The 265,175-nt window shown below is 56.1% G+C and overlaps 1 protein-coding gene and 1 long non-coding RNA gene across 15 annotated transcripts; one reads left to right on the top strand and one right to left on the bottom strand.

The window, feature by feature from the left end:
• The first annotated feature begins 42,844 nt into the window (after positions 1-42,844).
• Positions 42,845-231,639, top strand: LINGO1 (leucine rich repeat and Ig domain containing 1). 14 transcript variants are annotated; one of them, XM_081047898.1, is made up of 7 exons: positions 42,845-43,112; positions 63,383-63,487; positions 159,301-159,469; positions 173,139-173,224; positions 212,390-212,603; positions 223,729-223,918; positions 228,903-231,633. In XM_081047898.1, the coding sequence occupies exon 7, from the start codon at positions 228,915-228,917 to the stop codon at positions 230,760-230,762; it is 1,848 nt and encodes a 615-aa protein (XP_080904024.1). In that variant the 5' UTR covers positions 42,845-43,112; positions 63,383-63,487; positions 159,301-159,469; positions 173,139-173,224; positions 212,390-212,603; positions 223,729-223,918; positions 228,903-228,914; the 3' UTR covers positions 230,763-231,633. The 14 variants fall into 14 exon arrangements, with proteins under 14 accessions (XP_080904024.1, XP_080904014.1, XP_080904012.1 ...); XM_081047888.1 differs by lacking the exon at positions 212,390-212,603 and adding an exon at positions 116,982-117,013; XM_081047886.1 differs by lacking the exon at positions 223,729-223,918 and having other exon boundaries at positions 228,903-231,639.
• LOC308498018 lies at positions 183,235-185,011 on the bottom strand. The gene is made up of 3 exons (XR_013993395.1): positions 184,895-185,011; positions 184,363-184,587; positions 183,235-183,499 (listed from the first exon to the last, which is right to left on the bottom strand). It is a non-coding gene; the product is annotated as an uncharacterized lncRNA (long non-coding RNA).
• Positions 231,640-265,175: the final 33,536 nt, after the last annotated feature.

The following is a 265,175-nucleotide window of genomic DNA, read 5'->3' as shown; positions in this document are numbered from 1 at the left end:
GTCAGCGTGTGAGCAGGGTCAGGGCTCAGTGTGAGCAGGGTTGGGGCTCAGTGTGAGCAGGGTCGGGGCTCAGTGTGAGCAGGGTCGGGGCTCAGTGTGTGAGCAGGGTCGGGGCTCAGTGTGTGACCAGGGTCGGGGCTCAGTGTGAGCAGGGTCTGGGCTCAGTGTGAGCAGGGTCGGGTCAGTGTGAGCAGAGTCGGGGCTCAGTGTGAGCAGGGTCGGGTCAGTTTGAGCAGGGTCGGGTCAGTGTGAGCAGGGTCCGGTCAGTGTGAGCAGGGTCGGGTCAGTGTGAGCAGGGTCGGGTCAGTGTGAGCAGGGTCTGGGCTCAGTGTGAGCAGGGTCGGGTCTGTGTGAGCAGGGTCGGGGCTCAGCGTGTGAGCAGGGTCAGGGCTCAGTGTGAGCAGGGTCGGGTCAGTGTGAGCAGGGTCGGGGCTCAGTGTGAGCAGGGTCGGGTCAGCGTGTGAGCAGGGTCAGGGCTCAGTGTGACCATTGGTCGGGGCTCAGTGTGAGCAGGGTCGGGGCTCAGTGTGAGCAGGGTCGGGTCAGCGTGTGAGCAGGGTCAGGGCTCAGTGTGAGCAGGGTTGGGGCTCAGTGTGAGCAGGGTCGGGGCTCAGTGTGAGCAGGGTTGGGGCTCAGTGTGAGCAGGGTCGGGTCAGCGTGTGAGCAGGGTCAGGGCTCAGTGTGACCATTGGTCGGGGCTCAGTGTGAGCAGGGTTGGGGCTCAGTGTGAGCAGGGTTGGGGCTCAGTGTGAGCAGGGTCGGGGCTCAGTGTGAGCAGGGTTGGGGCTCAGTGTGTGAGCAGGGTTGGGGCTCAGTGTGAGCAGGGTCGGGGCTCAGTGTGAGCAGGGCCGGGGCTCAGTGTGAGCAGGGTCTGGGCTCAGTGTGAGCAGGGTCGGGTCAGTGTGAGCAGGGTCGGGTCAGTGTAAGCAGAGTCGGGGCTCAGTGTGAGCAGGGTTGGGGCTCAGTGTGAGCAGGGTCGGGGCTCAGTGTGAGCAGGGTCGGGGCTCAGTGTGAGCAGGGTCGGGGCTCAGTGTGAGCAGGGTCGGGTCAGTGTGAGCAGGGTCTGGGCTCAGTGTGAGCAGGGTCGGGTCAGTGTGAGCAGAGTCGGGGCTCAGTGTGAGCAGGGTCGGGTCAGTGTGAGCAGGGTCGGGTCAGTGTGAGCAGGGTCCGGTCAGTGTGAGCAGGGTCGGGTCAGTGTGAGCAGGGTCGGGTCAGTGTGAGCAGGGTTTGGGCTCAGTGTGAGCAGGGTCGGGTCTGTGTGAGCAGGGTCGGGGCTCAGCGTGTGAGCAGGGTCAGGGCTCAGTGTGAGCAGGGTCGGGTCAGTGTGAGCAGGGTCGGGGCTCAGTGTGAGCAGGGTCGGGTCAGTGTGAGCAGGGTCAGGGCTCAGTGTGAGCAGGGTCGGGTCAGTGTGAGCAGGGTCGGGGCTCAGTGTGAGCAGGGTCGGGTCAGTGTGAGTAGGGTCAGGTCAGTGTGAGCAGGGTCGGGGCTCAGTGTGAGCAGGGTCAGTGTATAGTCGGGGGTGAGACACTTGACTTATCTTAGGACTAAATCTTAGTTTTTCCCTCCATGGCTCAGTCTGGGACAGACCTCAACTTGACGTCAGCTGCCACGTTATCTGTGTAGCGATTGGCAGTTAGTCTTAGAGTTAGAACCAACCATTGGAGTGGATTTATGATCCCAAGGGAAGGAGAGGAAGTTGAGGGGTTCAGAATGCGTCTTCAGGGGATAAAGATGTTCAGAAAAGAGGTGGTTCTGCCAAGAAGGGGACGCAGCCTCCAGAGAAGATGAACTGGGCTTGCCTCACACCTCAGCATAGAAGGATGGGGTCGCTGAGCTTGGGAGGGACCTTTTGACAATGCAGTTCCCACCTCCTGGCCTTGCGTCCCTGTGGCGGTCACTGGCTAGATGACCTGCAGAAGGTCGGGTGGCGTGGCTTCTCAGTCCTGGCTGAGTGCTGCCGCCTGTCAGGAAGCCCTGGTCTTCTAGGGCTTAAACCTGGTCTCTCGGGTACTTAGGCCTGGAGCCTGGCACATGATCACACACATAAGATCATTCATTCGTTTAGCAAACTTTTGCTGAGCTGCCCTGTGCCAGGCTCTGGCTGTGCCTGGGTCAACCAAAAGATGGTAAAGTCCCAGCCACGCCCTCCAGGAGTTCAGAGGCTGGCTTCCTGGGAGGATGAGAAGCCTCCAACCCTGGGCAGACATTCGAGGGTGGACGAAGCTCAGGGTATGGTAGGGTGCCCCCCAGAGCTGCCCCCTTCTTTCCCGGGAGCTTAATGGATCACCCCCACCACGGCCCTCCTGGATGCTGGTTGGTGGGCTGTCTCTGTCATTCTGCTGCTGCTGGACAGACCCTGAAGGCCAGTTGTCCCTCTGGCTCCCAGGACCTGCAGGATGGCGGCCCTAGGCCAGGAGCTGAAGTGGACACCTCACTGCAGGGACACATTGATGCACCACAGACAGACACTGGTAGGGGCTGTGCACAAACATGTCCCTTACCTACATGTACATGGGGACGAGACAGGCACACCTATAGTACATGCTCACACGTGTGTGCACACGCATGCATAAGCAGACTCCACGTCTTACTCTGGAGTCAGACCCCCCCAATACCAGACACACTCCAATGTAGGCGTTATACTGTACTCACAGGGAAAGACAGACGCAGCGCACACAGCACACGGGCACAGACACCACAGCACGCACTGTACATACCTGTCACTACCACACTCCCAGCATCTCCTTAGCTCAGGCACATGCCCGTGTCCAACCAGGTGCCCTGGAGAAGGTGGTAGAGAAACCATGGGAATGCCCCCCTCCTCCCACCACCAGGAAGTAGTTGGGGCGTGATTCCCAGTCTGAGGACAGAGGAGCCCCTGGCTAGCTCCCAACCCTCCAGCCTGGGGTCCTGCCTCTGCATGGGGTACACTTGGCTATGGGGTACACTGCATACCAGAACAAGTCAATGTCTTATTGCTGCCCTAGCCCTCAGAGATGCCCACCGAGGAGCCACCAAGGACTGGTGGACTGGAGTAGGAGCTCCTGCCACCCGGCCCTCCAATTCCTGTTCTTGGCCAGGAGCTGGTTGGAGGGCACAAGCCCCTGGATTCTTGGTGGGAGTTTGCAGCTGCGTCTCCAAGCTCACCAGGGGCAGAGTCTTTTTCCTTCCGGCTTCTCCTCTCTCCTCCCTCTGTGTCCACGGTCTGCCATCTGGCTCCTCTCCCTCCACGTCTCTCTGCCTCCCTCTGGCTTTCGTTTTCTTCTCCTTTACTCTCCCTCTTGCTCCCATGTCCCTCTACCCTGTTTACCCTCTAGAATAAAGATCAGCATTTCATTACCCTGCAAATAACAGAGCTGTTCTTGGAGGCCCTGACAGGAGGGCTGTGTGGTGGTGTGGCTTGGGCACCCACAGTCTCACTGTCCTTTGTTTGCTTTTCTCTTCTGAAGCTTCATTTTTCCTCGGAGAGTGGAAGCATGTTTCCCTTCAGGGGAGGAAGGGAGACAAAACAGAAATAAAAAACTGTCATCGTTGTCTTGTAAACATAGTATGTAGTCCAGGGTGGGGGCTCAGCAGGAGAGAGGGACCGAGGGAGTGGCAGGGACAGAGAAAAGGGAGCTGAGAGATGGGAGAAAGGTGAGCTGGGTGAGCAGCGCCCCTGCCTCAGGGCCTGGTGGGTGTGGGCACCAAGCCAGGCTGCCAGCGGGAGGAGACCCATGGGATGGTGGAAAGGATTCAAGGAGAGAGCCTCTTACGCGGAGTTCCAGGCAGGGCCCAGGAGGGAGAGGGCCTCCAGCTCTGGGGATGCCAAGGTGAGTAAGATAAACAAGAATCTGCTCCTGTGAGCTGTAAAATCTACCAGAAACAAAGCTTCGTGCGTCCAGCGCTTGCCAAGGGCCAGATACTTCCATAAGCTGAACGAAGGTGGGTGACCTGCCCAGTGGTACTCAATCAGGGGTGGGGACACCAGGGTTCCAGCCCATCTATCTGCCTGCAATTCTCCCTTCACATGGCCTCTGCTAGGGAGCTGGGGCTGGGAAACAGGGCTGGAGACTTCTCTGGGCCTCAGTTTCCTCATTTGAAAAATGGAGAGAATGTTGGCTGCTCTGCAGGGCTGTGGGAAGGATCAAATGTCTGGATGTGGGTGGTCACCTAGCTGTGGTTCCCTGGAAAGTCAGCTGACGGTGTGGGGGAAACAAAGTAACACCCGGTGCTGGGGGAGGGACTGGCCAGCCGCAGCCGCAGGGTCAGCAGCTGGAAGGAGGGGGACTCCAGCTTCATGCCCTGCTGCCACCCAGTGGCGACATTTGGGTACTGCAGGTCTGAAGGGGATTGCAGAAGGATCAGAGCTGGAAGATACCTCTAGGCAGTGTTGTCTGGTCTTCTCTGGCTGTGTTTTGCAGAGAGGTGAGGAAATTACCCCCAAGTCACCCAGGGCAGAAGCTTGGTCTGAGATTGGCTTTCATGGCAGGGTGCTTCCTCTTAGCCCCATGGTGCTCAGGAAGCTCCCATGGGGCCTCAGAGCAAGAGAGGTGGAGCTCTGCAGCCTCCCCTGGAAGCCACTTCCTCCAGGGAGTCCTACAGGGTTTCCTCCAGCAGGAAGTGGACTCACTGATGCCCTGCAGCTCTACACATGTCCTCCCCTTGTTCTTTCTGCTCCACCTGCCCTGAACTGCTCCCCTACCCCAAGCAAATCAGGCACTGAGCCCCTTGAGATGTTAGGGATAATGAAGGACCATCTTCACTATGCAGGGGTCACCTGTCGGGCTCAGCTCTGTCCCGGGACTTTACCTGCATAGTCTTACTTTAGCCTCCTAATGACTACAGGAGGTTGGGGTGATTTTTGAGCCCCAATTTTTGGGTGAGGAAACAGACACCAAGTGGTGGAGCAGGGATTCAAACCCAGGTCCATCCGTCCTCTGGGGAGGGGCCCACATTTGGTGATGAAAACTCTCCCCATGGCCATCTGACAACCAGCTGTGACCAGACACTGAAATTACTGGCACAGGGTCCTGTGGGCTCAGGTCTCAGCCACACCCCTGTGCTGCTGCTGTGTGACTTTGAGTAATGCCCGTTGCTCTCTGGACTTCTGGTTCCTCGTCTGTGAAATGTGTGTGTGTGTGTTCTGAATTTCCTCAGAGATCCATTCTGGCTCTGGAATTTGGTATGTCCAACCTTGGTTTGGCCCTGGCATGGATGGTTCTGAAGGGTACTGGGGAGAAGGGCTGAGTGAGCTGCAGATCTGGGAGGGCTGAGCTCTGGCTGGCCCCTCAGGTGCGCCCCTCAGCTTGGGTGTCAATGTTGGGGATGGGGGGCGTCCTGGGGAGGTGTGGGCTGTGAGGGTAGGAGAGGTCCAGATTGGGACAGGTATGGGATGGAGGCTTTCCCTCTGCTGCCTGCCGTGGAGGGGGTTTTTCTTGGCAGGAAACAGCCTCATCAATCAGGGGCAATGGGGGGCTGACAGGCGGCCACTCCCTGACAGCGGCTTGAGGCACACTCATAAATCCCACTCGGCTGAGCTGTAAATTCCTGTGATTCACGCCTGGCCTCTTGGAGGACAGAGACATTTAGTCTGTGGGACAGGCTACTCTCCTCTGGGCAGAAACGGGGTGGGGGGTGGGAGGGGGTCAGGGGGCCGGTAGGGAGTAGCCTATTCGCAGGCCTGGAGGGCTCAGCTCATAGACTCCATGGGAGGTGCCGCTACTGAGCCCCCCAGGACACCTCAGGCCCGGCCTGAGCCGCCACCTCAGCCTTCAGTCTCAGCCATTCCTGTGTCCCAGCCTCAGCCACCCAGGAATCACATGAGTGGACCATTTCTATGTCCTCGGAGGTCTCACGGGGCCTGTGGCCAAGAGGACCTGCCCGCTCATCCCCACTCCTCCTGCTGTTCCATGTGAGTCTGTCTCGGTGATGATGAGGAAAAGGTGGGAAGCAGGGCCTGGTCTGTGTATTGCTCATTGCAGGAGGCCTGGGCCCTGGACCCACTGCCTCTCAAGGAGGGCAGGGCCTCCATGACCCTCGGGTGCAAGGCTGTGACCATGTTTCCCCCAGGACTCTCACCACGCTCGGATGCCAACCTTTCATTTACTTGAAATGTTTCTTTAATGTGGATCACCTTTTAAGTTTATTTGTGTGTTTTGGCCTCGTCTTAAGCAATATTTGTGAAATAAGGCGTCTGATGTGCTAGTTAAATACACACACACACACACACACACACACAAGAAAGATACATGAAAACAAATACATGGTTAAAATAGCAAATGTCCATCGCTGTGTACTAAAACAGTCTTGTGTCTCACAAACTATGCATAGACAATTGTTCGAGAAAAGTGGTTCTAGTTTTCTTCCTTTATTTTACAGACAAGGCAACCAAGGCCCAGAGAGGTCTAGGAACTTGCCCAAGGTCACACAGCACTTGGATTGTTGGCCAGCCCACCTGTAAAATGAGCCTAATGCTCATTTTACAGAAGTATGTTACATAATTGTTTGTGGAGGGACCGGTCAGGGTGTATAGGCCTTCCTTCCCCCGAAGCACCTTTGGATCCCTTGAGGACTTTCGGAGAGTGTGCCTTAACTGTACTCCATGAACAGTGGGCGTCCCGGCAGCAGAATGACGGGCAGGCAGGCAGGCAGCCACCCTGGGTCTCCTGGTGAGACGAGGCATGGCCCTCTGCTCTGACTGCCCTTCTTGGTGCCCATGGCTCCTGCAATGTCACTGGGAAGAGGTGAGGAAAGGAGTCCCAGGGGAGGTGGAGAGCAGGGCTCCTGCAGCAGCCCTTCCCTGGAGAGCTGCTTACTGAGGCGATAATTAGTGGTACCAGCTCCTGGCTCACAAGACAGTCGCCTCATTAGTGAGTGCCTTTCCTGTCCCACTCTCAGGCTCCTGCCACCAGCTCTACACGGCTAACACTGTCATCACCCCAGGGACATGGCACAATGACTCTTGTTGGGGAGCCAGGAAGGAGGTGTGTGTGCAGGATGGCCAGGGTGTGTATACACGACACACACACACACACACAGAATGTAGAAACACACGTGTCTAATGTAAACACACCAGCACGGTAACGTGTACGACCCGACATACCACACACTCACAGAGTCAGTATGGAGACAGGTGTGCACAGAGGTGGACCTAAATGAGGACACGCAGTACATGCCTGCAAATGCCCACGCGGGAGGTAGACACGCACCCACACCAACAGCCTCGAGGGTGTGTCCACACAGACTGCCTGACCTGTGTCTCCAGACTCGTGCGTGTGCAGAATCGCCCACACATGTGTCCGTGCTGGTGAGCCTGCCGCCGCACAGAAGCACAAGGGGTGCCCATCAACAGCACGTGTGTTAGGCTTTTCTTGGACTCTAACCAGGTGCCCGGTGCAGGGATGGTTCATTTCCTGGGGGACGTGAGGACACATCAATGAATTTTCGTCTTCCCTGACAGAGGGAGAAAGGGAGGAAAGGAGGGAGAGAGGGGTGTGTATGGGGGGGGGTGAAGCTGGAGGGTGAAGGTGACCAGGGGCTGGGAGTAGGTTCGAGAGACCCTCAGGGCCCAGGGCATCAACACTTTAGCTCAGGGCAGGCCCAGAGTCCCATCACTCGGCCCCAATCCCAGCACCAGAGGGGCCCTTCAGGGCCGGTGGTTGGGCTAGTGTGGAAATCTCTTTGCAGAGCTCCCTCTGCACAGCTTTGCAGGTGGAGGACCCGCCTGGTCTCTCACTGGCTTTCGCTCAGTGGAAGTCTGTCCCCCAGAACCTCCGACTCTCAGCCCCACTTCTGCTTTGGGGTCCACTGGCTCAGGGCGGAGGGAGCTGTCCTTTCACAAGAACAGGGTGGGGGGGCGTGACTGCTAAGGAGGCGTCCTGACACTAGGACAGCTCCCCTACCCTTGCCCTGATCTCCGCCCTGAGACAAAGCCCTGGAAACGGGTGGACAAGGACGCGACCCTGAAGGACACAAAGGTGTGAGCCAGGTGAGACGAGCTGGGCTGGGTGGGAGTGCCACAGATGTACCCAGGGGCCAGAGGTGGAGAGAAGGGACTGGTCTGTGAAAGCCACACGGGCCCAGAGACACAGCGGGAGGTCCAGAGAGAGTGAAAGCCTGTTTGAGACAGATCTTAAGGGAAGAAATACAAAGAAAGATCCAGAGATTGGGGGGATAGCCCAACTCTGCCACTTTCCCTGGTTAGGAGGGAGTCACCCCAAGTGAGGAGCATGGGAGGAGGAACCCTGGCCCAGAGAAGATGTGACCGTTCCTGGGCCACCCAGCCTCTCTGAGCCTTGGCGGCTGGTCAGTGAAGTGGGGGCTGGGCTGAACGTGCTTCTGAGAGTCCCTGAGGCTCAAGGGGAGGCTGGCCTGGCTCTGGGTCCCTCTACTTCCCCCTTGGGCACGTGAGCCTGTAGATGGGGGTGGGGCCTCTGTAGCGGTTCAGGGTGCAGGACCCACTTGGGAGCCCCAGAGTTGGCAAATTGGGTGGAGGAGGAATGTCTCGGGGCCTGTGGTGTGTGACAACCACGGAGCACTGAGTGATGACTCGTTCACCCTCAATATTGAAAACGCATAAATCCCCATTGTCAGGCAGATACAAATACAGAGCTGGGGGTGCAGCCCTCGGTGATGATGTACTGGCTTGCTGCAGGGGCACTTCTGCTTGGCTCTCAGGAGCATTTTGGGGATGGCTAGATGACCACCACCCGCCGCCTGTGTCCCTTCTCCGGAGAAGTGGTTCTTTGGGGATTGCTGCCTCTGCTGGAGGTGCAGCAAGGAGGTTGTTCCTGGGCTGCTCCATCCTGGGCTTTTGGGGATTCTCCCACCTTCCCCTCCTCCAGCATCTCTTGGCTCAGGAGGCCCCACGTCTGTGTCAGGCCTGGCGTGCACCCAGCCTTGGTGTACTTGGATAAAGTGAGAAGAGCTCCAATCCCACTATGAGAGCTTCCAGACTGGGACACAGAGCAGCCCCCCCAGGTCCTGCCCTCAGGAGCTCACCGCAGGGGAACTGAGGACCAGAGAGGAGAACCACATGGCGAATGGTGGCTTCCACACATTCCATCTCAGCCCCTGGCCAGGAGGGGTCCTTGCAGCAGGATGGCAGGAAGGCCATGGCGTCCCCCGGATTGGACACAGGGCCTGCCCCATGCTGGCTTGTCATACCCTTCTCTCCAGGCTGGCAGGGACTCATCTCCCTGTCTCTCCTCCCAGAGCTGGGGCATGCTGGTGCTACAGCCTGCACAACCTGAGGGCTGTTTACTTTGAGCTGAGACGCAGGGCCTGGGGCTGTGTTCAGGGGGCGTCGTTCCTGTAGCACAGAAGCCAGACCCGCATGGGTAGGCACAGTGTCCACACTGCGGTCCTGCTGGGGTCCCTGAGTCTCCTCTTCCCAGGAGAGGTAAGGCTGGGCTTCCCTGCCCGGGGCGAGACCCCACGTGGGTCAGAAGAAGCTGAACAGGCACCTGCTGTGGGGCTTGCATGAGCCGAGTGGACATCATGAACCTGCTGGGCACAGAGCAGGGGTGGGAGTGGGCTGACGGGACTGGGTGGGGCTGGGGGAGTCTGTGGATGGGGCTGCGGCTGAGCCTGGGACACAGAACTCATCTTTTGTTCCTTGCCTGCTTCTCATCTTTACCTCCCTAAGCACGTCATTGTCATTGAGGACCCCCAAGATGACACCACCTCGGCGGGTGACACATGGTCCTGGCCTGTGCCGTCTAGGCCTTTCCTGCCAGAAGTACCAGTAGGCTTAGGGAATACCCATGTGCCTAGATAGATAGGCTGGAGACCACTGCTAAAGTCCACTTTGGCTGGTTACTCTCACATTGACTCAGAAAGTAAGAAAGGCCGCAAACAGCAGTCACCTGGTCTACTGTCACCCAGCTCTCTTCTCAGTCCTAGTTCTGGTGTCTAGTGTGTGGCATAAGCCAGAGCCGAGTCTCCGAGTTTATTCCTGAGTGATTTTTCATGCTGACTCTCAGTCGCACATGCCACTGCCGTCTGCTCTTCTGTAGAGCCAGGAGGAAGCAGTCTGCAGCCCCACTCCCGGCACCTTCACGTGCTGACTCCCACTTCAGCTCCTCGGTGAAGAGGCACGAGCAGGATCCCGCACCTGCCTAACAGGTTCCAGTGTCGCAGCAGTGGACACTCCAGGGGCACAGAGGGGGCACGGGCTGTGGGCTCCAGCTCAGGGCACAGAGGGGGCACGGGCTGTGGGCTCCAGCTCAGGGCACAGAGGGAACTCGGGCTGTGGGCTCCAACTCAGGGCACAGAGGGAACTCGGGCTGTGGGTTCCAGCTCAGGGCACAGAGGGGGCACGGGCTGTGGGCTCCAGCTCAGGGCACAGAGGGAACTCAGGCTGTGGGCTCCAGCTCAGGGCACAGAGGGGGCACGGGCTGTGGGCTCCAGCTCAGGGCACAGAGGGAACTCGGGCTGTGGGCTCCAGCTCAGGGCACAGAGGGGGCACAGGCTGTGGGCTCCAGCTCAGGGCACAGAGGGGGCACGGGCTGTGGGCTCCAGCTCAGGGCACAGAGGGGTCACGGGCTGTGGGCTCCAGCTCAGGGCACAGAGGGGTCACGGGCTGTGGGCTGTAGCTGAGGGCACAGAGGGAACTCGGGCTGTGGGCTCCAGCTCAGGGCACAGAGGGGGCACAAGCTGTGGGCTGTAGCTGAGGGCACAGAGGGGGCACGGGCTGTGGGCTCCAGCTCAGGGCACAGAGGGGTCACGGGCTGTGGACTGTAGCTGAGGGCACAGAGGGGGCACGGGCTGTGGGCTCCAGCTCAGGGCACAGAGGGGGCACAAGCTGTGGGCTGTAGCTGAGGGCACAGAGGGGGCACAGGCTGTGGGCTCCAGCTCAGGGCACAGAGGGGGCTCGGGCTGTGGGCTCCAGCTCAGGGCACAGAGGGGGCACGGGCTGTGGGCTCCAGCTCAGGGCACAGAGGGGGCACGGGCTGTGGGCTGTAGCTGAGGGCACAGAGGGGGCACGGGCTGTGGGCTCCAGCTCAGGGCACAGAGGGGGCACGGGCTGTGGGCTCCAGCTCAGGGCACAGAGGGGTCACGGGCTGTGGGCTGTAGCTGAGGGCACAGAGGGAACTCGGGCTGTGGGCTCCAGCTCAGGGCACAGAGGGGGCACAAGCTGTGGGCTGTAGCTGAGGGCACAGAGGGGGCACGGGCTGTGGGCTCCAGCTCAGGGCACAGAGGGGTCACGGGCTGTGGACTGTAGCTGAGGGCACAGAGGGGGCACAGGCTGTGGGCTGTAGCTGAGGGCACAGAGGGGGCACAAGCTGTGGGCTGTAGCTGAGGGCACAGAGGGGGCACAGGCTGTGGGCTCCAGCTCAGGGCACAGAGGGGGCACGGGCTGTGGGCTCCAGCTCAGGGCACAGAGGGGGCACAAGCTGTGGGCTGTAGCTGAGGGCACAGAGGGGGCACAGGCTGTGGGCTCCAGCTCAGGGCACAGAGGGGGCACGGGCTGTGGGCTCCAGCTCAGGGCACAGAGGGGTCACGGGCTGTGGGCTGTAGCTGAGGGCACAGAGGGAACTCGGGCTGTGGGCTCCAGCTCAGGGCACAGAGGGGGCACAAGCTGTGGGCTGTAGCTGAGGGCACAGAGGGGGCACGGGCTGTGGGCTCCAGCTCAGGGCACAGAGGGGTCACGGGCTGTGGACTGTAGCTGAGGGCACAGAGGGGGCACGGGCTGTGGGCTCCAGCTCAGGGCACAGAGGGGGCACAAGCTGTGGGCTGTAGCTGAGGGCACAGAGGGGGCACAGGCTGTGGGCTCCAGCTCAGGGCACAGAGGGGGCTCGGGCTGTGGGCTCCAGCTCAGGGCACAGAGGGGGCACGGGCTGTGGGCTGTAGCTGAGGGCACAGAGGGGGCACGGGCTGTGGGCTCCAGGTCAGGGCACAGAGGGGGCTCGGGCTGTGGGCTCCAGCTCAGGGCACAGAGGGGGCACGGGCTGTGGGCTCCAGCTCAGGGCACAGAGGGGGCACGGGCTGTGGGCTGTAGCTGAGGGCACAGAGGGGGCACGGGCTGTGGGCTCCAGCTCAGGGCACAGAGGGGGCACAAGCTGTGGGCTGTAGCTGAGGGCACAGAGGGGGCACGGGCTGTGGGCTCCAGCTCAGGGCACAGAGGGGGCACGGGCTGTGGGCTGTAGCTGAGGGCACAGAGGGGGCACAGGCTGTGGGCTCCAGCTCAGGGCACAGAGGGGGCACGGGCTGTGGGCTCCAGCTCAGGGCACAGAGGGGTCACGGGCTGTGGGCTGTAGCTAAGGGCACAGAGGGGGCACGGGCTGTGGGCTCCAGCTCAGGGCACAGAGGGGGCACAAGCTGTGGGCTGTAGCTGAGGGCACAGAGGGGGCACGGGCTGTGGGCTCCAGCTCAGGGCACAGAGGGGGCACAAGCTGTGGGCTGTAGCTGAGGGCACAGAGGGGGCACGGGCTGTGGGCTCCAGCTCAGGGCACAGAGGGGGCACGGGCTGTGGGCTGTAGCTGAGGGCACAGAGGGGGCACGGGCTGTGGGCTCCAGCTCAGGGCACAGAGGGGGCACGGGCTGTGGGCTGTAGCTGAGGGCACAGAGGGGGCACAGGCTGTGGGCTCCAGCTCAGGGCACAGAGGGGGCACGGGCTGTGGGCTGTAGCTGAGGGCCGTGGTAGCCTTTTCACTTCTGGGTCTGCCTCCTTCTCTTTACCTCCCCTACTGCTCTAAGCAGCATGGCCCAGCAATTCCTGGGACGCTTCTTAAAACACCTGTGAAGGCCCTGCTCCTCACTCTTCAGGATAGTGGGAAGCTCTAGTCTCTTCTCTGGGAAAGCCCCATCTTCCCTGGATGGAGACAGACAGGTCTCCCTGAGTCCCAGCCCTGTGGGCCTGCAGCCGCAGATGCAGCTTGGGCTGAGTGGGGGCTGTTCCCTAGTGTCTACTCTGGTCCCTACCCCCTTCTCGGGGCTTCTTCAGCTTCCTGGGGCTCTGCTCTCCCATAATTGTGACTGGTGTGTGCCCCTCGCTGTGGCCCCAGCTCTGCACCCTGGCCCTTCTGGACACAGGGTCTTCGTTTCTGCCTTTGTCATGGACTCACTGCGTGTCTTGGAAGGTCAAGTCACTCAGGGGGACAGTCTGGCGTGAGTCATGTTCCACCAGGCCAGAGGTCAGTAAACAGTCACGGGGGTGAGGCCTATGGTCAGACATTCATGCGTGCTCCAGGGTGACCCAGAGGAGCCTTGGGGCTCTGGAGTGGGGCCATCTTCTTTCAAACAGGGTGGGAATGGGGGCAGTGACCACTAGTGGCTGAGAGCCTGAACTCTTCCTGGCCCCTCCGCTTGGGCCCCAGCCACGCCTCCTGTATGCCAAACACCGTGCTGGGCTTGTGGGGACACATACGAACAAGACTGTCCTTTCTCTCCAGGCTTAGAGTCTCATGTGGGTGACAGTGTGTCCATTGATAGCGAAACACAATGATATCAGAAGCTCAGGGTGCACAGAGAAGGAGAAGTTAGGTCTGATGGAGGGGTAGAAGTGTTTCAATGGAGGGGGTGACATTTGGTCTGAGCCATGAGCTGGGACTTTAGAACGTGGTTCTGGGGCTGCTGCAAACACCGCTCTGTGTAGCTGAGATGGTACAGCAGTGGCAGTGGCTCTGTGTTGGTGGAGGGGGAGCTGATACTAACCTGCCCAGCTTGGTTGGTGAGAGAGCCCAGAGAAGTGAGGGTTTACCCGGCTCTGGAGGGCAAGCGTCCAGCTAAGGGTGTGGTTGTTGTTTGGCTGTCAGTGGGGGCCCAGGAGGATGCTGAGGGGGGGAGGTCTGGGTGACAACAGAAAGGCCCAGAGAGCAGGGGGTGGTAGGGCTGGTGGCACTGGGCGGCCTGTTTGGCTGAGCTGCTCTGTCTGGGGTGGGGCTAGCCAGCCCTCTGACCCCCTGCTGGGCTCCCCGCCTGGCCTGCGTTTAGAGGGGCAGACACACAGCCCTCTCCAACCCAACACCCCTGGCTGCAGCCTTATGTCAGGGCTAAAATTAGTTTTGTGTGGGCAGCAGGAGAAACAGTCGTGGGAATCACCCCTGCCTGTTCTTTCAGAGGTGGTTACAAAGCTGCGAAAAGACAATGGCCACAGGACTGGACCCGGCCGGAGTGGTGGTGGGTTCCCTGCACCGACTTCCTAACCGGCTCTGGGAGCAGGAGCCATGGAGGCAGATGGCCTGCCTCTCTCCTGGCAACGCCTTTGCCACTGCCAGCTGCCTGGGGCAGAGGTGGCCAGGCTCTGAACCCCTGGTGCACACAGGGAGGCAGCAGGCCAGCAGCCCCCTCCCTACCCCACCTGAATGTGCAGGGGCTCCACTGCTCTGCTGTGCGATTGCCATGGCAACCCCAGGTAGCTGAAGTTCGTATAAGCCAGGCTCCCTGACAGGATGGGCAGTGGGTCAGGGCACATGGAGGGGACTGATCCCCAGACTGCTCTCATCACTGCTCCCTTCCCCTGGGACTCAGAGCCTCTGTCTGGGTCTGCCCATTTAGACTGTGGCCTGGCTTCATCCTCACCGCCTCCCGCTCCTGCTCCCCCACAGTACTCCAGCCACCTAGTCCTGACCATTCCCTCCGTCCCCCACTCTCCACTCTGCCCCAGTCCCGTCTGCAGTCTGCTCTCCAAGCGGTGAGCTCTGTGCCGTTATGTCCTCCTGGCCTGAAACCCTTCAGTGCCCTCCAGACAAAGCCATGCTCCTGCCCAGCCTTTCCGGCCCCTCTCCCCCATGCCTGTGCTTCTGCTCCAGCCACCTGGGAGTGGAGAGCCACCCTGCCAGAACCACATCTGTGGAGCAGTAGTGATGTCTCGCCAGAGTTAATGCTGTACCTTGAAAATGGGTTTCGTGTGCAGCTCTTCTGAGAAGGCTGCCTATCTTCTACCTCCTGGAAATTCACAGGACACTCTGTTACATCTTAAAGACTAGGACAAGTCCTACAGTGAAAAAGTCTATTTTGCCTTACTTAACCCAGAGTCCCAGAGTCTTTGCCCATAAAAAAGGACATCCATGAACAGCTCTAGCAACTAGTTTCTCTGGAGCACTTTTTGGAAAATGCTGGATGGGCCCTAAAGTGTGGTGCCCTGTCCTCTGGGATCCTGAGGCCTGCTCCCCATTGTGGAGGGCCCTCCCAGGAGGCACATCCTGATATGTGGCCAAGCAAGCATTGGGAGGCAGGGCCCCAAATCAACACCCGATCCCGTCCCCTGGATCAAGCACGGCTCCTGATATGTTTTATTGAAACCACACGATGTTCTTTTAAAATTTGACCTGATTGCCAACACTTAAAACACAACAGATTTTTGCATTTTAAAGTCCTCTTATAAAACTAGCAGCCCCATCAATGTGGTGAACACAAATCCCTCTGTGGAAGTGGAGAAGGCACAAACCATTTACATGCAAAGCAGATCGCTGTACTCCTGGCTGGCTGAAGCACCTGAAAACCTTTGCATTTCTGACCCCTCTCAAGGGGAGTGTGGGCCTCTTCTCACCGGAGTTCCTCTTCGTTGGGTGACCTATACCTGACCCACCCTGCTCCAGGGCGTTAAGTTCTGTAAAGGACTGAGGTAGGTGGAGCTTAGGGAAGGTTTCTCACACCCCATGGAGCCCCAGGTACATTATGCAAATTAAGTCAAGAAGTCCACTGGCCACCCCACCCTCTGCCCCTAGGCTCTCTTGACATCAGGTGGCAGAACTGTAGAGAGGTGGGGGGAGGTCTGCCTGCAGCTTCCTCTTGTGTCACCTGCTTCTTGTCTCAGTGGACAAGGAGACTCCAGGCAGCCGCCCAGGTCACTCTGGTAATCAGAGCATGCTGGGTGCGAGATTCACTCCCGGCAAGAGCTAAAAGCTGAGAGCAGTGTGGGGCCGACCTCACTGGCACTTCTGAGCTAGCTCACTGCTGTGGAGAGCCAGCTAAAAATAGCCTGATTTGGGGCTGACAGATACTGGAACCCGCGGATTTCGGGCTGTGGCCCAGAGGTGGGATGGGCTAGGAGGGCCCTGGCCCTGCCCTGGGAAGACAGCGGGGGAGGCAGAGCTCTGACACGAGGGCCACCATCTCCGGGTGGCGCAGGGAGGCAGATAACTGAGGAACTGCCCTGTCATGCTGAGACAGGGCACCAGGATGGGCTTCTGTCCTGGGTGGGCTGAGGGGGGTCCATAGGGCCTCTCCTGCTCAGCCGGGCATCCAAGCTCTCTGGGCTCTGGCCCCAATCCTCACCAAAACCCGTCCTCAGGATGTCTGACTTCAGCTGTCTCCTGCTTTGCCTGAACATGTCCTGTTCTCAGCCTAGTCAAACCTCCCTGCTTGAGGTTCCCACATGTATGTCTTTCCCCCAACCCCAGCCCCCCTCCCTCCTCCCGCTTGAAGTACCAGTCCCTCTTCCCCACTGCCATCCAGGCCCCAGGGCTTCCCTTCCCTTAGAGCTGAGTCAACCGCAAGCCTATCCCTCTCTCAGCCTCCCAGAAATCAAAATCTAGAGGAGGCCCTGAGGCTCGGCTGGCTGGAGTCCTTTGCATACCTTACTGTGCTGTCCTGTAAGTGTCACCAAGCCCCACACGGAATCCTAGAGGGGGAGAGACTGAGACCTGGGCATGACTGCTGTGCAGGTCCCTCTCAGATGACTGGCGGTCCAGCCTCTGCTCACATGCCTCCCAAGGCAGCCGTGTCCTGCTGGTGTCCTGTTCCTCTGCCCCCTCTGCCACAGTTCCCTAGGGGTGGGCTCCAGCCTGGCTGAGGGTCTCACACACCCCTGGGAGGGGAGGGGGGCTAGACCTAGACAAGATCTCAGAGGGCAAGTCCCAGTGGGCAAGAGCCAACCCCTGCTGAGACAGGACTATAGGGAAATTGAGCTAAAGGTGCTGGGCTTTCCCCAGTGTCTCTGGCCTCATGCTTTTCCTCAGCCTCAGATGGAGCCAAGGGCAGAGGTGGAAGACAGGCCAGGGAGAAAAAAGGGACTGGTCATTGAGGAAGGTGGGTCCTTATCCCTGTGGTGAGTCAGCCAGGCTGGGGTGCCAGGAGCAGCTGGCTGCTGGTAGGTGGGAGGTCTCCCCTCCCCCATGCTTTCTTCTGCGATGTCCCCGATTTCCCGGGCAGAAAACCACCTTCTCTGCCATGGGCTGCGATCACCAGGACTTCCTACTGGGGCTGAAGTGAGCGCCTCAGAGAGCTGGGAGCACAGAGGCCCCGCTGGCCAGCATCTTCTGTTTGCAGGGCCTGGGGCGAGCCCTTCGCTGCCTCGGGGCCTCACTTGTCTATCTGTGCAAGTTTGGTATTGCACCAGACCAGACCCGGTCAGTGGTTCACTCTGGGAACTGATGTCTCACTAATTGAGCAAGCTTCAGCCATTTGCTTAACCTCAGTCCCTGCATCTGTAAAATGGGGATGGCAATAAAATGTCGTGAGGATTAAATAAGTGTGTATGATATAATTAAATGAGAATTAAATGAGTGCAGACCCTAAAGTATAGTGTTATATAAATGTTAATTAATATTACCAGGTCACAGGTTCTTTTGAGAATTCAATAAAACACATAGACCCCCTTTTGGAAAAAACCTGCACTCACATGCCCATTTCGGTGCACAATTTGGGGTTATCAACTCCCCGAAGCTCACCTGCGTAAAAAGACACGCTGAGACATTGACTCTAATATGCTTCTATTGCTGAATTTTTGGGTCAAATTAGTATATGCAAATAGTTTTAAATCTCCAAAGAGAAATGGCTGTCCTGTCTCACCCCCACCTCTGGACCCAGGCTCCTCCAGAGTGGCCACTTGCAGCCTTTCGCAGGTATTTCTCTCCTCCACACCCAACCTCCTGCTCCCAGCGGTGCTGGTAGGGGTGGGGAAGCCTTAGCTGTGAGCTGCGGAGCCTGGGATGGGGTAGCAGGCTTGCTCCTGTTTCCTCCCCAGAGACTGTGGAGTCGGGCTCTTTCCCTCTGACTCACAGCCAGGCTCTTGTCCCGTGCCCTCCAACACCGCTCCCCTGCCCTAGTCTGGATGCCCTAATTTGTTGCTTCTACAGTCACCCTCCCCACACTGGTAACCAGAGCTGCTTTCAAGTTGCAAATCCCACCACATCCTCTCCTCCTTACGACTCCCAATGGCTCCTCATTGAATGCGATGGTTTTAGCATCTAGGTTGAGGGAGGAAAATTTATGTAAGATTAATGATGCCCTGGGTACAGAAAACGCAGAATTCTTCCTGGTAGATAATGACATCAGCAAAGGGGTTTGGGGTTGGTTCAGGGGCCTGTGGGGTTACTGAGCCTGGGCCTGCCGGGGTCCTGGGGGTGGGGACGGCTGGAGGACGCTGGGATGAAACCACTTCACACAAATCTATTGAAATGAGGCTTTGGGGCAAGATCGACAAGCTGCTAAGAACAAAGGCTCTGTGATACTCCTGTGTCCCACCTCCTAACCAGCTGGCTCAAAGGACAGTTTCCCTGCAGGGTGCTTGTGTGTGTTTTGTGTGTGTGTGTGTGTGTGTGTGTGTGTGTGTGTGTGTGTGTAGGAGAGGCTGTCACCCTGCCCTCCCTCACACACTTTGGTGTGTGTCCCTTGCCCACAAAGAGACACTCCAGCACTCTTGGGCTGGTATAGTGGCTGGGTTTCCAGCTCATATCCAAACAACACTCCCTTTTCCGTTTTTCCTTTTTAAATGGACCTCAGGTACACAGAATGGGGTTAACCACCAGCCCAATAATGACACACTCTCAGTATTGGTCCATGTAGGGCCGCTTTAATCGAGTGATTTGTTGATTTACAGTGATACATTTTCATTTGCAGTGAATGGTAGATGCGTCAGAGCTCAGGTGCACTCATCTTGTGCCCCTCCCTATGACAGCCACTGCCTCCCCCTCAGAGGTAATCACCGAATTTTGTGTTTATCAGTTCTCTGCCTTTTTAAATATAATTTTATAACAGTATCAGCCAGGATAAACTAGTTAGATGCTGGGTAACAAATAATCCCTAATTTCAGGGGTCAACCCAGCACAGGGTTATTCTCCGTCCTGCTACACGACCAGCGAGGATGGTGATCTCTGCCCACAGCACACACAGCGGGACGGGGTGCCGGGGCTCCCTGTGATGTGCTGTTTAACACTGAGTTCTGGGGTTTGCTTTGGCAGGAGAGGAGAATAAGAACTCAGCACCACTTCTTAGATGTTTCTGCCCCAAAATGACACTAGCACTCTGGTGACCTTTCATTGGCCCAGGCTCTCCCTACCTCAGGAGGAAGGAAGAGCCTGAGGTCTTGCTGATCTTGGGGGCGTTACCACAACCACACCTCTGTGGAGACCTAAACAGTGGTATTTTTTGTTGTTTTTTTAAGGGGGGTGCAGCTCACAGTGGCCCATGTGGGGATCGAACTGGCAACCTTAGTGTTATCTGCACCGCGCTCTAACCAACTGAGCGAACTGGCCACCCCGCTAAACAATGTTTTTGATTTTAGTGGTTTGTGAACTTTCGGAACGGACATCGTGTTGTAAATGAACTTCTGAGACTGACTTTTTCATTCCCTGTTATGTTACTAAGATCCATCCACACTGTTGTATGTCACTGTGTTTCTTCCATTGTGTTACTGTCCATTCGTCACAGAATGACTCTACCCCTTGTACCCATTTTCCTTTCACAGTGCTTTTCAATTGTCTGACTCTGTTCGGCCGTATGAACCCGTGCTACTGTGAACAGTCTCGAACCGTCACTAGGATTTCATCATCCCAAACTGCAAACTGTGAGCTACTCCCTCCTCAGCCTTCCAGCCCGAGCCCAGGCCTCCGGCCCCTCAGCCGTGGAGGCTGCTTATCCTCCTGCCATCAGCCCCGCCAGCTCCAGGACACAGGGTCATCTCACAGTTTCACAGTCGAGGACAGCGTGTCGGTGGTCAGGTCCTTTCTTCCTTTTTTCGAACATGTTTAAGCTTCGGCTGTTGAACCACAGACTGTGCAGGAAGCTGGAGAAATAGGAGAACTCGATCCACGACAAAGCAGACATTGATTTACTTCCTTTTCTGTGCAGACACTGTTGCGCCGGGACCATGTTCTCAAGGTGCTCGCGGTCCAGATGGGGAAACGGATTTAGACACAAGGACTGTGTTTGCTGAAGCAGACGGGCAGGCGTGCAAGTCTCATCACGAGCACACCAGGACTTTACAGACCTAAGTGTTTTTCGTCATACATTTCTATGTCTATGTCCCTATGTGTCTATGTATCTACCTACCTGTTTATCTACCAAATGTGATTTGATTTATGTGAATTCAACACCGTCTATCCTGGAATAGAATAGGAAACCAGATCTTGATTTGTGGGGTTTTCTATAGATCATAGAGTTCCTGAGCTAATATTCTGTTTTCAGTTCTTCTAGTTGGGGCCACTTAAAAGTTCCCACAGAGAGATGGGAACAGCTGCTCTTTTGGTTTTCTCCAAGTCCTTATCTTCTTTTTCTCAGTTGCTGGTGGGCCAAAACATCACTGCATCTCTGGGAAGTTAATATTGAGCTTGACCCTAATGCAATAGCAATGCCTGCACTGGTTTTGAGCCATGGTTACATTCACGGTGAAAATGCTGGGAAAGTCACCCAAATTCCATCTCTGAACAGCCACATGGCTTGTTGCTGCTGCTTCAATTAAGAAATGCATACGGAAGTGACAGTCTGTTGTGATGTCTCGGGCTGCGCCGTTCAGCTCCCCCTTCAAGAGGGTGGCATCGTCTTATGCAGACACCATTTCAGCGCAGTGGGCAGGGCACCGAAGCAGGCTTCCTCTGCATGGCCAGGGGAGGGCGGCTCTAACTCTGCTTGGGTAGGGAGCGTGGCGGGGGCCAGGGAGCTTGAAGAACCAGCTGGCATTAGGCAGGAGGAGAAGAGGGAGCTGGAATTCCAGGCCAAAGGAGCACACATGCAAAGGCACAGGGGCAGAGGGCAGTTTGCAGTGGCTAGGACAGAGGATCATTTAGGGGACGAGATCTATGCATGTGGTGACCTTACCTGTGCTCGGCAAGACTTCTGGCTGTCTCTGCATTCTAGGTACGTGGCTCTCCTGCCGGTAGGGAAAGGTGGCAGGGGTCTTGCAAGGCAGCATGTAATGGATTTTTTTTATTGTATTATAGTAAAATATATCATGAAGTTGACCATTCTGAAGTGGATATTCAGCGGCATTAAGTACATTCACAATGTGTAACCATCACCTCTATTTCAAGAATTTTTTTCATTACCCCAAACAGAAACTCTTTCCCATTAAGCAGTAAGTCCCCGCCTCTCATGCTTCCCTGCCCCCCAGCCCCTGGTAACCTCTCACTTCTGTCTGTATGAACTTGCCTATTCTAGGTACTGCACATAAGTGGGATCATACAGTCTTTGTCCTATTGTGTCTGACTGACTTCACATAGCATAATGATTCCAAGTTTCACTCATGTTGTAGCACATATCAGGATTTAATTTCTGTTTATGACTGAATAGTATTGTCATGTGATGGGATTTTGACTTTCTCCTGGAAGCGCTGGCATGCTAGGGAGACTGTCATCTAGAATGACAGCAGGCTCTTGCTGCTTAGGACGCTGTCCCATTCCTGTGTGGGAGGAGGGGGGCTGGAAGGGCAGGGCCTCAGGAGCCTGTGGCAATGGTTCAAGAATGGAATCCCGCCCCTTCCAGCAGTGTAGCCTCACCTCTTCTGCTCTGAGGCCCCCAGGGCCCTTTCTGTCTTCTGGGGATTCACAGCTGAACCGCACAATCTCTGCTGTCCCTCAAACTTTGGCAGGTGACGACTATGCCCTAAGCACTCCCGGGGCCCTCAGGCCTGGCCCCAGCTTCTTCTCTTTCTGTCCCCTCATGGCACAGCCCATGATGGCTCAGGCCTCATTGGATACTGGAGTTGAGGTTCAGGGAGACGCGTCACCCCCAGACATCCATGGCAGGTGTGGTCCTGGAGGGGTCAGTTTCTCCCATCTTGCTTCCCCTCTCCCAGCCCGTGGTGTTGGGGTGGGGTCAGACTGCATCCCACCGGTCAGCACCCCCACCTGTTAATGTCCCTGGCAGGTTTCATCTCCAGAGTTGGGGTTGAAGGAGACAGAACAAGCCCCAGGGGTGTCGATAAACAGGGTTATAATCCAGCGGGATGAGACTGAGCTCTCTGGAGTCTCATAGCATTTTTCCAGCCCTGGCCGGTTTATTACCGTATCTCTGAGCGATGGGGCTCGGGGGAGCTGTGGTTCCATCAGCTGCTCCCGCTCCCACACTCACTTGCGACTGATCAAGCTACAATTGGAATGAGCAAATTCCTCCTGCCCCCCACCCCATTGTTCTGTTCCACTGTTCTCCCCAGCATCTTCCTCCCTGGCTCAGCCGACGGTGGGAGCTGCAGACTTGGGCTTCAGACTCAAGAAGCCCATTGTGTGACCTCATTGTGTGACCTTGGGCGTCAGTGTCCTTCTGCGAACAGTAAGGACAGGAGCTGTTGTGCTCTGAGTTTCTGAAACCACAGGCAATGAGGGCATCCTTTTTTCTCCTCCAGGGAAGCATGTGACTAGCCCTGAGGCCAATAGGCTGGTGATTGTCTTCAAGGCTGCCTTAGAGTCCAACACATTAGGCCAGAGCTGTGGGGCAATCAGATGCCATCTCGACTCAGTAAGCCCCCTGTGGGAGAGAGGTGGCAGAGCAGGCCCTGAGGAGAACCCAGCTGCCACCCCTAGCCCATGTCAGATCACTGGATGTCTGTTGTTCTCCAGAAGTTCTTTGGGGAAGGACTTTTCACAGATGAGGGAATTTACCAGTCTAGGGTTTTATAACCACAATATTGGACCAAGTCATTCTAGTGAGAAGTTGTAAATGATTTACCTTCCTTCCAGGTAGGTGGAGGTATTAACTAAAGAATGGCTGGGACTCATTTTAAGCAGATGCAAAGAACGATGACTCTCTTTACGACTTTTTTTGTCCACCTGGAAAACGCTGTCTCTGCTTTTGTAAGACTGCCAGCCCTTCCCTGCTGTCTGCCGGCCCACGTGAGCCCCACACACCAGGTGATGGCGACAGTGTCTGGCCAGCACACAGCTCTCCTGTTAGAAGGTCTATCATGCTCCCCAAGGAGTGAGGGGAGCCTGGACTGTTCGGCGGTGGCCCCAGGGGCCCTGGGATTCTCTCTGGCCTCTCGATGAGGTCACATCCACAAGAATGGTCTGAATAAGCCCCAGGAAGTAGAATTCAAGGAAAGATACTTTGAAATCCCTCTGCATCTTGCTGGGGTGGGGGGCTGGGGAGACATGAGGAGAATTGAGGTGACGGGGGAACAATGGATTCTATTTCTAGCTGTGCCACTAACCATTGCACACCTGTAGACAAATCTCTGCCTCTCTGCCCCTCTGTGATAGCCCCACCCTTCCACTGCACTGGTGGTGAGAGGGTATAAATGAGGTAGGAATCCCCAGGTATTGGCATAGATTTCTACCCTTACACCCTGGTCAGAATATTCAGGCCTTCATTACCTGAAGTCCATCAACAAACCGCCTGAAAAGAAATCAGATATAAAAGGACTACCCAAACAAGTTACAACTTTCAAAAATAGATAAAGTTAGAATGAAAGTTTTTGTAGCATGTAGATGAAGCTCTGCAAAGCAGATGTGATAGATGAAATATTATTAATTGGACTGCTACACCTCTCTGTTGCTTTTTGTTTCTTAATTTAAAATTTTTTGACCTTTTCTTTATTGTTTTCTTCCTTGTACTTTTTAAAGGCTTATTCTTTTGTTCTTTTCCTTCCTTTTTGCATTAAATAACTCAATGTGTTTATTTTAAATATCTTTTATATTTTAATAAATTCATTTAAAACTATACATTTACTTCTTTTTTAATTAAAATTTATTGGGGTGACAATGGCTAGTAAAGTTACATTTACTTCTCAATATTGCTTTAGCTGCACCTCACAAGCTATAAATTGTATTTACAATCTTATCTGGTTACTCTTACATTTTAATATACATATTTACTTATAAGTTTTTCTAACAAAGTTCAAATATTATCCAGTATCTTTATGATCCTTCTGGACAAGTAAAGAATTTTTGAAATTGTCTAAAATCTTATGCCTTAAAACAAAATCACAATTGGGGGCAGTCGGATGGCTCAGTTGGTTAGAGCGTGGTGCTTTTAACAACAAGTTTGCCAGTTTGATTCCCACCTGGGCCACAAACTGCGCCCCCCACAACTAGGTTGAAAAACAATGACTTTACATCCTGGAAAAACACACTTTTCCCCAATTTAAAAAAAAGATCACAATTGTAGCTATTATTATTATAATTATTTGGTCAATAGTTCAGTTAACTAATATTTTTAAACCAATTTCTACACTCATTTTTATTTTTAACACCCCACTTTTCCCCTTAAGTTCACTTTTCATTTTGCTGAAGTTCACCCCTTAGGGCTTCTTTCAGTAAAGTTCTCTTGGGTATAAATTCTCCTAGTTTTTACATGTTTGAAAAAAGTTTTATTTTATTTTTAATCTTGAGTGATTATTTAGCTGCAAATGGAATTTTACCCCGCATTCTTTTATACTCAACTTTGAAGCATTTGCTCTATGGTTTCCTGGCCTTTTTTCTTGGTGAGAGGTGTGCACATCTTGTCAATCCTTTGATAGGTGAAAGGTCTTTTCCGTAGCCTTTCAATTTTTTATCTTTATCTTTAATGTTCTGCATTACTATGTTCAGTTATGATTAACTGTACTTATGATGCTAGGCACTTAATGTTTATTTTCACCCTGAAAACTTCCCTTTTTCTTTAATTCTAGGAAATAATCTGCTTTTGTATTTTTGACTATTGCTTATTTTCCATCCCTTGATTCCCTTCTCCTGGAACTCCTATTGGGTATTTATTGGGACCTTCCAACTTACCTTCTGTTCTTCTTAATGGATTTATCATATCTTTACCTTTCTATGCTGTGTTCTACGTAAATTCCTTAGTATGAGCTTCCAATTCACTAAGTGTCTCTTTGGCCATGTGTAGTCTAAATTTGCCCAGTTATTGAAGGTTTTATTTAATTACTTTATTTTTTCATTTTTAAGATTTGCGATTGGTTCTTTTTCATATCTATCTATTCTTGTTACATTTACGCTTATTTTTGTTTTATATGTTCTTGTTCCTTTTTGCAGATGCCAGTTTTTAAGGTTTCTAAACAGGCTTATGTTAAGTCATTTTAAGATTACACTATTATTTATTTTGTCTGCAATAAGCTCCTCTTCTAACTGTTGATTTTGCTTTAGCATCAGTCTTCATTGTGTGTTTTGAAATTGTGCTCTGTAAGCTTGTCTTGTGGGGGAGTTTTTCTCTGTTACTTTGTCCCTACAACTATTGGTTTTACAGTTGTGCACTCAAGTCTCAAGTCTTGAGTGTAAAACCACGTCTTAAATTCATTTTCTTATTATTGTCTGAAATTTTGGTTTTACCCCTTTTTCTGTACCCCACTTAGGGCTCTTATCCCTTGGTGACTTTGTATTACAGATCCAGTCCCTGAAGCAGCAGGTGGCTTTGCAGGGCCAGCTTCCTCTGGCTTCCCTAGGTGACACCTTCATTTTCTTCTGTTAACATTTGCTGTCATGGTTACAGGTTTGCAGAAAAGTGGAGGGAGTTAGTGGTAGGGCCACAGAGCATGAGTGGAGAGAAACTTCCTGACTGAAAGTCCATTGGCTTTAGCTACTGGGACGTCAATGTCACTGTAATAACAGAAACTTATTCTCCCAGTATTGAACAGCAAGTGCCAAAGACCTTTGCGTGTTGTGACATGGTGTCAGTTCCTGCCTGTTCTGGGCTCACTGCGAGGCTTGATGCTGCAGGGTCAGCCCCACTCAGTGGCTAAGCTCTGGGCGCCTGGAGTATACCAGACACTGCTCTGTCCTGCACCCCATCGCTAGGGCCAGCTCCATCCTGGGGCCTTAGCTTTCCCCTCACACCCCTGCAAGGTGGTCCATGCCCGCCTCGTTCTCTGTCCTCCTTCTATTGGTCTCTGTGGTTCTCTGCTGGAGATCAGCTCTGTTGGCCTCTGCCCGGCCCTTACCCTTCGTCAGCTTCTCTTCTCCGGAAGCAGGGCCTTGCTCACAGGGTTCCCTGGCCATGGGATGTGGACTTGTAGAGACCCTGGAAACCATTCAGCATTCCCTGGCCAGATGCGCCCCGCTCTACCCCCATTATTTATATATGCTTTTTAAAATATAGGTGAGTTTATAGCTGTTCTGTATCACACAGGATCTCATAAACATTTACTCGTATCATTACAAGATCCTTACTACGTTAAAGGTCTTTACTACCATTTACTTAGTCTTCCTCTCAGTGTTATTTCCGGTTACTTGTAATTAGAGGTAACCTGATGGCATAAAGCTTTGTCTGCACTTTAGGTTGTGTCTTTAGGAAAGACCCCAGAAGGGAATGACAAAGTGGAAACTGGAGTCCTTGGCTGTGGGGACCTGTGTAGAGCAGACACATGCATCGCTGTGGCGTTGGGACTTGAGCTGCCCTCACGCCCAGCCCTACCCACCACCAGCAGCTCCCAGTGTGCTGCAAGCAGGGAGGGGCCGGACCATGCTTTGGATAGCAAGTCATTTTATTTCGTCTAGTCAAGAGCTCCTCGGTTACAAACTCTTTGATTCCTTTAGGAAACTCCTGGCTGGGCCCCAGATACAGGGAATGAGAAAGCAGAAAGTGTTGAGAAAGCAGAAGCCTCTGGGTGATTGGGTGAAGTTCCCGAAATGCTACCAGCTGTGAGGTTTGACATCAGACAACAGAATGGCTCAGGGGGGATAAGTAGTGAACATTTTTTGAAAATTCTTGCTTTACAGTCCGCCAAACTGTTTTCAGGTTCATCTTTATTATCCTTTACAAACTAAGCTGCAAGGCAGATGCTGTTAATATCCCCATTTGCTAGAGGAGAGGGGTGAGGCTCAGAGCCACTAGGCAGGACTTCTTAAAATGTAATGTGCGTATGAATCACTGGGGATCTTATTAAAACATGAATTCTGATTCAGATGACCTAGGGAGGGGCCAAGATGCAGGTTTCCAACAGGTGATATCACTGCTGCTGGCCTGAAGGCCTCACTTGAGTCAGGTGCCAGGGAGCTTGGCCAAGTCACACATATCCCCAGGGATTGAAGAAACCCCTGTCTGTCTGACCCCAAAGCCTGCGCTCCGTGTCTGCTGTCGCCACCTGGCATTTGACAATCCAGCCACTTCCTTTGCAGGTATCAGAGAGAGGAGGCTTCAGTTGGAGAGAGAAGAAACTTTGTTCAGGGAAGGGGGCTGCTCACGGCTCCTCCAGGCTTACTGAGGGAGAGACGGATGGAGGGGATGTCTCAGGGGCAGTGAAACACCACAGCCGGGCAGCTGTCAGTGGTTCTGTTGGAAAAAATTAATTTTTTAATTAAAAACATATTTTTCTCCCCCTCTTCTATCCCCTTTGCTTTAATGTCTCAGTCTGGAGTAATTATGAGTCGCTCTGGGGAGACTGAACCTAGAAAAATTGTTAGTGTGACTGGCCAGGAATTTATCTGATTAACTTTGGTTCAGCCTTTGAAAGAAAGAAAAAGAAAGGAGGGAAAGCAGCAGCTCCCCACTCTCCTTCTGGCACAAAACTTAATCACTGTGCCTGGAAGGACAGGTGGGTGCTGGGCTGGCTTCTCTGGGCCAGCCTGGGGCAAGGTGAGCTGGGAAGATCCGAGCTCATTCCCATTCCTGGCACTCCCTGTTCCCCAGGTTTTCTCCGAGGGGTGGAGGTGTGTCATTCTGCCTGACCCAACACTGGAGATGGTGTCTTACTTAGGCTGGGTTCCTGAGAAGCAAGCTGGAAAAGGGGGTCCAAGTATTAGAGAGTTATGAAACAAGTGATTTCAAGTGATGCTCACGAGAGAGTGAGACAGCGGAATGGGATGGGAGGGACCGAGGCGAGGACGTGGGGTCAGCTGAAGTCTGGTCGCCCATCCCAGGGAGCCCTGCAGCTAGAACAGCACCGGGTGGTCAGGAGGCGGAGAGCAGGCTTTTGTCCCTGGATCTGTCAGCTGTGGGTTGTGGGTTGTAGACCCCCAGGCATTTGCTGATAAGGTAGGTCTTTACCTGCTGAGGGTGACTTCCAGAGAGGCGGGGAAGAGCGCGGGCCTGGGAAAGGGATCTGGGTGAGGCCCCAACAGCACCTGCTACAGATGCACTGGAGGGGCTGGAGGGGCTGGAGAGGAATGACTGGATTCATGCTACTTTAGGGGATAGAGTTGAATGAACGGGTGATAGAGAGTAAGGTGACAGGGGGGCTTCCAGGCTACTGGCTGGGGCAACAGACTCTAAGATGGGCACCCAAAGGAGGGCAGACCTGCTGAGGCTGAGGGTGATTTGTTCCCCGGAAGTCCCAGTGGGATTGCCGAGCAAGCAGCTGGGTGCACCAGATTGAAGCAGAGCTGGGGAGAGGGAGGGTGGGAAATGGGGAGAGAAGAGGCAAAGCAGAACCCCGGTGACCCCCTATGTTTGGGGCTGGCAGAGAACACGGAGCCCCAGGGCAGCTAAAGACGGTGCAGCCAAAAAGGCAGGACCTAGTGCCTTGTGCCACCTCCCGTGCTCTGTCCGTCTCCTTATCTGTTCCCTCTGTGAGTGCATCCTTGTTGAAGGACGCTGTCGTGCGGGGCGGCCTGCGGGGTCTCAGCTCCCACTCCTCACATAAGAACGCAGGACATGGTGAGGCCAAAAAGGAACACCCACGGAGCCATAGGTAGGGGAGTCACACCACTATCGGCTCACTGGTGGCTGGGTTGGAGACACAGGAAGCAGGGGCCACACTATCTGCAACCCGCCATCCACTTCTCTCTGCCAACTAACCCCTTGCTAACGGCAGTCCGCGCTTGCCAGCTCAGCCATCATCTTCTTGCTAGTCCCCATTTTCTGCTAGTGTAGCCATGGCAGTTATATTAGTGGCCAATGGCTCACTGGTTACAGCTGACGGCCAACTAGCCACAGCTGATGGCCATCCAATCACAGTTGACGGCCATTTACTACCTGAGCCAGCACCTTTCCACGTGAGGCCGAGAGCCTGGAAACTGCACTCCTGGCTCTGTCCCCACATTCAGACATGTCACTGCTGCCTTTGGAACCCCTGAGCTCAGAGGGGAACTGAGGCCATGCTTATAGGGCGCAAATGGAGAGCTGTGGTTGGACAAATCACCTCCAGTCTCAGCTCCGCCGTGAAAGTGTGGCTTGGCCAAGTGCCTGAGCCTCTTTGAGCCTCAGGTTCCTCATATGCAAAATGGAACTAATTACACATTCCCAAGATTTTTGTGAGCATTAGAAATGCTAGGAGGTGTCTGGCACACAGGGTACTCCTATAAAGGCCCCACTACCACACGAAGCAGCCTCATGTCCCCGTTTGTTACATTAGCACCTCTTTGCCGGTCATTGGAAACGTAACTATTGCCCTGCAGTAAGTGGAGGTCTGGTGACTAACAACTGCCTGGCGGCCGTCAGGGTGTGCAGACACGCGCGGACTTGTGCAGCTGGGTGGGGGGTAAGGGGGCTGCAGCAGGGCTGGAAAGGGAGGCTGGGAGCTGGGGGTGTCCAGAGTCCCCTGGGCAGGGACATTGGAGCTGGCAGTCTTTAGTCAGCCCCCACCCACGACCACCACGAGGGGAACTGCCAAGGTGAGACTAAGGGCTCCCGTGGGAGCCCTCATCGTCCAGTCAGCACACTACCCAGCTCCAGGCACACCGCTCACACTGCAGCTATGGGGTTGGGCTCCAGGGGGCGCCCCGGATGTAGAAAAAGACACGAATAATGTCCCCTGGAGGTGTGAACTGGAAACTCCCGAGCTCTTCAGGGTGGTAGACTCAGAGCTCCACAGCTGCTGGGGATCCTTGGAGCCATGACAGTCCCTCCCTGTGTTTGCCTGCTCCTAGGCCAGGGCACCGACGCCTCTGAGGAACAGCCCTGAGCACACCGTTTCTGAACCCTTGACGCCACACTCCTGCCCTGCTCCAGTCTGGGAGCTCTCAGGGGCACCGCTGGGGCCTGCGCCTCCCTCTCTCCTGCCAAGCACAGGGCTGGCACATGGAGGCAAACTGTGAGATTAAAATACCAACGTCTTTCATTCTTCTACTGAAGAGGCATTCACTTCTCAGCCTCCAGTTGAGCCCTGGGTGCTGCCGGGGGGGTGGAGACATGACAATAGAGCAGACTGACCCTGCCCTTGAGGGGTCACAGCCTTGTGGGGGAACAGACAGTTGGAGTTCAGTGTGACCAGAGCTGTGATACATGGTATGCAGGCGGCCATGTGAGGCAAGTGATGGACAGAGGGGGCACCCGAGAAGGTTTCCTAGAGGAAATGACCCTTGAGTTGAAAACTGAAGGGTGGGTAGTGGGGTGGGGCTTGTGTGGGGCACAGGAAAGAGCGCTGGACAGACCGGGAGTCAGGGGACCTGCACCCAGTCTCAGTTCTATCTCTAAGTACCTGTGTGACCCAGGACAAATGCCCCCGTCTTCCTCTGGGCCTCAATTTCTTTATCTCTGTAATGGGGACTGGGCGACATCATCCCCAGAGCCCCTCTGGCTTGGAAGCTCTTAGCCTTCCTTCCAGGAACTTGTGTGGGAACACAGGTGGTGCTGGGATACTCTGGGGCATGTTTATAGGTTCGTTGTGGCTAATCCAGACTTACCCCTTTGAGGGCCAGGAATGCTTGCTTTGTTGTGAGTAGTTCTGCCTCCAGGAGCAGGCTGCGTTTGGGCCCAGCTTTCTGGGAATGGCAAGGTCGGGGTCTGCTGGAAGTATGGCTGAAACTGGACACTTCCATGGGAGAGCTTCCACTGTGGCCTGCCTGGACGGAAGGCAGAGAAGGCCTGTTCTCCTTGCAGCCGCCAGTGACTCTCGGAGGACTGCCAAGCGCCTCCCTTCACCCGACTTGCTTCTTTGAGGTCCCCGACTCTCCCTTTTATAAGGGAGCCAATTAGCACCAGCCAATCATCTCATGCCTTCCCTCCTGTGAGCTGGAACCTGCCAGTTACACTTGGTATGGTCTGTCTGTTGTTAGGTGCTGAAGGCTACCTGCCTACTGCAGCGGGCTTGGGTTTTAAAAGTCCAGTCCTGGGTCTGGAGCTGCTGCAGGAGGTTGGGTACTCGAGGAAGATGCATTTAAGATTTCCTCAGCACAGTGTCCAGTGGGCTGTGCCCACCATCAGGGCTGTTGGAACTCAGGGGAAGGAGTGAGCACCTAGCCCAGGGCAGTCCTGGAGGACTTCCAGGAGGGGGTGTGGAAGAAGGGGTTTGAGGCCCAGCCTTGGCACCCTTTTCTCCAGACAACAGATCCTCTCAGACCCCTGCCAGCAGCCTCAGTACTCTCATCCTGGCAGCATTGAATGCTCCCTGCCCCTCTGCCAGCCCTGGCATTGTCCTGGTCCCTGTGTGGCATCCGGCTTTAGGACCCTCCTCCTCAGCTCATGCACACCCAGGGCTCATGTGGGGGGTAGGACATCTGCTTACCCCCAGGCCTGAGTCATGATCCAGACTGCCTTCCCTGGCTCCAGGAGCTAGGGACGGAGGGGACGCAAGCGATGCCACAGAGCAGTCAGAGAGAAGGGGCGGCTGTCCTAGGTGTGAGGGAGGAAAGGCGTGGAGCCGGGTGACAGGGCATGCGTGTGTATCTGCCTGTGGAGCCACCCCTCTTCAGCTGTGCAATCTTGGGAAAAACAACTTCACCTCTCTGAGCCTCAGTTTCCTCACTTGTAAAACACCTACTTCCGTGCGTCGTCATAAGGATCAAATGGGATCCAGTGTAAGGGAATTGCCTGGCGCTGGTCAGGCACACTGGAGATACTTAATAAGTGTTTGCTGAAAGGAGAACTCGAGGGCTCTCAAATCTGGCAGTGGAGCCTGCGTAGTTGCTCTACCATGGAGTCGGACACGGTCCTGTAGCTGGCTGGGGCTGGACACGACAAGAGTAACCCGGGGCTTCTGCCTGAGACCTTGTCCGTTCCAAGCTGGGGTAGCTGGGAAAGTGGGGGAGGGGGAAGCAAAGGGTGGAGAGGGATAGCACCTTCTATTTCCCTATCCCCTACTCCTGTATCGGGGACACAGCCCTTTCTCTATGAGCAAGGTCCTTTCTTAAGTGGGGAGGGCCTCTGCCATCTGCAATCACTGGAATCTGGCTGCCTGGTTTCCTACTGAGATGGGGAGTCTCAGGGCCCAGAGAGGCAAGTGTCTGCAGGGCCCCCAGAGCAACTGGTCCTGAAGTTACCTCATGGGGTTTCCCCATCAGGACTTGTGAATGGTGGGTGTGGGACTGAGGAAGACCCTCAGCAGACTCTTACTCAGTTTTAATTTGAAAGCACGGGTAGGACAAGAATATTTCAGGTTCCCCCAAGCAGGAGATTTAGGACTGAGGATTTGAGCAGCCTCTGAGGGCCCTTTTCCTCCTTGCCCGAAATGCTGCCCTCTGGCCATCTTTTGAACACAGCAGTGGAGACCACTGCCTTCTCCCTGGATGTGCATTCTGGAGCCACAAACTGGGGGTGCACATCTGGGCGTGGCTGCTGTCCCAGAGACGGAGGGCTGCCCAGGGAGAATGATGGTAATGGTGGTGATGATGGCAGCTGATGACATTTCCTGAGCCCCTGGCTGAATATCTCCTGTGGCACTCATCCCAGTTCTGGGCTACAGCCCATCTCATTCAAACACAACCTTTCCATGAACCTTCAGATGGGAATGGAGCCCCCCACAGGGAGGAGGGGCGATGTATTAATTCACGAACCTCACAGGATTCTCTGTGGTGGTGGTGAACCTAAGCAATAGCTCCCCCTATGTGCTTAGGGTAATAGTCCATGTCCAAATGCCAATTTACCTCCCTACTTTTAAAGAACATGTCCAGAGAACCAAGGCACTTTTGGGGTCTCCAGGCAGGAGAGATATTTCAGGACCCTGGAGAGTACCCCAAATTCTCCGATAGTGGGTGTACTAAGGAGTTGGGCTTTTCAGAACTGGTTCATCCTGGGAATTCATCACAAAGGTTAGGCCCTTGGGACCTAGGGCCCAGGGAATATGAGTTCCAAAGTCATTCATCAAATCAGTGCCTCATGTTCCCACAGGGCCAGCTTGGCTGGTGCTGTGTCTTCTGGAACAGAGGCAAAAGCAAGGGCAGCCCAATTTGCTTCTCTCGTCTATGTCTGCAAAGGCACAGGTGTGTCACTTTTTGCACTCTCAAGAGTGCTGTGAGCCAAGTCTGCCCCCCATGCCGTCCTGGTGGCTCTGGGGGCAGTGCTTGGCTGTTTTGACAGGCAGCGTGGCGCATGGTTAGTTGCAGACTCGCAGTCTCACTGTTTGAAATTGAATCTTGGCTCTGCCTCTCCCAAGCTGTGCAAAATTGGGTACATCACTTAAGTTACGCATATCTATGCTTCAGTTTCCTCATCTGTGAAATGGGGATGATAAAACTCCTACTTTACAGAGTGTTGAGACAATTAAACATATCAGGCACTTGAATCAGTTCCTGGCATTAGTTACTGCAGTAACATAATATTATTACCTTTTAATTCCAAGCATTTCTGCCCCAGCTCTGACACCCCAGTTCTCCCCATGGTGCCCCCAGTCTTGCTTCCAAGGTTAGACTGGGAAGAGGCAGGCGTTTCCTGTTGGAGCGCCTGTAGAGCTGTCTGAGGGAGCATTGGTTTGGGAATTGGGAAGGCCCTACTGCCCTGGGACCTGAGGAGAGGTTGGGACCTGGCACCTGCTTCCTCTCTGTTCCTTCTTCATGGTAGTTCCAAGCCAGAAAAGCCCAAGCTCACATCTTGGCTCTGAGCCTCAAAAGCAGTGACATGGGCGAGTCATTATTGGCCTCTTGGAGTCTCATCTGTGTACGGACAGAACAATACCCTCAACGTGGTTGTTTGGACCATGAGAGGAGGAAATGTAGGCAGAGGCCAAGTGCACGCTCTGTAAGTTGGCGCTGGAACATGCTGTCTTCCTGGCGTCTGGCTCATCTTGGGTCCTGGCCACTCCGCCGCCTCCCCGTCCCGGTGGACGAGTTTCTCACCCCTTCTCCTTGACTTCCCGCTTAGTCCAATCCAGAGGATTGGGGACCTTCAGAGTTGGTCCATCCAGGCCCAAACCTCAGAGACAGAGGCTTTTAAGATAAAAGTAGGTTCTGACCTCCTGTGGTCCACTTCTTGCGGCCTCGCCTCTTCTCTGTGCTTCGTTTTTGCCTTAATGCTCTGAGTTTCTAGACAGAGCTTTGTCCCATAGCTCTAGGCACACACCCTTCTCTACCCTCAGCTTTGCCCCATTCCAGTAACAAGTGGCGAAACATTTATTTTATTACCAGCTCAGATTTGACAAGCATGGACTGGGGGGTGGGTTCTAGGCCCTTATCATATCAGTTATCTCATTTATAATTAGCATTCAATTAGCCTCTGATTTTTATCTGGCACTGTAGGAAGCATTTTACATATCTATTCTTATTTAATCACCCAACAGCCTCTAGAGATAACTATCATTACTAATTTTATTTTACAGAGGAGGAAACTGAGGCCCAGAGGGTTTGAGTGATGCTTGGGTCACATGGTGGGGACCTTAGAGAGCCACAGGGAGGAAGCCTGGAAGTCCTTAGCAGTGCCCAGCACGAGAAGGTGCTCAATAAAAGGTGACAGCCCTGTCCACCCTAGGTTCCCTCTCCAGGACCCTTAACTGGGAGGACCCTCTTCATGCCCTCTCCCACCCTTGTCCCAGCTCTTCTGCTGGTCGGGAATACATGACTTTGCATTTGATGCAGGGGCAATGGTGGAATTTCAGGCACTGTGACAGTTGGGTGGGGGACAAAGAGAACAGCCATTAGCTCTGATCATAGCTAAGGCCCCTTCCAGGTTGCTCTCGAGGCCACATCCAAGGACTCCAGGGGCTGGGCTGTCACTAGGAGATTATTCATCTGCGTGGGGACTTGGACACAGCCACAGCCCCTCACTCATCCCCTGCAGCCTCTCTGGGCCTGGGGTGTGGAGGGAAGTGGGTTGGGACTTCTGGGGCTTCAGGTGCCCTTCTGCCACTGTCACAGGGCCTGGCCTTGACCATGACCTCTCTGAGATGCCCACGTGGGCTGCAGAGGAGATCTAACTTCTCAGTGGCTCTGTTATGGGCAGTTCACCTTTGGGCCCAGGGCAGGTCTCTGTCCCTCTCTGGGTTTCAGTGTCCTCACCTGTAAAATGGGAGGGTAGGACTGGTTGGTCTCTGAAGGCTCCCCCAGCCCTGCCAGGCACCCCAGTAAATGCCAAGGAGAACCTCTCTCCCCCCCTGTGCCAGCTCTGCCAGAGGGTATGTAGTGGAGGGCGGTAACAGAGGACCTGGCACAGAGTAGGATGTGGGGGATGAGGCAGAAGAAGGAGTCCCAGGAGTTCCTAGCACTCTGGCTTGAACAATGGTCAATTGGGGTGTTGTTTACTGAGATAGGGAAGAAAAAAAAGCAAGAGTAGGTTTGGGGAGGGAAGATGAGCTCAGTTTTGGATCCAATGGACTTGAGGTGCTCAAGGGAAGGGCCTAAGCAGCCGGTGTGGAGGTGAGTGTGGATTTGAACCAGGAATATCGGCATCAAAAGACACGTTCCCTCTGGCACATCAGCCTGTGCAGAGTGTGCAGTGTACACAGTCGAGCTACTGAGGCCTAAGGAGGTGCCAGAGAGGGCTCGTGTTCAGGGCAAGGCCAGCAGCTGGGAAGAATAGCAGCTGGGAGAAAAGAAAGCTCTATCAGGGAAGGCTTCCTGGAGGAGGCCACTGAACGTTGCGTTCTGTAGATATCAAGAGAGGGTGAAGTCTGAAGGGGAACAGGAAGTAAACACAGTCAGAAGGGTCCTTGAAGGCCATGCTCAGCAAGAATATGTGAGTTGTCCAAGGTCACATGGTTAATAAGTGGCAGAGCTGGGATTACCAGCAGGTCTGCTTTACTCCACAGTCTGTTCTCAACCCCACAGGGTAATGCTCTCGGGGCCTGAGGCCTGGTGGGAGGAGAGAGGGGCACTAGGAGCTGCAGATTGCGATGGACTGAGTCTCTCCCAATTCAGACCAACTTTCCTCACCCCATATGCAGTCAAATTCCAAACCAGCAAAGAGAGCACTGAGCTTTGACCCTTAAAGTCAGAGGATGTGATGCTGGGATTGTCCTAGTTTTAAGACAGCTTTGACTCCAGGTACAAGGGTGCCCATGCATGTAGGTGGCCTGGTAACGACTTAGCACCAGTGAATGAGGTGCACTCAGGATCTCCCCTGCTCCTCAAACTGGTCTCACCACGCCAAGAGTCTGTTAGTGCACCCCGACTTTGGAACAGACATGGTCTGACCAGCCCCCTCCCAGGAGGGGTCACTTCTTTGGCTCCTCCCATTTCACACAGAGGGGACTCACCAGACACTTTCTCCTGGGCAGAAGGGGCGAGGCCCCTGCAGGGGACGCCCTCCAGGCTTTGCAGATGGCCAGTCTGCCACGTGAGGGCCTGGCTCTTCTGACAGAAGGGCAGGGAGCCACTGGGCACAGCAAACCGCAGTGGTTCCAGCAGTGGAGGTCGCCAGCAGTGCAGTGAGTTGTCAAATGGGGTGCACTACTCTCCGTGCAAATTAAAAATTAAAATTAATCAAACACTCAAATTGATTTCCTTCCCGTCTGTTGGCTCTGCTGTGCCAGTCAGATGCCTGCCTGCCTGCCTAGTATATCCCAGCTTCACGCCAGGGCTGGGCGGCTCAGGCTGCTGCACAGGTCTCTGTGAGAAGCCTGGGGAAGAAGCGGGTACCTCATTCCAGCCTTGGGAAATTAGGAAGAGTGAATCAGGCTGGGTCCCCAAGCCCAAGTCCCAGTACTGGGCTTGGAAAGGGAACAGGCAGGAAGAGACACTACTCTGGTCCAAAGGAAACACCTGTGCTGGGCTGGGAGGCAGGACCCTAGGGAATATGCCTGGGGCCATCATTAATGACATTATGAGCCTGGGCACATTCTGAGCTCAGTTTGCTCATCTGCAGAATGAGGGAGGCAGGTGGAGTAAGTCCCTCCTGGTTCTAGCACTGGCCTATGGGTGGACTGGCTTTACCTGGGGTCTGCCTACCACCTCTCCCACCCTCACCCTACCCCACCCCAGCCAGCCAAGGGTCCTGGCCTCCTCCCTTCCCAGGCAGGCCCTGACCTGCCCCTTATCAGCTATGCAACCATAGGCAAGACACTTAACATCCCTGAACCCCAATTTCCTTATGGGTAAAATGGGGTCAGAAAACCAGTGTGTGGAAGGAGAGTAGCATGCAAAAGGTTTAGTGGGAGGGATGGAGAGAGAAGCAGGATGGGGCTGAGGGAGAAGGTGGGCTGTGATGGGGTGGGACCTGAGTATCCTTTGAGGGGTTATTCTGAGTTGGGGCAAGAAGGATGGGCCTTTATCCCGCTTTGACTAGTCATTGGATGCAGCTGCCTGTGGGAGGGCAAGGCCTTGGGCCAGGCACACCTCTCCCTTCAGTGAGGGAAGGCACTCACCTTTCACCTGGCAGCCTCACCACCTCCAGCAGAGGGAGCAGTGCCCGCCTGTAGGGGGTCTGGGCGCTGTGCCTTGGTCCCCCCTACACACTGCAGACCATCCAGGGCGGCTGGTGTGAGGGTTCTCTGGAGCAAGGTCACGAAGCCTGGTGGGGGTCAGCTCCCAGCAAACAGCAGTCCCTCTGCTGAAAAGGCCTTGGGGCCCTGCTTTCCAGCCTTCACACCCAGACACTCTCCAAGTCCTGCCTCTTAATTCTTTCCTTTTTTATATATTTATTATTATTTTTAAAATTTTTATCAGGGAATATTGGGGGACTGTGCTTTTCTCCAGGGCCCATCAGCTCCAAGTTGTCCTTTAAACTAGTTGTGGAGGGCGCAGCTCAGCTCCAAGTCCAGTTGCCGTTTTCAATCTTCAGTGGCAGGGGGCGCAGCCCACCATCCCAAGCAGGAATTGAACTGGCAACGTTGTTGAGAGCTCGCCCTCTATCCAGCTGAGCCATCCGGCTGCCCTATTTATTTATCTTTTATTAATTAAAGTTTATGGGGGTGACAATTGTTAGTACTGCCTCTTGTTATGTGTGTCCTTGGACCCCTCAACCCCACTGTACCTCCTCAGCTGGGTGACCCCACAGCCTCCTCTCCAAGCGCCATCTCCAATTTCGCCCCCTCCAATCCATCCTCCGCGACCTGGCCCTGACTCCCCCCACCGCCCTGCTCACCATCCGGTTTCTCTCTTCACCGTGTGGGTGGCGACTCAGGCCAGCCCCTGCTCTCTGGCACCTCTGTTTCCCATCTGTAAACAGGACCCATAAGCCTGTCTCTGCCTGGTGGCACCCATGAGGGTGATGCAGTCCTCTTGGGGAGGTGTGCCTTGTCCTTGAGGGGGGTAGGCAGCTGACTAAGGTTTTCCAAGGGGGAGGTTTTGTAAGGTCAGTTGGTGTATCTGTCTGGCCCAGGAGGATGCTTGACAAGGGAGCAGTGCCCCTGAGGTTTCACCAAGAAGCCGTTTCCTTCACTCTGTCTCCTGCCTGGGGAGACTATAGGAAGAAAGAATTATTCCCTTTCACAGATGGGAAAACCAAAGGCCCAAGGATCCAATGTAGCTTTTATAGGCCTGCAGAGCCCCCACGACATCTGATGGGGGAGCAGTGAGGGTGCTGAGTGGTGGTGGGGTGTTCAGTTCACACGCCACTGTCTTCTGCTTCAAACCTCCAGGGCCAGCCCAGAGCCACCAGGCTAAATCCCCAACTCCCTGTGGGGCTCACGAAACCTGTTGTCCCGACCCCTTGCCACTGCAACCCCATCTGCAATTCCCTCTTTCTGTTCTGGCCACATGGCCTTTCCTCATTCCTCTCACCACAGGGCGTTTGCACGTGCTAGTCCCTCTCCGGAGCTCCTCACTTCGCCAAGTTAATATCTACCCAGACTTACGGTGCTAGGTGACATGGCACATTCTGCTGGAAGCCTCTCCTGACTTCCAGGAACAGAACGGACCTTGACTTAACGGCCCCACAGCTATTCATAGCACTTGTCCCCGCCGTCATTTGACATTTCTTTGAATGATGGTTGGATATCTGTTTCCTTCTTTAGACTCTAAGTCCTCTGGTGTGTATTCCCCACACCTGACACAGTGCCTCGCATGGAGTAGGTCCTCCAGAAATGTTCGTGAAAGAATGAAGAACAATGGCTCTCACTTCAAATCCTGTAACCCCACACTAAACCTTGGTTTTCCCTTCTCTGAAATGGAAGCAATAATACCAGGGTTAGTGTGAGGATGAAGCAATGAATAAAAATTCCTCAGTAGGTTGAGTAAAGAGGAGAAGGAGATTGGAGTAGGCAGAGGGTAGTCAATGAAGGCTGTTTAGGGATGAAAGGATTTGAGAGGTGAATGGGTTGTGCGCAAGCCAAGTGGTGGTAGGGGCAGGTGGGGAAAGACGTGGAGGTGGGCAGATTGGAAGAGACAGCAAGGAGAGCCTGGCTGGGTGGGGTGTTTCTCTGAATGCTTGGTGACCCTCTTTACTTTTCAGCCTTACCCAGGAAGCCAGGGTTTGGCTGAGAAGACAGGCAGGAAATGGCCACTGCCTCCTGGGACTCCATGTGGGCCACTCAGCCCCAGGCTGGACCTGGTTTGGTGACTGGGTCTGGAACACTGCCAAGGTCTCCCCTACTGGCCTCTGGAAATGGCTGAAAAGAGCAGAGGAGCCCCTGGTAGGCATCTGCAGGGGCACTGACCCAGGGCTTGAGGCAGAAAGTAGCCAGCTTTCAGCTTCCGGTGAAGGGGCTCCTTCCTGGAGCTGTCCACACGTGCCTGGCCCCTGGCCCCCAGCCCCGCAGCAGCTGCTGCTGCTCTGGTAGTGGAGAGTGGTTCCTCCAAGGGGGCCTGTTCATTATTCATGCTTTGCCTTTGTGTAAAGCCTGCTGGGAGACAGAGGTGGTGACAGCTCCTGGCCCTAGCACAAGGGCAGGACACAAAGGGGTCCGAAGGGGACCTTTGCACATGCTTGGCTCTGCACAGAGGCTGGATAGCGAGCCAAGGCCTGGACCTGTTGAGGGAAAATAAATGACAGACTTCCATTCATTGCCCCTGTGGTGCAACAAGCTTGCCCCCTACTTAGAGAGGAACTTGAGGCTCAGAGAGGGTGTGCCATGTGTCTGAGGTGGCACAGAAAAGCTGGGGGCATAAATTCCCAGCACAGACACGAAGGCTGTGTGGCTCCCAGAACAGGAGAGGGGAGCAATGGGCGGGATGTAGGCTGGAACTGCTGCTCTGCTTGTATGTCAGAGACTCTGGGGAAAGGCTGTTTGTCTCTGTTTGACTTTCCTAGGCCCTACTGGGAGCCCTGGGCGGACTCCTCAGGAGGTGTGTTGATCCAGAACAGGCAAGAACCATGAGCTCATCTCCCTCGAGGCTCCCATAAAGTCTGGGAGGAGGGCAGAAGAAAAACGGACAAGCAAGGAGGGAACAGGGAGACACTAGGGGCCTTTGGGATGGCCCACAAAGCCAAACTGAGATGTGGGGAAGGAAAAGGCCATTTGCTGAATACCTACTGTGTGCTGGGTCATTCTTAGGCATTATTCCTCATGAATCCTTCACCAATTGCCTTAGTGGCTGAGTATTTCCACTGTACAAAGGAGGACACTAAAGCTGGAATTGGCCCCGATATGCTTAACACCAAAGTCTGGCCTTTACAGGGCACCTTGATAGGTGGGTGCCCAAGTCTGGCCCTGGCTGCACTCATTCCCGCCACAGCCAAGGAGTGGGGTGGGGGTGGGGGGTGAGGCTTCTCCCACTTCCCACTCTGGTCAGCAGGGGGAGACTGTGCAGCATCTGGCTGCAGAGACCGGACACTGAGGTTGGGACTGGGCCTCCAGGAGAGGGGGCTTCTCTCAAAAGCTCCTGGATTTGGGGAGCCCTTAGCTATGCCTCTGTGATGGGTGAAAGATGGAGAGGGCTTCTGCCTAGATTTGCTAAGGGGCAGCCTTGCTGCTGCCCCAGAACAAAGTGAAACTCCTCAATTCAGGGCTCTTATAGCCTCTCTTCTCCATCCCTCCCTGTTTCCCACCTCCAGGTCTTTGCACATATTCTCCTCTTGGCATGGGATGCCCTATATACCCCTTTCCTGTCTGACCAACTCCTACTCACCCTTCTATCCCTGACTTCAATGTTACCTCCTCTAGGAGCTCTCCTGGACCTCCCCCATTCCCCAAAGTTCCATCATACCTCCGGCTTTCTCATTTTTTGAGGCTGGGAATGTGTCCAAATCATCTGTGTCCCCAGTACCTAGCACAGGACAGGGCACATAATAGATGCTTAGTGAATAATAAATGGGCAAAGGGTCTTTCTGGGGTGGGAGTAAGAATGGAGAACCAGGAAGATGAAATGTTTATGTACCAGCCCCACCCAGGATAAGGCTGAGCAGGAGTTTAGGGGTGCACTTTACTTCCCAGGGTTGTCATGAAGATCTAGGGACATCTGGGATGTCAAAGAGTTCTGCAAACTGTAATGTGCTGTCCCTGGTAGGTCCCTGTACCTCTCAACTTTACCTTGCTCCACTGATGAGGAGGATGGAGAAGGAAGGTTATAGAATGAGGGAGGGGGCAGACCAGGCCTGGTGAGGGTGGGGTAGTGATGGCTTCAGCACTCTGAAGCAAGGAGTGGGTGGGATTTGGGGGTCTGAGGGCCTGCCTTGGGTCTCCCTCTCCTATGGGATCTAACACCACATCAGAGGTGGAATATGGCCCCAGAAATGATGGAAGTCAATATCTTGTCAAGGAAGGGTAAACTGAGGCCCATAGACAGGCAGACATTTGTCCAAGGTCACACAGAAGGACCAGCATGACAGGTGTCCTCACCCTGGGCTCAGATTCGGACAGCTGCTTCTCTGATCCCTCCTCCCTGGCCCAGCGCTCCCAGAGCCCATCCTGCACTGCCTCCACACCCCCAGTCGGCCCCTAGGCTAGCAGCCAACAAACACTGAGCGCCCCCTGGATGGCGTGCTCTGGGCAGCTTCCGACCGCCCTTCTCCTTGACTCACCTCCAGCTGGGAACGGCCCTGCTCAACGACTGCGGACAGGGCGCCGCCCACACAGCGCCACAGGCCCGGAGTGTCCGGGCGCGACGAGGACGCCCTACTCGGTGCCCCCGGGTGGGGCAGGTCGAGCCCGGTGCACTATCCCTTTAAGCCTGGCAGAGATGGGAGCTGTCAGCGACGACCCAGGCTAGCGCGGGACGTCGCCACCCGTCAGGCCGGAGCGGGGAGCCGCAAAGCGAGTGGAGAGCCGAGGGGACAGCAGGGCTGGGGCCCGGCGGGCACCCTCGCCACCCACTGCGCACTCCAACCCGGGGCCCGGCGAGCCGCGGGCGGCACCAATGTAATGCGGAGAATGTGAGGCCGCGCAGGGCGGCGGGTAGCAGAGGGCGCGGGAGGGGGCGGCGGCAATGTAGCCGGAGAGACAGCGGACCAGAAGCTGGGGGAGGGAAAGGGTAGATGAGAAAGGAGAGGAGGTGAAGAAGGGGCAGTGACAGAAGAGGGGAAAGGGAGGAGCAGGGGAGCACGCGGCTGCGGGCGGTGGCGCGCGCTTGGAGGGAGCCGGGGCCTTTGGAGCCTTTGGCTGTGAGCGCCGCAGCCCAAGTTGGGCGCCCCAGCCGGGGTTCAGGCTGGCAGCGTGGCCGCGGCCCCGCGTGGCATGGCGGCGCAGCAGGGACGCCCGAGGGCTCCCCTCTGGGAGCGCCAGGGGACCTGAGACGAGGCCAGCCGGGAAGGGGACGCAGGTTCACCAGCGAGCGCCGCGGGCCGCGTTCTGCGCTCTTTGTGGTCGCCCCAGGAGGGCGAGTGGTGCGTGCGGAGCCGGGGTGCGGCGGAGGGGTGCACGCGCGCGCGAGTGTGAGCGCCCCGGAGGGTGGGAGCGCGCGTTAGAGATTCTGCCGGCCTCGCTGCGTGGAGGGCAGGAGGCAGGAGCGGGCGCGCGGGGGAACGCGGGGCTCCACGGCGCACGAGCGCGCGCGCGCACACGCCCTCCCTCCTCGCTGCTGCTGCCACCACCTCGGAGCCGAGCCCTGTGGAACGGGAACCGGAGCCGGAGCGGGAAGCGAGCGGAGGCCAGCCGGGGATGCGGCCCCGGAACGGAGCTGCGCGCGCCCTGCGCGCCCGGAACGGTGAGTGTGGCCAGGCCCGGGCGCTGCGGCGAGGCGGGGATCGGAGGACGCAGGCCGGGGCGAGGGGGTCTGCCCGCCGGCGCCGCGAGCGCGTCCTCTGATTGGGCGGGAGTCTCGGGGCAGCGGGTGGGGGTTGGATGTTGGGTGCGCGTCCGTGGTGCGTGCACGCGCGGAGCGGGAGGGGGCGCGCCCGGCTCCCCCGTCCGTGACCGCGCTCCCACCCGCTGCGCGGCCCCGCCTAACCCTCGCCAGCCGCCGGAACCCCGCGACTTGGAGCAACTTTGTGTGCACGATGAGCGGATGGAGGCGCGTTAATGGTGGCACTTGGACCTTTCTTTACTGAGGAGAGAGCGCGAGGGAGGAATGGGGCGGGGCGCGGGCTGTGCCGCCGGGTGGACCGAGGGATGCGTCTCTACCACCCCGTCCGGACAACGACCGGCTCTCGGGGACATCTGTCCAGCCCTACGGCGCCGCGCTGGAGTCGCTCCGGGCTCCGGACTCCTGTAAAGCCCTGCGAGGGTCGGGCGGGACCCCGCGGCGAGAGCTTCCAGGTCCGGGGGCCGCGAGGTCGTCTTTGCAGCCAGGCTGAGGACACGAGGCCTGAGGTGGGGGAGTGGGGAGACGTGACTAGGGCGTATGTGTGTGTCCCCGCGCCTTCTGCTCCGTGGGACAGGCGGCTAGAAGAGGGGAATTGCCCAAAATGTGCAGAGCCTCCCAGAGGCTGGGGATTGGAAGGGACACCCCTAGGCTCCCCAGGCCTGGTGCCCCTCCATCCCTGCTTCTCTTGGAGCCATGCTTCTTCGTGCCTCACTCTGTGATGAGGTTGTGGCACTTGGACCTTTCCCTGTGTGATGGTTTGTGCTATGTCCCCAACCCCCATTCCCAAGTCTTCTCTCATATTCCGTTCCTGTGCTGGCTGCCTCAGGGGACTTCCTAAGACGCCCCTTTCCCCCAAATGCCGACTCTGTTCCTGCAGTACAAGATGGGATGGGGAGATGTGGTCCAGGATCCTGCCCCTGAGAGGGACAGAACCCTGTTTCCTCCGGAGTAAGAGACTCAGGAAGGGTCAGAGGTCAGGCCTCCTGCAGGCCCCTCCCCTTTACCAAATCCTCCCTGCTTCCAGGGCAGGTTCTTCCTCCTCTGGGAAGCCTTCTCTGATTGCTCCCGAATCCTTCCATCAAGCATGGGCTTCTGGGTTGGAGCAGCTGGTTTCCTCAGCAGCCCTTGTCCATATGCCCTCTTTCCTGGCACTCAGCCTATCAGCCTGTGGGATCAGAAATCTTGTTCTAGGTGCCGAGTGGAGGGATGTGATGTCGGACCATTCAGTATCTACCAGGGTCTCTAGGGTATGATAACATGTTTGATCAGCTTTCAGGCTTAAAGCTTACTTCCACTTCCATTTTCCCTTTGGAATCCCTCAACCACCTTGTCAGAACGCAGGGTCCATAGCATGCTTCCTCTCCATTTCACAGAGGAGGATTTTGAGGCAGAGATGGAGGTAGGAGAACTCCAGTCTCAAGGTGGCTCCCTGTGAAGGTATCCTTTAACCCTGGTCTTTGGCAAGGTGGGGAGGTGGCAGGGAGGGCACCCAGCCCTCTTTATTGACCTGGCACCGTGGCTCTGGGTGCCTGCAGCTGGAGGGTCTCCCCAGAGCAGCTATCCTGCTGCCTGCGACCAATACCCCCCCGCCCCCCGATGGGCAGGGAGGTGGGCACAGCCACTCCCAGCCTGATTCTCCCTGACTTGACTTCTGGTATCTCTTGCGCGTGGCTTCATTAACCTTCGCTTCCTGGATTTGGGGCCAGTGTCTACCAGGGCTCTGTGTGATGGTTTGTAAATCCTCAGCACTGGGATGTCTGTGTCATTCTGGGGATCAGGGGCATTTCCCCACCCCCAGCTTGGCACTCTAGGCTAGGCCCTGGCGCTGTCCTCCTGTTTGGGCCTTGGAACCCTTCCCACTCTCCTGAGATCTCCATCCTGGAGCCAAAGAGCTCACCCTTAGGGGAATGGGTTCCACACAGAGTTCTAAATGTGCATTGAGGGGAGGGGGCCTGGTGGCTATTGAGACCACTTCCTTCCCAGGTGGCCCACATGAGGCACAGGAGGCTAGAGTAACTGTCAGCCCCAGGCCGGCCTCTGTGACCCCTCCAGTCCTAATGGCCGCCCACTCAGGCCCTTGGAGGCCTCCTCTGGGGTTGTGGAGGGGCGAGCTCTTGCACAGGAGTGACCACAACTCCTGGAGCAGCGGGATGGAGGGGCCTGCTGGGCCTGATGGTGGCTTCTTCAGCCTCTGCTGGCTTCGTCTCAGGCAGCCTCTTGCTGACTCAGTCTTTCTTAGCTGTTCCCTCTCTCTCCCACGCTTCACCCCCCTTTGTCCCCTGTGACTTCCTGAGCTCTGGACTTTTGCCTCTTGAGTGTTGATGCTGTGTTTGACACCCAGGTGGCAGGTGGTAGAAACGTGGCCAGATGCCTGCTTGTTCCCACCCCTGCCATCAAGGCCTGCTTGAACCCCTAGGGGGGCCCCCAGTCCAACTCCAGCAAGATGAGTCCTCTGTTTGAGGCCTCAAGCCATGGGGAGGGAGAGAGCAGGGTACCTCTTTGACCCCTGGTGTGTGCTGTCAGGGGTGAAAATCCCAGCTAGCTGCTCCCAGCCCCCACTGGCTGCCCTTTTAGATTGACAGCCACTTGCCCCTCAAACCTGACTGGTAAGGGTAGTGTCTAGGGGGACTCCCTTAATTTCCCTCTCCAGTCAGGCCCTGACCCTGCCATGTTTGTGTTTTAAATTATGAAAATATTACATTCTAACAAATTCAATGATAAGAAGTTGTTGAATGGGGTGGGCTTTAGGGTGACTTGAGGGAGGAAAGTACCCCTGATCACTCAGGCCTCCTTTTGGGGGAAATGAAGCCAGGCCACCCTGGCCAATCAGAGTTTCTTCTGTGGACGTCCAGGGCCCAGACGTCTGCTCCCAAGAACCACACCTCTCTTTGCTCCTTGTTGCCTGGAGCCCCTACTTGGGGCTCATTCCACATTTGGGGGTGTCTCCTAGTCTGAGGCCTCGGCTGACTACTGGGGATACTGCTGACAAGCCTGGGCTCCTCCCTGAAAGGGGCCACAGCCACCCACCTACGCCCGTATGAGGCAGAGTGGGCTGGGCAGCTGCCAGGTGGGGGGAGGGGTGGCAAAGGGCTCCGACAGACTGGAGGGCAGGTGCACTGGGCCCTGCACAGACGCTCCCGCACTAGGTAGATGCTCAGTAAATATGCTGAATAAATGAATGAGTGGAGAATGAATGGTGGGGGCTTTCCAGCAGATTGTACAGCATCAGCAGAGGCACGGGGGTGGGAAGCAGCAGCCATGGGTGGGACGTGTTTGCAATGGAGTAGTTCACGCAGGGCCACCGCAGGCACAAAGCACGTTGGCACAAGACAGAGGAGGCCTTGAGTGCCCGCCTGAGGAGTGTGGGCTGATTCTGTATTCAGGGGCTTTAGGGTTGAAGTTCTGGAGGGATGCGTTCAGATTTGCAATTTAAACTGCTCCCTCTGGTGGTCGTGGGAGGGGTGATCAGGAGAGCCCGAGGTAGGGAGGCTGTCCTGAGGCTGCTCTGGGAATCCAGGTTGGATGAGGGCGGCAGCCGGGCCAGGCGCCTCGCCTGCTTTCACCAGGATGGCCAAGGGGCTGTGTGTGACCAATGGAAGGTGGAGCGATTGGGTCCAGGTGGGGAGCCAGGTGGGGCGATGGAGGCCGTGAGTTGGGCAGGGCCTTGGGCTTCACCATGCCGACCACCTGAGTATACAGAGGTGGCAGGTAGCCTTTAGTATGGGCCTCCCAATGTTGCACTTGAGACTGTGGTCCCTTAGGCCTCAGTTTCTATGTCTGTGAAATGGATAAACTTATTTGTTTGCCTGGAGACCTGGAGTGAGTTTGGGTGGAAGTTTGGGACCTCGGAAGTGGGATACAAAGGGAAGAGGTAGAGGGGTGGTCAGCGCCCTATTTGACAGGGAAGAGTTTGAGGCGCAGAGAGGTGCGGGGACTCTCTCAAGGTCTGAAAACAAGTTGGGGGCAGGGCTTTCCTGGCTTCGCCTGAGGCCCGCTGGGGCAGTGGCTGGGCCTCTGCAAAGGACATCCTCAGGCAGTTGCCTCGGCAGCCCAGCTGTCAGGGAGCGTATGGGGCCATATGGCCACATCAGGGAAGGTGCCAGCTGCTGAAAGAGGGATAGCGGTTGCCACTCTGGCCTTCTGGATCTGTGTAGGCACTGCCAGCCACCAGGCTCAGGGCGGAGGAGGCCAAAGTGGAACCTTGGTGTCCAGGTTGGTTTGGATGTGGAGGTTGGGCCTTGGCAGGTGGCCCAGTTCCAGCACCCATCTGCCAAGGCAGCTGGACAGGCGGCTCCATGCCCAGGACTGATCCAATTAGCTCAAGACCAGCTGTGCCAGCCATTCTCCCACCCCCCACTCGCTCTGATGGCCCGCTGGTCCACAGGCCATGGGGTGGGACGTTGCATCTGATGCCAGGGTCTTGGCCTCAGTGGAGTATGTGTATGTGACGTGCAGCGTCACCCGAGCACTGATTCTGTAGCTTTCAGATTTGGGGGTATGGAAATGGGCCCCTTGAATTACCCTGTTGTGATCGGAAGGACCTGGGCTTGGATGCCATCTGGAAGTGAGTTCGAATCCCGCTCAGCCGCCTCGGAGCTTGCTGAGCTCTGGCAAGTCCCTTCAGTTTTCTGAGCCTCCGTTTCCTCATCTGTATCTGGGAGAATGCTGCCTACCCCGTAGGGCTGTCATTAGCACGCTTTGGAAGGGTACCTGGGGAAAGCACTCGCCAGCCTGCTACACTGAAGAATCTCGGTGTCAGCTCACGTTGCTCTCTGCTAGGATAGGGTGGCGAGTCCTGCTGGACTTCCAGTGTCCACGCTGAAGTACGGAGGAGCCTTCCTGTTACTTTCCAGGACAAAATTTGGTTTATAATCGTCCATAAGTTTTTACAGGCCTTTCCTCCTGTGGTCCTCACAGCAGTGCTGTAGAACAGGCAGAGAACCACTGAGTTATAAAACTGGGAACTCAGTCTGCAGAGTTGCATGGGGAGCTGGGCTCAGCCCTACCTCTGGCCTCCAGGCCTAGGATTCTTGCTCTATGGGTATGCTCCCCAAACTCCTGGGGGTGGAGGCCTGTCTAGACTAAGGTTGGGGACTCCAGAGATTCCCCGCCCAGCCCTGTCTCTGTCATAGGTGCGAGGATAGGCTGTCATGGTGACAAGCAGCCAATCCCAGCCAGGGTGGTATGGGAGACTCAGTGAACAGCCTTTGCTGCATTTCTATCACTGCCCAGCCCTGGGTAGAGGTGGGAGGGGTGTCAGGCAGTAGGGAGGAGCGGGTCTTCACCTCCTGGGCAGCCCTGAGTCATGCCAAGGCGAGCAGGGCTCAGCCTTCTGGTCAGGGTGGGAGACCACTGGGCTCCACCCCTGACTAGCTGGGTGACTTTGGCCAGGCCACTGTCTGTCCCTCTTTGAGCCTTACTTTCCTTCTTTGTAAGTTGGAGATAATGATCTCCCTGCCTGCCTCACAAGGCTGTTCTTGAAGCTCTACTCTAAATATATATTTTTATACAAACATGATATTCCACAGCTGGGTGTCCAGAGCCCGCGGTCTTCCATCTGATGAGCCTGTAATCGCAGCGATTCACTTGTTGGGTAGTTCCTCGGGGCCGGCTGTGCTGGCTGCTGCATGGACAGAGGAAGAAGAGCCGCCCCCACCCTCTTGGGCCATGCAGCCTGGCATTAACTGTGGACTCCGTGGGTTTTAACTGTGTGCCAAACAAAACACGGCTGGCTGTCATGCTCCTGGGCAGCACCCTGCACATCTCCGGCCTGCAGGCTGGCGTCTGGACCCCTCGGGGCTTTGACAGTCGACCCTGGGGCCCTCTGCCCCAGCTGGCCCCCTCCATACTCCTCTGTGCCCCCAGGCTTCAGCCAAACACCACGCACTCCCCCCTTCATCCTCTAGGGTTTGGCTGTGCCGTCCCCTCCGCCTGATTCCTTCTTCCATCTCTGCCATGTAGCTCTCATCCACTTGCCAACACTTAGCCCAAATGCCATATTAAACCCCCCCGCCCCCACCCCGTCTCCCTAGCTCGAAGCAGCTGCTCCTTCCTGAGAACTCTGAGAGCAGCGCATCGGCTCTACATTCAGCAAACATTTGCTGTTCATCTACTGTGTGTGAGGCTCACTGTATTTGAGGCTTGTGACCTGTGGCGGGGTGTGTCTCTTCATGGCCTGGGGATGCCTTGGTGGCAGGGCCTGGCTGATCCATCTTGGGTGCCTGGCCCATCCAGGAACCTGGGGCCGGCTGGGCTGATCCAGGGCATGTGGCATGTCCCTCAGGGCCGCTGTGCTCACTGACACTTCGTCTTCCTCCTTGGGCCGGGGCTGTGGGCTTGGCCCAGGACATCTGTCTGAGAAGCTCCGGAGTTATGGGCGGCTTTTGTGCTGAGGTGCTCACCACAGACTGTCCCCTCCCTGGAGGCTCGGCCAGGCCAGGGGGGAGCACCCAGTCTCTGGCCACACATCTCTCTCCCTGATGAATTGCATGGCATTCAGCAATTAGCAATTGCTTGTCTGGTACTGGTAGCTCTTTCATTATCGACCAGCAGAGACGGGCCTGACCAGTGTTCATGTCGGTCAGTGAGACCTGGCTGGGCCATTGCAGGCGTGACCATCTGTTCCCAACCAGGAAGCTCGATAGATAAGGAGCCAGAGTAAAGGAGGTGCAGTCTACCTCCCCGACATGTGCTGCCAGGGCAGGGATTGACGGGTGGGGAGTAGGGGGATTGGGGTGGCTCTCACTTTGGCTCGCTCCCACTTTACTCTGTTCCGACCTTTCGTGTTCCGCTTCCAGCCTCTCCCGGTCCTGGGTCTCTGCTTTCCCATGTGTTAAATGAGAGTTTCAGTCTCTTTGTGGGGTAACACTGTGCCTTTGAATGAGATGGCCAGGCAGTCACTGGTTTGTCATCATTTCTGCTTAGCCAGTGGGGGCATTGGGAGGCTCAGAGAGGGTGGTCGCCACACGAGGGGGAAGCCAGCATTGCAGCCACTGGCGCAGAGCTGCTGTGCAGAAGGACAGGGAACTAGATGCTGGGCTGCCGTGGGCGTCGGGCAGAAGACAACAGGTGCTTCACGAAAGCACTGTGTCTGGCTTCTGAATGTGCTAAGGCTTCTGAAAGTGGAGCTCGGACTCAGCGGAATCTGTGAAAAAGCAATTTCTAGGGAAACCACATAAAGGAGATGGTGGCGGGGTGGGGTGTTTAACCTACTTAGGAGACCCGCTGCCTTTCAGCTGAGCCAGGAGGGTGGGGCACGCTGGTGCTTCGGGCTTGTGTGACCAGTGCTGAGTTTTTAGAACAATTTTTTGTTGGGAACGTTTTCGAACGTACAGAAAGGTAGAGAGAATAAATAGTACAGGGGGTCCCATCGACCCCTCGCCTAGATTTAACAATTGTTGACATTTTGCCAAATCTTTTTTTGCTGAACTATTTTAAAGTAGATTATACACACCATGGCATTTTACTCCTAAATATTTCAGCATCCATCTGTAAACAGTAATAGAAAATTTCTATGTAACCTCAAGTGGTCACATATTTATTTTCATTTTATCCTTGAGATGAGGAGACTGGGCCCTGAGAGGCAGCCTGTCTTTTTCAAGGTCACATAAAAAAGAGGCCGAGGGGAGGAGAGGTGGGACTACTGTGTTTCCCTGAAAATAACTCCTAGCCGGAAAATAAGCCCTAGAATGATTTTTCAGGATGATATCCATCCCCTAAACATAAACTCTAATGCATCTTTTGGAGCAAAAATTAATATAAGAGATGGTCTTATTTTCGGGGAAACGGTCGGAGGCAGGCTACAGGTTTCCGCCCAGGACTGGCAGAGCTGGAGGAAGGAGCGTGGAAGTGGTCTGCAGCTGGGCAGGTGGCTGAGCGGAGTCCCCCTCTGGGAGGGTTTCTCTGGCTCAGGTCATGGAAGTTCCACCTGGAATCAGGAAGCGACTGTCTTTTAGGTTAATCATCTCTTCCTTTTGTTTGCTGAGGGGATTAATCGGGAACTGCAGCGTCAGGAAAATCCGAAACAACTTCTTGTTTATTGTTTAATGTAGGAGAATGTTATCAGGCTCTGGCCATGCTGGGTGTGGGAGCCTCTTCTGGTAGGAGAATCAGGGCTGTCCCCCACCATCCACCTTCAGGGGCAGCGCAGAAGGCGTGGGAGGGCTGGTCTGGTGGGAGGGCTTAGGATCCCTGTCTGCACAGCCAGGGGCCTGAGGCAATGGGGGTGTTGGGGGCTTGGGGCTGAGCCTGAGATCCGGACTGGGCGGAGACTGCAGTCTCCCTGATGGGGAGCTGAGCCCCTGGGCACGCGCAGAAGTGGGAGGCTCACGGCTGCCGCCGGCCTTACTGGGGAGCTGTCCTTTGCTCTTCTGCCCTGGCCCTGGGGAGGCTTCACAGGGCGGTGTCCACTGCCAGCCTAGGGCAGGCGACGGTCCCCTGCACCTTCCTTGTCTCTCTGGGGTCAGGGTGGTCCTGTCCCCGGCACCCACACCTGTTTGGGACTCCTTATTCTGCCCTGAGTGATTTGGGGACATTTATTGACTCTGCAGGGGTCACAGAGGTCATGGAGCTGGGATTGGTCTTTGCTCTCATGTCGGTCCCCACAACAGGGCAGAGCCCTGATTAGTGCCAGGCTTCCTGTTGACTTGTTTCTCTAGGACAGAGTGGGGGGCCGAGCGTGGGAGAGGCCTCTGTGGGAAAGGCAACCAGAGGGAAAGTAAGACACAGACAGCGAAATGCCTTTTGGTCTCGTCTGCCCCTGTGGAGACCTTACATTAAACTTGGTATTCTCTTTAGTTGGGGAAAGAGAGGAACACAGCCAGCCTCAGGTGAGGGCACCATGGGGGTTGTGTGACCTGAGGCATGTCACCACCCCCCTGGTAAACCCGGGTAGGGAGGAAGTGGGCCTCTTCCGCTCCCAAGTGAGGCAGGGAGGGCCAAGCAGCTGGGGGCTGTTAGCAGGTCCTTCAGCCCCCTGCCCAGGGGAAGTGGGAAGGGTCACAGGAAAGAAGGTGGGTCCTTGTTGCCACCCCCGCCCCCAGGCCTTTTCTCTGCTCTCCAGTGCTGCGGGGGTGGGGGTGGGGGTGGGGGTGGGGGGAGGCTGTGCCTGAGGTCCAGGGCCAGGTGCGACAGGAGCACAGTGCACACATGCTGGAACGTGGGCAGGGCACTGGGAGAAGCCTTGTTACCTGCGTTCGTGTGCAGATGAGGGAGCAGGCTCGGAAAGGTCACCCCACTGGTCTGTGCTGGGAGAGGGATTTGAGGTCAGAACTGCCCCCTTTGACTTTGAGACCTGGTTTCTGCTCCGGCTGTTCCACTGACTGCTGTTCCCTGGGCCTTGGGTTTGCCTTCATCCCAAGGGGCCGGGAGGCTGGCTGAGGGCTGGGCTGCTGCCCCAGGCTGAGCCTCTGGTCGCCAGCTCCTCCAGGCCTGGCAGGTTCTGAGCTTCTGGGGCATGGCTGTTCTGGGAGAAATCATTCCTGAGCCATGCAGCGTTGAGAGCCGTGCTGAGGGATGGGGCTTCTGTGGATGTGCAGTCCTTTAGCGCCTCCCACACCCTCAGCTCTTGGCCACTGTGTGCCCTGTGTGCGTTTATCAGGTGAGTGCAAGGTGGCATGGGAGCCTGTGTGCATGTGTGTGGCCCATCCTGAGAGTCACACTTGAGGCCTGAGCAAGAAGGAGGGCAGATGTAAGTTTATTGAGCACCTACTAAGTGTTAGTCACAGCGCCACGTGCTTTACAGCATTACCTCATTTAGCCCCAAACAACCCCGTGACATACGTACTAGTACTATTCCCATTTCACAGAGGAGGAAATGGAGGCTCAGAGAGATGGAGGGACTTGCAAGATCACACAGCTAGTGAATGGAGGAGCTGGCGTTCGAACTTAGGAATAACTGCTTTTGTGCCCCAGACAGAGGGGAGTCTGCTGCAGGAAGGAAGAAGGAAGTTGGGTTTCAGGAAGGGGCAGCTCTGTATTTGGAGAGAGGAGGCTGAGGGTCAGGTGGAGGGTCCAGGTAAGGAAGAGGTGGTTTAGCTGGAGAGACTGGTTGGGCTCAGCGTCTGGCCTAGAGCCGGTGTCCTGGGCTCTGTCGTCTGCTCCAGGTTTCTCCTCAAGCTCACCGTACCCCCTGCCCGGGCGTGGTGCACACTCCTTCCGGCCCCTCATCAGGCAGGGCTCCTCAGAGCACAGGCAGTCCGGGCAGCCTCCGAGGGGCTCCTGCAGCTAAGATGGAGGGCCTCTGGCTCGCAAGCCTCCACTGCCAGCCTGCAGGCTGGGTGCTGTCCACATTTTGAGCAGGGCCCGGTCTGTGGTTGGCACAGGTGGCCCTCTGGTGACTGTGGGCCATGGATGGTGGGGAAGGAGTGAGAGAGCAGGGGACTTCTCCCCTCCCGGCCCCAAACCCCCATCCCTGCAGGCTGAGGGGTCAGCTCACCTTTCCTGGTCTCCCATTGTTCGTCCTCCCTTTTCCTGCCTCCAGAATGTGAGGGGGGAGTGGAGCACGGGGATCTCTGGCCCCTCCCAGGGTCCTCCCTTGGAGGCTGTAAATATTTCATCTCCACCATCTCTGCTGCTGGAAATTGCTGCTTTTAACACTTTTTTCCCTGTTACTTGATACAAACAAATGCTGGAAAACTTCTGTGCTGGGTACTCACTCTGTCGCTTTTGCTCATGCCCAGAGTCCCCCCACAAAACCTCTAATTACTTTTAAGCTGTGAGAGTTGGCAAAAAGTTTCCTTTACGTTATGGAGAAAGGGGGAAAATCCACCAAATTTTCTCTCTTTCTCTCTCTGTTTTTTTTTTTTTTTTTTGACTCTACCCTTTCGTTTTGAGTTCTTCCTCATTTCTTCTAAGGTTCTGGAAGGGAAATGGAGTAGAAAGACATGTGGGCAGGGAGACAGGGCATCCTTGAATGGCATTTTGCCTCTCTGGGCCTCAGTTTCCCCATGTGGTTGTGTGTTCATTCATTCATCCAACAGACATTCCCCGAGTTCATCTACTGGAAGCAACTTGAGGACGAGGCCTGGCTCTGGCCTCGCCTCCCAGCCCCAGCGCCCAGCACAGAGTGGGCACTTGTTGAAAATAAGGTGACTGGTTCCATGGCTCTACTGTGAGCCGGGCACTTGCCAGGCACTGGGAATGCACAGCCCGGCCGCGAGCACTCACTGATGGGAGGGGAGCCACGGCACAAATGTCAGCACTTGTTACCAGTTGTAACACAGCTGTGTCGTGGTACTTAGGAGCACAGAGTAGGGCGGGCTGGGGGAGTCGGGAAGAACTGCCGCAGAGGAGAACTTGGTCTGTGTTGGGAACAGGGGGTAGGAGTTTGACAGATGAAGGGGGCGGGCCTAAGGAGGAGGGAATTCCAGACAGGAAATAGCTCATTAGGCCACCCAGACTGCTTGAGTTGCCCGGGAGAGCTTTGCATGGAGGTGTGGAGTTTGGACTCTCCCTAGGATAACAGGGAGCTCTGGAAGGCTTCTGAGCAGAGGGCATGTGGGGGTGCTCCAGTCCGGGAGGGGGGATGCTGGCTGGGAGGCTGGTCCCAGGTGAGCCTGTGGGGGGGGGGAGCATGGCAGTGTGAGATTGAGACTGACAGGATAGGAGTGAGGGGATGACCCAAATCTCCGAGCTTATCTCCTCTGCTTGTGCTGTGGCTGCAGGCCTTCCCTGGACCCTGGGCTGGGGGTCCCCTCAAGACGATAGCTCTTTACAGTGTATAAAGCCCACTTACCTCTGACCTTTAGTAGATTTTAGATATGGTCCCTTGAGGTGGGCAGAGCAGGACGTCATTTCCCAGTGACAGGCATAGGCCAGGCGTGCCCCAGGGCTCTGCAGGCAGGTGGAGACTGGGTAGGATTTGAACCCAGGTCTCAGGGCCTCTAGCCAGCTGCCTGTACCACCTCTGCTGTGCCCCCTTCTGCCCCCAGTCCTCGCTTCCCCTCCCCTCCCGAGCCCTGTGCTCCTTCCATGTTTGCAGAGCGTGTGGGGCTTTTCAAAAGCATTAATGATAGAAAATAAATTGGAATCGGAGAGGAATCATCACCAGGCATTCTCGGAGGGCCGCCTCTGCCCTCCCGTCTCTCAGCCATTTTGAAGCCAGCAGCCAGACCAGAATATGAATGAGTCCAGGCCGGGATCCTCAGTCTGTCGGGGAGCCCTCCCTGGCCAGACGGCACTCACCAGCCCTGAAGCAGTTTGAAGCCAGGACGGATTTCTCTGGGTGGGGGCACAGTCCATGGCTTTGGAGGAGGGGTCCCTCCCCGTCAAGCCCCCTACTGGGGTCACAGCTCTAAGGCCAACCCTGGGTGGAGTCAGGCATCCCTGCCCAGGGGAAGGGGCACGTATGAAGCTGCCAGTGGCTTCAGGATCTGGATTCCTCATCTGGGCATTCAGGCTCCTGTGTGAATTTGACCCTCTTTATCCTGTCTCCCCCAGGAAGCCTTCCTTTATCACTACCCGGCTCACACTGGATTTTCCATTTTCAAGCCTCTCATGGCCGCTGAAGCAGGGGTACAAACCTGGTGCCTAAAGGGGACGGCAGGTCCTGAGTGGGGCAGGCAGTAGGGAGAGGTGGGGGCTGCAGCAACGAGGAGGCACAGGCCACCCGTTTGGAGTCCGGCCAGGCGACTCCACTCCCAGCTCTGCTAAGTCGCCTTTGCTCCACGGCCATGGTTCCTAGGTATTTGCCAGCCACATGGAGCTCACTGAGGGCAGGCGCTGGTCTGTGCCACTGCAGCCTGTCTCCCAGAGACGTGGGCATGGGTTGGGCACTGGGCAGGCTTCCCATAAAGCATCAGAGGCTCTGGGTCCTGGGAAGTCACTTAGGGCAACCTTCTCGCTTAGTGATGGGGAAACTGAGGCCCAGAGATGGTGGCTGGAAAGGGCCTCACTTTGCTCTAAGCAGACTGTACACCTGTGCTCTTAGAAGCCTCACACACGCAGAGGTGGGTGTGCCTCTGGTTTAGAGGAGGACACAGGCTCAGGGTGGCTGCATCCAGGGGGAGAAGGCAGGCCTGTGTTTGAATCTGTCTGTTGGAGCCCCAGTGCCAGCTGCCTCTTCCTGGCAGGGGTAGGGAGTGCTGAGGTGTGCAGTCACCTAAGAGGTGAGCGTTCCCAGAGTAAGTGCAGCCAGGGTCAGGAAGCCTGGGGTCCCAGCCCAGAGCTGCCACCAGCCCCTGTGTGACCCAGGGCAGAGGGCTCTGTGCCTCAGCTTCCCCAGGCCAGGCTGGGAGAGGCCCCTGGAGGGGTCGAGACTGGGGGGACCCACTGAGCTCATGTGCACGTGGCCTGGCTGCCAGCCTTGCTCAGGGCCTCTGTCCAGCCTGTGGGCTCCCTTGGCCCCAGCCCAAGCTCATAATAAAACCTCTCATTCCTGTGCTGTCCTATGGGAGGTGGTGATGGGGGCACCCACGCATGCCCAGTGAGCAGTGTGGAGCAGTCTGGGCAGCCTGTCCTCTACCCCAGGACAGAAGATGGCCTCAGGCCACCACCAGGTGGGAGGACGGCCCAAACGTGGGACTGTGCACTCAGCCCTGCACCCTGGAGCCTCACCCCTGCGTGGCCCAGCACTTCCTTTCACACACTGAGAATGGACCCACAGAGACTACTTTGTGTAGCCCTGGGCTGTAATATGGGGAAACTGAGGCCCTGAGAGTCCGAGTGAGGTTCAGGGTCACCCTGCCGCCTGTGCCCTCACCCCCAGCTGAGGGGCTCAGCATGGTGGCCGTCATCTAGGTCAGCTCTCTTCCCTGCTCAGGACCAGCGTCTACTCCTTGTGACTCCACAGGGGCCACAGAACCTGTACTGGCCCCTGCCCCCAGTCACCCCTGATGTACAGGTGAGCCTTTTCTCCTGGGGGGCCGCCTTGCTCTGTCCCGCTCCATGGTTCAGAATCTCTTTGGTCTGGGGGCTTGTTGGGGAATCTGATGACAGCCACAGCTACACCTGAAACGGGTACCCTCGCCCCACCTCGTGCATACGTTTCCATCAGTGCTCACAGACCCCCTAAGCCCCCTCCCTGGGAATCTGGGCTAGGAATGCTTGCTTTCATCATTTCCCAGGTGACGTGGCTAATGTTACCTGTTGTGTTGACCTAGCACAGGAAGCTAGGTGTTTCAATCCCCAGGCCATGCTCTTTCTGCTTCGCTCTTTGCCTTATGAAGGCCCCACTGTGCAGCTGGCTGGGGCCAGTGATGTGATAATCCACTCAATCTTGCCACAAGCTTTAGTTTTCCGTGCCTCCTCTGCTGGGCCTGCACTGGGCTCTGCGTGCAGAGAAGGACAAGACCCACCCCTGCCCCTGCAGAGTCACACCAGTCAGCACTTGCAACTTGGGGGCTCAGGGCAGGACAGGGGTGACTCATGGCCAGGATACCGGGGGCGGGGGGCTCCCGCTCCAGCCTGGAGGGACAAGTAGGGGAGCCCAAAGAGGCTCCTTGAAGGACACTGGGAACTGGTCAGGGAGGGAGGGTGCCCCCACAGACAGGACAGCAAGTGAAAAGGCTAGGAGCGCTGACAGGAGGTCAGGGGCCAGTGATGGAGGGGCGTTACTGGGGGCACTGGGCCTCTGGGATTAGCATCTGCTCCTAGCCTCTCCAGGTCTGCTGACTGCCAGGAAGGAAGCCCTAGCACACACATGCTCTCTCTCTCCCTGCCCCCACATCCAGACTCACCTCCACACCCCCCTCCACAGTTTACCTCCGCAGATCCAGTGAGCCTTCTTTCTGTGAGCACTGACACCTGCACACACCAGGCCCCTCTTCTCGTACCCGCCTTCTCTCTTTGCAGAGAAACACACCCCCAAGTTCCCTGTTACTTTTCCCTCCTCTTTCTTCTGCTCCTTCCCTAGCACCAGGGCCCTGCAAGAGCCCAGAGCTAAACCTCAAAGCCCCCTCCCCTGGAGTTTCTGCAGAGGCCCCTCCCATGTTGCCTTCACCCCTGGGCTGCCCTGAGCCTCAGCCTAGGATTCCCCAAGACTGTGACATCCCAGGGTTTTCTGGATACCTAGGGAAACCTCTCAACCCAGCTCTTAGCGGAGGCCCCCGCTTTAGCCCCAGCCAGCCTGGCCTGCCTGTGACCTTGGGCAAACCCCTGCTGTGGGCTTTGGTTTGAGGGAGCAGAGGTTTCGCTCCACATCCTCCGGCAGAGGTTCTCTAACTGGGCCTGCAGCCCAGGTGTCCCTGAGGGGTCTGGGGACCATGGGTCTGGGTGGGGCTCGATAGGCCTGTCCCCTTCCAACCACAACAGGGCTGCTCAGATTTGCATTTTACTCTAGGGTCTGACAGGATTTGAAGAAAAAAATCATTAAGTCTATTGATTTTCCTTTTCTGATTACAAAATAAATCCCAACAACACATTTGTGGGTGACGGGGACCATGAAAGCCCCTTTGCCCCCTCCTGGAGGCTGTCACTATGATGTCTGGTGGTTGCCCTCCACGCTTTGGGGGCATATGCCAACAAACCTATTTCTAAAAATGGGCTCCTTCTGAAATAGCGTGGTGCAGCTTGATGTGTTTCCGGTCATCCGTAGAAGGGCTGCCTTCTGTCGAATGCTGCACTGTTCCATAGCGTGGATGTGCTATATTTTATTTGGACATTCACTTATTGGTAAACACTTAGGCCACTTCTGATTTCTTTTTTACTTGTCCCAGCAATGCTGCTTGGAGCACCCGTGAATATTTATATGTGAGGGCCTATGCTAGCATGTCTGCAGGAGAAGCTCCTGGAAGTGGGATCAGTGGGATGTAGGGTGTGTGGGTTTAAAATGTTACCCGGTATTGCAAAATTACCCTTCCGAAGGTTCGGCCTTCCTTCCAGTGGGCCGCTCCTCTCCCTACACCCTTGCCAGCACCGTTGTGATAAATCAACTTTTCCCAATCTGATGGGCAAAAAGTGGTATTGTGTCATTTTCATTGGCATTGCCTGATTGCTGGGGAGATAAGCATCTTTTCAAATACATTTACTGGCCAATTTAGTTCTTCCTCTGTGGATTTCTAATTCACTGCCAACTTTTCTCTTGTTTTGCCTTTTTTCTTATTGACTTGTAGGGGCTCTTTGCATATTAGTGACATTTTCTTTCAGTGTCCCACTTGCCTTTTAACTTCGTTTTTAGTGTCTTGCTGTACAGACGTTTTATGCGTTTATGTAGTTGGATTTATCAAATTCTCTTTATGCTTTTTGGATTCAATGTCGGGCATAGAAAGGCTTCCCCCACTGCGTACGATTTCATTTCAAATAAGAATTTTATTGCTGCAAAGCCTTTGCAAAGCTCTGGTTTGTAGGCTCCTCCTGGCAGCTGCAGCACAGCTCTGGGGGAGGAGGGCTGGCCGTCTGTCCACCCAGTTTCACGTCTGCTTCTGTCTGTCTGGCTTGAGGTCACGTTGCTCTTTCTTGGGTGTTCTGCCCCTCCTTTCTGTGTCTCTGCTGTTCTCCGTCCCCTGCTGGCTTCCCATTGGGTAGTGGTGACTAGGGATGTGAGGTGCAGCTGTGGCAGCCCTCAGTTCATTGGGGCGAGATGGTGATCTCAGAGAACGTCCGCCTTGACCTGGCACCTTCCGGCCCAGCCCCAAGTCACGTGGGCTGCCAGGCAGACCCAGGCCCAGCTCTCCCTCAGGAAACTCATTTCCTGCTGGGCGCCTGAGAACAGGCTCTGAGCCAATCCAGGTCCCTCCTCCAACAAGAAGCCTTCCTAGACAGCTCCTTCGTCCAGGTCCACAGCCCTGGCCTGGCCCTTGTCTTCGGTCCTCACTGCTCTTTCTCTGTCCTGCCTTCTCAGTGCTGAGCAACCAGGGGTCCACCTGTGCACAATAGGCCCTGGGAGTCTGTACCAGCCGCTGGCAGCCACGGGCCACGTGGGATACAGCAGAGCTGGCGAGTCTTCCAAGCCAAGCTCTGGGAGGTGTCCCCTCTCGCCCTCTCAGTAGTACCTCCCCCTACTCCCCCCCAAGCAAACCAAAAAGGAGAGAATTTACGTGCTGCTGACAGAGATGGGAACTTGAGTTCTATGAGGGCGATGACTGATGAGCAGGGCTCCCTTCTCTCTGTCTGGCCCCAGGCCTCTTGGGAGAGAAGAATGAACAATGCATTCCGGTGCTGAGCCTGGGGGAGTGGAGGGCAGTCAGGGCACCAACTTTATTTGAACTCCTGTGGGTAACAACTTGGCCCATGGTTCCTCATTTCTAGGGACGGGGGTACTACTGGGGCATACCCCTGTTACCTCCTGGAGGTGAGAGCCCCAGGTGGCCTCAGGGCTGTCCTGCACTGGAGGCCTCCATGTTGGGGCTGTTGGGGGCCTTGGGCTGACAGAGCCGTTGGGAGACAAGTTAGGGAAACCTGAGGTCTCTAGAGTACGGCTCAGAAGCACATAGCTGCAGTCTCTGAGGCAACTTCCTGCAGCCCCCAGCACCCTCCCTCTGAGCACGATGGCATCTTCTGTCTGAGCTCCTGGCAGGCAGCAGTGGTGTGCTTTACAGCTCTTTACCCAATCACCAAGCACAAAGTAGGCACTTACCAAAAGTGGAATGAATGAAGGAATGGATGGAAAGCTGGAGGTGTTGGGTAGAGGGTTCAGGTCTGGGGAAGAGGAGACCTGGGTTTTGGCTTGCTGGGTGACCTCAACCCTTATTGGGCCTCAGTTTCCTCATCTATACAATGGATATGGGTCTCTCAAGCTCTGTGATTCTGTGACTGTGTTGACCAGAGCAGGCCCAACTCTCTCTCTCTCTCTCTCTCTCTCTCTCACACACACACACACACACACACACACACACGAGTACCATCCCCTTTGATTACAGTGTTTGCTGAGGACCTACTGGGTGCCTGCCTCCCACAGTACTGAGCCCACTTTGGCAGTGTCCTGGAGGAGCTGTGTCTGTGGAAGTCTCACGCTTCTTGGGGCGCGTATTAATTCTGTCGCACACACAGACATTTGATTTCTAGAGCTCCCCGGACTCTACTGAGGGGAAGGAGCCAGGAGGGCAGGTCGGGAGCTCCCAGCTGTGCTGCGATTCCCTTCACGCCCTTGGCTGAGGGGCCTGCAGCTGGGATCTCATGTCCTTCCTGGACTTGGCACGTTGGCAGGCCTGGTGTCCGGGACAGCTCCTGGCTCCTGCGTCTCCTCCCTTGCTCCAACTCATTGTCATGCTCTGCCTGTGGTCCCATTTCCATAGCAACTCCTTGTGAGGCTACTGAGGAGAGTGGGAGCTCCAGGAAGGTCTGGGGAGAAGGGAGCAGGGGGCCCGTTCATTATCTGGGAATATGGCAGCTGGGGGCTTGGAGTGGTGCTGTGGGGACAGCTGCCCTGCCGACTCAGGTGGAACTAGGCTCAGGGCTACCAGCCAGGTGGTCTGGAGGCCTGCCAGGCCGGTGCTGCCTGGTTGGCCTGGGCCTGCTTGGCTTGTGCCTGTGTACCGGGAGCCAGCTTGGGCAATCACTGAGAGCACCTTCCCTAGCTAGGCCTGGTCTGGAGGACCCCAGCCCGAGGAGCTGGCTAGGCCCTGGCGACCCCTCTGTCCCAGGTTGGTACCACTGTGTCCTGTCTGCCCTCCAGGATCTGGGGCCTGCTGACAGTAGGGGCAATAGTTTGCGGCTGGTGAAATGTGGGCTGGGCAGGCCTCTTACTGGGTCCACGCTGTTTTGCGGCTCTGTTGTCAGGATGGGATGGCCAAGGTGTGTCCTGGAACCTACTTGGGGCCCATTGTCTCCTTCTTGGAGGAGAGGTTTGCACCTCCTGAAACAAGGAGACTATTGCCTCCAAAGAGTCTTTACCTGCCATGCGGCTAGAAATGCCACCATTTGGCCCTCAGACTTGGTAGAATGTTGATTTGGGGAGGGACTCAGAGACCTTAGCTGTCTTCTGCCCGCATTACGGCAACTGTCTCCGAGCCCTGCCTGCCCATGCTTCCATCTGTTCCATCTGAAGGGCTTGTGAGTGCCCTGGGGACCTACGCCTGTGCTGGAGTGCCACAGGAGGGAAGGAGGGGCTGGCCTGGCCTCCCAGGGAGGGAGGGAGCGCTCACCCTCATGTGGGCTGCCAGGAGCCAGGCCCAGGTGACATGCCAGCTTTCCATGCTTCCCTTTCACCACCAAGGTTGTAGCCACCTCTGGGTGCCACCCACCTTCGTTTGCTTAATCCTGTCTGTACGTTGACAAAGGTTTGAGGGTGGATTACCCACGCTCCTTGAGCCACACATCCACAAAATCACAGCGGTGACGTGCCTGTCAATGTTTTTTAATACCCAGGAAAATGAACACATAGCTGTGGAACTAAAAACATTTGCATACTACCCAGGATCCCCCCAGTGGCGTGTGTCCCACACTTTGAGAAACACTGGTCTGATTGGAACCTCTGGGCAACATCTCAAGGGGATTTTGGTCTTTGAGACACTGAGGAACCTGAGGCTCAGACCGGGAAGTGTTGCCCAGGGAGCGTCTCCACAGCCAGCATGTGGGAGATTTCCAGCCTGATGCCTGGGTTTTGGGGCCTTGCCAAGGAGACAGGCCTCCCTAGTGTCCTTCCCAGTCACAGAGGCTGGGGGACGGGGTGGGCCCCAGTTACCTCTGGAGAACGTGGGTGGAGGAATAAGCCAGAAGATGCGGGCATCGGGAGGGTGGGTGGTCGGAGCTTGGGCACCCTTGGGAAGCAGCATGCTGAGGCCCCGGCACCTCTGCTGCCCTGGCTGCTGCCCTCAGGGGCCAGCCCCCGCCTGAATCCTGGCCCAGGGCTGGGGAGGCAGGCAGAGGGGCCCTCGTGGTGCCGGACACCTGCAGTGTGCCAGGCTGCAAGTCCCGTCTCTTGTTATCTTCCCAGTCGCACTGGCAGGGAGGATGGTATCCCCATTTCATGGATGAAGGAAGTGAGGTTCAGAGACTTGGCTTTCTCGAGGTCACAGAGCCAGTGGCTAGGGAAGCATATATAGACCCCCCTTTGCTTGGGGCCAGGAACCCCAGCATTCCCAGAGCCTCGCTGGCCCCAGCTGGTGGCATATGAGTGCATATGTGACAGTGAGAGCACATGTGAGTGTGTGAGTGTGTGTGCGTGTGTGAAATGCGTCAGTGTTTATTGCCCTGCCAGGTGGGATCAGACCAATTGTGTGCATGCCCCCTACTTCCCAGAACTGCCCCTCGCGGCCCCGCGCTGGCTGACAGCTCGTCTCCTCTTTTTCCCACAGCCTCCTGCACCCACTGGCCCTGAGGCTCTGGTGCCCACCGGCAAAGAGGGTCAAGCCCAGGCTGACCCCCAGCCCAGTTGCACCCCCAAACACCTGCCTGACGAGGTAAGAAGCCACTCTGGGCCACAGGGCAGAGTGCCATCCCCCAGGGAGACGCTGTAGGGAGGCCATTGAGGGGTAGTCTTTTTTGGGGGTCCCCCTCTCCCTCCCCACATGAAGTCCAGTCCAGGAGGTCTGTGCCTGTCGTGCCACCCCTCGTAGCCCTTGCTGTAACAGGGCTCTGGCAGCCAGCTCAGAAGCCTGGGTCATTCTAGGTGACATAGTTTTGTGGACTCACCAGATCATGGGTTCCTGTGTGGTGTGGGACGTCTCTAGTGGGAGCTGAAGGACTCTGTCCTTGGTTCTGTCACGCTGTGGACCAAATGTGTGCCTGACTCCAGGTTAGGAGGGAGTGGGAACAGGTGAACTAGACAGTCAGGGTCCAAGAAACTGTCAAGAGGCTGGCACTGGCTCCGGTGTGTGGAGTTTAATGAGCCCGAGTCAGTGTGCAGGTCCAGACACTGTCAGGGCAGGATGGGGCTCAGCCCAGGTGTGGACATGTGACAAGCACTGGCAGTCAGGTGACCTTGGCTCTCTGTGAGCAGAGAGGATGGCTTCTTGGACTGTATCAGGAGGAGCAGGACACCCAGACTGTGGGAGGTGACCGCCCCCCCCATGTCCCATGTGAGAGAATGTGGGGAATCTACAGCGAGTCCTGAGGAGGCCGGGGCCGGGAGGAGTGGGACCTGGTTGCTGCCTGGCTTGACCCCCTGGCTTGCTTGTGGCCTTGGACAAGTGACTTCCACCCTTTATCTGGGCCAATCCCTTGTCCTTGAAAGGCCTCTGTGACCCATGAGAAGGCTGCAGAGAAACTTTGCTAAATGGAAGGAACGCTGGGGGAAGACTAGGGGAGCAGGCTGGGCAGGAATGGTACCCCCAGTTTTCCGGTGAAGAAGACCTAGAGGCTGAGCAGGCTTGGACCCCCCCTCCCCCCGAAAGGGTTGGGTGACGGCGGTGGGGATGGCGGAGGCTCCGGTGACACTGTCCTTCCCACAGGGAAGCCGGTGGGCGGGGCGGCGGCAGGTGCTGGATTTCCCTCCCGGCCGGAGACTTCACCTGGAAGTCCACTTCCCTCCACCCAGACAGTCCTAGCCAGCCACTCCTGGGTGGGTGGGCCGAGCAGCTAATCAGCCCCTCCAGTTTGGCCTGCACTTGCTGCTGGGGGAGGGGGGCGCGGATGCAGCCAGGGGTGTCTGGCCAGAGTGATGGGAGGGCCAGGGGCAGGCCTCCCGGGGGCTGGGCCTGCCCCCACCTCAGCAGGGGCCACAGAGGAGAGGGGGAGCTGAGGCCCAGGGCAGCCCTCTCAGCTGGGGGCTGGGGGCTCGGAGGACAGGACGCCTGGGCTGAACCTTGAAGGCTGTACGATTCTTTCAAAATCTTCTATTTTCCTCATTATTAAAAACATGTGTGTTCTCTGTAGAAATTGTGAGCACTGGGGGGTTTTGCCTGTCAGTCTTTTACAAAATATGTGTTTATGACATAATTGGGATCAAACTGTACTTACTGTTTTCTAACCTGCCTTTTGCACTTAATACAATATCGAGGTCGTTTTCCATCATTAAATACTTTTCTGTAATGTGATTTTTAATGGCAGTGTAATGTTCTGGCCGCTGTGTGCCATCGCACGTTTAAGCGGCTCTCTGGTGTGTATTGTCATTGCTTCCAGTGGTGTGTCACTCCGAATTCTGCCTGGGTGAACAGGGTGATGCATGTGGGGTTAGGATGGGCAGAGGGGCTTGGGGGAGGCGCAGGCCCCTAAGTAAAGGCCTAGAGGCAGGGGACTTGGGGTGTTTGGGAGTGATGTGCCAGGAGGGGGCCAGCTGGTCCTGGGGGGCCGTGCAGCATGCTGAGGACTGCAGACCTGACTCAGCAGAGCTCTGAACCCCCGAGGACCCCAGGTTTTCCCTTGCTGACTCCTGCTTCCCCTGCCTGCTCCTTTCGTGCTCCTGTGATTAGGGGTGAGGGGCAAGATGGAGAGGTGGGGGAAGGGCAGGCTAAGTTGGGGTTCTAGATGCCCCAGCCTTGAGTCTCTGGCAGGATCCCGTTTTTTCTCCCTGACAGCCCTGCCCAGGTCTTCTCGCAGGAGGACAAACAAGCCACTGGGAACATTCACTGACACCTGAACCAGTGTGGCTGGGTACACAGGCCTCCCTTATCCTTTTGGCTGGGAGGGGGAGGTGGCCAGGCCCTGAGAGCCAGGGAGCGGAGCTGGGGTGGGGCGTCTCCTCCCGGGAGCTCCCCTGCCTGTGCACAGGTTATCACCCAGCACTGCTGGCAGCGGGTGGAAGTGCTCTTTGGTGTGGGTCTCTGTCCCCACAGGCTGTGGGCTCCTGGGGCAGACGCAGCCTGGTTCACCAGGGCTGCACGAATGCTCGCCGAGGTCAGGCCCTGGCTCAGTGGCTCGTTCATCCTCCCCTGGCAGACTTACTAAACCCCTGCTCGAGCCAGCCCCGTTCCAGGTGCCGAGCGCCCATGGGGGAGTAACTTAGACGGGTCATTGCCCTCCTCAAGCTTGAACTCTAACATGTTAGAGTAGAGACAAAAGCATAAGTAATTCATGATATAAGGAGTAATAAGTGCCGTGGAGAAGAGCACGGCAGGAAAAGGGAGTGAGCACATGGGGAGCCATCTTCTGCAGGGTGGTCAGGAGAAGGCCGCTCAGGGGAGATGCCCTTTGAGCAGAGCCCCGAGGACGAGGGCCAGGCCCTGGGAGGTCCAGACAGGCTCTGAGCTGGGAACGCCTGTGGAGAAGATGGAGAAGAGGGCGCGAAACAGGGCTGCAGGGTGTGAATGAAGGGACTCATGTCACAGGCTCTCCCCGCTGCTTTGTGGGGAGGGGGGGCAAGAGTAGAAGCTGGCAGCTGGTTAGGAGGCCGTGGTGGTAGGGCATGCCTGCATGTGGGCGACTGAAGGGCGGTGAAGGATGGGCTGGGAGAGGTTGGGCTGAGAATGGGGGGGGGGAGCCTTTAAGCTGAGCAACAGGGGCCGAGGACAGGTTTGGAGGGGAAGGGAAGAGACCTATTTGGATGGGTTCCATTCAGATGCCGTAGGCAGCAAGACTGCAGCTGAGGCCGATGGTGCTGAGCGTGTCAGGGAGGGTGTCATCAGCGTCTGGGGTGGTGGCAGAGGTCAGGTGAATCTGGCCCCTGGGGCTCCTGCCCCTGGATGGGCCTGTTAGTCCAGCCTTGCACACAAGCCCTCTGGACTTGCCAGCCTAGAGAAACTGCTGCCAGCTCTCCATTTCAGCTTCTCATCCCAAATAGCCGAATGGTTGGCACCGCCATTCTGTCACCTTCTTCAGGGCTGGTGTGGGCAGGTAGTTGGGTGCTGACACTGGGCCCAATTATTGCACCCTCCGTCCCCAAATGGAGCTTTGTCGGGTGCGTGTGCCGTAGCCCAGACCCCTCTGAGCCCCTCTGGTGGTCACACCACAGGCCTCCCTTCCTGCTTGCGCCTCAAAACCCTTAGCAGTCTTGTGGCCTGAGGCTGAAGTCCAAACTCCCCCTCCTGGTTATTCAGGGCCTTGCACGGTCTGGTGGAAGTCCACTGTTCCTGCCCCACTTTCTAACAGGCAAGTCCCCCTCCGTCCCCTGCACACCCCAGGCTCCCTCTTCACCTTCCCTCACCTCTCTCTAGAATGCTTCTCTCACCAGCAGCCTGATCCCACCTGCTCACCTTCTGTCCCTCACAGCCTCGCCTGCCCCCCACCCCACGCCCATTGTCAAAGCTCTTCCCCAAGGAATCCTGGTCAGCCCACGGAGCTTTCTGTCCAGGGTGCCCAAGCCTGGCTTTGCCTCAGGACCACCAGAGATGTTATTAAAGAGAAGAATCCTCGGAGGTCCGGCAACACCTTCTGGTTCAGAGTCCCCGGGGAAACCCAGGCATCAGGATGGCTAACAGGTCCCACAGTCACCTCTGATGGTCTGCTGGCCCATCCAGACCCACGCAGGAGGAGTGCAGCTGTCCCTGAGAGCGTGGCCTCTGACCTTTTCTTGCACACTTGCAGGGATGGGGCCCTCACTCTCCCCAGGGCAGCCCAGGCCCTGTAGGCAGCTCTGATGTGCGCAAAGCTCTTCCTTGTGCTAACTGAGCTCGATGGGCCTGCTTACAGCCTCCATGGAGGTCTGGGCTCCACAGGGCAGGGGCCACGCTTGGTACCCAGCAGCCCTCCTCTCCTATTCCCAGGGCCCAGTGGGAAGCCTGGCATATGGTGGGAACTCAGGCAGTGTCTGTGGCTTGACGGATGGAGGACTTGCCTCCCTCCACCTCTGCCGGCCTGGAGCAACTCCCTTTATGCTCAGGCCGAGGCTGCAGCCACACCAGCCAGCCCTCTGTGTGTCTCTGTGGATCCAACCATCAGCTTGGGTGCCAAGGGCTTCAGCCTTTCCAGAACGTATCCCACCCTTCCTCTCCTCTCCTCCTCTCTCCCCTCCTCTCCTCTCCCCTCCCCTCCCCTCCCTTCCCCTCCCCTCCCCTCCCCTCCCCTCCCCTCCCCTCCCCTCCCCTCCTCTCCTCTCCTCTCATCCTTATCACAGCCATGTGGAAGATGGATGCTGTTATCCCATTCATTCTTCCAATAAGCATTTATTGAGCACCTATTGTGTGCCAAGCAGTGTGCTGGGATGATGAGAGCAAGCCAAAGTGTACAGAGGGGCGAGGGCTTGTCCCATGTCACATATCTACTGAAGGCCCAAGTCAGCACTAAAACCCAGGTGTGCAGATGTATTAGTTTACTAGCTCTGCTGTAACAAAACATCACAACTTGGGAGGCTTAAACAGAAACTTACCGCCACACAGTTCTAGAGGCTCGGGTCGGAGCTCGGGGTGGGGGCAGGGCTGGTTCCAGGCCTTTCTCCTTGGCTGGTAGATAGATGGCCATCTCCCACGTCCCCCGTTGCCCAGTGGGGTTCTCCCAAGGTGCATATCTGTCCAGATTTCCTCTTCTGTTGTATAAGGACACCGGCCACATTATGTTAGGGCCCACCTTACTCTGGGATGACTCCTCCTAATTAGCTAATTACATCTGCTGTAGCCCGATTTCCAGATAAGCTGACATTTGGAGGCAATGGGGGTTAGAACCTCAACATATGAATTTTGGGTGGGGAGACACAGTTCTGATTCTCATTGTGGAGTGTGTATCCAGACCTGGGATTTCCGCAGCAGTGCGCAGGTGGTGGGGAGCACGTCATGCCGTGGGGTGGGAAAGGGGGAGGCGAGGGGAGCCCTGCGTCAGGGCCGGGCAGGGGCCCTGGGAGGGGTGCCTCAGCTGGGATGCTAACTGGGGCCCAGGAACATGGAACCTGTGTGTGCGGGTCATAGCCCTGTCCCTGTGCACTCTGGTGGGAGACAGGCCAGGAGGAGGTGCTCCTGGGCTCTGCACCCCCAACGGGGTGGCCTGGGTCCTTGCTGTCCCTTCTGCGCCTCAGTCTACCTGACTGACTTGGGACCCACCTTGCCCGTCGGGATGCTTCTGCTCATTTTCATGTATTCAGTCTGCAGGCATTTGTCAGTGTAGCTGTTTGCTGGGTCCTGCCATCCCTAGGGACACAGAGATGAGGTGCTCACAGCCCTGGCCCTCAAGCCAGGCAACAGGCCGTGGGTGGGACAGGCGGGTGAAGGTGGCGCTTAAGGTTAGGCCCACTCTGGAGCCAGACTACCCAATCCTGTCCTCACTTCCTTCTAGTGGTGTGAATTTAGGCCATTTACTTACGGTCTCTGGGCCTCCGGACCACCAGGGATGTTATTAGAGAGAGGGCTCCGCAGGGGTCTGGCAGCACCTTCTGATTCTGAGTCCCTGGGGGAACCCAGGGGTCTGGATGGCTAACAGGTCCCACAGTCACCTCTGATGGCCTGCTGGTCCATCCAGACCACGCACGAGGAGTGCAGCCGTCCCTTCATCAGTACCACTGGTAACAAAAGTAGCATCTCTCTCGTGGCTTCAGTGGGTCGGTGCACGTAAGGGGCTCAGAGCAATGGATGACTCTAGGAAATACTGAGTCATCAGCTACAGGATAGTATGATGGAGGGCGGCAGAGGGGTCATGGGGAGTGGTCCCTGCCCTGCTGAGCGCCCTGTCATCCTATTAACCATTTAGCCATTTGCCACCCTTTGCGCCTAGGTCACTGAGGGTGTGGTGTGGTGAGGGGGTATGGAGTAGCATGCTCCAAGGGAGAGATTGGAGGCTTTCTCACAGTCGCGGGTGGGGCCTGGGGGTCTGCAGGTGGGCTGGGCAGCTCTGCACTTGGGGAAGGGGTGCCCTGGTGCAGGGCTGGGGGCTTGGCTTGTTAGCCGTTGTGTTTAGTGGGCAGGTTTGGGGAGAGGTAGTGGCGGGGAAGCAAAATTAAAATTCCTCTCTGAGAAGTTAACAACTTCCAAATTAAAGGATTCTTATTTGTGAGATGCCCCAGGGGCCTTTTCAATCAAGAGGCTCTTCTGAATAATAAAAGGGCTTGAGCTGGGGTTGGAGTCCAAGCTGCAGATGAAGGGGGGGGCACTGAAAGTGGCACTGGGCCTTGAGAACCAAGGCTGTGTGATGGGGGTGGGGCAGACCCCAGGTCCTTTCTGCTCTGGTGGGGGTGGGCGTCGGGCATGCCTGTTCCCCACCCCCACTCCCAAAGCCTGTAGCCCCTCCGGCCCCAGCCTGAGCTGCGAACACTGCGCCCTCCACGAGGGACCCTCTGTCCTCCACAGCTGACCATCTGCTCTTCCACTCAAGCCAAGTTGGAGTTGGGAGGAGACTGGAGTGTGCTGCCGACAGTCTAATGGTGGATGTGGCCTGGCTTTGAGCTCAGGACGAGTCCGTCTGGATGGGAGGCAGCGTCCTTGTGGCTTCTGAGACCTCAGGCTCCTGGTGCTCATGCCGTGCCCGTTGCTCTGACCCAGCTGTCCAGGTGACATCCTAGGCATGGTTTTGTTGCTGTTTGCTGGAGTGTCCACCTGCATTTTAGCCGGCATCTCCACCCAGTGCTGCACAGCTGGTTTCCTGTACTGCTTGGGGCTGGGTATCTGCTGTGTCCCAGGTAAGGTGCACCTTCAGACCTTGCCAGGGACGCTGGCCTGTGTAACTGGGTGCCTAGAAGGTGGAGGCAGCTATTACTCGAACCCCACTTACAGATAAGGGAGTAGAGGCTCAGTGAAGTGAGGTGACCCCTCAACGCAGAGAGGGATTCTTGCCAACAGGGGTGTCTTTTCCCGTGTCCCCTAGGCCTTGCAGTTCACCGAGCAAAGGAGCTGGAGGCGACATGGGTCCAGGCCCTCTGCTCAACGGGTAGTCCCGGCCTTTTCCCCAGCCCCCAGGCTCTGCTCCTGGGAGGTGCCAAGGTCATTTGAGGAGACCTTGCCCTAGTCCAGGCAGCGGCTCTGCTGCCCAGGTGGTGGTGGTGGGGGGGTGGCTGAGTGTTTCCAGCCCACACCCCCCAGTCCTTCCTCCCACCGAGTGTCCTACTTTCTGGAGCCACAGGCCGTCTGTGTAAATACCCAGAACTGCGAGAACCTGCCCCTCCAAAAGGTCAACTGACCATGCAGGCCCTCCCCGGAGTCCTGGGGTTGGGCTGATGATTAGGAGAGGGTGATGTACTGTTTGGGGACAGGGTAGGGACAGTCCAGCAGCCTGGGTGAGGGGGGCCACCAGGAGGGCAGGTGGGTCCTACAGACCCTGTGAGGAGGCTGCCTCATCAGGTGCTCTGATCAGGCTGGAGCTTAGGGACTTTGGATTTCCGTTCTAGTCATCACCGGTTGTCTGTGTGGCCTTGAGCAAGTGACCCCATGTCCCTGGACCTCAGTTTCCTCCTGTGGGGCTGAGGTGATGAGGGTCCCATGAAATGGCGTGTGTGCAGTACCGGGCTGGCCGGTCATGCACTGCCATTGGACAGTGCTGTGCTTCCCTTAGCCTCAGTGTCCCTATCTGCACAATGGGCACAATGACACCTATCTCACAGAGGTATGGACTCCATCAGTGGGGACCCTTTCCCCCTGAATTGTTTGATGAGCCTGTCCTTCCTGAGGACCCAGTGGGCTTAATGGCCACAAAATGATAGCAAGCTGAAGTGAGAGGGACCAAGGAGAAATGTGAGCGCAGGAAAGGGAACGAGATACAGGCTGGAGAGTCAGGGAGCGCTTCCTGGAGGGGGCTGAACCTTAGCGGTCAGGAGGATTGGGGGGGCAGGCAGGAGTGTGGAGAGGGCATGCCTGGTTGGGGATCTGTGAGCTAACGCCAGGCAGGAGTAAACACAAGGTAGGGTGTGAACCCCCAGAGTGGGCAGTGGGGGCGTGGGGTGTGGGAGGGTAGGTGCAGTCAGAGCCCAGAGAGGTCCTGGCTCTGGAGCCCTGGTGGGGTGGGGGCCTAGGACTTGGGAGTGGGGCAGCTGTTTCCTGCTGTCGGGCGGAGGGTCAGCAAACATGCAGCCGGCATGGGGCCAGTGGGGAGCCAGGGTTCAGTGCAGGCTCCATGCACACAGGACTTCCCCGGCCCAGGGCCTTGGGTGGGAGGTGTGGAGGTCTCTTGCAGGGCCTGAGAGAGGCGAATGGCGGCTGCCCACACTGCAGGACGGCCAATGGGGGACTCCGGGTGGAGGGGGCGGTCAGCCTGAGAGCAACCTCTAGCCGGGATGAAGGAGGCTCTCTGGCCTGGCTTCTCCAGTGCCAAGAGACAGAGAAGCTGGGCTGCTAGAGCTGGGTGATTCCTGCTTATCCAGTACCCACTGTGCCAGGCCTGAGTCAGACTTGCTCCGAACCCCTCTGCTTACACAACAGCCCAGATAGGGGGTGGCACTTGGCCTCATCCTAAGAAGTTGGAAATTAGGCTCAGAGAGGCTAATGCCTCGTCTGTCCTGGGTCATATTCCAAACCTGAACTCTAAACTTCTTGCCTTTTCAGAGACCCCCACATTACTCTCCAGGGCTGTGGTTTATAGAAGCGATGGCCTCCTGTTCTTTCCTGGGTGGCTCAGTAGAGGGACACTCAAATATGCAGTCTTCTTGGCTTTGCCTGTCTTAAGGAGGCTCAGAAAGGTTGAGGGTCTGACCCAGTGCCACACAGCACAGGGGTCTGTAGTCCTTGACTCCCTGGAGAGGAGGTGCTGTGCTCCCTTCCTCCACAGAGTATAGTCAGCTCTGAGGACAGAGGGAGTCTTTCTAGCCACAGTCTACTCGTGTCTCTTAGCCACGGAGGGAGGCTTTAAAATCTAAGCCCCTAATTAAATCCTATGAATGCTTCAAAACAATGAAAAATTTCCCTAATAAAAGAGAAGTCACACTCAGGCATGTCCTAAATGAATGGAGTGACTTCTGGGATTAATCCAGGATGTATGGGAGGGTGCCCAGCTAGGGAAAGTGTGAGATGGATATTGTAACAAATCCTTTGCCTGTGCAGATTGCCAGCAGAAGGCACCTTGGCTCCCTCCCGGAAGCCGCATTCCCTCCTTAGCTGGCCCTGAGCAGGGTCTCTGGACCTTCTGCGATGACCTTCCAACCCCAGAGGCCAGTTTGCACAGGAGTGGGCGGCCCAGAGCCTCTTCCTTGGAGCCCCCGAGGGCCTTCGGAGACCCGCCACCTCCCCTGTCTGTTCTTCTGACCCAGTGGGGGATTCGTCCTCCCATGCCATGTGGGCCATCTCTTCTTCTTGGAACTCAAGACTCAGGCCTGCCCACTCTCCATCTCAGACCACCTGGGGAGTCTCTGCACAGTCTCCCTCTCAGTCTGCCTCAGTTTACCTTGGCCAGCTGCCTCCTCCCCAGCTGCCTTACCTCATGCAGTGGCAGGAGGGGGCAGCATTGTTTCTCCCTGGCCAGTTCTCTCAGCTGCCGCAAATGTCTGTGCTAAACCTGGGGGAAGGGAAGGCTAAGCCAGTTCTACTTGGGAACATAAAGGAACAGCACTGCTGAGGCGTAAAGAACAGAGAGCCCTCGGTGTTCCGTTTCCCACTCCCCTCCAGGGTGTGGCCAGGGCAGGAGCACTGGTTTCCGGAGTCAGATGAGCCTGAATTTGGGTCTCGCTCCCCACCTGCCTACTGTGGGACCCAGGCAACTCCCACAATCTTTCCTGCTTCCTTGTCTATAAGAGATGGGATTTTTAAAAAAAAGTTTATTGGGGAACATTGAGGGAACAGTGTGTTTCTCCAGGGCTCATCAGCTCCAAGTTGTTCTTCAATATAGTTGTGGAGGACGCAGCTCAGCAATAAGTCCAGTTACCGTTTTCAATCTTTAGTTGCAGGGGGCACAGCCCAGCATCCCATGTGGGAATTGAACCAGCAACCTTGTTGTTGAGAGCTGGCGCTCTAACCAACTGAGCCATCTGGACGCCCCTCCGGCAGCTCAGCGGCAGCTCGTCTTCAATCTAGTTGTGGAGGGCGCAGCTCACTGGGCCATGTGGGAATTGAACCGGTGACCCTGTTGTTCAGAGCTCGCGATCTAACCAACCGAGCCATCCGGCCGCCTGGGATTCTTTTTGTCATCATCGTCACCTCACGTTATTGAGAGCAGTATCTCATTCACCCACACAACAGTCGTAGGAGGTTGGTCTTGTTACTATCCCCCATTATACAGATGAGGAAACTGAGGTTCAGAGAGGTCCAGGACTCTGACCTGGATCTCTGATACCCTGTAACAACTCCATGAAGTTGTTTAGAGAAAAGCACCAGATCACAGGTACTGCTCCATAAGCTTTGTCCCCACCTGCTCCCTTCCCTTAGCTTGACGAGGTGCTGAGGCCCTTCAGAGGCTGGGGCAGGGGACACTGGGGACAAGGAGCCCCGGCCCCTTTCTCACCACCCCTCTCTGCTTTAGAGCTGAGCTGTCCATTCATTCATTCATTCATGTCCTAAATGAATGGAGTGACTTCTGGAATTAATCCAGGATGTATGGGAGGGTGCCCAGCTAGGGAAAGTGTGAGATGATTACTGTAACAAATCCTTTGCCTGTGCAGATTGCCAGCAGAAGGCACCTTAGCTCCCTCCCGGAAGCCGCATTCCCTCCTTAGCTGGCCCTGAGCAGGGTCTCTGGACCTTCTGCGATGACCTTCCAACCCCAGAGGCCAGTTTGCACAGGAGTTTCACTCACTTACCAAGTGTATGAAACACTCACCAAGTAAGTGCCAGGTGCTGCTCCTGCCTTCTGGTAGTTTCCATTTTTTTGGGAGTGACAGCAGCCAAATTGCAAATAATTTGGATAACATCAGACTGTAATGACTTTGGGAGGAAGAGCATCAGGGCCATGAAATAGGGAGTAGCTGGGGTGGGCTGAGCAGCTTTGGAGGGGAAGGGTCCAGGCAGGTCTTCCTGAAGAGGTGACACTGAAGCTGACACCTTAAGTCTGAGCACAACTGGCCCCCAGGTGGGCTGAGCAGCCAGGCAGAGGCCAGCAGGGGGGACAGCTGGGTGTGTTTAAAGACCAGGAGGAAGAGGGCTGGCTGGGGAATGAGGGAGGAGAGGGGTGGGAAACCCCACTGAGGAGCAGTGTGGGGACAGAGCCAGGAGTGCAGTTTCCAGGCTCTCGGCCTCACGTGGAAAGGTGCTGGCTCAGGTAGTAAATGGCCATCAACTGTGATTGGATGGCCATCAGCTGTGGCTTGTTGGCCGTCAGCTGTAACCAGTGAGCCATTGGCCACTAATATAACTGCCGTGGCTACTCTGGCAGAAAATGGGGGCTGGCAAGATGGTGGTGGCTGAGCCTGCAAGCGCGGATTGCAGCTGGCACGGCGGGTTGCAGACAGTGTGAATCCTGCTTCCTGTGTCTCCAACCCAGCCGCCAGTGAGAATATAGTGGTGTGACTACCCTATCTGTGGCTCTGTGGGTGTTCCTTTTTGGCCTCACCGTGTCCTGCGTTCTTATGTGGGGAGCAGGAGCAGAGGCCCAGCAGGCCGCCCCGCATGACAAGCAGCTTTCATTCAGAGCTCTGTGGAAAGCTCTGGAGGTGCTAAGCAGGAGAGTGATAGGATCTGACTTGTGCTTTCCAAACTCTGTCTGGCCAGCATGGGGGAGAGAATTGATCAGCATGAAGGCAAGGAAAGCAGGGAGCCTGGTGGCAGGGGGTGCAGGGTCTGGGGGACAGTGGTGGGGTCATGGTTGGGGTGGCTGCGGGATGATGAGAAATAGATGATGGAGAGATTGGCCTTGGGGTGGGAAGGCTGAGAGTCCAGGTCGGGAGAAGGCGTTTTGGCCTGAGTGACAAGATTCACGGTGGCACCATTTTCTGATATGGTAACCTGGACAAGGTGGCGGGGTGATAGTCCTTGGTGTGAGGTGCCAAGGAGCCTCCAGGAGCCTTGTTCCCTGGCTCCCTGCGTGTTTGTAGTTGCTCTCAGATAACTGCTCTCGTCCAGTCACACTGGGCCAAGCTCAAACATGTTGGGTCATCTCATTGCCAACTTCATTTTTCAGACGAGGCAACTGAGGGGCTCACCTCAGTCCCCGAACTGCACAGGGCCTCTGGCATGTAGGGGAGGCAGCAAGAACCTGAGTGACACTCGGTAGGAAGGTGGCAGGAAAACCGGAGCCCAGCTGCTGTCTCCTGCTGATGCCTGGTGTGTGCGTGCGTGCGTGCGTGCGTGCGTGCGTGCGTGCGTGTGTGTATGTGTGGAGGGGGAGAGAGAGAGCGAGAGTCTGTGTGTGTATGCGCATGCATGCATGCATGTGTGTGTGTGTATGTGAGTGTGAGTGAGCTTGCGCGTGCCTTGGGCCCATTAACAAACAGAGAAATAAATTAACAAGTATTCAACCCACCAAATGTTCCTTCTGTTCTGTATAATGGAGCATAGGAACATGATTTTCCCCTGGAGCAAATTGCTGCAGCTGAACTGCTCCTCCAAAAACTGCTTGAAATTCTGGAATGCTTGTTGATTTCCGGTACTTTTCCTTTCTGCCTTCTGTCCCCAACCCCCAGGCTGCTTCCCTCCACCTTCCCCTGCCCTGGCTTAGAAGAGCCAGATTGTCACAGAGCAGGGGTCCCTACCCTGCAGATGGGGGGATCCTGGAGGGCAGCAGCTCAGGCCAGAAGTGCAGAGGGTGAGGGTCCTTTTTGTGTGCTGAGCATGAATGAAATGCCCAGAATGAAATGCTGAAAGAAAGGACCCACTACCTCCCATGGAGGCTGCCACAGACATGCTGTGTGACCTTGGGCAAGTCACTGCCCCTTCTGGGCTTTAGTTTCCTCCGGCAAAGTAGGGCTGATCATGCCCACCATTCCACGTGAAGATGCCTTGTGGACAGAGCAGTGTGCAACTGTGAAGCACCTCCTTCTGAGGACACCGTGTACAGGGAATGGGGAGCCCCTCACCCCACCTCCTTCTGAGGACACCGTGTACAGGGAATGGGGTGCCCCTCACCCCACCTCCTTCTGAGGACACCGTGTACAGGGAATGGGGTGCCCCTCACCTCACCTCCTTCTGAGGACACCGTGTACAGGGAATGGGGTGCCCCTCACCCCACCTCCTTCTGAGGACACCGTGTACAGGGAATGGGGTGCCCCTCACCCCACCTCCTTCTGAGGACACCGTGTACAGGGAATGGGGTGCCCCTCACCCCACCTCCTTCTGAGGACACCGTGTACAGGGAATGGGGTTCCCCCCTCACCCCACCTCCTTCTGAGGACACCGTGTACAGGGAATGGGGTGCCCCTCACCCCACCTCCTTCTGAGGACACCGTGTACAGGGAATGGGGTGCCCCTCACCCCACCTCCTTCTGAGGACACCGTGTACAGGGAATGGGGTTCCCCCCTCACCCCACCTCCTTCTGAGGACACCGTGTACAGGGAATGGGGTGCCCCTTACCTCACCTCCTTCTGAGGACACTGTACTGGGAATGGGGTTCCCCCCTCACCCCAACTCCTGAGGACACTGTACTGGGAATGGGGTGCCCCTTACCCCACCTCCTTCTGAGGACACTGTACTGGGAATGGGTCTCCCCCCTCACCCCACCTCCTGAGGACACTGTACTGGGAATGGGGTGCCCCTTACCCCACCTCCTTCTGAGGACACTGTACTGGGAATGGGTCTCCCCCCTCACCCCACCTCCTGAGGACACTGTACTGGGAATGGGTCTCCCCCCTCACCCCACCTCCTCCTGAGGACACTGTACTGGGAATGGGTCTCCCCCCTCACCCCACCTCCTGAGGACACTGTACTGGGAATGGGTCTCCCCCCTCACCCCACCTCCTTCTGAGGACACCGTGTACAGGGAATGGGGTGCCCCTCACCCCACCTCCTTCTGAGGACACCGTGTACAGGGAATGGGGTTCCCCCCTCACCCCACCTCCTTCTGAGGACACCGTGTACAGGGAATGGGGTGCCCCTCACCCCACCTCCTTCTGAGGACACTGTACAGGGAATGGGGTGCCCCTTCCCCCCACCCCAGGCCCTTCTGTGGAGCCTTTGGACTCCGGGACTCTTGCCCTGCCTCTGAAATCCTCTAGGACACTTCTAATTTTCTTAAAGCTAAGTAATTTTAATCTACTTTAATTAAACATGTCATAAAAATGTATATTTATTTATAGACCTTCTCTCTCTTTGCAAGTCCTGATCATGTCTGTCGTTGAGAGCGCAGCCAGTTCTCCGCTTGCAGGCAGCCCCCTTAGGGTGGGAGACTGGGTTGGCAGAGGCCGTTGCATGCTGCTCCTGGCTGGCTGTGGCCAGGCTATTTCCTTTTGCAGGGCAGAAGAGGGAGGCTGGAATCCGGTGCTTAGGAGCCATACAACTCCAGCCCCCTGCCCCTGTCCGAGGGGGCCGGCTATAGTTTGTGGAAGACCTTCAGTTCCATTAATTCTGCATCTGTCTCTGTGCTGCTCATAGAAAATCAAACCCCAAAGGAACTGCTGCGGCTGAGCAGTCTGGATGAAGGATGAACCTTAGCTGGGCCTACCGTGTGGTCACAGGTCCAGCCAGCCAAGACCTGGCCTGTCTTCTCTTGCCCCAGGACTGCCCAACGCCTTGTCTCCTCCAGGAAGCTCTCCTGGGCTTTGCTGCTTGTCTTAGTTCTCCTGGCTGCTGTAACAAAATCCCATAGACTCGGTCGCTTAATCAACAGTAGTTAGTTTCTCTCAGTTCTGGAGGATTAGGGCTTTACCCCTATGATCTATCCAACCTTAATTACTTCCTTCAGATACAGAAGGTGCCAAAGAAAGTGTACACATTTTAAGAAAGGAGAAAACTATTAAAATTGTAATACTTAATATATACCGATAACAAAAGATGAGTACAAGTCACATTTGATGTCTGCAATGACAAGAGGTGCTCACAGTGGTTCCCATCAGCGTCCAGACACTTCTGATGACAGCGAACATTGTTTGGGAGACTTCTGTGGCAAGCGTGTAAATGGTTCCAACCCCACAGCGGAAGCAGCAGGACGCGTTGCTGCGCGAGGCCTCCGGGACCTTCTCGTGTGCACATGACACACAGCGCCATGCGTCTCAGACTTAGCACGACTGCAGCTGTTGGGTGTGTTGGAGGTTCTGATGCAGGCTCACGCCTCCGTTGACGTTGTGCTTCTTGAATTTTAGACACCACTTCCAAATGGCCTGCGCTCCTCCAATGACAGCTGTGCTTCCCCCATTTTCTTTGCCCTGCCTGTCGCATGGTGACACTACCATTCATTTGATTACCGCCATCTTTTGAGTGAACGTCAGATTACACACTGCTGCCGTAATTTAATGCAACTTAGAAAAGTACTACAGAGATTTCATCAATGAAAATGCGTATACACTGGCACCTCCGGTATAGTCACGTTGGGAGTTAGGGCTTTAGCATACGGACTTGGGGGGACATGGTTTGGTCCCTAGGGCCATTCCTGCCCTCCTGTCCCCTGGCTACATTGAAGCCCACAGCCCAGCATTTGTTGCAAACTGTTGGTTTTCATTTTCTCCAGGTCTCCTCCCAGCGCAGTCCTGGGCACACGGGGGCTCTAAAATGACACTGGCTTGAGCTGCTACTCGCTGAGGCCACAGTTTGGGGGAATTTCCAAGTGCTTCCCCTGGCAGGTGGTGGTGAGTTGCAAGCCCCAGCCTCTCCCCAGGTCCAGGCTGCCTGTTGTCCACCTGAGGTGGGCAAGCCTCCAGATGCATACATCTGCACGTCCTCCCCTTCAGTGGCCCACCACTGCCCATGGGGAAAAGTTCAACCCCCTTGGCTTGCTCTTTAAGGCCCTTCAAACTTAGCCTCTGCTCGACCTCTTTAATTGAGCTTCTGGCCCGTTCTGTTGCCCTAAGAACATGTCTTACTATTTTATTTCCTGTTTTCGTACCTATGAAAATGTCTCCTCTTTCAGCCAGTGAACTCTTACTCATCCTGCAAAGCCCCCTTCAGCATGGCCTTTCCTATGCTGACGTGGTCCCTCCCTTTTCTGACCTTCAGTGGCACTCTGGGCTTCCCTTCCCTAGTGTTAACACCCTGGATCGTCCCTGTCAGGGGCTGTGTCTGCTTCACTGCTGGGTCGTAGCACCGCCTCAGTGCCTGGCTCCGTCACTGTCTGTGGGGTGAATGAAGAGATGAATACATATTGATTACCTACTAGCCCAGGCACAGTTTTTGGACCTGGGAGGCTGTCATCATGGCACTTACATTCCAGTAGAGGAGACAGCCTTAAACAAGCTGCATAAGCAAAATATGTGTTGTGCTAGTGATAATGTCGAAGAGAAAACTGTACATCAGGGAAGGGAAAGAAAATGTCAGGGGAGGGGGTGCCTCACTGAGAGTGTAACTTGTAGGCAAAGACCTGAGGAGGTTGGGAGCCACGGAGATACCTGGGGAGAGCATTCCAGGCTGAGGGAACAGGTCCCAGGTGGGAGCACACCTGGCCTAGGAATAGGGAGGCCAGAGTGGCAGGAGGGGAGGGGGCAGGGAGGCAGTCGGGGCTCTGAGGTCAGAATGCAAATGGGGCAGAACTTGCAGAGCGTTGTCAGGACTTGGGCTTTTGGTGAGTGAGGCGGGAGTCGCCAGGTTTTGGCAGAGTGACATCTGTGACTTGGGTTTTAAGGGTCTCTATGGCTGGAGTGTTAAGGACATTTGGGAGGCAGGGGCAGAAGCCGGAAGCCCAGGGTGGAGGCTGTGGCAATAATCCAGGAGAGAGTGTGGTGGCTTCGACCAGGGGTGGCTGCAGGGGTGGTGAGAAGTGTTCGGATTCTGGATAGATTCTGAAGGGTAAACCAGCAAGACATGCTGATGGTGGATGTGCTGTGAGGGTGAGAAAGAGACGAGGCCAGAGTTGACCCCGTGGTGTTTGGCAGCTGGGCTTATGAGGGTTCTGCCACCGGAAATGGGGACCCCACCAGGTTTGGCTTGGGGTGAACTGAGACACGGCTGTGACATGTGCAATTTGATGTTTCTGTGCTGACCGTAGGTAGCGGTAGGCTGACCGATGGCTCCCGAAGTGTCCATACCCTCATCCCCAAACGCTGTAACAGTCACCTGCATGGGCAAGGTGTGACCAAGTCAAGGATCCTGAGATGGGGAGATTATTCTGGATGGTCTGGCTGGGCCCCAAAGGCCATCACTAGTGTCCTTCTGAGGGGGAGGCAGAGGGACATCTGATACGGGGAGGAGAAGGGGAAGTGGCCCCAGAAGCAGAGGTTAGAATGATGGGGCCAGGAGCCCAGGAATGCTGGCAGCCCCCGGAAGCTGGAAGAGGCGAGGAGGGGGCCCCCTTGGAGCCTTTAGAGGGAACCAGCCCTCCTCACACCTGGATTTTGGCCTCCTGAAACCGATTTCAGAGTTCTGGCCTCTACAACAGGGAGAGAATACATTTCTGTTGTTTTGAGCCACGAAGTTTGTGGTAATTTGTTACAGTAGCCACAGGAAACTAATAACAAGTGTAACAGGCCTGGTAAGTTGTTACCAGTGAGTGAAGCACTGCCAGTGTCCTGCGGCAGGACAGAGGGAGTGTGAGCCCTCCTGTGGGGTGTGAGGTCAGAATGCCCACAGTGAGGGACCAGACCCACTACTGTGACACAGCAGTGACAGGAGTAGCAGTACTCCACATACCAGTACCTGGCACTTGATGGCTGACTAAATCGTGAGTGTTCGCTCCTCCTAATTCCCCTGTGATTAAGGCTACGGGTCTAGGAAGGCTGGAGTGAGCACCCACGGTGTGTCAGGTCCAGCGCCCGCGCGTCTCTCCTCCAGTTAACTCAGTGACGAGGGCCATCTCTGCAGGGTGGGCTCCAGGAAGTAGCCGAGTCTCCCCAGGCGGGGAGAACGCCTCCCCTGGCCAGGCTAGAAGGCTGTGCTGAGCAGGCAGCCCTTAAGAGCTGGGCTCTGGGGCCAGCCTGCCTGGCTTTGAATCCTGGCTCCTCCACGTGCAAGCTGTGTGGCCCTGGCTGTGCCTCAGTGTCCTGTCTGTAAAATGGGTGTGTTAGTAGTGGGGGCCTCATGGAGTCATTATGAGGTTTAAGTTATTATATATAAACATGTACAATGCTCAGAAACGTCAACTTATAACCCTCAGACCTGGGGCCAGGACTGCTGGAAGGAACTTTGCAGCCTACGGTTCTGGGTTTAAGTTCCAGCTCCCACACAGGCCAACTGTGCCACCTTAGCGGCTCTGTTTTGTCCTCTTAATACCAGGTGCCTGCGGAGCTCTTTGGGAGGCCTTGGTGGCTGATGTGTAAAGGGAGGCTGATGGGTCACATTGGGACCCCAAGGGGGGGCTCAGCCAGGGTCAGCTCCCTTCTCTCCTTCCCACTAAAGCCATGGGCAGCTGACCCATCCTGCAGCTCGCCTCTATTGTGGGCACATTCTCTCTTAGGGCTTGCAGGGCAGCAGTGGGTGCATGGGCAAGGGGTGGACTGGGGACTCTTCAATGGCCCTGGGCATGCCAGGGAGGGTGACCAGGACAGCCAGGGTGAACCTTAATGCACCAGTAACCCGCTGTGGCAGCATGCTTGTGGTTTCCTCGGCCTCAGCAGCAATGTATCCAGGCCCATTGGAATCCACAGGGAAGACATGTGGTGATATTTACAGCCCAAATCCCTGTCCCCATAAAGGGAAGTGGGGGAGGGGTTGGGAGGGGGAGGGAGGGGCTGGACTGTTTGATAATGTCATAAATGAGTCTGTCTCCCTGGAAACGGTGGTGGCGATGGCAGCCACAGGCTGACAGATGTGTGCGCTGTAATATGGGCCCATGGTGGCAGTGGTGAGGACATTGGGAGGGATGGATGGGCTGTAACTCACCAAGCCTGGGGCTCGGGGACAGCTGGCTGCACTAATGAGGGCATGACTGGGATGCTGATGGAGGGATGAGGGCTTGGAACTGGGTATCTTGGGGGACGGGGGTGCCTGCTGACCAGGGTTTGGGGGAAACCCTCCAGCTTCTGGCGCAGGGCAAACCTTAGAGGCAGAACAAGCCGACAGGGAGATCTTTCAGAGTGAGGGGCCCTTCCTGACTCCTTAGATGTGCACAGGAACCCTATGTGCACTGTGTTGTGCTGAGCCCCTGAGCCCCAGGGCCAGGAGATGGGAGAGCTGGGTTCTAGTGCCAGCTTGGCCCAGACTTGCGTGTGACTTCAGCTGGAGCCCTGGCCTCTGCACTGAGCACTGAGGCTGTGGGCGGGGAGCTGCTTTGGAGGAGAGGCCGAGCCTGCTGCTGAGCGCCGGCTCCAGCCCCTCTGACCGCCTTCCTCTGCAGACAGTTGGACGTAGTAAAAAGGAGACTAGCAATCCATGAGAGATCCCGGTGCCCAGGCGCGGGGCTCGGCTTGGGGTCAGGGGATTCTTGTCATCTGTCGCTGCTGAGTGGCAGCCAGCTGTGTGACCTGTCATTGAACCAGGTTGGCAGGTGCACTGTGTGTGTGGTGGGCACAGAGCTGTGCCCGTGCAGGTGCCTGGCATTGGCAGGCGCACGTGTGTGTGCATGTATGTGCACATGTATGTAAGTGCGTATGTGCGTATGTGCATGCATGTGCACATGTGTGTAAGCATGTGTGCATGTATGTGCACATGCATGTAAGCGTGTCTTGCGTATGTGCATGTATGTGCACATGTGTGTAAGCATGTGTGTGCGTGTGTGCGTGTATGTGCACGTGTGTGTAAGCGCGTATGTGCGCATGTGCGTAAGTGCGTGTATGCGTGTGCATGCATGTGCACATGTGTGTAAGTGTGTGCATGTGTGTACACATGCGTGTAAGTGTGTGTGCATGTATGTGCGCATGTGTATGTATGTGTGTGCATGCATGTACACATGTGTGAGCGTGTGCGTGTACGTGCACATGTGTGTGAACGTGTGTGCATGTGTGTGCACATGTGTGTAAGCGTTTGTATGTTTGTGTGCACATGTATGTAAGCGTGTATATGTGTATGTGTGTGTATGCGTGTGCATATGTATGCATGTGTGTATGTGTATGTATGTGTTTATGTGTATGCGTGTCTGTATGTGTGTGTGTGTATGTGTGTATGTGTATTTGTGTGTATGTGTATGCGTATGTGTGTGTATGTGTATGTATGTGTGTGTATGTGTATATGTGTGTCTGTGTGTGTATGTGTGTGTATGTGTGTTTGTGTATGTGTGTATGTGTGTGCATGCACGTGCACATGTATGTAAGCGTGTGTGTATGTATGTGCACATGTATGTAAGCGTGTATGTGTGTGCATGTATGTGCACATGTGTGTAAGTGTGTATGTGTGTATGTGTGTGTGCATTCTGTGCATATGTATGTATGCGTGTCTGTGTGTCTGTGTATGTATGTGTATGTGTGTGCATATGTATGCATGTGTGTATGTGTATGTATGTCTGTTTATGTGTATGCATGTCTGTATGTGTGTGTATGTGTGTGTGTGTATGTGTATTTGTGTGTGTATGTGTGTATGTGTGTGTGTATTTTTGTGTGTGTGTATGTGTGTATGTGTGTATGTATGTGTGTGTGTGTGTGTGTATGTGTGTGTGTGTGTGTGCACTGTACTAGGGGTTGGAGCAGGATGCCCCACAACGTCTGGCGTCCAGGGGTGTGTGGGTGGAGTTGGGTTGGGGGCTGTTCCTGGAGTCTGAGGTGGAATCTAAACTAGAAGGTACTTGAGGGGCAGCAGGCCTGGGTGAGGTGGGCAAAGCGCTGGAGGGCTTAGCTTGGGACAGAGTGGCATTGGGCAGGGGCTAAAGACCTGTCACGCATGGTCAGTGCAGATCAGCATTTCATGTGAGGGAAGGCCCACACTCCCTTGCTCTCTTGAGAAGCCAAGAAAACTTTCTGGGAAATTGAGGCCCCCTTCCTGCCTCCCTGCACATTCTCACCATCCCATAGACTGGCCTTCCATGGCAACCAGCTTTCCTCACCCATTGTCCCCAGAGAAGGCATGGGCCAGCCTGCAGACCCCAGAGGGTCTAGCGAGGCAGGGATCAGTGTGAGCCTCTTTCCCCGGGGAGCAGCTGAGGAGGGTGGTAGGTGGGGTGCGTCACCCCCCTGGGGACCTTGTAACTGCTGCTCTGGTGGTCGGAGCTCAGAGCTCGGCAGCCTCCCAGAACTCACGACTCAGTGACTCCTTTGGAGCGCAAAGGTGTGGGATTGAGGAGGAGCATTGTGTCTGAGGGCTGGCGGGAGCCTGAGGGGTGCTCTCAGGATTTAAGGGGGGCCGGGGAGCCGAGACCCCTGAGTTGGCAGGGCAGACGGGGGCCTCTCTGCCCAGAGAGGGCAGCTGCTCCTGGGGCCTGTTCCCAGGGTGAAGGCATTGCAGGGGAGCTCTGCTCTGGTGGGGCTTGTTGGGGGCTAGCTGGGCCCAGGTGAGTTTCCAGGGCTTCAAGAGTGGCCAGAAGCCCGTATTCTTAAAACCCGCCCTCTCCCGGGCTGTGTGGCCTCAGGCGAGGGCCGTCATCGGCCTGGATTGCTGTACAGTAACAGCTCCCGTCTCCAGTGCCCAGGTTGTACCATCATGCCTTTCTTCCTGCGCGGATCGGGGCTGCAGTGAGGCTGGGCCGCATGGCTTCCGGGGTGCTGGGGTGCGGTGGGGCTCACAGATGTCCTGCCTCAGTTCAAATCTCGCCTACTAGCTGCCATCTCACTTCCCTGTGACTGGCCTCCTTATCTGTAAAGGACGTGGGGAGAGACGACCTCATGGGGCTCTGTGCCCAGGTTAAGTGAGTGGCTTCAGTCAATCCCTGTACACAGCAGGTGCTCATTAAATGCGGGCCATCATTGTATCAGAATTAAAGTACTCAGAGTCCAGGCAGCCCCCCAACTGCCCCTCCCAGGGACAGAGCACCTACGGCTCCATGCGTCCTCAGCAGTCACGCGGGCAGCTCCACAGCTCAGATGTGGAGAGTAAGGCCTCAACGGAGGGTGCAGCTGCCCGTGACCCAGGTGAGGCTGAGTGGGTGGGAGACTGGGGGATGGCAGGAGGGAGACACTGAAGCCCACTGCCCAGCTTCCACCCCCCCAGCAGAGGCTGGTTCCTGGCGGTTAGATTACACGAGATTAGATCAGCGCGCGAAGGAGCCATGCTGAGGGGCTCTCCCCAGTCTGCTCCCAGACAGATCATCACGGTGATTTTTGGCTTCTGGGGGCAGCTGGAATGTGGAGGGGACTATTCAGGCTTTTTCACTGTGTGCAGGGATTTTCCAACCTACCCACTGTCTCTTCATTTGGAGAAGGGAAAAGTGTTAATGGACCTTTTTCTGCAGCTGAGAAGGACAGTTTGTGGTAGAGCTGACAAACTTCATTTTAATGAGGCAAGTCGCACTTTATTTTAAACTTCAGATCCCCCCGCCCCGGGCAGTGGGTTTTGGGCACTGAAAGTGGAAGCTGAGGTGTCAGGTGGGGAGGACGTGAGGCTGGCCGGCTGCTCAGGGAGGCCTGGGCAGAGCCCCCCCAGCCCCACGGTTTTCCTGCTCACACCCCCCTCCTTTTAGGGGAGTGCCTGTGGCCTCTATTCATGGGTGAGGAAACTGAGGTCGAGAGGTGTTAAAAGGCTTGCCCCAAACCACTAGAATGTTAGGGGTTAGGGGGTGACATTTGAACTGGGGCTGTCTGACACCAAACTCCATCTTGCTGCCTGACCCTGGGGTGTGGGACTGTCCCCCCAGGTCACTTCCAGGGACAGCAGGTTAGAGAAGCCTGGCAGTCTTCCAGCCACTGGCCAGCCTGGCCCCAGAGTACCTGTGGTCACCTTCCCCAGGAGAAAGGCTGCAGGGTTTCTCTTTCTGCACGGAGGATGCTGTTTGAGGGCATTCATGGCAGGCCTGGAGGTGGGTGTCCTGCCTCTCCGGTGGCCTCTGAATCAGAGGGTGGCCACTCTGAGGATTCTAACACCAGACCCAGAGCTTGGCTGGAGAGGGACGATCCAATCCATGGAACACAGGGAAACTCAAGGCCAGAGAGGGCATGCAGCCTGCCTAATGTCCCACAGCTTTTCAGGGCCAGAGCTGGGAAGGAAGCAGGTCCCCCGTGCCCAGGATGCCGAGCTGAGCCCAGAGTCTTCTTTCCTGAGTTATAGCATCTGTGGAATGGGCCCAATAGCACCCTGTTCATGTGCGGGCAGAGGGCTGGCAGTGGTTTCTGGGTAACTGCCAGCCTCACCCCCAGCCTCCTGGCTCAGCTTCCAGGGTCCTGAGGCCAAGCCCCACCTGTCCCTCATTGGGGGTCTCCATGAATATTGGGAGCTTGGAGAGGGGCTGGGAGGGCAGGACCAATGTGGGGGTTTCCTTCCTACCCTCCGAGGACTCTGTGGAGAATCTTAGAACTGAGAAATGGCTGTCAGAACCTTGGTTTTCTAGATCAGAGGAATCTATTGCAGAATCCCCTCCCCCCACTTCCCTTCCCTGCTTAGCCTGGAACAGTGTGGCATGAGGACATGCAGGCTGTGTGCTCAGGGCACAGGGCACCGGCATCAGACTTCCATGTCACTGGGACCTTGGCCAAGTCCTGTTCCCTGTGAGAACAGTGGCTTACGTCTGCCTCCTGCCGGGCAGTGGAGGGTGTGAATTCCATGCTGTGTGATGTCCCCTGTGTGGCCATGCTCACACGTGGTGGCAGATACATATCCCCAGAATCGTGGGATTTTAGAGTCACAGATCCTTTGGAGGGCCAGGATCCTCGAATGCCAAGGAGGTTGGAAGGATCCTTCTGAGCCCCTGACCCAACCCCTGCTCCAGAGGGGCGTGCTCCTCCTCCAGGGCTGGGACGCTCTCCTCTCACCTCTCTTTGGCCTCATTCTCTCTCTGACCCTGTCTCACCCACCCCAGTGCCTGTGGGTGAAGAGCTGTTGTGTCGGGGGGTGGGGTGGGGTAAGGCTTTCTGTGTGACTTGAGTCCAGAGAAAGGTCACAGTTGTCATTTGTGGGCCGGAAGATGGGAACCAACTGACTCCTCTGGGGCCCACCGTTCTGAGTGGCCCAGGCAGGGGTGGAAGGTGATGGGTGTCTGGGTGCTCTCCCTGGCCCTGGGAGGCAGCTTGCCTGTCCCAGCTGGGAGCGCCAGCCTTCGGTGTCGCTGGCTCTGAAGGCTGAGCCCTGCCCTGGCCCTTTCAGGGCTCAGAAGGGCCTGCTGAGTCTGCAAGCTGAGGATGGGGAAGGGCCCCTGATCAGGAGTCGGGCTTGGTTCTGAACCTGCCCTTGTAGTGTGTGACAGGGAGAGGCCCTTAGCCCTTCAGAGCCCCACTTTCCCCACCTATAAATGGCAGCAATGCTCTGGCTCTCCAGGCAGTGGTGAGGACTCATCCAGTGCCCGGCACTTAGTAGGTCCTCTCCCTGGAGGGAAAGCACTGGTTTGGGGCCTGCCTCTCTGGGGCTGAGCCTGGGAGGAGCCCACTGGGGTCCCCTCACCAGCTAAGAGCGTCACAGGCTATTTGCTTCCTGGGACTCAGCTCCCAAATGCTGTGTGCCCCCCGTTTGGAGGACCCCATGTCAGGCGGTCCCGGGGAGAAGCTGCCCCCAGGCCGGCGTGTTTGACACTAGCTCCCAGCCCCACCACCTGCCAGTGACTGCAGCCAAGGCACTAAACCTTGCTGGGCCTCAGTTTTTCTACCTGCAAAATGGAGCGATCAGGGTCTCAGAATTAAACAGGCTCACATGGGCAGGTAAGCAAAGGCAGGTCTTATGTAAGGTGCCTGGCGTGGAGGAGGTGCTGTGATGGTGGCTATGGCAGGCCCTCCCTGGAGCCTCTTCCCAGCGACTGTTTCTGCTCATGGTGTGGGATGGGGGTGGGGCACAAGACGAGCGGACGACAGCTGTCCAGCACTGTCAGCTGTGGGTTGCTGTCCACCAGGCGTGGATTGGAGCCTGAGGAGCTGGCTGTCTTCCCTCATTCTCTCTCCGTGCCAATCCCGCTGCTTCCATCCTTGGCTCTAGTTGGCTTTGACATTGCCCAGCCCAAGTTGGGGTCTAGCAGGATGTGGGGGAGAGTCCTCCCGTGGGAATCTGCTCCCTTACAAGCCCTGGCTTCTCCATTGGCCGGCAGATCTCCCAGGTCACCTGCTGCGTGCTAGTGGGAGAAAAGCGGCCCAGGTCATGGGGGAAACTGAGAAAGGTCATGGAAGGCTGCTTGGAAGAGCAGTCTCGGGAGGACTTGCAGGGGGTTACCTGGGTAGGAGAACGGAGAACCCCTTGGCCAGGTGGACTCAAGAGTGAAGACCTAGAGGTGGGAATGGGCCAGGGAGCTGCCTTCCTGTCCATGAGCTCTTGGCAGAATTCCACTCTCCCCAAGGCTGGGCTTCAGCATGGTCCCTCTAGAGGGTTTTGCTGACTTTGTGGCCACTGGTCAGGGCTTCCCTCTCTGGGCTCTCCTCTGTTCCAGCCAGATGGTGCCAAGTGGTCCTCAGCTCTGGGCTCTGAGCCTGGCTGGCCTGGGTCTGGCTGCAGCTGGGACTACATGCGGGACCCATAAATTGTCCCTGAGAGCAGTGGGAGCTATGAAGGATCTTGAGCTGGAGGCCTGAATGGAAGCAGGGTTTATGGAGGAAGGAAGGGTTAGGAAGACACCTGCAGTGACCAGGCTGCCGCAAATCCCTCCCCTCCCCCGATGGCTGCAGCACCTCTGACCTGAGTGAGGAATGAATTAAGTGTGTAGATCTGCCTGGCCAGGTGGGCACCAGTGTCCATTAACAGGTTGGGCTGTAGGTTCCTCTCTCCTGATGTCCTCCACAAGCCTCGCCCTGGGGTGTGATAGGTGGGGAGCAAAAGAGGGAGATGGGACAGAGCTGGGGGTGGCAGAGAGAGCCTCACCTGTTCCTTTCTTCCTTTCTCCAAACCTGGATTCTCCTGTCCCTGTCAGCCCCCCACCCCCCACCGCGTCCCTCAATGACCCTGTGAAGACATCAGAAATCTGCTCCCACTGACCCGGTTCCTTTCCCTCAGGGCTGTCCCCACAATTTCTCTTTATTGCTTGAGTTGCTGAATGTGCAACTGCCTTGCTCACAGCCCTGTCCCCAGTGCCTGGGACAGAGGAGTCATTCAATAACTATTGTTACAGGAAAACCCAGCCAGCTGCTGGCTTGGGCAGACCCCTCTCCTCAGGAAGCCCTGCAGCAGTCAGCAGAGGAGGAGCAAGAGGAAGCTGAACCCCACCCTGTGTGCCCAGAGGATCTGCTCTGCCCCTTTCAGGGCAGGGAGGGGAGGGCTTCAGCAGGGGTGGAGGCTGCAGCTGGCCAGGAGGCTAGGATGCTGTGGTTGGGAAGTGCATGGAATCCTGAACGCTTACTTAGGGGTCAGCAGGGGGCTGTTTAGGGCTCAGAGATGGCCACAGTGGGGCAGGGGTGGGGGTGGGGTGGCCCTGGTGTTGCTTTGCCACAAACCCTACATCCTCTGCCCTTCCCTGGGCCCTCTGCCACTCTTCTGGAGCAAACTGAACTCTGTGGATTGTGTGTTTACTTCCGTCCTTCTAGATAACTGGCTTACACAGCTGCGTCTTGATTTTCCAGTTTCAGGCATTGCCTACTGACTTGAACTAGAGAAGCTGAGGATTGAGCTGCATTTGACGACCGCCCCCCCCCCACTGCCCTCACACAATTTTAGTGAGCTGAGCCTCCCAGCTGAGGCAGCTAGAATTCGCTGATTAGCTTTGCTTCCTTGACAGCTGTTTTCCCTGGAGTTACTAATTGTATTTTTCAGGTATGTGGGGGGGGGGGGCTTTGTTTGTTTTCGTTTTTTTAATGCTTATCACTAATTCAATTCCCAGCGTTCCCCCAGTTGGGTAAATCTCCTTTAGGTAAACACATAAAGTCCTGTATCAGTTTTGTGTCCTGGAAGAACTCTGTACGTGAGCCTTCTGACCTGCTCGGTCCATCTCTTTGGAGGCCCACCTGCATTCCTCAGGGTCCCTGTCATCCTCTCTGCAAGTCCTCCCCTGTGGCTCCCTTGTGGCTGGCCTGCCTGGGCTGGTTCACAGGGGAGCCCTGATGGCAGAGCCTCCTGGAGCCTAGTGGGAGAGGAAGGCTGTCCGTCCATCCATCCATCCATCCATCAGCACATAAACTTCCACCTGCTCCTTCAGTTTTCAGTGTGGCCCCCACCCTCCATCTGGCCTAGTGTCCCCTTCAGCTTGACCTCCTTTCCCCTCATCCCCCGCTTCTCGAGGAAAACCCCACAAAACTCCAGTCTTCTCTGGGCAGAGCTGGGGATGAACACGGCTTGGAGTCTTCCTGCTCCTTACACAGCCTTCCAACCAGGCCCGCGTTCCTATGTCAGGGCTACCTGGTGCCACAAGGTATGGAGCCTTTGGTGGGTTCTGCCAGGTAACAGGAGGGGGGACTTGGGACTTTCTCAGCTCTGCCAAATCAATTACCACTCACTTGTCTGCTTTCCAACTTCCAAAATTAAGGTGCTGTTTCCTTTTCCTCCATTCTTTGTTCTTAAGGATTTTTGTACAAAAACATCCTTTATTGTTGTAATGGGGTTTTGTAGAAGAATGAAGGTAACTGCGTGTGTTCAGTCAGCCTGTTACTCTGAGCACCCTGCAGTCGGTCCGTTCTCTTGCCGGTGCACGCTTGCAGCGTTCGCCCGTCACTCTTACAAACGCGGCTGCCTGTCGTCAGCATTGTCCATGTTCCGGACTATGGTGGTAGGGGGTGTCTCAGTGCAGAATGGTGATGGCAGGCAGGGTACATGCCTCTGCAGCTTCATAGGCCGCAGTGTTTCCCCAAATGCTTGTGGCAAGGTCCACTTCCCCCAGCAATGGAGGCGAGGTCCTGTTGCCCCACAGCCCCAACATAGGTCCTGTTGCCCCATAGCCCTTAAGAAGCATGGTGATTTCTTAGATGCCCACTAGCTTAATGGGCCCAGAATTGTGTCTCATACTTTTGCTTGGTGTTTCCAAGATCTCTGCTGCACCGGCCGAGTCCTGTCCTGTCTGTGGCTCGTCAGGGCTCCTCGCCCTCCAGTTGTCTGTCCTATTACTTTGCCTTTTACAAAAAGTGGACGATTTGTCTTTTATAAAGAAAAAGTCTTACTGATTTGCAGAGTTCATTATATAGCCTGGAAACAGGTTTGTGGTTTTTTGTCAACTATATGTACTGCCGGTATATTCTAGTCTGTCTATGGCCTGTCTTTTCCGTTTGTGATGTCGTGTTGCACAGATGATTTAAATTGTAACGAAGTCAAATTTCTCACTTTTATGACTGCTGCTTTTTATAGTTTGTTGGGAATGAGCATTTTTTAAGGCTCTTGATTATCTATTATCCATCCATCCATCCATCCATCCATCCATCCATCCATCCATCCCCACTGAGAGAAAGCTGTCCTGAGTTGCCTTTGGAACAGGCAGCTCACCAGCATTCCAGGTGCACGAATGGTGGGCTTGCCTGCAGTGGGAGCCCACCAAGGTGTAAGGCAGCTACCAAGCAGCTGACGGGAGGACAGTGCCCAGGGCTTCCTAGTGCTGTAGAGGAAATTCTGTTCCTGCTTTTCTTCCTTGGGGAACCGAGGCCTCGACCTTGGCCCGTCGCAGGTAGTGATGATTCTAGCTCCGCTCCCGCAGTGGTCACTGGGCTGGGAGTTAGTTGACGAGGCCCTCCCGGAAGGTGGTTAGTTAGTGTCCAGGGCAGAGAGAAGGAGCAGCCACCTTCTTCCAGGGCAGCAGCCGCTCCTGTTGTTGGTGCCAGTGGATTGTTTGTGTTTCCAAAAGCTGCTGCCCGGGGAGGTGGGAGGGGCTTTGGGGTTGCAGAGCCCCGGGTGTGTGGCTTACAGGGCCTGGACCTCGTGAGCCGCTCTCCTCCAGGACACGGTGGGAATGATGCTAACCCTGCCCTCAGGGAGCTGGGGGCGCTGAGCGAGGTGATGCAGATTAAAAGCACCAGAAACTGAAAAGATTTGCTTAGTTGGAAAGTGTGTTCCCTGCGGGGAGAGCGGGGTGGGGGTGGTGTGAGCCCTGAAAAGGAGGCCGAGGTGCCGCCTGCGCAGGGAGATACTCAGGGTTGGCCAGTGGGGGACGGAAAAAGCCTGGGGTGGTGGTGGGGCTAGGACTGTTTATTGACCTGTATTTTCTTGTACAAGTTCTTTTTTGAGAAACCAGGACGGTGACCCCAGTGAGTAGGCTGAGGGGGGCGAGGCGGGGCCGGGGGCGGGGCCGGGGAGGGAGCGAGGCGGGGCGGGGCGGGGACGAGATGGGGCGGGGCCGGGGGCGAGGAGGGGGCGGGGCCGGGGCGAGGAGGGGGCGGGGCCGGGGCGAGGAGGGGCGGGGGCGGGGCGAGCCGGGGGCGGGGGAGAATCGCGTGGTTCTCCAGCCTCCGCTGGCGCGTCACCCTCCTCCCCACACCTCACCCAGCCCTCCCGCCTCGGGCCAGCTGGGCCTGAGGGGTTAATTTGCCGCCTGAGCAAGGCTGGCGTGGCTGTATGCAAATTCATACACTTTCATAAACTGCTTAATTAGGCAAATGTTAATGAGACGTTAATTACTGTTGTGCCCGCAGATCCCACGGAAACGGAGATTATGTTTCTCTTCAAACATCCCGTCTTAATTATAACTTGTGCTTAATTCTGCTGCTTTTGCCATCCAGGGAGGGCGGGGTGGGGCGGGGCCGCCTGCCTGGCTGGTGTGTGGGGTTGGGCACCATCCTCTCTGGGCATTTCTTCCATGTCTCCTCACCTTTGGTCCTCCATTTGCTCCTTAAGTACCTATTGTGTGCCTTTCAGGGTCCTGAAGCTAGTATTGGGGTGGCAGAACGGTGAGACCCAGGCTGGCCCTGAGGGAGCCCCCAGCCCTGTGGGAGGCAGCTCTGCGAGTAGGTGTTACAGTGAACGTCCTTGAGGCTCATGTACAGTGCCCCGGGCTGCTTGGCAGGACCTGCTTGGGGTCCAGTGGACGAAGAGGAGCGTCTCGGGAGCCGTGGGTCAGTCAGGGAAGGCTTTGTGGAGGAGGGTGTGCATGGACTGAGTGCTAGGAATAGGAAGGTGTTCACCAGGGAGAGAACAGACCCTGATTTGGGTGGAGGGCCCTTCTTGGGCAAAGACTTGGGGTCTGAGCATGGTCGGTGTGTAGCTTCCCCACTGTGCTCTCCCTCTGGCTGTGTTTGCCCAGCCTCCAGTCCAGACCACCTGGCTGTGATGCACAGAAGCCTGGGAGGCCATGTGCAGAGAACCTTGGGCCGGTATCTTCTCCTCTCAGGGTCTCACTCACTCCATCTGCATCCCGAAGGCCTGATCAGGAATTGATGTGGGCCTGTGGGGAGTGGGGTCCTAACCTAGAGAGGAAAGTAGTTAGGGTGGGCTTCCTGGAGGTCGCCTGCCCAAAGCCTGCTCCCCTGGAGCTATAAGACTATATCTTGCCTTGCACTTGGGTCCTGAGCATAAGATGTGCTTGGTGTGGGCCGTGGCCCCACATTCCATCCAGGCCTGACCAACACAGCCAGGGTCCTAAAAGACTGGTTTGCACTCACTGCCCATTACCCCTTACCCTGCCCTGCCTTTAGCTAGCGAGGGCCACCCAGCGCCACCTCAGCCTCTGTCCTCTTCCACCCCCAAGTACCAGGGCACCTCTGGATATTCTGGCCACAGCCAAGCCTGCCCAGGTGACTGCAGGTCTGGATTATCAAGTTCTAGAGCTAAAAGGCCCAACAGGGTAGAACGCCCCATTTTACAGATGGGAGACATGAGGCCAAAGAGGGCCAGGGCCTGGGGCCACATAACCAGGAGTTAGTAGCGCAGCATAGCCTAGGCCTGGGTCTCCCTTTCTTGGGGGAACCAGGAAAATGGAAGCAGAGGACTTCTCCTTGAAAACTGTACAGCCAGGCCTCACTGTCACTTACATCCATTTTGTAGATGGGAAAACTGAGGCTCAAAGAGGCCATGTGCCAGGGATGGAAGCTCTAAGGGCTGGGCATGCAGCAGGGCCTCAGGGAGCTCCTTTGATTCATCCCCTCTGATACCACTCCCCTGGGAATCACCCGTGGGCACAGGGGCTACAGGCAGCCAGTGAGGGGACTTGGCCTCATGGAAACTGCCCGGGCTCCCCCAGCCCTTGGTGGCCTTCCTTCTGAGGACTCCTGCCAGAATTTCTCCTTCTAGCACTTCCTTGTGGTGGGAGATTATTTACCTGGAATGTTCTGTACCTGACCTGGGCCAGATAAATGAGTCTAGACATCTTAACTGGAAAGAACACAATCATAGCGGAAAAAGGCTTTTTGTTCATTATGTCTATTTGCACAATTACAACTCAACCTTTTAAACTGGTTATTACGTCCCCAAATATGATAACAGAATGTCTGTCCCAGCTCCTGCGCTAGCAGCAAGGCCACTCGGAGAGCCTTCGCTTGTGTGTGGTCCTGTGTTCGGACTGGGCTGCTGTGGCCTGGTCCTTCACGGCTGGGTGGGGAGTCCCAGCACTGCCTTTCCTGGGCACTGTGGCACGTTTGGTTTAATAGAGTGGGGTAAACTAAAAATGGATCTTGTTAACAACAAAATAAAATCTTTTACAATAAATTCTGTGGTTTGTATGTTCCTGGACCGTGTTCCCGACTTGGGTTGAATTTGAGTCCTTTACCCCCTTTCCTCCTGTGTTCCATGTCCCCCCAGGCCCAGGCAGGGCATAGGGGCTGGGTACAGATCGAGTATTTGGGACCCCAGCACTGGAGACCCAGGGGTTACAAACTCAGATGCCCCAGGGGCCAGTCTGGGAATGGAAGTGAGTGAAGCAGGCTGGGTGGGGACTGATGGTGACTGGAGGGTCTCTGTCAGCTCCGGCTGGTTGTTATCACGGGAAAATGCAGGGCTGTGTGGCCAGGTCAGACTCTCCCAGGGGAAACCAGAAATCCAGATTTCTATGTGATTTGTAAAAGTTGGCAAATGATCCTTATCTTTTAAAACCACTGAGCAGGCTAAACAAAACACTCTTGCCCAGTTTGCAGACCCCCGGGGTGGTCCAACCTTGCTTTTACAGGTAAGCCCTGAAGCCTAGTGGCATTGGGGGTTGCTGGGTGGGCCCAGGACCCGCTTTGTGGCTGGCTCACTAGCTTCCTGACCCCCCTCCATATCCAGCCCAGGCTTTTCACTGTTTCCCACCGCGCCCCAGTGAGCGACCCCCACCCCCACAGGACAGGGAGTCATCTGTGCTTGGGTGACAGCACCGAGGCAGGCTGCTACAGGAAACGGGTGAGTCACCTCCAAGCTCTCTTCTGAGGAGGAAGAAAACCTGCCTCTTTAGAATTGTCATCAGGCCCGATGGGGAGGGAGTGGGCTTCTGAGGCCGGGCAGTGGGCAGTGGTGTTCTGGGGAGTCGCCACACTCAGGGCCCAGTGGGGATGGGTGTCAGCTGGCGCCAGGTGAGCAGTGACCTCCTGGTTACACGGCCTGACTCAGACGCCAGGCTCCTGGGGGTGTGGCCAGGGGAGAGGGTGTGTTCAGTTATGACTTAGCAATAACACAGGAACTTAATCAAACGGCTTGTGCTGCCAATCAAGGAGTTTTAGGAGGGTTTTAGGAGGCCTCAGAGCAAGAGTCACAGAGACGCAGATGCCACTTCCTCCTCAGTCGCCAGCTCCAGTCACCACTGCCTGGGGGGGTCCCTGGTTCTAGCCGGGTGTGAGGTAAATCTGCATCTCTGAAATTAGAGGGTGCTTGTTGAGCACTGTGTGCCAGGCCCTGGGCTTGGTGTTTCCATACACGGCCTCACTTAATCTCTACAACCATGGAGTGAAGTTGATGCAATTGTCTCCATTTCCTCGGGGAAGGAATCAGGTTCTGAGAGTAATTTGCAATGGCTGCTGCCCGGGGCCACCGGGGTACACAGGTTCCTACCTGTCTTCCCGGCTGCCCTCCCGTCCTCACTCTGGGTTGGCCCTTCCAGTCTATACCTCTCCTCCACACACCCCACTCTTGGGTCCAAGGGTGCTGGGGGCCGCTGTGAGCTTGTGACTTCAGCTCAGAGGCGTGTGAAGGGAGGGGAGGTGTGCGAAAGGTGGTGTGTGAGTCTGCATGTGTGTGCACATTTCTTTTATACAGGTCACACGCTCCCCCAGGTGCCCGCTTCTTACTCACCTGCCTTGCCATCATGTGCTTTCCAGGACTTCAAAGAAGGCCCTGGTTTTATTTGGAGGGTAGGCTGGTTGGTTTTGCTGCCACGGTCAGGGCCTCGTGGGCTCCCTATGGCTGTGCAGAGCGTACCCCACCCTGGGACTCCTCAGATAGACAGACCGGTGCTGAGGTGGGGATGGGAGGAGCCTTGGGTCACCTGGGTATTCCCCGCCTCTCCCCCTGGCCATCCCTGATGATGGTCATACTGGCATCGCCTGAGCACTTTTTCTGTGCCAAGTGTGGTGCAAGGGGCATTGCAAGGACAGTGGCCCCATCGGTCCACCCAAGAGCCCTGTGGGTAGGTACTGTCATCACTAGTTTTTAGATGAGGAAACTGAGGCACAGAGAGCGGAAGCAACCTGCCGAGGCCACAGAAAGCGGGGATTTGGGTCCAGGCATTTAGCTGCAGAGGCTGTGCTCCCAAAGAACTTGAGGGTTGGCTGCTCCCCTGGCCTGAACCTGGCCCTTGCCTCCTCTGTGAAGCACGCCGTGACTGCTCAGCCTGCTCTGAACTCCCCCAGGTGCAGCCCTCACTCCCTCGCAGGTGGCTGTTTGGCCATTCTCGAGGGTGCCCTGCAGCAGGTCCTCTGTCTCCCGAGAACACCTGTGTGGAGCACAGGGGTGAGGAGATTCCCAGAAGAGGACAAAAGAACCCAGGTCTGGGAGCTCGCAGGGGCCTGGGCAGGGTCTAGTTTGCTCCAGCCTCTGCTCTACAGACAAGTGCACGGAGGCTGGAAATGGGGGGCTTGTCGGCATGCAGTGAGCAGCAGGGCAGCGCCTCCCTCCTAGCCCAGCGCTCTTTCTTCTGCACCCACCTGTCGCATTGAGTTTCTTTCAGAGCCGGGTCCAGGCTGGATGATGGGGGAGAGGCCAGAAGGAAACCCAGCCTCGGTTCCCTTTCCTCTCCATTGCCTGTGACCCTCAAACCAAGCAAGCCTATACAGTTTTGACTTCCCTCCCCTTTCACCTTACTATCATTAAAAAAAAAAATAAAATTGAGAGTCAAGGGTAGGAGCAAGCCATTGACTTAAATGTTTAAATTAGCCTCACTTTGAGGAAAGCGGGGTGTCAGGATAAATCCATTCCTATAGCATCATACATCTTTTCCTGAGTGGGAAGTTGGTGAATAAATAAATGTTCTTCCTATGTTATTATGGCCTGACAGAGCCCGGGCAGGGAGAAGCTGCCCGTGGTGATTAATGAGCAGGTCTTGGCTAATGAGCTGAAGGTTGGCCTCCTTATCGGAGGCCTGAGCCAGGTCGGGGGCTGAGCTTCAGGTTCTGGGCAACTCGAGCCAGCCCTTGCTCACAGGAAGCCTGTGGCTGCCTTTCTCCTCCTCTTAATCCTTTTGTCTGCCCCTTAGGGCAACTGCTCATCCCTTGCTGGCTCACTTTACCATCTCCACACCCTCTGTCCTTTGTCTGGGGACCGAAAGTGACATCTCTGTAGCTCAGGGTCCATTGAGGGACTATGTTCCCGGGGGAATAGAAGACTTCCCTGAGAACACCCTGTAGGAAAACACCATGAGATCCTAACACCGACATGGCATTGTTACATCAAGTCACCTTGACTTGGTCTTCACAGTATCCCCATTGACCGGTGAGGAAACTGAGGCACAAAAGTGGAAAGTGACCGTCATAAGGCCTATGGGGGTCCAGCTCCCGCCTATGTGGTGCTCCCACCCCACCACCGTTTTGGTCTGGCTGACTGGACATCCCACAGTCATTCTTGTTCTTGGGGCTGGAACCTCCTGTCAGACCAGTCAGGACTCCTAGAGGGACTGCCCAAGAAGACCCTTGTCAGAGAAGTAGTCTCAAACATCAATCCAAGATGATACCCGGGAACCAGGGAGACTTCCTGGAGGAGGTGACCCTGAGACAGGGACACCATGGGGCAGGGAAATGTGGGGTGGCTTGCCCAAGGAGGGAGGCAGCAGGGCTCTGGGCATCTAACCTTGCCCAAGGATGGTGGGACTCCTCCCAGACTTGGGTTCCCCCCACTCCCTCAGGCTGTAGGGGTTCTTGTTGGGGAGACTGGCACAGCAGAGGTGGGGCCATACCCCAGGGCTGGGCTCCATGGTATCCCTGATGGCTACGTGTGTGCCCTGGGTGAGTGTGCATGGGCCTTGCAGTGCTGGGTTTGTGTGCACACACGGACGTGTCAGTGGGAAGAGGGGAGTACAGGGTCATTCCTTTAAAGTGGCACTTTCGCACCTGTCTTTCAAGTTAGTGTATCCACATAACTGTTCCTAAGAACATGGAGAAAATGTGCAGAAGATTTAGGTGAAGCTGGACCGTTCGATGCCCAGATGGAGGGAAATAGTTCATGCCTCACCAACCAGGGCGCTGACCCGGGGCCGCCACATCAGCTGGGCCTGCCCTTCCCGGTGTGTGTGTGTGTGTGTGTGTGTGTGTGTGTATGTGGGTTGTGTGGGTATGTGGGTGTGTGGGGGTGCGTGTGGGTGTGTATGTGTACGTATGTGGGTTCTGTGTGTGTGTATGTGGGTTGCTTCGGTGTGTGTGTGTTCTGTGTTTGTGTAGATGTATGTGTGTTGTGTGTGTGTTGTGTGTGTATATGTATGTGTGTTGTGTGTGTTGTGTGTGTATATGTATGTGTGTTGTGTGTGTATGTATGTGGGTTGTGTGTGTGTTCTCTGTGTGTGTATGTATGTGGGTTGTGTGTGTGTGTGGGGTTGTGTGTTGTGTGGGTATGTTCTGTGCGTGTGTGTGTGGGTTGTATGGGTATGTGGGTGTGTGTGTGTGTAGGTGTGTATGTGTACGTATGTGTGTTCTGTGTGTGTATATGTATATGGGTTGTGTGTGTGTGTTGTGTGTGTGTGGGGTTGTGTGGGTATGTGCGTGTGTGGCTTGGGTGTGTGTGGGGGTGTGGGGGTGATTGTCACTGTCAGTGCATGTGTTTTGTAAGATGTGATTGTGTGAGGAAGCGTGTGTGACTGGTGTGTGGGTGGTGTGTGACGTGTGTGTGGGTGTGACTATCTTTGTGAGTGTGGGTGTCCAAGTTTCTGAGCCCCTCGGGCCCCGTGCTCCTCTTGGACCCCAGTGAGACTGTGGGCCCCACAGCAGTGCATGTGTGTGGGAGTCGTCACCACACAAGGAGATGTCTATGCAGAGGGCAGGGCCCTTCAGGGGAGAAGGGGCTCCTCCGGGCAGGGTGTCCTGGCCCTTGCCCCGGCGCTCTGCATGCTCCTGGTGGTGGGCGCTCTGCGTCCAGCCATGGCCCTGAGCGGCCCAGCACACTCCTGCCAGCCTTTGTTTGGCCACACGTGGCCGCAGGATGAGGAGGGTACCTGGGCCTAGCCCCGGAGGAGCCCCAGGCTAAGGACCCTGGGAGCAGCACGCCGAGACGACTAGAGGGTGCTCCCTGAAGGAGACAGCGCAGGACTAGGCCTTGGCAGATTGCAAGGGAATTTAGTTTGCGGAGGGGAGGAAGGGAGCAGTCTAGGTGGAGGAAACATCCAGGGCAAACGTTTGGCATCAGGAAAGAGGCAGGAGGCTGGAGGAGAGAGGGAGGAAGCCAGCCTGCTGGGCACAAGGTACTTATGGAGGAGAGGAGCCAGAGAGATGGGCAGCGGCACATAGTAGGTGCTCAGTGGGTGTTTGTGACATGAAACCAGGGGTCCAGCTGCGGAGTTTTCCATGTGACCATGGGGAAGGTGTTAAATGGAAAGTGTAACTATAGCATAGTTAGTGCAAACAGCTCCATTTGTTGAGCCCCTACTGTGTAGGCAGCACTGTTAGTCAACGGTATAGGAATAAGGAAATGAAGGCCCAGGGAGGTAGTGCCTTGCTCAAGGTGATGGCGCAAATAAATGGTGCTAGGATTCCATTCCAGATCGGACTTAAAGCCTGAGTTGCTCTCCCACCCCATGCTTCCACTTCTGCATTTGCACTGTGAGGTCCTGGAGATGATCTCAGATTTGGCTATTCTCTGTGAGTTTGGGGAGTGCCTTGCTTTGGGGCTAATGCCTGCTGACCCCACAGGTCCCTCTTGGCCTTGATTCTGAGCCTGGCCTTCAGGGACCCACCTTCCCTCACGTCAGATCCCCCAGTGTGGGCCAGACCTGGCGTGGGCAGTAGGGGCAGGGCTGAGTGCCTTTTGGAGGAGGGGCCTCTCCATGCTCCTGAGGGGACTGAGTACCCAAGCATGGTCCTAGGAGGGACCCGGCCCAGAGGGGAAGTTTGTATATGCATCTGTGGCCGTCTGGACTCCTTTCCCACAGGCCTGGCTAGCAGAGGGAGAAATGCACAGCATGCTTCCCGCTCATGCTGCCGGCTTTGAGCTTTGCAGCCACCTTGGGAGCTGGGAAGAAACTGAAAGCTTGCGAGTTTCCTGGAAGCCTGTGAGCTTCCCAAGGTCCCAGTGGCTGAGGGCAGAGTTGGGGCTTGGCCGTTTCTGTGCACCTGAACCCTTGGTCTGGCTCTCTCGTAAAGGCACAGAGAGGGCGGCACTGACCTCTGAGGGGTCAGCCTGAGGCAGGGTCCCGGGCCAGAGCAGCCCCTGTGCAGGCGGCTTTTATTCCTCAGAGCCTCTCCCCCCAGGACACGCAACAGGTGCCATGCTAGGACTGCCACCTTTCGAGTGCCCTGGAGTCAGCTCTGCTGCCCTGGGCAGAGCCCTGTGCAGCCCGGCCCGGGGAGGTGGGCGTGCCTGATGAGTGAGTGAATGTTGGCAAACCACTTGGAGATTGCGGGCTGGGAGGTACGCAGTCCATGGAAATCAGAGTGACTGTTATTACCCATGATTGTGGTTCCTGCTGGAGAAATTATTCAGAAGTGGACAGGACAGGTCCAGCGCAGGGCCCTGCCAAGATCTGCTCCTCGTAGCAATGGAATCTGTCTTCCTTCCCTTTCCTCTTTTTGTCCCCCTTTCTCTCCCTCCCTCGTCTCCCCCCTCCCTCCCTGCTGCCACTTCCTCTCCCAGTTCTGGGCCTGTTGCCTGCTCCTCCACAGCGAATGCCTTCTTTGTCTCATCTCTCACGAAGACAAGCACCTGGCAGTTTGGAGAAGTTGGGGATTAGGCAGCAGCTTCTCACGCTATGGAAATGAGAGGGACCCAGGAACTGAGTCTTTCTTTCCTCCTCTTTTAAATGGGTCCGTAAGGGGTCCCTGTGCCTCCTCAGCTGTTGGTAGAATCAAGGGTGCTAATGCTTGGGAGGCGCTCTGGGCTGGGAAACGGTGCCTGAAGCTCGGCCAGACATTCTCTCCACAGACATTGGTGTGTGACTGCGCTTCTGCTGTAGCCCCCACCTCTGTCAGACCATGTTCTCAGTGTGGCTCTGGGTCGTTGGCAGGCCGCTGGTTCCCCGGTGCCTGCGGCGGAGCCCTTTGCACCAGCCTGAGCACATGGCCCCCACGCCAATAGCCTGGCAGTGCCCAGAACCAGCAGTGCAGATAAACTGTCTCTCAGCTGTACCTCCCTTCCCTCCCCCAGCCTTCAGTCCTCTGTCTCCGCGGCTTCCTTCATCTTTTGTGCCCACCACTCTCAGAGAGGGTCAGTCCTAGATTCAGCACCTGGCTCCGCCTGGGTCACCGACTCCTCCCAGCTGAACGCAGCCTGACTTGGTTCTGACTCAAGCCCTACGTTGTCAGATGGGACACAAAGGCCAAGAGGATGGCAGCGACTTACTCAGGAGCTCATATAAGCTTCGCTTTGGAGCTGACTACAACCTGCCCCCCCCCCAGGGTGCTCCCCATTGCAGAACGTGGAGGCGTTCCAAGGACTTCCCAGTGCTGTCAGCACTTATTATGCACCTCCTGTGTGCCCATCTCTGTACCCAGCTCAATGACAGAGGAGAGATGGAGGCAGACAGATACCTGTTCTCTCCACACCAGGACCCACACATCAGCAGCTGCAACCACAAGAGCTGGGCATGGCAATCGCTACAGAACCATGTGCCTGATTGGGTGGGAACTATGGGAAGTGCTCCAGAGACATGAGGCAGAGCAGGTCCCTGCAGGATGGAACAGTTAGGAAGGCCCCTTGAAAGAGGTGGCACTAAGCCTGGAGAGACAACAAGGAGGGGAAAAAAGCGTGGTCACTGAAGAGGGGGCTGGCATGAGGCCTCCTGTATGCAGGGAATGGCGAGAAGCCCATCCAATGGGCTCAGGGCAGCTGGCAGCGGTTGAGTCTGGGAAGGTAGGTGGTGCCCCAGCAGAGGGGCTAGTTTCTGTCCTGTAGGCATGAGGGAAAGCTGTCCATCTCCATGGACACGGCAGGATCTCTGCTCACTCGCCACTGCTAGCCTGGCCTGCTACCAGAATCCCACCCTCACCTCTCCTGCCTCCTGTCTTTACCTGGGGTTGGCTGATTTCATCTGGAAGGGACAATCGGTGTGGGTTTCTTTGGGTCCTTTGTGCTGTAGTGCTCAGTGTGTAATCTTTTCCATCCAACACGGCTCCTTTCTCTCCCCCAGTGTTTGTGAGGAAGATGGGACAGAGCCCCAAAGACCTGTGGGGAGGCTGGGCCAGAGCAGCTGCTTGAGCTGGTTCGCTGGACATGGGTCTGTGTTTGGCTTTGGATAATGAAGTCATGTCCTTACTGAAGGAAAGATGGAGTCTCTGCTATTAGCTCGGCTGCCTACCTTGAGGGCAAAAGTCTTTCCCAACAGGCTCCTGGGGCTGGCTGAGTGGGGGCCTCTTTGGGGAGTCAGATCTTGAGGGCAGCCATGGGAGGGCTCGAGGGGCTGGCAGGCAGGACCACAGGAAGATTTTCAGGAATACATCCCCTTGGCCCTGGGTCTTGTAGTAGGGCCTTCCTGGTTCGGGAGCAGCGTTGGGTAAGGCAAAGCCTTGGGTTAGAGAGATCTGACTTCCACCCCCAGCTCTGCCTTGCAAGATCTTGCGCCCTTGGGCAAGTCGCTGCTGACCTCTCTGGATTTCACCCCTCTGCAGAACGGGGCCATGGTCACACTGGGGTGTGTGAGAGCAGCTGTTCAGCTTGAGTGGCGTAATGGAGGAGAGTGCCTGATGCCCAGCAGGGACTTAGGAAATGCTGACAGCCTCACAATTCACCGCTGGGGCCATGCCCTTACTCTGGTGTTGTCTCAGACCTTGTTCATCTCGGGTACATGTGCCCTGCCTCCCGGCATCTGACCCGTTAGAAGGACCAGAGTCTTCTTCTCCCACCTCTCCCAGGGCTCAGAAGGCAGTGGGGCCAATCGAATTGCTGGAGCCAAAGGCTAAAGCTTTTGAGCCCCCTTCCCTTACAGTTCAGGCTCTGGGGGCTAGGGTCTTCCCAAGGCCCATATGAAAAGGGGCTGAAGATCAGGCCAAGTGAGCAGAGGAGCACTGTCCCCTCCTCCAGGAAGCCCTCCAAGGACCAGCTGGAGGTATTCCTTCCCTATGTGACCCTCTCCCCACAGACTTTCACTGTGCTCCCCCAAGGGTACCCCTGCCCCGTTATTACAGGTCTTGTAATCCTTCTCATTTCTGTGAGGCTTTTCCTAAGTTCTCTCATATCCATGACTCACGACTCCACAGGTGAGGTGGGTAATGGCAACAGCAGTAGTCGTAACAATGGTAACTAGAGCAGCTAACCCGTATGGGGCACGTCCTATGTGCAGACATAGTTCAAAGTGCTCTACCTGTATTCACTCCTGTACTTTATGTAGCTAGGGTTAGGTTTGCTCCCGTTTCAGAGAGAAGGAAGTGGAGGCCTGAGGGAGTGAAGGGGTCTCTTGAGGGCATAGCATGAGAAGTGGCAGAGCCGGGGCTCACAGCAGCTTACTTAGGTCAGTGTACTGGCCATCAGGAATGCCATGCCCACTTGGTGCCCTGCCTCTTCCCCGCACACAGAGAGGGTGGGACGCACTCCGGCCCTGGAGGAGCTTACAGTGGGAAGAATCCCCTAACATCCCTCCATGCGTCCCTGTCCCACCTGACCTCCTTCTGGCCTGACAGGTGGCAGCGGCTTCTTTCCCATCGCCTGGCCTGGTCCGGCTCTAGGCTTTCTTCTCTGGGTGGGCGCCACAAGGGGAGAGGCTTGGGGCAGCTTGGCTGAAGCGTTGCTGGCGCTTACTGGGTCCTGGTACGTAGTGGGTATTCAAGTAATACTTGCTTAATGGAGGAATGAGTGTCATTGCGTGGATTAAATGGGACCGTGCATGTTAACAAACATTTACGGAATGAGAAAAACATCTCTGGTGGAATAAAGGAGGTGATACTGTCAAGTTTCTGGCTCACAGTGGGCTCAGTGCACAGGGACAGCAGCGGCAGACATTTCTGTTCTTTTGGGAAGGGCTGGGTGGAGGGATGGGAGGTGGGCCCGGAGGGGGAGAGAGGCGGAGAAACACAGGCACCGAACTCACTCGGAAAAACAGGCGTCAGCGGGAAGGAGGCTGGTTGGCAGCTGGGGCCCTGACACCCACTCCGTATGGAGCTGAGGATGGGAGCTCGTGCGTGTGTGCACATGTGTGGGCGGGGGTGTGTGTAAAACAAATAACTTGAAAATGAATTTAATTATAAGGCACTTTTAATAGCTATTTTTATTTAATCCTGCTAATTCTGTGTCTTGTGTAGCCAAACTGTAATTCTATTCTTCTTACTCATTTGCTAGCGAAAGTGGAGAGAGGGGAGATGGAGACTGGAAGGCAAAAGGCATCGTCACACCCTGGGGCTGGCATAGGCCAACTGTGGACCCTGAGGGCAGCGAGGAAGGGATCACTGGCAAGGCTGCCCCAGGGAGGTCTGGGAAATGACCCCAGCTCTGTCCCCAGGGCAGTTCATCTGCTGGTGTTTACTCAGCACCTGGGGTCAGGGTAAGGGGAGCCACGGAGTGAGCCCAGCCTCAGAGTCAGGTAGACCCAGGTTCGAATTCAGGTTAAGCCGGTGCCTTAACCTTGAAGAGGCTCACTTTCTCCCTCTGTAAAGTGGGCATAATATAACCCTCCTCAGGGTTTTTGGGAGGATTAGAGAGAGTGGGCCTGTTCATAGCTGGTGTTTACTAAATTCATGTTTCTGTACCCAAGCTGGCCACTTCCGAAAGCACCCAGACAACCCTCTGCTCATTGGCAGAGGGAAGGTGATTGACTAACACAATAGCAAATAAATGGTGAATAAATTTCCTGCCCCTTTTTTCAGATAACCCCTTGGTGATGGCTGGGGGTATGGGGGTATGGGGTGGGCTGAGGGTGGTCTTGTAGCAGGACCCCAGAGGTACTGTAGCAGCCTCCTTGGGCAGCAATGAAGAGGCCTACACAGTAGGAGTGTGTGTGTGTGTGTGTGTGTGTGTGTGTGTGTGTGTGTGTGTGTGAAAAGAAGACATTCCTAGGGAGGGATCACAGACCTGGCCCACATAGGTGTATCGGAAACGGTAGGTGTGGAGGAGCAGCCTTGCCTCAGGCTCCGCTCTGTTTTCTTGTCTGGGCCATGAGGCTAGAGTGTGGGGACTGTGAGAGCAGAGAGAAGAGCTCTGCTTGTGGAGGGGTGCTCACGGGCCCCACCCGGGGGTGGCGTTGTGCTTGTTCCCTGGCAGGGCTTCCTGTGCTCAGGCTACAAGCAGGCTTCCGTGTAGCCCTGGAGTGGGCAGGCAGGAGGTGCTGGGTCCAGGCGTATCTCCAGGGCCCCCAGGGGCCTTCGTCATGTCCTGGAGCAGGGACCCGGCCTTTCTCCACCTGGTCTGCTCACTGAGTCTGAGCCCCCTCTGATGGCAGCACCTTAGAGTTTTGGGGTCTCCCAGGGGACTGCCTCTGCAGGAAGTTAAGGTGGGTGGGCGGCAGTACCCAGAGGCAGAGGGGACTGCCCTGAGGGCCGTCCCTGAGCCGGGCTCTGCTCGGCTTCTTCCAGATGTTCTCCCATCACTTCTGCAGCAGTGTTGCAAGGTGGGTGTTACTTTCTCCATTTGACAGATGGGGAAACTGAGGCTTGGAGGTTAAGAGGCATGAGTAGAATTTGGGTCATCCAGTGGAGTGGGGTTGTGTGCAAAGTCCTGCCTCATTAGAAAAGCTGAGTGCCTGATATGAGGAAGGTTTCTGAGGCCTGGTTTTCATACCCCTGGTCCCCAGCACGGCTCTTCCCTGATACCCTGCAGGGCTGACGGTGGTGGCCACTGCTCCTCCTGCAGAGTGAGGCTCAGGGAGACCGCTGTCTGGTCGTGTGGAAGGAGAGCTTGGCTCTGGGCCCAGATGCATTTGGGTTCCAACCCTGCCTCTGCCTCCCATCAGCTGAGTGACCTCTGGCCAGCCTTTTGACTCCTGAGCCTCAGTGTTGCCACAAACATCTGGCACATAGTAGGTGCTTGGTATGACCCACCTTTCTCCTCCCCCAGCCCACTTTCTCTGCTGACAAGGGGAGGTAGTAATGATTGAGGGTGGATCTCTCTGTGGGATCGCCTCACTGTGCCAGGACTCTGTAATGCCTCTGAACCCCAGTGGAACGAGGCTTTCTTCTAATGGTGACAGTTCAGCGTGGTGGCAGCTGTGGGAAGATGCCTGAGTGGGGCTTGCCTGGCTCCTGTGTTGTGTGCAGCCCGCTTCTCTGGCCCTTCTGCCACCCGCCTCCCCCCAGGGACCCCTTGCTCTGTTCACAAGAAGGTCAGCATCTTGTTAATGTGACTGAGGGATTTGTTTCAAGCGTGGTTTCTCATCAGCTCGGAATACTGGCGGCCGTTCTGACACAGGCAGGCCAGCCTGACCTCTGCTCTTCCGGGAAGTGAGGGGTCACCGGGCAGACAGTGATTAGCAGGTGCACAGGGGAGCAGTTAGCACACAGGAGGGAACCTGGGGGTCTGGTCCTTGGCAAGAGTGTCCAGGGATGAGTCTTACTTGGTCATTAACGCAGAACCCAGGACCTGTCTGTGCTCTCACTCTGACTTGTCATGTCCCCTTGTCCCCTTGTCCTACCAGAAGTGCCCCCGTGCCGGGGTGCCCGCCACGGTGTGGCTGTGTTGTCACGGCTAGCAGAGGGAGCAGAGGGACAGAAGTATCCTGGATCGGTGGTGTGCAGGAGCAGCGCTGGGTCTTGGGATGGGGTTGTCAGCAACTCTTCTTAAAGGCAGGGAGGTTTTGGAGAGGTCCCTGGAGAGAGTGCAGCCTGAGGCTGAAGGCCTGGGCTGTACTCCAGGTTTTGCAGTTGGCTCCCTCTGTGACTGGGGGTAAGTCCCTGCTCTCGCTAGGCCTCAGTTTTTCCATCTGTGCAATGGGAGATTTGGACTGGACCCCTTCTGCACCCTCCTTCCCTGACCCTAAGAAAGCTTGGGGAAGGGGCTGAGCCTGGGGTGGTGGTTCCAGAGCACAAGGAGCTGGAGAGGAGTGGGTGGCAGATGTCTGTGTTCCCACCGCTGCAGCTGGAACACTCATTAAGCGTCTCTAGCTGGATCCACCCCACAGTTCACCTGGCACACGGGCCTCGAGATTTATTTCTTCCTGAATGGTGTCATCCATCATGTTAGCTTTGCTGCCAGCGGAGCGCCAGGCCCCTCCCTCAGCCTCCTGCGGGGTCGGGCTCCTTGTTACCCTCCTGGCAGCGCTGGCAGCGCGCCCCTCCCCCCAGCTCTACGCAGGCACCTGACTGCCACTCGGGGGGCATGGGGGCATTCTGCCTTCCAGGCCTCAGCTAGTCCTCAGCCACACTGCAAGTTCAGGGTGCTTTGAGGGTGTTGGGGCAGTTGGGGCTGACTTCTTGGAGTTGGTGGTGGCATTGGTTCTGGATCTGAAAAAAGAGCGGGGCAGAAATTGGAAAGGTGGAGAGAAGAGTAGATGCTTTCAGCATTCTTGTTGGGAGAGGGATGTGAGACCATGGAACAAAGTGGGGGAGGTCCCTCGCTCACATCCGTGTTCCTTAGGGAGGGTGCCCAGGGAGTGCTCGTCAACTGAGTGATGGATCCTGTCCCCAGTTCTTATCATCTCCTGTCCTTTCAGGCTCAGATGCTCTACATCCTTTTCAGGTGGCTCGGGAACCATAGGTGACCCCACACTGGCCTCCATGCACACAGTAACCCTATGTCCTTTCCTGTTAGAGGCATGTGGTATATGGCACGTTCTACTCCCAGACAGCTAAGTGACCTTGGACAAGCCACTTTGTCTTTTTGAGCCTTAATCCTGAGAAGGATCAGCAGGTTTCACTGCATAGAGGACATTTGACATGGGCTCCAGAGAGTGACTAGTTCACTGGGCAGAGACATGTTGGTGTGGCAGTTATTCCAGGCTGTAGGGGACGCCTGTGCCAAGGGCTCCTGCTAGGACAGCTTCTTGACCACGGTGCAGCGGTAAAGGGCGTAGGCTCTGGAGCCAGGCTGCCCCGCTATGACTCCTGGCTGCGTCATTACAGCTGTGTGACCTTGGGCAAGGCACTAAGTCTCCAAGGAAAGGGGGATACTGAGAGTATCTACCTCATAGTGTTGTGTCGATTAAATGAGTTCATCCATGTAAAATTCCAGAGCAATGCTGCATGCATAGTACCCATTGAGTCAAAGCCAGTGGCTATTGTTATTGTTATTGAGGCTCAGAGAAGCTAAGGGACTTGCCACGGACACACAGCTTGGGATGAGGTTCAGGATCCAGACCGGTGCCTGTCTAATTCCAAAGCTCTGGTCTTTCCTCGATTGCGGCATTCCGGTATCTGCCGGAGGAACCCAACGCCTCACCAGGGGGCGGCCCCCCCTCCCCACCACCCAGGTGCTGGACCAGGGTCTGCCCACATGTATTCTCTTCCAAGCCCCTCTGTAGGCAGGACCTCGTCTGTCTCACTCACTTGAGGACCCTCAGGGCCTGGCATGTAGAGATGTTCAGGAAGTACTGGCCGAATGGCTTGCTGGGTAAATGAGGGCAGGAGAGCCACCCGGCCCCATGCTTCCTGCAAAAACTCTTCCGACTGCCCAGCTCTCACCTTGCTGGGCCTCTGCCCCGGAGCAGGCCTCAGCTTGGGGGCTCTTGTTCCCACTCTGTCCCCCGCCCCCAGTCACAGCAAATCTTTAGCCTCCCTTCTGCATTCCTCTGTCCTTCCTACTTGCTCTTTAAGATGAGAAGGACTCTTGAACTTGTAATTTGACTATCTAAATGTTCTTGGAGGAAAGAGAAGAAAATCCCTTCTGCTCTGTGTCCTGAGTAGACTCTGTCTTCAGCGGGAACAGGACAAACCCTGCCGACCCTCTTTAGACTGGAGTTCCTTAGGAAGGGCATTGGCACAGGCCTGGGCTCTGAGCGCCACCCCTAGGGATCTGCGCCCTCTCAGCCCCTCGCTCGCTCACAATGGAGGCTGTGGGCCTTGAGCTCCCCACAGGCCTCCTTGCACCACCCTGTGGGCCTTGGGTGCAGGTGTACTTGAGATGGACTTGACTGATGGAGGGAAGAAATCCCCCAATGAGAGGCCCCTGGCAGGGGAGGCTGGTAGAGGATGGGAGGATGGGGTTAGTTGGGAGGGCCAAGGCAGCAGGGAGGCTGGAGAGCTATGCCCCCACGCCTCCCTGCCCTTTCAGTCAAACCCTGTCTCTCCCCTTTTCCCCACTGGTGGGGTGTCCCGCCTGTGCATTCCGAGGGGCCTTTCTCTGTTCCCCTGCTGTGCCCCATGCTTTCTTCTGTGCAAAGGAGCAGGCTGTGAGGGCGGCCCATGTCTGAACTTCCCTGGGTCTGGTGGTCACGAGGCCCATACCCAGCCCAGACTTCTTACGCCTGTGCTGTTCTCTGCTCACCAGCGTTGTGGCACGCCATTTCCTCCATCTCTGCCAAGGGCCACCATCCGTGTGTCCTGCTCTCCTCCCAGTGGCTTGTCACCTTTGGAGTTTGGCTCCCCTGCTTTCTCGTGACGTCAGCTCTGATGGGCTAAAGAAAAGGGGCGGCTTTGCAGAGCACCTGGCTTCTCACAGTTAGGCCAGGATTGATGCTTTCTGTGGCTCTTCCAAGTCTTGGTTTCCCCTCTGTAAAGGGGGACATGGATTCCTTCTCAGAGAGCTGCTAGGAGGATAGGTGGGTGAGCTGCATGCCTCCCCACCTAGGGGGGAGCTGTGCAAAGCCCTGTGTGCCGTGACTGCCCCTCAGAGGCCACAGGGAGAAGGTGCAGTGACAGGCGGGGCCGCTCCGGCAGGGCTGATGGGGAAGGCCCCTCTCACCCCGCAGAGGCTCCATACATGCCCATAGCTTCTCCAACCCACCTGAGCTGGGCTGGGGGCCTCAAGCGGGACCATCAGCTCCCCTGGAACAGCCCCTCTGCCTAGCCCCCGGTCTGGCTAGTACCTGGCTGAAGGCCCCACTCCTCTGCCTGTGAGCACCTGAGCAGAGTGAGATGCTCAGCGTTGCCATCTGTAGGACATTCAAGCCTCTGCCCCCTGGCTGTGGCCCCAGCCCCTCTCTGTCCTGCTCCCCGACTAGACTCTATGCCCTCCAACTGAGCCCCGATTTCCTCCTGCACCTCTCCTCTCTGCTTCAGCAGAGGTCCTGGGGACACTCATGCTGGGACATTCTGGGTGAATCTTCCCTAGTCTGTGCAGGGCCCAGGGCTTTGGCCCCCAGCAGGGGCAGGGCTGGCTACACTGAGCTTCCTGTGCCTCTCACTGTCCCTGACATCCCAGAACCCGCAGCCCCGGGGCCACAGCGGGGAAGCTGAGGAGGGAAGCCACTTGCCTGCAGAACCATAAGGTCAGGCTGGGTGGGCCCTGGGGAGAGCAGCTGGCTGTGGGGCCTGTGGGGCCGGGGGCCAGTCGGGGTGGCTGGGCATGGGCTGAGCATCCCAGGAAGGCTTTCCTACTGGGCAAGAGCCCTTAGCCTCTGCTTGTCTTCAACCCAAGGAGCTGGGACTGGCTGGGTCCTCAGGGCCCAAAAGGAAAGGACTGAAAACCTGAGCCTGGCCAGAGCAGGTTCCAGAAGTTTCCCAGAACAGCCTCTCAGGACAATGCAGTGGGTGGAGAAGGGGTTCGTTTTCCTTTAAGGCTGAGGCTTGGGTGGACTGACCTCTGTTCCAGGACCCAGCCAGGTCAGAAGCCTTGGGGGGTACTTCTGGGCCTTGCCCAGGACCTGCCCTGCCCGATACGTCTGCTAGACCAGCAAACGTCTCCTTGGAGAACCACTTCTGGGGTCTCTGGCCTCCTCGCCCAGGTCTGTGCTACCCCTCCACTCTCCACATGGCATGGTATGGCAGCTGCCCGATTTCTGGACCGTGGTATCTTCTGGGAGGGGTGTGGGGGTGCTGGTGGGCAATGCCTACTGACAGGCAAGAGGGAGGCTGCAGCCACCTTTGGATGGCATCCCTCCTTCCACTGCTGCCAGCTGCACAGCCTTGCGGAAGCAGCTGCTCTCTGTGAGCCTCAGTTTCCCCCCTCCAACTCGATTTCTTGGGGGCTGCAGGTTAGAGATCAGCCTAAGCAGGTTTCAGTCTTTGGGTGCTCACCTCCTCAGGCCTTTCTGAGCCTCTGTCTCTGCTGCCCTGGACTCCCCCAACCCCTCACCCCTTCTTCAAATCCTTGTTTATTCAGAGTCCCAACCCATCTCTTCAGAAAGCCTCAGGCCTCACAGAGCTGAGACTAACCCTTCTGTTGGCTCTCTAGTGCTCCCTTCTCCTTGGCACACACTCCTGGCTCCATGTGGGGCTCCTGCTACTCAGGGTGGACAGGGGGCCAGTGTGGTCTCTGCTGGGGTGGAAGCCCAGAGGGGACAGTGCCTCCTGCCCACAGCTGGTGAGGAGAGACTTGTGCTGCAGCTCCCAGGGGAGGCTGGGGATGAGCCGGTCTTGGGGACAGAGACCAGGCTAGGAAGGGCCCTGAATGCCAGGTGGGGAACCCAGGGGTCTGGCCTCCTTCTGCAGGCAGAGAGCATGGGGGAGAGGCCCCCTGCTGCGTGGCTGTGATCCGGAAAGCAGACATTCCACCCGCACCTTCTTCTCGGTGGTCTCCCACTTGTCCACAATCTCTGCTCCAAGGATACTTCCTCAGGGCAGCACTCCCTGACCTTTCTTGTAAGGCCATCGTCCCAGTGACATCCCCCTGCTGTGACTATTGATGCCAACCAGGCTTTCAGGCCACTAAGGCATGAGCCGTAAAGGTTTGGTTGTGCCCTTTGTCTTCAGCTCCCAGCCCAGTTCCTGGCACGGAGTAGGTGCTCATTAGTGTTGACTGAGTAAGTGAGTGCTGGGGCACAGGGTCCATGAGCACCAGGCTGGAGGGGCTGCCAGGCTGGGGGAGGGGGCTGCCGAGGGACGGCACGGACCTCCAGTGAGGTGAGCGCAAAGCCTGGCCCCTGTTGGAGCTCTGCTCCCTTTGTCATCAGACTGCTCTTTAAAGAGATGTTTGTTGGAACAAAAGCCACCTCTGGCAGCACCTCCGTGGGCGGGCCACCTTGCTTGCTCCCTTCGGAAATGCTTTGAGAACAGGTGGACTGAGTCAACTTGTCACCTCCAGCCTCCGGAGAGGGAGACTGCGGGAGGCAGGGCGATGGCTGGAGCCAGCCCTGACCTCAATGGAATTATTTTTAAAACGTGCAAGAGAAAGGGGATATTTTTAACCTTTGTTCCACCAAGGCATCCCAAGGGAAAAAGAAGGGGGAAGGAGGCAGATGGAGAGTTGGGCGAGGGGCATGAGCAGGGGCTTCCAGCGGAGGGGGAGCAGCCCCAGAGAGCCCCAGGACAAGCTTTTTTGTCCCAGTTCTTTTAAATATTTTAGAAGCTCCAAACAGCAAGAGGGACAGTGGAGTTCATTATATCGAGTTATCTCCTCCGTTTCAGGCAAAGATCAATCTTCTGAGTCTTGAAGCTCTGAGGGGGGAGGGGAAGAGAAAGAAAATGGGAAGCGAAGGAAAATGCTCCCTGGACCAATTTCCGCGGGCTAACATGATTACTTGGCTGCCTGGCAGCAGCGCCAGCTGTTGGCAGGCATTCTGGCCCCCTGCCAGTTGCACTCAGCTGCCGGCTGCCCCCCAGACTCTCTCCTGACTGGGACAGGTTGGCAGATGTGAGAGGCCCAGACCTCCCTGAGGTGGGGGCTGCTGGACTTGGCATCCCAGTGGCCTTGCCTCACCCTTGTGCCCAACTGTGCCCGCTTATGCCCTCCCCCCTGCCTTTGCTCAGAGGGTCCTGCCCCACTGAGGGTTCCTCTGGCTCCTTCCCACTTCTTCATATGGGAGGCAGTTTGTGTAGGAAACAGGAGCACAGATTTTGGAGCCAGATAGAGCTGGCTCTGCCTGTTCATTCATTCATGCATGTATGCATGCATGCATGCATTCATTCACAAATCCTCACTGAGCATGTGCTGTGTGCCAAGCACGGCAGGTGGCACAGACAGGGAGGCGGAGCCAACGAGATGGACGTATGCTCCCTGCGTGTAGTTTGTTATGATGATGAGATGTATAGGCTACAGGATGGAAGACCGTGTCAGGTGGGCGTGAATACTATGAAAAATGGAGGGGGTTGGGGGTGCACTGAACCTAGGGAGACCAGGGCAGATGGAGGAGGTCCCGTTTGCAGGGAATGATGGGAAAGTTAGGGGCAGAAGGAGCAGCCAGGACAGAGACCCTGAGATGGGCCAGAATGTGGGGGAGGTGGCAGAAGGCGAGTGCTGAGCAGTGAGCAGGCTGCAAAGTGTGGGGCCCCCTTGCCGATGGCAGGGTAGTGACAAGGTCTGATCTGTGCCACTCACTGGCTGCTGTGGTTCTTGGGGACCAGGGGGAGCAGGCAGTCTGCTAGGCCATAGCTGCTGTCTGATCCGAGAAGCCACTCGGGGGAGCAGGCAGGTGGCCGGTGTGTTTGTGTGTGTTTGCCGGGAGAACTGACAGGCTTTGCTGATGGCTTGGGTGCGGGGTGTGAAACAGGAGTCAAGGCCGAGGGAGATGTCATTTTGGGGATAAAAATAAAGAGTTCTGTTTTGGACAGGTCTGTTAGATGAGCAGTAGGGGCGACAGGCCTCTGGACACGCACAGCTGGTACTGAGGAGGGAGCTGGGGCTGAGAGGTCTGGGGACTTGGCTGGGATTTAAAGCCACATGTCTGCTGAGAGCAGCCAAGGACTGTGCAGAGAGGAGAGGGAAGAGCCTGGGGCCTTGGGTGTTTGGATGGTAAGGGGGGAGGCAGGCTGGGAGGATGAGCAGGAGACGCTGAATGCTGGGAGCCCAGAGATAAAGTGCCTGTCAGACAATGACCACCGACTTTGGCAAGACGGGGGTTTCTGGGAAAACTTGATGAAAGCAGTACAGTGGAGTGGTGGGGATGGAAGCCCAGCTGGAGAAGGGGTGCAGGAGACTGGACATTTAGCAGACACAGCTCTTGAGTTTTGCTGTAAAACGGAGCAGAAAAATGGAAGGGCATGTTGAGTGGAGGAATCCCCCTTACCTCCTCCCTCCTTTCCTTCACAATACTGCGGCATATTGATATGCTTTTTAGTAGCTGTGTGAACTTGGGCAAGTAGCTTAACTTCTCTGAGCCTCAGTTCCACATCCGCAGAAATGGAGATGTTACTGGATCTGGCACATAGTAGGTACTCAGTAAATGGGAGTTGTTCTTAAGTAGGTGTTCACGTGGGGACATGGGCAGCCAGGCATTGGCACAGACACTTTTGGAGGAAAATTTGGCAGTGAGTATCAAAATTTAAAATGTATATACCCCTTGACCTCCCCTTCAGAAATACGCGCACATCTGCACAGAGGCAGAATATTTTTCCAGCAATGTTTGAGATAAAAATTGGAAAGCCTAAGCGCTCATCCGCGTGGGTCTGATTAGGTAGGTCAGGGTACGCCCTGCGTGTTCCTGAGTGTGGCACTCTGCTGAGAGCAGACACACATCCCCAGCTGGCGTTCTTGGGCAGCTTACTGACCGCCGCTGTGCACTTGGTTTTCTCACCTACAAAGTTAGGTGAACACTAGCACCCATCTTAGGGGCTTGTTGTGAAAATTAAATGGGGTACTCACCCCAGTATCTGGCACATAGTAGGTGCTCAGTGAGTACAAGCAGCGATTATTATTATCTATGTACAGAGGGGGAAAGGTCTCCAAAATCTCTTGTTAAGTGAGGAACACAGTCACACACCAGCAGAGAGGCTGTGCTCCCTGGTGTATAATGTCCTGTGTGTTTATGTGCACACATGTGTGCATTTCTCTACACATGTGTGCAAATGCACAGTGGCAGTTTCACACCAAAGGGGCAGCGAGGACCTCTGGAGATGTGTGCAGGAGTGATAGTGTCGATGCTGCAGTGAACTGTCTGTATTTGAAGCTCTTAATGAGGGAAAGCTTTCGTGTTTTACTTGTGTAATAATAAGACTCCAGTCAGTAAAAATGGTAACGTAGGCCTTCCCTTCCTCTGGGAAGCTTTCCATGATTGCACCAGCCCGCAGCCCACTCCTCAGATCTCCCTAGTGGGCAGAAGCCGTATTTCCTGCTGCGGCTGCTTTGAGTCAAACGTGCATGTGTGCGGCCTCCTCAGTTCGCCCATGAACTTCCTGAGGGAGTGGGCCATGCAGCTTGCAGGCGGGACGCAGCTAGGCCAGCGGCTCTCAGAGCGGGATTCTCAAATAGCAACATCAGCATCACCTGGGAGCTTGCTGGAAACTAGATTCTCAGGCCCCGACTTGGACCTGCTGAATCAGACACTGGGAGTGGGCCCAGGACACTGTGTTTTACAAACCCGTAGGTGACTGACGCACCACGGCAACTGATGGGAAATGAAGGCGCGTGGAAGGGAAGGGCCGGCCCAGGGTAACAGGGAGAGCCAGGGACAAAGCTGAGGGGACCCAGATCACGGTCCCAGTCAGAGGTGAGGAGAGCGCCTGGGTCCCCCTCTGGCTACACCATCCGGCCCTGGAGAGAGGCTCTGAGGTTCACGCGTGTCCTGGGCCAGAAAGTCTGCAGGGCTGAGGAGTGGCGCTGCTCTCTCTGGTGTGACACCGCTTAGGCTTGCGGAGCTGTGGGCCTGGGGCAGGGAGGCTCCTGGGAACTCCCTCCTTCGGCCCCTGCCCAGCTTTACAGAAAGTGCATTCCAGACTCTGTGGAGTGAGTCTGGCATTCTGGGGCTGGCTGGAGCTTGCAGAGGGCAGGGTCCAAGTCTCATCTTGCTCCGTCTGTCCCAGGGCTGTGGGCAGAGGCTTGGGTGGGGTTGGCTGCAGGAAGGGTCCTAGGGGCCAGGAGTCTGCAGGCCCCATCTGACGTCATCTCACCCCTTTCCCTGTCTCTCTGCAGGTGACCCTCTGAAGAGCCTGCGCCCTTGTGAGGTAAACAGGTGCTGTCTGGGTTGGTGGTGAGGTGGGCAAGGCAGGTTCCAGGGGTGCTGTCTTCCTCTGCTGGGCATTCTCTCTGCCACCCCTCTGAGGAGGGTGGCTCTTTAGTCTGACGGGATCAGGGTTATGGTGCTGGGTGCCCCTAGGGAGCAGCTGTTGGCGTCCTGGGGGTGCTTTGTCCAGGTACCAGTCAGAGTGAGGCTTGGGGATCCTAGAGGCCCTTCTGTAAGCAGGGGACAGAGATGTGGGCCACTCAGGGGAGGTGGGCCTGCCTGTGTGGCAGGCCAGGGCATGGCGGAGGCTGTGTGTGGCGGCTCAGGGTGCTTGGGCCCCGGCCTTGGGGGCTGGCTGTGTTCTGTGAGGTGTAAGCATGTGGGGGACGTGATTCCTGTGCCTGGAGAACACGATTCGGTGAGGGGTTACAGGGGCAGGCCCCAGCAGGCCTCGGGGGCAGACATTTTCCATTCCCTCGGCTTCTTGTGTCTCCTCAGACTTTAGTTCCAAGGAGGCTTTGCTGAGTGGATGATTTCTGGGAGGGCTTCTGGCTTTAATTTGATGCCAGGGGCCAAAGTGTGTCTGCTGAGTTGGCCTGGCCTCCATGCAGAGGAGGGAGCAGAGGGGTGTGATGGGGGCAGTCTTTCACAGCAGCAGCTGGTGGCAAGCAGTGGGGGAGGGTAGTTTGAGGGCCAGGCTACACCGTCCTCCACCGTCACAGTGAGGGCAGGGGTAACTGAGAGGGAGCTGGAGTTCTGGGTCCACCCCTGTCTGTGTGACCCACTCCCCTGCATTTCCTCACAAGGCACCCTTCTGGGTGTTGTGTTGTGTGGAGAAGGCCTAGGACAGGCCCGGACACACAGCCTGTACTCAATGAATGTTAAAACACCCATGTGTTATTTTGCCCCAGGGACTGAGTTCTGCGTGTGCCGAGCCCCGGGCTGGGCGTGGGGTGGGACTGATTACTGGGAAGCGTTTGCAGGACTCTGGGGAACAGAGAAGCACAGCCCTCAGCAGCTCAGATACCCCTGCGAAGGCCGCGTAGGCTTCCTGTCGTTGTAGTGAGGAGAAACTGTCCAGTGGACCCAATCCAGGCAGGCTGCTTGGAGGAAGGGTGTTACTTGTTACTAATTTGCTGTGGTTGGTCACCTCTTTCAAGTCTACAAGAAACCTTTTCACACTTTCATTAGCTCATTAACCTTAACAACAACCCATGAAAGGGAGCAGTTTCTTCCCTCCCTAAAGGTGGGAATGGACCCTAGTGGCTGAGGTAGGATTCAGCCTAGGGCCTCCCTAGGTGTACCTATCATTCCCCACCCCCTGCACATTGCCTCCCAGTTTGGGGCCACCCAAGGGGAGGGGCACATTTGGAGGCCATGCCCTTGGTCACTGTGTCCCCTGACCAGTCCCCCAGGAGTTGGGGTCTGCCCTCCAAGAAGCCATAGCATGGGGAGGGGGTCTGGAGGCTGGGCTGCCTCAGTGGGGATGCCCTCTAGACCAGGCCAGAGGCTTGTGAGACGCGGACACTGGACTGGTCTCCCGGGGTCCCTCTCTGGGCACACTTCCCACTCCTGCCGGCATACTGACAGCCCCTCTGCCCAGTTTGTCCCCTTGCAGAAGCTACTCCACAGTAACTGCCCTCAGCTGCCCTCCCCAGCCTACCATCCCTTGGGAGGCTGAGTGGGTCCCCATCCCATTTGGTTCAGTGAGAAAAAGCTCTGGTGCTGCCCCAGACCCTGTGGGGCTGAGGAAGTGAGTGGGGGGGGCAGGAAACAGGCAGGAGGCTGGGCGGGCACTGGGGGCTCACAGATGCAGGACTTACTGGCAGGGAAGCTGTCCTAGGGCAGAGCTGGGAAGGGGTGAGTTCCAGTCCACGAGGCTGAAGGGATGTCACCCAGCACAGCTGGAAGTGACTCCTGACAAGGTCGGCCATTTATGACTCATGGGACGGCCCCTCGACATCTTTGGATAGAAGAAACCTGTGCTGGATCACAGCCCTTGTGTGTTGGGGTTTGGGGAACTTGGGGGGCATTATGCAAATCTAGGAGCCCCGGTTATTACAATACAATAGCATCACTAAGGGTAGGAGAGGACCCTCAGGTTGCCCCAGGGCTCCGTGTGCAGCTGGGCTTGGCATGGGTCACACCAGCCTCAGCCAGTGCTCTGCCTCAGGTGAAGCTACATGTGGGCACCAAGGGGTGGGCACTAGTCTGTGGACCAGAAGTGTGAGGACCATGCCAGCAGGGGCCTGGGCCCACCTGGCACAGCCCAGGACGCGTGGGGACAGGCTTGCCTGGATTTGTGGGGTTGCCAGGCACCCACCCCCACCCCACATCGCTGCCAGAGTTCACTAGCCTGACTTCCTGTAGGGTCTGAGATGCTGACCCAAGCTGGGACCTCCCTCGTCTCTCAAACAGGTGAACAATGGGGCTGGGTGTCAGGCCTGTGCCCTAAATGACATCCTGCTCGTAGGGACTTAATTTTCAGCTTTAAAAGGTCAGTGTCTCTGCTTCAGACAAAACTCTGTTACTCTGGTTTTCACCTCAGTTAGCCCAACGCAGGAGGTAGATCCCTGGCCCTCTCCCCAGTGCCCACCTGACCTCCGTTCCTAGGCATTTCTGAGGTGCTGGATTGGACTGAGCAGAAAAGTGCAGACTTAAGAGCTCAAGTTCCGAGTGAGACCACCTGGGTTCATATTGCCATTACCGTTAGTGTGCTGTGACTCTGAGTAAGTGTCCTAATCTCTCTGTGCTGCAGTCTGTTCATCTAGGAAATGGGCACGGCAGTCGCTTCCCCACGTGGATGTCGGGAAGATGAGATGAGAAGGTGCACGACAAGTCTTTAGACATTGCGAGCGAGTGGGGAGGGCCCCGTCCAGGAGCTGCTGGTATCGCCAGGGTTGGTAGCTATGTGCTCAGGGGTGGGGGGGGGGCAGAAGAGCGGGCAGGCTGACGCAGCCCAATGGCTGCAGTGAGGGAGGTGGTTGCAGCTTCTTTTCTGCTGCTTTCCGCTGGGAGCCAGTTCTTGGGGCTGCCAGGGGCGCTGCTGGACGTGAGGTTGGAGGGAGCTAGTCCCAGCTTTGGTGATTGGTACTCTCAGCCACCAGGGTGGATGGAGGTGGGCACAGGGGTGAAATCTCTGAGTTGTGAAGAGATAGGGTGGCTGCTTTAATGGGACACAGGGAGGCAGCAGTGGTAATGCTGGGGCTGGGCTGAAAGGCCTGGCAGGTAGAGGTAGAGTAAGGGCACAGAGAGGGCAGAAGCAGAAGGAACTGGCACACGGCACGAGCTAAGCACCTAGCCAGGCTCTTCACGCAGGTACCATCACAGGAGACGGGTGTTATTAGCTTCGTTTCCGTATGAAAAGTGGAACGTGAGGCGACCCAAGTCACAGAAGAGGCAGAGCTGGAACTGAAACCACACATGTCCTTGGCCCTGGGGTGCGGGGGGCGCTGCAGAGCCTCAGGAATGGGTTGGGCTCCAGGACCTCGACCTGGCTGTTTGGGGTGTTGCTCACGCATGTTCCAGGGTGTGTGAGCACGTGCATGTGTGATTGATGACCCAGTCCCCACTTCAGCAGAAAGTCTTCTGGGTAAGTGGGGATGGGGGCAGCTCTCTGCCACCTCCTACAATCGTGGCACCTGGGGCAGCTTCCACAGTGGAGCCTCTTCTCTTGCACAGGCCTCCTGTCACTGCCCAGCCCTTCCTGCCAGAATGGAGGGGTGCCCAGGGCTGCAAGATGCCCCGGGGTAATAAAAATAACTAGTGGCTAAGACACTGTATGCCACGCATGGGTAAATGACAGTTCTTCTGTTATTCCTATTCTGCTGCTAAAGAAATGGAGGCCAGAGGGGTAGAGTGACCTGCCAAAGGCCACACAAGTTAGGCAGTTGAAGAGCAGGATTCTGACCCTGCTAGTGTGGACGGGCTGGTGGGCCCGGTTCTGGCTTTGCCGAGTGCGCAGTCCCAGGAGAGCCCCTCGTGGGCTGAGGGCCAGGACCCTGCCACACCCTGCTGTGAGCCAGGCAGGTCCTTCCTGTTCCCGTTTACACATGTGGAAGTGGAGGCTTGCAATGGGCTCAGGTCACCCGATGCCAGTCGGGCCTTCGTCCTCTGCCCTGCTACCTCAGAGTGTCTGGTGACTGCCTTTGCCTGCTCATCCCCTGCTTGCTACTTGGGGAGTAAGTGCCCAGCCCACCCCTGGCCTGATACCTGCTCATGTAGCTGGAGGGAGGGAAAGGGGAGAGCCTGGGCCCGGCCCAGGGCAGCCCCTGCACAGGCGGGTGGGGGGCAGGGACCCGGGTGTCTTGTTGAGCCTCCCACCTTCCTGTCCTTTCTACCACCTGAGGCAGTATGATAGTTGTTAAGAACCTGGGTGAGGGCATCAGACAGCCTGGCCTGAATCCCAGCTCTGGACTTACCAGCTGTGCAACCTTCAATGTGTTAAACTCTCTGTATCTCAGTTTTCTCATCTGGGAAGGAGGGAGAAGGACGGTGGCACCCATTGCAGGGCTCTTAGAGGATTAGCTGGAGTGCTCCGGTGCCGTGCTAGGAGTGATGCCTGGCACGTAGTAGTGGGCACTCAATCAAGTGCAGTCACACTTGCCAGGGTGCCATTGGCAGGGCTATGGAACGTTCTAGGATGAGAGCAGCGCCCTCCTGGCTCCTGTGTGCAGCTAGAGGCCAGAGTCAAGGCGGGGCTGGGTCCTGCCCACCCCCACCTTCTCCAGACCTCAGGCCTTGAGTTCTCCTTTACCTGGAGAGGAGCCATGTGTGGGGCTTTTGTTTTTCTGGCTTATTTTTGTTGCATTTTACGTGTTAACTGTTTATACCCACCTTAGTCCATCAGGTGTTTGTGAGGGCTTCTAAGCGCATGTGTGATGCTGAGATAGACGTAATCCAGGACCAGAAATAGAATGCAATAGGAAGAAAAGGCCCAGGGAACTTAGAGCCTGGACAGACAGGGCCCGATGCTGGGCTGCGTATTTGGGCCTGTACTTCCTGGTGGCCAGAGTGAAGAGGGAAACATAGCTTATGAGACTCACACTGTCCTCAGGGGCAGAGCAGCCTGGGGGCTCGAGGAGTGGTTTTGCAGGAGGAGGAGGGGTCTTGGGAGAATGGGGCATGAAGGATTCCCCACACTTATCAGGTTGGGGGCCCCCACCCACCCATTGGTGGCAGTCAGCACAGTGGATTCACATCGCAGCCTGGCGGTGGGAGACAGAGGCCCTGGAGTCCTTGGTTGGACCCAGGTGGGGACCCTGCAGATGGTGCAGTGCCGTCTCATCCTCTGCACTTGGCACCTGGGCTGGGAGGCAGAGCTTGGTGAGCAGTGAAGTGGGTACCACAGCGGGGCCGGTCCTGCTAGGACCACCCCCCGAGGTAGTGTCTGGCGTGAAAGGGCTCTTACACACCATCTCTCAACCCTTCCATTTTACAGGTGGGGGAACTGAGACCCAGAGGGGAAATGAGTACATACTGTGAGACAGAGGTTTTAAGGCCATCACCCACTTCTTTCTTAGTGTGCCCTGTGTGTGAAAGTACATGAGGAAGCTGGGGTTCAGCAAGGCTGAGTAACTGGCCCAGGGCCACACAGCTGGGGAGCTGAGGAGCCACGCTTGAACCCAGGCCTGTCTGGCCTCAGAAGATGGGAGGAGGTGTGTGGTGTTCTCTCCTCTCAAGATCTTGGCTGGCTGAAGTGGGGGCTGCATCTGTGCAGCCATGTCTGCACCCCACAGTTCAGGTGGGGAATGAGGGTCAGAGGCCTGATCTGGGTCAGGGGGCTGGCCAGCTTCAGACGTGAAGACCCTCTCCCTCCCTGCACAGGTGTCGCTGGCGCACAGGGTGAAGCCTGTCTCGCCAGCGTGTGTGGGGTGGGCATTGGGCCTCAGCCCGTGCTGCTTGTGCCGCCTTCCCACGTTCCGCAGCCCCACCCGCAGCTCTGGGTTCTCCAGTCCAGCTGGGCCTGCACGCCTGCAGGGCGGGGCCTGAGACCAGCTCTGCTTCTCTCCTTAAGATCTCTCAATGTCTCCCCACTTCCTGAGCCCTGGCTGCAGCTCCCTGTGCCTGGCCTTCCAGCTCTCAACCCGTGGGACTCCCCCACACCCCCCTCCCAGGACCCAGCTCTGTGGGTACTCATTGATCTCAGTGTGCCAACCTTGCCTCTTCCTCTCACCTACTGGTCTCTGAACTGGACGGAGGTTCCTGCCTCCCTCCCAGGGCTGCCTGGACTCTCAGGGACGTAGGGGCTCCATGAGCCTTGTGGGGAAGGAGGGCTAAAGAGCAGGAACATTCAGCAGTCACAGGGGATGGGTCTCTAGTCTGTAGAATGTTGCATCTACTCAGCCAAGTCCAGACCTCAGAACGGCCCCCTGAAATAGGACACAAACATTCCCAACTGCAAGCCCGGCTGATGCTTTCTCAGTGCGTGCTGCCTGCCCGGTGCCATTCCAGGATCTTACAAATCTTTATTTATTTATCCTCACCACAGCCCACAAGGAGCTTTCGACAGAAGAAAACACTGAAACAGAGTTTAAGTAACTTGCGCAAAGCAACATGGTCCATAAGCGGCCAAGTGGCTTCAGATTTGAAGACGGACAGTTTGGATTCAATACTGTGTTTCCCTGAAAATAAGACCTAACTGGAAAATAAGCCCTAGCATGATTTTTCAGGATGCTTGTAATATAAAATAAGCCCTACTATAGTTCCCCGAAAATAAGACTGGGTCTTTATTAATTTTTGCTCCAAAAGACGCATTAGGGTTTATTTTATATTAAAAGCATCCTGAAAAGTCATGCTAGGGCTCATTTTCTGGTTAGATCTTATTTTCAGAGAAACATGGTAGGAAGAGAAGGGGCCCACCGTCTCTTATGCTTCTGTTATGTTCTATGCATTTAGCGTATGCTATCTCCTTGGCTGCTCCTGAGGGCTGGTGTGGGAATAAGGTGACACCCTAATATTACAGATGAAGAAACAGGCTCAGGGAGGACGCGGCCTGAGGCCACACAGCTGGGAGCCGTGGACGAGGCAGGTTCCCTGGAGCTGCCCTAGAGGCTGGAAGGGGGGCAGGAGTGCCCTCTTCCAGATGTGGCCATCACTTGGGGCCCAGCCCTCAGTGCAGCTTGGGACTCAGGCCGGCCCTGGAGCAGCCAGCCTACCCCAGGCCGGTGGGCACATGGCTGTGGCTGTCATAAATGGGCTCCTCGCAGGCTGACTATTAATCACAGTGCCAGGCTTCGGGAGAGGCAGCTGCCTGAACTGCCCAGACAAAGGCAGATCTGTCACCATCAGGCCTGGCTGGACAGGGAGGGGAGGAAGCAGCCAGGGGCCGTGTCTGCTGGCAGGTGGTCGGGGGGGAGCCCGGTCTGCGGAAGGAGACACGGCCCTGACCCCGGGTCCCACCTGAGGAAGCGTACTTTGGGGGGCCTCCTCTTTTTGCCCCATTTGTGTATCTTCTTTGGAGAAATGTCTATTCAAGTCCTTGGCCCATTTTTGATTGGACTGTTTGATGTGGGGTGTTGAGTTGTAGGAGTTCTTTATGGATTTTGGGTATTAACCCCTTCGAAGATGTATGGTTTGCAAATATTTTCTCCCATTCCCTAAGTTTCTGTTTTACTCTATTGATTGTTTCCTTTGATATGTAGAAGTTAAGTTTGATGTTGTCCTACTTGTCTAGTTTTGTGTTTGTTGCCTGTGCTTTTGGTGTCATGTCCAAGAAATCAGTGCTAAGTCCAATGTCTTAAAGCTTCTCCCCTGTGTTTTCTTCTAGGAGTTTCATAGTTTCAGGTCTACATTTAGATTCGTAATACGTTTTGAGTTAACTCTTGCGTATGGTGTGAGAGGAAGGTCCAGCTTCATTTGTTTGCATGTGGATATCCAGAAACTGAGCTGAGCCTCCAGAAGCTTATTCTTTCTTATGCCACGTCTGTTATCTGGGCCTGCTGAGAGCAGGACCCAGCCCCCTGGGGCTGGCTGTTGCCTTGGCTCCAGTCCTCCCTCCGCCCCTCTCTGGGCCTGCAGCCCCCCTGGGATGGTGTGAAGCACCGTAGGGGTTCCACACATCTCCAGGGCGGCTGGGGCTCAGAGCTCTGTGCTGGCGTAACCTTGGGGGGCTAGTGTCAGTCCACCCAGCAGGACCCAGCCAGGACCCATAGGCCAAAGAGTTAAGACGGTCATTGATCTGTGGGAGGAAGGTCACCAGTGAGGCACCCTAAGCCTCTGGCCTCATCCTGCCCCAATCTTCTGGTGACTTCGATGAAGATGTAGAATCCATATTTGCCAGCGAGAGGCTGTTCTCACCTTGGGTGCTCAGCTGATGGAAGGTCCACCAAACCAATTGGAATTTTAGAGCTGGAAAAATGAAGTTCTGCACTTGGGCACAAAAGCTCAATGGCCAGGGGACTGGCACAGGGGTGAGGACAGGGAGCTGCTGCCACACATGCCCTGGCAGCGCTGAGCTGCAGCCGGCTCGCACACTTTCTTGAGCCCATGGCACTTGTTTAGCACAGACATCCTAGATGTCCTGGCCGGTCCAGGCCTGGTGGACGCAGGCTCCACCTCTGTCGGGGCTGCCCGTGGAGCCAGGGGGTGAACAGACTCTGCCACTGGCTGTGTGACCAGGAAGGCCTTGTCCTCTCCTTGGGCCTCAGTTTCTCCATTTGTAACATGACCGTTGTTTCCTTGTTGGAATAGAATTTTGAGGATTAGATGAGATGATGGATGTGAGGCCCTCTGCGGGGAGTCAGCCATGCTGGTATCATTACCTCTCTGGGCAGGACCTGTCGGTTCCTCTGGGACCCCGCAAGTGCCCCCACACTCGGGTGAGGGCAGGCACTCATCGGGACGTGTGTCTGGCTGTGGGTCTGTGTGCTGGGGTGACAGGGTGCTTGGAGGAAGCCGGTGGCTGAGCAGACACTGTGGCAGTTGGGCAAGAGGAGGGCCACTGCCCCCTCTCAGCTCCAGCTCCAGGGGCAGGGAGGGGGAGAAGGCCCAGAGATGGGTTTATGCCCACTATATATAGCCACTCAGATGCACACACCCAGCTATTTCTGTGTTCTTCCTCCTACTGAGGCAGGGGGAGGGGGAAGAAAGTAGTCCATCTAAAAATATATCCCAGGGAAAATATCCTGGCGCCTGAGCCTGAGCCTCAGTCATCTGTCTCCTCTCACCTCCCGCCCCGTGTGCTGACTTACCTCACAGCCGCCCCCGCTCCTTTTGGAACCATCAGGATGTCGCCTCCTCCCCCTCCCATGCCTCCTCCTCCTGGTGCCCATAGCGTGGGGCTGGAGGCTTCCTGCCCCCATTTCACAGGTGAAGAAACTGAGTTCTGGAAGGGCTTGCTTGGGCCGGCCCATGGGCTCCCCAACTGTCTGCTCGGGCGCGTCCGGACACCCAGTGTCCCCCATCCTGCCCTGCTGGTTCAGGACTTGGCTCTGCACTCACCTGCTGCCACAGCTCCCCTTGGAGCCTCAGTTTCTTCAACTACAAGGGGGATGATGAGAGCACTTACCTGGTGGGTGTTCGTGAGGATGGGAGGAGAGGTGCAGGTGAACACCATAGGCCATAGTCAGCCCCTGTCCTCACCTGTGTCCTGGCAGTGACACTCTCTCTTTTTCAGAGGCTGAAGTCCTCTCAGCTCCATTTCCTGAGGCTTTGCTGGGTACAGTGTCATTAAAAAAACTACTTTTCTACCCTCTTCCTTCCCCTCCTCTCCTCCTGCCCCTGCCACCCCGCCCCCCAGCTTCCTTAGGGCTAGTCTGCACACACACACACACACACACACACACACACACAGCGCGAGGGTGGCCTGCACAGCACAGCCTTCGGGAGGTGACACCTTTGCTGAGGAAGGCAGGGCCAAGCTGAGGGTGAGTGAGCCCCGGCCTCAGGCCAAGCTCCACTCTGTGGGCAGGCGGACTGGGACGGGGTTTGCCATCTGTACTTTAACGATGGGAACCTGGAGCTCAGAGAGGGAAACTGGTCCCTGGGTCAGACAGCTGGCCGGTGTACCTGGAACAGTGGCTACCTGACTTCTCTGGGCTCCCAGATCTCCAGGTTAGAGGGGCTCCTTGCCCGCTTATCTCCTTCTGTGTGGACTGTGGGAGCCACCGGAGGCCCCTGTGAAGGCCCAGCCCCCCCGAACGCGCCTTCCTGGCGCTGCTTGTCTGAATCAGCCACCTGTCTGAATCTTGCTAAGCAAGGGCCTGAGAGGTCCAAGGTGTTTGAGGCTGGGAGACTGCACACTGCTGGGTGCCTGGGTGAGGGTTTGGTATGGAAGTGGGGAGACTGGTCTGTGAACCCTACGTTCCCATCAGTGAACATCAACTCATGACTAGACTTGCTTCCTCTATACCCACCCACTCCCCACACCAGTGTGTTATTTTGGCATCGTATAATTTTATCCATAAACGTTTCAGTGTATGTCTCTAAGATGTAAGGGCCCTTTCAAAAAACATAAACGATAACGCCATTACCACACCTGAAAAGTCAAATATTACCTTCTAGTTGGTATTTATTACCTGATTCACTCTTAAAAATAGCACTGAGTTAAGAGTTAGCATTGCCATTTTGTAGATGAGGAAACTGGAGGCCCAGAGGGGTTTGGTCACTGGCCTGAGGTCACATAGCTGGCCTAGGAGGGATTTGAGCCTGGGCCACTTTCCTCTGCCAGGCAGGGCCCAAGTCTGCCCACGACCAGTCCCTAAAGGTTGCCAAGTCTTGTGGCCCCAGTGGGGCTCTGGGCATACTTTTGTTGGGGGGTGTCTTGTTCTTGCGTGGGGTGCAGCCTGAAGCAGCAGGGGGTGTGCTCAGAGTGCAGGCTGCACAGGGGCCAGCAGGCAACTGGCCAACACTGAGCTTTACGGGTATTAACAAGCCGTTAAAAAGCGCTGACAGCACACACTTTGCAGCTCCTATTGAAGATGTACTAAAACATAAGCACCTTTTTAGGGAGGGAACTGCAGCATGTCTGGGTAAAATATGCCCAGGTGTCACCGATGCATGTGTTAGTAGGGAAGCAGTGAGTGCCCAGCTCCATCCTGGGTGGCCTCGAGGGTAGCCGGTGCTGAGAGCAGGTCAGCACCTCCAGCTCTGCAGGAGGAGGAGAAGGCAGGTCTGAGCTTTGGCGGTGTTAGATAGCAGGGTGGGTAGAGGGGGCAGAAGTTCCTGTTCCAGGTTGCCCATTTTGCATATGGAGAAGCTGAGGCCCAGAAGGGGGAGGCTCGTTCCAAGGCCACACATCCTGAGAGCTGTCCCCAGCAGCTCTTGGCCCCTCAAGCCCAGCGGGACACTGCACCCATTGGGGGCACTCCTGTATTTCTTTCCTCCCTGCTCCTCCCACCTAGAAGCAGATGTAAGTCAAGACCTGGGCAGGTGCAGCCTCGGCGCTGGTTCCCTGTACTCTTAGGCACCTCCTGCCTCTCTCTGGACCTCAGTCTCCATATCTGTAAAGTGGGGAGAGTCATGATGCCCAGATAGGGAGTGCTTGTTGGATGTCCCCTTACCCCCTTGAAAGGCTATGGCAGTCTCCTGGAGAGCGCCAGGCTGGGCCTTCGTCTCTACTCCTCCCTCCTCTGTCTCTTGTTTCTTTCCTTCCACAAATATTTCTTAAGTGCTTACCTTCAGCCAAACACTGTGATGAGCACTGGAGATGAGCATGAACAAACAAAAAATACAGTCAAATGATCAAACAAACCAACAAAAATGAAGTGCCTGGCCGTTGGGTGGAGCTCAGCTGATCGAAGGAGCCTGCTTCGTAAAGAACGCAGCCGTGCCGAAGGCTGCTGCGTGCAGTGCCCTGAGAGGCCTGGGAGGGGACCCACCGGGCCCAGGACGTTGCCCAGGGCATCTCTGAGGAGGTGACACCTGAGCTGAGCGCTGCCAGTGAACGAATGAGCTGAGGGTGGAAGGCGGTGGCCGCAGGGCTGGGCCTCAGGCCCAGGGAATGGCATGGAGCAGGCAGCAGAGCTCAGCAGTGAGGAGAGGCCAGTGTGGCTGGCGTGGAGCACCTGGGGAGGTGAGGCTGAGGGAGGCTGGCCCAGGTGTCCATGGGCCCTGAAGGGCCTTAGCTGGGATAGGGAGGGTCCGACACTTAGATGTGTGGTGTGGACAGATTTCTGGCTGTTACAGGGGAAATGGCCTGAAGGTGAGTCAGGAGAGGAGTGGGGAGGTGGTTAGGGGTGAATGTGAGCGTCCCCATTATTCCCCCTTGGGCCTCCTGACCCAGGAAAGTCCCTGCAGGTGTCCGGAAGGGACAGCACTCTGGGACTTGTCATTCTTCATTCAGGGGGCGGAGGGATGAGTGGGGGAGAGAGGGGCCTTTCTGAGACATACCCTCACTGGCCTGGGGGCACTGCTTCTCAGAAATGCAGCTCAAGGGGCAGGCGGGGTGTGAGAGCATGAGCACTGAGGGTGTGACATCTGTCCTGTCACACTGAGATCTAACCCAGGGAGGAGCTGCTGCCCGAGAGGGGAAGGAGTGAGAGAAAAAGATGGCTCTCTTTACCTAATTATGACTGATTGTGACAGCTTGCATCTTTAGTCTGAAAAGTATCTATGGGGTAAGGCCTGCTTTTCTCAATCGGGATAATTATGTTAATTAAAATGCTTTCTTTATAGCAGTTCTGATTAATAAAAACAGTTCCACTGCTCTCTTTAAACACTCTAACCTTCTGTTGCACGGGGAAAGAGGCCCTTTCTTAGCAATTTATGGATCTTCACGCAGATTCCAAGAGGCGACCTGCTGTCGGCTGGCCTGGTGGCAGGCGCTTTGTTCTCACACGTGGGGATGGACACAGGGAGAGGGGGCAGGCGAGTGGGCCTGGCAAGTGGCTGGACTGGGCGCCCGGAGTGGGGATGGAACGGAGCCCCGTGCTGTTGAGTCTGCTGCAGAAAAAAAATACTTGTTTCTCTAATTGCTGTTTATTTCCTCTGGAAAGCGTGGGGATAATTAACGAGTTCCCAATTAAGAAAAATTACATGAGGGAGAAAGAAGTGCCAAGGGCAAGAGTGGTTCTAGAGTTGAAGGGTGAGCAGGGGGACACACCCTCCCTGGCCTGCTTGGGGACAATGGGAAAGAGGTGGATAGCTGGGAAGGATGAAGGGGGTCCTTAATACAGTGAAGATGGTTGTTGATATGCAGGGATTAGAGATAGAGTGAAGGAGGGACATGAGGGTGGGGAGAAGGCAGGGAGAGCTGGACGGCAGAGAGTGTAGCCTCCATAGCAGAGACTGAGTCTGAGCCCGGCTCCTCCACCACCTGATGTGCTGTGTGACCAACACAGCCTCCCCGCCTTAGCCTCCGTTCCTCATCTCTGCCTGGGTCAGATCCCAGACACCCATAATGTGTGCGTGCATGTATGTGTGTGTGAGTGTGGGGGAGAGTGAGTATGCAGACAAGTGTGAGTGTGAGTGTGAGTACGAGGTCTGACAGTGAAGTTCGAGAACTTGTTGCAACGATGTTGCTAAACTCTTTTGATATCAGGGAGATTATTCATTATGAATTTGTACCAGCGGGTACAAATTTACTCTTTGGAAGAGTTTACTCTTTGGAAGTGCTGAAAAGTCTGCGTGAAAAAGTTTGACAACCTGAACTTTTTGCCAACAGTTCATGGCTCTTGCATCACGACAATGCACCAGCTCACACAGCACTGTCTGTGGGGGAGTTTTTAGCCAGTAAACAAATAACTACATTGGAACACCCTCCCTACTCACCTGATCTGGCCCCCAAATGACTTCTTTCTTTACCTGAAGATAAAGGAAATATTGAAAGGAAGACATTTTGATGACATTTAGGACATCAAGGGTAATATGACGACAGCTCTGATGGCCATTCCAGAAAAAGAGTTCCAAAATTGCTCTGAAGGGTGGACTAGGCGCTGGCGTTGGTGCATAGCTTCCCAAGGGGAGGACTTCGAAGGTGATGGTAGTGATATTCAGCAGTGAGGTATGGAGCACTTTTTCTAGGAGGAGTTTGCGAACTTCATTGTCCGACGTCATATGTGTAAGAGTGTATATGTGATTGTGTTTATGTGTGTAAAGGAGAATATGAGTGTGTAAGTCTGAATGTATGCATACCTGTATGTGTGTGAGAGAGTGTGTATATTCCAGTCACAGAATGTGGTAAAAATCTCAGCCCACAGATTTTGGAAAGATTGGGTTGTTTCCTATCAAAATCAGGCTTTCTGGTGTATGTTGAAAAGTCAGAAGCTGGGGACCCTCCCTGCCCACCAGGTGCCCTGGGGGGCAGAGCGGTGGTACTCCCCTAAGCCTCCTCCCCTCCCATCAGCCCGACTTGGGGGTGTCTGAGTTTTAACTTCTGGTCTCAGAAAGCACTGACTGTGTCCTGGCGCCCTGTGACTCTGGGGTCAGCCAAGTACTGAGTTGGGGGGCTGGCTGGTCTTGCATGGAGAAAGATGTTTAGGCCCCATTTAGAAAGGGGAGCATCTCAGCTGACCACCATCCCCTTGTCCTGAAAGGACTGAGTGCAGATGGGGTCCCAGAAGCCTCGAGTGGAAGTGTCCCAGGTCCTGGAGGGAGACTGTGGGCTTCCCCACTGTGTTCACACCCAGCCATCCCAGTCCTGGGAGCGCTCAGCCCTGCTCACAGTCACGGGCCTCAGACAGAGCTGGGACGACTCTGTCAGGAGGCTGTGAGAACAAGGTAATAGGAGACAGCCCTAGCAGGGAGAACTGCAGCCATCCCGTCCTCCCTACACCCCTCCCAGGTCACTGTGGCTGCCCCCTCTGCCAACACTCATGTACTGAGGGGTTTGGCTCCTGTTCTGCTCATGCAATCCCAGGCCCCACCTGCCAAACACAACCTGGGCTTTGTCTGTCTCCCCATTCCCCTCCAACCAGCCTTGTCCCGGCCTCTCTTGCTGCCAAAACAGAAGAAATAAGCTGTGTGACTTTGGATAAGTCACTTAACTTCTCTGGGCCTCAGGTCCCCCATCTGTAAAATAGAGATAGGAATAGTGCCTCCCTCATACTGTTGTACAAGTGAAATGAGTTAGTTGTGTATAAGGTGTCTGGTACATGTAAGTGCAATGTGTTTGCTGTCATTATTGTAAGACACACACACGCATGTGGCACACTCCCCCCCACCTGCTGACCATGAAACACCAGAGACGCAGTAGGCACATGTGCCCATGAATATGCGCCTGGTTGAGGAAGAGGCTGCTGTAGCCCACAGAGCATGTGGGCCAGGAGGGGCAGGGGCTTGTCTGGGGAAGGGACAGAGCCCAGACTCCCTGGCCCCAGGGGGTTATAAGGGTGGACAAGGACAAGCGGCTAAGGCTTAGGGGACCCCACGGCCAGAGGAAGAGATGCTAGAGGCTCCCTACAGCCCGGGACCTCTTGTGAGCACCTTACAGACCAGTCCCTGGCCCGCATCTCTGGGGCCTGATACGAGGTCCAGAGGCCTGCCTGTGCCCATGAGGCAGGCACTCACATGTGCGTGTGTGAACGTGCAGTGTGGGTGGACGTGTGCACCGCTGAAGGTGTGTGGGCATGTACACACACATGTCTGGACCATGTGCATGTGGAGTATGCTTGGACATGTGTGCACACAGTGGGTATATGCACCATGTGGCACACATGTGTACATATGTGTGTGCACTCTCCTGTGTCCACACATCCATGGGCATGGGCGTGCACAGGTGGCTGTTTCACATGTATGTGTCTGTGGTGCTGCTCCCCAGTCGTTCTGCCCCTGCACGTTCACACGTGTGTCATCCTGTGTAGGTCTCTGTGTGCAGCTGAGGGACCCGGCAGGCCCCTCCTTAGGCCCTGGAAGAGGGTGGTTGTCTAGGTGGGTGGTGACAAGTGAGAGGTGTGAGCTCTGGCCGGCTGGGAGTTGGCCCCTCGGGAGGGGTGTCACAGTGGCCCCAGCTGCAGTGAGTATCAGTATCCTCTTCGGGGCAGCACACCGAGCCCCAGCCTTCGTACAGAGAGCACGAGCTGTGACGGAGGACGAGGAAGGACCTCCCTGTCCGCTCCCCCTGAGGCCTAGCTGGGGGCGGGCCCTTCCCCACACAGTGGTACCAAAACCCAGAATGCGCTGGGGTCTGAGCAGTGCGAGGAGGGCTTGGACTCGGGCCTGTCTGCTGGGACTGACTCCCTCCTGCAGAGCAGCCTGGGCCCACACAGAAGGAGCTGCCCCGCAGGCTTCCCTGCTCCATCCCCCTCCCTTCCCCCATTATCTAACAGGCTCCTGGGCCGAGCTTATGACCCCCTGCCAAGGGGGAATCGAGTTTTCAGAGACAGGGTAATTCTGCTAGAACTGCTAGGGCAAGGAGTGCTAATGGAGGGGTTTCAGGCACTGTGAGCGGTACTGGGCGCCACGTCTGGGCAGGAGTATCCCCGCGCCTCCCTCCACGCTTGGCTCCTGCAGGTGAGGGGTCAGAGGCTGGCTGGGACCTGGGCCTGCCACCCCCACCTCAGCCACCTGGGGGCTGCCCCCCTTTCACCTCCACTATATTTACGTGTCTATTTTATGATTTCAATTTTTAATGCCTCTGCTCTTTGAAGACGCTTAATGCTTTCGAGTGGAACATTTCCTTCCAGGACCTGAGCGCAGATTGAGGACAGAGCAATAAATCAACTAATAACTGGAACCTCATTTTCTGCTCCACAGCAGAGCATTAACCCTTCCCTCGCTGCACTCCTCTGGTGCAGTCTTGGGCGAAGGGGCTGCTGAGCTGGTCCTGGGCTGGTGCCCTGCAGCTCGCTGCTCAGACCTCCGGCGGCGTCTCTCCTCTCTTCCCTTCTCCTGGCCTCTCTCCTTCTTACCTTCATTTCCCCTCTTTCTCTTCTTGTTTTCCCTTCATCTCTATTTATGTCCTGCTCAAAGCAAGTGGGAATAGAGATGTCTGGAATTGGTGATTGTGCAGGGGACCCTGGATGGTGTGAGAAAGCATGTGTTGGGTACTTCGTAGGCCTGGGCACCAGCCCAGTTTTGCCCGGACTTGCTGTGTGACCTAAAGGACAATGTCCAAATCCTGAGCTGTCAGGTCAGCCCCTATGCAAAGGCATCTGCCACACTGGCAGACCAGGATTTGATTTTCACGTCTCGGTCGGACTGGACAGCAGAGGTGGGTAGCGCCTGAGGTTTTCCCACTTTGTCCCTGCCCATGGTGGCTTGGGGAGAAGAGAGATGAGAGACTCTCAGACTGTGGGACTGGTAGCCATGGCTCGATGGCTCTATGGCTCTTTGCTCCTGTTGTGTGCATGAGTCTGTGTGGGTGTGTCTGTGTGTATTTCTGCATGCGTCTCAACCGCCAGGAGGCAGTACCACTGTTCACCTAGGATGTTTCCTGACTCTCTGCGGAACTTGTGAAAAGGGTCACAGTGGGGAGCATTTGCATTGAGAGGTTGAGTGGTTCGGGTTGAGGTTAGGAGCATAGACTCTGGGACTACACTGCGTGGGTGTGATACTAGCTTTGCCATTTACTGCTGTGTGACTTTGGATAAGTCAGTTAAACTCTCTGGGCCTCAGGTCCCCCATCTGTAAAATAGAGATAAGAATAGTGCCTTTCTCATAACTGTTGTATAAATGAAATGAGTTAGTTGCCTATAAGGTGCTTGGTACATGTAAATGCAACGTTTGCTGTCATTATTGTAAGACACACACACACACACACACACACACACACGCACAGCATGCCCCTCCCCTCCACCTGCTGACCATGAAACACGAGAGATGCAAGTAGACACGTGTGCCCAGACCCACCAGCCTCCAGTACCTGGTGTGCCAGAGCTTGCAAGTGAGGAGGAGCCCAGCATCAGGATGGCTTCCTGGAGGAGGTAGCACCAGTACCAGGCCTCAGGTAGAGAGGAGGATGGACCCGGGCCCCTGGTGGGGAAGGGCAGGAAGTGCCAAGGCCCAGAGGGAGGTGTTTACGTTGATTCAGATGGAGGCAGGGGGCTCATGTCTAGTAGGCACCTGCTGCATGCAGACATCTTGTGTATGTTATGTGTCTGTGGAGGAAAGTGCATTTGAGCACTGATGTGTGACCTGCCCAGGGTCACCCACGCTGTCCGTGGCAGAGGTTGGGTCTGAACTTGTGTCTGTTTGACCCTGAAGCTCTACTCCACTTGTGGCTAAGTCCCAGCACTGCAAAGCTAGAGAAGGACAACTCGTCCAAACCCTCTCTGCCAATGTCCTGCTCTGCCTGGACACCTGGTGAAGGACAGTTTACGCCATTTTCTTACGATCCTACATATTCAGGCTTGGCCCCAATCCGGCTGCCACAGCTCAGCCCTCATCCAGTCACATGCCCTCAGCCATGCCGTGCCTGGCCCTGCTGCTCCTGATGGGCCCACACTGAGTGGGCTGCACATTTTCTCCCAGTGCCCCCACTGAGCTCCTGCAGTGTGCAGACGCGACGTGCGGCATGGCAGACCTCGCACGGAACACGGTCACTGCATAGAACAGGCAGGGCCCAGCTCTGGTGCCCAGCCCTGGAGTTCAGTGTCCCGGCAGCCAGGTCCTTCAGTCCGGAATGGTGCTAAACCCTGGAGCCTGGTGGCCCGAGTATGTAAACAGATGCCACTCCCAGGATATAATTTCAGCACATTACGGTGATGTCTTCTTGGGGTCATAAAACAGCAAACTTTTACTGCTGGAAGCACCTCCCAGCAAGGCGTGGGGAAGTTGTCGTGTCGTCCAGTCAGCTGGGTATCAGTTACTGTTCGGGGCTGAGTGGAGTGTGTGGCTTTATAGACATGTGCACCCCCCATGTGCACAGTCCCGTCAGCCTCATTGGGGCGGAGAGGACGCTGGGGGGAGGAGCCTGGGCGGCCCGGTCATTTACTTGGCAAGCGTTACCGAGCGCCTGCTCTGCACCAGGCGCTGCCTGCCTGCTCCCTCAGGCTGGCGGGCAGGCAGACACTGACAAAACCAAGGCAAACAGGGAATTTGGAACTGCTAATGGTGCAGTGATGGGAGGAATGGGGACACCTGCGAGTGAGGCCCCATTCCTGGGGGGAAGAGAGGCTGTGTGGCCGGGGAGTGAGCCTCACGAGAGAACATTTGCTCGGGACTCTGGGGCTGTGGGGGGAGCTGAGATGTTTTCCAAGGGCCAGTGGCCAGCTACTGATGGGTTAAGCAGGAAGGGGGCTGATCCGATTGATGCTTTTCAAAGATCCCTCTGGCTGCTGCAGGCGGGGCCAGGAAGGGAAACAGGGTAAGGCTGATGTGATGGAGGCTTGGGCCAAAATGGTAGCGGTGGGGATGGAGAGAGGCAGACACGTGAAGACCTCTCATGGAGGCAGGACGGGGGTGGCGGAGGGACGTGAGGACGCAAAGAGGACCCCTCATTTCCTGACTTGAGATGGGAGGACAGTGGAGGTTGGGATTGGGATCCCCAGGAGTTTGTTCCTGATGTCCTGGAGCAGAGATGCCCACTGGCGGTTGGGCTCACGAGCCCGGAGCTCAGGGCCGGGACCGAGCAGGCGATGGCACTGCAGGAGCCCACAGCGATAGGTGTGGATAGACATGGCACCGATAGCTCGGGAAGAGATGTGGGGGTGGTGCAGGGACAGGACCCAGGCCTGGACCCTGGGCTCACCAACGGGGAGACTCAATGGGGGAGAAAAGCCAGCACAGGAGGCTGCTGGGGCCGATCCAGGGTGAGCAAGGAGAGCCCGGGCGGCGTGGCATCTCAGAAGCCCAGAGAGGGCTCCAGAAGGAAGGGCCAGGTCACCGTGGTTGCTGCCGTGAGGGGGTCAGATGCGGACAGACATTGCGGACAGATGATGTCAAACGTTGACAACATGGAGGCCATGGGGCTGGGACACGAGAAACGCTGTGAAGGGGTGGACGGAATCCAGTTTAAAGTGGGCTGAGGATAATAGGAGGAGGGGGAGGGAGAAAGGGTGTCATTGACTCTTCCTGGAAATGGAGAAATGGATGGTGGCGGGAGTCACAGGAAATGTCCAAGGGGTGTACTGGCCAGGCCTGGGCCCCCACCCGCCGTCCTCTGCGGGGATGTCTTGTGTGACTCGTGGACAAGGTCGGCCCTGGGTCTCTGACATTGACACAGTTCATAGACCTTTCTCAGATTTCCCAGCCACACCTGCTCTCGTGTGTGCACGTGTGCACGTGTGTACGTGTACGCACAGTTCTGTGTAACTGTGTGCCATGTGTAGCTTTGTGTGCCCATCACCACAGTCCAGGGACAGAACTGTTCCATCACCATGAGGCTCCCTGAGCTACCCTGCCGCCCCCAGCTACCTTTGTCCTCTGTCTCTGTAGTTTTGTTATTTTGTGTGTGGAATCATATGGTGTATAACCTTCTGAGGTTGAAAAAATTTTAAACTCAGTCTAATTAAGGGGGCATTTTTAGGGGATGGGAGATACCCAATGTGGTTGTTTGCTGGTGGGAAGGCTGATGGGTCCAGGAGAGAGGGCAAGATGGGTGATGCCGGAAGACAGCATGATAGGAGCCGACTCCTGGCCCAGAGGGGATGGGTTCAGAGTCCAAGTGGCCCACCTAAGCTTTGACGTACTTTGTGACCCCTCCTCAGGCAGGAAGAGGGACACGGGCAGAGCAGGTGCGCTTCTAGGCCGCACAGGAGGCAGGCGAGGGGGGTGCCATTCCTCAGAATGGAGGGAGGTCTCAGTTGAGAGTGACACGTCAGATGGAGATGGGAGGTATGAGGAGAGCAAACAAGTGGAGACATTGCCACCTTGGAGACCTGGAAAGTGACACCAGCTGTGACCTGCAGCAGTGGCAGGATACCTTGAGCTCTGGAGGACGCAGCCTTCATGTGGGCTCATTTTCTGCAACCACATTTGACTTCCCAGCTATGGGTGCCAAGAGGGTGCTGGTTGGGTTTATCCAGGGTGGGGTTTCATGAAAGTATTGCCAAGGGAAAGGGGGCAAAGCATTTGGGGGTCTAGTACACTGATGGACTGGGGGGTCTGAGCTAGGAAAGGAGTGAGGCCTGGAGAGCAGTGGTGGAGAGGGAGGTGTAAGCGCCACAGTGCGGTGAGAGAACTGCAGCAGGAGGGCTGAGGAGAGGCTCCAGCGGGCCGGCTGTGCTGGAAGGCCTGACCAGCAGACCAGGCCAGGCCTGGCACAGAGGCTGCTGGGAATGGGCGCCAGAGGTCTCTGGGGGCAGGAGGGCAGGGAATGGAGAGCCTCAGTGCTGGTTGTCCCTAGCTCGGTGAACTCACCTAGAGGATGACAGAGGGAGACCCGATCCTTCTGTGGATGAGAAGAAGTGGCCCAAAGTTGGAAGGACGAGATGGGGAGGCACAGCCTGATGGGGTGGCATCCAAGGGGAAGGAAAATTCTAGGTGGGAGAGATTTGGAGCTGAGGTCTGGAAGGGGCCCAGAGAAGCAGGGAACACACCAGCCTGCTCTGGCTCAGCAGAAATCATCAACAAAATGTCACTGTGTGCCCATACCTCAGATGGGAAGACAGAGGCCCAGAGAGGTTGAGCGTGTTTCAGAAACAATAGGCTCCACCTGAGCTTAGCCAGGGCTCACTGGAGGTTAGTGGAGTGTGAAAAAGGTGTGAACAAAGCTAGGGCCTTGTGTGCGTTTCAGTTCTGCCTTCCCCACCTGTAAGCTGTTTTTAAAACCTTTCTGGGCTTTCTTCATTTGTGAACTGGAGCCAATGGCAGCACACACTCCAGAGCGGGTTGTGAGGATTGGGTCAATGCTTCCTTTGGGTCTGGGGCCAGCCCTGTACATACAGCGAAACCAAGGCTCAGAGACAGGAGTTAAGTTGACCAAGCCCAGGGCTGCCCCGCCTGCCTGCCAGGACCGTGCCCCTGCGCGTGCCCCCTGCCCCGCTGTCCTGATGCCCTAGCAGTCCCATGGACCAAACAGCATGAGGGCTTCATCCCCATTTGGCAGTTGGGGAACTGAGGGCGGGATGACGTCTTCTCTCCCCGTGTCTCCCTGAGTGCCACGGGAGGTCATTCCTGCTCCATCAGCCAATCTTTCCTACAGGGACACAGAGGTGACACAGATGCTCTTCCTGGCCCTGTGCCACAGTCTCATAGGGGAGATAGGACAGAATAATGAGCTAAGGTAGAAACATGAAACAGTGAAATATAGGTCAAGAAACAGTTGCTCAAGGTGACAGGGGCTGCGGGCTGGAAGAGCTCCGGGCAGGCGAGAAGGCCCCACGGCTGGGAGTGCTGGTGAAGGAAAGGGTAAGGGTGGAGCTGGGTTTGGAGGGTGGTGTGAGCTTAGCCAACATGAGGGGAGAGCAGGTGTTCCCGGGAAGAGGGGAGGGAGCTGTGGGGGCAAAGGTCCACAGAAGGGTTGGGGGGGTGGCCACTCCAGCTGCAGAGGCAGGCAGGCAAGGCGTGTAGGCTGGCTACCATAATGTCTCAATCTTCCCTGGGATGGGTGAGCCAGAGGCCCCTAAGGCTTGTGAACAGATGCCAACTGTGGGAAATCAGCCAGTGGATTCTCCATGGCCCAGCATGCCCAAAGCCTCCAAGAGCTGAGGCGAAGGGGCCTGCAAGCTGGGGGAGGGGGAGGGTATTTGCTCAGGGTATGATCCACCAGCTCACCTGTGACCGCAAGCAGCCAGCTCTGCAAAATGGGCTGCCCCAGCTGCCCCTTGCCTCCTCCCAGTGGGGCAGTGTGAGGTGTTACAGCCCTGTCCCGTCTTTCTGAGTGAAAAAAAGCTCGCACCACAGTGTTGGGGAAGGCTTTAGCTCCCTGGCACAGGTGACCAGTGGAAACCCAAGGTGCGGCAGAAAACAGAGTTTTGGGAGAAGCTTTGAATTAGAGAACAATTTTGGCATCAAACTGAGATCAGAGAACAGACGCAGCCCACCAGGTTGTGAAACTGAGTGCCGTAAACCTCATTAATCTGATGCTTCTGTGTTCAGAGTGGTGCCTAATTAGAAGGAGCAGCGACTGTCCACTGTCTGGGTGTCCCAGTGTTCCCACTGGACAAATCACACCAGGTGACTTCAAAGCCTGCCCCTCTCGTGTCCCTGGGCTGCACAGTGCCAATTAACCAGCGTTTAGAGTCGGCTGCACCGAGCTCAGTCTGCTGCCTGAGCTGGGACCTCTGAGCAGTTTTCTAGCTCCTGGGGCAGAGGAGCAAAGCTGAGTACCAGGCGCAGGTTGGGGTGAGGAATGGCCTGTGGGGCCCAGAGACCTGGAAAGAGCTGAAGACGGCAGGAGAGGTGCTACTCTCTCTCGGCCACTCTCTCCTCCTTCCTTCTCCTTCCAGGTCAGGCTGCTCCTGGGGGGCTCCCAGGAGAGGGCCTAGGATACCCAGCCAGAGGTCACACTTGGTCTGGGGACACTCTGTGGGGTCTCACTGGGTGGTCTGATCTGCATGGGCTCTGGGTCCCTGAGGCGATAAGGGGTCTTGCCTCCCCTTGGCTTTTACGCCCACTCCCCGCTGTGCTAAGGGCTTTGTACATAGTAGGTGCTCAGTAGGGTCTGTCTCTCTTAGCCGGACGCTGTCTGGGAGGCTGGTGACTGTGTCGGGACACAAACGTCAGGGGCACTGGGCTGTTGGTGCTGCTAGGAAGCCTTAGGTCAGAGCTGGACATGGCTGTTGTCAGTGTTGTCACTGAGTCTGGAGTAGCTGGGTCCAGGGACTGCGGGCTTCCTTCCGCCTTCCAGGATGGTGCTGTGGGTCAGTATAGAGGCAGGGAGGCCGTAGCAGGAAGGCTTAGGGCGAGCCTGAAGGAACCCAGACTGGCCGTCGGGATCCCGGATTCCAGGCCTGCCCCTAGCACTAGCTTGTACTGACTGACCACTGTCCTGTCGGATGGGCTAAGTGGGACCCTGCACTGTAGCTGTTCTGAGTCCTGGGGGAGTGGGGCACTCTGGCTTTGCTTGCATACCTCCGGAGGTGGGGTGCTCACCACCGTTTGAGGCTGCCTTTTGTATTGCTGGATAATTGCAGTCGTTACCTGGTCATTGTATTAATTTCCTAGGCCTGCCGTAACAAATGACCACACACCTGGCAGATTAAAACAATAGACATTTGTTTTTTTGTAGTTCTAGAGGCTGTCTGAAATCTTGGTGTTGGCAGGGCTGCACTCTCTGAACTTCTGGGGCAGGAACTGTCTTGCCTCTTCCAGCTCCTGGTGGTTCTGGTGGCTCCTGGGCGTTCCTTGCCGTGTAGATGTGTTGCTCCCGTCTCTACCCCCATCTTCACGGGATATCCCTCCATGTTTGTGTGTCTGTGGCCAAATTTCCCTCTTCTTAGACAGACGCCAGTCATTGGATCAAAGCCAGTATGATCTCATTGTGACTAATTCCATCTGCAATTACTAATCACCCTGTTTCCAAATAAAGTCACACTGAGGTTCCAGGTGGACATGAATTTTGGGGATGCAGTTCAACGCAGTGCCTTCATCCTCCTTCTCCCTGTGAGCTGGTCCTGCCCAGCCCCAGCTCTGTCTGTCCGCCTCCACGCCCTCATCGCAGTTCAGGGATGTCTGCTCGTGTTGCAGAAACTCTCCTGCAGGATGTCTGCCGTACTCCCGGAGCTTGGCATTCCTTCTCTTGCTCTTCTTGCCTTTAGACATGGGACGCCCATTGCACCACTCTGGGGCTCATCCTGGGCCCCACCAATTACCAGCCACCTTGATGCAGAACACTATAAACCCCTGCACCTCATTATAGGAAATTTCTTTTGAATGGCCTTTAAAAACCGTCTCATTACACAGGAGGAGCTGTAATTATCTTGCTAAGACAGAGGTTCTGCATGAGCTGGTGCCCAGTACTGTCAGAATCCCAGGACAGGGTTCTCTGCTGGTCTGGCTGGCAGAGCCGAGCTTCTCTCTGGCCCCTTTCTTCTGGGATCTGGACACCCTCATCTCTATTGGTGTCCCCAGGAGGTCAGAGCCTCCACAGTGAGTAGGACAGTGGGCTCAAGGGGTGGGGGTGGCAGCCTCGGACTTGTGCCTGCTCTCTGATGGCCAGAGCCTGCCCTGTCATTCTCAGGTGGCCCAGCCTCTTCCCAAGCCCGTCCTCCTGGTTGTTGGTGGTGCTTGCCCACTGGTCCCAGATAATCACAGCTGGGTGGAACCCTGAGGTCAATAGGTCCAGACCCTGCCCTCAGCCACTGTCCTACCCCTCTTCCCAGCAGCCTCCTGAGGAGGGACCCCAGCCCAGCTTCCTGGAATCAAGGTTCCTCTCCGACCTTTTGGGATGTTTCCTTTGTATCTGGCTAAAAGCCTGTCAGGGGCTCTCATCTCTATCTGGGGAAATGGGATGGGAACAGGGTCCTGCTTCTGTAGAGCTGGGAAGTCCAGGATGACTTCCCATAAGAAGTGGGACTAGTCGGCGTGAAATCTGGATAGAGATATTGAGGAACAGAGGAGACAGCTTTGGCGAAGACGTAAAGCTGTGACCGGATGGCCGTGGCCTGCTGGCAGGGGGACAAGACTCTGGGCGTCTGTGTGGGAGGGCACTGTGTAGGAGAAGGTGCGAGGGAACAGGCTGAGAGGTGCTGAGGACCCCAAAATGCCAGGAGATGGATGCCATTTGGCTCCCGGCTCTGCCAGCACTTTTAGGAGAGGTCACAGTGGTTCAATTCCAAGATTCCAGCCCGTGAACCCTGCGTGTGAGACCCAGCCCTTCCCAGCCACTCCTCTACCTTGAGGTCAAGTTATCCCGAGTTGAGCCCACAAAGGGCTGACCTGCCAGAGCCCAGCACCAGGTCGGGCAGAAGCGGGTGGTGAACTGGGACGTTCCCTCTCTCTCCTGGAGCGTCAGGAAGTATGCCCATGTTATTCCCGTTATTCCCAGGGTTTGCTGGGAAAGCGCCCAGCCCCTGGCATGGTCTCAGCAGCCACAGGTCCTTCCCTGCGCAGCGCCTAGTGGTGCTGTCCCCTCAGGGGCTCTGCATGGCATCCTGGCATAGCCACAGCCCTGGGCTCTGGCCGGGGGCAGAGCCATGTGTACCTGGGTGTCTGCGCCTGGCAAGACCTCTTCTGAGACTGCGGGTATGGCCCCTGGGACTGGCTGGGGAAGCAGCGGGGGCCGACTCTCCTGAGCGATGACCCTCAGGGAGGATTCCTGTTTGTTGAGCACCTACTGTATTCCAGGTTCTAGGGGTGCAGTGCTGAGTTGGATGGGGAGGAGTCACAGGGCTCCCAGGTTTCCAGTCTGCACAGCTGGGCCAGTGGTGGAGTCATCCACAGAAGCAGGGGCACTGGAGGAGAGGGGTGCGCTTGGGGAAGACGTGGGCCCTTGAGGAGTTCATGGGGCACCTGGGGGAGATGGCAAGGACGTCAGGATGCCAGTGGTTACAGTCAGATGACTGACAGTATCTTCCCCATTTTGCTGATGAGGAATCTGACAGACCACACTGGTGGTACATGGAGCTGTCACCTCCAGAGGTGACACCCGCACCTGGTCTTGTGTGTGAGAAGAGCAGTGCTTCACTGGTACCGTGTGTCTTCATCCGGGGCCACGTCTGGGTTCAGTTACAGACTCTCCCCTGCTGTCATGCTCTATTGCGCTTGGCCAGCAGGCCTCTGCTGCCGCACGGACAGTGGGGACAGCTCAGCCCTGTGACCCTAGTATGCCAGGGAGGATCTAGAAAAGGTTTTCAGTTGTTCAGCCAGAAAAGTCTAAAATTAGCCCTGAGTTGGGGCTTTCCCAGGGCAGAGGAACCCATGACAGGGTGACTTCCTGAGTGTCTGCTACCTCCTGCTCCCTTCCTGGGCATGGGAGGGGGCTTGGGGCTTGTCAGACCTACGTCTACAGGGACCCATCCTCTGCTGGCTGGGTAGGGCACTGAGAAGACAGAAAGCCCCTGCAGCCAGAGGGCTGGGTAGAGAAAGCACTGGACTGTCATTCACCCCCAGTGACTTCAGTGTCCCCATCTGGACAGTGACCTCAGTGAGGCCCTTACCTCAGGCATTCCGGAATCTCTACCTTGGGAGGCTAGGGGTAGGGTGGGGCAGAGGTTGGGGGGCAGACATACCAAGGGCTTGGGTTGCAGAGTTGTGGGCAGGAGACAAAACTTGTCAGGGGGCCTAGAAAATGAGGCCAGGGTGATGGAAATGGGGCTGGTGTGCGTGTGTGTGTGTGTGTGTGTGTGTGCACTCTTAGACAGAAGCCAGTGGCATAGGGGTAAGTTGTGGGAAGGGTGTAAACACGTGGGGCAAGGGGTTGGGGGCACACTCTGAGCCCACAGTCTCCCACATCCTTCCCGTAGGGAAGAGCCAGTTCATATAATAGACGATTAACACAGCAGCTATTCTATAAAAAGATGGGAACCAGCAGCCCTCCTTAGAGCGACCATGATGGGGACCAGCTGCAGTGGCTGGTGACTGGGTTGGGGCTCAATGTGTGAGCAGGGTCAGGGCTCAGTGTAAGCAGAATCGGGGCTCAGTGTGAGCAGAATGGGGGCTCAGTGTGTGAGCAGGGTCGGGGCTCAATGTGTGAGCAGGGTCGGGGCTCAGTATGTGAGCAGGGTCGGGTCAGTGTGTGAGCAGGGTCGGGGCTCAGTATGTGAGCAGGGTCGGGGCTCAGTGTGAGCAGAATCGGGGCTCAATGTGTGAGCAGGGTCCGGGCTCAGTGTGAGCAGGGTCGGGGCTCAGTGTGAGCAGGGTCGGGGCTCAGTGTGTGAGCAGAGTCGGGTCAGTGTGTGAGCAGGGCCCGGGCTCAGTGTGAGCAGAGTCGGGGCTCAGTGTGTGAGCAGGGTCAGGGCTCAGTGTGAGCAGAGTCGGGGCTCAGTGTGTGAGCAGGGTCAGGGCTCAGTGTGAGCAGAGTCGGGTCAGTGTGTGAGCAGGGTCCGGGCTCAGTGTGTGAGCAGGGTCGGGGCTCAGTGTGTGAGCAGGGTTGGGGCTCAGTGTGAGCAGAGTCGGGTCAGTGTGTGAGCAGGGTCCGGGCTCAGTGTGTGAGCAGGGTCGGGGCTCAGTGTGTGAGCAGGGTCGGGGCTCAGTGTGAGCAGGGTCGGGGCTCAGTGTGTGAGCAGGGTCGGGGCTCAGTGTGAGCAGAGTCAGGGCTCAGTGTGAGCAGGGTCGGGGCTCAGTGTGAGCAGGGTCAGGGCTCAGTGTGAGCAGAGTCGGGTCAGTGTGTGAGCAGGGTCCGGGCTCAGTGTGAGCAGAGTCGGGTCAGTGTGTGAGCAGGGTCCGGGCTCAGTGTGAGCAGAGTCGGGTCAGTGTGTGAGCAGGGTCTGGGCTCAGTGTGAGCAGAGTCGGGGCTCAGTGTGTGAGCAGGGTCGGGGCTCAGTGTGAGCAGAGTCGGGGCTCAGTGTGTGAGCAGGGTCAGGGCTCAGTGTGAGCAGAGTCGGGTCAGTGTGTGAGCAGGGTCCGGGCTCAGTGTGTGAGCAGGGTCGGGGCTCAGTGTGTGAGCAGGGTCGGGGCTCAGTGTGTGAGCAGCGTCGGGGCTCAGTGTGAGCAGAGTCAGGGCTCAGTGTGAGCAGGGTCGGGGCTCAGTGTGAGCAGGGTCGGGGCTCAGTGTGAGCAGAGTCGGGGCTCAGTATGTGAGCAGGGTCGGGGCTCAGTGTGAGCAGAGTCAGGGCTCAGTGTGAGCAGGGTCGGGGCTCAGTGTGAGCAGGGTCAGGGCTCAGTGTGTGAGCAGGGTCGGATCAGTGTGTGAGCAGGGTCGGGTCAGTGTGTGAGCAGGGTCGGGGCTCAGTGTGTGAGCAGGGTCGGGGCTCAGTGTGAGCAGGGTCGGGACTCAGTGTGTGAGCAGGGTCGGGGCTCAGTGTGAGCAGGGTCGGGGCTCAGTGTGAGCAGGGTCAGGGCTCAGTGTGAGCAGAGTCGGGGCTCAGTATGTGAGCAGGGTCGGGGCTCAGTGTGTGAGCAGGGTCGGGGCTCAGTGTGTGAGCAGGGTCGGGGCTCAGTGTGAGCAGAGTCGGGGCTCAGTGTGAGCAGAGTCGGGGCTCAGTGTGAGCAGAGTCGGGGCTCAGTATGTGAGCAGAGTCGGGGCTCAGTGTGAGCAGGGTCGGGGCTCAATGTATGACCAGGGTCAGTGCTCAGCCTGGCTGTCTGGTCAGATTTGGGTTCTGACCTCCTCACTGCCCCTTAGCTTTCAGGTTCCACCTTCCCCATGCAGCCTGTTGGTCAAGTGCTCAAGTCTGACTTCACGCCCTCTGGGCTTAATGTAAAAAGCACAGCCCTGGCACAGGAATCTGGTCATAATGTCCACAGTTCCTCCAAAACTTGCCTTGTACCAGGCACTGTATTGTGTGTATTTCCCCCATTTTATAGAAACTGGAATTCAAAGTGAGTGCCTTTCTGCACTCATTCAGGCCGAGCCAGGATCCAGCTGTCTTCCCTTTACCTCTTCTCGTCTCCCTCAGCAGAGCTCATCCTACCCAGGTCCCCCAGTGTAATTTTAGTCCCCTTTCCATGGAGATTGGGGGCCGTAAGTTCAGCTTTCCGCAGGCTGAAGCTCTCTGGGTAGGCCAGCTCTCTGGGGGCCTGAGGATGGGCTGGGAGACCCTCCTCCATGGTCTGAGGCCTGCAGGGAGGCCCTGCCCTCACAGCGGCCTGGCATGGCGGAGTCTGTCTCCAGGACCCCATGTGTCCCTGGGAGTGGATTTGCCCTTGGTAAGAGGGTGAAGGAATTGGCAGCCCCCTGGAGGCATTTGGTCATCATGATTCCTGGATTTGGGAGCTTTGGAGGATCCTTTCCAGCACCCCTGCCATCACCTCTACAGACATTTTCCTCCTTTGCTTCCAGGAAGTGGTGTGGAGAGGGCACGCTGCCTCCCTGGATACCTCGTGCTGCAGATGGGGCGACTGAGGGCCAGAGGGCAGACACTTGTGCCAAGAAACAGTGTGTTAATGGAGAACAGGGACCGGAACCCAGGACTGGAATGCCAGTATTCCTGGGTGTTCCTGCTCCCCGGCTCAAAACCATTGTGGAAACTGAACGCTCATGAGCACACAGAGGAATCACATTCTGATAGTGGGACTCCAAGCTGCTTTCTTGGGCCTTTCTGAGCCCTCTGCTAGCCTCAGATGTTTCTCAGTGATAAGAATCTGCCCATTTGTTAGTTGTTTGGAAAATTTCACGGGAAGAAGTAGTTCAGAATTTGAGTGAAGTCCCAGGAGGAGGGCACTGAGTGGGGGTCAGCGGCAGGCTGTGCTGACAGAGCAGAGGCAGCAGCCCCTTGTCTGGCTCATCTGCACGCCGAGATGACAGGGCCTTCTAATGTCCCTGCTCGGGCATCTGCTGCGTGTGGCACAGTGTCAGTGCAGGCGACACTGGTCCCAGAGTTTTCCCGCTCAATTCCACCCACTTCTGCCTGATCCAAAGCCAGTATTTCCACCCGTCCCCTGTGTGCCCAGACTGTGGCATAGGAAGGAGCGTGCGAGACAGTCCCCTGCCCTCAAGGAGCTGCCGAGAGAAAGAGGTTTAAGTCAGAAGCAAAAGGGGGCAAGTGTTCCATTAGGTCTCAGTGCTGTTTGCACAGATCATAGCCATGTCCAGAGCCCAGGACAGATGTGTGCAGCTGGTGAAGATTAGATAGGAAGAGGGCGGTGGGAAAAGCAGGCATAGCTAAGGGTGCCTGTGTGTGGGGAGCAGGTGACTGAGTGGTGGTCAGGAGGTCAGCAGCCAGGAGCTGACCAGGGTGCTGCACAGAACAGCACCAAAAGGCTGGTTGGCGTCCTCCCTCCCTTCCCCCCTCCCTCCCCACTTCTTCCCTCCCTCCCGCCTCCTTCCCCCTCCTCCGTCCCTCCCTTCCTTGGAGTGCCCCTTCTCTCCTCTGAGCCTGAGTTTGTGCGCCTGGAAGACAGAGCATGAGCCCTGCATTATGGCCTGGTGAGAGGATAAAGGGAGGCCGTGGAGGGCCACGCTGGGCACCCAGCCTGTGTGCTGTCGACACACGCACTGGAAGGGGTACTTGTCTGGGGCGTCTCCACCCCCCTTAAGTGTTCCCCAGCCCTTAGGCCTGGATACCTCACGTTGCAAATGGGGCGACTGGCGATTAGCAAGCGGAAGACACCTGTGTCAAAAACCAGTGTGTTAGAGGAGGGGGCCTGATTTCAGGGTCCTGCCCCCCATCGTCAGTATCCTAGATGGCCCCTCTCCCAGGCTCAGGGCCTTGTGGAACTAAACCCCTTTGAAGACTCAAAGGAAATGATATTGGAGTTCAGACACTGTGATCTGTTCTCTTGGGCCTTCCTGACCCCCGCCTCCCTCCCCCCCCACTGGCCTCAGCCCACAGAGCCTTGTGCTAGCTCTGGGCGGAGCTGTCACCTGCCTTTAATGACAGCCTCACCCCTGGCCCCACACAGAGGTCCTTCTCAAGGCCTCCTGGGCGCCCCATCTCACCAGGGAGTTGGAATGCTTTCAGGCAGGGGTGGGCTTGGGCAGAGGGCTACTGGAAACCAAAGGACAGACCTTCCTTAGTCTTCCCTGCCTCTTATCTCATCTTGTCAAGCTGCCTCACAGCCCCCACCTCCCCCCAGGCCCTGGAAGAGGCCACCCCCAAAAACCTCCCCAGGCCTGCTGATTATGCCTGAAACGCCCTCCGACTTCAGCCCAGGAGCCCTGTCAGCCTTTGGCATCTCCTTGTCCATTAGCCAGTTCTCGGTGTGATCCCAGCTCAGCCTTGTCCATCTGTGACCTTGGGCAAGGGGCACAGTGCCCTGAAGCTGGTTTCCTCGTCACCTGGGAGCAATAATACCGCCCGCCGTGTGGTGCAGTGTCAGTGCAGGCGACATACATGGCAAGGACCACTGCTGCTCTTTTTCCTGCGCCCCTGAGAACTCCTGCAGCCTGCCACTGGGTGGCTTGGCCCTTGGAAGATAGGGAGGAGCAAGCTGCAGGTGCAGGCCACACTCAGCACCAGTGTCTTAAACACTGGGGGCCTAACTGAGCCGCCAGCACAGGCATTTCATCACCTCTGCCCTTGTGCCTCTGACCTGGCTCTGGAACTTTCCCTCCTCCGCCCCCACCACAATCACCCATGCTCAGGAGTGTCCACTTGGAGTGATGCTGAAACACTGGGCAACTTGCAGACTGTGGCCACTAGTGACACCCACCTCGCCCACCACCCTGCCTACAGCTGGCCCAAGGCCCACACCTCGTCAGCTCTCCACTAGCCAGTCCAGCAGAAGGGAGTCTAGGAGGTACAGGCTGGGCTGAGCTCCATCTCAGTCTATCTAGGCACGAAGCGCTCTCAGAGCCTACCGCAGAGCAAGTGCCCCAATGCTTATATATCATTCACATTAGTAGTCATAAGGAGGGGAGGAGGAGGAAGAGGAGGACTGTGGTCCCATTTCACAGAAGAGCAAGCTGAGGCCCAGAGCAGTTGAAAAGCCACCACCTCTGTGAAGCCTTCCAGGCTCTTCCTCCTTTTTGATTACTTCAGTGTCTGTCCTGTGCTGTAGTGTGGTCAGAGTCTGGCACACAGTAGGGTGGATTCTAGGGAGGGTGGGCTTAGGTTGGAGGAGCAGCTCACATGACTGTGGGTTTTGTGAGAAGGCCTAGCCCAGGATGCCTGTTTGCCCAGGGACCCTCCACGTGGTGTCCCCACCCCGGCTCTGCTGGCCTGCTGAATTATCGAGCAGTGCGATGTGTGTGGTGAGAGCAGGACCTGGGGACCTTGGCCTCGGCTGCTTCCTCACGCCTGCTCCCTTGGGCGTCTGCCGTGCCCTTCTTCCTCGCAGCCCCTTCCCCACCAGGTCCAGTGGGCAGAATTCTGACCTCACATCACTACCAGCTGGTTAGCAGTGAAACTGAGGTCAGCAAAAGCTAATAGAACAAAAGTGAGTGTGGGGGCACTGGGGGTGCTGTGAAGACTGGGCTCTAAGAGGCCCCGCCACCAGGGAGGGCAGGGGACAGTCGTGCGTGTGCACGTGCCGGGCCTGACCACCTGAGAGGTGGGGGCTGCCCCTGAGGCCTGCGTTGCAGACAGGGAGCTGGAGGGGAGCCAGTGGAGGGGAGCAGGCTGGGCGGTTCCCGTCAGTGGCAGTGGGAGCACGGAGGGCAGCCTGAGACCGCTGCATGGGGCACCTGCTTGGCATGGGGTCTGCTCTTTCTTGCTGGGGCTCCCTGCTCTCTGCCCCTCCCCTAGCTCAGCCCTGTACCCCCTCTCCTTGCATCCAGCTCAGGGTCCTCCTGCTGGGCCCACCCCGACCTCTCTCCCCCCTGGCCCTGCTGTGTGCTTCTCCCTCTCCTCCCTCTCCTGCCATTCCCCACCTGTGCCCCTCAGGCCCATGGGGGAGATCCACGCCCTTTACCGTGAACTTACCTCACACTGTCTCTGGCTTCCTACCCCTGTCTGGGGGGAAGAGAGGCTTCCGCTCCTTCCCCTGCCCCCACCTTGACCCAGCCCCATTGCCAGGCACTCCCTGTCTAGTTTCTGTCTGACTTCTGCACACACTGACACCTGTTCCCCAGCTCTGGAGGATCTCTGGGTCCCCCAAGCTAGTGGCCATTCACGTCACTCCTACAGTTTTCTAGGCCATAGCAGAAGCCTGTGCCACCTTTCACTAACAGATGACAGCAGCCCTGGGCCGCCACTCGGTGTAGCCCCATGTGGCTGTGGAACGTCTTGGGCAGCACGTCTGGGTCTCAGTTTCCCCTCCTGTTGAGTGGGCCAGAACAATGCCTGGAACAGGGTGGGCACTCAGCGAATTCTGTTGAATTAATGAACTAATGCACTGCTTCCTGGCCTCCCCACCTCAGCTGTGCAGGCCACAGTAACTGGTGAGTTTAAAGGGCTTTGCCAGCGTGGGCAGTGTGGTGTGGGCATGAGCATGCCTGGTGCTCGGAGGGTGTTGCTGCTGCGGAGTGGCAGCCTCTGTCCTCACTGCAGGCTCTGCCTCCTGCGTGCCTCCCCATCTGCCCCTCCTCCCCATCCGTGTGCCCACCTCAGGCCTCATCAGCTCTCCCCTGGCCGCTGCCTCCGTCCTCACTTGGCTCCCCCACCTCTGGTCTTCTAATATAACCTGTCCTCCACTGGTGGCAGCCAGATGGTTTATCTGAAGCACAGATCGGACTATGTCACTGTCCTCTAAAGCCTTCCGGCTCCCACACCCCTCAGTGGAGCACACAGGTCCTCCTGTGCAGCCCACTGTTCATGCCCCTGGGCCTTGGCACAGGCAGCCGCTCTGCCTGCCCCCTGCCCAGTGCTTCCAAACCCAATTGCTCTTCCTTTGAGACCCTTCTCAAAGACCCCTTGCCCTGGAAGCCGTCCCTGGCCCCCGAGCCTGGATTGGATGCCCCACCCTGTTCCCACAGCATCCTGGGCTCCCCTCGCACGCAGTGAGAGCTCCCTGTGCCCCATCCCCTGCTTATCCCACTGGGCGCAAGCTCCCTGATGCAGAATCTTGGGCATCTTTTTCCTCTAGTTCACAGAAAGCGTTAGGGAGCATCTGCTGAATGGCCGACTGAGTCACTAGGCTGTGGGGACTCTGGCTGGATCTTTGGGCCGCCAGTGGGAGTGGGCAGCACAGCCGCCTCCCCACTGCCCTGGCAGCCTTCCTTTCTGAGTGTCCCACTGGGCTGGGCGCTGTCCTGGGGTTGCCTCAGCGCAGCATTCCTGTTGCCGCTGTCTGCCCCACAGCACAATGGCTGTGCCTGCAGTGAGGGGCCCTGGTCCTGAGCTGTCCTGGGGCTTTACCACAGGCCAGCAGTGGCATGGGAGCCCTGAGGGTCTGCAGAACCTCCCCACTTGTGCCCCACGCAGCTAGAGCCTTTGGGCCGTGCCCTCCCCTCCCCACCAGTGAGCCCTGAGAGCCGCCCTGGCCCCAGCACCTGCAAGGTCTCAGCACTGTGCCAGGAGCCCGCCTCCACCCTGTCCCCGACCGCCCTGCAGGTGTTCTGGGCACACTCTGCCCTCACAGACTCGGTCCTGGCGTTTCTGGCTTCCTGGCCCCGCTTCCCTGCTGCTGACGGCCATCCCGAGTGTCACCCTTCAGTGCACCAAGTGGACTACTCCAGGTTTCTGCCAGCCCTGCCTCAGAGCCCGCACACCTGGGCAGAGTCCCGTGTGCCCAGTCCTGGGGCGAGGGGCTTGGAGAGGGAATGCTGTTCTGTTCAGAGGGAACGCCTCAGGCTGAAGCACCCCAACTGCCAGAGACTGGGTGGGCCTGCAAAGTGGGGTTCTGCTGTAGGAGGTACCCATGGGAGGGTTTCCTGGGGAGGTGGCGGTGCCGTGTGGGGGCCTTCACCAGCGGGCAGAGCAGTGCAGGCAAAATTGTCCTGGGGGCCCACTCTGCTGGGCTTGGCTCTGGCCGGTTTTTACCTTCTGGCACAGCCCGCAGATGCATGTTATCAGCTCCGTCTAACAGATGGGGTTCAGCGAGGCTCAGGGACTCACCCAGGCTCACTCTGTCCCCAAGGCAGTGTCGACACCAGGGCGGGCGTCTTTTCGGGCTCCTACGAGGAGGGAGTGAGGGGGAGTGAGGGGGAGTCACAGCTGCTGCCTGTGACTTCAAGGAGGGACGTGGAAGAATGAGGGGTGGCTTTCCGGGTGGGTCTGTTCCCCCCCACCCCGTGGGAGAGCACTCACGATGAGAGATTTGTGCCTCGCACCCCCTCCGTGGAGAGGCTGGCCGTTGCCTTTTCAGAGGATAATTCTCCATTATACAGAGATTTTAGCCTAATAGAAGCCGACGGATCATTCAGGGCAGTAATGCACTGGCTTCTAGCTTTTAGTTTCCTGGCCTGAACTCTGGGATTAAAGGCTTCTTGCCTGTGCCTGCCTCACACCCGTGCCTGTGACCTTGACTGAAATGATGGGGTAGGTGGTTTCTACCTCCCTCCTTCCCTTCCCCTTCCCCTGTGGGTTCTTCCTGCTCCCTTTCTCTCTCTTAAAAAAAAAGTATTTTTCTTCTTAAGTATTCAGTTGAATGACTTCCTTAAACCCTGCATGCTCTGGGGACAGACCGACCATGCTCCCTGTCCGTGGGCATGGGAACACCTGGCTGGCTCAGCCACATGGGGCTGGTGGGTGTGGTGGGCAGTCCAGACAGCTGGACCTTGTAACTAGGCACGGGCAGGCAGAGGCTGGGCAGATGGCAGCAGAGGTGACACTTGGTGGCCTTCCATTGATCATGAGGCCCTTGCGGGTCCACTAGTCAGTCTGTCTGTTTCTTCTGCGCATCTTGTCTTTGCCCTGCCTTCTCATCCCTCTCCCCGCCCCACCTCCTGTGGTCCTCGAGCTGCCTGCACTTCTGCACAGGCCACAGGGAGCTTGGGAAATCATCCAGTCCTGGGTTCAAATGTGAGGACTTACAAGCTCTTTCTGTTCGATTTAACATTTTGAATGTGGGCAAGTTCCTTAATCTCTTCGAGCCTTCATTTCCTCACTTGTAAAGTGAGGTGCTGCCGCTCGGCTCCCAAGAGCATTCTGCTCTGCCTCAGTGGCCACAGTCTCCCTTGAGGAGACACCACCTCCTGCCGCTCTCATCTCTCCTTCCCAGACGCTCTCTGTGCTCCTCTGGCCAGGAAAGGGAAGGTAGTCAGGAGGGGTGCTTGGCAAGGTGGGCTTTGGATCCCGCTGGTCACAGCTGCCTGTGGGTGGAGGTGTGAGGGGAAGAATGAGACTGAGCGGAAGGGGCCCTTCTCCTTGAGTTCACTTCCTGGGTGTAGCTAAGTGTCTGCTGTAATGGAGTCCACTTGAGGGAATGTGGCAAGACTCCCAGGGGAAGGAGAGAGAGTGGAGGAGCAGGGTCTGTGTAACCTGGGAGGTGAAACCCTCTAGGCTGGGACTGCACCCCCAGGTACAGGAGGCGAAGGTCCCTAGGTCTGGGGCCATAGAGAGAATCTGAGGCTGATGTGCTGTGGACCTTGGGCTGGTCCCATTCTGTCCCCGGACCTCAGTTTCCTCATCTGGTAAATGGGGTTTCAGTCTGCCCTATCTGCCTCATGGGTTGGTCAGAAGATCCAGTTAGAGAATAGATGGGAGTGTTCTGTGATCTATAATGTAGTAATGATAATGACTATCATTCTGGGCATTACTTTGCCTGCCCTTCATGCTTTGTTGTGCCTGCTTTGATCTACACAATTTAGCCTGATTCATATGTTTATAAAATTAAAGAAACTCAGAGCTGAAAGCAACCTCCTTTCCCATTTAGTGCAAACCTCAACCCAACATACATGGTCCCCAGACTTCTGCTTGCACACCCCCAGAGACAGGGAGCTCACTACTCCCAATGCTGAACAGAGATTTGTCTCCCTGAAATCTTTTCTCGCTGGACCTAGCTATGCTCTCTGGGCCCATAAATGCCAAGTGTCTCTGTCAGGGACCTGAAGTCCCCAGGGGACATGCGTTCCAGGCCCACCTCTTTCTGACAAGGCTCCTGTGAGCAGACCTCACTTCATCAAAGACCTCTGGACAGAAACAGCAGTGACTGGGCATGGCTGTCAGGAGCTGCTGCACCATCTGCCGAGCTGGAGTAGCTGGCTCACCCAGACACAGGCTCCCTTGCCACTCTGAGCAGCTGGCTCTGGGAACCACCTCAGGACTCACCCATATGCTACTAACTCTCTCTTACCCACTTTGGCCCATTTCTGGGGCAAGTGGAGGGTTTTGTACAGGGGACCCTGCCTCCCTAATTGACCCTCCCCCAGCTGGACCTACTTTCAAGATTCCATCCTAGTCTCTGCCAAAAAAGTTGTTGCGGGCAGGGCCAAGGAGCAGCCCTGCCGACACCAGTGAGAATCCACCCTGGGGGCCAGTCTGCCATGCCTGCTGGTTATTAGCTCCCCACTGGGCCACCCAGGCCAGCTGTCTGTCTCCTCCCAAGGATGTGCTAGGACCTTGCTGGCGTCGAGCAGCCAGGAGAGGACGTGTTGCTACCTGGCAAGACTTGGCTATGAGCTCCTGTGACGCGCCGTTGTCTTTCCTGGTGTTCTGTGCAGCACGTGTGGAATTCCTATTAGAATGGACGTGAAACTCAGTAGTCTAAGCCCAAACTGGCTTTTACAGCCCTCTTTAAAACAAAAGGGGGCGGATGTGAATGAGTACCGGTTCTTGACATACTTCATTGATTCTTCATCACAGCTGTGGGGGAGGGCTGTGCTTGCCACCCTGCAGATGAGGGAACGAAGCCTCGAGAAGTGAAATAGCTCACCCAAGGTCCCTGCCGGCACGGGAGAGCCGGGTCACCCACGCCGCCCTCACACTCACGCTTGCCCAGACGCTGTCCCCACCCAGCCCCTCGCTGCCTCACGGGTTCAGCCGGCATGCCCTCCAGCCGCACGTGCTGGGGCCCTGCTCCGAGCCAGCCGCTCCGCCCGCTCCCGTCCTGCCCGGACCTGGCTTTTGGACAGTCTCGCCTCCTGTCAGCCTGAGGGTGGTACCCCATCTCTGCCCCTCCGCACACACCACCCACTGGGCCAGGGAACAGAGCAGGGCCTTGGGGAGAAAGATGCTCCGTGTGAGACTAATTGGGGGGAGTGACAGTCTTCATGGGTGGCTCATCTGATGTGATGTTTTTAGCAGTTACGTTTGATTTGGGGGCGTCTGTGGTAAAAGCAGTGTATGTCTGGGGCAGAAGATCTGGGAGTCATCCTTGGTGCCTTTTTCTTACCCCTCCCTCACATCCAGCTCATCAGCCACCTGCCACGGCTTCTGCCATAGCTCACGCCGAATCTGGTCTGTCCCTGCTTCCTCCTGGCTGAGCCTGGTCTCCTTGTCCTGAGACAGCCACACGCTGGTCCCTTGTTCCCACGCCTGCTCCCCTTGCATGCAGGCTCCACTCAGCAGCCCTGGGAACGTCACAGTGAAGTAAACATCATAGCCCATCCCTTTTACCCCCTCCCCCGCCCCAACTTTTCATTGCACTTGGGATGAAATCCAAAACCTTTCCCTCCACCCCCAGGGCCCAGCCTTCCTCTGCAGCCTCGTTTCCTGCCGTTGCCCCCATTTCTGCCCACCTATTCTAGGCACCCAGCCTGCTTGCTGCTGCTCAGAAACCTGGGCTCCTTCCCGCCTGTGCTCTTTGCTCCTCCTGCTCTAGGTGTGCCCTCTGCAGAAGGCCTTCCTGATCCCTAGCTGAGGTAACTCCGAGCCCCAGCCCACGTGCTCTATCTCACAGCACCAGGCTTGATGATCCTAACGGCACATACCACATTTTGGAACTATCTTGTTTATTCATTTGCTTACTATCTGTAGCCCTGTTCCCATAAGAGCACCAAAGTTGTCTGTCTTGTACCCCATAGAATCCCCAGAACCTGTAATACACCTGGCATATAGTAAGAGCTCAATAAGTATTTGGTGACAGAATGAAAAATAACACAGAAACATGTAAAGGAGAAATAGCAGATAATACAATCGTGGATATATATAGTGGCAGTTAATAAAGTAATGTTTGTGCACGCTCGCGTGAGCTGGAAATCACCTGCTTTTTTTTTTTTTTTTTTTTTTGAGGAGGGCACAGCTCACAGTGGCCCATACGAGGATCGAACCGGCAACCTTGGTGTTAATTAGCACCACGCTCTAACCAACTGAGCTAACCGCTACCCCCATCACCTGCTTTTTAATGATAGGCTTGGGGGTGCCTGGGCCTGAGGCACAGCATGCATGGGAGACACACACATGTACGTGTGGGTCATGTGCACGCACATGCATGTGCGCACACACGCGTTTCCCTATTCAGTAGCAATGTGACCTCTGTAGAGGTCTTTTAGCTTTTGGGCCTCAGTTGCTCCACCTGTGGAATGGGCTGCCTGGGGCCAGAGGCAGAGGCCTGGATGCCATGGCCTCTTGACGTCAGTCCTTGCCAGTGGCAAGAGGACACAGGCAGCTGGCCTGCTGCGCTGTGCCGAGGGAGATGGGGTGTTTCCTGAAGCCCACCTCCACACATAGCCGCCCCCCTGCCCTCTGAGGTGAGGTTCTCACCCAGGCAGGGGGAGTGGTCCGGGGCAGGAAATTAGCAGAAAAGCCTGGAGATGGGAGCCTGGCTGCCGGGAGGAGCCTGTGGTCACATTCGAGGTGTCTTACATGCATCTGTCGCTTCAATTTGATACATTTTTATTTTTGTGTGTGCTTGTTTTTGTTTTCTAAAAAACTTTGACACATTTATTTTATTTCTTCAACTTTTTTTTTTCAATTGCTACAAAAAGAATTTCCATGGAAATTAAAAATGGAAAACACACACACACACACACACACACACACACACACACACACTGCCCCTTGCCCTTTTCCTGTGAGGGCAACACTAGAACCTTGCAGAATGTATGGGACAGAGAAGTGACCCTGAACCTTAGGCAAGGTACTTTATCGCTCTGTACCTCAGTTTCCTTATCCAAAAAAATGAGTCTAATAATTGCTCCCTCTTACGGTTGTTGTGCAGAGTGCATGAGTCAGCATTTATTAAGCACTTAGAAAGGTGCCTAGCCCTGAGTGTGTGTGTGTTCATTAAATAAGATGAATAAATAGCTAGAAAGGAAAGGGCACCCACAATGCCACCATCCTGGCACAAAGAGCCAGCTGTGGAATCTGTCCTTGGAGCCAGCAATCAGCAGCTCAAGCCCTGACTCTGCCTGTGCTCCCCACGTAACCAGGGGTAGGTGTGTGGCCCGTTTAACCTCAGCCCGTCCACCTATAGAATGTCACATAACCTGGACCCCACAATGTTGCAGTGTGTCCAAGGGTAAAGGATGTGAGTGGGCTCTGTGAACACGGAGCCCTGTATACCACGGCAACCCAGCTCCCACCTCATCTATTTCCTTAGTCTTCTTGCTCAGTATTGATAGGTAAACATTGCTATGTGTTGCTGACTAGCTCTGTGTTTATCATTTTAAATGGCTGTGTAATATTCCATCGAGCAGAGTTGTCATGATGCACTTTGTCATCTCTATTGTGGTATGTGTAGGCAGCTTCGAACATCTTACTATTATAAATAACCCTCCAATGGACAGCTCTGTGCCAGAGCACTTCCCCTCTGATGGATGATTTCCTCAGGCGACCTCAGGGACATTCATCGAGGCTGCTTTGCCAGGGGTTGAGAGACAGGCCAGCCCCTGTAAGAAGGAGGTCCCTTCAGAGGTGGGCTGATATCCTGCTCCAGGAGCAGCAGCATGAGTAGAGGGGCAGCAACACACCCAGGTGACAGTGCTAAGCATGATGGGGAAAACAAGGCATCTAGCATGACAGTGCTGAGCATCATGGGAGAACAGGAGGCCACCGTGGGAAGGGCAGTGGGTGCTGTGGAGAGTTGGGACTAGATGGTGGAGGAACGAGGTTCTGGTTTTGCCTTCACCATGCTCTTGCTCTGTGACCCAGGGGCAAATTCCTTCCCCTCTGTGGACCTCAGTTTTCTCCATGTATTGTGGCCAGGGGATAGGCAAGAGGTGTGCTGTCCACTAGCCACATGTGGCTGTTTTCGTTGGAGTATACATGAATAAAGCGGAAAGTCAGTGTCTTGGTCACACTCCCAGTTGTGGCTAGTGGTTAGCACATTGGGCAGCACAGGCGTGGGACATTTCCAGCTGCAGAAAGCTCCAGTGGGCTGTGCTGGTCTAGAGACAGTTCTAGCCAGACAGCCAGACTTACTGTGCTGCGTTCTGGGGCTCTGTTGTCAGGCCTTATGGAGCCTAGAGCAAAGCGAGCGGCCCTTCGCGCAGAGGACTCCTTAGGGGCCTCAAGGGGCGAAGCGACTTTCCAGGGGCCAGGACTCTGAAAGTGTCCTCAGTGTGAAGTAGCCACATCCATTTCTCTCCCTAAAGGTCCCAGCTTGGCCTCAGAGAGAAGCTGGCGAAGAGTGTGGGCCCTGCACAGGCTGGCCCCCAGTCAGGGACAGTGCCTGAGGGAGGCTGGCATGCAGGAAGAGTAGGTGGTCTCCTGCCTCCTCAACGGGCACTCGGAGGGTCTCCACTGCTCTCTGCCCACGCCTGAGACACCACCATCCATTCTCTTGGGTCAGGCGTTACTCGCTCTAGGAATCCTTTAGGAGTCTAGACTAGAGATCAAAGCAGATGGAGGCCTCACTCAGCCTGGCCCACTGGCTGCCTCGGGCCTGGCCTACCTCTGGGCACTCGCTGGGGGAAGAGCTGGGAGAAGCTGTCCACATGCTGGAGGCTGACGCTGCCCCTGCCTCCCCACCTCCAAACTCACACTCTGGCAGCAGCACACGGAGTCCAGCGGCACCTGCCCCCAGACCTCCCTTTCCCTTCAGGGCAGGCCTGCTGCAAATGCTTTCCCTGGGGGAAAGTGGAGGTTTTCCGGGAGGAGCACAGGGCTCGGGGGAAGGGGCAGTAAATGGGCGAGACAAGAAGTGGGCAGTGAGGAAGTAAAGACAACTTGACTGACTGGTCTCCCCTTTGTCAGGCGTGGCCACCGTCTGCCCTGCCCCGTGCCCGGATGCCTCTCTGTCCCCAGATGAACCGTACTGCTCACCTTTGTTTCTCCTGTTTTCCAGGGATCCCATGGCTAGGTCCTGGCTGCCCTGAACCTGTGGGGCCACACCACCTGCTGCCCGCATCCCAGGGCTCTGGCCTGACCCAGCCCCTGGACCAGCTCGTCCTCACCCAGGCCTGGCCCAAGGGGACTCGAGCCTCAGGACTCAACAGGGCACAGTAGCAGTCACGGTAGGTGGCACCCCACCCTACCCATTCCCTGGCTCCTGGGGATACCTGAGCCATTTTGGCCCCTGGAACAGGAAAGATACCTTTCTGAACACTATCTGTCACGATCCCTTTGGTTGCAAGTAGCAAAAAATCTATTTCAATTAAATGAAATGATCACCTCATGTAACTGGTGTCTAGAGGTAGGATGGGCTTCAGGCAGGGCTTGGTCCAGTGGTTCAAACAGTGCGACCAGGATCTGGTTTCTGTCTGTATCCTTCCGTTGCTCTTCTTCGGTGATGGCTTTACTCCTAGTCGCATTTCACAGGATGTGGTCACAAGATGTCTGCCAGTAATTTCTGGGACAACATTCTTCCAGGTTTAAATCTGGGGGTGGAGAAGGATAAAATCTGCTTTCTTGACAGAACAAATAAAATCTCCTGGAGTCGATCTCTTATACCCTATTGGCAAGATTTGCATCACCTTGATCCTTAATTGTGTCCACAGGGCCTGCAAACACCGACGGGCTGGGAGTCAGGGTCTGTCAGTCCCCAGCTGTGTGACCAATAATGAAGGGAGGGCATTTCCCGCAGGAAGCATGGGGTCTTGCTGCAGGAAGAAGGTGCCCCCCATGGGATCGTTGGAGACAGACTGCCCCACAGTTTAGGTCTCCTTCTCCAGAAAGCCTTTGCTGGCTGCTCCAGCCAGTGGTTATCTCTTTAGTCCATCCTCCAGCTCCATCCTTTCTACAGATGGAAGGACCAAGGTCCAGTGTGCGTTTCCTCATGAATACTCTATTGGTTATTGATTGCATCAGTGCCAAAGTGAGCTGTTTTCTTTGCCTTGGCTGCCAGGAAGCTCATAGCTGGTTTGCAGGCCATTTCTGAGAACTGCTCAGTGCGCTCTGGCAAGTGCGCAGTGGCCTTGCCTCTGGCTTTGTTTTCCTCTCCCTCATTTTTCCTTTGTTCCTGTTTCTTCTCTTATTTTTCAGCTTGTGCTGTTCTCAGCAGCCTCAAACTCTTTTAGAAGGAGGTGGGGTATAAATAACCAAGAGTGGTCATAAATGAAGCATTCAGTGCCAGCTGCAGCCAAATGCTAGGCCTTCTGTGTCCTAGGGGCAGCTGGGGTGGGGGTCTCCCCCAGGACCAGGCCAAGTCTGTCCCCAGGGAGACAGCAAAGCCTGACCATTGTGGCTCTAGCATAGTGCCCACCCTGCCCTTCGCGGGCCAGGAATGGCATCATTCTGCTGCCCGTCTCTTCCCTCCCCCCTCCCATCTTATCAGAAGCTAATGAAAGAGGCTGAGAAACCCAATCCTCTGATAATTAAATTTACTTAACGGGTATTCAAGTGGAGTAATGAGAAGTTTAATGCAGTGATTAGATTTTTCTTTAATTAATTAAAATGAGAACCATGTGTCTTGCCAGCAAACCAACTTGACCTTCTGGTTGGAGAGTAGTAGGCAGAGACAGTGGGGGGCTTGGCTGGGTGGGTGGGAGCTGAGGGGTGGTGCAGCCTTCTGCCCTGGCACTACCATTCTCAGAAGTGAGCCCAGCTCTGATCCCCACTCAGGCCAATCTCTGGTTCAGCTCCCATTGCTGAGCCCTGCAGGTGCCAGGCCTGGGCTCCACCCAGGATGGAGGTTTCAGAGGAGGGTCAGCAAGGGTGGCTTAGAGCATGGAGCACTAAGGAAAGCTTTCAGGCACTGTGACAGGAGGAGGTATTTGGATGGCGTAGCCCACGCTTCACCTGCATGTTCAGCTAGACCTGGGTTTACCTCTGCTGGCACTGGATTAGCTGGGCTAATGGAATGGGGGCCCTGGGGTGGGTAATCAGAGAACCTGAGGTAACCCACAGTCCACTTCTCCGTGGCTGGGGAATGCCTCCATAGCAGAAGGCTGACCATTCTTGCTGTGTTTCCGAAGGCCAGTTAGGCCTGCACGGATGTACTTCCCACCGTGAGCCACCTCTGCTGGGGTCAGGCAGTGGCTGGGACAAAGCATAGCTGTCTGGAGTGGAGCACAGGGTCGAGGGTGGGCATAGTGGGGAATCCCAAAGACAGGCCCCGGCACCCCAGGGGCAGGATATGTTGTTTTCTAAGCAACGGGTAAGGCCGGGGAGAGTCCTGAGCCCTTCATGGTTAAGGGGTGGCAGAAAACTTCCTTCATTGAGCCCTGACCCCAGCCCCACACTGAACCTAGCGTTGCCATGGAGATATGAACAGAGAAACAGGTGCGGGGTGGGAGAGGACTGTTGCTGGCTCAGCAGCCTGTGGGCAGGACTCCGGAATGGAGCCCCACACTCTGGAGTGGACGAGATGAATCAGCCATTGTCCCTGCCCACAGGGCTGGTGGGGGAGGTGACAAGCGAGTGATCAGAGTGGAGAGGGTTGGGGGCTGCAGATCTGCACTTAGAGCTTTCCTCTGGCAGCAGGTGGGGGGGGGGGGCTGTCAGGGTCTCAGTGAGGGGGGAGATGGGGTAGGTGGCACCCATGGAGGGCTGGGGGCCTAGGGTGAGTGATTCCCCCCTAAGAACTGGCCCTGACTCCCCCAGGCTACCCTCAGCTCCTGGTGAACCAAAGCAGGGGGAGGGCTGGTCGTGTGCCAGGCACTAGGCTGAAATGTTACCTCACACGAAAGGCATTTTCTCCATTTCACAGACGAGGAAACAGAGATGTAAGGACTTGAGGATGCGACTCACCTGTAGCTTCCTGGTGGGGTGTGTCCCCAGGTCTGGCTGCCACCAGGTCAGCACACTGCTGTTCCTGCCAGTGAACTTGCCCTGGGCGGTGGGGCTCCTCTGCTACCGACTACTTCATCCCCACCTGGGTGAACACAGCCTGGGCACTGAGCCGGAGGCTTGAGCTCGGGGCCAGTCAGACTGGCATCGATGGCTTCCGACCCCAACTTGAAGTGGGGGAATCAGGGGTCCCTGGCTAAATAGGGCACTAGCCCCAGGAAGGAGGGTCTTCTGCTTCCTTCATCCTACTCCTCCCCTCTCTGGATCCCACCCTCTGGATTTCCACTCACCCTTCCCATTTCTCTCCTTCCATGGCCCAGCCCTTTTTGAATAACCAGGCCTAGAGAAACCACCAATTGAGGTCTTGAGAAAGGCAGGGACCTCTCTATGAGGCTCTACCTCTAATATCTCTTTAAGGTGAAGAGTCTAAAGTCACATTATTTTGAATTTGCGCTTTCCCCCCTTCTTTTGCTTCCTCCCCCCCACTCCGGTTCCAGCCATTGTGTCTCAGTCTAGTTGTGTAGGACACAGCTCCCTGGCCCATGGTGGTATTAGCAGCTCTCGCAGGCTGCTGGCCACTCACGCTGGCCACAGGCTGCTCTGCCTTCACTGCAGCGCACAGCAGCCCAGCTCCAGGGAGAGCCGTTGTTCACAATCTTAGCTGTAGAGGGCCCATGGGGGCATGGGTGTTAGGAGCACGAAACTCCAACCACCTGAGCCACCAGGCTGGCCCCTTGAATTTGCACCTTAAACACAAGGATTGTATTTGAATACTTACGCTCCAAGGGAGGCCTGGCGGGGTGGGGGTCGGGGCCTGTGCACCAGGTTCACACTACACTGGCACATGCCTTCAGGAAGCTACCCCTGTCTCCTCGGGCCATGCTCTCAGGTATGTTCATTTACCCTCCCTGGGTTCCAGGGGCTGCAAACAATGTCTCATTCAATCCTCTCAACACTCTGGGAAGGTGCATTATTTTCTACAAACGAGGGAACCGAGGTCAGGAACTAGGACATAGTCACACAGCGAACTGCAAGGCAGAGTGCCAGCCAAGCTCCGATGGGATGGGACGATGGGATGGGACGCTAGGCCCCAGCCACAGCCTTGGATTGTCCCTGCCTGGCCTGTGGCAATTCCCTCTCCCAGGGCTCCCAGCACCCCTCCCCCACTGCTGCTTCCCTACTTGCCTTGTGCTGCTGCCAAAACCCCTGACTCCTCCCAGCACTCCCCACACTTTCCCACCCCCAGGCTCTTGCTCAAGCTGTTCCAGCTCCCTGGAGCTCCCCTCTCTAATTCCGTCTGCCCAGATTCTCTCATCCGTCTAGGATGGCCCAAATGCCGTTTTGTTCATGGAGACCCCCAGTCTGCCCTCACCCTGGTTGGAAGCCGGGCTGTCCCCTCAGCACCCTCATACAGCTCTTTGCCTGCCCCCCTCTTAGGTGCCTGTGCTCCCTGTCTGACTTTGCAGCTGTGTGAGGGGCAGGGGCCTCCCTGGTCTCTGACTTCCTGGCCACTTACCCCCAGAGCCTAGCACACAGTAGGTGTGCAGGAGATTGCTGGGGTCCTTGCCTTGGGAGGGGCTGCATCTTCACAAACCTATCTCTTTCCTCCGCAGTCCTAGGTCAGCTGTCCCCACCCTCACCCTCCAGCCAGACCCTTGAGGAGACCAACCGCTTACCCTAACCTTGGCTGGGTGGAAGTGAGGGCTGGCTTCTGGCCCCAGTAGAGCTCCCTGTGCACGCTCCCCACCTGCCTAGTTTCTGAAGGCAGGGACAAGGCAAATCCCACCCTTGGGACTCACAGTCCCCTCTTGGAGCCCAGCAGGTACAGGTACTGGGGACTCCAGCCCCGTGCACTGAGCGCTGGCGTAGGGCTGCATGGGCACTCACCTGATTCCACGTACGCTCTGCAAGTTCTGTAGCCTCTCTGTGCCTCAGTTTCCTCATCTGTTAAATGAGGTGATGACAAACCTTCCTAGGGTTGCTGTGAGGACTGATGAGTCAGTACAATGTAAAGCACAGAGCACAGCCCCATCGTGGACACACGTGTGCTCCCGGGAATGTGCACTGTCACCACTGTTATGGGAGGGGCCTGGAGGCAGTGTGTGGGAGAATGCTCACAGACGCTTTCCAGAAAGTGGGGACACACGCGCAATGACTTGAAACGTGAGGCACAGAAGGCAGGAAGGGACTGTCTGGGAAGAGGGAACCATGTGGGCAGAGGCCCAGAGGCAGCCTGGGGGCAGGCAAGGGAGCTGGGCACGGCTAACGTAGGGCAAGAGTGGGATGAGGAGGACCACGGGCTACGGGCACAGAGCTCGTCCAGAGGCACCTTGGGTGCCACACCGAGGAGTCTGTGAGGGGCCATGGAATGGGCTATTTTTTATTTATTTTGTTTTTTTACTGTAAAAGCCATATTTGCTCATGGGAAAACATTGAAACAATACACATAGAAGTGTGTCCTGTTAAGTAGGAAAGTTCCCTCCTTGCCCTTAAATCTCATTCTGCCGAGGCCCCACTGTTGTTGATCTGGTGTATCTCCTTACAGAACTTTTCCTTTGCCTTTGTAAGCGTACTAGGTGTGATAAAAAAAATACATTGAATGTTTAAATTAAAAAATTTATTATAGTAAAAGACACATTGCCATTAATCCCCCTCAGATTACTTCCCCTCTCTTCAAACACACTTACCCATCGTTCTTGCCACTTTCTACAGCAGCTCTGGAAGTCTTTTTTCACGAGTGTCTTTAGCTGCGCTGTCGTGGCTGCCTCGATGTCCTGAATCATCTTGACTTTGGGGAAGAGCCAGAAGGCGCATGGTGCCAGGTCCGGTGAATAAGGTGGATGAGGACACACTGTAATGTTTTATTTGACAGAAATTGCTGTACCAGGAGTGGTGTGTGACACGGAGCCTTTCCGTTGTGATCACAAAATACGGTGAATGCTGCTGCCGAGTGCCATCCAACGGAAAGGCAGGGATCTTCAATGTGGGAAGCGGCGGCGTGTCGGACCTTAGTAACAGTGTGTGACAAGTTTCAACTTGTTTGGTGCCATCAGTGTGAGCTACGGTTGAGAGAAGGTGTGTTTTAAAGTGTGCCGTAAATCACCCTCCATCATGACAGCGCTCTGTGTCACACATCGCTTTTGGTGTACGGCAATTTCTGTCCAATAAAAACATTATGTTGTGCCATTATTCAATGGATCTGGCCCCGTGGGACCTCTGGCTCTTCCCCAAAGTAAAAATGATTCAAGACTTCGAGCAGCCACAACAGCACAACTAAAGACACTCACGAAAGAGGACTTCCAGAACTGCTTCAGAAAGTGGCAAGAACGATGGGATAAGTTGTTTTCAAAGCAAGGGGGAGTATTTGGAGGGGGATTAATGGCAATGCGTCTTTTACCGTAATAATTTTTTTTATTTAAACATTCACTGTATTGTTTGATCACACCTCGTGTTTATTGTATTTTATTTTTTAAAAGAAATGGGATCTCCTTGTGCACATTACCCCACCACTTCCACTTTCCACTCAGCAGTATATTGGGACATCTGTCAGTGTCACGGCACACAGATCTACTGTGTGTTTCTAATCACTGCCTAACACGCCATTGTTTGCACGTAGTAACTGGTCCTGGGTTGATGGATATTTAGGCTGTCCTCCACTTCTCACTTTTGCAGATAATGCTTCAGTGAACATCCCTGTGTATATATATACCTATAGCTTGCTGGCACGCGTACGCCTTTCTGTGGGGTAGATTTCTAGTTGTGGGGTTGCGAGGGTGCAGGGTGTGCTTATTAAACTTTGGGAGGCAGTGCCACGCTGCTCTTCCAAGAGGCTGGGCCAGTTTAGGCCCCCGCCGTGGTGTCTGCGGTGGCATTTCCCCACACCACCCTCTGCATTGAACATTATCACACTTTTAAATCTCTGCCAATCCAGGAAGACATCTCGCTGTGGTGTCTACCCTCACTTTCCTTCTTTCCAGCAAGGCTGAGCATCGCTTCATGCAGTTATCGGCCTTTTGTATTTCCTACTCTGTGAATGGACTTCTCATGTCCTTTGCCAATTCTTCTTTTCTTTTTGCCCGTTTCTTACTGATACAAGGAGCTATTAGGAATTGAGAAATTCTGTCTGTCTTGTATGTTGCAAAGATTTTCCCTAGTGTGCCATTTGTCTTTTTAACTTTGTTTACGGTGTCTTTGGCCATGTAGAAACGTTACATCTTTATTCAGTCAAATCTGTCAGACTTCGTGAGGCTTCTGAGTTTCGTGTCTTGCTCGGCTAGGCTTCCTGAAAGGATCTGAAGCAGAGTGGGGATGAGGTCAGATTTGTGACTGGAAAAGGTTGTCTGATTACCACTGTGCAGAGGGTAGATGTGTGTGTGTGTGTGTGCGTGGCAGGGGAATGCAAGACAGAGGCCAGGAAGCAGCTGACACTTTGTGCTAGGGTAGGTGGGGGAGAATCAGGGAGAAGGTGAGCTGGAGAAATAGTCAGGAATTGGCTGTTCGTAGTGGTGGGATGTGAAGGTGCGAGAGGGAAAGAGGACCCTGGAGTAAAGCCTGGGTGTTTGGCTGGGGGACAGTGAGGCTAATGTCACCATCATCCTGAGTTGGGGTTAGGACTAGGGAAGGAAATGCATGCAGGTACACGTGGGTGCCCACTTTGGCAGGGAAAGGTGTACACGTGGGCAAGAAATCCTGGAGACTGGCGTGTCTGTGCTGTGGCTCCGTGGTGGGGCTCTGCTTTTTTGGAGTTTCTGTTTTCTGCCAAATACTGTGCCAGGCCCTTGCCACCCCCTCCCCCCACACACACTCTGTAATCTCTACTACCATATGAAGTATGCTTTACAGGTAAGGAACCAGGCTCCGAGAGTGAAGTAACTTGCTCAAGGTCACAGAGCTAGTGACAGAAAGGGGATGTTTTTCACCAACATCAAAATTCCCACCGGTGGCATCAAGGGGCCTGTCATTCTTTTCTAACCTGAACAATCCAGTTTCATGAGGGACTCTTATGATGAGTGCTGGAGCCAGGCTGCCTGGGTTTGAAATGCAGCCCCATTCCTTACAAGGCAAGTTATTCACCACTCTGTGCCTCAGTTTCCTCATCCTGAAAACGTAGACGATGACAGTGTCCCCCTCGTAGGGCCTGGTGGGAACCGAGTGTGTTGGCACCTACGAAAAGCTCACCCATGAGGGCCGAGGATCTGTGATGCTGTCTGTGCTAGTCGTGAAAATGACCCCGACGGCGACAGCACTCACCCTCACCTTGGTGTCTGCACCCCTTTACCTTTCCCGGCCCCCTCCATCCTCCTTCCACCTGTCACCTCGCTCCTGTGCCAGCTTTTCCTCAGTTCCCCACAGGAACTTCTTTCAACATTTGCCTTTGTCCTCTGTTTGTAGCCCCCAGACCCATGGCAGACTGTGAATTAAAACTCAGTCAGTCAGCAGAAACCATTCAGGGGAAAACAAGTCACATTGTGCTCCAGGAATCCTCCCCCAAGCAATTCTAATCAGGGATTTTCCGTGAGCTGGTGCGAGTTCACCCCAACATTGCTCAGGCCTCTGAGAACCAGACCGTAATGTCCAAATCTAAAACCCCTTTCCCCTGAGTGGGGATGCTCAGGAGTACTCTTGAGCTGGGGTTTCACCTGACCCCAGCCTGGCCAGCTCTCCATTCCCGCCACCAGCCGGCACTCGATCCCTGACTCGAGGACCAGTAACTCTCGTCTGGGAAACTTGCCATAGAAAGGAAAAGCAGGAAGCACAGCAAATCCTGGGCACGCTTCCTTCCCACGAGCATGTCTGAGCAGCAGATCCTGTGGCCATGCGTGTGGGGGCCAGGTGTCCAAACTGGGATAAAACATCAGGTCTGCACTGAATTTAGATGTTCTCTTATGCTTAGAAACTCACTGAAATCATCAAACTCGCTGTTATGGATTTCTCATCATCAAAATAAGCTCCCAAGTAAATATATCCTCATGGTAAAAAATGGAGCAGTTTTTGCCTGTATCTTTGTAGTATTTTGTGTGCACTTGCCCTGTCTTAGTCACACCCTCTTATTCTTAAACACAGGATGGCAGAACTCACCTCAGTTCTTCCCAGGGACTTCCCCGGGAATTGCAGGCCCCCCACCCCAAAGCCTCTGAGATAAGACGCATGAGTGCTCTTTTGGAAGTTCTGGTCCCCAGGTCCAACCAAGCCTGCCTTTGTCCCAGGAGCTTCTGTAATTTAAACGACTCCCACGCCTGCCTCCAGCCTCAGTCCCCTCCCCTAGCTCACCCACTACCCTGCAGCGTGCCGCACGGTGCCACAGGCTCCAAAACACAAGGACTGACACCAGCGCCCCGCGCTGAGACGCAGGGAGCTTCTCGAGCTTGCCCTCACAGTAGAATGGCCTCAGAGAAGCTGTATTGTACTCATTTGTGAGCCTTTAGGGGGGTGGGTGGGGGAAGGAATGTGTTCCACTGCAGACAAAGTTCACTTCTGGCAGAAAGGGAGAAGCGGCAGGGGCGTTCACAGACATGAGCACTTTCCCCCCGGGCCTCCTGTTCTCATCTTGAGGGGCTGCCTCTTTTCCCATCCCCTGTGTTGTCCCACAGGCACACAGTATTTAAGGTGATAATTGCCAAAATTAAGTGCCAATAAGTTCATAATATAAACCTGTAATTAAGCTTGCAGCTGGTGGGCACTTAGGTCTCCAAGGCAACCTGTCAGAGGTGTCCTCCCCTTCGCCCTCCCAGGCACCTATCCAGGTCAGTTGAGTTGGGGGCCTCAGGGCCTTTCTGAGAGCTGGTCCAGACCTGAGTCAGGCATAAAGCTCTGAAGACACCCCTGCCTTTGTTTCAAAGTCAAGTTCAAGCCTTTGAATGTAGGCCAAGGCCCCAACTGCCGTGGAGGTGCCCTCACCTGCCTCGGCTAACACCTCCCTCACCCAGGTAGGGACTGTCTTGTTGAAAGGCCTGGAACTTCCCCCTTTTTTTCTGAATAACAAACCCTTAAACTTAGGGATTGAGAGTATTCCACCACCACCCCTTGAGATCCCACTTGTTTAGGGATTCCCAAATGGGGCTTAGTTCTCTCATCCAGAAAGTCATCCCAGCACGTTCTCAGACCACATATGGCAGCGAGGTCATGTGCCCCCAGGTGGAGAGTGGGGGCACAGTAGGGTAGCAAGGTCTTGCTGACTGACTAGTTTTCGCTGAACTCTCAGTGATTTGGTGCAACAAACGTCCCTTCTTTCTTCCTTTAACTATTGACTCACACTACACATTTAGTGTGGGAAGTGGTCCTTGCGTCATGCAGGGGACTGACAGAAGCTCCCCCATCCTGTAGCTGCCCATCTGGAACATGTGGCCTCCGTCAGTCACTGTGGCAAAGCAGAGAAAGTGGTAGTCACACACTGGCTCTTAAATGCTATGGCCCAGAGATGACACACGTCACTTTTGTTCAGAGTCCATCGGCCAGAACTTCTCACATGGCCTCAACTGACTGTAAAGCTCTGAGGAACCATGGAGGGCATTGTGCTGGGGGGCGGGTGCAGAGGAAACGTGCCCAGACATTCAGTGAGCAATAAAATTCTCTGTTCGGATGTCATGAGACCACTCTCAGAGCAAGGGTTTCAGAAGAGCCAAGCCCATGACTTCACAATCATTCTCTCCTCCTGGGGTGGCCATGGCCAGAGAGGCTGAGTGAGTGCCTGGGCGGGCCAGGTGGGAAAAGCTCTAGGCAAGAGTCCCTGTAGACAAACGAGGCCCTGGCAGGCCCAGGCCCACTCCAGCTTTGCCTCAGCCTTTCCCTTCTTATCTCATTGATAGATTTCAATTGTAACACCATCCTACACATTGAATTTCTCAGGAGGAGAAGCAGGAGTGAGTGAGGATGAAGTCAGCTTTGGTGGGAGAAAATCCCGGAGGAGACACCCAGAGGCCCCTGTGTCTTAGTCCGTTGAGGCTGCTAGAACAAAATCCCACTGACTGGGTGGCTTATAAACAACAGCAATTTATCTCTCACAGTCCTGGAGGCTGGAGCTGCAAGATCCAGGTTCCGGCAGATTTGGTGTCTAGTGAGGGCCCACTTCCTGGTTTGCAGATGGCCGACTTTTCATGGTGTCTTCACATGGTGCACCCCCCCCCCCCCCCCCCGCGCAGTCTCTCTGGGGTCTCTTTTATAAGAGCACTTATCCCATTCACGAGGGTTCCACCCTCATTCCCAAAAGCTCCACCCCAAATACCATTACACTGGAGATTAGGTTTCAACATATGAAGTGGTGAGGGGGACACAAACATTCAATTTGTGGCACACTGGCCTCCAGCCCAGGAGAGCACCCTTGCTGGGACAGAAAGGGCTGTAAGTTGTTGGCTTTCTTCCATGCTTTCATTCCTCAGCAGATGTGGCTGCTGTGGGCCCTGGAATGTACTGATTACGACTGCAGAGTCTGATTCCAGAACACCTAGGACTGAAACTTGGCTTGGCCCCTTATTAGCTATGTGACCTTGAGCTAGTTACTTCTCCATGCCTCAGTTTTCATCTCTTTAAAACGGGGCTTTGGATAGCATCTGTGTCTCTTAGGGTCGTTGTGAAAATTAAATGAGTGGCACTTGTAAAGCCCTCAGAATGATGCTGGCCGTACGATAAGGGCCCCGTTAGTGTCAGCTGTCACCATGACCACAGCCATTGTCGTCGCCATCCTCACCGTCATTCAGTACAGGAGTCTCTTCTAGGTGTTGGGGAGTAGATGCCAAGGTCCCTGCTCTCACATATGATGGGGGAAATGGAAAATAGTAGGTACATAATTAAATTAAGAGGATAATTCCAAATGGTGATGGTCCTAAAACAATACATCAGGCGCATGAAAAATCACTCATTGTCATTAGTCTGGGAAACACAAACTGAAAGCATGATGAGGTCCCACTGTGTAGCTATCACACTGACTTCTATAAAACTGACAACACCAAGTGCTGGTGAGGATACAGAGGAAACAACTCATATGTTGCTGGTGGGAATGGAAACCAGTAGAGCCACTTTGGGAAACAGTTTGGCACTTTCTTATAAAGTTAAAAATATGCTTACTGTGTAACCCAGCAATCCCGCTGCTAGGTACCCAAGAGAATAGCAACTTACGTTCATACAAAAACCCGTATGCGAATATTTACAGTGGTTTTATTCATAATAGCCCCAAATGGGAAACAATCCAAATGCGTTCAGCTGGTGAATGGATAAACAATTGAATACTACTCAGCAATAAAAAAAAAAAATGAAATTCTGATACAAGAAACAACAGAAGTAAATCTCAAAAGCGTAGTATGCTAAGTGGACAAAGCCAGACTCAAAAGGCTACATATAGATGATTCCATTTATGTGACATTCTAGAAAAGGCAAAACGTAGACAGAAAACATCAGTGGTTGTCAGAGGCTGGGGGTGGGGGAGCTGACTACAAAGGGCAGAATTGGGTGATAAAATTGTTCTATATCGTGATCACGGTAGTGGTTACACAGCTGTATGCAGCTGTCACAACTCACATGAGTGTGCACGAGGAAAGGTAAATTTTACTGTACGTAAATTGTACCTCAATTAACCTGACTGGAAAACAAAGCTAGCTGTGGGATTGTTGAGACAAGGAAAACCGAACAATGAATCAGTCAGTCAGGGGGTGTGACCGCGTAGGGAGGGGCTCCTGCACACAGCAGTCAGGGACGGCTTTCTGAGGAGGCGCCTGGAGCTGCACTGGGAGCAGAAGGATCCGGGCCTGTGAGGACCGGGGGAGGGAGTGCGGGCAGAGCAGCAAGGCGGCGCAGGTGGCTGGAGCTGAGTGGAGGAGGAGAGGGCGGGAGACAGGCCAGGGGCCCCGACTCTCCTCTGGGCATGATGGGCCCCACTGAGAGCACTTGTAGAGGGAAACTGAAACATCGATGTAGGTGAGGTGGCCCAGGGAGGAGAAGGGAGGGGAGGACAGGCAACAGCAGCTTGTGATACAAGATGGGGGTGCGGTGACACGAGGAGAGGGCGGGTCGGGGGTCCCGGCAGGCTGAGGTAGGGGCACTGGCACGGGCAGCTGGGGTCCTTGGGGACCTTGCTGAGAGTATTGTGGGGGGTAGTGGGGCAGAAGCCAGACATCTGGGTTGAGGGGTGTGCGAATGAGGACATGTGAGTGAAACTTAGAGGGGACAGACTTGGTGGGAAGCAGAGGGAATCTCAGAGAAAACAGGGTGGAGCGGCCCATTAGTGTGTGTGTACGTGTGTGTGTGTGTGTGTACATGTGTGTGGGTGTACGTGTGTGTGCATGTGTGTGTGCGTGCATGTGGGTGTACGTGTGTGTGCGTGTGTGTGGGTGTACGTGTGTGTGCATGTGTGCGTGCATGTGTGTGGGTGTACGTGTGTGTGCATGTGTGTGTGTGCATGTGTGCATGTGTGTGGGTGTACGTGTGTGTGCATGTGTGTGCATGTGTGTGTGCGTGCATGTGGGTGTACGTGTGTGTGCATGTGTGTGGGTGTACGTGTGTGTGCATGAGTGTGTGCATGTGTGTGGGTGTACGTGTGTGTGCATGTGTGTGCATGTGTGTGGGTGTACGTGTGTGTGCATGTGTGTGTGCGTGTGTGTGGGTGTACGTGTGTATGCTGTGTTATATGTGTTGGGTGTGTATGTATGTATGTGTGCATGTGTGTGTATGGTATGTGTGTATGCTTGGTGTGAATACAACTTGCAGAGTAGCCTGACTTATTGAGATGGCCAGAAGTGGGGTCTTGGACAGGGCCTTGAATGCCAGGCCAGAGAGGCCCCTCGGGGGGCTGGTGGATGGCATGGGGCTGGTGTTGCAAGGCCCATCCCCGAGGTGGGAGGCAGTGCAGAGCTCCGCTGGGCCAGGGCACCAGGACCTGTCTTGGGGAACCCGTCCTGAGGTGGGCCCTCCGGGGGTGGCCGAAACCCCATCTTTGCTGGCACTAAAATTCTTGCTCTTCTTCTGTAGTGCATGCTGGGACCGCGACGGACAGGTTGCTGCTTGCCGGGCCCCCAGAGGTCACTCTGTTTGCCTCCTGGTGCAGTCTAACCCAGGTAGGTGGCGCAAGGTGGGCTCACTGCCTCAGGCTTCTGCGCCCAGTGGGAGGTCTCTGTTAGTGAGGCCTGAAGGAGTCCCCGCCAGAGGAAAGGATGTGGGCACAGCAGAGTCATCTGGCCAAGGCTCCCAGGCCTCTGAGAAAGCGGGCCAACCCGGCAGCCATCTGTCCTCACCAGGCCACCTCCCTGGGGCACCGGGAGGCCTGGGACACATAATTCCTCCAGCGCCCACTTGCTCTCACATGTTCACGGTGTGCAGGCTGTCCGGGGCTTTCTCTGCACATACCTGCTAGTACTCTGGCTGTGGAGGCTCTGCCTCTGTGGTGCTCTGCCTGCTGTCACTGTACCCATCTTGTGACTCAGGAAGGCCAGCTCTCTGCCGGACTGCCCCAGGGCTAGCCTTCCCCCTGCACCCAGCTCACTTCTCCACTTGGTGTTTGTCTGCCACTCCTGGACACCTCAGATGGGTGCTTTCTGCTTAGGGCCGAGTGCCCCAAGGGCTGGGATGGGCTGCGGGATAGGCTTGCTAGAAAAAACACAGAATGTCCAGTTAAATTTGAACTTCAGACAGATCAATCTTTTTTTTTTTTTTTTTTAAGCATTAGTTCATCCGAAACTCTGCACAGGACGTACAATTTTACTTGCTAAATCTGGCAGCCCTAGTGGGGGCTGATGTCCCCGTCTCCCTCCTCCTCTGGCTAGTTCTCCCTGTTGGGCCATGTTGACCCTCAGTGGCAGGTGTCTGGGAGCCCAGGGAGGCCGAGCTTGCTCAGGCCACAGTGAGTGGCCATTTCCTAACCCCCAGGTCCTGTGGGCCATTCCCACTGGAGGCTGGGGCAGCAGTCCTGGCTGCTGAGAGCAGTTTCAGGGTCCTGTCTCCCCATCTGGCTCTCTGACAGCAGGGTCCAAGCTGAGGAGATCACGGGGTGGGGTTGGCTGGGCCTCTGGGCCTGTGAGCGGAGCTGTGAGATGACCCGTGAATAGAAAATTGTTTCTTGAGCTTGAGACCCGGAGTGCTTTGGGATACAGAGGTAGAGGTCGGGGTAACAGGGATGAGGCAGGGCCGGGATAGTGGAAGGCTTGGAATATACAATTCCTGCATCCTCGACAGTGGGGAGACGTGGGGAGTGTTTTCTCTGTAAGCTGAGTTATGTTTCTGCCTATATGTTCTCTATGGGTTCTCTACCTAGTTACCTCACAATGCAGGGTATTTTAGCATTCAGCCATCCTCATAATCTCTTCTTCCCCAGGGCTAAACGCTGCTAACTAGTTTGATAGATATCATTCCAGACATTTTTCTATGCACTTACAACCATATTTTAAAAAGGAAAAACATGGGATCATGCAAGTTACACTGCTCTGTCACTCGACTTTTTACTTTCATTTATTGTATAGCTCATTCCAGAGTTCTTCCCTCTCGTTTTATGCCCATTGTTTGGATGGTCTTTAGATTATGTATCAATGATTAATCCCGTTGGTGGCCCTTTAGATGGCTTCCGGTGTTGGGCTATTTATAACCTTTACGGGGAATCTCCCAGGCCCCACATCTGTGTGCGTTTGTGTTCTGGGACCTGCAGGGATGTTTCTGGTGGGGGATTGCCTGGGTCAGAGGGCACACACATTTCCCGATTTGCTTGTACGGCCAGACCAAGCTCCGGAGGCTGTGCTGACCCACTATGCGCAGAGGCCCCTTCCCCTTGCCAGCCATGGGCATCGTGGTCACTTAAGCCCCTGCCACTCTGACAGGTAAAACTGATTCTGTTTTCTGTTTCTTTGGCCACTATGAGTTTGAGCATAACTGTACGGGCCATTTCAGTTGCTTCCTTTGTGGATTGCCGTTTCATGCCATGTCCTCAGCTTATTTTTCTACTCATCTGTCCATTCATTCAATAAGCACTTATCAAGCCCCTACTACATGTTGGACACTGTTTGGATTAGTGACCTCACTGAACGAAACGGACAAAAAATACCTGCTCCATGGCACTTATGCTCTAGTAGAGGACAGACAGCCACGGAAAAGCAGATGCGTGAGCTACAGCGTGTGTGTGAGTGTTGAGTACTAAGGAGAAAAACATGAAGCAGGGAGGAATGGAAGGTGTTGGGCAACTTGGACATGGCAGCCGGGAAGGCCCTCCTGGGAGGTAGCACTGAAGTTCAGCCCTGTAGGCAGGGGAGAGAATCAGGAGCGGGCCGGTCTGCGCAGGGCTCTGTGTGGCCAGGACAGGGTGTGTGAGGAGCGAGTGGGACACATGGCCAGAGAGGATCAAGAGCCAGGTCACGCAGGGCCTGTGGGCCCCTCTAGGGACCCGCTTGTCCTTACAATGAAGCTCGGAGCCAGGGGAGCTTCTGATTAGTGACATGACATGATCTGCCTTTCGTTTTCACCAGGTCCCTCTGGCTGCTGTGAAGGGGGCTGGAGTGGAAGAAGGGAGATCAGTCAGCCCTGTTGGGGTGATCCGGGGAGGGGGGTGGGGGCTTGGACGAGGGGTCCTGATGGAGGTGGGGCCGGGTGGATTCTGGGTGCGTGCTCATGGCAGAGCCAATAGGATCTGCTCACAGATCGGACGAGGTGCTGCGTGTGAAAGGGCGCCGAGTGTCACTGCCTTAGTCGTCTTGGGCTGCCACAACCAAATACCACAGGCTGGGGGGCGTAAACAACTCACTTTTGTTTCTCACCCTTGGGGAGACTGGGAAGCCCAAGATCAAGGTGCCAGCAGACAGGCTCAGTTCTTGGCGAGGAGGCTGCTTGGCTTGCAGACGGCCTCTGTTTCCCTGTGTGCTCGCATGAGCTTGTCTGTGTGTGCAGGTGGAGCGAGAGCACTGGTGTTTCTCCCTCTTCTTATAAGGGCTCCGATCCCATCATGGAGGCCCCACCCTATCACCTCCTCTAACCCTAATCACCTCCCAAAGGTCCACCTCCAAATGCCATCACATTATGGTGAGGGTTTCAACATAGGAACTTTGGAGGCGAAACATTCAGTCCACAACAATGACACCAATGGTTTTAGCCCAGGTGGCTGGAAGGGTGGGGCTGCCAACAACAGAGAGGCAGAGAAGGAGAGTCGTGGGTTTGGAGTGGGCAGCTCTGCTGTGGCCAGCACTGGTTCTGTGAGGGGTGGGGCGCAGAGCAGAATGAAACTAGGTGGCTCTTTGTTTAAAAAAATTATTAGAAGTTTCCACGTGGTGACAGTAGAGCATGAAAGCAAGCCGGGCCCTGTGTGACTGCCTCGGTGGCCGCTGGTAAGCAGGCCCTCCTGTGGACTGGGACGTGCAGTGGACATCCAAGTACAGATGTGCAGCACATAGGCGGATATATGAGGCTGGGCTTCAGGGGGAGGTCTGGGCTGGAGATACAAATTTGGGGGCATCAGCGTAAAGATAGTATTTAAAACCATGGGAAGCATCAAGGGAGTGAGACTAGACAGGAAAGGGAAGGACCAAGGGGCCTCCTTCAGCCAGAAGTTGGGGAGCTGAGGAGGAACCGGGAAGGCGACTGAGGAGGAGCAACCAGCAAGGTGCAGGAGAACCAGGCCAGTGCGACGCCCGGGAAGCCAGGAGCAAGGTGTTTCAAGTGTGAGGGTGAGCGAGCTGTGTGCTGAGCACTGACGCTGTGGTAGCCGTGGGGAGGTCAGGTGACCTTGGTCTCGGTGATGGGGGTGGGGGGTGTGTGCACGTGTGTATACGTGTGTGAAATGCATCGTATTCACTTGCAAGAGCAAATTCATTTAGACGAGGGTAAGTGATTTAACCCGTTATCTGTCACATGTTGTAGATATTTTCTTTCACAGTTTTATGGGTTTCTTTTTGTTTTTTTGTGTGTTTTTTTGTCATTTAGGTTTATGGAGGTTTTTTTTAACCCCTTAAAAGTTTAAACTTGTCCTGTGGTCAAGTCTGTCACTCTTTCCTTTAGAGGTTCTGACCTTACCCACTGCAAAGTTTTGAAAACGTTGCCTCATATTGTTTTCTAGTGGTTTATGATATTTAAAAATCTTCAAATTTCTACTTCATCGGGAATGTTTTTATGCGTGTGGTGTGAGGTAGGGACCTGTGTTTGTTCCCAAGTGGCCAGCCAGCCAGTTGTTTTGCTGTTGACTGAGTAAGAGGCCCTTTTTGTCCCCACTGCTCTGCAGCTCCATTCCCATCGTCGGCTCAGTGTCCCCACAGTCTCCGGGGCTGTCCAGGCCTTAGTGTTTGATTCCATTGGCCTTTGCCTGGGCAGAGATGTAGCAAGTAGAGAGAATGGACAGACAGTGGTGATTGATTGGGGGTAGAGGTGGGGAAGCAGACACAGCTGCCTTCCCCACCTCTACCCTCAATCAGTGAGGGAGGAGGTGCAGGGACATTAGGGGTGAGGGGAGCTCTTGGGGATTGAGGCATCACCACAATTCTGCAAGGCTGGTGTTCTGTACACTCATTTGCAGATGAGTGTACTGAAGTTCAGCCAGGTTTCATTGCATGTCCAGTGGTCTCAGCTCTTGGGAGGTGGAGCTCACACTGGAGGGCAGCTCTCTGGGCTCCAGGGCCTGTGTTCTATCCACCGCTGGTGAAGGGGGAGGTGGAAGGACGGGGTTCCAGGAAGGCTGGAAGGGCTCCAGGCATAAAATGACCCCCACAGCTCACTCTGCCATTGGGCGGGGTCTGGAAGGTTTTCCCATTTCCTGAGCAACCTGTTAAAACCAAAATGTTCCTGGCAGGGAATCACACTTTACGTTTACAGCTAACATCTTAATTATCAGTTACCACCTCTGTGGGGATTAGCTGACAGCCTGCTGAGGACACTGAATGGGGCCAGTGTGATGTGTATCTGTGTGGTAAGGCCAGGAGGGAGGAGTGTGAGGGGAGGGCAGGTTTCCAACAATTCGCAGCTTTTTCTGGACCCTTGGGAAAGAGAGGGGAGGGGAACTGGGTCCACTGGGAGCTCCAGGGGACGTGGAGGGAGTAAGCTGGAGGGGGGAGGGGAGCGGCACCTTCTCTGTGGAAACCTATAGCTGGGCTCAGAGAGGAGCTGCATCTATTAGACACCTGCTGTGTCCTGATACCAGGGGAGGCTTATCACAGTCTCGGTCTTGTCCTGAGAAGATCAGCAATCAGCCACCCAGGAGCCACCTTGGGACAGCTGCAGGGTCGGACTCGGTGTGTGACCCAGGTCAGGAGGGCTTAACCCTAGAGGTCATCCAGAGGGGTGGCTGAACGCCTTAGGTTGAAGGAAGATACAGCAAGAGGCCCCACATAGCAGCAGGCTGCTTCCCACCGCACTGGAGCATGGGGGCAGGGGAGTAGAGAGATGTAACTGCTTGTCTAGAGCTGGTGTTTCTCTCCCAGCGGGGCTTCCCTCCCCCTTTATGTCTGTCTGCACAGGGGGCCTGACCTGTGTCTTTGGGGGATATCATGTGTCTAAAAAGGTGCCGGGTGCCCAATCACTTCATCACTGTGCTGGAGCCTGGCTTAGCCTTCCTGGGACTCGGGCTAGAGCAGCCCCTCCTTCATCACCCCTTTCCCTTCCCGTCTTGTCCATCCTCTCCCCTCTCCTTTCCTCCTCCCTTCTCTCGCCCTTCCCTTCCCCTCTCCTACTCTGCTGCCAACTGTAGTCTGGCACCCGGCTGTGGCGCTCAGACCCTGAGACACACACCCAGGCCGTTTTTCAGGTCAAGGCTGGCCCAGGCCCCGGGTGACCTGCAGCCACGCACACTCCAGCTCCTCCCTTTTTCACTTGCACACCCTCCCAAACTTGCTGCCAGGGCTCAACCAGGTAGAAGGAAAGTGAGATGGGAGGGGAGGAGCGGCCCAGAGCTCTCCAGGCGTGAGCAAAGGCCTGGGTCTCTGCAGGTGCTGGGAGTGGGGCCTGTCATGAGTTGGAGGGGAGGCGGGGAGGGGCACGGGTCAGATGGAGGAGGTCTCCTTGGCTGGCTGAGAATTTCAGAACTTATTCCTGAGGCCAGTAGTTTTCAAACTCTTTTTTTCTTCAGCATTTCAAACCTATCATAGGGAAGCCTGAAGTGGATAGTGGACTCGATCATTCATTTAGCAAATATTTACTGGGCACCCAGCTTTCTAGACCAAGAGGCACAGCTGTGAACCAAGCAGAAACTAGCTCCCTGTGCTCCGGGAGCTGACTCCCGGTAGGGAAGTGTGGCTGAATGAGTGACGGCCTTGCCCTGCTGTCCTGCGTCCTGCGTCCCGCCTGCTCTCTCTGCCTAATGTCCCCGGACATCTCCACAGACATGGGGACTCAAGGGGCTGGTTCTGGAAACCTGCTTTCCTTGAGGGACCTGAAGGAGAAGCTAAAGGAGAGGATTCCTTTCTGCTGATGGAAGGTTCTGGGAGGGAGGGTGGTCGAGACAAAGAGGAGGTGAGCAGAGAGGAAGGGAGAGAAGGGCTCAGGACAGGCACCCGCCTGCCGTGGCTCATCCTCTAGGCCAGGGGCAGGGCTGGGTCTTTCCCAGGTGTGGTGGCCACCTGTCCTGTCCCAGTTTTAGCAACTCAGTCCCAGGATGGCTGGTCACCCTACCAGAAAGCCTGTCTGTCCCTGAGGCTGATTGGCCTTTGTCCCTGGCCAACCCAGAAGGTCCAGTCCAGCTGTGCTGGGCCTCTGAGCAACCGAGTGTTTAGGTCAAGGTGCTGGCTGTACCGGAGACTGTGAGCCGCTGCTGCTCCCCGGGGTGAGCGGAGGCAGGAGGGGCAGGCCCCAGAGGGACCAAGGCCAGATCAGGACTTGACTCTGAGGCCTGCGCAGGGCCTGGGGCTCGAGGCAGAGCTGCCTGCACTGCTGCGTCCACCTGCCTCTGCCATCAGAGTCTGGCCGCCGATTCAGGAGTCCTGGCTTCCCTTCTCAGTTCCACCTCTGGCTTGCCATGTGACCTTCGGAAGGTGACTGTGAGCCTGGCCCCACTGGCCTTGCCTGGGACACGGCTGTGACTTTGGACCAGAGCCATCTGTGGAAGGCTTTGCAGAGCACAAAATGTGTCCTGGAGTAACGTGCTGCCGTGGTCACTGCTGGGGCTCAGATGCCTGGCCTTGGAGTGCCCACTGTGGGCACCATGGAGCAGGGGGAGTATTCGAAGGTGAGATTGCCAGTGGTCTTCAGCCCCTGGGAGAGAGCCCGAGGCAGGTGGACAAAAGGGTGAGGGACTTTGGCCCTTCCTTAGCTGGGGGCAGAGTCACCTCCTAGGGCAGAGGTGACCCAGAGCCTGAACATGCATGTCCCAAAGTAGCATCCGATTTTCCCTCTCTCGGGGGCAGGTAAGAGGTGGGTGGGCCAGGCCCAAGCCTGGGGCTGCACACACAGCCTCCTGCCTTCTGCCCCTCTGCCTAATGGCTAATTACACCCTGACATGCAGGCAGGCGAAGAAGGATTTTCTGTGAAGCAAAATCTCCCGTGAAATGTTCGGGCCACGCTGGGCCCTGCTCCCAGCCTCCTCATCACCACTGCGTGGCTGAGCCACGGCCTGGGGGGCCACATGGGGCTCCTTAGTTTCCTTCTGGCAGGGAGACGTTTCCATGGTCCGGGCTTGGCTTTGAGCCCAGGACGCTGCATGCGTGCGAGTGTGTGAGTGTGCGTGCGTGTGTGCACCTGTGCGCGGGCTTGTGTCCAGCCCGTGCGCCTTCATTTATGAACTTGGCGATGTGTGTGTGTTCTGAGTGCGTGTTCCGTGTGCCTGTGGCTGTGACACACCAGCAGGCACACCGCAGCTCATAACGGCTGAGGGGCTGTCTCTGCTGGTGCTTCTCTACTGTGTGGTTTCTCGGACTCCTGGGGGCTGCCTATGAGAGCCTCTCGGTGGCTAAAGGGCCACCCTGTGTGTGAGCGCCTCTGTGACTGGCACAGCTGGTTTTGGATGTGGGTTGAAAGCCTCGACGTCCCCACATGCTCCGGGGCTCAGGGATGCCAGGTGGCAGCTGGCCGGCTCACATTGGAGTCAAACTTTGCCTCTCCTCTTTGTCTTTAGTGCTTATTTGATTCTACCAAGTTTTGAGTGCTTGATGGGGGCCAAGAGAGGGCAGGGTATTTGTTTCTGAGAGTTCATGGAGCCGGAACATGTCCGTCTCTTTGTCAGTGCCTTCAGCCACGCTGCCTGTTCCAGCCATAGAGCCGTTGTATGTGCACTGAGGTCGCCTCCTAAAGCTTGAGTTTGAACTTTATTCACATCTCCACATTGTTGTACCCATTTGGCAGTTGAGGAAACTGAGGTCCAGAGAGGCAAAGAGACATGTTTGAAGTCACTCGGTAAGCCAGGGCTTTCATCAGGGTCACCAGCTCCTTCTCCCGGCTCACGGACCCCTTGCACTGAGCCCCAGCCCTGAGCCCCTGGACCCAGGGGGCACAGGCCCCCGTTTCATGAATGAATCCAACTGGAGGCACTGCCTTCTCCGAGTGGAGCTCTCCTTTCCTGTCATCACTCAGCATTGTCCTAGAGAGATGGCCCCAAGTCAACAGGCAGGGAACCACAGGAGGTAATAGCGTTGATGTCCATCATTGATATTTCCTGACTGTGGCTGTAATTAGCAATTCTCCCACGGCGGAGGCCCGATCCGGCAGACAAGTAGAGGAGTGCTGGCTTATTAATGTCAGCCTGTTAATGTCACACTGACAAGGCTGACGGGGGGTGGCTTTAGGGAGGGAGGAGGAGACGCAGGCTGGGCAGAAGGTTCAGGCTCCCCCCCTCTGTCAGGTGCTTGTTCTCCTGGAGCACAGACCTTCTTGTCCCACATGTCCCAAGGGAGTTCACGCCCCAGGTTGCCTCCTTCACCCTACGGCCCCTCGCTGCCCCTGTTCTGCCAGGATGGCTGGGATTAAAGAGTGGCCTCCATACCCCTGGCAAGCATGCAGGCAGGAGGCTGCGGGCCCCACCTCTCAGGAAGGTCCATGGGAGCCTTCCCAGGGAGCCAGAGGAGGGAGAGGCACTCCTCAGCCTTCGCCCTTCTCCAGAGGGGAGAGTGCCAGCTCTGCCACATCCTGAACACCGCCACAGCCACGCGGGACAGTCCCTTCCTGCACACGTCCCCTCTCCACGTACTGCTCCAGAGAGGGGCTAAGACGAGCACTCCAGACACCGGGAACCTCCTGTCCCCAACTTCAGGCTGTCCCTGTCCTCTCCCCGCAGGGAGTTCTCGGGGCAGCATAGCCCGCACCTCTGCGCCCGCCCGATTGCTTGCTTCAGTGCCCTGGCCAGATCTCTTTAGATTCTTTGTCCCTTTAGCAGGGAGAGCCCAGCCGACCATCCTCTGGAGAGGCTGTGACCCAGCCCCTGGCAGCTCCCACCTTCCGCGCCTCCAGGTGGCCTCTTCGCTGCACGCCTGGTCTAGGGCTGTTCCGAACTACTGATTAGAGAGAAAAAAACAAGTAGCGGTAGCTCTTGTTTCTTGAGTGTTTTTTCTGTGCCAGCTTCTGTTGAAAGCATCTTATGAGCATTTGATCCCCATAACAACACTAAGGGGTAAATATACTTATCCTATTTTACAGATGAGGAAAACTGAGAGGCAAGGAGATTACGTTAGCCGCCCAAGATCGCAGGGCTGCTAAGTGGTGGGCCCAGTGAGCTGGGCCCTGTGTCTGGCTGAGCGGCCCCCTCCTCTACCTCACATCTAGTCCTGCATCTGCCTCTCTCCTCCAGGAGCTCCAAGGGCAGGCAGGGCCCCCAGCCCAAGGCTGGCCCACACACAGTGAGGGGAGTAGGGGAAGCCGCACGTGCTCTAAGCTCTCATTTCCGCAGCAGGTCCCCTCCCGTGCCTCAGCTGTGTGCCTGCTGACCCTACAGCCCTGCGTGCTCCCTGCCCACAAGGGCCTCACCCACCGTGTGCCCCGCTGGTGCTGGTTGCTGAATGAGGGACCAGCGCTGCCTGTAAGGCCCCCGGAGGCAGAGAGAGGCAGCCCTGCCTGCCGAGCTGCCTCCTCGAGGACCTTCAGAGCACGGCCTCAGCTCATGCTGGGACTTTGCGAGGACGTCCGTACATTCCCATCATGGATTTGTTCGTTTGTTCATTTATTCATTCATTCAACAAACACCTGCTCGATGCTGTGTGCTCAGGGCCAAGCCCTGGGGAGGGGCTTACGCGTGCTGAGACCATCAGGTCCTGCCATGCCCCGGGGAGCCCGCAGCCTCGTCCAGACCCAGTGGGGGCAGCACCAAAGCATCGGTGTGCATGGTGGGTGGGGAGGGAGGCGGCACAGAAGAGGACACCTGAATGGTTCTTTAGGAGAGGGAGGCGTTTTCAGGCTGCCGGAGAGGGAGGGCACCACAGTCCAAGGGAGCAGCTTGTGCAAAGGCTCCGAGTCTGGGAGAGCAGGTCAGAGGTAGGAAGAGGCAGAGTTCGATTACAAAATACTCAGGTGGGTGAGCCCGGTTATAGAGACGGGGTAGGGGTAGCTGTGGGAGCTCTTGGGAGGATAGGTGCCCCCAACCCCGCTGCTGGGGACCCCTGGAGGGACCTGAGGACAATCCCTGAAGACTAGGGCTTCTACAAATGGCTGCAGGCCCAAGACACATTGCAGGGAGGTCACGCTTTTCCTTTCTTGCCCAGTGTGGGGTGAGGTGTGGGTAGGTCAGCATCCGTGGGGGACTGAGCCAGCTGTGCAGGAGTGTGTTAGGACAGGAGGCTCCTCAGGCTCAGGGACCGCATGTCCTGTGCTGCACTGGCCTGGAGGCCACCCGTGACTAGATGCTCCCACCTGTGCCCCGCCTCCCAGCCCTCGCGGCTCTGGGCAGAAGGGAGACTGAGGCCTACCAGTCACCGAGCAGTCGGTGAGATAGGGTTCCTCCCAAGCTTCAGGGGGATGTAAGGACAAGACCCCCAGCTCTCAGGGTCCAAGGCAGAGCCAGGGCAGACACCCTGCATGGCACAGAGAAGGCCTGGCAGGACCCACCGAGGTCAGAGGTCAGACAAGGAGCCTGGCATGTTGGCAGAGGAAGAGGCTTCCCTGTGGAGTCTTAGTGCTGTAAGCTTTTCCAGGATTTGACTGGAGCGCCTAGTGGCTGGTCTCTGGGGGAAATTTCATGCACCTCATGAAGCCCACAGCAGCCCCAGAGGGAGCCAAGCACTGCCTGGCCATATTCCCGGGAGCACAGGCGCACACCTGCAAGTGCCCACCTGTGTGTCAAGCTCACACTCAGGCGTGTTCAGCCTGCTTCTGTTCGTACCTGCAGGCCTCTGTGTGTGTGTCATGTGTCCAGCTGTGTGTCCACATGTCCCGTGTCCGTCTGTGTGCAGGCCATGCCAGCAGCCCCCCGGGCACAGCCTTCTCTTCCCACCCTAGACAGAAAGCTCCCAAACTTGCCACTGGCCAGTTTGGGTCCAGCTCTGCCCTGCCTCTCGCAAGGCCCTCTGAGTCCTGAGGTCTGGCCTCCTGGGGATGGGGACAGGCACTGTGGGTGGAGAGAGGCATGAGGAGGATGGCTCAGGCCGAGAGGGGTCAGCCAGTTCTTTTTCATGCTTATCCTCTCTCCACCCACCCTAAGTGCCCTCCATGGGGTCCTGACAGGTAGGTGCCCCCCCCCCCCGGCCACTTGTGCAGTCCCCATGATGGGGAGCTCCCTGCCTCCCAGGGCAGCAGCAGGGACGTGGGGGACTCTGCCCAGGAAGGGAGGGAGTGGTGTCAGGGCCCGGGGCTGTCCCCCAACAGCCAGGCGGGGGCTTCAGCTACTGGCGGCAAGGTCAGGCCAGAGGACTCACCTTGTTGTCGAGAGCTGTTACTGGCAGCAGCAAGGGATGCGGGGAGGATTTCTCTCTCGTTTCCCAGAGCTTCCAGCAAGCCTCCTCCCTTCCCACCCCTCCGCCTGCCAGGGCTGGGGACACACACACACACACACACACACACACGCACACACGCTCCTGTGTGGCTGAGAGAGGGAGAGAAATCTAGGTTAGTCTCCCAGGGAGGTGGCTCTCCGCACCGCCCCCCGCACATCTCAGCATTGCCAGTGACGCCTCAGGCCTGCCCAGCCTGTCAGAGGTGCCCTGCACTGGGACCCCGGGCTCAACACTCGCTGTCCCTCGCTGGGCCTCCCTGTCTAGGTGACCTCATGCCAGGCCAGACAGCAGAAGCTTCCCGACCCCCACACAGCCCTCCAGCTTCAGCCCCTGGGATCCGGGGATGATGGGAGGGGTGGTTGGGGACGGCTGTCTCTGGAGCTGGGGCTGTTTAATAGCAACGCCACACAGAGAATGCAGACACAGATGGGGTCCACTAGGGTAGAATTTCAGGCAACCTGGCCACACGGCAGGGGTTCGGGTCTGGGCAGGATGCCTCAGGAGTGGCGAGGGGTTTCTGAGAGAGAAGGTGGACAGAGAAGCAGCTAAAGACAGTACTGTCATTTCAGGATGGGTCGTGGGGTAGGGACTCAGCTAAGCTAAGCCGGCCCCTGAGATGGGACCCGAGTCCAGAGCGGGAGCCTGCCACACCCACGGAGCTCAGGGAGACCTCCACTGCACTGGATGGCAGAGGGAGGTGGTGGTGTTTCCTGCGTCGCTGGGGGGAATTGCCATGGTCCGAGTCACCCAGGGACACTGGAAGCCTGCCCCTGCCTCCACCCCAGGAGACATCAAAGCCACTTCCTTCTACTGCCCTGGCACACAGTTCTCAGGCACCCAGCAGGGCGTGACGCAGGGTCCTCGGTGCCTGCCTAAGCGTGTCTGTTGGGAGAAGGGATAGGAAAGTGATTTGATTGGAGCTAGGTAGAAAGAACGACTTCCTGATGCCACTGGGCAGCCTGGCCTCTGGACCTGATGCGTATAGAGGTGACACAGATCCTTAAAGGGCTGTCAGGTGGAGGGCACCCAGGCACCCCCAGCCCCCCCGCCTGCCAAGTGTGGGGAGGCACCAGCTGCCTGCCTGCACAGGCTTCAGCCCGATCCAGCACCTCCAGGCCCAGAGCCCACCGGGATGTGCGTCTTTATTCAAGCATCGGATATGTGGGTCCCGTGTAGGGGTTGGCTGTTGAAATATTGGTGTCACTGGTGCACATGTGTGTGCACATGTGGTGCTGTTTAAAGGACCTAGAGGGATTGTTCTGAAGGCCATGGGGAGGGGGGCTGCACCAGCCAGTTAGGGAGTGGAGGCTCCCCAGCCAGGCATGCGGGGAAACACTGGCTAGAGGCGCTGGTGTTTAACCTTGAGGCCTGGCTGTGAGAGGGGCGAAAGAAGGCCAGGGCATGCCCTGAGGAGGGGTGCAGAGTGCTCAGGTTTGAGAGGCGGAGGTGAGGCAGGGTCAAGGTCTCCTCAGATGGGTCCCAGGGCAGGGCCGGTCTCCCCACTCAGACTGGGGCTCCTGTGGCCTTATCGGCTCCTGGACCGCCTGCCTCCTCCTGGAGAACCTATAGAAGGGAGTTTCCTGCCTTCTTGTCCTCAAGGCCCCCAGCCAGCCACATCCCCCCCCACACTCTGACCACGCCTGGCCCATCCTTCCCTTGTTTCCTGTGGCCCCCACCAGGAAGCTGCAACCCCACACTCAGGGACACCTCTTGCAGGAGCTGGGGCAGCTGGGGCTCCCCTGGGAGGCTGGGGGCTGCCACACATCGTCCTGCTCCTAACCTGCCTCACTCAGTGCATGCACGGGACCCCATGGGCTGGGGACACACGTCACACGTGCACATCCTCCCTGAGCAACAGGGCAAGGAACTGGAAAGGTCAGCCGGCTCTTACTTTGCCAGGGTGGCTTGCTCAGCGCTCCCCTTTCTCCTCTGGCCTCCATTCAGAGGGCCCCGCGGGACCCCTGGCTAGAAGGACTGCTGGGTAGGTGTAGTGTGGACAGTGTCCCAGGCAGGAATGGCCCATGAAGATTGGGGCCGAATCTGAGATGACCTCTCCCCTCCCAGAGCCATTGGGTCTTGGAGGGTCTGCAAGACCCTTTGGATCAGCATAGCCCCTGTGCAGACAGGGAAACTGAGGCCTTGTGCAGGGTGTGGTTAGGGCCACCCTGTCCCAGCTTGCTCAGCCCCTCTAGGAAGGGCAGAGGATAGGAAAGTCAGAAGGCAAAGGGGTGCGGAATCCAGGGTGGAGTGAGGATATGACCAATTAGTCACCCAGCAAATGGTGTCTGAGCCCCTGGACCAGAGAAGTTCTCATATTAACCCTGCCCTCAAGTGGGCGATGGACAGTGACCTGTACTGTGTCTCATCCAGAGTCTCATATGGCCTGGTAAGGTAGGCACTGTTATCCCCATTTCATAGATGCACAAACTGGGGCCCTAAATGAGGCGCGTGAATAGAGAGGGACAGTGCCTGTTCATAGGGGAACAAGCGTGCTCCTGGTGCCGGGGGCTCTTCCACACTGAACACTCTCAGCAAGGAGGCTGTGCTCACTGCCTTGAGACAGAGTTGGCATCAGCTCCTCCGAGAGGCAGACACTTCTCTGTAGGACTCCGGACTTCCCCGTTAGTTCCCAGTGCTGGCCAAGAATTTCTCCTGCAAGTCTGGCCATAGTCCCTCACGCTTTAACTTCACCCACCACTCTTGGGGGGATGTTGTCAATCCGCAGGCCCCCCCACCTCTCCTCTGTTCCTCTGCTTTCTTGGTTCCGGGTCTGAGGGTTTGGGCATTGGCCCCTGCTCCCTGCAGCCTAGCCAGCCCCTAAGGGCAAAGCTGACTCCCTCCAGCCTTCCCATCCAGGCCTGAGGGTCAGCTCACCTTTGCCCAGTAGTGCTGTTCTCATCACAGCCCTGCTCATCTCATTTCTGTCAAACGCATTTGCCATCTGAAGGGCTTCGTTTCCCACTCTGTCTGCCCATAACCACTCTTCCAGCCCATTCCCATCTCTGCAACCTCTCCCTGCCGTGCCTAGCGTGGTGGCGAGTGGGCAGCCAGAGCCCTTCCTCCCTCCCTCCTGCCTGTTTTGGGAAGAGGTCTGTTCCCCAGGCAGCTATCTCATCCCTGCCTCTGTGGGTTTCCCTGCTCCCAAACCAGACACCTGGCTTGACTGAGAACTAGGGCAAACTCTCAAGTCCCTAAAGGCTTTGCAGCTCCCACTCCTCACCTTCTCCACCCAGGCTAGGAAGACCTGGGCGTCACCCGGGAGCATCGTCTGATGCTTGGGGGCCCGGCCTTGCTTATCATGCTCCATACACAGCAAGCCCCAAGTTTACCACCATCCCAAGAGAAGCTGACCTTAGGTTAAGATGAGCAGGAAAGCAAGGTGGCTTTAACTCCTACAAAGGTGTGAGTGATTGGTAGCAGTTATCATGTTATTGGGGTTTGGACAGAGGAGCATTAGAGCAGGAATATTAATAAGAGTAACAGTAATAACCACTACCTCAGTTTCTAGTGTGTCAGGCACTGTTAACACTGTGCATGCATTAAGTCCTTTAATTAACCCACTAGCCCGAATGAATTTCTAATTGGCAGGAAGATAAGGGAAAAATGTTGAGAATAGGAGGAGAGTGAGGGAGTAGGAGCCAGAACTCTCTCCTCTAAACCTGCACTCCAGCTCCCAGCTGGTACAGAGCAGAGCGTCCAGTTGTTTGTACAGCAAACCATGTCAGGCGTTTGCTTGAGGTCACCTGGGGAGGGCAGAGGAGGCTCTGCTCGTCCTGGGGGCTCACAGTTCTCCCATGAGACGCTGGGTGGGTGCAGCCTCCCCGGGGTCTCAGAGCTTGGAGCTAAGGGTCATGACACAGGTCCCCTGAGGAGACAAAGCCAGTGTCCTCCATGGTCCCTGAACTGTCCCCACCTCCAGTGGCTGAGCAGCTGCCTGGTCCTCGGGTACACCTTTGACTGCACTCCAGGCTGCACGTGCCCCAGAGCCTGCCTAGAAACGCAGTTTCACGTGAGTCAGCTGGTGCCTGTCGGGTGAGTGGAGCTGGGAGCTGGGGGCTGGGATGAGGGTCCCATTCTGCAGGTGGGGAGCCCAAGGCTCAGTGAAGAGAAGTAACTGTACTGAACCCTCCTATCCAGAAGGACCGCCTAACGAGCTCCTAAAGTGAGAAGGGGCCTGCTGCATTCTAACAGGGACTCACCACTTCAAGCAGACAAATGGGAGCTAATGCTGGCGTTTCAGATCCCACCTCTTTCCCTCCCCTCCAGGCAGTCTCCTGGTTGTCCAGGGCACCCCCTGTGGGAGGAGGCTGAGCAGCTGCTCCCAGGCAGTCCTCCCCATGCCCGCCCGCCCCCTACCTCTCCTAACCTGCCAGCTTTCAAGGTCAGGCCGCATGCTAACTCAGTAATTGATCTGGGAGATTTCCATTATAAATCTCTCAGCTATGGCCAACTTCTCCCATACAGCTAGCAGCCACAACCCACAGACCATTCCACCGAACCTACCCTGGCCATGACCCCTCATCCATCCCTCCTGGGAAGGTAGCTGGCCACTCCCTGTCCTCCCACCCCCGTGTCGTGGCGCCAGAGACTTTGAGAAGTAACTTGGTTCTGAATTGACCTCAACCGCCAACTACGAAGTGATCTCAAGCAAACCCCTTTCCCTGTCTGAGCCTCTGTGTCCACACCTGGCCCGTGGATCTAATCAGATGACCTTGAGGATCCAGTAAGAGAAAGTATGGGATCTGGCAGGGTGGCCACTGTGCTGAGGGCTCCTGTGGGACCCATGCCTGGGGGTCCTCAGGGTGGAAGAACCCAGGGTAGGGCATGGCAGCACCTACTTTTCTTAGCGAGTTGGGAAGCCTTCTCAGAGGAGGTGGCAGTTGGGCTGGGCCCTGAAGGATGAGCAGACTCCCCCACATTTGGGAGTGGGAACAGTGGTAGATGGCGTTCTGGGGCGTCAAGAAGGGGCCCCACAGGGAGGCATGACAAGCAGAGGTCCTAGGTTTTCTCACTTGTAAACCTGAGCACGTCCAGCCCCTGCTTACACAGTGGCTCCTCGAGGCCCTTGGGCTGTAGTCCCCACTCCGCGGGGGAGTTTCCGAGCCACCAGAGGTACTGCCCTGCCCCAGGCCTCCAGCCGGGATGAATTTCCTCCAGCTGCTCCCTAATTTGGCTCTATGACCACAATACAACTGTACTCTGTGACCAAATAAAACCCCCACCCCCTCCCGAGGCCCCCCAGGCCCTATGTGATCTGCCTCCCGCTCCCCCAGAGCCCACCCTTCTCTCCGTTCCAGGTCCTGGCATCGGGTCTCCAGTTCAGGACTCGGCTCAAATGTGCCCAGCTTATGTAGCCAGCAGGGGGCCAACCATCCCACTGTGCCGGACCGACGTGTTTCCAGGATGCAGAATTATAGTGCCAAGACCAGGGTGTCCCAGACACTTCCTGGTGGCCAGCCGCCCTAGTTCCCTCAGCCCCTGTGGCAGACCACCTGTTTTCTTGTCCTTGCCGCTCTTCATTAGGAAGACCGGTTTGTCTGTGTGCTTTTCCTCACTGATCGTCGTCGATTGGCGGTGTCCAGCACCAGCCTCGGACCTGACCTGTGTCCAGCTCTGAACCCCTCGTGGCTGGAGCAGTGCCGGCCAGTGCCTGAAGACACCCAGTGTTTGTTTTGAGTGAGTGAGGGGCGTGGACTCACACCTGCACAAGCCTCTCGTCTCTGGCCTCAGTTTCCAATCTGTACCCTGAGGTGGGCTCTGGGTGTCTCAGGAAGGGCTCTCCCAGCCCCAGTGGCCACACATGCAGCACGTTGGAGAGGAGGGGCAGTGCCCAGCTCAGTGAGGTGGCCCAGCAGCCGGGTGGGGACAGCGCAGCTAGGGGAGAGCACGGTGTCATAGCCCTCACCTGGTGGCCATTACTGGGCCAGACCCAGGGTGGGGGTGTCCAAGTGATGGTACCGGCTGTCAAGCCCCACTCCCCTCCCGCCCCCGGGGAACAGATGGCGCAAGCCGGGCGTGTGGTAGAGACGGGGACTGGCATTTGTGTACATGTGTGGTTTTTAAAAATCTGACACATTTTTGTCACGTCTTGGTGCATCAGAACAGTGAAGGAGGCGGGAGTGTGAAGAATGTTTTAACTCGCAACTTTGTAACAGTTCCAGTTTCCCTGGGCCTCCTCCCCCTCCCCAAGCCTCCAGGAGGAGCCTCCAAGCCCATCTGTTCCTGAATCCCTGCTCTCCGCACCCCCAAATCCATCCATCTTCCCTTCCTTCCTTCCGTCTGTCCGTCCGTCATCTTTTCAGTCAGTTGACGGGGAGAGAGAATCAGAGGAAGCAGCTCAGGACCCCAGGAGGACCCTGGGCAGGCCCGTTCCTTTGGAGTTAGTTCCCTGACCCTGGTGCTCATGGAAATGTCCGGGGAGAGGGATTAGAAATGGGGAGGATACAGGAGGGCTCTCGACATGGAGCGTCCGGGGAGGTGAGCCCAAGCTGGCAGAGGGAGCCGTTCCTGCAGCCAGACTGAGTGGGTCCCGTCCCAGCCTTCACGACCTCAGGCTTGGGGCTTGGGTCACCCTGGTCCCGTTCGGCCTGCATTCCACCTAACCCACCCGGGTAGATCTTTGAAGGTGACCCAGGGCTGGCTGAGGTCTTGGGCAGCTGCTCCAGGGTCAGGTGGAGTGACGAGGAGCCAGGACCAGGCACCTAGGCGTCCGTCCACTGCCCTGCTGTGCTTGTCAGCCCTGCGGAGCCCTGGGAGAGGAAGCAGGGTGGATGCCAGGCCCTAGAAGATTTGCTTCTCAGCCGCCAGCCCTGCTGTCCCCAGGCCTGCCTGGCACTAGCTTCCATTTCATTAGTCTAGGAAATGCCAACTGGCCTGGAAAACCAGGATTCTGCATAGCAGGCTGGTAGGAGCTGCCCTGGGCATGGGGAGCAGTTAGTGGCTCGAAGGGGCAGTACCTGGGCCGGCAGGACTGCTGGGCTCCTGTGCTTGTGTTTGCAGTGGGGTGGGGGCAGGGAGTTGGTGTTTCGCTGCCAGGGGCAAAGAAACCAGCCATAGTTCCATCCTGTTCCCAGCCTCTCTTACACCTGACAGAACCGCCAGCATCCAGGTCATGTACTGGGGGCACAGGCGGGGGGTGGGGAGGCAGAAGGAGCCCCCTCCCCCACGTGACAGGCCCACTCTGTTCTGCCTTTAGGAGCTGAGAACAGGGTTCAAAGGCTGCATCAGATCACTGCTGACCACAGAAAGCCCCACCTCCCTGCACCCTGGGTGGGGCTTAGGACGGCCAGGCTCCCCACCCCCCAAGAGTCTGCAGGAGGTGGTCTCTCTTGCTCAGGAGGGTGAGCTCTCGTTAGGGCAGCCAAATGAACCGACATCGCCCATTGTGGCCTGGGCTCAGGATCCAGGGCACAGCTGAGTGCCTGCCAGGCGAGGCTCACCATATGGGCACAGGGCGCTGCGGGGGGGAGGAGCTGAGGTTGCCATGAGAACCCGCACACTGGCATTTCCTCTTTTGGGGAGGCTGAACCATACTTCGCAGGCGGTGTAGGCTTCTGAATCCCATTTCTCTGTGTTTTTTAGGGAAGGAAAAAGGGCAGGGGAAGGGGGTGGGAGAGACGAGGAGGGAGCACAGGAACAGTATGGCTCTCGGGGCTGCTGAGGGTCGGTCAGGCCTGTGCTCCCAGAGCTCAGCCCGGGGCTGAAGCAGGACCTGGTGTCCCCTCTGACCCCTGTCCAGACCTTGGGCAAACCTTTTCCTTAAAATACAGGACTCTGTCCTGCCTGAGCTTTCAGCTCAACTCTTCGGCCCCTTTCTGGGTTCCTTGTCGTCATCCTGTTCCTTGAGTGTCCACTCTGACAGTGACAATGGAGTGGAGACGGCAGACCCTCGGGCCTGCTCCTGGGGTCTCAGTCAGGGCAGGCGTCCATTCTGACCCGAGTGCGTCCAGAGTCCTTCAGCAGCTGGGCAGTGGCCCTCCACAGGGCTGCAGCAGATATGGAAGGCTGTGTGGGCGGAGGGCAGGGAACTGTGCAGGGGTGGGAGGCGGGAGGTGAGCTTGGGGGGCGTGGGTGCTGAAAGGAGAGGACTGTTCCCACCTATCCATCCCGTCAAGGTGTGGGAGGTGGGTATCCTGAGAATCCAGGCTTTGGGTGGGGACAGGCCTGGTGTGAACCCAGCTCCAGCTCTTCATATGTGTGACACCTCTAGCAAACGCACCTCCTTGAGCCCGGTTTCTTTGTTCTATAAATGAAGCTGACAGCAGCTCCACTGCAGGTTTCCTGTGGCGTACACACAGTGGAGGCACTGGAGTAGATCTCATTAAATGGCAGCTGCCACTGTCTGACCTTCAGGACATGGTCCCCGGCATTAGCTGGGGACGTAGCGATGAGTTTGTGTGGCCCTGAGCCTGGAGGGGTGCCCACCTGGGCAAACGTGTGGTGGGACGCAGCTAGGTGCTGGGTAAGCAGGATTATGATCCGTCAGGAGCCGTCCTGACAGGGAAGGAGAGTGGAATGGCAGGAAGAAGGCCGAGGGTGACAACTAGGGAGCTTGAGCCTGGGGGCAGACAGGCCTGGCCCCTCCAGGCTCCGGGCAGGTCCAGGCCACATGGGCAGCTTGAAAGCAGAACCTTGCCTCCATTGGATCTCTGGCTCTCCCCCAGCTCCTCTTCCCAGAACCTGGCCTGTCATGTGTGGGGCAGCCAGACTACTTCCTTGGGAAGTCCCCCAGACCCTTGGAAAACAGGGCTATGGAGTAAGGAGACCAGCACTGTGACATGTGACCCTGGGAAAGCCCTGCTCTCTGGACAGCCGTTCCTGACTGTAAATGGGGTTTGACTGCTGACTTTCCCTCCTCCGGGGCTTAGGAGGGTCCAGGAAACGATGGGGCAAGTTTCCTCTAGCACGTGTCTAGAGAAAACAGGAGGGCAGTCTGTCCCTTTTCCCGTGGAGCAAATAGGGAGGGCAGTATGGAGAGTGGGGCCGCTGCACCCTGGGTATTGCCTTCAATGATAGCAGAGCCCACGTGTCAAGTCCTCCTGTGTGCCAAGACCTTCATATCTCCTTTCACTCTCATAATAACAGGGGAGTAGCATCATTCCCATATGACACCTGAGAAGATGGAGGCTCAGAGAAGGAGAGTAACCTGCTCAGGGTCACCCAGCTAGAGGAATAGAGGCAGGACTAGAACCCAGGTCTGCTTAGCTCGGGAACCCTGCCCACTACCCCTCCAGGCTTCTCCTCTGACTTCCTCCAGCTCCCACAGACTGAGGCCCCAATCCAGCCATTCCAATGGGCCACTGTGGAGGGCTGCAGGGAGAATGGGGAGAAAGCCCCTGAGCACAAGGCCCCTGGCTGCAGTGGGGCCACACCGGGCCAGCGCGGGGACGCAGGAGCCCAGTTTGGGAATCAGGCATATTGAAACGGATTCTGAACTTTGCTGCTTACTCACTCTGGTCTCAGCCCGAACCTCTGAGCCTCCACTTCCTCCTCCAGAACATGGGACTGGGGCAGACTTGTGTCAGTGACTGAACAGGTTTTGCTGCCACCACAACCTTAGACACCTCAGAGAGTTAAGACGGCTTAGGTGCGTCTCCTGCCCCGACTGCGAAGCGGGAGGGCGGCCTGTTTCTCCTGTGACTCAGGACCCCAGCCTGAAGGAGCTGCTACCACCTGGACATGTGCACCCACGACACCCTGGCCAGGAGGAGGGAGGGCCAAGGCCACTCTGGCTCCTGCAGCTCCGCCCTGTGAGTGACGCAGGTAACTCCCACTAACAGCTCATTGGCCAGAGCAAGTCCCATGGCCGTGCCCAACTTCAAAGGGGACAGGGAGTGCTGCGCCTCACGTGTGCCTGACAGGAGTGAGACTGGGGCCTTACAAACATTTCTGCCTGACGAGCACAGGACCTGCCCAGGAGCACGCGGTGTGCTAAGTGACGGGGTGGAGACCCCGGCACACAGGAAGTGCTCAGTAAGCGTTAGCTCTCTGCCCTGGGAGACCAACCCCCTATCCTTTCTGGCCATCTGCCCTGAGGGGTCATCGGGGTGGATGGACAGTCCCCACCTTGAAGACGAAGACTTTTCTGGGACGGAGAGGGGCGGTGTCTTCGCCAGGGGCACACGTCATGGTGGCAGCAGAGCCAGGACAGCAGACATATGTCCTCACCCCCAGCTGAGTTCCTGCCCCCGTCCACCACCAGTGCCTCTTTTAACAAGTGGAAAAAGCAGCAGACACCAGTAGTACCTTTACTTTGTTAAGGCCTTCATAAGACCCAGATCAAATTCCATTTTCTGCAATCGACCAGCAAATTCAATTCTGTTCCACAAATGTCGCATTCGACACCGAGAAGGCCCAGGGTGGTCTGCGTGGCCCACAGTGGGGACCTGCCTCTCACGCAGGAAGGTGTCATCCTCTCTGGCTGGAGGCCACAGTCTGCCCTAGAGTCCAAGATGAGTAACGAAGGCCTGTGAGGTGGGAGAGTGGGGGTGGGGGGAAGGGACAGTGCGCAGGGAAAGCAGCTTAGGACTTGGGCCGCCAGAGTCCACAGTCACACAAGGCTGTGTGGCCTTGGGCAAGTCCCTTTGCCTCTTTGGTTCTCAGTCTCCCCCAATTAAGGGATTGGCCTAGGTTCCCATCCTCACCTCTGACCTCAGGGTTCTGAGAGCTTCTTTACGAACCAGCATTTCCCCCTCCCGAAAGTGAGGTAGCTAGAGTGGGAGAGAGGCCTTATCCATTCACCCTATCCCTCGCCCTACACACACTGGGACCCTGCTCTCCCCCACAGTAGCTCACAGTCAGAGCAGGAGACAGACTGGTAACCAGCAAAGACCAGGTGGTATGACAGAGGCACAATCCTCCAGGGAAGCTCACTGGTCACCAGCCATGGCACAAACCACTTTCCTGCCCTCTCCCCCCTGGTCCTGCTACTGACCACTATTGGACTGGAGAAATCCAGGAGGACTCCCTGGTGACGGGGGAATGGGAGCTGGACCCGGAACCACTTAGCTGCGTCAGCAAGCAGGGCAGGTTCGAGGGAGAGAGCAGCAGGAGCCATGGCGTGGAGGCTCCGCGCATCTGTAGTGGGAGTGAGTGACAGATGTCACCTGGAGGATATATTGACATGGGGAAGAGTGATTTCTGTGTTCTAGCAAAAGCCTCTCTCCTTCTCTCCCTTCCTTTCTCCCCCACCCCCAGCTGCAGCCACAGGCAAGAGATATTGGGGTTGTTCAGGAAGACAGAAGAGCTGTCAACCAATATCTTATAGTGCAGAGAAGGGATGCTGTTAGAAGGCCCAGAGAGGCTTCTGAGTCCCCAAGGACTGTGGGAGGGACCCCCTTATAGCCAGTGAATCAATAACGGCAACAAGAATAGTAGTAACTCTTTTTGGCAGTTCACCATTAATGAAGCAATGGATCTGTCATCTTATTTGATCCTCACAATGCCCTGTGAGTGGGACTCTGTCCCATTGATTCTCTGTTTCACAAAGAAGGGAGAGACGTGCCCACAGCCAGTGGGTGTGTGATGTGTGCTCACACCATTTGGCTGCACGCTGTATCCCTGCCTGCTTGTAGGAGTCACAGGCGTCTTCGTGAGGGTCATCTCCTTGGCGAGTAGATGGAGCAGGGGCTGGCATGGATGAGAAATGGATTGTTTCCCGCTCTGTGGCTTCCTGACTTCTCAAGCCTCAGAGGTCTCCCAAGGCCACTCTTGTTGAGCCTTCAGCCCAAGGTCCCCGAGGGCCTGGTCAAACCCAGAGACCCTAAGCCCCCAAGCCCCAAATTACTGCAGAGCCTTCTTCCAGTGAAAGAAGACTGTGGCAACAGCACCAGTCTGCTGGGGAAGCCATTTGGAAAGTGTGACTCCAGGACTTGAAGTTGTGAGACTCGAGTGTGTGTCAGAAGCATGGCTTATGAAGTCAGAGCATGACTAAAGGAGTCTAAACACTCAGGGACGGTGTGTGACTTTCTTGGTAGAAATGGACATTGGTAGTCACTACTTGATACAAATTTGGGCTTTTGCCATTGGCCTGAAGAAGGACTGGTTAGCACTTCCCCCAGATGTGGGCTGCCAGAAGCTCTGGCCCACATGCGGTTAATCTTCCTCAGGCTTCCTAGGAAGTGACTTTCTCATTAGCAGTTTTAGGTTGTATCGGTTTCTTTAGCTGCTTAGCCCTTTCACTACCAACCTGCAGATTATCAGAGAAGGTGTCAGCTGCCTCCTTAGAGCTTCCGTGTAACTTTCTGAACACTGTTCATTCAGTCCTCCATCGTTTACTCAAAACGGTATTTGAGTGTCAGCACTAGGGAAAGGCCAACTCCCTCCCCGAGATGGAAGAGTCTCTCTTCCCCCAGTTCAGTCACCCTTCCGGAGTGGCCTCTGTGTCTGTGTGCGTGTGCCCGGCTCTGTCACGGCCTTTGTCCGGCAGGATTTCCCCTCTCCACGCCCCTGCTGCGTGAGCCCTACCTCTGACTCAGCCTCTGAAAGGTCTGCTTGCCCTCCACCAGCACCCGCTCAGAGTCAGCTGGGGACAGCCACCAGCTTCCTCACCGCGCCCTGTCCCCTCCAGCACCTGGGCGCTCCCACGCTCACCCCGTGTCCCAGTCCCGTGTTAGCCACGCGCAGCCTCTCCTCTCTGACCGTCCCACAGGACTCCTCTGCTGCCTGGGACAAACTTTCAGCCCCACCTCACCTCGTCCCTGTCCTGAGATTTCTCCGTCTTCAGATGCAGCTCCAGTCCCAGCCTGGCTTGGCCCCACCACTAGGCAACTCCAGCCTGTCCTCTTCCCATTGGGGCTTCTAGAACAGGAGGGACTGGATGCCCAGGGCAGAGGGTACTGGACTGGACCCAGCTCTGACCTCTGGTGTCTGCTGGGCGACTCGCCCTCCTCAGCTCAGACAAAACTTCAGGGTCCAGGCTGCCCCCTGCCAGATGCCCACAGTTGCTATGGTGACCCTCTGCCTGTTTTCCCTGCACGGAGACAATTGAAAAATAACAGCAAAGACTGTTTTATTCTGTGTCCCACCTGGGAGCCATTTAAACCTCCCCACTCCTTTTGACATGTAATAATTTTTTTTCACTTTTAAAATTGTCCTAAAGTCTAACTTCCTTTTCTTACCCCTCAATGCAAACCTCCATGGCGAGCCTCTGAGAGCCTCGGGTTTTAAAAACATACAAGCACACTTGTGCGCACACATGCACATGCTTACACGCCATGTGGGCATTAGCTTGGCCGCCCTGGTGCAGGGCTCCTCCCTCTCACAGTGCACACCGCTTTAGCTTACAAAGCCCTTTCATCTCCTGTGGGAACACCACGGTGCTATTAACACCTCTCCCATTTTTCACGTGAGAAGACTTAGGCTTGGGATTTTAGGTGCATTGACTAGTGTTGCCTGGTGGCTGACGGGGCTGGAACTAAGGCTTCCTGACTCTAGTTCTGTTTTTCCATAGCCGACCCCCTGCAATGATAGAGTTGTGAGGGAGTAGAGGAACCCCCACTGTTCATCCTCCCCATTCTCCCGGAGCTGGGCGCCACTCGCCCAGTCACGAGTAGTGCTGGGAACTGCTCACTCAGGGTGCCCTGTGGAAGGCCAGCATAAGTAGCGGGTCCAGCCGGTCACACTGGATCCCCAGATACCCTAATTGCCCTTGGGGGTCTCTTGGTTTCTGTCCTCCAGCTAGAGACCTTCCCCAGCCACCTCTGGACACCAGCTGACCAGGCTCTCTACCTGAGCGAGCAGCTAGTCCCCTGACCCTAGCTGCCTCCAGCACCTCCTCTCCACTCAGTCCTTTGTCCTTCCTAATGTGCCCCTGGGCCTTTGCTCTCCCTGTGCCTGGCTGGAGCCGGCCCCACTCTTCCTCCAGCGAGATTTCTTCCATCTCTGATGGTCAGCCCCGTATTACAGATTCCCATGGGTATTTGCCTCAAACCTTACATTTGTAGTAAACACGTGCATTGCCACTGGCCAGACGCATCGATCAGAAATGTTTTCATGAAGTCCTCTGTCTCACCAAACAGTGAGCATGCCACCAAACACAGGCGTCACCACCCACTGCGCTTACTTTCAGTTCATGGGCACTCACACAGGCCATGGATGAGCTTGGAACATGCCCCTCGACCTGAACATGTGTGCTGCTATTCAAGCACATTTACATAGTCAGCCCAGCAGTGCTCTGGGTTTGCACATAATCCAGCTGCTATCCTACAGAACACCCATGTCGGGTCCAAATGACCTCCCAGCTCACAGGGTGGGAGGTCAGTCCTTGGCTGTGTCTTGAAGGCACCTCCTGACGTTTGGACGTGGGGTACACAGATCAACGCCCACCATAACCATGCAGAGCTGAGACCCTCCAGCCCTACAGGGGTGCCGCACGGTGTGTGCAGGATTCCTGGGGCCACTGCCTGGTGTAACAGCAGGTTTGAGGCTGGGTTCCTATTGTCCCCCTCGGGTTCTCTGGCAGCAGGCAGCAGACTGGGGTCCCAGAGGAACAAAGGCCTGAAGTCTCCAGCTCTGGAGAACAGGGTGACCCTTGGGAGGGGGGCATGGGTTGCTCAGCATGGTCCTGGGGTGCGGGGCTTGTCCAGTCTTTCCCTTTCTTAGCTGGGGGGCCCAGAGAGGGCAAGTCAGAGGCTGAGCCTAGAGCTCTGTACCCACTGGCATTGGAATAAGGTTGGTGTCAGGTGTAGGCCATGTCATCCTGTGTTGGAACTCAGTTCACTGTTCTCCTGGCAATAGCAAGCAACAGTCTTGGAGTGAGAAAGTAGACAAATGTTCACTTTGTTTACGAAGGTTCATATCTGGGTTCTCTTGCTTCACAGCCAGCCAGGGTGTGGGGAGGGGCAGCAGCAGGATGGCCATGTGCACGCTTGCATGGGTGGACATTCCAGCTCTGCCTGCCTGGTTATGTGGCCTTGGGCTACTGACAGCCCTTCTTTGAGCCCCAGTTTTCCCCTCTGTAAAATGGAGCCAGTAATGCATTTGCCTCAGAGGTTCATTGCATTCGAAGTGTCCAGCCCAGTGCCTAGCATGCAGCAAGTGCTCCTCAAACGCTAGCTCTATGGCTAGTGTTAGTATCGTAACTATAATCGTATCTGGTGATCTTGGGACTCAGTATCCTCACCTGTAAAATGGGATTAGTGATGCTACTAAGGACCCCAAAGTCCTCCCCACTTACCACCCCCTCCCCCAGCTGCCCTCTGACTGCCCTGTCTTCCCAGATACCCCAGAACAGAGACCAGAGAGAAGGAGGAAAGGAAATAAATACCTCACCGTTCGTCAGTCAGTTAGCAAGGGTGGTGTCAGTTTTCATCGAGATGGGGAATCTGCAAAGTAGTCAAAAAATATTTCCTCTGTGACTCCAGCAGCCCAGCTGCTCTCTTTCAGTAAAAGTGCTGAGGGCTGAAAATAAAATAAAGGAACAATGATAGAAAGACACGGAAAGAAGGAGGTAGGGAAAGGAGGGAAGGGCAAAGCAGACAGGGTAGAGAGGGGCGTAGGGTGGGGCAACCGAGGGTGGGGCAAGGCTTCGCTAGGGCCTGTTTCGCTGCCGAGAAGAGCATTCAGTAGGGCTGCCCTGGACCAGCAGTGCTCTGAGCTGCCAGCCGCAGAGTGTCACCCATTCCCGGGTACATAGGCAGTGCTACCGCTGTATCCAAGCCTTCCTGCTCAACCTTGGGGACCCTCATGCCCTTGGCCTTTAGCAATGGTGGCCTCTCAGCACTGAGTTAAACGCTGGCCTCCATGCTGGGGAGGGAGACCTTGGAGAGGAATTTCCAGGGTCCTTCTTGGCCTCTGGCTATATTCTGACTCTGACCCCCACTGGGCAGTTGTGGCCACTCTGTGGGCCTTGTACAGACACCCCACTCTGTCCAGCCTCCACATCTTTGCACTACTGTTCCTTTCTCTTAGAATGTCTGTGCCCCTGCATGGCAGGATCCTACCACTGCTGCAAGACTGCCTCCTGCAGGGAGACCCCCGGGATTGCCTCCCTCCCCCAGGGCTCATCTCTCCTCCCTTCCCTCTCTGATCGCTATCGACCTAGTGTCAGACCCTCTTGTGAGCTGGGCCTACCTCTCCCCTGTCCTGTGCTCTGGTAGATGGACTGTGGGCCTTTCAGCTCTGGCTTCCTAGTGCTTCCTGTCAGGGGCAGGACATCCCAGGGGCCACCGCAGTTCTCTGCAGGCAACCCACCCATTGCTAGACTCCCACTAGGGAGGCCACTAGAGAAACTGCCCTCGGTGCTTCAGCATCAGTGCCTGCCAAATAGAGCAAAGCGTTCTAGGCCCCAGACCACAGAGCCACCCAGCCTGGAGCCCTCCCGCACCCCACACTCTTCAGCTAGAGGGTACCCACGGTGCCAGTCCCAACTCTGTCACTTACCTCTCTACCATGGGTAGGCTACTGTGTTTCTTCGCCTGTAAAGTGGGGTATTTCCTCACTCTCATAGAGCTGCTGAGAGTGTGAAACAAATTAAGGCCTAGGTTATAGGAGGCCTGGTGTCTCGCTCAGAGTAAGTGCTCAGCAAGAGTCAGCCATTTGTATTTTCCCCCAGGCTCTGTGGCAGGGCCTGCCTCTTTCTGTACCCAGTTTAGAGGAACACACCCTCTCTGGCTGTCAGGTCAGCTCATTTGGCCCAGTCACTTATGGGGACCGAGGTGCCTCAGGCCCAATGGAGGCCCCTGCTGGGACTTCAGGCCGTGGGGGTGGAGATGGGAGAATATCTGGCAGGGGAGACGTATGGGCCAGGGGTTGGCCTCCAGCCTCACCCTGAATGTGGGTTTATACTCTGCCACGTCTGTTCCCAGGATGGGGGGCTGGCCAGCCTCTTCTCCGGCCCTCCGGGAAGTGGAGAACCCCAGGTTCCTACCCAGGCTCCTCCTGATCATAGATTCATTGACCTATATTCAGGGTACAAAGAGGAGGGAAGGAGAGCTTAGCCCTCTCCATGAATTATGAGTCACAGCCCCGTCCCCTCACCCCTCTCCTCCTTCCCCATCTCCCCCCTCCCACTCTGCTCTCTTGGTTGCCATGACAGCAGGGTGCTGGGAAGCAGGACTCCTTATGGGGACAGAACTAGAGTGTGCCAACATGTGTGCTCATGGTGGGCGGTTCCTCCCTGTGCACCCAGGTCTTCCTGCAGGCTGGTGTGTGGTGGGGTAGGGAAGGGTAGGTTTGGGTGGTGTCCTTCAGGGCAGCAGGCCTGGGCCACACTTCCCAGACATGCCTCTTTTCTGTGTCCCCAGCACACTCCCGCCAGGCTCAGGCAAAGGACCCTTCACCACCCTTTGCTTGTCACTGACCCCTGCATGGAGCAGGCAGGAGAGGCAGGGCTGTCCCAGTTTGTAGATGGGGAAACTGAGGCCTGTTCACACACTCGCTCATTCACTGGACTCATGCTGGATTGCCAGCCGGGCTTAGGCTCTTCTGGGGCCTCCTCAGCAGTGGAGGTGTCTGAGGACCATTTGGAGCTTATGCTCTTGGCCTGTCTCCTCTGAGTGAGGCCAGCTAATGTCCAGTACAGGGGACAATTCCCAGCAAGTTGATTAACTGCTCTCTTTATTCTTCAGTTCCGGAGACAACCGCTGGCTTAAGGGAAGACCGCGAGCCTTTGTAAAGTGGGTCTGGAGCCAGCTCTCTAGTGGGACCAGTAAGACGCGTGTGGCACAAAGTGAGTTCAGCGCTGTAACTGAGGGCCCTGAGGAAGCAGCCCTGTGGGTTAGGGACCAGCCTGCCTAGGGAGGGGCCACCCCAGGAAGGCTGCATTTGTCCATGACGCTTCCCACACTTCAGATGTTAGCTGGCATTTATCTTAGCCATGAGATGTGCAGCCCCGCCACCAGCATGTTGACTAATGAAAATGGCCCTGCCGGTTCGGGCCTGGAGGAGAGCTGGGCACTGGGACAATGAGTGGTGATGAGGTCCACCCCTCTGCCTCCTGCTTGCGCTGCTCTAGGGAGAGAGATGGCAGAGTCAGCCCTTCTTTCACCCCATCCTCCCCACCCCACTGTGTGCCCTGGGGGCCTTCCCTGGCCCTGCTTCCTGAGCTGTGAGGTATGAAGTCTTTACAAGCTGGCTGGCCAGGGCTCCCTTCTCCCAGACCATTGGGCTCTTTGATTTGCGGAGTGGCTAGGTGGTCTTCTTGGCCCTGCTCTCTTTGGGGGAGCATGGAGGCTCCTGGATAGACCATTCTGGGGGGTATGTGTGTGTGGGAGGAGTGTCTGGGTGTGCAGATGGGTCCACCAGGCTGTGAGTTACTGGGAAGTCTCCTGAGGGCACACCAGGCCCTTTCCCCACTTGCCTAATGAGCTGTCGTGACAGGGCAGCTATTTATGGCTGATTTTCAGGCCCCAGCAGGTGATCTGAACACTGTGTCTGAGTGTATGAGCCTGAGTGTTGGTCCTCTCCCATTGCCTGGGGCCTCCCAGGTCTCTCCGCCTTGGGCTGCCAGCCTGAACCACATCATTTCTCCCATGGAGAGGGTTCCCGCTGGCTGTCCTGCTTCTAACTGTAAACCTCTGTGACTGTCACCAGGGCCAGACCTGGCTGCTGGTCTTGGCTTTACCAGGGAAAGTCACCGCCCCTCTCTGAGCCTCAGCTTTTCATCTGTTAAATGGGCACAGTAGCCTCATCTGCACGGGTTGCTGGAGGGATTGTGGGAGCCAGTCCAGTGACATGCTCATCAGCTTTGGGAGTGGCCAGTGGAAGTCAGCCAGGGCTTAGTCTGTCCCTGGTGCAGCCCTGCTCTCTGGCCCATTTCCTGTAATCTCAGGGGCACATGTGCTGGTTCTCCCTTGCCCTCTTGGTGTCACTCACACTTCAACCCATGCCAACTTCATTTCCCAGGTCACAGAACTGCCACAAGCAGATGGAAAGCCCAGAAAGGGCAGGTCTGCCCTAGGGACGCCTGGAACCAGGGCACCCCCTCACCCACCTGTCCTCCAGGCTCCGGTTAGCCAGTTGTAGGGGTGGACTTCCAGAACAACGTGGGCAGAGAAGGGACAGAGAGGGATGGCAGCGCCCAGGTATAGACCACAGCTGCTGCTCCTCTGCAGCATAGCCAGGAGGCCTTGAATGGGGGCTTGGGTTTTCTGTTTGTGGATGGAAGGGCCTTGGAGAATGGGGAGGTGCAGAGATGCAGAGAAGTCCTGCTCAGGAAGCCTAACCCAGACACACACAACAGAGACGACACCTCACGTTCCACAGTGACACAGCACACATCTGCTGCACGACACAGTTCTATTAAAAAACAAAATCCACCAACACAGCAAACTGGGAAGCAGCTACCACTGCCCCCCGCACACTCCACAACTGTGGTCACCCTCCTGAGGGCTGACTGTGTGCTCGGCCCTGTGCCCAGGCCCTGAATGGATTATGTCATTTAATCCTCACCTCCCTTTGGAGCAGCTGAAGGGCCTGGGGTGGGTTACAGAGGGTGGTCTGGCTGCCTCCTCAGGGCCAGGCTGGGGTGAGGGCGCCTTCCCTAGGCACTGCCTCCTTTTGTCTCGTGTGGCCCTCTGCAGAGCTGAGCACACCAGGGGCACCCAAGCACGCAAACCAGGCTGCCTGGCTCTACCTCCCAGAAGGGAGCGTCTCAGAAACTGCAGACCCCCAGCCTGGGAGACAGTGGGATTCAAGCTCCTCAGGATCAAGGAGCCAAAACACCAGCACTCCCACCTCTCCGCCCTCCCCCAGGCCTCTCTGTGTTGGCAGCTCTGGCTCTGGAGCCCTGCCTCTGCCTTCCTCCTCTGCTCCGGGGCTGGGGGCGCCTATATGTGCTGGAGCCTGGGGTGAACCAAGCACGGGTAGTGGAACCTTCCCCCCTTCCTACCATGTCCTGGATGCAGGCTTTAATGGCGTGTAAACAGGGTCTGGCAGAGGGAGCTTCATTAGGCCCCATCTAATCAGGAGCCCATGAGACGAGGGTGGATGAGAGGGAGTGCGGATGCCTTATGCACAGGCCCCTCCCACCCCGCACCAGGGGTCTCACATCTGTGCTCCGCCATGGACCCTCCCCACACTCCTCTCCCCAAGAAATGGGAATGGAAAGCGACTCAGAGGGTGGGTGACTTGCCCAAGGTCATACAGCCAGCAGAGGCTTCCCTGGGGTGTGACTGCTTCTGGCCTATGTCCACTACTCCCCAGCATCCCAACCTGCCTCAGCTCGGCAGGCCGGGCAGGCCCTCAGCATTCTCGGGCCCCGCTAGCCTCCTCTGTGGCAGGTGTGTCCAGCCTCTGCTTGCACACTGCCGTGATGGGGAGCTCGTGGCAGGGTTTTGGGTCTTCGTGTCCCTGCACCTTCTGTCTCCCAGCACCATCTGACTGCACAGTGGGTCAGGAGGGTGATGGGGGCAGGGAGTGGGGCAGCCAGTCTCAGGCTCTGTCTACACCTACCCCTCACCCATGTCCCTGTGCAATCAGAGAGGGGGTGGGAGCCTGTGCAATGCCAAGTGCCCACCGCCCCTTAGCTAACAAGCTGTTTATGGGTGCCACATGATACCTGCTTTCTTCTTTATAATTTCAATAATTTATGGGTATATTAGTGGCCAGGCAGCTGCCCTGGGTCCGAGCCAGACGGGACGGTGTGACGCAACCCGTGCCTCTGCCAATATATACTCTCTCCCACCATCAATTATTAAGGAGCTCTCCTTCATTTTTGTACATAACTACACGCGCTGTTACGGTTCAAGCTCCCCTGCTCTTAATCCCTCTGGAAAGAGCTCAGCCTGCCTAACATGGCTGAGCAGGTCTGGGGACTAGCTGCCTAGAGAATGCAGCAGGCTGACACCCTACCTGGAAGAGAGGCGGTGGCAGCCTCAGCCCCCAACCCTCCCCCCACCTCAGCGGAAGCACCCTTGGGGCCGGCTGTCTCTCCTCACATCTTAGGGCTGGGCCTTTGCACCTGTTGTTCTCTCTGCGCAGGGCACTGTCCCCACCTTCCGTGCAGCTGGCTGGCCCCTACGCGCCCTTTTGGCCAGCCACCATTACCGCCTCCTGGTTATCTGTCCTCACTCCCCAGTGCCTGCCCTGTGTGTGCACCACTCTCCATGCTTCCCTCAGCTCAGCTGGGTCTCATGGTCGCGAACCTTGTGTGTTAGACCATGGACTCCTTGGGACACAGAGAAAGCTGTAGTGAATTTTGTTGAGTGAATGAATGAGTAGATTGGGATGGAGGAATGCCTCCACCTGCCTCACCACTGGTGCGCCCACTAGAGCCTCTGCCCCACCCCCTCCAGGAAACATGTCCTGATCGCTGCAGCCCCACACGTCTCCTCCCAACTCCGTCAGACCCTCCTGCTCCGGGCTTGGGTCCCCAAAGGGCAGCAAGGCCTAGACCTCCATCTGTGCTCCCGGGACTAAACAGGGCAGATCAGGGTGAAAGGAGGGCCAGTTCTGACAATCTCAGCTCTGCTGTGTGACTTGGGGAACTTGCTCACCCTCCCTGATCCTGTTCCCTCATTGGTTACATGGGGATATTAACAGTTCCTACTTTACTGGATTGTGGCTGAGGCTTACATGAGATAATTTACAAAAGCACGTAATACAGGGCCCAGCATTGTTGTAGGTTCTCAAGCAATATTCCTTAACCTCAACTCTTTTCTGTCTGTGACCTGAATCAAAGTAAAATTGAACCGAACTGGACTGTGTTAAATTGAATCATTCTGTTCACACCTCTTGTCTGTACCTTTTTGTTTTCAGTCTTCCCTGCAATGTAGCTAGCTCCAGGTGTGGCTACTGGGGTGCTCTGTACACATTCCGGTTGATTTATCGAGACTTTGTCACGGTCTGCACCCACACCTATGAAGGGAGAAGCCATCAGTGTCTCCTGCGCTGCAGAAGAGACCAAGGCCAGGCAGGTGATGTTACCTCACCTGGGTTAGTGGCGAACTGAGGAACAAAGCCCTGGCCTCCCACTGGCTTTCAAAGCCCCAGAATATCTCCCTGGAGACTGTGTGCCTCAGTTTCTCTCTCTGTAAGAAGATATAATAATAGAATGGACCCCAGGGGGTTGTTGAAAGGATGAACTAGAACCACTCTGCCAGCTGTGGTGACCACTCTGGAGTGTCGGGTTCGGGAGAGGCCCAACTTTATCACCCCCTTCCTCTCTCTCTGGAGGCAACACTGCCCTGGAATTGGTGTTGATCGTTCTCGTGCATATTTTTATACTTTTCCTATATACGTAGGTAGCCGGACATAGTCTAGGGTTGTGGCTTGTTTCTAAACCTTATATAAACGGCACCATCTTGTACATATCTTTGGTTTGTTCATCAGCATTGTGTGTGGGCTCAGCCACACTGACACAGGGGCTCCAGCTTCTCTGTTCTCAGGGCTCATTGCCTTCCTCTGTGTGGTCGTACCGCCTCTGTTCCTGCCTTCCCGCAGCAGTGGGCTTCCAGGACATTCCAGACACCATTCCTGTGAACATTCCCGTGTGTCTTCCGAGAACATGTTTCTCCACCGTCTTCACAACTGTACTAGATAACCAGCTAGCTGCTGTGCCCTCACTCTGGCCAACAGCGGGCGTTATCTCAATGCCTCCAGCCATGTTGGGAGAAAGGAATTTTTATGCCCATTTCACAGATGGAGCAGGTATTAGTTGTCTTTATAACAGATCACCCCAGAACTCAATGGCTTAAAAGAACAAATACTATCTCGCAGTTTCTGTAGGTCAGGAATCCGGGTGAGGCCTCCCTGGGCACCTCTGGCTCAAGGTCTCTCGCGAGGCTGCACTCGGGGGCTCAGCAGCATGTCAGTCACGTCCAGGCTGGAGTCGGGGAGCGGCTGCTTCCAAACTTGCTCTTGTGGCTGTTGGCAGCTCTCAGTTCCTTACTGGGTATTAGTTAGAGACATCAGTACCTTTCCATGCGGGCTTCTCAACAGAGCAGCTGTTAACAAAGCAGCTGGCCTCTGTCATAGTAAACAAGCAAGTGACAGAGAGAGGGCACCCAAGATGGAAGCCACAATCTTTTTGTAACCTGATCTCAGAAGTGATATCCCATCACTTCTGCAAAATTCTATCCACGCACCCTCCTTAAAAAACAAAAAAATTATATCCATTACAAGTGAGTCAATTAGTCCAGCCTGCACTCAAGGAAAGGGGATTGTACAAGGTGGGGGATACCAAAAGGTAGGGACGAGTTGGGGTCATATTAGGGGCTTCCTATCACAGGGCACCTGAGGCTCAGAGAGGTGAAGTGACTTGCCTAGGGTCACACGGTGGTTAGAGACAGAGCCAAGGCTGGGACTACAGACGGTTTGGCCCTGTGGCCGGACACCTCCTGGGCCACGCACTGCCTTTGACTTAAGTTAATAAACAAGTCTGCACAACAGAACTCAGGACAAGCGCGTAATGAATAGATTTGCTGATAACACTGCCTGTTTGCACACGTTAGCTCAGGTTTTCCCTGACATGATCCATGGGGACAGCTGAGCCCAGGCTTTTGGGAGAAGCTGCTCTGCCAAGCCTGGGCCCAGATTCCCAGTGAGCCAGGGAGCAGCCCCTTAACACAAACTGTCTCTTTTGTTTTAGTTCTCAGTCATTTAGGTAGGTGTGTTGCAGAGGTGGGGGGGACGGTGCACACTTCCCTGTGTTCTTAAGGAGCGTTAACTGTGAGGTCAGGAACGTCACGTATTCCCCAGAGGGACTTTGGGGTGGGCAGGGCCACTGAGCCCCTTCACTGACTGTCCCTACACAAATTTCCTGCTTCTCAGCTCAGCAGGGCTGTGTGGCCTGTGTGGCCAGGCTGAGCAGGGACCAACCCCTGGACCTCGGCTGTCTGCAGGGCTTCTGCCCTGGGGCCGCCCAAAGCCCAATTCTCAGTGCGATTCCCAGTAGTGGAGGCTGCTGCCTACATTGCTTCTGGATAAGGGGGTGTCACTGATGCTGGGGTGTTTCCAGTGGAGGCATGGATGACCAGGCCCTGGGATGAGGGGAAATGAGAACTGAGGAGTCAGGATTACTCCTGACGCATACCCCGGCCCTTCCACAGGGGAATCCATTGCACTGATTAGTGGGTTTCAGTCCAGTTTGGTTTGCACACATCAGACCCTCTGGAATCAGGGTTCTGGCCTGTGTGCGGAAACTGGGGGCAGCACAAGATCAGTCCCTGCCTTCGGGTTGTGCAGATTCTCAGAAGAAGAAATTGATCAAGTCCTCTCCGAGTGGGAATGCTGCAAGGGACCTTTACAGAGGAGGGGCTGCAGGCTCAGGGGCAGAGAGCAGCCATAACTGTAAGTTCAATAACCATGAACATACCTGCATTTATCAAGCACCTACTGTGTGACAGGCCCAGCATCAAGTACATTAAGTCATGAGACCCTCACACCAACCCTGTGAAATGGGTTCTACTGATATTCCCATCTCACAGAGGAGGAAACTGAGGCTCAAAGAGGTGCCCAAGGACACAAAGGCCAGCTCAGAGCAGGAGACTGAGGTGCTTAGAGCAGGCTTCTGGAAGGAGAGGACCACATAGGGCCCTGCTTTTGAAGGGGAGGAAGGGAAAGTATGTGAGGAAGTGGGTCTAGGGTCTGAGAAAGCTGTCGATGTCAAGACATTGCAGTAATGGGGGCTGCTAGGAAAGGGGATGTCCCAAGGAAGTGGAGTCCCGTGGAGTCTTGGCTCCCGCCCAAACCCATGTGCTGTCCGTCCCTGTCAGGCAGCATATCGCCACAGCCAGTTGGACCAGCCACCAGGCAGAGAAGTCCGCTTCAGCTGAGCCTCAGTGTCCATCTCTGTGCCGGCTGCCCCATGCAGGACGTAGAGGACTAAGAGGTGGGGTGTGCCTGGACGAGTGACCTTAAGGAAGACCTTTCCCTTTTAGGTACATTGGCCTGACCCTCTGTAACATGCCTACGTGGGACCCTGGTGTTCCCAAGTCCCTTCTGCTCTCGGGGAGCCAGGAAGCAGGAAGCAGGAAGGCTCTAACCCTGGTCACAGATCCAGGCCCACCTCCGAGTAGGGACTTTCCTGCCACCTCCCTTAGGTGCCCCCATCCCTTGCCCCTCTCCATAGCTGCACCAGCACGGGGCTCTGACCTATGGATTTTCTGCCATTTCCTGATCCACTTGACTCTCGCCTGAGTCTCTGAGACTTCATTATACCAGTGGCCCCTACGACCTCAGCATGGAGGGCTACAAGAGCCGTGGGTGAGTGCAGGGCTTCTACTGTGGTTCCCAGAGGCTACAGGGCCCCCAGATTCTGGGCTTCCGCCTTCTAGGGACTCAGGGTCCTTCAAGGAGCCCCCACTTGAGGCCTCACCCCACTTTCCCTGGTGTCTAGGCAGGGCCACCTAGCTCTGAGCTTAGAAGACTCCCAAGCCAACATCTCACTGCATATTCTGGGGAAACTTTCACCCAGAAAGGGGCAATGACCCCCTCAAGGCCCCACAGCAAGTTACTAAGAGAGCTCAGATTCAAATGTATGGCCTAAAGTGGGACACGGGGACCTCCAGCTGCATGCTGACTCCAGTCCACTTCCCCAACCTTGCTCCATGCCCAGCGCGCTTGCCCAGCCCCCACCCGCCTCATCGGGCTCCTGGTCTCCGTTTTTCTTGCTAATTAGAGGTCTCAGCCATGACTCCACTGTCCCAGCCATTTTAGAGCTGTCATTAATTTCAAGTGCCTTCAGAAATAATTATCGTAAAACCCCACGAGCTGCTGGTATGCAAGCGTGTAGGACCGGCACAGAGCGGGCGTGTAGGCAGGCCACTGTGTGCCACCCATTCCTTCCTGTGCTCTGGGGGAACCTGTCCCTGCCGCCTGCATCCTTGGTCCCCATCCTGACATCAGAGCAGGGCTTGGGCTCTGACATCAGAGACACACAGAGTGAACTCAAGCAGTCACAGCTCTCCCAGAGCCTCAGCTTTTTCATCTGCACAATGGGGATAGCAGTACCACTCTTGAGAAGAAGTATATAAAGTATGACTCAGACCCTGGCTTCCCACAGGGCCTGAGTAAATGTTGGAGGGCCCTGTCCCCTCCTCCAGCGTCCCCTGGCAAACTCATCCCAGCTCCTCTGCTGTGCGGTGAGCACTCAGGCTGCAGCAGGCTGGCCCCTCCCAGCCATCGGCCCTTGCTTGATGTGTGTTTTCACCCCAAAGCCAGGATCTGCTGTTGCTGCGTGCCTACCAGTATGGCACACAGTCTCAGACCTACTCTTGGAAGCTCCTGGTCCAAGGACAGAGGGAGGAGACTGAAGCCTTGCTCTAGGGCCATTTCATTCTGGGGAGGGGAGATGGGGGTAGAAGAGGATGGTCTCAATTTGGTGTTAAAGCACAGGAGGAGACAGCGAGAGGGCACGCCGACCGGTGGACCAGCAGGGACGATGGCCGGGGAGTGTGGCTGAGCATGTGTCTCTGGGTACCCTTCGTGGGGGTCCTTCCCCGGTTGTCAGTGAAGTCCTGGACTGGGCTACTCCCATGTGTCCCCATGGCCCCGGACCCCTGAGAGGTTGGGGATCACTCCACCGGACAGGAGTGGACAGATACCTGACCGCAGCTCCTGCAGAGGCTCTGACTGGGAGAGGTCCTGGTAACAGGCCCCCGTTCTATGGGATCTCTGGGGACAAGGCCAGGAGACTGCACTTTGACCAGGCCCAGGCTGGACCCTCAAAAAGACCTTTTTTCCAAGTTCTTCCCCCCAAAACCTCCTCCTCCCCATTATTTCCATTGGTAACATAAGACAGGGGATGCGTGGACTGGTCATTTCTTTAGGAGAAACCGGTGAGGGAAGTGGCTTGGATGCTGTTTATAATGGAGAACTAAGGCTGCGGGGCAGTTCCTCCCAGACACAGTTCTGCCGTCATCTCTGCTGACTTCAGGGAGCGGAGGGATAGTTGGCGGACCCAGGAGACCCCACCCCGGGCCGCCAACTTCCTCAGCCAGCACCTGGGGGCCGGGGGCGCTGAGCTTCCGCCCCTCTCTCTGCGGAGACTGCCGAGGCCGGGAGCAGGTGAGCCGGGGGTGGAGACAGGCCGCGCAGTGTCTGCGTCAGTCGCCGCACCAGGAATAGCCCCCGCCCCCGCCCCAGCGGGTCTGCGCTCCAGCCCCGCGGAGCCTCCACGCAGGAGCGAGAGCTCGTCTATTCCTGCCGGGCTGGTGGGAGGAGGTGGCGCGGGAGGCGGGAGCTCGCGGCTAAATCGCACACAGCCGGGCGGGGGAGCCGGGGATCCTGGGAAGGGGTCCAGGCAGCAGAGTTGAGCGGCCAGGGAGCTGCCTCCCGGGCTTTGCCGAGGAGGAGGGAGGACTCCTGGGCCGCCTCCCGCCTTCTCTCCCACCTATAAGTCCCCCGGCCAAGCCTGCCCCCTGCTGGTTTCCTCAGCCCTGGGAGGCGATTCGAATTCCCTTCCGGGCGTTACTACCAGCTACGTGGCCACAGGCAAGTCAGGGAACCCCTCTGAGCCCGGGCTTCCTTCTGTCCCAGGGGGAAGGAGCACGGCTCCTCCCAGGGTTGTTGGAGCATGAATACAGAGTGCACGGCACAGCACCCGCTCCTGCTGGGAGGGGGCTCCAGCCTGACCTAGGAGGAGGATGGACGCAGGCATAGAGGACAGGAGACAGCTCTCCAGGACTATCCCTAGCAATGGTGTGGCAGTGAGACTGAGAGGTGCCCAGAATCTGTTTGACGGGAACAAAAGGTTTGTGCAACGCTTTGGGCTGCGTGTGGGGGGTGAACAGTGGAGAAGCAAGATGGGGCTGGGGGTGGGGGGAGATGCTGGCCCCACCATGCCAGCCAAGTATCTGCACTGAATGTCAGGCAGGCTGCATGGGGGCGGGGCGCTGGGAGCAGGGTCCTGGAGTCTGTTCTGGGACTGAGAGGCCTTGGGCCAGCCTCCTCCCGCCAGCCCCAGCTTCTGGTCTGCCTGCCACACCCCTACCGTGAGCTCCAGGTGTCAGGAGCACTAGTGGGCTAAAGGGATGCACTCCCAGCTGTGGAGAAGGGGTGACTGTCCACGTTAATGGTTATTGTAATCAAACTAGCTTAGTGTTAAAGTGCATCTGCCTTCAAGGAGACGCAACAGTGGAAGGAGGTGAGGTCCCGAGAGTAGTAGCTCAGCCTGCAGGCTTTGCCAAGACACCCCCGCCAGCCGAGTCTCTGTATGTGCTGGTCAAGGAGGACCTGGACGTCTGAGCACAGGTCCCATTCCCTGGCCCCATGTGAGTCTGTGGCCCCAGCACAGGACGCCCTGGACCCTGGGGGCACACGGCGAGGACAGCCGTAGCCCAAACGGAGGCTTTATGCTGCCCTCTGCTGGCCGGAGCCGGCCAGAGCAGCCTGCTGCCCTCTCCTGGACAGGAGCCCGGCTGGGCGGGGACCCCGGGGGAAAGAGGGGAGCGAGAGCGGATTTGGGGGAGAGCCGCCCAGCTGGCGCGTCCTCCTCTGTGTCGCAGGGAGACTCCCGAGGGCCGCCAGCCTGTGGGCCCTCTAGCGAGTCGCAGACATTTCCGAGAAGAGGGACAAAGCGCAGGGCAGAGGCTCTGGGCCTGGTCCTTCCCACGCCGTCCTCCAAACAACCCTGACCGGATGGGGAGCTTTGCCCGTTCCCGCGCGCGTCCGTTCACACGGTAGTGTGTGTGACTAGCGAACACGTGTGAAGCACACCCGGGCTCGCATGCACACGCACACGGCCACGCCAGAGGGTGCGCGCCGCACACTCCGGGAGGACCGCACCGCGGCCGCGGCTCTCGGAGGCCGGCGAGGCCCAGGGCGCGCCCGCAGCGGGGACTCGGAGGGGCGCGGCCGCGTGCAGGGCTGGGGCAGCCGGGCGGCTCGGACGCGAGGCCGGTGCGCCGCTCCGTCGGTGCAGGGCCTGCTCGGGGGGCCGCTCGCTCTCCGCCCCCTTCGCGGAGAGGGGACGAGCCCCCAGCCTCGCCTGGCGTCACCCCTCGGTGTGCGACCGCGCCTCCTCCGCCCCCGCCCTCCGCCGGCCCCTCCCTGCAGGCCCGCTCTCCGCTCCCGGCGCCCCCTCCCCGAGCCGCGGCCGAGCGCGGAGCCCGCGCGGGAGCGGGAGCGGGAGCGGGAGCGGGAGCGGGCCCCCGGCCCCCGGCCCCCGGCGACAGCGCAGGCGGCGGGTCCCGGCCCTGGAGCGTGCGGAGCCCCCGCGCCGCGCCGGGCCCCCTCCTGACGCGGCGCTCCGAGCAGCATGCGCGGCCCCGACCCCGGCCCAGCGGCAGCGGCGGCGCCAGGCCGGCTCGGCGCGCAGAACCCGGCTCGCGGCGCCCCCGCCGTGCGCCCTGAGCCCTGAGCGCGCCCGCCCCTCCGCCCGCCCCGGCCCCGGCCCGGCTCCGGCTGGGCCCCCGCCCGCGCGGGGAGGACGGACAGACGGCCAGCCCCGCCCGGGCTCGCGGGCCGACGGGCGGAGGAGCCGGTCGAAGAGGAGGAGACGGAGGAGGGGGCTGGGCAGGGGCTGTGGCCCGGCGGGGGAGACATGCGAGTGGTGACGGAGCCGCGCGGACGGACGGTGTGCCCGCGATGCAGGTGAGCCCGGCGGCCGCGGCCCAGCTCCGAGCGGGCGGCCCCGCAGCGACAGCCCCGGGGGCCAGCTGGGCCCTCCTGGCGCTGCGGGGCACCCCAGTGCGACCGAGACCCCCTTTTGGGGCCGCAGCTCTGACTCCTCAAGCCTCACAAATGAAGGTTCTTTCTTCCTTTCCCGTTTCCCCACCCTAACAAATTCCAGGTCGGCTACTTGGGACCTCCGAGCCACGGAGGAGCCCCTACCGGCGTCTGAGTCCTGCCCATCCTCCTTCCCCCCTCCTATTCTGAGCACGGTACACCCTGGAGGGCAGGCCCCCTGCTCAGCGCTGGGTGGTTGTCCCTTTCCATAGACCCCAGATGTCCCCAGGCAGGTGGATGCAGGTCAGGGGCCAGGTTTGTCCACAGGCTTCAGCCTAGGCGTCGTTCTCCCTCCCCACACAGGGAGCAGCCCCTCTCCAGCTGCAGTCCAGTAAGTGTGTGTGGGGAAGAGGAAGAAAAGGGGAAATGGGGGGAAGGAGAGTGGAAGTGAGGGTGTTGGGTCTGTGGAGGACCCAGGAACCCTTTAGGGGCCTCCCCTTTGTCTGCCTTCAGCCCAGGCTTCTCACCTCCTCCTGCCCCACTTTTTATTTTGAGGCAGAGTGGGTGGCAGGTGGGAGTCTGCTATGAAGAAGGTGAGGAGGGAGCCTCCAACTCTGCCACCTGCCCCTCCCCCAGGTAGCTAAGGGACCCCCAGAAGATGTGTTCCTTCCGGTGGCTGCCACTGGAGGAGGGGTGGGGCCAGGCCCAGTGAGCAGTCTCCTCCTGGTAAGAACCTTGGGTCCCAGCCCAGCCCTGTCCAGCCCTGGCTGTGCCAGCAGCACCTCCTCTTTGTTCTTGGAGGTCCTGGGCTTGGGGTAGCTGAGAAGGGGTATCTCTGAGGATGGGAACAACTCGGCCCTGGTGGGTGGCAGTGGAGGAGACCCTGAGGTGGGGGGCAGTACCATCTGGGTAAGCCCCTTCCCTGCCAGCCCAGCCCTCCCTCAGCCCTCCTCTGCTTGGCTTGGGCAGCCAGGGGGCATGCAGCCCAGCCTGGCCCTTGTTCTGGGCTCAGCCCTGCTGGTCATTATGCTAACAGCCCCAGCACCAGTGCCTCCCATGCCCAGCGGGTAATGAGCCTGGGGCTTCCCCTCATCCAGCAAGGAATGCCAGTGAGGGAAGAGACCGTCAGCTGTCCCAGACCCTTTGTCCTCGTGTGAGCCAGGGGCCTCTCTGAGTCCTCACACCTCTGGGAAGGTGCCAGCCCCTGGTCTGCTGGGGCAGCTTGCTTGGCCTTTCTGCTACCTCAAACCCTTGACCTGAGGCAGGAGAGAGAAGATAAGGTGGCAGAAGGGAGGAGGGAAAAATTCCTGGGTACCCAGATGGGGGCTCCAGGCAGCACCCAGCTGCCCTTCCTGGAAGGGGCTTAGCAAAGGCCAAGGCAGGCCCTCTGCTGTGTTCTTGTTGTCCTGGCCTCCTCTCCCACCTCCTGCCTATTTAAGTGTGAGAGGGGCTGGGTCAAGGCTGCAGTGCTCCCCAGAGCCTGGAGTTAGAGTGGGTCCCGAATCCAAAGGGCCACGTTTTAGGGGTCGGGAATATGCTCCAAGTCCAGACATCACGGCTTGTGGGTGAGACCCCCGTGTGCTGCAGGGCGGTGGAAAGACTACTCTACCCTTGTAATACTCCCTTTTGATCCCAGTGTTCAGCTCCTCCATCCCTGCCCCCAAACACCCATTTTTCCTGTACTAGATATTGTTTTATAAAACCCAGGATTCCAGATGGACACACACACACACACACACACACACACACCCTCTCAGGAGGGTGGGTGGGTGTTCAGCATAAGGCTAGACAGGATCACTGGTACCAGTGATGGCTCATCTGGGCTGCTCTCCAGGCGCCTTCTACAGCAAATGGCTGCAGGATCACGGTTGGGGCTGGGGGTTCATTCCATTGAGAGGAGAGGCAGTGCGGTGATTTGCACAGGGTCCCTTGGAGGCACAAGGCAGTGTCGGGTAAGGAAGTGGGTTATGTGGGGCTGGGGAAGAGCCTGGGAGGGGAAGCTGGAGGTGGTGGTGGTGATTTCAGAGTCAGAGCCTTGGTTTGCTGGTCAGGGTTGCTCGGTGTAGCTGTCCTGTGTATGACACTCTATGGAAGGATGGTGCCCTTCCAGCCCCAGGGTCCCCGCCTCCTGGTGGTTGCCCACTGATGGCTCTGTGTCTGTTCCGTCCAGTCAGTACCCCTGCATGTGCTCCCATCAGCTGGCTTGGTCCAGCATCCCTAGCCAGAAGCCCTCGCCTCTCCTTTCCTTCTCCTGGCCCCTCCTCCAGGAAGCCTTCCTGACTGCTCCAAGTCACTGATCCTCATCCAGTGCCCATAGTATAGAACCACACTGGTTTTCACCTAATATCGTACCAGCCCATTCATTCACGTGTTCATTGTACAAATCCTGGCTGAGCTGTCTGCTCAGCTCTGGGCTAGGCCCTTCCATAGCTCCTGTGGATTGCCTTGAACGCCCTGGGCAATCTTGTGCCCATCCCCTGAGCTCCCCTGCCCAGCCGCTGGAATAGGGAAGACATTAGGAGGCACCAGGGAGCCTGTGGCTGGTAGCAAGGACTGCCTGGAAGAGCCACAGTTCCTCAGGCTGTGGATGGACAGAGCTGGGTGACATCAGGATGCCCCAGGCAGGGGTGAGGACAGCCAGAGCAGGGTGCTCTCATACAGGCACTCAGAGGAAGAGAGGATTCGTTCCTGGGGGCTGAGATGGTCAGGGGTCCTCCAGAAAGAGAGAGACTGGGTGGGTCCTGAGGTAGTAGCAGACTTTGCAGAGGCACAGAAAGCAGGGCATGCCAGAATCAGGGACAGTTCTTTTAGAAAGTGTGTGGGAGGGCAAGTTCATTTCCAAATGCATTCGAGGCATTCTTGATGCTGACCTTTGTTCATATGTGGAGTGAATGAGTGAATGAATCTCCTCAGGTACTGTGGGCCTGATAGAGCTGAGCTGACAAGTCTCCTGCTCGCGTGTGTTCAGTTCCTTGCAGGTCACTTCACAGTGAAGTTGTTGAGTGTGGAGCCTGGAGCCAGATGCCCCGGGTTAAATCTCAGCTCCACGCTGCCTAGCTCTGTGCCTTTGAGCAAGTTACTTCCGCTCTTTGGGTCTCAGGCTCCTCACCCGTACAGTGAGGCTAACAGTGGGATTTGCCTCTAGGGTCATCATGTTCATGTGTGCAGAGCATTTAGAGCTGCACCTGATACATGGCAAGCTCTCAGGAAATGTTGGCCACTCGAGTTTCCATCGGTGAGGTCCTCTCTGTCCTGCCCTGGTAGGTGGTGCCGAGGTGTGATGGGACAGCCAGAAAACAGAACCAGAGAGGGGAACGACTTGCTTCAGGTCCCCACTAACTGCCTTCCTGCTGGCCTCTGCCCTGGGTCCATTGCTCACCGGTCGGGGCCTGACCTGCTAATCAATGACCCAGTGTATTTAGTCTTAATAATAATAATAATATAATGAGCACCATGCCCCCACGTCCCAACCTGTACCCAGGTGCTTCTCCTCACCTTATTCCTTGGCCTGTTTCTCTGAGGCAACCCACTACCCGAAATTATCTATTTAGCATTCCCTTGCCTTTAAAAATCATATATTTTAATACACAGAAATTGTTCAGTTCTAGTTATTTTTGAACTTTGTAAAAAGAACATGAAACCGTAGGTAGTCCTCTGGAATTTGCTCTTTTCTCCCACACCAGATGTGTGAGCTGCATCTCCATTGTTGCAAGCGATAGTAGATGGAGTTCATTCATTCCCACTGACGCACAGTGGTCTGCCGTTTGGACACAACCCGCTTGTGGGCACGTGGGCTGTCTTCTCTGTTGCTCTTACACACGATGCTGCCGTGAGCTGCCTGCCCAGTGTCCTCGGGCAACGTGCACAGCCCCTCTGGGGCACAGAGCTGGGAGCGGAACTGCTGGCTCCTGGGCATGCTCGTGTTCACCTTTACTAGAAAAGTTCCCAAGTGTTTTCCAAACCGATTGCACCGGTTATGCTTTCCCAGCAAGAGCTGATGTCTCCATTGCTCCTCACCTCGGTACAGGTGTGCTCAGATATCTTCATTGCTACGGACTGAATGTGTGTCAGACGGTATTACATTGGGATCTTGGTTTGCATTTCTGGAATTCAAAGTTTGTGGTGTGTGGGGTTGAGATGGGCAACAGCCAGTGAGTAACACATGCTCACTAAATGACTGTCCCCTTTGCACATCAGTTTCCCCAGTTGTGGGGCTGTTGTCCATACAAGCCCTGAACTGAGGGAAGAACAGTCGGGGGGACTCCCCAGTGAATGAAGAAGGAGCAAGGAGAGCTTGAGCTCCTGTGCAGTTAGAGCCAAAGGAACCTCGGTGGTTCTGGTCTGCCCCAGGGTGGGCAGGGGTGGTCCTAACTTGGGCAGTGGACGGAGCCTGTGCTTCGTTCGTTCAGTAATGCACAGGGCCCCGAGAACCCTGTCTCTGTATCCTGGCGCCCATCGTGGGGCTGCGCATTGGTGAATTAATTGGTGAAGTAAGACTTCTGTGAGCTGGATGGAATGAGTGGATATTTGTTCTTCCTTCATTCCCACCTCCTTTGGGAGTCCTCCCTGATTGCTCTTACCATGTGTGACTGAGGGGAGGCTGAGCAAGGTGGCTCCCGGGCATTCCCACGAGGCCCTCAAGCCCCCTACCTACCCACAGGGGCTGTGGTGCTGGCAAGGTAACGTGGATTGGCTCCCTCTGCCAGCCTGGTGCATTTCCCTGCCCAGGCTAGAGTCCTTGGAGCTGGTTAGAGACAAGCGACGGGGCTGGTGGAATAATTATACCTATTTCATGTGACACCCAAATTGATTGCCGCCAGGGTGACATTACCAGGGCATTGTTCCTCATCTCCAACCTCTTATTACATGTTATTAGGGTGTGTGGTGTGTGTGTTTTTCTATTTTTTCCCATTTTGGAGAATTAATCTCTCTCTGCTACCTCCTCTGCTTCTGTCTGCAGAGAACCTGCTGGCAGCTCCCGGAAAGGGTGGGACCTGGCCGGCAGGCTTCCCTGGCCCGACCCAGCGCAGGGCTGCAGACGTACTTGCGGGGCTGGCCATCTCAAGTCCCTTTACTTGGGTGCAAGATAGGGAGCTAAGAGCTAAGAGAGCTAAGAGAGGCTGCTGAGCTGTGAGTCCCAGCAGAAGTCTTCCTGCAGTGTCCCTGATCCATGGTCTCTGCTTGGATACCTCTCACGACAGGCTGCTTACTCACTGTCTCCCAAGGCAGGTCTGCTATCTTAAGCCATCTGCTCTTGCATTGGATTCCTCGCACCAAGCAGAATGGGACCCCCGTAACTCTGCCCATGCGCCTGGGCTATGTTCTCTTGGCCTGCACTGCACTCTTGGCTCCGTCTGTCTTGGGACACCGCTTAGAGATTTGCCGAGGTTCCAGTGCCCTCCCCCCAATTCCGGGCTTCTCAGGAACAGCCAGCCAGCCAGGGGATGGCATCCGTTGTGCCTGAGCAGAGGAGTTAGTCACCTCTTCGTTAACTAGTTAACCAGGTTGGAAAAATGGGCTTAGGCTTGTCGAAGATTCAGTTGAACAGAGAGGGCTTTGAAGAGTCAGGGCCAGGAGAAGGGCAAGTGTTTTTATTTATAGTTAGCCTGTCTACGCTATAAATAACTCACTGGACCTTGGTTTGTGATGTATTGGGGGATTCTTTTGAAATCTTTTTTCCCCTTTGAGGCAGAAATAACCCAAAGCTTCACCTGTCCCTGATCTGGTCCTACCATGTTACCCTATAACGTGCTGGGGAGAAAAGTGTATGCAGCCAGGAAGCGGGGTTTCTTCCGGGCCTGCGCCTCCTCACCTGTGCAATGATCTCTAGAGTTTTCATGCCTGTAGGTCAGACAAGCTCAGTGATCTCGGGCCTCATTGTCCTCATCAGTAAAATGGGTTAATGGGACCTCTCACACAGGGTACGTGGTGAGGGTTGATGGGGTCATTCTGCAAAACTCTGAGTATAATGTCTCTTCCCTCCCCTCTCCTTGAACTCTCTGCCCCCAGAGGACATGAGAACGCTCTGCCTCCCCCTGTGAGGGCAGTGTGAAGACAGCCATTCCTTCTTCCGAATGAGGAGTTTAGGGCCTGAGATATAAAACCACTTGCCCACAATCATGCAGGTCGGGAGAAGCACTATGCAAGAGTGGTCAGGGCCACCTTGAATCCGACTGCCTCGGGCCTGATCCCAGCTCTGTCACTTATCACTGGGTGATTGGGGGCCAGCTGTATCACCTCGCTGTGCCTCAGTTCTCTAATCTATAAAATGGGGATAATATACCAACCTAATAGGATTGTGGTGAGGATTAAACACGTTCATGTTTGAGTTTGTATCATGCTACCCGTGTGACCTTAAGCAAGTTACAGAACCTCTTTGTTCTTCTGTGTTATTTTTTTCCATCTGCAAAAGGGGATAATAACAGGACCTACCTCAGTGAGCTGTGGCAGGATTAAATGAGTTTTTATATGTAAAGTGCTTAGACTTGTGCCTGGCACACTGAAAACCCTCCAGAAGGGCTTTTCCGGTTATCGTCCTCATTGTTCATTAGGTCTCTGGCCTTTGGGTCTCAGGCTAGTTCACCACTGCCCTCAGCTCCGCTCTGTCCTCAGCTTCCCCATGTCTGCTCTGGGTCTCTGAGGCTGCGACCCGCCTGCCCTGTGCCCTCCCAGGTGGGGGGTGGCTGCTTCTGGGACTCCAAATCCTGAGATGGGTCAACCTGAGCTGTTCCCAGGTGGAGGAGCCCTAAGGGCTGTGGGAGGGCCCCTAAGGCCCCAGGAAGGTGTGAAAGGATGAGTGGATGAATGGAGATGAGGCAGGTGTTTCTGCCAGGCACTTCCCACTAGCCACTGGCCTGGGAGGGGGATGGGGACAGAGGCCTGCAGGGGTACCTTTCTGTCCCTTAGAGCATGCGTTGGTATCTCAGACCTGCAGAGAGATGGGAAGGGAAATATGGGGGTACAGGACCTGGGTTTTCCTTGAGCCCCCTCAGGTCACCATTTGGGTGCTTGCCTACCCCTCTTTAGTCTGGGACAGCTCCAATTCAAGTAAGGGTGCCATCTGCTCAGGTGGGCCCAGCACAGACAGTAGGGAAGCTTCCCAGAAACAGCGACCCCTCCCAGCTTCCGCAGGCCAGCTCCTAGCTTCCCGGCTGATCTCTCACCTCAGACAAGGCGGGAAGGGGCAGGCAGGGCCCACAATGGTCCAACACTCCCTTAAGGTCACACAGCAGGGCAGGCGTGCTCTGGCTGGAGCCCAGACCTGGGACCTGTGCCCTTTCCTTACCCAGAAGTGGCCTCTTCTAGGCCTTGCCCACTGCTTCTCCTCCCACCAAGCCAGCCACTCCTGGAGGACAGAGCCTATATGTAGAAGCCTTGAAACACTAAGACGCTTTGACAATTAAAATTTATAATTCATACCACAGATGGCCTGGGGCTGCACGCTGGCCGGAAGGCTGGCAGCTCCTGAGATGCGCTGGGATCTGGTGGACTGGGCAGGGGCATTCCTCCCTCAAGTGCAGGGGGCCAGGTGCTTGCCCAGCGCCACACAGGGGAACCGCAGCAGTTTGGGGGGCCTGGCAGCTGCCCTAACACACCATCAGGCAGCCACACGTGCCCAGTCAGTCCCCCCAGCCCTGCCCCGGGCCAAGAGGCCAAGTGAGCACCTATGGGAGGGGATTGAGTTTCCAAGTGCAGGTAGGAGATGGGGCTGGTGGCTCTGGGCCAGGCAGGGCGGGCAGTGGCGGGAGGAGGGGTAACGGGCACCCCACACACACTGGCTCCTCCCCCCACCCACTCCCCCTGCTACACACACACTCTGGGGGCTCCGCAGCTCTTTGCCAGAACCAAAAGCGAGAGGCAAATAAAGAATTATACACAACAAAGGACATGACCTCAATTTTCTTCCAGGTTAATGTTTGTCTCCCTGTGGGGGGCTGCTGGAGGAGAAGGGCGGAGGAGAGGGCAGGCAAAGGCTGGCCAGCCAGCTCAGGAGGAGACAGCAGAGGCTCCCAGCTGCCCTCCTGCCCGAGCCAAGCGGCCCTCAGCCTGGGCACTGGCCCCTCCTCTCAGGGTCCCCTGTGCCCTCGGGACTGAGTTCCCATTAGCAGCTCACACTTTAAACCATTATCAGCCATTCATACCTCAGCAGGGATTAGCCCTAGAAAGCTAGAACGTAGTGTCCTGAAATGTGGTCCTGGTACCTGAGTCAGGATTTAGGGTGGGAGAGAACAACTGTGAGTCCCCGGATGCTGTCACAGGGACCCAGCCAGTTGCGTCCACCCCACATGTTTGCTCTCACTGTTCCCTCTGTCAGAATGCCTCCTCCTGCCCCTTACTTGGGCTGTGGAAATGTATTTGTATTTCATCCTGAGCTCCCGTGACACGTCCTCCACGAAGCCTCTGTGAAGAGCCTAGGCTGGCGTCAGACAAAACTGGGGAGCTGTCCCAGCAGTTGTTTGGGCCTAAGGGTGCTGAACTGTATCAGCTCCAGCCCTGTCCTGGGGGCTTTCCATCTGGGGGACACAGAATAGGGGAGTGCCGAAGCTCTTAAGTGATGGAGGAAGGGAGAGAGGGACACATCCCAGCAGTGCTGACAGAGGGCTACCAGAGACCTAGAGGGGACGCCCACGGGGGTGAGAAGAGCTGTGTGGGGAGGGGGGAGAGAGCCTTGAGCTCAATTCTGAAGGCCAACTGGTAGATCTCCAGATATAGGTGTGACCGCTGCCATTGGAGAGAGGCCCACTGAGGTGCTTTGCCACAGGCCTCACCCCACCCCACCTCCGCTCCACTTCCGGCCTCGTGGCCACAGCTGCCTGTGAGTGGATACACTTTCTATGAACGCACTTTACCATTCATGAAATGGATCCAGCTGCCCCGTGCCCTGGAGCTGCAGGCAAAGAAGGGACCTCCGACAAGCAGGGGTTTCAGGACAGGGCAAACCACGAGGACTGCCTCTGTTCTTTCCTCTTGCTTGCTCTTCTGTCTGCTGGCTCTGTGTCTCTGCCCCATCACCTTTCCCCTCCCTTGCTCTCCCTGTCATTTCCTGGTGACAGAGCGGGGCAGGGCCCAAGGCTGACTGTGGAAGCCCCCAGCCCTCTTTCCCAGGTCTGCCATCCCTCCTCATCAATCCTCCTCCTGCTACTGCAAACCCAGTCATGGAACTTAGGTCGGGGCAAGAAGAGGTCGTGCATACCTGCCTTATTTCCCAGGCTGAGAACCCAGAGGCCCTGGCATCTCGAGGCCCCCAGCAAGGGCAGCAACACCTCCATGTCAAGGAGCTCATGCCGCGTGTGCAGGGGGTCCCTGCATTTCCCGAGGAACACTGAGTGGGAACACCATGAACTGGAAACCTAAGATAACTACGCCTAGCAACCTGTGCTGCAGCTGACCCCAAATTAGGTGAGATTCCAGCACAGAACGCAGCAGGCGCAAGAGAAGGCTATGGCGGGAAAACACTGGAACAATTCAGTGTGCTCAACATGCAGTTTTCTGACCGCTGGGGAAAGGCCTTCATCAGGTTTGGAGGGCAGGGTGCCTACTTGCAGCTACCTAAGGCCTAGGGCTTTCCTTCAGCCTTGGGGCCTTACCTAGCACGGCCCTAACATGCCTGCCCCACGCGGGTCTGGCCTAAGTGTCTGAAAAAATTCCCGCTTTGCACCAGGCAGCTCCTGGGGAAGCCACCTGACCAGGAGGAGTACAGCTCTGTTGCCTCCGTACTTTGTGGCCTAGGCCTAAGGTAGATCAATTCCGTTTGGGAGCCGCAGTTATTCCCAGTTATTCTTTGGAATGCTGGAGTGAAGGTTTCTGAGACTGTGCAGAAAGCCCCAAACCTGGCCTGTAGCAGGTGCTCTGCAAACGTTAGTCCAACCCATTTTCCAGGAGCTGGTGTCTGACTGGCTTGTGTGGGCCGGGCTCGGTGCATGGAGGAGACACACCCCTGCCCTCAGGAGCCCCCAGGCACTGCTCTATCTCTATGAGAGAACCACCCTTGACCTCCCTCAGCAGACTTCCCAAGGCCACCCACAGGTAATCCCATGCCCCTTCTGATCCATCAGTTGCCCCTTTCCACCCTGAGCTCCAGAGGGGGTAACCCTAATGTGAGGCTCCTCAAACGTCCTCTGGCCCTGGAAACTACAGTGTGGGGCCTGAGCCCCCACTCCCCTTTGTCCTCCCATCACATTTGAGGATGCTGACTTTCCAGCTGGAGAAAGTCCAGTGTCTATTGTGCGCTCTCTCGGGGACCTTGGAGTCCTGCCCCTCACTGCACAGTGGGGGAAATAGACCAGAGAGGACAGGCGTGGCCCCATGTCACACTGTGGAGTAGTGGCGTGGGAGCAGCTGACCAGACATGTCTGCCCTGGGACATGAGTGAGGGTGTGATGGTGGCCACGCAGGTATGCTGGGCTGACAGGCAGTGTCAGCGCTCTGGCAGTGGGACTCAGGCTGCTGTGGGTTCTGAGCACTGTGCCCCGGGCACAGCTGCCCACCTGCCTGCTTTTATTGTTTCTCTCCTTTGTATTTATTGGTCCAATTTTTAAACTTTTGCCCTTGTGGGAAGCCTTTCAGGGGACAAGGATCCAAAATAAAACACTGATTAAAATACATAAAACACTTCTTGGCAATTGCAGGAGGAACCCGCAGGATTAATGGTGCTAGGATGACAGCAGCAGCCCGTTGCCCACTCTGCAGTTTTGGTGGCCTCTCAGACACTATCCTGCCAGCATCCCTGGGTGACAAGGCCCCATGGGTGTGTTAGACCAGGAGACTAGGTCCAGCTTGCTGAGCTACTGCTGTGTCAGCTTGGACAGGCGCCTTAGCCTCTCCAGGCCTCGGTTTCCCCATATTTTAGGATAGCCACATGTAAAAGGTGAGGGATGAGGCAGTTCAGAGGCTGTGCCCTTCTGGACCTATCCTGGTCCTGTAGAGTGTGGCGCATGGCTCAGAGGGTCTCACTGCCAGGGTGCAGCCATGCAGGGCAGTGCTGACCAGCTTTCCCATCAATGTGTTGGCATTCCCCAGGTCTCATTGCTCAGCTGCCTGCTCCAGAATCAGCCCCATCAGAGGCTTTTCAGCTCCTGCAGAAACTCAAAGAACATTCACTGGGGTCTGTATGTGCCAGTCATTGGTCTGAGACTGCACCACCTCTCTGGCCATTAAGCACCTCAGCCTCCAGCAGGTGAGATGCACCCATGACTGTCTGACCCATGATTAAACACAAGGAGCAGGGAAGGGCCAAGTGCTGAGGCTTTGGAACATATTCCCTTCTTTGCTCAGGCCACTAGGAAGCTCTGAGCTTTAGTCATTAGTCAGGGTTTTGTAGCACTCTTTTTTTTTTTAATAAAGATTTTATTGGGGAGCAGTGTGTACTTCCAGACTTTTTTCCAAGTCAAGTTGTTGTCCTTTCATCCTTAGTTGTGGAGGGTGCTGTTCAGCTTCAAGTTGTCCTTTCAGTCTTAGCTGTGGAGGGCGCAGCTCAGCTCCAGGTCCAGTTGCCGTTGCTGGTTGCAGGGGGCACAGCCCACCATCCCTTGCGGGGGCGAGTCGAACTGCCAACCTTGTGGTTGAGAGGACACGCTGCAACTGAGCCATCCGGGAGCTCAGCGGCAGCTCACCTCAAGGTGCTGAGTTCAATCTTAGTTGCAGGGGGCGGAGCCCACCATCCCTTGCGGGACTCAAGGAATCAAACTGGCAACCTTGTGGTTGAGAGCCCACTGGCCCATGTGGGAATCGAACCGGCAGCCTTCGGAGTTAGGAGCATGGAGCTCTAACCGCCTGAGCTCTAACCACCGGCCCGGCCCCTGCAGCACTCTTTTTTGACTGGCTTCTTTAGTTTTATCTTTTTACCATCTGGTAGCATAACTTTTCTGGCAACTGGCTCAAGTCATTTTTAGAATGATGTGTGCTATACGCGTTACATAATATCACTGCTAATAAGGTATTTCATTGTTGTGAACAAGAGGTGATTTCTGACCAAGAAGGTCAAGGGTGGCTTTGTGGAGGAAGTGGCCTTTGGGGTAGAAGTCCACAAAGGCTGCTGGGGCAGGAGACTGGGGGAGTTTTCCGAAAGGATGTGGCTTCAGGGCCGGAATGTGACGACAAGGTGGAGTGGTGGGAGAGGAGGTAGATGGGTAGGTTGAGGCAAGGTGGTGGAGGATTCGACTGCCAGATTCTTGTCCGAGTGAGGGGCTTACCAGCATCTCAGGTGGCCTGTGTCCTTGCTAACCCCCTCTCATCTCTCAGCCCCCACCTGACCCAACCCAGCTCCAACCTCAGTGCTGAAGTCCTATTTGCCGCTCCAGGCACCCAGCTGCCGGCCCAATTACTTATTGATTGCCTGTCAGGATGTTTGCTTTTTCTGGTGGGTCACTGGAGCATGTGTGACTGTGGAAGATGGCCTGATGGGGGTGGGGCGGTGGAGGACAAACCACAGAAGTCTGGACAGAGGATGAGAGGGGCTGAGGGGCGGGGAGTAGACAAAGCCCTTGGAGGTAACACAACCTTGCAATTCCATAACATGTCAGTGACAGCCAGACCCCTTTCTGGTTAATCAGTCATTTAGTCGATCGACAACCAGGGAGCACCCGTCAGTCCTGGGAGACAGCTGGGGAACTGAAAAGTGTGTGGCTCCACTGGAGTCTGACAGACCAGAGCTCTGGTCTGAAATCCGCCCCCTCTACAGACGGGGTGTCCTTGGGCAGCCACAAGCATCCCGAGCCCCAGTTGCCTTCAGGGTTGATGTGTGGATGACAAGACCTGGGCCTTGAAGAAGAGTCTGTGGGCAGGCATGGGGGGTGGCCTGGGAGGAGTGGGCGAAGCCGAGCTGGGGCAGAGAGGTAGGCCCTCCCAGACTGGGCTTCCCCTTCCGGCAGTGAGCCCCATTTGGGACCACGATGTGGGGTGTGTGGATGGCAGAGGGGCCCCATGGGTGCCAGGCCAGAGTGGAATGGTTCTTTACCCCACCAACAGCCCGAGGGCTGCAGCTGGCCCCCGGAGCCATCTGGTCCACCCTGGAGCTTGGAGAAGTCCAGACTAGCCCTCCCAGCCCCCTCCTTAGCTGGGCCAGTTTCCCATGGCGTGGAACCGAGGACAGGAGGACGAGATGGGCAGACCATCTGGGTACAAGTGTGAACAAGTGGCCCCCAAACATGGTCTGGGAGAGAGGAATGGGGGGCGAACTCCACACACCCCTTGCTCACTCTACCTACAGCCTGGGCTCAAGCCTGGCCCCCCTCCTGGCGCTGTCACCTTGTCACTACCACCCAAATGCTGCATGTTGCTCAGGGCTCAGCTGGAACAAGCCTCACATCCTCAGTGCTGCAGTGTGGACCAGCGCCTCCACGCTGCCCATGCCCTCCTGGGCTAGGGGGCCTGGCCGCCCCTCGCAGATGAGCAGACCCTGGCCCTAGCATGAGGGCAACTGAAACCCTGCGAGACAAAGTGATGAAGGCTTGGGGGTCTTTGGAGAGGAGGATGCTTTCTCCTGGGGAGCCGAAAAAGCTTCTCAGAGCAGTGGACATGAAATTAGGCCCAGATGATGGGGTTTCACAGGCAGCTGTGTGACATTCCAGGAGGACAGAACTACAGGAGCCAAGGCCGGAAAATCTTGTCCCCTGGGCCCTGCACCCAGGAGACTGGGGGGGTCCTTGTGAGGACCCAACGGACAGGGAGAGTTGGAGAGACTGTGAGGGGAGGCATCAGGCCTTGGTCCTGGCTTTCTGGGTGGGGGTGCCCTCCACTGATCTTGAAACTCCACTGGGGAGTAGACAGGAACTACTGGGTTTGGTGATTGCCCAAGACTTGGGCTGTGGGCTCAGCTGCAGTGCTGTGAGGAGGGGGCCGTGGTGTCTGCACTTGAGGCAGCTCAGGCTAAAGGCGGTGAGAGGGGCCCCCAGCAGCTCCAGAAGCCCTTGCCGGTAGGCTGGGGAGCAGACGTGCTTCTCTGCAGGCTGTTCCCAGAGGCCTCAGCCTCAAGCACCAGGGGAAGCAGGGATGGGATGTGGGCCGCAGCCTGGAGCCACACTGCCTGTAAAACATAAAACGTAAAGGAGGTGGACCACAGCCAAAGGACACCACCAGGCCACTCTGAGGTGGCCCCGCGCCTTCCACCCAGGAGATGCTGCCAGGGTCCTTCAGGAGGGCTCTGGGCAGGGGAAGGGGCAAGGAGGAAGCAGCACAGGGTGGCAGGAGGCCTCCTGGGCATCTGGACCTTACTTTGGGGTCCCAGGTAGGTGTCATATGCCACTCTGGCCCCCACCTCTCTATCTGTGTCAGGGACGTCCTGACTGGGCAGGAGGGCATGGGGGCACAGAAGGCTCGGGGTGGGGGCCAGGCAAACACTGTCCTCTAAGTTCCTCTTCTGGCCTGTGCTTGCTCCCGGCTGTAGGTAAGCAAGAGGATGCTGGCTGGGGGTGTCAGGAGCATGCCCAGCCCCCTCCTGGCCTGCTGGCAGCCCATCCTCCTGCTGGTGCTGGGCTCCGTGCTGTCAGGCTCCGCTACGGGCTGCCCGCCCCGCTGCGAGTGCTCCGCCCAGGACCGCGCGGTGCTGTGCCACCGAAAGCGCTTTGTGGCCGTGCCGGAGGGCATCCCCACTGAGACCCGCCTGCTGGACCTGGGCAAGAATCGCATCAAAACACTCAACCAGGACGAGTTCGCCAGCTTCCCCCACCTGGAGGAGCTGGAGCTCAACGAGAACATCGTGAGTGCCGTGGAGCCTGGCGCCTTCAACAACCTGTTCAACCTGCGGACGCTGGGGCTCCGCAGCAACCGCCTGAAGCTCATCCCCCTGGGTGTCTTCACCGGCCTCAGTAACCTGACCAAGCTGGACATCAGCGAGAACAAGATCGTCATCCTGCTGGACTACATGTTCCAGGACCTGTACAACCTCAAGTCGCTGGAGGTCGGCGACAACGACCTGGTCTACATTTCCCACCGAGCCTTCAGCGGCCTCAACAGCCTGGAGCAGCTGACGCTGGAGAAATGCAACCTGACGGCCATCCCCACCGAGGCGCTGTCGCACCTGCACGGCCTCATCGTGCTGAGGCTCCGGCACCTCAACATCAACGCCGTCCGGGACTATTCCTTCAAGAGGCTGTACCGGCTCAAGACCTTGGAGATCTCCCACTGGCCCTACCTGGACACCATGACGCCCAACTGCCTGTACGGCCTCAACCTGACGTCCCTGTCCGTCACGCACTGCAACCTGAGCGCGGTGCCCTACCTGGCTGTGCGCCACCTGGTCTATCTCCGCTTCCTCAACCTCTCCTACAACCCCATCGCCTCCATCGAGGGCTCCATGCTGCACGAGCTGCTGCGGCTGCAGGAGGTCCAGCTGGTGGGGGCGCAGCTGGCGGTGGTGGAGCCCCACGCCTTCCGCGGCCTCAACTACCTGCGCGTGCTCAACGTGTCCGGCAACCAGCTGACCACGCTGGAGGAGTCCGCCTTCCACTCCGTGGGCAACCTGGAGACGCTCATCCTGGACGCCAACCCGCTGGCCTGTGACTGCCGGCTCCTGTGGGTGTTCCGGCGCCGCTGGCGGCTCAACTTCCACCGCCAGCAGCCCACGTGCGCCACGCCCGAGTTCGTGCAGGGCAAGGAGTTCAAGGACTTCCCCGACGTGCTCCTGCCCAACTACTTCACGTGCCGCCGCGCCCGCATCCGGGACCGCAAGGCGCAGCAGGTGTTCGTGGACGAGGGCCACACGGTGCAGTTCGCGTGCCGCGCCGACGGGGACCCGCCGCCCGCCATCGTCTGGCTGTCGCCGCGCAAGCACCTGGTGTCCGCCAAGAGCAGCGGGCGGCTCACGGTCTTCCCCGACGGCACGCTGGAGGTGCGCTACGCCCAGGTGCAGGACAACGGCACCTACCTGTGCGTGGCGGCCAACGCGGGCGGCAACGACTCGGTGCCCGCGCACCTGCACGTGCGCAGCTACTCGCCCGACTGGCCGCACCAGCCCAACAAGACCTTCGCCTTCATCGCCAACCAGCCGGGCGACGGGGACGCCAACAGCACGCGCGCCACCGTGCCTTTCCCGTTCGACATCAAGACGCTCATCATCGCCACCACCATGGGCTTCATCTCCTTCCTGGGCGTCGTGCTCTTCTGCCTGGTGCTGCTGTTCCTCTGGAGCCGGGGCAAGGGCAACACCAAGCATAACATCGAGATCGAGTACGTGCCGCGCAAGTCCGACGCGGGCCTGGGCTCCGCGGCCGACGCGCCCCGCAAGTTCAACATGAAGATGATCTGACGCACGGCGCCGCGCCCCGCCCCCCAGCCGCGCGCGTGGCCGCCCCACGGGCCCTCGACACCCGCCCTCCCTCTGCCAGGACCTCAGATGTGCGGCCCGCGGACCCCGCTGCACGCGGGCACGCGTGGGCAGACTGCAGGCCAAGCTGACTGACCGACGCACAGAAGTCGGTAATTCAATTTAAAAAGTTACGAACTTCTCTGTAACTTGGGTTTCAATAATTATGGATTTTTATGAAAACTTGAAATAATAAAAAGAAAAAAAACCTATTTCCTTTAGCTAGTCGGAATGCAAACTTTTGACGTCCCGATTGCTCCAGGGCCCTCTTCCAACTCAGTTTCTTGTTTATCTCCTCCTCTTCTTCCCCTTCCTCCTTTCTCTCCTCTTCCCCTGTGGGGAGCGATCACTCAGGAAAACAGGAAAGGAGGTTCCAGCCCCCCTGCCAGGGCAGCCCACAGGAACGGGCAGAGTGGTGCGTGTGGGCCCACGTCCCAGCTGGCCGCTTGTTGGGAGCAAGAGGAGGGAGCAGGGCTGTCTGCTGAGCTGCCAGGCAACACTGCTGCCAGTGTTTGGGGGCCTGGTCTAATGTGGCTGAGACTCTGGAGAGAGGCTAGGGTCCTCCTGGAGGACAGCATAGTCAGCAGAGAGAGCCAGGGGCCAGAGGCAGGGCACCAGGCCTAACTCCTGGTCCCAGCTGTGCTGCCAACTTGCTGTGAGGCCTGAAACAGGTCATTGACCCTTTCTGGGCGTCAGTCTCTACATCTGTACAGATGGAAGCGTTACCCCCTGCCCTGCCTACCTCACAGGGCTGTTGTGAGGAATTGATGAGATGATGTACGTGAAACACTTTGTAACCTGTAAAGCGCTGTGCACACATGTGGGTGACTGTTCTTATTATGCTCATTATTACCATGGTGGGGGGCCTCCTGAAGGGCTCTCCATGTGGTCAGGTTCGGATGTGTCCGGGTGGGGAGGGCGGCGGCTGGCTCAGGGACAGCAGTCTGGGCAGTGGCCAAAAGCATGGGCTGGATGAACTGGGCTTTAGACCCACAGGGGCATCCTGAGGCCCGCAAGCTTCCTGGCTTCGCCCACCTCTGTTCGGGGTTCCCCCAGGCATAATACCCCTGCAGCTTTGGCCTGGGCCTTTCCAGGGATTGGGAACATCAGCTCTCTCCAAGCCTTCTTTCCACAAGCTTTTATCAAGTTCCTACTCTGTGCTACTTCCCGTGTAGGGTGTCCAGTCTTTGGGGCTGGGGGAGGCTGTTCTGGGGCTGCCCTGGGGACTGCCCTGACCCACGTCACACTCCAGCCTTGCCCTGGCCTCCCCCAGGCCACACTCTGAGCCTCCTCTGGGCTGTGAACGGTTCTGGATTGGGATCCACTCGCTCATGAGCGGCCAGGAAGGCCAGAAGTGGCACCTCCCATCCACGTCAAACCTACACGCTCCAAACTCAGCCCTGGAAAGGGATGCCCAGATGACAGACGTGCAAAGAGCCACTCAGGTCACCTTGTCACTCCCCAAATCCATGGGCCCTGGCTCCAGAAACGGGCAGTAGCTCAGCCAGCAGACCAGGTGCTTGACCCATCTCTGGTGGGCAAGGAAGGGCACAAGTCAGGGCAGCCTGGAGAGTCCCCTCCCCCTCCAAGTGTCCTCTTTCTCCTCAGGGACTCCTTGGACTGAGGCCCACGGTGGGCCCAGGGCGACCTGCTGCCCACTGGCTTCAGGTTAGGGGAGGATCCTGCGGTGCAGGAACCCACGGGATCAGATTTAGCTGAACTCGGAGACAGAGCAATAGGAGAGTCACTCCTCTTCAGTAAGAAACTTCCAAAGTGCAGCTGCTCCCGTCAGGGTTCTCCCTGGGGCTCATCCTCCCACCCAGGCGGGCATGGGCTAGGTAGCTGCATGCCTAGCACCTCCTAGACCAAGCCTCTTGTGGGTGAGTGTCTGGCATGGCGTTGGCTCACTCATTCACTCATGCACTCGCTCTCTCAATCTACAGATGTGCCTGAGAGCCACTCTACTCCTGGTTTCCGGCTCCTGGCTGATGCAGTTTGTAGCCAGTGGCTGGGTCAGCCTGTCTCACCCCATCTCACAACCAGCACTCCAGGACTGTCCTTGGTTCTGGGGGAGATTCTCTGAATGGTGCCCTTATCCCTGGGAAGAAACAGAATCCTGCCCATTGGATCTGGAATGTGGTAGGGAAAAGGGTGATGGTCTCTTGGGGGGCAGCTGAGACATGATTGTGTCTCTGAGGTTCAAAGTCAGTCTGAGGGAGTTCCTGTTCTAACGCTTACTAGCTGTTCAGGATTGTTACTTAACCTCTCAGAGCCTCAGTCTTCCCATTTGTAACATAAAGGTGGTCCTACTACTCTCGGTCATTGGGAGGTTAAATGAGGGAGTGTAGGTACATTTGTTGATTGGTGGCATGCATGGCACTCAGGAAGTCCTCTGCCAGTGGTGGTGGTGATGATTGCCATGTGGTACAGATGCAGAGACGGAGGACCAGGCAGGCCAGTAGCTTATCCCCGGTCAAACAGCTACTAAGTGACAGGACCAGGGCCTGGGAGGTCCAGGCTCTCAGAGCCACAGAGTTCTAAGCCTGGTTTGGGGCTTCTCAGAGCCAGGCCTTGGGACCCACCTGGCAGGAGACCACTTTGGGGAGCACAAGAAACAGGGAGAGGGCTCCTTGGGCATGGGGGTGGTTTGTATGCAACAAGAGGCCTCAAGAATCCGACAGGCCTGCCTACCTCCGGGGAGACTAGAGCAGTCTTTCTGCTGCCCGACTCCGGACACCCTGGCTGTCCTCCCACAGGAGGCAGCCACTGCTTCCTTCACTCTCTGTGATGCCTGAGTCCCTGGGGCTCCACAGGGTTCTGGTAAGAGCAGGGGATGTATGGAGCCAATTTATTCCTGCCTTCTGGGAGGAAACTGGACCCCTGAGGATACTCTGGGACATGAGAATTGTAAGGTTGTTTGCAGATGGGGGAGAGAGTCAGTTTGGGGGACATGAGTACCCAGGCTCAGCGAGCTGGTTTGGCTCAAGTAAAGGAGCCTGGGGATGACAAAGCCTGGCTCGGAGCTAGGTGGCCTGGGTTTCAGTACCATCTTTTCCTACCTGTGGTAACTTCATCTGTAGAAGAGGGTAATGGACTCAACTGTTAAGAGCCCTGCCAGATACAGGGGGAATGGCCTGGTAAGTCAGGCTGGAGAGGCCACTTTCTCCATGGCCTGTCAGCCTCTGAGGGGGATAGAGGGGAAGCAAGTCTCCCCCTCCCCCTCCACACACACCCTGCTCTGGCACACACACGCTGGGAGCCTGAACCCTGAGGTGGTCTGGGGATGGAGCCAAAGCTTTCCTGGGCCACCCACATTCCACACAGCCCAGTGGCCCCCGTATGCCTTAGACCCAGTGGGGTTTGTGGCGTCAGCATGTCCTGCCACCTCCAGCTATGTAGGGAGCTGGCTGTTCTGCTTACCCTTCAGCCTGGGTCCAAGGTACTGGGGAAAAGGCAAGATGCTGACTGAATCCTCAGAGTTCAGCCTGCTTTCCATGAAGTCAAGACCAGAGGCAGTCTCCAGCCCTGTTCTTCCGTGAGACAGCATGCCCTAAAGAGAAAGGACGAGAAGGCTGGTATCCTACCCTGGATATGTACGTAGACCCAGCCAAAGGTGGACCCAGCAGGGAGTACTAGAGGGAGGGGCACACACTAGGCTATCCCCCCCCCCCCCGCCCCCGCTTACCCCTCACAGTGAGAACCTGAAGCTCAGAGAGGGGAGGTAACCTACTTAGAGTCACACAGCAGCGTGGTAATAGGGCATGAACCTTGGAGTCAGGCAGACCTCCGTTCAAATCCCACCTGAGGTATGCAGTAATGACCGCCCTTAACAGCATGCCTTTATTACGGACAAAAGGGGAGAGTGGTTGACCTCAGGAACTGCAGGGTAAGGAACTCAATGGAGGATCCAAAGGGCGCAGTGGGGACCCCACAGAGCTGGCACTGCAATGGGGCTGCAGTAGCAACCAAGCCAGATGGAGCCCTCAGTCTGGCCACGGCAGGCTCGGGGCTGTGGGGAGGCCTGGAGCTGAGGGCCACCACTCCTGTCTGCCCACGCCCGAGACACAGCCTTGGCCTGCGTTCCTGGAAGACAAGGCCACAGCCTGTGTGTTTGGGGTACGGCGGTCTCAGAGAACAAGGGAGAATGGGCGAGAGGAGACGTGCAGCCGCTGGCTGGTGTCGGGAGTTCTGGGGACCTTGAGCCTTTCAGGGCCTGCAGTCATGGCACAGGAGGTACAGGGGTGGGGCAGCACAGACCAGCTGGAGTTAAGTGACTTGTTGGGGTCCCCACAGAGCCTGGTTCCAAGGGCTAGTGCCCTAACTGCGTCTCTCCCCAATTTGGTGTCCTCTAATGACAGGCTGGCCTGCCCACGACTGAAAGTCACCCCCAGCTCCCACTCTCAAAGCCCGGCTCTAGCCTCCTTCACAGTCAGGCTTTCTAAAATCTCTGATCTCTTCATTCCTATTCTCCAGGGGAAAAATCTGATTGACTCCCTGCCAGCCAATAGATATCGGCTACTCATTCCCTTTTCCAATCAGCTGAGGCCAAGGAACTCGACCTTATCCAAGCCAAGTTTGGGTGAGGATGGGGCAGAGAGTGCTGTGGGACTGTGTCAGTTATCTATCGCTGCATGACAGCCAGCCCCAAGCTCAGTGGTTTAAAGCAACACCATTTATTTGGTCCGAGTTTTAAAACCTGGGCAGGGCTTGGTAAGGACAGCTCATCTCTGCTTTGCATGGTTTTGACTCGGGAGACTGACTGGGGCTGAGAGATCCAAGGGGACTTCTGGCCACACCTGTCACCTGAGCTGGGGAGGCTGGAAGGGCTGGAGGCCAGCTGGCTTCTCTGTGCTCACATGGTCTCTCCAGCAGGCTAGCTGGACTTTATGGTGGCTCAGTGCTCCAAGATGGTGACATGGAAGCTACCAGTTCGCTTGAGGCCAGGAAGTCCCACGGCTTCACGTTCACTGCATTCTATGGGTCAGGGCTAGTCACAGCCCCACCCCCACCCGCAGATTCAAGGAGGGGGGACAGATCCCAGCTCCTGGTGGGAGGAGCTGCAAAGGCACCCAGGCAAAGGGACATGCAGGATGTGAGGCCATTGCAGCCACCCCCCCCAGGGACCCCACGGTGCCCGCTCCTTTCAGGAACCGCATTGGTGCCCCCACAGCTTACCCAGGAGTAGGGGCCGTAGCAGGTCATGGTGACCGGCCTGCTGGTGAGGAAAGAGCCAGGACTTGCCCCCCAGGTTGCTGGCCCCCGTGCAGTGTCCTTTTGAGCAGAAGCAGGAGGTGGAGCTGGGGGCAGGGTGACACAGCAGGGGCAGTAGCCGCGGCCTGTCAAGGGCTACGCCAGACACCTCGCCTGTGTTCTCTTATTCAACCCTGCCGTGTGGAGGCTCTCATACGCTCCCTTTCGGACGGGACACTGAAGCTCAGGAAGTAACTGCCTAGGGCTCACCACCAAGTCGCAGCTGAAGCCAGAACTCTTACTCAGGACACCAGTACTTCATAGCACAGAAAGCTCCACACTGGTCCCCTCACTCTGACCCACTCCAGGCTCAGGCTTCTCCTCTGGGCAGCGGGTCTAGTCCCATCCCCTCCGTCGGCCTCCTGCCTTCGTGGGGTGGCCTGAGCTGGTGTGGAGAGCGCTGTGACCGGGGTGGCTGAGCGCTTCGGTTGGGGTCCTGGGATTGGAGCGTGATACACAAGGCCCAGCTGCCTGACCTGAGGACCGGGCAATCTGGCACTGGGACCTGCCGGGCCACTGGGGACTACTGGACAGGGGTCTGAGAGCAGAGGCCATAGAGCGCGGCCCTGGCTCCGACTGCCTGAGGGAGCTGACAGCTCAGCCTATAAAGGGATTTACAGCTTGCCCATAAACCTGTTATGGCTCATCCTACACCCCCAGCCCAGGCCTTGTCATCATGCCAGGTGACTGCTGGTGTCTGAGAAGGCTGGGCTGGGGTCTTTGTGGGACACGGAGACTGAGGGACACCCCAGGGTCTCAGCTCAAGCCAACTCATCTCCCAGTTACCTAACACCTCAGGCCTCAGGCCACCCCATACCCCCAGCAGCTCCATTCCCATCCCCCACCCCCTCATTCCCTGTCTGGGCTGAGACACCCAAATTCTGGGGGTGGAGAAGCAGGGTGTTCCAGAGTAACAGGAGAAGGACAACGCTGGAGAAAGAGAATGCAGGCAGGAGAGAGGGCCGGTGGGCCTTCCCATGACCCACCCCTCCTGGCTCCCAGCACCCAGAGCTCAGCCTAAGGGCAGTGGTCAGCGTGGTTATCTCCCCATTTCGATGATGAGAAACAAGAGTCTCAGAGAAGCAACCTTCCATAATGGCTCAGCCTTTCTGAGACTCTTGTTTCACAGCTAAGTCGTGGCACCTCAGCAAGAACAAAATGCTCATTGTTTGCTCCCATTCTGCAGCTGAGGAGATGGAGATTCAGAGAGGGAAACTGACAGGTCCAAGACCGCAAAATGAGCGAGTCAGTCGTAGCCCCAGCTTTGTCTCAGCTGAATTGGAAGGTGGCGATAGGGAGGCAACCATTGTGGCATCCAGAAAACCTTTCCACGGGAAATATAAGTCTGGCTGGCCCAGGGGGACACCCAGTCCCAGAGGAGGAGCTCACTGGAGGCCCTGACTTTGCTCTCTGACTAGCAGACATTTACATAGCTCATTAAAAAATATGGCATCGTAAAGAGGAGAGACAAAGCACAGTAAAGCTCTTCCCCTCCACTGCCTGCCAGCCCCAGAGCATCTTTCAGGACACTCCAAGGGCGCAGGGAGCAGGCCTGGGCGGGAAGGGGGATATGGTAGCCCCTTGGCAGCACCCAGAGCTGGGGGGAGGAGTGAAGCTTTCCAAGAGTCTGTCTGTCCTGGGCTCTGTCCAGCACATAGTCCTGAGAGGTGGGGACACTTCCTTGTGTGACCTCGCACCAATCCCTGAACATTTCTGAATCGACCCTTCCCAAGGGCTTGAGAAAAGGCTGGACCAACTGGTTCTCTCCCTCTTTTCCAGCTTCAGGCTTCACCCAGACCTCAGTGGTGTCCCCAGTCTCACTTCCCTGGCCCCACCCTGCTGCTGAAGTGAAGCAGAGTTACAGTGTCGCTGGCAGACGATATTTACTGCCCATCCCTGCACGTGGACCTGTCAATCCCCCTCACCATGCTCAGTGCTGACCTTGCAGTCACCTGGACCAGAGATCTATCCGCCCGCCCCAGGCCTGGTCCCCTCGGGCACCTCTTGCCCATTCCCCCCAACCTCCCTCAGGTGCTGCTCAGTCTATAGTGAGGACAGTCAAAGCCCCCGGAGGCCCAGCCATCAGAGCAGCCCACTCCCCACACACAGCCTGGAGTTCTCCTTTCTGAAGTCTTCCTGTGTCCTCCTCAGGGAGCCTGCCAATCTTCAACCACATGGGGTGAGTCCCTGCCCCCTGCCTCACTTCTCCTCTCTGTACATCTGGGTTGGACCACATTGGCTCCAAAAACTCAGCTAGGCAAGATGGCCCTTGAGGAGTGGAGTGAGAGCCTGTGCCCTGTCGTGAGCCAAGGGGAGCCACCGGCAGTGAAGGCAGCCTGCAGCCAGAGACATGGAGCACTCTGTCTGACCATGGGCTGGCACTGGGCTGGCCAGGAGCCAGGACAACAGCTGGTCCCTTCCTACTGCAGGGCAGCTGGAAGGGACAGGGACACTGCAAGGTTGATGGGCCCCTGCAGCTGCCCAGAGGTGTGGGGTAGATAGGAGGACTTCCGTGGTGTGGTGAGGAAAAGAGCTGAAGAGGCCAGGGTTCCCAGCCCCAGTTGGGCCCTCCAGCTGGCCTTCAGCCTTCCCCCACGGAAAGGAGTTTTCCAAACACACTGTCGGGAGGGGAACATGAGGTGGGGATGCCCCTGAGGGAATAACACCTGGTGAGCACCCCAGAGCTGTGGAGCGCGTGTTCCACAGGCAGTGGGGACTAAGGGAAGGTTGCCTTTCACGTAGAGAGAACAGATAGGGGAGGTCAAAGGCAAATGCCAGCTTTTCAAGGGTCCCCAGTTCCCTTGGCTTAGGATGAAGAAAATCTGCTTTGAATCTCTGCCCTTGAAGTCTCAGCTGTGCCAGGGGCAGAACTACCCCTCCTGTTGGCTCTCACAGTCCTGCAGGAGGGAGGGCAGATGTGCATGTGGGGGGCTGGGGAAGCTGAGGCGGGTGTTCTGCAGAGCACCATCCAGGCCTTGGGGAGCTATGGGGGTGCCTAAGCATAGGAGGGACACATCTCAGCGTCTAAGGAGGAAAGATTTGAGGTGTGGGTGCAGAGAAGGCAGAGGCAGGGTCGCCATACGTGAGTATGCACGCCCCTCTGCTCACACACACATCCCTACTCCAGTGGGCACACATGTGCACACAGAAGAGCTCACATTTGCACAGCCTCACACATTCTCTTACACAGACGCACACCAATTCATTATGTCCACACACAAACCTTTTCACACACCCACGTAAGCAAACACCATCAGTGTACACCGATGTACCAGCTGTTCACATTGTCACACCACACTCTCCCCGGTGCATGCAACTACAGCACAGATCCACAGGACAGTCCCCTTGCCCCAACCCCGACACGGAGGTAAGGACACCCTCACGCCCCAACCAAGCTCCCGCCCTGTGGGTCCTCCCAGAGGCCCACCCCCGCCTGCCGTCCTGCGGCCTCCCTTCTTCCTGGGTTCAAAGCGTGACCAGGCCGGCCCTGTGAGCAGTGCTCACGCACCCTGCATACACCCGTGAGCCCATGCGCACGCGTGCACACTTTGACAGCAGCCAGCAGCCTCGCTCCCGCCCCCGGATCCACGGTTGGCCGATGAGAGTGAACTGGGAGCTGTCTCCTAGGCGACCAGCCGAGCTGCCAGAGGCCGGTGGGGGCGTGGCCACACCTCCACCTCCTTCCGGAGCCTTGCGCCTCCTTGGGCCACGTCCTTACCGGGTTAGAAGGCAGGGCTACGCGGAGGGCAAGGGTGGTGAGGGTGCCTCAGAGACGCGCAGATATTGAGCCCGAAAGGGACTCCAGTGATGCTGCTCCCCTGGGTGGGCCAGGGGCAGGTGAGCGTCCCAGCCAGAGATGCCTCTTGTGGCTGAGTCCAGGAGGTCTGTGAGCGACCCTGGCTCAGTGACTCCGGGGAGTCTCTGACCAGCCGGGTTTCCTCTCTCCAGAGATTCTGAAGAGCTTGCAGCGGCCTCCTTTCTTTTCTTCGAATGCCGGAGGTCCTTCCCCTTCAGGCCTTCCTACGTGTCCTTCCCTCTGCTTCCCAGGGCCCTCCTTTCCTCTCCCCAACCATGCGCTCACACACACATGCTCACTTATTGTTTTCTGACAAACTTCAGCGCATGGTGTAGGTCACTTCTCCGAACGGTCCTTTCTTCAGCACCACTGCCCCTGCCCCCCAGTTCTGAATCAATTTCCTGATTTAGGGCCTTCCAGCTTGGGACTACACAAGGCCGTACCTTGAGGGTTTGAGTCACACGGAAGCACAAAGCATGACAAGAGGTGGGGCTGGTCAAAGGGGCCAAATGTAGGGGTGTACGAACGTGGGCTCTGGAGCCAGATGGCCATCTAACGCCTGGCTCTGCCATGTACCAGCTGTGTGACTTTGGTGAGGATTAAATTAGACCATGTTTGCAAAGCACTTGGAACAGTGTGTGGCCTGGAACAAGTGACCAGTAAAGCTTTACTTCTACTATTGTTATTCTTAGGGACTCTCGTTAGATATAACAGCACCTTCCCTGCACAGCTCCCCGTCCCCAGCTTTCACTCACAACAATCATGGGGCCCTGGACCAGGTGAGCGATGGAGAGATTGTCCCTGATACACAGTCAGACCCATTGCAACACCGCCAGTGCTCTCTCCAAAAGACAGACTTGTTCCATCAGGGTGACAACCAATAAAAAGTGTCTTTTATTATATTGAATACACCAGCTGATCTGTCGTTCTCTTTAGGAACATGAAAAGCAAGCATGATGTCTAACAGGCCTGCAGTGAGGTTCTCAGCTCGTGGCCCACCTTCTGCCCACTGTGGTGAAGGCCTCTGGTTCTGAGCCTTGGAGACAGCCACCCTCACCTGCTCCCACTGGAAGGGGAGGTTGTTCGCGGCCAGAGAGAGGGGTTGTGGCCACAGGAAGGGGTTTTGCTCAGGGTCTTCTTGCCAGTCTCATCCACACTCAGTTTGAAGTTACACATTTCTCCAGGATTGCGTATGCCTACGGCTATCCTGAAATCTTTTGTCTTCTGGGTCAGGGACTATCCCAGCCCAGCGTCACTCCCTGTCTGACCCTGGCCAATTGGCTTCCCCTCGCTGAGTTTCACTTCCTCTATCTGTAAAATGTACTAATAATTCTTGCCCTGCAGCACCCCCCTCCCTCCCTGGCTCCTTCCTTCCCACGTATTCATTGAGTGCCTCCTCTCACTGGGCACTGGGGCGGGCACAGGGGATACGAGGAGCGAGACGGCGGAGGTCCTGCCCACTCGTAGCCCACAGTCTGGTGGGGTGCCAACCATTCAAATACTACACATTTAAAACTGTGGTCAGATGTTTTGAGCACTCACATGGGGTGGGGTAGCGTGGGCCCTGCTGTTCACAAAGTCTGTAGCCTGTATAACAAGTGAGGGTGAACATGAGCGTAACCACAGCTCACTGCTTCTGAGCATGCCCGGAGGGCCGCTGGCGCCCAGCTCTCAGGGCCCGGACAGACCGTAGCTGTCTTCACATGGTCAGCCCCCTCCTCTCATGCTCTGTCCTGCTCTGGGGACAGGCAAGCAGCAGCACCCATCCTCTGACCACAGTGGGTCCTCCACTCTGCCCCGCCCTGCATAACTGGCTCCAGGGAGACCCACTGAAAGAGATTTGGCACAGCCTGGCTATTGTCTCTGCTGCACACTAATCGGCCAGGTGCCCCGCAGCACAGCTGCGCTTCTCCGTAACACCCAGTACTCAGCCCACCTTCCAGGGTCTTGGGGAAGCTTGCACACAGTGCCCACGGAAAGCTCTTAGCTTGTGGGACGTGCCAAGTAGGTGCCAGTTGCTGCCCTTCACTGGGCCCTCCAGGGCAAATCAATGGAGGCTGCAGGGGGAGATGGGGCTCTTGGACTGGGATAAGTTTTAGCTTTTAGTGCTATCTGTACCCAAAACAATTTGACTGTAAGGAACATAAGCCCATTTAACAATGTTCTCTAACAAGGGATTTCTGTAAGGATATAATCTCAGGGAAGCCTGTCACAGGAAGCTTCCCCTCTGTCTCGGCTCAGCTTCTGGCTTCACTGTGGCTCAGGTCACTTTTCCCTCTCTGCAAAGGGAGTGGCTTCTTCTGCTGACCCATCAGGGGGTGGCTGAGCAGCACAGCTACCTGCTGCAACTCAACCTCAGAGTTCAATGCCAAATCCCCCAGAGAAATGGTGATGGGTAGGTATGAGGTCAGGTGTCTATACTGAGGCAGGCCAGGCAGCCTCTTCCAGGCTGTGGGAGGGGTGTGGTCTCCAAGTAGGAGTGTGAGTGAAGTAAAACACATGGCTTTCTCTACACCAGTGTTTCTCGGCCTGGCTCCACATAGGAATCACCAGGGGAGCTTTAAAAAGTACTGCTAACTCCCACTCCCAGGGATTCTGATTTCCACAGTTCTCGGTGCCGCCTGGGAAATGGGAGGTTCAGAAGTCCCCCAGGTGATTCTATAATAATAGGCAGCCAAGGTACAGATTACCGCTTTAAAGACTTCCAGGTGGCTGAGTCCACCCTGCAGGTGTCATCCATTCCTCTAGTTTTGTCTTGTTTCAGGCCAGGTGAGAGGTTCACCCTTCAAGGCCTAAATCAGTGATTCCCAAGGCAGCTCCAAGATAAGACATGGTTCTGACTCAGCCCTGCTGAATCTGGGTGTCTGGGGAGGAGCTCTGCTGATTCTTATCATCAAGCAAGATGGAAACATTGGGTAAATGATCGCTTTACCCACTATCCATGTACCTGACATGCACTCACAGAAGAAATCAGCGTGAGGGCAATCGACACTTCCATGTCGCAAAGTGGGAAGGAGAAATAAGCTTTCTGCCCAACACTGCACAACTGTCATTAGTAGAAGCCAAGTAGTTTCCTCAGGAGAGAAGTAGGTGACGGGAACAGGCCCGGCACCCCAGATCTCTGTGCCCGAAGAACAGAGTGGGCATTGATTGTTCTGTCTGCTTTGTGTGAAGGTCTGCCCCCTACCAACCATGTGGTATGATAGGCACGCCATCTTCTTATGGCACCCACTGCCCTGGACCTGGTTCACTCTAGAATGAGGGCACCTGACCCAAGCTGGGCCAGTCCGTACCCACATCTCCTCATTGCTGGAGGAGGACAAGAAATTGACATCTGCCCAAGTGCAGCTTATCAGAACCCTTCCCTAGGATGTTTGAACTTGAAGCCAGAGACTACCAAAATCAGTTTTTCTTTGCAGTTGGGTCTAGGAAAGGTCTGCTTGGGAGCTCCCAGGAGCCGCATTTCTAGTTCACAGAGGATAGAGGAAAGGGCAGAAATGAGCTCTGGGGACTGTCCCTGATTCTGCTTTTCTCTGTGGTCCTTGAGCCTGGCTTTTAGCCCAGGACTGTGTCCCAACAACCATGGACATAGCATAATTAGCAGCTTTGCCACAGAATACCAGGGCCACTGACTACGTCTTCACGTCCTCCTCGTTAATTCCACATTTTATCTGAGGGTCTCTTTCTTGTCATTTCAGTCCAAGGGTAGGTCTCTGTCTTAGGGCCAGTTTCAGTGGACGGTTGCCCTTTTCCAAAAAAGTTCCCCTTGAATGTAAGGTTACAGAGACATGTGAAGAAACCCAATTGCAAAATGAACTGCCAGGCTGCCCTGGGCCACACTGAAAACCACACATCTGTGACTGTCTCCCGGGAGCTGGAATGTCTCCCACTTTTGCTCCCCTCTGCGTGTCTGCTCCATTCCCCGCATCTCTGCAGCCAAGGTTCTCCCTCGCGTGCACTTAGTTGAACTTGACCAGCCCAAGATGGCAATCCCTGCCTGGGGCCAGCACAACCTTGAACCTCAGCTGCGTGCACCTGACCTAAACTCTGTGCCCTGACTCAACTTCCCATGAGACATACTGACTGGCAGATCAAGTGTCCTCAACCTGGCCTAGTAAGCTGGGGCTAGGGGACCTAGTCTGTTCACAGATCCTGGACACCAATCACTGGAACTCGGGGACAGGAAGGAGACAACTTTGGCTAAAGATAAATGAAGCTGTGCTTCCTCCATGAGGGCTCATTCCTCAGCCGTCAAGGAGAGAGAGTGGGAGTCTAACCAGGAGGTTGGCTGATTCCGCTAGCAGGGCCCAGTAGCTGATGAGAAAGGACAGGCAGGGGGCCCTCTCCCTCATCCCCAGAAGCAGCAGCTGCAGGCCTGCTTTGCATCCTGTCCGGATATTTCCAGTAAATAAACATTGACGCTTTTGATATCATGTTAATTTCACAGGCGGCTGCTCTGCTGACAGTTTCCACACTCTGCCAGTGCCTCTTGTCAGTTTTATACTCACAGGCCTCCTGACTACAGACCTAAAAACAAATGGCCCAGAAACCGGGGTGAAGAGACAGGGAACAGCATGGATATCTGGGCTGGGGAGAAGCAGCCCTGTCCTCGGTCTGAAAGTCAACCAGAGCAAGGAGCAGCCTCAGGGCTCAGCACCCACCGGTGTAATCGCCGTCAAGTCTCTCTACCTTTCTGGGCTACAGTTTTCTTGTTTGTGAAATGAAGTTAATATTCATCACTGCTTCTTAGGGACCTACATTCAGAATCTGGGTCAACCCCAGAAAATCCAGTCCAAGTGAGGGCTGTTGCCTGGCCTTGACCTTCAGCACAGACCCCAGAGGCATTTAGCAGAGACTGACGCTCAGTGTGCAGACGGGGAAGCGGGGGCTTACTGCAGGGCTGTGCTGTGCTCAGTCTCACAGAGGGAGACAGGAGCAGAACCCAGGTCAGGAAGCAGGGTGTTAGCTCTGGCTGCTTTGACAATGGTCAGCCACATAAGCTAGGGTCCCAAGCCCAGCCCTCTGGAGCATTAGGCTTCTTCCCGATATGCATAGTCATGAGATCTCATGTATATGCATGATCGTTCCTCTCACCGGCTGAGCTGAGTCAGCACTTGCCTCCTGTGCTCTAGGACCCTCCCGGTCAGCCTGTGTTCCTAGGTCTCTTACGGGCAACGCACCAGCAGCCCCACCTTACCCCTCACCAGCCCCCATGGGCACTCCTTCTGGTGCCATGCCAACTCCTTCTTCCTCTGGCTACTGCTGTTGCTGCTTCTGCGGCCTTCCTCCAGGTGGGAAGAAACACTTGCGTCAGCGGGGCTGGTCCTGCCACCCTCCCCCAACACCGCATCCCCAAGGTGTAAGTTGGAGCCCAGAGGGTCCAGGCTGATGCTAGGTCAGAAGTGACTGCGGTGATGGCCCACCTTCTTGTCTGCCATCTACTCCATGAATGAGGGCTTCCCTAGCTAGGAAGGACATCTGGCAGGCACTTGCAGCCCAGGGCTGGTGACAGGGGGCAGGGGGAGATATCTTGGCCTCCCAGGTTGCTTTCCAGGGAGACTCAAATGGCCATCCTCTCTGGGGACAAGGCTCTGGAGTGCCCACACTCCCGGTGCCCGCTTCTCCTCAGTAAGGACTTGCTAATGGAGTGAAATGAATTACAACCCTTGGCACTGTCATCAGAGGCAGGCCGAGGGGGCACCTCCCGCCAGTCTTAGCCCTCAGGTGGGGGACTTCACATCTCTGAGCCTCAGGGCCCTTACCTATAAAATGCCCTTCCTCTCAGGGGGCTTCCATCACCTGCAGACCAAGATGCCCAAGCTCCCGAGGCAGCATTTAAGGCCACTTGACCTGGCTCATTCTGTCTCTCTAGTGCCCTCTGCACCTCTGGCCCCCCCATACTCACACACAGCAGGAGGCCCTGTTTCCTTACACACCAAGCACCAACCCATCTCCAGCCTTTGCACGTGCTGTCTCTCTGACTAGAAATGCAACTCTGCTTTCTCCCTCATCCTGCCCCAGACTGCTAAACTCCTAAGCAGACTCCAAAGCCCTGTGCCAATGTTACGTCCTCCAGGAAGGCTTCCCTTTCCACCCCCCAGCCAGGCTGGTGCGGTGGTCTTTCTCTCTGGGGCCTCCTAAGTGAATGATTCACAAGGGAGCTTATGTTTTGGACAAATTAAAAGAAGCCCCACTTGCCCCATGAAAAATTGCCCAGGAGGGCTTGTTCCTCAGCAAGTCCAGAAGAGAGCAGAGGTCTGGCTCAGGGGTCCAGCTTCCCTCTGCCATCAGCAGTGTAGCTGTCTATTTAGGTGTCTGTCTCCCCCAGGACTTGGCACACAGCAAGCGCTTCCCAGCTGGGTTGCCAGACCAGGCAGTGAGGGGGAACTACCAGGTGCTTCTTCCAGCTGGCTTCACCAAGCAGCAGGCCACAGCCTCCCTCCGGTCCCGGCTCAGCACCTTCAGAATCACTTAATTTTTACAGATTCTTCCTCCTTAATTACAGCCCTTGTAACAAATAACAAATAAACAAGGGAAGGAAAGAGGGAGAAAGGGAGGGGGGAGGGAGGGGGAGGGAAGGGGAGGGGGAGGGGGGAGAAGAGGGAGGGAAGGAAAAAGGGGGTAGGGGGAGGGAGGGAAGGAGAGGGGGAGGGGGAGGGGGGAGGGGGGGCTTGGAAGCTCCCAGTCTCTTGCTGCCACATCCCAGGAACTTTGAGCCAGGATGAAGGTGGTGGTGAGCAGAGGGGGACAGAGGGAGGGAGGGAGACTTCAGACTGGAGAATGGCTCTCACACTGGTACTCAGTGACACCCCCGTCTCCTTGCTCCAAGATGTGCTGCCCTGGGGCTTGTCCAGGCCTGAGAATTTCTTGGCCACACCAAACAAGTAAGGGCTGTCTGGCCCTCTTCCTGCTCTGGCCCCCAGTGGGGGATTATCTCCTAAATAAAGAACGAGTGATAACTCCCTTTATTGATGACCTCTGTATGCCAGGCATTCTGCTCAACCACTGCTCCTATCCTCACAGGGACCCTTACCCTAAGCCACTCTAAGCCACAGAGGGGGAAACTGAGGCCCAGAAAGACGAAGTGTTCCCCCTGCTAGGAGTTAGGTCTGATTTCAAAGTCTGCAAATTCCATGAAAACATACTGCCTTCCATATGAGCAAGCCCACCCCCTCTGGGTTTCTCTGAATTAAGGGTTGAATTTTGTCCACCGTCCCTGCTCCCAAGGCTGTTGGCAGCAGGAATGGACAGTGGTGGCTTTGACCTCTAAAAGGGTGCGAGGAGGCAGCACACTGCCTGAGTGTGTCATTCCTGTCCCCTCCCCAACCATGGGCCCCATGTTTAATTGTGTAGTGAGGTATATGGGAAAAGGTGCAGCCCTGCTCTTGTTGGCAGCCAGGCCAGCTTGGGGGCAGCGTCCAGGGTAGGAACCAAAAGCAGCCACGTAAGGATTGGCAATGCAATCGTTTATTCGTTCATTCATTCATTCTCTTATTCATTTATTCATCAAATGTGTACTGAATACCTACTGTGTGCCCAGCAATGCTCCTACTGTTGTAGGTACTGGGAACACAGTGGAAAACAAAACCGACAAAACGCTTGCCTTTGTCAATCTTATAGTATAGTGTAAACATTTTCTGTGAAGGACTAGAAGTCAGTATTTTATGCTTTGTGGCCACATACAGCCTCTGTTGCATATTTGTCTTTGTTTTCTTACAACCCTTTAAGAACGTGACAACGATTCTTAGTTCATGAGCTGCACAAAACAGTTTGCTGACTGAGTCTGGCCCATGGGCCATAGTTTGCCAACCCCAGGTCTAGTGCGTCACCACTGTTCAATGGAAAAATAATGTGAGTCACACGAGTAATTTAAAATTTTTAGTATTTAAAAGTATTTTTAAAAAGTAAATTGAAACAGGTGAAATTAATTTTAGTAATGTACTTTATTGAAGCCAATACATCCATAATATTATCTCTTCAACATATAACCAATATTTTTTAATTAATGCGATATTTTACATTCTTTTTTCATACTAAATCTTCAAATTCTGGTGTACATTTTATCCTTAGCGCATACCTTAATTCACAGCAGCCACATTGCCGTGACCAGACAGCCACATGTGGCTAGTGGCCACACTGGACAGCACAAGTCTGTGACAGAAACACAATAAACAGAAACACAATAAACAAAGTAAAAGTAAAATAGCCAAATATTTGAAAGTGATAGTGTGATGGAGGAAAATGCAGCAGGGAAGGGAGTAGGGAGGGTGGGTTAAGGGTCCCTCGGCTCCTGGGCAGCTGCTGGCTCTGGGGATTTCACTCGGGCCAAGGATCTTGTAATTCCCAGGAAGGCAGGAAGTCAGAAAACAGTTTGCTTATCATTGTGGAAGAACTGTGGGTGTCATCACGCTCAAGTCTTGCCCAGGGCATGGGAGCGCCCCTTGGCAGACGGCAGGCAGCCCAGCCCCTACTTATTCAGTACCCTGGTGGGGATCTCACTGCTGCCCAAGCAGCCAGCTCCTGCCAGGGCGCCTCTGATTTCACTCCTCCCTCCTTCTTGGCTTTGTCCCTGAGTGATATTTTTTCTTAATTTTAAAAAAATTTCAATCACAGTTGGCATTCAATATTATATTAGTTTCAGGTGCACAGTAGAGTGCTTAGACATTTGTATAACTTACGAAGTGACCCCCCGACTTGTCTAGTACCCACCTGACACCGTACATACGAGTAATTATTACCATATTACTGGCTACATTCCCTGTGCTCTACTTTACATCCCCATGACTATTATGTAACTACCAATTTGCACTTCTTAATCCCTTCACCTTTCTCACCCAGCCCCCAACCACCCCTCCCATCTGGCAACCATCAGTTTGTTCTATGTATCTATGAGTCTCTTTCTGTTTTGGTTGTTCATTTTGTTTTTTAGATTCCACATATAAGTGAAATCATATGGTATTTGTCTATCTGACTTATTTTGTTTAGCATAATACTGCCCAGATCCATCTGGGTGGTTGTAAGATTTCCTCCTTTTTCATGGCCGAGTAATATTCCACATCTTCTGTATCCAATTGTCTGTCGATGGACACTTAGATTGCTTCCATACCTTGGCTGTTGTAGATGAAATGTCCTTCTTTGTCTCTTTTTCTAAAGTCTATTTTGTCTGATATATGTATTGCTACTCCATATTTTTAAATTTCCATTTACCTGAAATATCTTTTTTCATCTCTTTGCTTTCAGTCTGTGTGTGTCTATTTTTTTTTAAAGATTTTATTATTTGGGAAGGGGAACATAATTTTATTGGGGAACAGCGTGTACTTCCAGGACTGTTTTTTTCCAAGTCAAGCCGTTGTCCTTTCAATCTTAATTGTGGAGGGCACAGCTCAGCTCCAGGTCCAGTTGCCTGTTGTTAGTTGCAGGGGGCGCTGCCCACCATCTCTTGTGGGACTCGAGGAATCAAACTGGTTGAGAGCCCACTGGCCCATGTGGGAATCAAACGGGCAGCCTTCGGAGTTAGGAGCACGGAGCTCTAACCGCCTGAGCCACCGGGCCGGCCCCCTGTGTGTGTCTTTTGATCTGAAGTCCTTTGTAGGCAGCATATGTAATGGATATTGTTTTCTTATCCATTCAGCCATCCTATATTTTAATTGGAGCATTTAATCCATTTACATGAAAGTAATTATTGATAGATATGTAGTTATTGCCATTTTTTATTCCTATTTTTATCTTTCTTCCTCCTCCTCCTCCTCATTAAAGAAGTCCCTTTAATATTCTTTGTAATACTGGTTTGGTGGTGATGGACTCCTTCAGCTTTTTCTTGTCTGGGAAGCTCTTTATCTGTCTTTCAATTTTAAATGATAGCCTTTGTGGGTAGAGTACTCTTGATTGTAGGTCCTTGCTTTTCATCACTTTAAATATTTCCTGCCAATCCCCTCTGGCCTGTAAAGTTTCTGTTGAGAAATCAGCTGACAGTCTTATGGGAGCTCCCTTGTAGGTAACTAACTGCTTTTCTTGTGCTGCTTTTCAGAGTCTCTCTTTGACTTTGACCTTTAATCTTTGGCATTTTAATTATGAGGTGTCTTGGTGCTGGTCTCTCTGGGTTCATCGTGTTTGGGACTCTCTGTGCTTCCTGGACTTGTATGTCTATTTCCTTCACCAGGTTAGGGAAGTTTTCCATCATTATTTCTTCAAATAGGTTTTCAATCCCTTGCTCTCTCTCTTCTCCTTCTAGTACCCCTATGATGTGAATGTTGGTACACTTGGTGTTGTCCCTTAAACTCTCTTCATTTTTTTTATTCTTTTTTCTTTTTGCTATTCTGACTGAGTGTTTTCTGCCACCTTATCTTACAAATTCCTGATTCAAACCTCTGTTTCATCTAATCTACAGTTGATTCTCTCTAATGCATTCTTTATTTAAGTTATTGTATTCTTCATTTATGACTCGTTCCTTTTTATGGTTTCTATCTCTTTGTTTAAATTCTCACTGACTTCATCTATTCTTACCCTATGTTCATTGAGCATTCCTATAACCAGTGTTTGGAACTCTGTATCTGTAGATTGCTTGCCTCCCTTTTTGTTTAGTTCTTTTTCTGGGGATTTGTCCTATTCTTTCATTTGGTACATGTTTCTTTGTTTGCTCAGTTTGGCTGCCTCCTTGTGTTTATTTCTATGTGTTAGATAGATCTATGTCTCCCAGTCTTGGCAGGGTGGACTTATGTAGTAGGTGCCCTATGGGGCTCAGTGGCAAAGTCTCCCTGGTCACCTGAGCTGGGTGCTCCAAATGTGTCCCTGTTTGGGTTGTGTGTGCTTTCCTGTTGTAGTTGAGCCTTGATTGCTGTTCACGTGTAATTTGGAGAGATTGACCCACAGGCTGACTGGCTGTGAGGACTGGCCATGACTACAGTGTAGGAGCTGTTGTGCAGGCACTGACCCCATAGAGTAGGATTCATTATATCAGGACTCTGGTGCCTTCTGAGTCCACCTTTCTGGTATGTTGTTTGTGGAGCTAACTGGGTGATGCTCTGGTGTGATCTGAAGCTGGCCACTAGGTGTGTTGGCTCTGGGACTTCTTAGGAGGGTCTCTGGTGCAGGCCAAAGTCAGCCACTGCCTGTGATTGGCCATGGACTACCTAGTAGTAGCTACAAAGTGACCTGCCATTAGCTGCTTGTGCTGGACTTGGATGCACCTGGGAGAGGCTATGCTGTGAACCGAGGCTGGCTGCCACTAGTGACGGGCTCAGGGACACTTAGCAAGAGGTGCAGGGCACATCAAGACCTGTCACTGCTAGTTTGGGGTTGGTGGACACTTTGAGGGATTTTAAGAAAGTATACAGCATGGGCTGAGGTCGGCAGCTTGTCAGGAACAGCTGCTGAAAGAAGTTCAGTCTGGTGTGTGGATTGGGTGGGGCTGGTTCTCAGGAAATCACCAGGGTATGAAAAAAGTAAAGATTTTCGTGTTAAAATTCTTAAGTGGCTCTCCACTGTTCTTAAGATGAAGTCCAAAGTCCCTACCATGATTTCCTTGGATATATGCAGGATGCTTTTTAGGGCAAATAACAAAATATAAAACTACTATTGGCTTAAACCATAAAGAAATGTACTGGCTCATACAATATGAAGTCTAGAAATGGGTGGGCCTCCTCTCACTCTCATTGGCCAGAATTGGGTTACATACCCACCCCTGAGCCAATCACTCATTGGTAAGGAAATAGAATGACAACTCCATTTTCTTGAGATGATGTCAATTCCCCAAACTGTGTTGCTTGGAGAAGGGTGGGGTGTATGTTGTAATGCCCCACTGTCTACCACAGGCCTCTCATGATGGACCCAGCTCGTCCCTACATGCCCTGCCTTACACTCAGGATCCAACCTTTGCTGGCCCACCAAAGTGCCCCCTCTGCCTCTGAGACTTCACACATTCTATTCCTTCTCCTTGGGACACATTTTCTAGTCTCTGTCTCTGTCCCCACCTTTGCCTGGCTACTTCTGCTTGCCCTCTAAATTCAGGCCACATGCTATTTCTGTAGGAAGACCAAGCCTGGTCCCCCAGATTAGCTCCGATTAGGCTGAGGACAGCCCAGCCGGCTGGGTGGCTCAGGTGGTTGGAGCGCTGTGCACCTAATGCTGAGGTCGCTGGTTCGATTCCCACATGGGCCAGTGAGCTGCGCCGTCTACAGCTAAGATTGTGCACAACAGCTCTCCCAGGATATGGGCTGGCGTGGGCTGCTGTGTGCCGCCATGAGTGTCCAGCAGCCAGCTTGAGTAACCGGCAGCCAGTGTGAGTGGCCGGCAGCCGGCAAGAGCTGCCATGAGCTGCCATGAGCGGCCGACTAGCAACTGGCGACCGACTGCCTCAGCCATAATACCACGTGGGCCAGGGAGCTGTGTCCTACATAACTAGACTGAGAAACAATGGCTTGGATGGCCGGAGGGTGTGTGTGGGGGTTGTGGGGGGGGGCAGAAGAAAGGGGGGGAAAATGACAGAGCCCACAGCAGACTCACTTCCCAGCATGGAACCTGCACAATAAAAGCTTGTTGAATAGGATTATTATTTTCAGGTGTGGAGTTGTGGTGAGCCTGACAGACGGATTGGGTCCTCATGCCACTCGGGGGCCTTCCAGAGATAGCGCCCTGTGCAGCGAGAGGCCAGGTCGGGAGACCCAGGTTCAAGTGCAATATCTGCCTCTGTCCTCAGGTGTGACCTTCTGGGCCTGAGTAGGGTTTGGGGGTGGCAGGTAGATGGGAGTGCAAGCAGCTAAGGCAGTCTAAGGCAGGGATGTGAGTCCAGCATTGTGTATATTCAAGGGCCACCTGCTGCCCTTGTGCTCAAGGCAGGGTCTGTGATGACTGCAGAGCTGTGGGGCCCGGCCTTCTCAGTGGGGAAAGCTCCGTCCCTGTAAGGGAGTGGGAGGCAGGAAGAAAGCAGGATTGAAATGCTCCCTGGAGCCCCCATGACTTTGTTCCACTTAATCAATATGTAATTACGCTGAAATTTCAGCTTAAGAATTTCCAGCGGCATTGAGGCCAGGCTTTCCAAGGGGCTGTCAGAGTGGAGGTTCCTGGGTCCTCCATCTATTGGCCTCTCACCAACCTGGCCTGCCCCACCAGACCTGGCCTCAAGGGCATCTCCCCCAGCCAGCCAGGCCAGAGGGGGTCTTCCACACAGTTCCCTGGGGGTGGGGAGGGGGTGGTGCGGCATCTGAGGGGTAAGAGAATCGGGAGGAAGGAACCTGCTCACTGGACCCCAACAGCACCTTGGGCCAGTGGGGTTCTGATTGGCCTCCTGTGACGGGCCAGTGAGGCCATGGCAGAGCTGGGACTCAAGCCTGGCTGCCCCATCCGCCCGCCTCCTCCTCCTCCTCCCTCCTCTGAGTGGCCCAGACCTGGGCACCAACACCGCTGGCTTCTGGGTGCTGGGTGCTTACTATGTACATATGCTGTTCTGACTCCTTTACACACAGTGACCCACTTAATCCTCAGAATAACCCCAAGAGTAGTATAAATACTACTTCCAGATGAGGAAACAGGCACAGAACGCCCAGCGTCACCAGCTAGTTGATGATGGAACTAGGATTTGAACCCGGCAGTGCTTGTTCCAGACCCTCAAAGCACTAAGAGCCTTGGTGTGGGACCTTGCTGCTAAGGGCTGCCTCAGAGGGCGTGCACTCTGGGACCCCACTACCAGGAGCCAGCAGAGCTCTGAGCCCCATCCTGGGCAGACCCCATGCCTGCCCCCACAACAGTCCTCACAAACCCAGAACCAGCTCTCAGCAAGGCCTCACAGGACCAGCACCTGGAGTGCCCTGTCTTCTGGGCAGACAGAACTGATTGCGGGCGTCAGAAACTCTGCCCTTACACTAGCTGGCCAACAGAAATGTAACCTGAGCCACAAACGCAAGGCACAGGTGGAATTTAAAGTTTCTAGTAACCACATTAAAAAAGAAACAGGTAAAATGAATTAAAAACATATTTAACCCAATACATCTGAAATACTATTATTTCAACATGTAATCAGTAATAAAAATGATGGAACTATTTTTCATTCCTTTATTGTTCTAAGTCTCTAAAAGCCGGTGTGTGGTTTCCAGTTACAGTATCTTTCCATTGAGATGAGCCACATCTCAAGAGCTCAGTGGCCACCTGTGTTGGGGGCTCCCATTTTGGACAGGACAGCCTTGGGTAGTCACACCCTGTGTTCCCTTAAACTGCTACAAGAAAGGAGACGATGGGATTCCTGCTTTGAGGACCCTTAGAACCCATTCAGGCAAGGGGACCCCTGGGAGAAAAGCCTCAGGGAGGAATGTAAGGTAACAGGTACATTCCCCACCTTAGGGGTTATCTGGGGGGTGGGGGAGAGGAGCCAGACTCTGGGAAATTGGACTTGTGCGTCCAAGCAGGTAAGGGATGCGAGGTAGCATTACAAGAGCATTACAAGAGAATCCAGACTCAGCCCCAACCCATCCATTGCTCCCTTCCCTTAGCAACTGGCACTCTGAGACTTGGGTGTCTCCAGGGTACAGAAAAGAGAGCCAAACAAGAGGCAGCCCTGTCTCCCCAGAGGGGTGGAGAGCCCCAGCCCAGGTGAGCAGAAAGTCTGTGGCCCCCAGAGACAGGCCCATCTCACTTCCTGCCCCTCCCCCCTCGGCAGGTGGGGCTGGATGGCACTCCTTTGGCAAGCATGCAGCTGCCATCATCTCCCTTAGAGAGGTAGACCCCGGAGCTCATTCTCCAGCAGCAGAACGGCCCCGTCCCTTAAGAAAGTAGAGGGTATGTTGTCCAAACAAATCAGTGCTTGGCCTTCAGAATTCTGGAAACACTAACCCACACCACAAATGCCTTATGGTGACTCCCCATGCCCTGATTCAGGCCCGGGAAGGTGGTTCCCTAGACACGGACCAGCAAGGTGAGGACTCTGGGGCCTCAAGTGCTGGGAAGACTCCCACCTTGGACTCTTGGAATCTTTCACTCCTTCGAATCATCGTCACATTTTAGTTGCAAAGATGCTCGGGACTGAAGAGTAAAACCTAAGTTCCTTAGACATGTCTTATGTGAAGAGCTCTTCACGGAGTTGGACTCAGGGCTGCCTGGCCTCCCTGTCCCTGCACGGGCCCTGCTGTTGGCAGAACTTTGTTTGAGTTGACTTGCCTGACCTAGGGCCATCCCAGGATTTTCCACCCCCATGGTCCACAGTTGGGACCTATTTACTTTGCATGTCCTTGACACACACTTTTGTGGAAGTTTAACCCTTGACCTTGGTGATCTGAAATGTTCTGGTAAAACTTTGCTGCTGCTCATACCTCAGCTGACTCATCCTCTAGGCTTGATATGTTGCCTTCCCTTCCCCACCCCTCAACCCTACTGCCCATGCTCTTGGCCTTTGGTCTTCAATCCTGGTGTGCTCCAATTCTGCAGGGCAGGAAGGCTCTGGAAATTCTCCTTGTCACCCTGATATCACGCAGGGCTGTTCCAGAACACCCCAGAAATTTCACATCCTGTCTCCCAGCTTCCCAGAGGGAGAGGGCTGGAAAGCAGTGAGGCCCTTCAGTCAGTCCCTGTAAGAAACAGACAGCCCATGGGCCCAGCTCTTCAAGAGAGAATAGGGCACAGCTGGCAGGACAACCTCTTTGACCCTCTCTTCCCCACCCAGCTTCCTAGGTCAAATTCTGGTTCCATGAAGGAACAGTGCTCCCCTCCCAACCTATCTGACAAAATCTGGGTAGCCATCTGAGACCTCTCAGTAAGCAGCTGAGACGGCCCAGCCCCTGCGTAACAGCTGGAAAGGACCCCATGGGCATCAGGGGAGGGTGTGGAGAGGCTGGGGCTGCTGAGGCGGGGCAGAGTCTAGATGAAGGAACAAGGGGGCTGAGGCCAGGCCAGCCGATCGTGGAGTTTCTGAGCTGGCACATCTGTCTAATGTCCATCCCCACTCCTCACACCCCCAATCCATGTAGTAAGCTGATGGCAGAGGTGGGGCTTGAACGTCCTGGCTGGAGGCCTAAGTCTGCGGGGGACCCACAAAGCTGGGTAGGAGCCAAAGGGAGGCACGAAGTGCCGAGTAGAGGCAGGTGGACGTGCTCCGGGTCCTTCCTGGGTGTAGACGTCCGGTGAGACTGGGCAGGGGCTCCGAGAGCCTGAACACCACGCTGGGACCATGAGGGCGAGGCCTAGGCCCAGGGGCAGCAACCGGGACTGCAGGGTAGGCAGGTGGTCTGGCCAGGCCACACTGTTCTTCTCTAGCCGCAATTCTAGTGACGGTGCCAAAATGGCCCTGGAACCCTGCAAGCACCGGACTCTTGCTTGAAGCGAAGTGCTCAGCACACGCATTCTGAATCGTAATCGTTCAGCCACAGGGACCCAGCATAAGAGTCTGAGCAGGAGAGTGGCCAGAATGGGAGCCCAGCTGTGACAATGACCCTGCTCAAATAACCGGGCCAGGCTAAGCTGGCCTGGCCTGGACATACTTGTTCTGGGCAGGGCGAGAAGGCCCCAGCCAGCCTCGGGGCTGAGACGGTGGCTGTCCAGACCCATCCTTCTTGACTGAAGCCACACCGGGGCCAAAACAAACCTCCTCCCAGGGCCATCCCCACAGGCTGCTTCCATCCTTGCCTACCTCTCTTCTGGATGTGCCAACCTCTAAGGATGAGCGATGGGCCACATGTGGAGAAAAGGCAAGCTGAGATTAAAGAGAAGGTTAAGAAAATGTGACGGGAGGCTGGCCCAGGGGGGTGACCATCTCGGTGATTCAAGACTTCCCAGCCTCCTTGCTCAGTTCCTCGAGCCTCACACCAAAGCCTTTTCCCTCCAAGGACCCTTCCTTGGAGGAGGTGGCTACTGTCCCTCTGCTGCGAAGGGCTAGCAGGAAGATTCCGTCCCTGCTTCTTGACTCAGCCCTGCCCTGCATGGCACCCCGTCTGCCAGCTCTTAACCCAGGGCCTCAGTCCACCTCCCCTCACCAGAGCAGGATGAGAGGGGGCTGAGAGAGCCACAGGGCCTTAGCACGTCAGTCTGGGGAGCGTACCAAAATGCAGTCCTTCAGGTGCTACCCCACAACTTTTGTTGAACCTTTATACTGTCTGTATTATTCTCTTAATATCCTTCAAGCCAACTTACTTTTTTACTTAGATAAATTTATTTTAAAAGAAACCTTTCTATTAGTAACTTAAGAGAAAATCCAGTCTCAATTTTCACAAATAGAAAGTAAATGTAAAACCAAATCCAATGAAAACAATAAAAACAAAACCACATTCTAAAATATTAACTCACCACACGTATGACTATCTCAGGCTGAGTCTCCCCAGAAACACACAAAGCTCTGAGCATGAATAGTTTATTTGGAGAAATGATCCTAAGAAATACTGGCGGGAGGTGGGGGGTGGGGAGGAGAGGGGAAATGAGATGGGGAAGGGAAGAGAAGGAAGACGACACAGGTGACTGCTGTGAGCAATAGGGGTCTAGTTCTCCTGGGGACCCCTGAGGGACCACGTAGAGCACACCTCAGCCTTGTCCTACGATGGGGTGTGGAGCGGGAGCATTCACCTGCCGCCCCCGTGTGCCATGGTTGAGGTGCTGCTGGCACCACTGGACATACATAGGCAGACACTGCCCAGGCCTGAGGCCCACAGAGAGCAGGCCCCGCCCCTCCCCATCCCGGACGATTGTTAGGGAGGCACCGTCAGGGTCCAGGAGGCTAAGGAGGAGGGTAGGTGGGTGTTCAAGACATTGAGCAATCCTGGGCCCTGACCACAGAATAGACACCCCACAAGACACAGAGGGGATTGAGTGGGGTCACAGCTTCCGCGAGGGGAGGATTGGCTCCATGGAGTGGGAGCCTCCCCCCCCATCCTTGGGGCTCTATTTTACTTCCCCTCTCCACCTTGCCCCTCCCCATCAGCCTGGGGGAGGGCAGGAGCTCGAGACTCCTGACCCTGGGAACCCGAGGACAAAGTCAGGCTGAGCAGCTCTTAGACTGCCCTGCTGGCCCAGATGGAGTCTCAGGTGCCATCTGGAAGGAGAGGAAGCATGGGCTTCTGTAAATGTCAGAGGGGTGAACAGCTTCCTGGATTCTGGCCAGGAGAAGTGGGCAGGCCTGCAGAAGGGAGAGAAAGGGATTCTCCTCTGCTCACCCTACTCACATCCGAGATGCTGCCTCCTGTAACGGTCCCAGGAACCCTCAAGTGGCCAGTGTCGCTGCCCCACTTTGTGGGTGGGGAAATGAATCAGAGCAAGGCTGCGCCTTCCCTTGGTTGTATTTAGGACTCTTCTCCCAGCAGCAGGGCTGTGGGCACCAGTGGGTTGGTGGATTTGTCTTCCAGAATCAGTAACACTGAAGGTTTCTGGCAGGGGGCATCCTTAGAGCAGAGCTCTGAAAGGACCCATGAAACACTCACCAGGGCGGTGACAGGTCCTCTCACAGGGGCAGCTGCCCTGACCCTCCCTCTCCTCTCCCCCATGTGAGTGCCCCGTTGGCTGTCCCTCTCCATCAATGTCCCCCTGGTCAGCTTCCACTCGCATCCCTGAATGAGGAAGCTCCCCACACCGGGCAGATGCCGAGAACACGTCAGCAGTGCCCAGGGTCTCCCTGGCATGCCCTTTAAGTGCTGTGCCCAGCCACGGAGGGAGCCTCTGGAGGGCAGTGTGGGGAATGAGGAGCCTGAGGGCAGGGTCAGGAATGACCCCTTCTTCTCCTTCCACTCTTACCCACGCTGGGGAAAATGGTCAGCGTCCCTCTAAACCCAGGGAAGAAGGGCTCCTGCCCTGAGTCCTGCACGTGATAGGCCCTGCTCAGCTCTGGGCTTCTGCCACCAGTGGCTTCTTCCAGGTCCACACTCAAGGCCTGAGGGGTGCCCAAGGGGTGAGATGTGGACAGTTTGGGTTTGCAGGCAGGGTGTCTGTCCCCATGCATGTGAGCAAAGGCCTTATCGCATACAAGGGTGAGACGGAGCCAGGGCCAGAGGCGGAGGGGTGGGCAGGCCAGGCCCCAGCCTGCAGTCGGGCCAGCTCTTCCCAAGAATTCTAGATTTGAACCATACTTTTCAGGTTGCTGTGAAGATCTGTTTGTCACGGTAGGAGCTTAGAACATGTTTTATTTAAGTTTGTTAGCTTGATTTATACTTTAACTATTTAGATGTATTGTATGTGAGCTTCTCCTCGTTCTACTGCCCCAGACCCCACAAATGTTAGAGGTGGGCCTCAGAGGAAGCTGGGACATTAGACTCAATTCTCTATGCTCAGAAAGGGCATCTGTCAGCAGTATGGAGCAAAGTGGCCACCCCACCAGGTGACATGACTGCTGACACAGCTGCGAGCAGGCACCAGACTATGGCGTCTCCCAACTGGTAGAAATTTGAGTTCAGCAGTCCAGGCCCCATTGTGCAGATGGCAAAACTGAGGCCCAGGGACTTGCCAGTGACGCACAAGCACACGCGTGTGTATGCGAGGCAGGTGTGTGTGCATTGGTGGGGTGCATGCCCACACAGATGCGGTGCACACAAGTGCGGGCCCTGCTGGGTGCTTTCTTCCCCACATTTTATCTGCACCAGGGGAGATCCATCATTTCCTCTACCTGTAATGATATTGTCCTGGTTAAAATTTTTATTGGATTTTACAAAATAATTTCGTATCCTGTATTTTCTGGCGGTCTTGCTGGAGTAGGTGACGTCAGAACATGGTGGGGAGTGAGGGGCTGATATGAGAAGACTGAGTGCCCAGTAGATTTAGAAAGAGGTGGAGTGAGAAAGAAGTTCATGTGCTGTGGAAAGGAGTGGGGTCAAGGCTGAGCCTTTGACATCACTTCTTGGGCTGCCTGTGTACATTGATGAGCGCCAGCCACCGGAGAAGGTCAAACGGCCTGAGACTGTGAAGGGACCTGACAGGCGGCAAAGAGGACCGGTCCATAGGCTGTGGGTGCTCATATACCCTGTCCCCTCTCCTCCCCAGCCTGAGACCCTGGGCCCTTGCTGGGTCTGGAATGTCAGGGTCTGCAGGGACACTGGGACCCCAAGGCCAAAGCCAAGGGAGCCTCTGGATGGAGTAGCTCAGGGCAGGCCTAGGGCAGCTCTTCCCTGCTGTGGTGGCCACACTGAGGGTACACGAGGGATCTGCGGCCTGGGGAAGTCACTGAACTTCTGAGTCTCAGTTTTCTCTCTATATGGGGTGGAGAGTTGAGAAGATTCAAGGAGGTGATGGGTACAAAGGGCTGACCCAAGTGCATGCGCACACATGGCAGCTGTTATTGTATTTTTCCTTTTTCCCCCTCCCTCTGCTTCAACTCCAAGTCAAGCCGTTGTACTCAGTCTACTTGTAGAGGACACAGCTCACTGGCCCATGTGGGAATCAAACCAGAGACCTTGGTATTATAAACATTGTGCTCTAAGCAGCTGAGCCAGTGGGCCGCCTGCCGGCCACTCACGGCAGCTCAGCCCCAAGTGAAGTCGTTGTTTTCAATCTAGTTGTTGAGGGCGCAGCTCACTGGCCCATGTGGGGATTGAACTGGCGACCTTGGTGTTATGAGCTCTGCGCTCCTACCACTTGAGTCACCCAGCTACCCCTGGCAGCTGCTATTTTTATCACTCTTGTAATTTATTCATTCTTTTGTTTCTTCTATAAACTCTCATTCATTCTACACACCCTTTGCCAGGCACTGGGGATAGAGCAGTGCAAAGTGCCTGACCTCAAGGAGCTTACATTCCAGAGGGGAGACCAACACTAAACCAAATAAGAAAGCAAAATAAATTACACTTTAGATGGTGATAGGTGCTACTGGAAAAAACTGAGCAGGAACTGGGGAGTTCTGGGGAGGGGCTGCAGTTTAAACACCTCAGTGAGGGACGGCCTCACTGAGGAGGTGGCTCTTGAGTATAGATGCAGAGGGGATGGGGACAGAGTCCTGTGGGTCCTGAGCTAGGAGTCTCTGAGCTGCAGGGGACAGCAAGTGCAAAGGCCCTGAGGTGGGGCATGTCTGGCATGCAGGAGGGACATCCAAGAGACCAGCCTGGTGGAAGCACAGTGAGCTGGGGAGGGTGGGAAACATGAGGTCAGAGAGCAGAGGGGCCAAAATAAGAATTGCCCATAGGCCACTGTGAGGCTTTGGCTTTTTCTCTGAGTGTGACGAGAGCCATTGCAGGGTCATCTTTCTCCCCGTCAGATGCTCGAGGAATGCGTGCAAGGTTTGTTGTCCTTTTCCCTGCCCCAGTGATCTGGGCGCATGCTCCCCTCACAAGGCAGGATAGTTGAGCCAGTCATTGACTTCTCAGGGGACCACACACACACACACACACACACACTCCTGACGGGGAAGGATGGGGTTGGGGGAGGCTGAGAGGCGCCCCAGACCCTGGCCCCTCTGCAGGCTCCTCTGCCTCAGGCCAGCACCTCGGGCCCCAGGACTGGCACCAGGGACTGCCTCTCCCTTCCCTGGGTTCCAGCCCTCTCCTCCCTCCCATTCCCAATGCCCTCCTTCTCTTGAGTTCCCACCTGCCAGCTTCAGCTGTGGTTTCTGTTTGGACAGTCTCAACAAGAACAGGAATGGAATAGATTGAATCTATGAGAACGAGCATCTATGAGAATGCAGATGGACAGAGTGCCAGACAGACCCAGATGAGAGCAACTGTGGCATGCCCACTGTGGCATGTGTAGGAGAAGCATCCGAGACCAGGAGGAAAACCTAACCCCTGGACAGAAGGCTGGAGGCAGAAGGCTGGAGACACGGGCCTCCGTGACGGACATGCCGCATTCCTGCTCAACTCAACCTGCTTTCCCTGAGCTCCCACACTGAGCTGGCCCTGGGGACGCAGCCAGGACTAGGCAGGGTCACAATGCCAGCTGGGGACTTGCCAAGACCTGCTCCCTGGTGTGGAGCTGTGTCCACCCTGAGGCAGGACATCTTTCCTAACTCACACAAAGGCACTGTCTGGGCGAGCTGTGGACCTACCTTAGTCCCTGCCCCAAAGGGGTACCCATGCACCAGGACAAGGTGGGGGGAGGTGGAGCCATCAGTGAAGCAAAAGTCACTGCTCAGACTTTCCTGGCAGGCGTCAGGCCAGAAAGGTCAGAGGAGCCAGCCTACTCGGAGCATCCTCCAGAAGGCACCAGCAGTGGCCAGGTGGACCCTGGGAGGGTAGGGAGGAGTGGGCGGGGGGTATCCCAGGAGCATCCCTGACAAAGGCCTGCAGGCAGGAGGAAGCGTGGCTTAGACAACAGCCAATTGCTTGAGCAGAGGGACCTGCAGGGGCGCGGGGAGAGGAGGCAGAGCAGCTGTGCAGGACAGGTACCCAGCCAGGGGGCTCCCAGCGGGCTCTGAGCAGTATCTTATGAAGGAATCAGCTTTGCATTTTAGTGCACTGTCTGGTTCCAGGGCAGAGGCTGAGTTGGAGGGGTCAGCTGGACCAGTGAGGCATCCAGGAGAGAGGAGGGTTCCCGAGTGGGGTGAGAGTGGGGTCACAACATGAGAGCTACTGAGAGGAGCCAGGCTTAGCTGAGCAGATCAGCTGGGGGTGCTGCAGGCCAGGGGCTGGGTGGGGAGCCGATCGGAGGGAGGGGGGACTCTGTTCATTCGCCCACCCCCAACCAAAGGTCCAGGAGCCAGGTTTATACCCAGGCCTTCTAAGCCCAAAGCCTAGCTTCCTCTTTCCACGGCTGTGTGCTGCCTTCTCATCTATCTCCTCTGTATCTCTGCAGTCCCCCCACTTACCCACCCAGGTCCCCAAATAGAAAGCCTTGGAGAAGGGGTCAGGAGAAAGGCTGTGCCAAGTGGAGTTATTTTTACTAAGTGCTCGGATATTTAAAAAAATACATGTAGGCAAAGCCCATGGGGCTGCATGCCTTCCGAGGTCTCAGTAAATCCAGGATGAGGGGCACAGACCAGCCTGGCTGGCCTAAATATTTGCTGTGTTGCCGAGGTAACCACCAGTTGGCCCTGCAAGTTGGCATCTGTGGACTTGAGGACCGGGGAGGAAATTCACACAACTGCTGACTGCCTGGAATCAGAAACCACCAGTGAAGTTGAGAAGCACCCCAAATGTCTCCCACGTGGAGGGTGCTGATACTCCGGAAGCTGCCTTCAGGAGACAGGAGACGTGACAGGAGATGAGTCTAGTGCCACCCAGGGATAGCCATGCAGCTTGCAACGCTGGGGAGGGGAGGCCAGCTCATCCTGTGCGCCCTGGCCTCTTTCTGCCTCTTCCGCTCTGGGTAGCTGCCCTGGGCACCCACAGAGTGTAGTGGCTGTTTCTATAAGGTTCTGCCCATCTTATGTCCAGGGAAAACTTGGAGGAGAGACAGGCATTCACAGAAAAAGAGGAGGCAACCCCTATGCAGTGAAATTGGAGGGGTTCGGGGAGGACCGCTCACACACACACTCCTGTCAACTGGCCTGCAGCAATTCCGCCGTTAGGAGTATGGAACTTCCCGAAGAGTTGGGAAGGACATTGAAGGTGGGCCACGACCCTCCAAGGCAGGGTAGCAATCCCACGTGCAATAGCCCAGACCCAGGCCGAATGCCTCCCCTGCTTGCAGACCCTGAGGAATGGGGAGTTCACCACCTTGAGAAGCTGTTTGTCACCTTGGAGACCACAGTGACTGAAAGAAAATTCCTGAACCTGAGCCTGGCTCTTCTTGTGGGAGAGGTGGGGCCTGTGTGAGACTGTGATAGTCCCAAGTGGGCTTCCTTCCTGCTCTGAGTGCTCCTGACACCTTGAAGGAAGGTTCGATGCTCAAGCTCCAGGAAAGCAGTGACAGTGTGCAAAACTCAGTCTCTCTGTGTCCCAAAGCATGGCGAGCAGAGGCCAGCTCTGTCCTGCGTGGATTCCAGGCCTAGCACTCCGCGCTGGGAGACCCACCAGGGCCGTGTCCTCTGACCGGTTTCCTTGCCCACGGATGGGTGTGGCACCAGTGCTGCAGGGACATGCTGAGGAGGCAGTGGTTAATGGAGCCCCTGGCAGATGCTCTGCGACCAGGAGGTGAGGTGCTTGTCCCCTTTCTTCCTCCAGAGGACCCCTGCTCTGACCCAAGCACGCTGTTTCTTGTGCTGCAGAAAGCTCTCTCCTAGGTTTGCCCCACTCTCCCTCTTCCTTTTTCCCTTCCAGCTAGACTCCTCCATAGGTGGTTGGCGTGAGCCAGCTCTCTTGGGCCTGGGCAGCCGCCCCCCACCCACTTTCACTGCTCAGCTGAGGCCCACTCTTCACCCTGAAGACCACCTCCTCCTCTGCCATGGGAGACACAGCCGACAGACTTCCCTCAAACATTGGTCCGTTCAGGTCTTCTGGGGCGGCAGCCGCTCGTCCTCTCCTCCCGGGCAGTGAGGACAGGCTCCGGCTGAGAGGATGCTTTCTTAAGCCCCGCCTTCTAAACTCTTATTTGATTGTCCTGGTACCTCTGGCAGCATGGGGAGTGTTCTTACCATTGTACACATGCGGGGTCTGAAGTACAGAGAGGAAGGGATGCAATACCAAGAAGGTTCAGATCCTGCTGCTGATTGCAGGTGGTGCCACCTTGAGCAAGTGGCCTAACCTCCCTGGGTCTGAGGATCCTCATTTGTAGAACAGGGAGGAAGCTGGTGTGGTCATCGTACTTTACGTGGGTTGTAGAGGATGCAATGAGTGAAAGCACGTAGCCTGCTGCTGGGCTCGTCGTGAGTGCTTGGCAAGTGCCAGTCCTTCCCCGGGGCAGAGACCCCATGAGGAGGAGGCTGGGCTCTGCCAGACCCCCAAAAAGGCTACTAGGGTGTATTCAGCTGTGTGGCCTGCTGGGCAGCACAGGGGATGGCCAGGACTGGAGCTGCAGGCTGAACCCCAGCCCCCATCCTGGCCCTGGCAGCTCAGGGACCCCACTGAGCAGGGAAAGTGCTGAGCTTGTCTGAGGTGGGAGGGCACACTCAGCAGATCTGGCCTAGGGACAGGGCTGCTGCTGATGAGGGGTAGTAAAATGGAAGCTACTCTGTCTGCAATTACTCTCTTCCTTTAGCTTTAAAGGGCCAGCACTCACCCAACGTTTGTTGGAAGGAAATCCAGGCTCTTCCCTGCCTACCTCCTGTCAGAGCTGACTGACAGTGCCTCCCATTCCTCACCCCGATGGCCACTGCAGGCCCTTCTCTCCACAAAGCTCCCTGCCTTTGTTTCTCAGAGGCCAGTGGCTCAGGGCTCTGAGGTCACTGGGTGTCATGGCTTCCCTACCAAGTGCCTAGGTATCAGTGGGGCTGTGTTCAAATCCTGTCCTCATCCTGCCTTAGCTCACGAAGGGAAGGAAATTGATGTTACCAGGTCCCCCCCAACCCCATGCACAACCTACCCATGGTCTCAGCTGGTCCTCAGAAGCCT

This window comes from Rhinolophus hipposideros, assembly GCF_964194185.1.
Source record: "Rhinolophus hipposideros genome assembly, chromosome: 5".
NCBI lineage: Eukaryota > Metazoa > Chordata > Mammalia > Chiroptera > Rhinolophidae > Rhinolophus > Rhinolophus hipposideros.
The sequence above is the reverse complement of the archived record's forward strand: the minus strand, read 5'-3'. Positions and strand labels throughout refer to the sequence as shown.

Excerpts from the sequence above, each read along its gene's own strand:
- LINGO1 (XM_081047885.1), top strand. The coding sequence starts at position 216,235 with ATGGACACACACACACACACACACACACACACACCCTCTCAGGAGGGT. Across the intron at positions 216,472-228,902 it reads GAGGCACAAGGCAGTGTCGG|GTAAGCAAGAGGATGCTGGC; the intron begins GTAAGGAAGTGG and ends TCCCGGCTGTAG.